The sequence below is a fragment of the Gallinula chloropus genome (genome assembly GCF_964237585.1).
Source record: "Gallinula chloropus genome assembly, chromosome: 10".
In the NCBI taxonomy this organism is placed as follows: Eukaryota; Metazoa; Chordata; class Aves; order Gruiformes; family Rallidae; genus Gallinula; species Gallinula chloropus.
Genome location: NC_140095.1, coordinates 13596055 through 13869639, shown reverse-complemented (window position 1 = coordinate 13869639; position 273585 = coordinate 13596055). Strand labels below are relative to the sequence as shown.

The 273585-nt window shown below is 56.9% G+C and overlaps 14 protein-coding genes across 20 annotated transcripts; 7 read left to right on the top strand and 7 right to left on the bottom strand.

Annotated features, from left to right (window-relative positions):
- Positions 1–3712: 3712 nt before the first annotated feature.
- Positions 3713–6835, bottom strand: SMIM3 (small integral membrane protein 3). 2 transcript variants are annotated; one of them, XM_084268739.1, is made up of 2 exons: positions 6758–6835; positions 3713–4714 (listed from the first exon to the last, which is right to left on the bottom strand). In XM_084268739.1, exon 2 carries the CDS (start codon positions 4711–4713, stop codon positions 4534–4536), a length of 180 nt encoding a protein of 59 aa, XP_084124865.1. In that variant the 5' UTR covers position 4714; positions 6758–6835; the 3' UTR covers positions 3713–4533. The 2 variants fall into 2 exon arrangements, with proteins under 2 accessions (XP_084124865.1, XP_084124864.1); XM_084268738.1 differs by lacking the exon at positions 6758–6835 and adding an exon at positions 5351–5370.
- On the top strand, positions 6696–18728 carry DCTN4 (dynactin subunit 4). Of its 2 annotated transcripts, none has more exons than XM_084268735.1 (13): positions 6696–6856; positions 8513–8583; positions 8984–9162; positions 10052–10095; positions 10839–10946; positions 12458–12531; positions 12837–12949; positions 14258–14367; positions 15384–15457; positions 15893–15947; positions 16393–16500; positions 16906–17003; positions 17654–18728. In XM_084268735.1, the coding sequence occupies exons 1-13, from the start codon at positions 6722–6724 to the stop codon at positions 17865–17867; spliced, it is 1383 nt and encodes a 460-aa protein (XP_084124861.1). In that variant the 5' UTR covers positions 6696–6721; the 3' UTR covers positions 17868–18728. The 2 variants fall into 2 exon arrangements, with proteins under 2 accessions (XP_084124861.1, XP_084124862.1); XM_084268736.1 differs by lacking the exon at positions 6696–6856 and adding an exon at positions 7708–7794.
- Positions 18729–19885: 1157 nt separating this feature from the next.
- On the top strand, positions 19886–27686 carry RBM22 (RNA binding motif protein 22). The gene is made up of 11 exons (XM_084268769.1): positions 19886–19969; positions 20515–20568; positions 21524–21553; positions 22733–22865; positions 23126–23226; positions 23369–23541; positions 24077–24277; positions 24770–24934; positions 25971–26059; positions 26574–26705; positions 27377–27686. Exons 1-11 carry the CDS (start codon positions 19916–19918, stop codon positions 27505–27507), a joined length of 1263 nt encoding a protein of 420 aa, XP_084124895.1. The 5' UTR covers positions 19886–19915; the 3' UTR covers positions 27508–27686.
- Positions 27687–27925: 239 nt separating this feature from the next.
- MYOZ3 (myozenin 3) lies at positions 27926–36384 on the bottom strand. 3 transcript variants are annotated; one of them, XM_084268429.1, is made up of 7 exons: positions 36268–36384; positions 35131–35208; positions 34619–34782; positions 34321–34389; positions 34073–34220; positions 33659–33830; positions 27926–30806 (listed from the first exon to the last, which is right to left on the bottom strand). In XM_084268429.1, exons 2-7 carry the CDS (start codon positions 35159–35161, stop codon positions 30644–30646), a joined length of 747 nt encoding a protein of 248 aa, XP_084124555.1. In that variant the 5' UTR covers positions 35162–35208; positions 36268–36384; the 3' UTR covers positions 27926–30643. The 3 variants fall into 3 exon arrangements, with proteins under 3 accessions (XP_084124555.1, XP_084124556.1, XP_084124557.1); XM_084268430.1 differs by having other exon boundaries at positions 35131–35227; positions 36268–36376; XM_084268431.1 differs by having other exon boundaries at positions 36224–36343.
- A 1808-nt stretch (positions 36385–38192) lies between these two features.
- On the bottom strand, positions 38193–52024 carry SYNPO (synaptopodin; the record flags this gene model as incomplete). Its single annotated transcript, XM_084268861.1, has 4 exons — positions 38193–38991; positions 40259–41638; positions 41855–42375; positions 51550–52024. 4 exons carry the CDS (start codon positions 52022–52024, stop codon positions 38236–38238), a joined length of 3132 nt encoding a protein of 1043 aa, XP_084124987.1. The 3' UTR covers positions 38193–38235.
- A 21693-nt stretch (positions 52025–73717) lies between these two features.
- On the bottom strand, positions 73718–83101 carry NDST1 (N-deacetylase and N-sulfotransferase 1; the record flags this gene model as incomplete). The annotated part of the gene is made up of 14 exons (XM_084268593.1): positions 73718–74701; positions 74822–74924; positions 76100–76209; positions 77061–77231; positions 77454–77628; positions 78217–78340; positions 78473–78569; positions 78802–78984; positions 79155–79283; positions 79614–79799; positions 80915–81069; positions 81268–81355; positions 81569–82051; positions 82592–83101. 14 exons carry the CDS (start codon positions 83099–83101, stop codon positions 74582–74584), a joined length of 2634 nt encoding a protein of 877 aa, XP_084124719.1. The 3' UTR covers positions 73718–74581.
- A 16939-nt stretch (positions 83102–100040) lies between these two features.
- Positions 100041–104146, top strand: RPS14 (ribosomal protein S14). The gene is made up of 5 exons (XM_084268805.1): positions 100041–100174; positions 102124–102274; positions 102603–102764; positions 103247–103323; positions 104036–104146. Exons 2-5 carry the CDS (start codon positions 102126–102128, stop codon positions 104101–104103), a joined length of 456 nt encoding a protein of 151 aa, XP_084124931.1. The 5' UTR covers positions 100041–100174; positions 102124–102125; the 3' UTR covers positions 104104–104146.
- A 5830-nt stretch (positions 104147–109976) lies between these two features.
- CD74 (CD74 molecule) lies at positions 109977–114482 on the top strand. 2 transcript variants are annotated; one of them, XM_084268794.1, is made up of 9 exons: positions 109977–110084; positions 111418–111593; positions 111704–111795; positions 111899–111952; positions 112169–112264; positions 112505–112595; positions 112956–113144; positions 113481–113552; positions 113662–114482. In XM_084268794.1, exons 1-9 carry the CDS (start codon positions 110014–110016, stop codon positions 113667–113669), a joined length of 849 nt encoding a protein of 282 aa, XP_084124920.1. In that variant the 5' UTR covers positions 109977–110013; the 3' UTR covers positions 113670–114482. The 2 variants fall into 2 exon arrangements, with proteins under 2 accessions (XP_084124920.1, XP_084124921.1); XM_084268795.1 differs by lacking the exon at positions 113481–113552.
- A 1668-nt stretch (positions 114483–116150) lies between these two features.
- TCOF1 (treacle ribosome biogenesis factor 1) lies at positions 116151–136181 on the bottom strand (the record flags this gene model as incomplete). The annotated part of the gene is made up of 18 exons (XM_084268443.1): positions 116151–116738; positions 117193–117231; positions 117753–117853; positions 119468–120034; positions 121026–121242; positions 121973–122055; positions 122303–122552; positions 122828–123001; positions 124804–124928; positions 125082–125256; positions 129056–129325; positions 129954–130238; positions 130670–130764; positions 131501–131846; positions 132088–132194; positions 132869–133011; positions 135422–135477; positions 136071–136181. 17 exons carry the CDS (start codon positions 136179–136181, stop codon positions 117199–117201), a joined length of 3138 nt encoding a protein of 1045 aa, XP_084124569.1. The 3' UTR covers positions 116151–116738; positions 117193–117198.
- Positions 136182–156334: 20153 nt separating this feature from the next.
- ARSI (arylsulfatase family member I) lies at positions 156335–159333 on the top strand (the record flags this gene model as incomplete). Its single annotated transcript, XM_084268857.1, has 2 exons — positions 156335–156654; positions 157932–159333. The coding sequence occupies 2 exons, from the start codon at positions 156335–156337 to the stop codon at positions 159331–159333; spliced, it is 1722 nt and encodes a 573-aa protein (XP_084124983.1).
- Positions 159334–166137: 6804 nt separating this feature from the next.
- CAMK2A (calcium/calmodulin dependent protein kinase II alpha) lies at positions 166138–195882 on the top strand (the record flags this gene model as incomplete). 2 transcript variants are annotated; one of them, XM_084268395.1, is made up of 18 exons in its annotated part: positions 166138–166199; positions 171741–171835; positions 175518–175577; positions 179424–179478; positions 179826–179891; positions 181358–181430; positions 181800–181902; positions 182398–182481; positions 183094–183188; positions 183604–183726; positions 184488–184571; positions 185920–185962; positions 187737–187777; positions 191850–191882; positions 192983–193031; positions 194310–194385; positions 195176–195270; positions 195650–195882. In XM_084268395.1, the coding sequence occupies 18 exons, from the start codon at positions 166138–166140 to the stop codon at positions 195880–195882; spliced, it is 1470 nt and encodes a 489-aa protein (XP_084124521.1). The 2 variants fall into 2 exon arrangements, with proteins under 2 accessions (XP_084124521.1, XP_084124522.1); XM_084268396.1 differs by lacking the exon at positions 191850–191882.
- Positions 195883–204661: 8779 nt separating this feature from the next.
- Positions 204662–211760, bottom strand: SLC6A7 (solute carrier family 6 member 7; the record flags this gene model as incomplete). The annotated part of the gene is made up of 13 exons (XM_084268773.1): positions 211586–211760; positions 210748–210879; positions 209938–210172; positions 209298–209436; positions 208897–209031; positions 208137–208240; positions 207598–207722; positions 207118–207230; positions 206905–207036; positions 206641–206740; positions 206176–206276; positions 205809–205976; positions 204662–204877 (listed from the first exon to the last, which is right to left on the bottom strand). Exons 2-13 carry the CDS (start codon positions 210851–210853, stop codon positions 204662–204664), a joined length of 1674 nt encoding a protein of 557 aa, XP_084124899.1. The 5' UTR covers positions 210854–210879; positions 211586–211760.
- An 11770-nt stretch (positions 211761–223530) lies between these two features.
- CDX1 (caudal type homeobox 1) lies at positions 223531–236141 on the bottom strand (the record flags this gene model as incomplete). Its single annotated transcript, XM_084268590.1, has 3 exons — positions 223531–223737; positions 223964–224109; positions 235715–236141. 3 exons carry the CDS (start codon positions 236139–236141, stop codon positions 223531–223533), a joined length of 780 nt encoding a protein of 259 aa, XP_084124716.1.
- An 8627-nt stretch (positions 236142–244768) lies between these two features.
- Positions 244769–272497, top strand: PDGFRB (platelet derived growth factor receptor beta; the record flags this gene model as incomplete). Its single annotated transcript, XM_084268822.1, has 23 exons — positions 244769–245075; positions 257714–257791; positions 258968–259264; positions 259700–259969; positions 260255–260382; positions 260930–261104; positions 261674–261866; positions 262081–262196; positions 262706–262832; positions 263264–263475; positions 264230–264324; positions 264610–264742; positions 265073–265177; positions 265285–265395; positions 266076–266229; positions 267504–267670; positions 267933–268051; positions 268964–269086; positions 270466–270577; positions 270864–270963; positions 271083–271188; positions 271624–271862; positions 272347–272497. The coding sequence occupies exons 2-23, from the start codon at positions 257743–257745 to the stop codon at positions 272495–272497; spliced, it is 3282 nt and encodes a 1093-aa protein (XP_084124948.1). The 5' UTR covers positions 244769–245075; positions 257714–257742.
- Between the last annotated feature and the right edge of the window lie 1088 nt (positions 272498–273585).

The window sequence follows — 273585 nt, the reverse complement described above, 5'->3', positions numbered from 1 at the left end:
CCCTGGGCTGGCTCCAAGAGAAGGATCTGTGGTGAGGTGTAAATTCCCTGAAGTCCTGCAAAAAAACCCACCCTGATTTGATGAGAGGATTAACTGGTTTAGGGGGAGCTGCGGTCAGGGTGGGTGCTGGCCTGGGACAGAGGGCAGGATGGGGTGGCAGCGGGTGAGCCCTTGGGGATGGCAAGTGCCAGCTCAGGGTTTGGCTTTGCTAGAAAGCAGGGCTGGACCTGCCAGGACACTGTCACTGAGGCAGCTGCCAGAGCTGCTGGCAGGGAAGGGGAGCGGGACCACAGGCTCTGGGGGGCTGGGAGCAATCTCCCATACCATGTCCTTCACTGACAGAAATGTGATGTTCTGGGAAAGGCTGTTGTTGTTGGCCTCTGAGTGCAGACTCAGCTGGCCCAGGGGGACTGGGGGTTGAGTATATCCCTTGAGTGCAAGGGGCAGGGGTGTTGTGGGTCGCTCTGTCATGCGCAGTGTTTCTCAAAGCCTTAAACCTTCACTGCTATTAGAGAAGTGGCTTAGCTCTGCCTGGCATGGGTCCCTGAGCAGTGGGGGGCTTCCCTCAGCTACAGGCAACCCCCCGAGATGCTCAGCCACTGTCTGGGGGCTGCCCAGAGCCCAACAACCAGACTGGCCGCATGGATGCTCTGGTCACCCCTCATGGCCATGGCCGTGGGCAGTACATGGCAGCACCCTGCCAAAACTAAAGAGCCTGTGAGAGCCAAAAGCAGGGCCTTGACCCTCCCCACCCACTTCCTGGTCTCAAGGGGTGTTTAGGGCCATGGGGCCATGGGGCTGCAGCTTTGGCTGACACACTGCTCACTCCTCACCACATCCTGCAGCCACAGGGACCAGTGCGTGCCTGGCCCGGAGCCACGCTTCCCGGCCGGCTGATGCTGCTGACCCCTGCTAGGACTTAAGCCTTCTCTTGGGACAGAGCTGGAGAGTTGTTTGGGCCTGCAGACCACATCTAATTATATCCCCTAATTGCCCATGTCAGGCTTTGGTGGCTTTCCCGTGGTTAACAAGGACCTTGGGGCTGGGAGTAACGGTGCAGCATGTGTGACAGTGACACAGCAAGGCTGTGCCCCTTCCACGTATCCCTGATCCTCGCCACACGCAGGGAAAGGCTGAACCACCCCTGAACTGCTTTTCCCTAAAACCAAAACAACAATAAAGGGCCCATTTTCCCAAGGCCTCTCCCCTTGAGTCCTGGGGCCAAACTGGTCACGGCAGGATTTAACAAGCCCAACTCTGCCACTGAGCTACCATGGGACCCCAGGCACATCACCCAGTGTCCCCACTATGCCAGGGGCAGCAGAGGAGAGCTGAGGGTGCCGGGGGCTCCAGCAAGCCTGCCCAAGAGCAGTGTGCTGCTCCACCCTGCCAGATTGGGGTCCCCCACCCCAAATGGCAGGCGTGCTGGGCGGGCTGACCCTTGCTCGAACCTCCCGTCTTGGTTGTTTTTTCCACCAGAGCCGGGCTGGAGCCGGCCCCCGCCTGCTGCAGATGTTTGGCAGGAGTCCGGGTGCGGGAGGCCAGGCAATTACACCCCCACCCCCCCTCCTCGCCTCCCCAGCCGCCATGTTGCCGCTGCCAGTGGCCTCCGCAGCTGCCCCTGAGCCATGGGCCGGGGGCTGCAGGGACCTCACGCCAGGCTGCAGGGCCGTGGTAAGCACAGGGTGAGTGAAACCACGTCCTGCTGCTGGCTGGCATTGTCCCAGAACTAAACAAGGAGCTTCTTCCATGCAGAGTGACAGGGACCATGCCGGGGCAGTGGCGAGGGGCTCAGGCAGCGTCACCCAGCTAGCAGCGGTGCCGCCTTCCCCCCAGCAGCCTAGCGTGGCACCGATCCCAGGGCAACCTCTGAACTTTTGTTCTAGGTGTACAATGGGAGGTGAAAGCAAAACAAGCTCTGCCTGGCAAGAAGCCCCAGCTCCCCCCCCCCCCCGCTCCACACCGGGCTTCTCCCACGCTGCCGCCTCTGCAGCACACCGACTTGCCCCAGCCCGTGTGCTCCCACAGGCACTGGCCTGGTTTGATGGTACCTTCCCCACTGGGCATGGTGCCCAGCACCCTTTGGAGCAAGGATCCCCCTGTCCCCAAGCACCCCACATCCCCCAGGCTCTGGCTGCCCCCTCCAGCATCCCCATCCCTTCCTCCTCTCCCACACAGATTTGGCCCCAGCCTGTTCAGGCACCACAGCCAGGGCCGCAGGGGGATTTGCTTATCTTGCTCTGTCCTGGAAGAAGAATTTCCAACTCAGACAGAGGACAGCAGTTTAAATCCATCCCCCTTGTTGTTATGCTTTAAACCATCCCAGCTTCTCCCTGCTCTCCTCCCTACTGCCATTTTGCTCTACGCAGTTTGCTGCTGTTGGGAGCAAACCTGCCTTTCCAGGGCTTTGTGCTGCCTTTTCTGGAAACATTTGCCACATTGAACATTGCCATTTGAAACTTCCCAGAAAACTACCACCAAGGAAAAGCCCTCACAGCCCTCTCCTGCCTGGGACAAGGGCATGGGGAGGTGGGAACAGCCGGGCATGGTGGCAGGGACCTGGGGCACGCTTTTCTTTGTGTGTTTTGCTCCAAACCAGCTTCCTTCTCAAAACACTCCAATATTTGTGGCTTCTTCCCCATTTCACTCCCACCAAAGCCGCTCAGCTCAAGTTCCCAGTGCCAGACACCATGTCCCAACTCCACACCCGAAGGCATCCCCAGGGAAGGGAAGCTGGAGCAGAGTGTGGGGGAAAGCAGAGCCAGAACTGCTCCCACCCAGCACAGCCCTGATCTCCTCCAGCTGCCGCCGCCACAACGTGACAGCGAAGAGGGAGAGAGAGGGAACAGAAGGAAAATAACTGGCTATTTGTCTCAAATTCTGCAACTTGAGAAGGGAAAGAGAGAGAGAGAGAGAACAGCTCGCAGGAAAATATGTTTCTGAGTTAGACAAGAAACACACATCTGCTCTGTCCCAGGCACAACCACAGCCCACAGCCCGCAGGCCCAGCACAGGCGCTTCCGCTCGCCGGGGGCTGCACCCCCGTGCTGGGCTCCCTCTCTGGCGAGGGAGACTTTTGTCCAAGGTCCTGCTTCCCTGGGGAGCGCCTGCCCTTCAGCCCCAGCCCAAAAAGCAAACCTGGTGCTGGCTGTGGCAGGTTAAGCTACCCAAGGATGGGGTGCAGGGTTCCCAACACTGCGGGGTTTGTTGATCTTTCCAGCAGAGAAAAAAGGGAATGAAACAATTCCCACCAGCATCACCGTGGTGGTTCCTTACCACCCAGCCTGATTCAGCTCATTATTCACGACCTTTCTTGTTGTGAGTCACCAGGACGCTGTTTTGGCCCCAGGACTGCTGCCACATGTCAGAGCCTGGCACAGGGCTCCGTGTGAGGCTGGAAGTGGGGGGCAATGCCAGTTCTCCGAGTGGAAATAGAAAGCAAACACCACCAGAAAGTCCCCGGGCATCCTTCCTGCTCGCTGTCTGACAGTCACTCCTGCTATACCAGCCAGATTTGGGGCTGTACCCCCAGAGCGTGGGGCTGGACTGGCAGCATGCCTCCTGCATGGCCGTGGCCACTGGGTTCAAAAGCCGGGCAAGAAGCCCAGAGACCTCGAGCCAAGGCAGTGCAGGAGGTCAGCATGGGAAGGGTTTCTGGAGAGGCTGCAAAGCGTCTTACATTCTGTGGACAGAGCCGCGTGACACGCCCGACTGTAAAATAAAGTTCATTTATTTCGTAGCAAAGGGCAATCTAAGAGCTTACACGGTCCCTGCCACTGCCTGGGCATGAACCCCTCTGCTCCCCCCATTCTGCCTGGCCAGGTGAGGCACACGCAGCCTCACCCACCGAGGCTGGTGGTGAGGGTCCCCAACGCATCGACAGGAGCCCCAAGCACAGCTGGCATGCAGGCAGGCAGGAGCTGCCCACATTCCTCTGCCCCGAGACCCAGAGGAACTGAGCACCCCACAAGGTTTTTCTACACTTTCAGCAATTATCTGATAGAGGAGAAGCCAGCACCAGCTGCCCATCTGCTGTGCAGCCAGGACAGGCTCTGTCACCGATGCTTTTAGCCAAGTCTCCGACTGCACAGCTCGAAGCCACATCCATCTGGCTTTTCTCCTTCCTTCCCCATCACCCCAACAGGTAGGACTCCAAAGAAGAAACCGGGTATTTCCACTCCTTGCTGCTTGCCTGGGAGGAGACAGGGCTGCCGGTGAAAGGGAGACCAGCCTGCCTGCATGGTGGGAGTGAGGAGCTTCTGGCTGGACACGTCTGCAAAGCCAAACATCTTCCCGTGGTGTGCAGGCTGCCATCACCCTGACAGTCCCTGCGAGCTCGGTGGGTAAATGGGAGGCAGGGGGTTCACCCTGCGGCACGCGGGTACGGGCACAGGCAACCGGGTGCTGGCTCAGCCCAGCTCCTGCCTGTCTCTCTCCAGCTCTCAGGGTGCTCCATTGGGTTCTGCAGGGTCACTGGCACAGGGTTGCACAGCTGTGGCCCCCTGCCCAGCAAGCCGGCCGTCCCTCACTGCCTCACACAATGCCATTGCGCGTGGGGTGAGTCCGTACCCGGTAGATGATGACGGCAGTGGCAGGGCACAGCACCAGGGCTGTCATGACAAGGATGGTGGCCAAGATGATCAGGACAATAACCCAGATATCCAGAATGTGTTTAGGGAGAGCAGCGGGACTTGCAGGCTCAGGGAGGTCCATCCTGCAAAGGAACAGACAAAGGGGTGATGGGGCAGCCCCCTCCATCCCTCCCACAGCCAGAGCCCCCCCTGCCCCATTCTGAGCACCCCACTGCTCTCCGCAGGGAAACCCCCGCAACCGCCGTCCAGCCTGAGCCTCAGGCTCCTTTGTCTCCTTCCAGAAGCCCCAGGATTTATAGCCTGCTCTGATGCAGCTGGATAAAAGCCCAGGGGAAAACTTCCCCGCTAATTACTACCGTTGTTAAAGCAAAGCGCAGATAAAGCAAAGCCAGAACCAGACGTCCCACCGGTCACTCACGAGTGGGTCATCGGCCGGGGAAACGCCGGGACCGGGGGCAGCCAGAGCCCCCCCGCCCCGGGAGCCTTGCACCTCCCGGTCCCCGCTCCCGCGGTGCCGCCTGCTGAGTCACGGGATTAATGACTTAATTAGCAGCCAGGCTCAGAGTTGAGGGGTCGCAGCACCCCTCCTCGGGTCCCGCAGCTGCCCTCCGCCCGGCCGAGAGCACCGGGCTGGGTCCCCGTCCTGCCCGCAGCCTCCCCAGCAGCCCGGCAGCGGACGGGACGGACGAGCCCCCGCCGCGGGGAAGAGGAGCAGCAACCCCCCCTGGGCCCTCCCTGCCCGCCCTGTGCCCACCTACCTGCGGCGCTGCCCGGCTCCGGCGAGAAGCGGCGGCAGTGACAGGATCCCCGTCGGGGGAGGAAGCCCGAGTTCAGCCCGGCCCCGCCCGGCCCGCGGGGGGCGGCTGGGGAGAGGGGCGGGCGGGGGAGGAGGGGAAGTGAGGGAGGGAGGACAGGCCGGGCTTTTTGTTTTTGTTTTGCTTTGGGATGAAGCCAGACCACGCTCCGGCTCATCCCTGCCCACCCACGATGGGGGTCCCACGAGAAGAGACCACCTGGAGTCAAACCCGAAGGTCTCCGGTGCCGGGGAGGCACCGCGGGGTTATTTCAGACTTAACACCCTAACGAGGGGCTTTGCCCCTGCCCCGTGCCCCCCAGCCTCGCCAACAGCAGGGCTCGTATGCGTCCATCTGCCTTCGAGGCCGGGGGCAAGAGGGGAGAAGCAAAAGCCCTGCGGTGAGGCGCCGGGCAGGGCAGATACCTGGGGGCTCCAGGCAGGGCTGATCCCCATCCCCGGGGGCTCCGGGCAGGGCTGATCCCCATCCCCGGGGGCTCCGGGCAGGGCTGATCCCCATCCCCGGGGGCTCCGGGCAGGGCTGATGCCCAGACGCGGAGCATCCCCGTGGAGGCAGCAGCCCTCAGCCCACCAGCTGGGCACAGTTTGCGCTACCCGGTGGCACACTTCACTTCCTCAGCGATGCCAAAGGGCCAAGCCAGCAGCAGCCGCTGCCAGCCGGCCCCGAGAGGCGAGGTGGGGTGTCCCGGGTCCCCCACAACGGGACCCGCACGCACGGCGCCCATCGCCTCTGCCTTCGACAAACCTGCCGGGGCCCCCGGCGGCGGGAACCACTGACCGGCGCACCCAGGGACACCGCCGGCCTCGGGGCACGGCCGGGGCTCGTCCCGGAGCCGCAGGGGCGGGCGGCGGGCAGAGGGGACCGGGGCAGCGGGGCCGGGCAGCGCAAGGCCGGGAGCAGCCCAGAGGCGGTTTGCCGGTTTGCTGACGCAAAGTGCCGCGCTCCGGCCAACGCCGTGACCTCACCGGCCGCCCCCGCCGGTCCCGTCACGATACACCCGGCGGCCGCGGGGCTGAGGAGGAGCAGCCCCGGGCCGGGGGCACGGCGGGCGGCGAGGCGAGGGAGAGTGTGTATGTGTAGGGGGCGGGGGGGGCAGGGCCGGGCGGGTCTCGTCCCCTCGTGTGTCCCCTGCCCCCAGCCCGGGCGAGGGGGGTGGGGGGGGGGGGCGCGGCCCCGGCACGTCGCGCCCGCGGGGGCGGGAACGCCCCGCCACGGCCACCGCCCGTCCCGCCGGCGTCACGTGGGCCAGCGCGCTGACGTTGCGCGGTGACGTCGGGGCGGCGGCGGCGCGGCGGCTGTCGCCCCCCTGCCAAGATGGCGTCGCTGCTGCAGTCGGAGCGGGTGCTGTACCTGGTGCGCGGCGAGAAGGAGATGCGGGCGCCGCTGTCGCAGCTGTACTTCTGCCGGTACTGCAGCGAGCTCCGCTCCCTGGAGTGTGTCTCGCACGAGGTAACGGCGGCCCGGCCGCACCCGCAGCCCGGCTGAGATGGGGAGGGGGCGGGACTTTACCCTCTCGGTGCGCACTGGTTGGGCGGCTTCCCTGCCGCTCACTCGCCGTCTGCTGCGCCGTTGGTTAGCGGCGCGGCTGAGGGGTGGGCACAGCGGCGCTCCATGGAGAAGCGGCATTGGCAGCACATGAGGGAAAGGGCAGAGCCTTGCGCTGGATTGGCTTAGCGCTGCTGTCTGTCAACGCAATTCGGACTGTGATTGGCTGAGGCGCGTGTACAAGGGGTGGGGCCCCTCGCATAGGGCCTGGTTGGGTGGGAGCGGCTCCTCTGTGGGGCCTGGCCGGGCCTGTAGGGATCCCTTCACCCCTCAAGGGAGCCCGGCCAGGCCTCTCAGGGACCCCTTTACCGCTGCGGGGAGCCCGGCCGGGCCCGCAGGGTTCCTCTCGCCCCTCCGGGAGGTCCGGAACCTGTCCCTCCCCTCCCCAAAAGGCCCAGCCGGGGACACTCACCGAGACAGAGCCCTCCGCGGGACCCGGCCGGGGGCTCCCGGGGCTGCCTCAGGGCAGAGCTGCTCTCGGAAGGCCGCAGGGCTTGCCCAGATGTGCTGGATGTGGCTCAGCACCTGCTGTCAAAGTCCCAAGAGCCGTGCCTTGTGCCAAAGGGGGGTGCCGAGGCCGGGAACACCCGGCGTGTGAAGTTAAATGGGTTTGAGGGCACTCGGTGTGAGTTTGTTTCCACCTGATGGGTTTTCCCCACATTATGCTGTGGGATTCCTGCGGTGGAGGGTTTGTTCTTTGTCCGGGGGTGGCTGGAGCCTTTCTAGGTTGTCACCCAGCTGGGGGGATAGTCTGCAGTGTGCGGGGGCCTGGCAGGAGCACTGCTTTTGCGTGGGCAAGCTGCGGTCCTGAGGCTGCCCCTGTGTCCTCTGGAGTCGTCACGGTAAAATCGATGACATTGATTTTGTGGGAGTCTGAGGAAATTAAGAAATCCCACTAGGTTATAAATGCTTTAAGAGAATGACTGTGCAACACAGCTCCCAGGCGGGGTATCTGCTGAGAAACGTCAAAGCCTCTGAAGAGTAGAAAATAGATTTGCCACCAGGCTGGGTCCCTCATGGAGTCTACAGGATGACGTGTGCACTCACTGTGCGTTTCCATGTTGAACAACGAGCTTGGGGTTTTTTTTCATTCAATAATGGGTCCCCCTTCTTGCTGCTGTTGTTTTAATTGGCAAAATTGGCTTATGGCAGCAGACAGATACAAAACATTTTCTGAAACACGTGAATTTCTGAGCAGTGTAAGTACAAGACCAGAATAAATTTAGATATAAATGGAAACAGCATTTAAAAACCTGCTGCTAAAGCTGAAAATTGAAACTCTGGTAACCACAAAAGGTCAGTACCTAGTTGTCCTTTTCCCATTTACCAGGTGGAGTAGTTTAATGTATCCTGACTTAGGAAACCTTCTGGCTTGCGTTGTTAAAGCTCAAAATATGGCTGAGATGGGCTAAGGTTTCAGATATCAAACAGTGTCTGGAATCCTCACTGCCTTCACTGTCCCTCTCCAGACACAAAGCCTTGTTAATTCCTGTGGCAGAGGTGCAGGCTGTCTAGACAAATGCGCGCCTGTAAGTGTGATGTGACTGTCTTGTTCATCAGGTGGACTCTCACTACTGCCCCAGCTGCCTGGAAAACATGCCTTCAGCTGAGGCCAAGCTGAAAAAGAATAGGTAAGGTCACTTTGGCTTTTATCATCAAGACTCCGTATTTTAAACAGCTCCTTCCTTAGACTGACATCTGACTGGGTACATCTGAAACTCTCTTCAAAAACTACATTGCTTCTTGTAACCTTTCAGTATTCTTTGGGGAGTAAGTGTCTTTCCTTGATGTATCATGGTTTTTTGGATGACCTGCTCTCATAACACTAAGGGTTTTCTAGTATTGCCCAGTATTTCTCACTGTTGCCATTCTGAAGTTGACTCTGAACCCCTCATTTCTGTTGCCTTTCTCCCTAACCCCGTTGCATAGGATGAAAAGGTCTGTCGCTTTCATCTTGACGTGTTAGTTGGGATTGTTTTCCTCAGCCTGGGGTCCTTGGCAGAGCACTGTCTTACACTGTCCTCTTCCCAGGTGTGCTAACTGCTTTGACTGCCCCTGCTGCATGCACACCCTTTCCACCCGTGCCACGAGCATTCCTGCTCCGCTCCCTGATGACCCAGCCAAGACTACCATGAAGAAAGCATATTACTTGGCCTGTGGATTTTGCCGCTGGACTTCCCGGGATGTGGGCATGGCAGACAAGTCTGTTGGTAAGTGACAGTCAGAGACAGAAAAATGAGTAGCAACAGGAGCCTGGTATGTGTATCAGACAAACAAATTAGTTTCTAGCCATACAATGTAGGTAATATCTGTCCAGATTTTGAGTCACAGTTGGAAACTCACAGGAAAATGGTTTGTTGCTGAAGTCTCCCCTGAAGAGCTGAGTTAGTGAAACACGACCCAGTTCCACACTCCTGTTACCTGACTAGTGAGACAGCTGTTGAATGAGGGGCCTTTTTAGTGTCTGTGCTCCCCACTCAGCAGAGATCTCTGTGTGCCTTTGAAGCCGCTCAGTCTGACAGCATAAAGGTCTGCTTTATTTGCTGTCACTTATGTTCACTTCCAGAGTTGCTAGTCAGTATTTGTACTTGGTTTTTCTCTTCTCAACAGCACCAGATCAAAGCTTTTATCTGTTTCTTGGTGCATAAGACATGCAGAAAAAATATCTTGTCATGCTTCAGAAATGGGGCTGATTAGATGAAGCAGATCCTCTGATTTCCAGTCTTGATGTGACTGAATACTGTGAGCTGAAGATGCAAATTCACAGATAGCTACCAATAGGCTGTTCTAGTAAACTCATGTACTGGCTGTTAAAGTAACTCCTAGGGGCTGTCCTGAGTATGTCCCAAACAACACTTATTTAAAAACATGTTGTAAGAGCTGGTGAAGCACCTTCAGCCCAAACCTGCCTGTGAAAAGCTTGAAGAGGTTTGTGTTTGTGCAGGCTGGAACTTAAAGAATTGCAATGCTGAGTGTAGCAGAAATAGGGAATGTTGTATTTCAGGAGTAAAACCGAGATAGTTGGGTGTTAGATGTGATTTCTGTGTGGGGTCTGGAAATCTTCTGTTGAGGACATTGTCTTCTCTCTTTCCCCTGCAGCTAGTGGTGGCTGGCAGGAGCCGGAGAATCCTCACACGCAGAGGGTGAGTGCAGGGAGGGGCTGCCCTTAGGCTGACACATCAGCTGGAAAGAGCTGTTGGAGGCCCCAGGCCCCCTCAATCACTTTCTCTGCATCTATAATTCTTTAGATACCAGTTCCAGTTCCTAATCTCCACCTTGACTGAATTCAATGGAAGGAAGGCCTCTTAGAGGCTCTCCCATGGATGTTGCAATATAAAACCTCCTTTTCTGAAGAAGCTCATTTGCAAACATCATATCTAATAGTGCTGTTAACACAACACCAATGACTGTGCTCCCTGTGTATGTGAACAAAAGCTGTTTTCCAACCAAGAGTATGTCTAGGATCTGGAAAACAGAACCACACCTTTACTACCCTTCCCTGTCACCAGTTAGGGCTCTGCACTAAATGTCACCAGCCTCAGGCCGGGGTTGGAAAGATGCTGTTTGTTCCACTAATCCAAACTGCCTGGTTTTGGCCACACAACATTGTGTGTCCAACGCATGAACAAAGTCTCAGGGCCCTCATTGCAGAGTGAAAGTTTGCTGCTGCTCTCTGATAACCATCATCCCCAAAGGAGGGTCAGTTTGTCACCCCTGGTGTGGGTTAAGACACACAGGCTTCTTTAATGTCTGTCTCCCAGAATACAGCTGGTGCTAGGAACAGAGTGAAACAAGTAACAGGAACCCCAGCTTGTTCACAAACAAATACTGCAGCTGGTCTGGCACTTCTTCCCTGTTCACTGGCTGTCCGTTTTCATCCCCTCAGATTAACAAACTGGTTGAGTACTACCAGCAGCTGGCTCAGAAGGAGAAGATCGAGCGGGACCGGAAGAAGCTGGTGCGGCGCCGAAACTACATGCCTCTGGCGTTTTCGGTGAGCATTGTGCACCTGGAGCAGGAGAAGTGTGTCACAGCAGCCTCAGCTGGAAAGATTAGATAGATGGTAGCACAGCAGGGCTGCTCAGCTTCTTTTATTGAGAACTAATGTGCTAGGGCACATGAGTTTCTTTAGGCAGAAGTAGTTTTATACCTGATGTTGTATTACGCTGCCTCTCTCCCTAACAGTCCTCTCTGATGATGCCAGAAGGGTTTATTCTTGCCATGCAAAGGAATATGTTACTCAGCAGTGAAATGCTGGGCACCTGCAGTTGCAATGCCAGTGGTAGCTCTTTCTCAGGGGAGCTGCATACCACAGCTCAGTAACCCATCAGGATTTCATCTGGCACTTTTCTGCTTGACATCTCAACTGAAATTAACCTTAAGACTTGGCTGTAGCTGACTGACTTGTTATTGTACTGGCAGGTTAATGCTTATTTTGTTTAGCTGAGTGACTGCATTATGCTTGCTACTTCTCAATTAACTGTGCTTGCTCTGTGCTCTTGCTTGTGTCTTATGGCTGCATTTTTTGTCTCCGTTGCTACCTGCTGCTATTTTGGGGGCTCTCCACAGCAACACACTATACACGTAGTGGTAAGTCTTTTCACAGTTTCTGCTGGTGTTAAAGCTCTTGTAGAACCACCTGAAGGGCAGTAACAGATCCTTCTCCTCACCTTGCCTCAGGGCCTCTGACTTGGATGTGCCCAGAACAGATGCACATGAAGGCTAGCTAGTTATGGCAACATTTGCTACCACAAAAAATAAAGAGTTTGTTAGTTTACAGACAGGGTGGACTTTGGGTAAGTAGCTTGGAAAGCAGTCCTTCACAAAGCTTAGCTGAGACACAGCCATCTGTCTGCCTGCAGCACTAACCTTAGCCCTTGAAAAATCACCAGGGTAGGTTGATGCTCACATTTCTCCTTTGGTGAGAGCTCAGGTTTTCAGTCCTGCCCAGAAGAAAGCTGTCTTGTCCCTGAACACCCTGTGCTCAGCTGTAGAAAGCTGAGGAGTAGTTCAGCTATTCATGCTGATTGGAGCTGTCTGGTGAGAGAGACCTGTGGGTAGTGAGGCTTGCAAGAGGCTGAACCTTCTGGCTCCTTCTAGTAGTGCAGCAGAGCATTCCAGGTGGATGCAGACCCACGTCGACCCAGTTCTTTCAGCAGCTGAGCTCTCGTTCTGCACTACTTGACATGCAGTTGCTCTGAAAAGAAGATCAAAGGATAATGTGTCAGTAGTGAAGGCTGGTGATCTAAGGAAAGAACAAAAGCTGTCTGAGCAGTAGCCACATCTGTCTGTCCCTGGCTGCAGCGTGGTAGTAATTGTTTTCTCCTTGCTAACAGTTTGAGCAGGAAAATAAAATCTTGGGAAGCATCAAATACCTTTCCCTTTTTGCTTTCCTTTGCTTGTCTCCCTATGCTTGTCATGCAGCTCATAGGATGAGTTTGCACTAGGTCTTTTTGTCCTGGCAGGAAGCAGACCTGAAGCTGACAGCTCCTTTTTGTCTTGTAGGACAAATACGGCCTTGGAACCAGGCTTCAGCGCCAGAGGCCCGGAGCACCCATCAGCGCCCTCGCCGGACTCTCGTGAGTTTCAGGGTTGGGGTTACTGATGTGGGAAGGATAGGAGGGATAGGCTGGAGAGCAGTAAAGCACCTGCAGTACAGTGATGAACTGTGTTAGCAGGTAGCAGGGGAAGGAGGTTTTTTTTAGAAGCATTAGATGTGAAATCCTCAGGCATCTCTGTGCAGCAGCTCCAGATGTTTAGCTTTCTACTCCTAGAAACAAGTGCCTGCTTGCTTCCTTGTGAAGTTACTGTTGTTTTGCAATCTCTGCTGTCCCTGCCCTCTGTGTTACATTTTATGACTGAGTTGTCCCCCACTTTGTTTCAGGCTGAAAGAAGGAGAGGACCAGAAGGAGATTAAGATTGAGCCAGCTGATGCTGTGGAAGAAGTGGAACCTCTTCCTGAGGATTACTACACAAGACCAATCAATCTGACAGAAGGTAACACCTGAATGTTCTGTTATGTTTTGCCTTTAAGTTTTATAACATGGACAGTGCCTGTAAACATGTCAGTGGGGTTCCTGATGGCCTGAGGTTTTGGTAATATTTATCCTGGAATTGAAATGGTGGGAAAACTCTGACTTTTTAAATGGTAACTTTGCAGCTCAACTTCAAGTTGTTCATGGAAAGCTCTGAGCCAAATACGTTAGGCCTCTGAATGGTTGTTTCAGGTTTGTTTTTTTCTTGCTGACCTTAATTTCTCTGCATGGGAAGCATCAACTTCTGGATGGAGAGAAGACCTGATGTTCTCTTTCAGGTGTTAGTAGGAAATAGGGAAGTAGCTGAGCTGCTGGGGAGCTGGAACTTTCGCTTGTTAAATAGCCAATTGTGAACTACTTTGACATCAGCTTGGAATAGCTTGCCTACTCATGACAGTTATTTAGCTGGCTCACAATTTAATCAGCAAATACTGTAAATCAGTTGGTGAAACTTGGGAGTGATTGGGATAAACCAGCAGGTACAGGAAGCAGAGTGGACTTCCTGATAAGGTGACTGTAAGTAGGACAGATGTTCTTGGTAGTCCTGCAGGCCTGCAAAGTCTGCCAGTATTAATTAATTCATGAAAGGCTTGTGGAAAGGGCTAGATCTTCATTGTCTCATTTTCCCATGAGACGGTCAGCGTTGTGAGAGTATGATGCTGGTAAACAGCACGGCCTTCGTCATTCTGCGCAGTGAGGGAAGGGCTGCCAGGTGGCTCCCTGCCTGTCAGACACTGGGAATGGTGAGGAGCCTGGTGTTCTGAGAGAAACCCATGGGAAGTTGGCTGCTGGAGCTGCTTTGCCTCGGAAACGACGTAGCTGCTAATTCTGTGCAGGAGTCTGAGTTACGCAAACTCCTCGCTGAGAAGCTGTATATTGTACTCATGCTGCACCCAGCTGGGAGGGAACAAAGCTGGAGGAAAGAACTCATTTTCTAGATGATTACAGAATTCTTGTTTCCACTCCAGCTGAGCTCTGAATAGAAATCAGGGTCCCGTGTTTCTCCTGGGCTGGCACTGACGTTGTCCCAGTGTTACTGTGCGCAGTCCAGGCAGCCGCTTCGACAGCTCTTACCTTCCATTCGTTCTCTGCAGTGAACAGTGGTGCTTGCCAGCAGCTTCTGAACGATTTGGTGGTGAAATTAAGTTTCTTAGAGATGTGGAGTTTCTGCACACGACGTGTGACATACTTGCCAGTGCACACGCACGATCTAGCTCGGGTTTCCATGCCCCAGACGTTAACTTGGTGGTGTTTTCTGTTGTGTGCCCAGTGACGACTCTGCGTCAGCGCCTGCTGCAGCCTGACTTCCAGCCCATCTGTGCTTCCCAGCTCTACCCACGTCACAAGCACCTCCTGATCAAACGCTCCCTGCGCTGCCGGGTAGGTAATCAAATACAAAACACACATGTTTTTTCTAGGCTCACAGAACTTGGCTTGTGGGAAATGGGCTTTGTATTCCTTTTTAAAAGAAACTACTCAAATGCTTCTGGGTTCTTGAAAGTTCTCAACCAAATTCCTGGTAACAGCATTAGGAGATGATCCTAATCATCTGCTGCATCTCTGACTGATGAAGGTTGTGAAAGGGGGACAGTAGTGTCAAAGATACCTAAAGATAACAAAGGTGGGTTTCTGTAAGGGTCTGTGTGTTCTGCCTAGCTAGGGAATCAAAGAAGGCTGACAGGAGAGCAAGAATTGAAAAAAATCTGCTGTTATTAAAGGAAAAAAATAAACTCAGCAAACAAAGTACCAGAGAGAGGCGGTGCAGAATACTGAAGATGCCCTTAGAGTGAAGGCAGGAGGAGGATATTTCAGAGAAGAAAAGCAAAGAGCTGGGAAGCAAAGATAGGCAAGAAATAAATCCAAGTTCTGCTGTTGGCTTATTATAAGCTCTTCAAAAAGCTTCTTGCTTTCTCAGTGAAGCAGGGATATTTATCTAGTTCCCAGAGCATAGAGATATATCCTTTTACGTATTTAGGATGCAAAATGCTTTGCAAAGACAGGATAGTTTTTCAGCAATAAGCAATGTCAGGCTGAGCCTGTATTTGAAGAGTGGCCTATGAGATCACTCTCCAGATCCAGACATTTGTTTTTTTAATGGATTCTGGAGCATAAACCAAAAGGCTTGCTGCTATTTGTGCCTTCTTCATGGTGCAGACAGTGAATGTCCAAGTGCTTTTAAGCCTGGTTCTGAATCTTCTGTTTCTGAGACTGCACCAATAGTGCTGGATATGGCATTTTCAGAGCATCATGAGCTTGACACAGCTATGGCTACATGGACCCCAGGGTGCTAGAGGCTGGTAATGACATGGCTAGTGGCACAGCACTTGCAGCTCTGATTCTTTGGTATGTGACTGGACACTGTCTTCTGGTGCTGACTAAAATATCTTTGTGTCTAGAAATGTGAACATAACCTGAGCAAACCAGAATTCAATCCAACATCTATCAAGTTCAAGATCCAGCTGGTTGCCGTGTAAGTAAGATACGGGGACTGGGGAAAACAACCACCTATCCCTGCTTAGTTCATCCCTTCTGTTTTATTTTCTGTTGTACTCTTGATTTGACCTCTTGTATGGTTCTGTCATCTCTTAGGATGTATAATCACTGTTTAAAATCTATTTAGCTTATCTATAATAGCTTTGCTCCCTGATCTACTAAAATGTTTGCTGAATATTTTAGCAGTTTGAAAAAGGCACTGTGTGCTGTGCCAGCCCCACGCAGTAGCAGAACTTTGTAGGATCAAGCTTATATAATAAAGAGGGATTTAATTTTCCTTTTTAGTGTAAGATAAGCTCTAATAGCATTGAATAAATTAGATGGCTGTTGTGAATACATCACTCTACTTCAAGAGGTTGGTTATAGCCAGCAACTGAGTCCGTCATGGTCATGTGCTCTGTTCTCCTTGTAGTAACTATATCCCTGAAGTGAGGATCATGTCTATTCCCAACCTGCGCTACATGAAGGTCAGTGCTGTTTTCCCAGAAATGTCTTAGGGTGAGACACAGCTGGGAGGTGTGGAGCTGGGATCTTCTGGGAAGATGACATGGTGTGATGCTTGCTGCACCTGGGCTTCGATCAGCCCGTTTAGAGAGGGTGCAGGGTTTAAGGGAGCGATTGGAATGGCACTGCCTGTACGTGTCGCTCTGCACAAGTAGCTCTGCACTATCTGAAGAATAACAGGTGTGGAGTTGAGATCTTGCCCAGATTCCAAAGATGTGTGTTTCTTATGTCAGGAAAGAGTTCTGCATGGCATTGCACCTTTTTCGTGGTCTGGGGGTGTTTGCTCCCTTGAGTGTATATGATGCAATTTTTGAAGGTGTTAATTAGTCACAGAATATGGAGGTGCTAACAGTAACAAAGAACTTGAGTGTAATTGCTTCTTGAACTATCATTCCTGAATCTCCCCAGGAGAGCCAAGTCCTTCTGACTCTGACCAATCCAGTGGAGAACATCACACATGTCACACTGCTGGAGTGTGAAGAGGGAGACCCTGACAACATCAACAGCACTGCCAAGGTACTGTACCCTCCTGCTGCACGAGCCCAAGCCACTTCCAAAGTTTTCCACTCCCATTTATCCTCCCACAGGTCACACTCTCATCTGTCTTTTGGTCCCTGCTGTGACTGTGGTACACTTTCTTCCTTGGAGCTTAAATGTCTGTCACCAGTGAAACATCAGGTTGTAAAATGTTTTGAAATTGTGTCTCTTCATTGAGACCCCCCAGGAGCCAAGGGAGAAATACAGAGTTTCTCTGGTAGAGCAGTAAGCTGCTTGTACCAGAGCAAAAGGAAGCCAAGGATGAATCACTTTCCTATTAAACCCTGTAGTAAAGCAGCCCTCAGGAGGGGGGGGCTCTCTCCTGCTCACAGGGTGTGTGGTGAGCAGTGCTGAAAGGCTGCTTCTCTTTGTGCTCCATTTCAGGTGGCAGTTCCTCCCAAGGAGCTTATTCTGGCTGGCAAAGATGCTGCGGCAGAGTATGATGAGCTGGCAGAGCCTCAAGACTTCCAGGATGACCCTGAGTGAGTGTTGTCTGTTCTGTGGGGATCCTGCTCCGCAAATACTTGGCACTTCGACCAAGTAACTCACTCTCCTCTCTGTCTTCAGTGTAGTTTGGAATGTTTGGGGTTTTTTAAGTGTTCTTGGGGGTGTGTGTGCAGTCTTTGTTTTTGGGAGCTCAGAGATGAGGAATGCAAGTCTTTGTGCTTGTGGTTTGGACTGTTCAGGAGACATTTCTTCCCTTTGAAGCAAGGTGTGTCATTGCAGCAGTTGAATGGTGGTACTACCTCTCTGCAGGAATACTCTGTGTAATCTTTTCCTTTGCAAGCAGGGGGTTCAGGGTAGTGGTGAGAACCCTAAAGACTTGCCTCCAGCCTTCAAAATGGCCCTTCCTTGTTGCATAGCCAGGGCAGGCATGTTCTGTCTGACAGCTGTGCCAGCAGCTGTCAGCATAAGGCAGGGTACCCATGTTCTGATCAGGAGGCAGGAGGCACTGTGGGCCCCCCTGCAAAAAGAGCAGCAGGGAGTCAGTTAGAAACCAGGGCAGCTGTTTGAGCAGGGCATGTTCAGCCATAAACTGAGCGTCTTTATCACGTGGTGTCAGGATAAATCTCTTGGAAGGGTTGTGTGAGAACCTGGCTGACCCAGCGTTCTTTTGTTCCCTGCCCTGTAGCGTTATCGCCTTCAGGAAAGCCAATAAGGTGGGAGTTTTCATCAAGGTCACCCCACAGAGAGAAGAGGGCGAAGTGACCGTGAGTTTCAAGATGAAGCACGAGTTTAAAAACCTGGCTGCTCCCATCCGGCCCAGCGAGGAAGGGGACCACAGCTCTGAGGTCATCTGGCTCACCCATCACGTGGAGCTCAGCCTCGGCCCGCTGCTCCCGTGAAGGCTGCCCAGGCTTGCGCCCCGAGGGCTGGCTGCAGGACGGACTGTCAGGGTGGAGAGAGCGCCTGCTGCAACGTTCTGAGAGCTGCTGTGTGATGTGTGCCTGTGTGCCACGGGCCCCGGCCGAGAGGTGGCTGAGGGTGCCGTGGTTTGGGATGGTTTGTTCTCTCTCCTCTTGTTGTAGTGCCCACTAACTGCCGCTCTGCTCCCCTCCCCCCCCCACCCCCCCACTCCGCCACAGGCCTAGTTTAACTCGCAGCACGTGTTCCAGCGCTGAGAAAGAGTTGGCTTTCTCCAGATTTACACTACACCTGGCTGAATTCCGTTTCATCCACAGAAAAGTTCCCACGTTGGTTTTTCTTCCTGTCAGCCCCCAAACCTGACGTTACAAACTCGATAGTGAACAGATTCTTTACCATGTCCTTCCCAACAACCTCTGCCCTTCCCAACAACCTCTGCCCTTCCCAACAGCCATGCTGGGAGGTGGCCTTTCCTGCTGCATTACCAGCAGCAGCACACCACTTTCTTTTCTTGGGGGTTTTGGCTTCCATGTAGGATACCTCAGCTCTGGGAGATGGGAACCCCTGACCCCACTGTATGTAGCTTGCTTAGCCAAGGTGATGGATCTGTTTTGTCACAAAGGAAGCGATTGCTTTTGCCTTGAAACTCCAAACCTAGTGTACTGTAGTGTCCATGGATTTGACTGGCAGCTGAGCCTGCTTTCATCCCTCTGCAGCTTGCTGGGAATCTGGGAACTCTTGACTGAGGCAGGGATGCTCTGGAGAAGCCGCCCAGCAGTCTGCAGATCAATAACCACATGTGAATAGGGGTGGCAGTCAGCATGTGAAAGTGCTGTAGGTAAAACCACTGTGCCTGTTGGAGCTCATACTCTGTCCAATTGAGGGGGGGTGGGAGGGAGGTTAAAGGTGGAAAGACAGTTACACATTAACTAGCACGCACTGTACCCCGAGGTCATTAACCTGGGGTGTTGTTTGGCTGTAACCCCAGCTAAAAGCAGTAATTAAGAGCAGCATATCCAGGATACTGAGTTATCAGTAACTGCATTTGCTGAGTGCAGAGGAGATTCCAGCTGCGTTCCTAGCTCAGACCCTGACCTTTGATCAACCTTTGATGGGCTGTGGTGGGAAGAGCTCCGATTCCAACCGGGCAGGGCTGTGCTGCTCCAGATGCTGTGGTTCTGCCAGCCCCCAAAAACATCTTCCATAGTACGAGTGAGCTGCCTCAGTGTGCCCAGGGGGACACACACCTCACAGCCTGCACCCTGCAGCAGCTCCCAGAGGGGTGAGGCATGGAGTTTACAACTTGGCATAGGTTACACTCAGGTGTAGGGCACGAGTAAGACCTGTAGTTGGTAGTTCCTGTGCAGCACTAGCGCCTGCCGCGGCTTTACCTCTCCAGATAAGGAACCGCTTAACCTTTGGCTGTGACGTCACCCCCCTGACGTCACCGCGGGTGACGCTAAGGCGGAAAGACCCTTCCCGGGGCGGCGGGGCGGGGGGGGTGTGGGTGGAATGTCCCGCTGGGGCCACCCCGAGCGCTCGGGGTCTGGCTGCGAACCCGACGGGGCGTTGGGCTGTGACGTGCTGAGCGGTCTGACGGGCCCGGTGGGTCCCTCCCCTCCCCGTGCTCGTAGCGATAGAAAGGGGCGGGCGCGCCCCGTCCCCCTCCCGTTCCCCTTCCGCCTCCCCCTTCCCCACAGGCGGCTGCTGCCTCACTGCTTGACGTCGTGTAGTGACCTTCAATAAAGCAAACGTGGCTCTCAGCCCCTGCGCGCTGGTTCTTACTGCGGCTCCTTACGAAACGGTTCCTTAACCCTTCCCCATGGTCTCTCCCGCACACCCCCCGGGGCGGCCCTCGGTGGTTCCGCCCGCTGTGGCTGCCGCTGGCCTCAGCGTCTGGCTAATCCCCGCCCCGGCGCTTTGCTGGCGGAAGTCGGGTCTGTTCCGGCGCCCGCCGCCTGCCGGGAGCGGGGCGGGGCTGCGCGGGGCCTTCCGGCGGCTGAGGGCAGCGGAGCGGGGTCCCGCCGCCATGTCGACATCGCTGGGCTCCAACACCTACAACCGGCAGAACTGGGAGGACGCGGTGAGCGCGGGGGGCGGCGGGGCCGAGGCGGGGCCGGCCCGGACCTGCCCTGCCCGGCGGGGCAAGGCCAGGCCAGGCCGCGGTGAGGCGGCCCGGGGAGCCGCGCTCCGCCCGCCCGCCTGGCCGTTACCCCGCGGAGGGAGCCGGGGTCAGGCCTGTCGGGTCTCCGGGGCGGTCTCCCGGCAGCGGGGAGGGCTGAGCCGGGCTCAGAGTCGCGGCCTTTCGAGCCGAGGCCTTTCCCGGGTGGGCCCGGTGCAGACAATGGGTGCTGAGGGCCGGGGCGCGGTGTCAGCCCCGCGGCCTCAGGAGCGGCCTTTTTGCCTGTCCTGAGCGTGGCTTCGATGGGAAATCCCTGCCGGGTCACGGTTCTTTCACAGCACAGGCCTCGCACTGTGCCTCACTGCTCCGAGTGAGCCCTCCCCCGCCTCCCTGTCAGCCCCGTCGGTTTCCACCCGGTTACTTCGGTACAGCAAGTAACATGAACGCCAGCACAGTGATGGAGCTCGGTGCAAACCCCTGATCTTCTTTCTTCTTACTCGATCCAGGACTTCCCTATCCTGTGCCAGACATGCCTCGGAGAAAACCCCTATATCCGAATGGTACGTGCCTGTTTGACCCAACAGCCCTTTCCTCCCTGTAGGCCCTAGAACCCCTGGGTTTGGGGGGCTGCAGTAAGCCTGGTTAACAGGAGGAGATGCTGAGCTGTGTTTACACCTTAATTAGTTGGTTCTGTAGGGCAGGATTTGGTTCCAGCCATTGTTGGTAGGTGATGTCATGGCATTAGGTATGCAATTTAAGAATAAAGTGGTGAAAAAGGAAGACAACAAGATGATCCAGTCCAGTGTCTAGAGTGCAGGAAGTGTGAGAAAACAAAGCTTTGGTACTGGGCAGTGGTGCAGCATGGAGATCAGTGAGGTGCTGAAACATTAGGAGCTCAGCACAGTCTCTAAAGCATGAAGGATGTGCACCTGTAAAATAAGCTGCAACTCTTACAAGGGCTGCCTGGCAGTAATTTAAATCCTGGTTCATTTACCTTGTTTTCCTCTGGGCAGGAGGAGTCTGTCCGTTTCATGTTGCTTTTCTCTGTGCTCAGCCTGGTGCCCTCTGACCTTTCCCACGTTCTCTTTCCTTTGCATCTCCAGCTTTGCTGAGGTAGATGATGGTATTTTTGTGACATGTAACCCTACTGCTGGCAGAGATGATATATCAAAACCTGCTTATTTTCTTGGGCCTGTCTAATGTGACATCAGCTGTGCTGACAAACAGATCTTCGTATTCCGTTTCATTCTCACCTCTCCCTGGTACATGAGGTGGGACTTATAATCCTGTGTTTTAATGAGCATTACTAAAACAAATCTGGGGGTTTTCTAGGAATTTTTTGGTCCCATTGGCCTGCCAGGGTGCATGCCCAAAACATAGGGGTGGGTGAGTCTAAAGGCAGCATAACTAGGGATAAACCCCCACATACCCACTGCACTGTAACACTGGTGATGTGTTTTATGTTGAATCAGTGGTATTTCATATTTTCTTTTATTGTTTCTGATTCTATTTCAGACCAAAGAAAAATATGGAAAAGAATGCAAGGTATGGCTGTTGTCTTGGAAGAAAAACCCTCCAAATTGGGACACATCTAGGAACTGTACATTTTAGCCTTAAGCACTTTTCTGAAGCCAACAGGTGTTTTTTATCTGATCCAATAACTTAAAATGTTTACATCTTGTTTTTAGGTCAGTTTATCTTGTGCTTTGTTAGACAAAGTCAGTCTCAAAACAGTAAAATCACTGAAGACTGTTCTCAACTTAGGATTTCCTTGTGTTTATGAGAATTGGGTTTTGCAGATACTGTTGTACAGTACTGGATGGTGTTTCAGCATTTTAAATTATCTCATTTATCACCTTTCTCTGGCACCTTGTTTGTGTTTTATTTTTTTTACGCCTAAGAGTTGCACAAATACCTGGAGTTTCAAGTTTAGCTGGGAATGTTATTTGTAGCTGGGTGGTGATTTGTGTTCATTGCCTTAAGAAATGTTTAAGCCACCTTTATTTCTGAGAGCACAAGAAATATTTAACCTTGTCTTGACAGAGGGAAATTAAAGAGGATTTTTCCCCTTTTTATCTATTGTCATCTGAGGTAGTGAAGCAAATAGCTTCTATTCTTAAAACATGCAAATTTGTCTTATATTAAAGCTGTATTAATTCATTGTTTCTTAAGCTACATCTATATTAATCTACTCAGTATTATTACATATCATTGAATCAGTAGGAAGAAGATACATGTTGAAATCTTGCTTCCCTTCCTCAAACCACACATGCAGCAGAAGCAGATGTATTATTTCACCAGATAAGATAGAGAGCAGTAGTCATCTTCTGGACCAAAAGAGTCTCATACCTCTCACTGGGCTTGCTGGTGACTGGTTTACAAGTAATTGGTCATTTATCTCCAGTAGCTCAATGCTGACATCACCTGGAATGGAGGAGAATGTCTTTTTACTTTGGAGTAGGTTGGCTTTCAGTGCTCAGGTTATTGTAATAAATTAATAAATAAACAGCAGCAAGAAGAAACCCTTCCTAAAACCCTCTTCTGTCAAAGGAAGGCACCAAATAGAAACAAGTATTTATTGAGATCAGGGTTTTGGCACTGAGATGAAGAAGTTTTATTTATGCTTTGCAGGCATTAGATGTGTTTGGACTTTTGAGTTTCCATGTAAGACCCAGGTGTTCACTGATCCCTGGCAGTGACAGGGGCATGGGCTTTGTGTTTCAGATCTGTGCCAGGCCTTTCACAGTGTTCCGCTGGTGCCCCGGCGTGCGGATGCGGTTCAAGAAAACAGAAGTGTGTCAGACATGCAGCAAGCTGAAGAACGTCTGCCAGACCTGCCTGCTTGACCTGGAGTATGGTGAGTACCAGAAAAAAAAAAAGCAAACTAAGGGAAGAAGCTGGTCTCTGCTTCTGAAATGAAAGTTCTGTCTCTGGACAGTCTTTGAGAAGAGCAGGTCTTGATGGTCACGCCTCTTCTGAGGCTCAGGGGCAGCGTGCTGTGCCTGGGCAGTAGATGAGTCAGTTATCTCTGGCTAATGCACCTTGCAATAACAATTTCTGCTCTTTCATCTTGGCTTTGTCTACATTTGTTGGAGGTTTTTGTTTGTTTCCTTCTAGGTTTGCCTATTCAGGTCCGGGATGCAGGACTCTCCCTTAAGGATGAAATGCCCAAGTCTGATGTCAATAAGGAGTACTACACCCAGAACATGGAACGAGAGGTGGGAAAGCAACATTCTGATCCTGTGTGTGGATATGTGCAGGGGAGGGGGGACCTAGCTTAGCTTAAGAATATCTCCTTGCTGTGTGTTAGCTTCCAGTGGTGATCCACAGGTAATTATTTGTGGTTTAATTACTGTTTAGATCTCCAATTCTGATGGCACTAGACCAGTCGGTGCGCTAGGAAAAGCTACATCTACCAGTGACATGCTGCTGAAGCTGGCCAGGACCACTCCTTACTACAAACGTAACCGTCCTCACATCTGCTCCTTCTGGGTGAAAGGAGAATGCAAGAGAGGAGAGGAGTGTCCCTACAGGTACAGACACAGCTCAGACAGCAAACGTGTCCACCACGGTCAGGTACCACTCCCCAGGAGATGCTGCAGTGGACAGGAGGCTCAACACTGGTTGGGGGCAGCATGAAGCTTGCAGCCAGTTAGCACGCAGAGACAGTGAATGAATCTTTGTTGTGGTGAGCTCGTTGTGAGGTATTAGCTCTGTGGTCTCTCAGTGTTTTGCCAGAGTGATGACTGCAGCTCTTCTCTCATGTAGTTCATTCTTTTTCCCTCCCCTCCATGGCAGAGCTTTGTGTTTGAACAAGAGGCTGTTTAGAACCCAGCTCTTGTGTTTTGTAGTGCTAAATGGTGAGCTGTCAGAAGTGCCATTCATTCAGAACCCAGGGCAGTCCTGGCTGCAATTTAACCTCCTGGGGCTGCTTGTTTCATTTTTGGCATGTTTCTTAGAAGAAGGTTTAAGTGTATGAGTGACTGGAGGCCTTTCAGGGGCCAGGTAGCAGTTCTGGTGTTTAACTGTGATACACCCATGACTGGTGCTTTCTTTCCTGAACCTTAGACATGAGAAACCTACAGATCCAGACGATCCTCTGGCTGATCAGAACATCAAAGATCGTTACTATGGAATTAACGATCCTGTGGCTGATAAACTTCTGAAACGAGCATCGACCATGCCTCGTCTGGACCCCCCTGATGACAAGACCATTACCACGCTCTATGTTGGAGGGCTTGGAGATACCATCACCGAGTCGGATCTCAGGTGTGGTGGTGAATTTGTGTTGCCCTTGCCTTTTGATCCGATGCTTTGGTTACTGCTCATCTTGAAGTGAGGAGACTTCTCTTGCAAGGGAAAAAAAATAATCTGTTTTGCAGTTTTCCTTAATGGGGAACTGGTTGGTGGGCAAGTGCAGAGGAGTGCCAGCTTGCTGGAGAACATAAACAGGCACATTTCAAATGCTTTGATTAAAATTTCTCTCTTTAAAGATGAGTCATCCTTCTGAGCTGTGATACTCTGTTACTCTTTTTACAAGGAAGTCCTGTAGCCTCTCCAGGGGGCTGCTGAGAAAAGCTGCCACAGAGTTTTTATCGCTCTGTAATTGCACAGAGGGGCAGGAGACCTGATTTCTGATGATTACTCTGGTCTGGTGATGGAGAAGTGATCTGAGCATATCTTATTTGGGCACGTGCCCTGCTATGTAGCCTGTGGCTAGGAGGAGTGGAGCTTCATGATTTCTGTTTTTTCCCCCCACAGAAATCACTTCTACCAGTTTGGGGAGATCAGGACAATCACTGTGGTGCAGAGGCAGCAGTGTGCTTTTATCCAGTTCGCCACCCGGCAGGCGGCAGAGGTGGCTGCTGAGAAATCCTTCAACAAGCTCATTGTCAACGGTCGCAGGCTCAACGTCAAGTGGGGAAGGTGAGTGCTGGGGGAAGAAGGCTGGTGTCCCTGGCTCCTTCATTGGTATCCTGGGCTCCATCAGAAGAGGGGTGGCAGCAGGGACAGGGGTGGGGATTGTCCCTCTCTGCTCTGCCCTTGTGAGGCCTCAGCTGGAGTCCTGTGTCCAGATCCGCGGCCCCCAATACAAGAAAGATGGGGAACTGTTGGAGAGGGTTCAGAGGAGCCATGAAGATGATCAGAGGGCTGGAGCACCTCCCCTGTGAAGAGAGGCTGAGGGAGCTGGGCTGGTTCAGCCTGGAGAAGAGAAGGCTGTGGGGGGACCTCATTGCAGCTTCCAGTCCCTGAAGGGAGCAGAGAAACAGGAGGGGAATCAGCTTGTTAAAAGGGCAGGCACTGGCAGGACAAGAGGGAATGGATTGCAGCTGAAGGAAGGTTTAGATTAGATATTAGGGGGAAGTTCTTTGCAGAGGGAATGGTGAGGGGCTGGAATGGGCTGCCCAGGGAGGTGGTGAATGCCCCATCCCTGGGAGTGTTCCAGGCCAGGTTGGATGGGGCCCTGGGCAACCTTGTGTAGCTCCAGGCCTGGACATTGGTGGCGCTGCCTGTGGCAGGGGGGTTGGAGCTCTGTGACCCTTGGGGTCCTTTCCAACCCAGACCAGTCTGTGATTCTATGATTCAGTTTATGGAGTCTCAATGAGGAGGACTGGATATTAAGTTGGAGTAGATACTGAGTTGGTAAATATTTGGGGTGCTGTTACAGTCTGTCTGTCTTTCAGCAGTGGGATCTGGGTTGGAGATCACATGAATTATACAAGTTGTGTAAGGGGTTTCCTGACTGAGGGTTCTGGATGAGTTTTGGGAGTTTTGCTTCAAGTCCAGCCATCATAAACACTGTTTGTGCACTTCATGCCAGCTTCCTCTGATAGTCTGTGAATGTTACACCTTTAGCCTGAAGTGATAGATCAGACTAATCAAAGTAAAACTGTTGTGATGTGAATATCTGCTTATCCTGCCTTTCCTCATCCTTGCCCTCAAACATTTGTCTGTTTTTTAGGTCCCAAGCAGCAAGAGGAAAAGAAAAGGACAAGGAAGGTACTACGGAATCTGGGATAAAACTAGAGCCTGTTCCAGGGCTTCCTGGAGGTGAGGGACTTGTCTTTCTCTTTGCAACACTTAATGCTGACCCTGTCCCTGGCTGAGGCTGATGTTACACCTTGGAGAGCAGTCACAGAGGCCAGGACGGTAGAGGCACTGGTGAGCCCAGAGGTTTGCAGCAGTTCCAGCTGGGATGGGAGGTGAACTTTGTCTAGGAGCAAATTCTCAAGGAAGAGACCTCTTTATATGATGAGTGAAAAGTTAAAACTGATTTGGAGCTAATTACTGAGATACTGGCAACTCAGGCTTTTCCAGGCTTGGTTGTTTTCCTGATCCACTGAGTGTGGTATGGTGGAGAGCACAGAGCTGCTTTCAGGTGAAGAAGCGTGGCAGCTGCGTGGAGTTTCGGTGCAGTCCCACTTCTCACTCTGGTTCAATACTGCCAGCAGTGGCAGCAGTTTGCCCTTGCAGAAGAATGGATTGTGCCTCCTCTCTGAAGGCAGGTACCTTTGCCTAGCTCCATGAAGAGATTTTCCATAACCACACTGTGCTTTATCTGCAGCTCTCCCCCCTCCTCCGGCTGCAGAAGAAGAGGCTTCTGCAAATTACTTCAACCTACCTCCAAGTGGCCCTCCAGCCGTGGTTAACATTGCCTTGCCACCCCCTCCTGGCATTGCTCCACCACCACCTCCAGGTACTGGTGTTTCTGCTTGAAGCAGGGATGTCTCACTTGGTGTTTGACCATCTAGTCGTCCTTGCTGGGCTGGGCTGTAGCACTGATGTGTGCCATGAGTTGATTTTCCTCACCCCCGCTCATACAGCATAAACTAATGATCTGAAGTGAGCTGTCAGCAGAGTTTAATTAAGCTGATCTGCCTGACATGGTATGTATGAACTTGCAAATTCTCAGCCGTGTCAGAGATCCCTGTTACTGGCACTGAGACCTTACTCAGTGCTTTTGCTGGCTGTGTAAATGCTACGTTAACCTGAACTTCAAAGAGTAACTCTACAGCTGGTTGAATGCCAGCCTGCGTTAGCTCTATGTATGTATCCATCCTGAGCCCTTTTTGATGGGATGTCAGACTCTTGGGGCTGTGTTTGCTTTGCTCCACTGTTGAGTAAAAAGCATTTAGATGGTGTTACAGGCACCTGTCCCGTCCCAACCCTGGGTTTTACGCGAGTGAGGATGTGTGTTGGGTACAGATTGCCCCCAGTTGTGCTGGAAAGGGGGGGGGGAAGGAGTGTGGGGCTCTGAGGAATCGTGGGAGGAGTGCACCTCTGTAAGGTGCAGCTGTTGTTTCACACAGCAGTGTGTCTGTGTTGGTAGTTCTGTTCCTTGGAACCTGACAGCTCCTGTTCCTGCAGGTTTCGGACCACACATGTTCCACGCCATGGGGCCGCCTCCTCCCTTCATGAGAGCCCCCGGCCCCATTCACTACCCATCTCAAGACCCCCAGAGGATGGGCGCCCACGCGGGGAAGCACAGCAGCCCCTAACGTCCTGCTGCCCTCATCCAGGAAGGAAATGCCATCTTTCTAGTTACCATGGTAGCGCCGGCTGTTGAGCTGTGGGGGAGCTAGAGCAGCCTTATTTCCCTGCTTGTGGGCACTGGGCAAGCCCAGCTCGGTGTCTCTGCTAGCTGGTGGGGTTTGTCGATACATCCCACATCTTTCATGTAGTGTTGGGGGTGGGTGTGGGTGGGGGGTGGACAGGGCTGGTTTGGGAGGGAGGGGGGTGTCTGTGGATCAGGTGTACCAGAGTTCCAGTGCTATCCATGTATCCTGTTTGCACACTTTTGAAATAAACGTCTGGAAAAACAAAACCAAACCCTTCCCAAGCCCACTCGATATCCTCACTCTGAGAGCTGCTGACTACTGAAATGTAACCAGAGACTCTTCTCTCTGTCAGGTAATTATTGATGATTTATTCTAATGAGATACTGAACCAGGACTGAATAAGAACTGACAACCAAGCTTGTCAGACGTACCAAGCCCCCCATGGCTTTGCCTTACTACTGCTACAGAACTCTCCTCCTCCTTTTTCCCCAATGTCTCTTAAAAAACCAGCCAACTGAAACCCCCCCAAAACCTTTTGAGGCACCCCTGTGAATCCCTGCATGTCCTGAGGCCGGTGTTAGGTTATGTGAGCGCCCCCCGGGTAGCGCAGGCGTGAGGGGGAGTGACAAGCTCACAGTTACTCGTTTTAGCCCAGCAAAGGCCCCTTCCCTGGCCCCCTGGGCTCGTGTTGCTGACAGCTGCTGGGGAGGACGCGGTACAGCTGCAGCCTGGTCCCGGGTGCATTCGGAGCGTGACTGGGGCTTTTGAGGCCTGTGGATACAGTCTCCTTAAACTGTGAAATGCTTTGATAAGACCCGAGACTCTTCTTCCTGCGCCCCAACTAGTGTTTGTGCAGGTGCAGCCGTGTCCTGCGTGGAGCCTGCTGTAGGATGAGATGTACAGACGTGTGGGTAGAGGATTTTAAGTTTGTGTGTATGTCAGCTGCTCTCCTGTAATGGATTTGTGGACATCTTTCTGTAAAGCAAAACATGGTGGGAACAGTTCTGAAGCCCCATTTGCTTGTTTAAAAAAAAAACAATTAAAATATTGGAATTTTTCAACACTTTGCTTAGACCCTGCTTCCTGGAGCACAGTGCCTGAGGACTTGGATTTTTATTTGGCTGCTGCTGAGGCCAAGATGCAGAGAGGGCAGTGACAGTGTGTCCACTTGTAGTTCCACATGCTGGCCCTGGGCTGTGCCCTGGGTCCTGCTGATGCTGCCACCGAAGATGAGTGATAGTTAGAGGTGGCACAGCAGGCACAGGGTGGCTTTCTGGAGGAAGAGCTGGGCTTTGGGTAGGGGGCATTAGTTTTAGCTTTTGTTAGGCACGAGCAGTCCCAGGGTAAGAGAAACCATACCCACATTCTGCAGAGCATGTTGAACAGCTACACACTGTATTTCAGAAGGAGCTCACAGACTAAAAGAGCCTCAACAGCGGTTAAAACAAAGTTGGACATGAAACAGGCGTGTCCCCTCCCCTGCTGCTGTTACAGAAACTGGTCAGGAAACAAATCTGAAGACAGGCTGAGCTCTGCTGGGTCCTGCATGGCTGCTGCTCTGGCTCCAAGGCTGCAGTTGGGGCCCGTGAGCCCTGTGCAGACAGAGCTGTGGTGCAAGCTGGCTCTACATCAGCACAATTTATTAGTTACAGCCAGGTACACGGGTTCTCCAACTGATGGACAAAGGAGAGAGCTGGGCTTGGAACAAGGGCAGCCATTGAGCATTGTAAATTCCAAATGTTTAAGGAACATTCCTTTTTCCTTTCTGTTTCCTTGTCCCCTCCTGCATGTGGGGGAAGAACAGAGCAATGAAAGTTTCCTGCCTGAGTGTTGTGGCATCAGAATCCCCGTGTGGGATTTGCTCTGTGCACCTGGCTGCACAGCATCACAACTACACCAGCACGGCAGCTACAGCTACACCAGAGTAGCAGCTACAGCTACACGAGCATGGCAGTGGTTAGCAATAGTTTTTACCACAAAATGCTCTTGCCCAATTTAACTACAGTGGTGGAAAAAGCAACTTCAGTCTTGGAGCTCCTGCTCTTGCACGATTAAATTGGGGTGACATTAAGAACCTGACAGAAGCAGCTGTAGAAAGCTGGTGTGAAGTTAGGAGTCTTTTGCTAGCTGAGTTTCTGGGTGTTCCGATGTCTGTTGTTAGCTGCCTGTCCCAGCCCGTGTCACTGCTGGAAATGTGTGTGTAGTTAAGTCCTCACTGTTGATTTTCACGGCCGTGGATCAGCCTGTGCTTGCTGTAGTTGAAGCCACCAGCACACCCAGGCTGGTGTGGTTTTGGGGTGCGGCTGGTCCAGGCAGGGCCTGATCCTTTGAGACCAGCTCTATGACATAAATCTGGTGTGAGTCAATCGGAGGGCTTAGATGTTTGAGCGAGGCATGCGAAGGGCAGGAGGCAGGGGAAAGACCGGCTGCTTGTGGGAAATGGGCCCCACATTTCCAACTCCCAGCGTTCCCATCCCGTCTGTCCTGGCTGTGCCTGTGTTCATAAGCAGATGGACATCTGGCTCCTCATTTGGTTTTGCTGTCCAGCCAAGCCCAAGGTAACTGCTGTCAACCTGCCAATGCCAGCACTTTGCTTGTTTTCACTGGTGTTCAACTACCTCCTCCTCTCGCTGTCCTGAGCGGAATGACACATGTAGAGCTGTCCTGAAGGTGGAATTCCTCTGCAAAGGCACCAGCAGTTGGCACGGGGCCTGTGTGTGGGTGAGGAAGCAGTGGGACAGCTCGGTGTGGTGCAGCTGGTGTCCCTGCCGTTTTCCACAGGGCAGGGAAGGGGACAGGCCGTCTTGTACAGGAGCTTCCAGGGATCTGCTTGCGTTAACGATGGGAACTTGGCCATTAGCTTAGCACTAAATGCCCTTGTGATAATGGCTGGTACGAGGGGAATCCAGAAGGGTCCCAGACTTGAGCTGGTCAAATCCCCTTGGAAGAGGATGACAACCTGAGACCACTAGCTCAGCTCTCACGAAGCATCCTGACTCCCCTCTCCCCTACCATGCAGAGTACGTCTGAGACTAGCGAGAAAAGCAGCCGTGGCGATGGGGAGGGGGCGGGTGTCCTACAGCTCGTCGCTCTCCGGCAGGATCCGCACCCAGCCTTGTGCTGCTCTGTTGAAGTCACGTCTGTGGGAAATCACCTCCAGAGCGCTCAGGTTATCCAGCTCCAGGGTGGGCACGGAGAACAGGTCGCTGACCAGGGCTCTGTCGAATGGGGTGGGGGTCCTGCGGCATGAGGACAAGAGAAGAAGAGCAGATTTAGCACGTTGCGTAGTGTGTGTTGTAAAGGGGGTGGAAAAAGCAGGGCTGGAGGCACTCACTGAACCCAGCAGCAGCATAGCGATACCTGTAGCAAATGGTGACCCTCCTCTTCCTCTGTTAGAGTCTCTGCCAGCCCAGAGAGGTGCTGGTACAGAGCCCACCTCAGCTCAAGCTCTGCAGCCCAGGAGCGCAGTCTGGCACCTGAGCATCACTGGGATGGAGGGAAGGAGCACGTCGCTACCTTTACCACAGTCTCTTGATGGTCTCTGCCAACAGCAGCAGAGATGTTTTCCGTGTGAAAGGGGTTAGATTAGGAGAGTAGGTAACCATGCCAAACCCCTTGGTCTTTAGGAAGGGGCCGAGCCTGAGGGCGCTGCCTCCTGATGGCTCCTGCACGTGTGCAGGCAGATGTCTTCCTCCTGGCCCTGGCTCCTGTCTGCCTTGTGGGACAGCTTCTCGTGAACTATGACTAACAGGAGGAGCAGTGAGGGGGCAGGAGCTGTCATCCCTTCCTGGAGAAATGTGGAAAGGGAAAGGGGAAGAGAGTGCCAGCCCCCGAAAAGCCAAGAATGTTGGTTTTGGGAGCAGCACAGGGAGGCTGAGCTATCAATGAGGCATAGCTGGCAATGTTTGCTTTGGGAAGCGCTGCTCGAACATGAGTAACGTGGCACTGTTTTGCAACAGTGTCCTAGGGAGGAATAAGGGGTGGGGGGAAGGATAAATGAGAGGTTTGTTCTGGAAACCTTCTCCCTTTTGCGAAATGATGCTCCTTTTTGAAGCCTGGTTTTCCCTCTCTGAGGCTGCACACCTTCACACAGTGGCCAAAGGTCTTTGTGTTGCAGCCTGAAGGTTTGAAGTTGGGAAGAAATCAATCTGCTTTAGCACAGTTGCTGTGGAGATGGCGAGCTCGCCCTTGCCCTGTGAACCATGTGAGCTGTACTGGCACTCACTTCGCTTCAGGCAAGACCACTGGCCTCCCACTACCTGACTTGTTCCAAAAAGCTTGGGGTGTTTTTTTTTCCTGCAGTTTGGTATTTGATGAATTGAGAAGCAATTTAAAAGCCAAACAGCTTGGAAGATCATGAAAAGCCCAGTTAAAAGCAGATTGGCTCTCTGAATCTTCATGCCTCAGCGAAGAATTAGAGGAGGTGGCGAGAGGCTTGGTGTTAAATTAGCATCCATCTGTATTAAATAACAGTTCAGGACTTTAAATAGAAAGGCAGCGTGTGAGAGGGGAGGGATGGTACAGGGGTAAAGCATTATTCAGAAACATGCCCTTGCTTCAGTCCCTGTTCATAAATAAACACTGAGGCAGGAACATGGCTAAATGTTGAAAGAAAAGAGCCAAGCGTCTGCAGCAGCTCCTCCTTCTCCCCCTGTGGCACCTCTGAGTGCTTCACAGCTCCAGGAAAGCTCGAGATGGCTGAGCAATGGGGAAGGGGATCCTGAGGGAACAGCCAGCGCAGCCCCTCTGCTCCCCCACTCGTGCCCGTGGCTGCCCATGGGTTCTTGTCCCTCCCTCAACAGCGTCTCCCTCAGCTCTGCTGCAGCACAAACTGCCACACTCTCACCAGCATGGAAGGGGAAAGGCAGGAGGGACGAGTGTGCAGCAGCCTGGTGCTGGGAGCCTGGCCAGGCAGAGCCCTGGGGCTGAGGGATAGATGGGAACAGCAACGGGACGGTGGTGGCACCATCCCAGCTCTGTGCCAGTGGTTGGGCTGATCTCTGCCCTTTGGGATGTGGTTCCCGTGCTGGAGGGGTTGTTGTTCCCCTCAGCCCCTTCTGCAGAGCGTTCAGAGCGCAGCAGTTGTGTCCCAGTTGTGTCCCCACGACTCAAATCCAGCCCTGATGTGGGCTCAGGAGAGCTGCTGTCTGCTGCTGCCACCACCATGGGGTGGTCTGGTGGGGAGCAGCGCTGTGTCCCGGTAGGGAGCTCCCCTGGGAGCTTGCCTGCTGGAAGGTGACTTTGCCCAGGCCACTGAAGCTGATGTACATTGATCCTCATGAAAGAGGATTTGGGGGGGGGGGGGGGGGAAGCCAGGACCTGAGTTTGCAGATTCCCTGGGAAGAACTGGCTGAAAAGCTCAGTTCCCATTGGTCTACCTTGGGCTGCTGGTACCTTGCTACCATCAGACCTCCATCTCCTGCATCCTCACCAAGCACCTTTACAGAAAGGAAGGGTCCAGGGTCCCAACCTCAACCCTGGTGTAATTTGGAGGTACAGCAGCAGTGCTCTGTTGGAAGCAGCCACAGGGCATGGAGCTTGCTAGGCTGAGCCACTAGAGATTCCCCAGCCCGGAGACTTCAATCTCAGCCCAAGTGTTTGGAAGGTATCTGGTGACCTCTTAGCACCTTGTGGGAAGATTAACCTTATACCCCCACCGCTCCCAGCAGCTGCTTGGATACCTTAAGGAAATTAGGAGAGAGACTTGGCACTGCCTGTGCCATTCCTCCACCCAGCCCAGAGCTGAGCTCAGCTGGGAACAGCAGCAATTCCCACTCTGGGATCACGTGCATGAGAATTAGTCCTCCCAACCTTCATCTCTGAGGTTACTGTGTGAGATCAAGCAGTTTGTAACCCAGTGGGGAAGCTAAGAGATCTGGGGAGCTGCTGGAGGCAAGGACCTCTGCAGAGGAGCCACGGAGGAGCTCCTGAGCAAGGAAAGAGCAGCCTGAGCCCTCACTGCTCCCCTGTGATGTATGAAGAGGGCACAGACCATCGTGTTTCCCTGGCAGGATGGTAGGTGCTTCTCAAAGGTGAAGGTTCTGGCAAGGGATGGGCAGGCTGGTGGTACCTGCTCCTCGGCCAGCATTACCTGTTGAAGCTTTTGAAATCCCAGGGGGAGGGTCTCACAGGCAGCTGGTTCACACCAAGCACAGTGTTGTCCTTGTCACCGAGGAGCTCTTGCCATGGGGAGCGGTAGCCCTTGGGGATGGCGGTGACGTTGAACTTCTCCGGGGGGATTTCTTTGAGGGGGCCTGAGTATCCTGTGTGGGGGAGACACGGAGTGGGCTGCTGGGGAGGGGAGGATGGGCACAGCCCTGCCTTCGCCTGGCCACAGAGGACCTGCTGCCAGGGCCAGGATTACGTATGTATATACATCATCAATATATGCTGTACATTTCTACATGCAGAATCTCTGGGGGAGGGTTTTGGGGAGGAGCCGTTGGCAGGCCCCGCGTTACTGAGGTTACACCCATGTAGGCTTTGGGGTGCAGGTGGCATTTACCAGGGGCCAGAGCCTCAGGGTTGAGGACTTTGCTCATCTGCAAGACTTTCTCTGTCTTCTTGGGCACTTCGGGGGGGCCGCCCTGGGGCGATGCTGCCACGTGGAGCTCGGAGTGATAGCTCTGCTGGCCCTCAGCATCCTGCCCTGCCTGTGGAGCAGAGAGTCAGTGGGTGTGGGGAGCGATCCCTGCCCCGGGCAGGACTTGGGGTGCTGTCAAAAGCACCTCAGAGCTTCCTCCACCTACTCACCGGCCACTCGTTAGCCGTTCCCTCTGCGTTGCGTCTCTCAGTGAAGTGTGAGCCACCTGGCCCTGCAAGCTGTGGGAGGTGAGGAGAACGGTTGGTGGGTGCTGAGGGACCAGCACCCTTGATCTTCAGCAGATGCTGAACCTGATGTTTGCCCCCCTCCATTCCCAGCCCTCCCAAGCTGAGCCTGGCTGCCCTTCTAAGATCCCCAGCCCCACAAGGAACCTTTTTCCCCACAAAGGCTGCAAGATCCAGGGCAGGGCTGTCCTGCTTGGAGCTGGGGGATGAGCTGCAGACCCACCTCCCTGTAGCTGCTGGGATGCTCGAAGATGAAGCGCTGCATCCGCTTCTGGCGCTGCTGGAAGAGCTGGGAGCCGCGGTTGTTCCTCAGGGAGAGCTCCTCGATCATCAGGTCCTGCGGCGTGCTCATCTTCTTGCCCAGGTCCAGCTGAGGAGCTGGGGAGGCTTGGGGAGGGCACAGCCACAGCTGAGGCTGCTGCAGCACTGGGTACTGTCATGCCCTGTGGCACAGCTCAGCCACAGCGCTGTGCCAGTGACTGGTGTTTCCCCAGTGGGGGAATTGCCAGGGGGTTCTCTTGGCTCCAGAGGCTCAAGGAGCCTCTCCCACCCCCTGTGCACAGACCCCTCCATCCTTTGACAGGCAATTGCTGCCCCTTGGGGGGACCAAGAAAGCAGGCACAGAGGTGCCAGGGAGTGGGGCCAGTGGCCTCAAACAGAGCTGGATCTGGCCCCTGGGCAGGGCAGGCAGCACTGCCTGGGGACTGGCACCCCCGCCCCCCCAGTCCCCCTTACCATCTTCAGGACCCGGTCTCATGATGGTCATCACCTGCTGCCACGCTCCTGAGGCAGCTGTGGGGGGCTGGATCCTGGCTGGAAGAGAGAGGCAGCCCTGGGGTGACACCAAGCAGGGGCACGCATCAGCCCAGGGGTGCCATGGAGAGAGGCCAGGCTTTGGCTGAGCATCTCCCCCAGCCAGCATCATTCCTGAGGATCTGCCCTGGCCAGCATCATCCCCAAACATCTCCCCTGGCCAGCATCATCCGTGAGCATCTCCTCTGGTGAGCATCATCCCTGAGCATCCTCCCCATACTACCCCATTCCCTTCAACAGATACAGGGCAATGTCCAAAGCGTCCACCCCTCAACCCCTACTTGTCAACTTTCCTCTCAGCCATCCTTTAAGGTAGAAAACACCCCCAGCTCTGTCCTTGCCCATAGCGAGCCAGTGTCCCCATGTCCTGAGCCCCCTTGCAGCAGCACCCGCTGCCCACAGCCTGCCAGGCGAGCAGGGGCCCTGGCTGCACCCCCCTCCTCCCCCAACACCCCCGCCTTAGCAGAGCTATTTTCAGCCACTGGCTGTGAGGGTGACAGAGCCACAGCCCTGACCCTGCCAGGGAGGTGGTGAGCGCTGCAAGCACAGAGACCCTGCATGGGGCACTGGGCTGTGCTGCTCCTTCCCATGGAGGCAGCTGGAGACCGCTCTGAGTGCCCCCACCACCACCCCCGGGGCTGTCCACCCACAGCAGCACCCTCCTGTGCTGCAGACATTCAGATCAGCAGTGTGAGGAGCAGGGTGGTGGCTCAGCCCTGCCTGGTGCATCTGGTATCCTTCAGGTTGGGCTGACACTGTGCAGCTTCTCCTGAGAGCTCCGGAGAGCTGGGGGTCCCCACGAGGCATTGGGTGCCCGGCATGCGGCTCCCTGCCAGCTCTGAGGTCAACACTAACCACCCCCACACAGCCCCCCGTCCTCCCCTCAACCTTCCTTTGGGGACACCCTCTTTGACCCTCATGGTTGTGAAGTCCCCATCGCCAAGGGTGGGAGGTCACCAAGCCCCGTGCACCCACCCACCTGCTGACCCCAGCGTGGGACCTCACCCCCCCATACCTGGCCAGGGGATGCTCCAGATGCTGTGGACAGAAGATGCTCACCTGCTTGAGGTGGGGACAAGGCTGAAGCCAAGCTGTGGCCACTAGTCCTTGGTGGCCCTGGCTGGCCCTCCACGGCACCCACGGGCTCCCTCTGCTCGCCCCGACCGGCCCGTGCTGGGCTCCAGCCCAGATGCCAAGGTCCGGCCGCGGGACAGCAGTTATTTCTGGCTGAGAAAGGGGGCGGAGCAGGGCTGATGCTTGGGGACAGGGATGCTGTCACCCCGGCACGGAGCAGGGCTGACCTCTGGGGATGGGGATGCTGTAACCCTGGCATGGAGCAGGGATCACCCCTGGGGACAGGGATGCTGTCACCCTGGCACGGAGCAGGGCTCACCCTTGAGAATGGGATGGTGGCTGTGCAGCAGAAGGTGGCCTTGTGCCATGGGTGTCCAGGTCACCTCGGGATGGATGGGATCCAAGCAGGCCAGGCCAGGTGGGATAACGGCAGTTTATTTCTGAGCTGGGTATACAACTGTGTGGCGGGTTGTGGTAGCTGGTGAGCAAGGAGTGGGAATGTGCCCTGGGAGGGGCAAGCTGCAGGGCAAGGGGACCCCAGGGAATGGGGATGGGCTGGCTGTGATGATGTGTCCTGGGGAAAGGGAGGGGGTGACAATGGGTCCCCAAATGGGGACCATGCCAGAGCCACAACAGCACATGTGCATCCTCCTTTCTCAGTGCTAGTCTTACCAGCACCAAGGCCCCTGGACAGGTGGCTGCACCACTGCCCTAGCATCTCCTGGACCCCCCAGGTGGGGACAAGTGCTTTAGGGACCCACTGTTCCCCCCAGGCTCTGCCACGTAGCTGTGTCCACCCTGATGCCCTCTTCTCCCCATCACCCCCTCCGAGCTTCTCTCTGACCTTGCTGCCCTCGGAGGGCATCTCCCCACCTCCACCCCACCTCTCCACAGCCCCTCATGGGGTGCTGGCCCTAAGCAGCTCCCCATGGGGCCCCCAGCCTGTCCCCAAGACACTCTCAGCACTGCCTCCCACACCAACACCTCCCTCAAACCCTTGGCAACCTGTACCGCTTCCTTCACCCCCCAGGTCTCCCACATCCACCCCCTGTCCCCAGCTGCCACAGCGCAAGCTGGTCCCTCTGTGTCCCTCCATCCTGCTCACTCATGTCCGTCCCCCCCCCATGTCCTGGGGTGCAGGATGGGGGTCTCCCTCTCTTTGCCTGGGCAGGATGGGACAGCACCTCTAAACGGTTCCTTCGAGGTGGCAATAAATACCTTTGGCTCTTTTTGGGGCCCTGGGGAAGGGGTTGGGGGAATCTCTTTGAGGAAGGTTCAAAAGTAAAAATAAGAAAGCAATGAAGGACTGGGGAGGGGGGGCCTGGAATTTAAAAAAAGAGCTTTTTCCTCCCCAAAATCTGGTTTCAATTGAAACCAGCCAGATCTGGAGGCTGGGAGAGGCTGGGGGAGGCTGGGAGAAGGCACGGAGAATGCATCTTGGCCATGGCACCCCCTTGGCACTGTCCTCTCCAGCGGGGTGTGTGAACGTGCTGCCAGGAAAGCAGAGCTGTGGGGTGCTGGGGGGGCTGTGACACCCCAGTGATGGGGACAGGGAGCTTGCAGGAGACCCACTGAGCCCATCATCCCCATCCCTGCTCCGTGGTGTGTGGCTGCAGAGGGAGAGGGATGTGCTGGGGGCTGGATCTCCCCTCACTTCCCCCCCTCCCCTTCACACCCCAACCCCCCCCGCTCTGCCTGCTGAGCACGCAGTCCTGCCCCGAAAGGTTAGGGTGGTAAAAATAGAGCAGGGGGATGGCAGGAGGCCCCTGCCCCCCCCTCCCTGCACGCCGAGGGGCCGCGGCAGCTCCTCCGGGGAGCACGGACACCGGGGTTTGGGGACCGCAGCCTCCGGGGTTGGGGAGTTCCCGGTGGGGATGAGGGGGTAACAGGGAGTGGCATCGCCCAGGCTGGGGGGGCCGGGGGAGAGGGTGACCCCCGCGGGGGCTGGTTCGTCTAAGAGGTGCAGGGGGCCCCTGAGGGCAGCCCCCCCGGCTTCAGGCGCAGGCTGCCGGTCCAGCCCCGGGGGCAGAGGTTGAAGCTGTGGATGCCCGGGCTCTTCGCCCCCGAGTCTTCGGAGTCGAGGGAGACGTCCGAGTCCGTCGGGGAGCGGGATGTGCAGCGCTTGGCCGGGGTCCGCCTGCCCGCCGCGGGGGATGGCAGGGGGCTCTTGGGGCGGGGGGACACGCTGTGGGGCAGCAGGAGCCGGTGCCCCTCTGCCCAGGCGGCTCGGAGCATCCCGGGGGAAGCACAAAATTGGGAGCCGTCCGCCCTGGGCGATCGCAGGGGGCTTTTGTGGGTGGGCGAGGGGCTGCCCAGGCTCCCCAGCACGCCGCTGGCAGCCTGCGGTGTTGGGGCTCTGCAGCTCTCCAGCCGCACTGGCCGGGGGGACTGGGGCAGGCTGGGGGTGCCGATGGGGATGGGGGTGAAGGGCCGGGAGCCCTCCAGCCCCACGGCTTTGGGGGAGGAGCTTTTCCTCCGGGCGGCGTTGATGATGTTCCTGGCGAGCCGGGCTTGCATCTGCCGGCTGGCCCGGGGGTCCGCGTCCTGCCGCAGCGGGGACAGGGACCTCTCGCTCCACGGAGGGGACATGGGGGGTCCCTCATCCAGCTCAGGCACCGAGGCCGGGCTGGCCCAGCCGTCCAGGCTGCCGGGACGCCGTGCCAGCCGGGGTGTCCAGGTGGGTGAGGCGGGGAGGGATGGCCGCCTTTCCTGGAGGGGGACAGAGAGTGGGTTAGTGCTGGCACTGCTCGGGGGGTGCTGACGGGGACAGAGGAGAGGGGCAGGATTAGTGCTGGAGCCAGCTTCGTGCTGGCTCAGCCCTGTGGGAACTAGGGGTGCATCCTTGTGCATTGCACCCCCTGCAAGGGCTCCCCCAAAATGCATTTACCTCTGCACCCCCCTCACCAGCCAAGGAGGCTGGAGCAGGCTGAGCCAGGAATTAATCATCCTTGCCCAAAATACGCCCCAGGACCTCTCACTACCTGCAGCTTCCTAAGGTCTCTCGCTGGGTGATGCACGGAGACCCCCTCCCCTGCACTGCCCCAGGGGTCCATCCCCCAGAAGCTGCTCCCACGCTGGCAGGAAAGAGAAGAGCCAGGTCTGACAGCGCAGAGTGTATTCAGAGAGGGGGGAGAGGAAAAGAAAATGCAGGAGAAATGAAAGCACAGTCCAAAGGCAACTCGTTTCCACAGGGAGAGTGGCAGGAGCCAGGGACAGGCCACAGCATGGCTGGACCACAAGCATCAGGCTGAGCATCGCCCAGCCATGCCCTCACCTGCCCTCCCTCACCACATGTTCCTGGCCGGGCCAAGCAGCGTTACCCATCCCTGGCTCTGGCAGAGCGTGGTGAGGGACAGGGGGGTCTGCCATTCCCCTGGGGATGTGGCTCTCCTCCGTGGCATGGAAGCAAACGAGGACAGATCCTGAAGGACCAGCAGAAGAGACAGGAGCAGGCACAGTGTGGTGGAAAGGCAGTGGGGTGTGTGTATGTGTGTGTGTGTGTCCCCTCCAGGTTTGCTTTGGTAGGAAGCCGAGAGGAGCCGGCAGGACAGAGGAGCTGCAGGTGAGCAGGCAGAGCTGGCAGCTGCTGGCTGGAAAGGCAGGAGGCGAGGGAAGGATGGAGCCAGCGGTGTGATGCTCCGTACAGTTTCCAGGTGAGAGAAGAGAGAAAGTGCCGGCGGCCCCTGACAGCCCTTTGGGATCCGGGGGGCTCCATGCCCCCACCTCCCGCTCCCTCCCTGGGACCCCTCGGCTTCCATGACACAGGGGGCTCAGCAATGCCTGTGTCTCCCATGGTCCTGGCACTGCAGCCTCTCCTTTTCCATTTCCTTTTGCTTCTTTCCCCCCCTTTTTTTTTTGTGGTGGGGGTCAGCTTTTGGCACACCCCTGAGCAGTCAGGGAAGGGGAGGGAAGCCCAATCCCTCCCGTGTTTTTCTCTCCACCACAGCTACTTGTAGTAAAAGGAAGGTTTCCACACCTGTGGCTCGATGCCGGCGTTCCTGGTGGAGTAGGAGGGCCGGGGGGCCTGGAAGCCCCCCTTTGCTCGGGGTGGCAGCAGGCGGCACGGGGAGGCCAGCAGTGTTTCGGCTCCAGGACTGGCACGGCTGCCGTGAGTCAGGGGCAGAGCCCCAGCAGCGCCAGGGAAGGGGCTGGAGATGGTCTGGCCGGTGCTGGGCATGGTGGGGGGATGCCAAACAGGGGAAGGAGGCAACGGAGAGGTTGGGCAGGAGGTTTGCTGGGGGTAGGGGTGGTAGGCATCAGGGAGAGAGGGTCTGGGTGGAGGCATCTCCTGGGGCATGGACCTTGCTGGCCCCTTGGATGGGGAGAGGATGAAGAGCGATGACTGGAGCTGGTAGGGCTGGTGCTTGGAGATCTCCAGCTCCTTCTGGGAGACCTCGTTCTCCATCAGGTTGCCACCATACAGGGATGCTGGGGGGGTTTTGGAGGGCCTGGAAGGACTCTTGGAGGGGTGTCTGGAGACCATGGGTGACAGGCAAGCACTGGCATCGTACTTCCAGGAGGGAGGCAGGGACATGGTTGGCGACGGGGACCGCAGCAGCTCAGGCTGGGAGGGAGCCTCAATGATGAACTTCTCCATCCTGGACTGCCGCCGGGCGAAGAGCTCGGCCCCCTTCCCTCTCGCTTCGCTGAGGTTGTGGCTGGGCTGCGGCTTGGGCTTGGGCTGGATGGTGGGGGACTTGAGGCAGGAGGACCACGCCGGGGCATCGTCAGCAGGTGGGAGGTGCTGCCCACCCCTGGCCACACTGTTGGGGACGAAGTTGGCAGCTTCAGCCCCGAGGGCGAAGGGCTCATCCTCTGGACCAGGCTCCCCCTGCTCCTTCTGCTTCTTCCTGCTGTCCACACTCTGGACCAGGTCCAGCAGATCAGGGTTGGGGCCCAGCTTCGGCTTCTCAACGAAGGTGAACATGGACTTCTTGCCAGCTCTCCGGGCAGCCGACTCCTCCAGGATCCCTGTTTTGGGCAGGGGGTTCGGTCCGCTCACCCCACAGACCAGGGGGGCAGCTGGCAGCACCTTCTGCTCCTGGGGTGGGTACAGGGCCGAGTAGGAGGGGGGTGAGCGGACACGGGTGAGCGGCGGGGGGCTGCTCAGGGTCTCCGCGTAGGTAGGTGGTGGGGGCAGCTCGGCAGCGGGGGGTCCCTCCATGGGCTGGCCACTGGTGGGGGATGTCTGGGTGCCAAAGGGTCTGGCTGTCCGGTTCTTCACGGGCTTGGGCTTGGCCAGGGTGAGATGGACCTCGTAGTACTGCCGGCCCCGCGCCCCGTTCTGCTCCTGGCTGCCCGGTGGTGCCGTCCCCACGGCCGTCCCCACCGGTGTGCTGGGCACCTCGCTGGGCACCTTGATGGGCACCTCACTGGGCACCTCTCTGGGCACCTTGCTGGGCACCTCGCTGGACACCTCCCTGGGCACCTCCCTGGGCAGCTCACTGGGCACCTCGCTGGGCACCTCCCTGGGCACCTCCCTGGGCAGCTCACTGGGCACCTCGCTGGGCACCTCCCTGGGCACCTTGCTGGGCAGCTCACTGGGCACCTCGCTGGGCACCTTTCTGGGCACCTCGCTGGGCACCTCACCATTCTTCCCCTCCTTGGAGCCCTGTGGCAGAGTGAGAGCCACCGTGCTCGGACCTTCAGAGGCTCCCACACCCCCGAGCCCCCCTGCCCCACTCCCCATCCTGCTGGCCACCTGCTCCTGCACACCATTGGTGGTGGCTGATGCCATGTTCTCCTTCAGGTAGACGCTGAGCGGGACCTGCTGGGCTTCAGCAGGCAGCTCCTGGCACAGGGAGCCGTTCGCCCGCATCATCTCTCCTGGGCTGTTGAGCTGGTTGGGCTCCAGCTTTGTCCTCTGCCCCTCGCCCTCCTCCATGGCTGCTTGCTGGGGCGGGGGGCTCAGGGGGAGCCCTCTGCCATACCCAGCCCCAGCAAGGCCGTCAACACGCTGCTTGCGGCGGTTGAAGAGCAGGACGCCCTTGGAGCTGGGGCCGGGTGCCGTGGTGAGCTGCGCCGCGATCCTCCGGCTCTGCGCCTTCGCCTCCTTCAGCTCCTTCTCGGAGAGGCTAGCGCTGCGGGAGAGACCTGGGCAGAGGGGAGAAGGGGGTTAAAGGGGCTCAGCAGGGAAGTGGAATCTCGGTTCTCCCCACCCAGGAGCGGCAGCCATCCCTAAAGGGATCCCCCAGCATCCCAACCCTCCTTTCCCAGCAGCAGCTGTGGGGCTGGGGTACATGGAGTGGGGGGAATATCACAGTCCAGGGGTGATGAGTACCCAGCACAGCTCCCATGGAGATGCTGAGTTTTGCATGTTGGGGGGGGACAGGCAGCAAAGTCCAGGAGATGCCCAGGGGCACTCAGGACCTTTCCTCCCATCCCGCCCCATATTTTGGCTGGGCTCAGCGCTCCCACCGCAGTGACCATATGGGAAAGGAATTTCTCCAAGGGCTTCGGCAGGTCTCAGGTTGCAGCTCACATGGTTTCAGCCCCCGGCTTGCACAGGCAGCGGGCAGGGAAGGGGCCAGCACATGTCTCCCAGCCCCTTGCCCCAAATCCCGGCATGCTCAGCCCTGAGCGAGCCAGAAAACAAACCCAGCACCAACTGGGAGTTGCCAGCCCACCATAACCTCATGGCACGGCCAGTGACCAGCCCCATCTGGGGACTAACTGATGGAGCAACACGAGATGGCAGCAGCTGACAGACGCTGTGCAGCTGCGGACCAGCCGGACACAGCCAGAGCCTGCAGCAAGGCACCAACCTCATGCCATGGGACCCCACGCCAGTGCCAAAAGCCAAGTGCTAAATGCCCAGAGAAAGCCCCCAGCGAGCGGCCCCAGTGCTGCTGGGCTTCTCCTGTGCTCACTGAAAGGTCGGGGGACAAGCCCAGAGGATGTGGAGCTGCTGGGAAGGCGTTTTCTCAGGATGAGCAATTTCCTATGAACAAACTTGCCCTGAAGTGCTCATGCTAAGGGCAGTATCCCCACCCCCACCAAACGAGGCCACTGCCTGGGGATAGACAGTGTCAGCATCACCCCAGCACCCACCCCAAAGACACTGCCACCCAGAGCTCCATTCCCCGGGCACCGCCAGTGCCTGCTCCCCTTCCTTCCCTTCTCATCCCTTCCCATCCCATCCCTTCCCTTCTTCCCTTCCTTCATGTGTTTCTCATTTTCTTGCCTTCTGTGCCGCTTGGGAGCCGTCCAGGATATTTTCAGCAGTGGCTCAGCCTACCAGTGAGGGAAGGGATGAATGACTAAGCCAAATCCTTCCAGCGAGCCCACGGGGAAGCAAGGAGGGCTGCTGCAAGCTGGGCATCTCCTCTCCCTCATCCTTCACCCTTTCCACCTCCCTTGGCACCCAGTGAGTTCCTGCCCTGGCCCCAGCACCATCAAAGCAATGCAGGGTGGTCGTCCTTTTCGGGAGGAGAAGGAGGAGGAGGAGGAGGAGGGTGGATGAAGCCTTCGGGCTGCCCGATGGGAGGGTTTTGGCGGGGCACAGGGGGAGAGGAGGCAGAGATGCCAGTGGAAACTCTCTCCTGGAGACGCCGAGCCTGGCCACAGCAGCGATGCCGGCGGCCAGCATCTGCCCTGGCTAGTGCCTGGCACTGTTGGGCAGCCCATTTCTGTTTGCTTTGGCAGTGGCACCGGCTGGGGCCACGGCTTCCTCCGGCCAGGCTGGCTGGAGGGCGGCCAGCACCACGGCCCCCGCTCCACGGGGTCACCCTCCCTGCCTTTATCTCCAAATCAGAGGAGGAAAACGGGCCAAGGAGCCATTGAGAAACAAGCCACAGGCTCCATCTGCCTGCGAAATCCAGGCTCTGGGCTGAGCATCCCCCGCTTCCTCGGAGGCCGAGGCCGCCTGAGCAGCCGGGCTCTCGGCGGAGCCATTTCACAGCCTCTCGCTCTGGCTACTGCCTTTTAACAGCAACCCAGGGGCCTTGGGGGATCTCCTCCACGCTGGAGGGATGACTCAGCTCTTGGCCAGCCTGTTCCTGCTCGGACTAGCCGCCAGATACGCTCCCATGAAGCTGGGGACAGTGCTGGGATTTGTGTCCCCCCCGCCCCTGGATTCTGCCCCAGGTATCCCCATCCCTTGCTGTACAGGCATCCCCCTGGGCTGCGGGGTGCTGCAAGGTGGGAGCCCCTGCCTGAAACACCCCCATCCCCAAGGCATCCATTCTCAGCATTGCCCTGCTGACCCCCATCCCTTGTGGGACTCCAGCACCCCCCCCCCTCATCCTTGCCCACCTCATACGCACCCCGTTCCCCAGCTGTTCCACTGGAGCCCACTGGAACTTAATCCCTCAGGATGGGGGGGAGGGGAGGTAATAATTGCCCTTCACATCCAATTTTTATCGCACTGATGGAGAGCACCAGCCCACGGCAGAGCAGAGGAGATTGCAGGGAACACCACCCCACCACCCTGATCGCACAGCCCCACGCAGCCCAGCCGATGGACAGATGGACAGACACACCCTTCAGCCCTCCAGGCACAGCTGCAGATGTGGCTCATCACCTCTCAACCTGGGCTGACATCCCACCTGGGGGTTATTTGACCTGGTGCAAGAGCCTGTGGCCATCTGCCGTGGTGGCCAGAGGGACCCCCATGTCCTGGGGCAGGTCCTGCACCCCTTGCTCTCTGCAAGGAACATCCCTTCATCCTTCCCCCCATCCCCTGCCAGCCAGGGAGCCTCAGGTGGGTGCTGGTGCTTCCCCCCTTCCCCACTCCAGCCCTGGGCAGGCAGGAGGGAGCTCAAGGACCTCAAAGTGTCCAGGTGCTGGGGAGGAGGAGGAGAGGCTCAGGGCCGAAGGCAGCCTGAGCAGTGCAGGGAGGAGACGAAAGCAAAACTGAGGGCAGTGCTGGGAACCAGCTTCCGCCCATTAACGGGACTCCAGTCCAAAATCCGACGGGCGCCCGGCACTTCTCACACTTCCACTCTTCCTTCCTTCCCACGCCTTCACCGGCTCGCCATCACCACTGCCCCTCAGGAAGGAAACGTCTCCCCTCTCCAAATGTCCTGGCTTCTTCCAAGAACAATGAATCCAGCCCCGCCAGCCCAATGAAACCGCTGGCGCGTCCCTGCGGCGTGGGGTCCCCGGGCACCCCCCAGCCCTGTGCTCCAGGGGCGATGGGGAAGGAGACGGGGAAGGAGATGGGGAAGATGATCCCTGCGTCCCACAGGATCGCTGGACTCCTGGCCAACCCCGGAGTGCAAAGCACTTCAGCTCCAGCCAGGAGGGCCTGTAGATCTCTATCTATGTATTTATATAAGCACTTGCTCCATAGGTTTCCCGTTGCTCCAGGGGTGACTTCCAGCAACATCCCCCAAGCACAGGGCTTAACAGCTCCGTCCTGAGCTGTCAGTCATCCTTCCCCAGCACACACTGTGCTCTCCTCTCCAGAGCAAGGATGACAAGGGTGGTGAAAGGCATTTTTGTTGCTCTTCCATCCTGGCCAGATGTGTGTGTGTGGGGAATAAAATCAAAAATTCCTCCCAGCTCAGCTTTCTGTGCAAAGGATGGGTCCCAGGCACACTGCTGCAGAGGGTCTGAAGTCCAGCCAGCAAAGGCTGGAGTCACCATCCCACTCCAAATGATGGTGAGGGATGTATCAGGCTCTGCTTGTGGCCCACCCTGCTCCACCATGGAACCCAAGAGCTGAAGAGAGATGAAGATTTGGCTCCAAATTACAGACCCCAGGGTGTTCTGACTGATACTTTCAGTGGAAGCTGCTGGTCTTGGCATGGCTGAGGTGTCACAGGAAGAAGAGGTGGCTTGGAAGCTGTCACCTTGCAGGTGTGGTTGGCTGCAGGCACTGTCTGTGGTGGTGAGATGCCCTTGTGCAGAGAAGCCAGAAAGCAGCAGTGTTCCAGTGGGATGCAAGAGGCCGTGTGAAATCTTGGGCTGGCAGCTGGCAGGTGATTCCAAAATCTATCCCTGACCTGCTCCTGCTTTGGATACTTGGCCATCCCAGTGCTGCAGCCCAGCTCGCAGGAGGGTGGATGCCCAGGACATCCCACCAGGGCCAGTCCTGGACCAGAACCCCCAAACCCACCTCCGCACAGCGCAGCAGCCGCTCTCCACAACATCCAGGTGCTCTTCCCCTTTCTGACCACCCCAAGGTGCCTCTTGCCAGCAAAATCCCACCAGTAACCCCAGAGAGAGACCCCATCACTCCAGAGGGACACGCTCCCGTGCCACCTCTCTGCCAGGAGCCGAACACACACCTACAGCCGGGTGGTGCTGGGGAGGGGGACCCAGTGTTTCCACCCCAACATCAAAGTCTTTGGACACAGAGGAAACCTAAGCAGGTTCTTTGGCAGAGAAGCCAACTGGCCTTTCGCCCCAGCTACAGCTGCACAGGGCTTTTTGCACTAACTCACACCCGTTTAAGTCTGTGCTTCCCTCCAGCTCCCAGAATTATCCCAAATAATCCGCTGCTAGGAAAACAAGGAGGGGAGCACAGGCAGGCAGCCGAGCTGGAAACAGATATGATTCAACCCCCCCTGACTATTTTCTGTCTTGTTCCCAGCTTCCAACCCTCAGATACCCCAGGTACAAAACCTCTGGGAAGTGGTCTGCTGGCCCTGCAGACCCACAAAGCCCCTGCTCAAAGCAGGTGGGTGCTGTGGTGGGAGCAGCCTGGCTGCCTGGCAGGGTGCTGTGTGCTTGGGCCTCCCCTTGCTGGTGCCTTTGCCAGTGACAAAATCTGGCAGGGCGAGAAAATTCGATGCGCTTGCAAGTTTCCCTGCGCTCTGTTTGCAAGGGCTTTGCTGGATTTGGAGTTGTTTGTTCCCCCACGCTCCTTCCGGATCGCAGCCGTGCCCCTGCTTTGCCTGGTGCTCAGCACCCGAACCCTGCTGAAAATGGCCTGGCAGTCTCCAAACTGCAAACCCTGAGGCACCCATCTCCCACCCGAGGCAGCGAGGAGGACATGGGGATGAAGGGGTGTTAAATTTTAATGTTGCCCCTTGCCCCTCTTACCAGGGCCAGGACATGGGGATGAAGGAGTGTTGCCCCTGCCCCAGCCCCTCTTCCCAGGGCTACTCCAAGCTGAGGGGATGCAGTGAGCAGCCCCAACCCTGCAAGCATCTGCCCTGGGGAAGAAGAGGCTGCTGCTACTGCAAAGGAGGTGGCAGCACCTTCCCCCAGCCGGCCAAAATTAAGCTTTGGAGCTTTGCAAAAGGAGGCTGGAGCCAGGCAGACCTATTCCAGGCTGCCCCACCACCCGTCTGCCCGGAGCGCAGCAGAGCCTGCCCATCCCAGGGTGGGTACCACAGGGACCCCATCCCGCATGGCAAGTGGGTCCCAGCCCACCTGCACACCAGCACTCCCGACTTGCTGTGACGCATCCTGGGCTGACAGGACCCCAGTGACAGCCCTGCCAGGCCGGTGCCACGAGCCGGAGGGGCCAGCCTGGTGAGAGAAGGTCATCTGGCTTGGCTTGTCCCCATCGGATGGGCGACGTGGGGAGGGGAGCGGAACGACACGGGGCCTTCGCCTGCCCCTTGCACAACCCGTAAGGGATCCATCCCGCTGCCTGCCAAGCTGGGCGGACAGACCTTGTGTCTCCAGGGCGGGATGGCACAGCCAGGGGGGGATCATGTCCCTGCTGGGGGGGGGGGGGGCGGGACAGGGGACATTGCCCCGGGGAGAAGGTCGGCCGACCAGGGAGCTGCGACCCTGCCGAACCCCGGGGAGGGACCCCCGCGTCCCCCCAATCCGTTCCCCATCTCTCTGTGCCTCCCACACCCCGCGCCGGACCCCGTGGGTGCGAGCAGAGGGAACCTGACACCCACCCGGCTAATTGGGACCGAGAGACCCTGCTGAGCCCCCGCCTGCCCCGGGCTGTGCGCGGGGCCCTTCACCCACCATCGGCACCCACGGGGCGTTATGGGCGTGTACTCCCGGACCCCCACGTACCCCCGGACCCCCTGTGCACCCCCCCCGTGCGCTGCCAGCCCCCGGCACCTCCGGACATCCCCAGACCCCTGCACCCCACTTTGTCACCCCACCTCTACGCTCCACACACACACACCCTCCCCCGATTCTGCGCTCGTTACCCCCCTCCCCCCAACTCCCTAGTCCCTGCCTCGGCCCCCCCGGCCGGCTGCCGCCCCCTCCTCACCCCCAAGCCCCGCGGCCCCGCCCGGGAGCAGCCGCCCCCCGCCCCAGCCCCGGCCCTACCCGCGGTGCCGGTGCCGGTGCCGCCGTCGCCCCTCGCAGCCCGACTGCACCGGGGAGGAGGCGGCGGGCAGGAAAGTTGCAGCAGCTCCGCCCTCGGAGCGGGCCCGGGGGGGGGGGAGGTTTGGAGGGGGGGCGGGCGGGGGCTGGGGCTTGGGGGGGGTGGCGGGTCCCGCCTGCCCTGCCCCTGCCCGCCCCGCCCGCCCGACCGGACGGGACGGGTCCCCCCTCCCCGGCGGCACCGGCAGCCGCTCCGCCGCCCCGGTTGCCCCCGGCGGCACCGCCCCGCCCCGCCGCTTCCCGTCCCGGCCAGGTCTGCCCTGAGCCCGCTGCCCGGGTGAGAACAGCCGGGGCATCCCCTCACCCAGCCCTGCACATCCCCTCACCCAGCCCTGCACATCCCCTTACCCAGCCCTGTGCATCCCCTCACCCAGCCTTGCACATCCCCCTTATCCAACCCTGTGCACCCCCTTACCCAACCCTGTGTATCCCCTTACCCAGCCTTGCACATCCCCCTTACCCTAGCACTCAGCACCCCCTCACCCAGCCTTGTGCATCCCCCTTATCCAGCTCTCTGCATCCCCTTATCCAGGTCTATGCATCCCCCTTATCCCAGCCTTATGGATCACCTCACACAGTGCTACGCATCCCCTTAGTCCTGCCATGCACACCCCCTTACCAAGCCCTCACCCCCTTTCCCTCTTCCCAGCACTGCTGGGGACCTGCAGCCCGTTACGTTTCAGATGCTGGTGGGGAAGCAGGGCCTCCCCTTGCTGCCAGCTCCCCCAGTCCCTAAAGACTCAGGGGCATTTGGAGCAGGGCAGGAATCCAGCACCAGTGTGACCATCTTAGAGACCCCCTGGGCAGAGCACCACAAACCCTCTGCCAGGGGTGCTCTGCTCCTGGTGATGGGGAGATCACAGCCCTAGGCCAGATGATTCCCAGAGAGCCAGCATCACCTCCCATCTCCAGACCCCACTCCTGTCAGGGTTGCAGAGCTCTTGGGCACCGCTGCGGATGGGACCAGCCTCACCCCCTTCCTGCACCTGGTCCACACCACAGGATGAGCTCTTGGCTTTATTTTTTGCCTTTCTAATTTCCTTTCTTCCTGCCTCTCTCTGCTTTTTTGTGCTTTTCTGGTTTTTGGGGGAGACTGGCGCTGGCTCTGCATCCCCCAGGGAGCAAACCCTTCCGTTTATTTGCACACCAGACAGAGAAACCAGTCCTGCCTCCTGCATCTCCCAGCTGCTGCCTCTACCTGGGGCTCCTGGTAGAGCCCCAAGAGATGCCAACCAGCCCAGGCCGCTGTGCCGGATATTTGGGAGCATCCAGCCTGGCCTTGGGCTGCTGGATGGGGACCAAAGCGGCGCTCGGGACCTGTGTGGGTGGGGTCTGCACCGTTCAAGGGGGGCACCTGCTTAGCTCCCAGCTCATGGGGCCACCCCTGCACAGTTTTGGGGTACTCCTCTTTCTCTTACGGTGGGGTGGGGGGTTCTTGTACTCCCCCATCCGGCTAAGAGGAAGAGGAGCAAACCCCTGCCAGCTCCCAAGGATGCTCTTGCAAACACCCTGCTGCAGAGGCAGCCCCGATGCCACCTGCGCTGGGATGTGCCCCTCCTTCCTCTGCCCCGCTCCCTGCTCTGACCCTTCACAACCCTTCAGGGCTTTTGCAAGGTCCCAGCGCTGCTGCTGGTGCTCAGGACCCTCCGGGACATCCTGCCAGAGGCTCTGGAAAGTCTGACGGGTCCTGCAGGCAGCGGCTGGTGGTGATCTCACTTGGAGGGGGAGGAAACGGGACAGACAAACTCTTTCCAGCAAACCTGTTGAGTTACTTTAAAATTCCAGGCTGGCAGCAAAAAGTGCTGGATGGCGGCTCAGGTTAGGAAAATGCTGAGCCTGGACAGACTGGGGGCCTGACCTTTCCCCACTGCAGATCTGCCATCCCAGAGCAGAGTGAGAAATGGGAAGACTATTTGGGTCCGTCTGGTTTGCGTGCTGAGCCCTGAAACACGACGCCTGTACGGGCTGGGGAGCTGCTGGGGCAGCGCTGAGCCAAAGGGCTTGGCTGAGCTTCCCAGCCCTTCTCCCATCCAGGGAGCTGCTGGTTTGGAAGGCGCCTGACACCCCAGGAAGGCATGGGAATGGGTTCTGGACACTGGGTTCATGTTAAGCATCCCCAGCCGGTCTCGTCCCTCCCCATCCTGGGGGCTGCTTTGGGAAAACCAGGCTCTGGGCAGAGCAGCAGCATCCGATAACACCATCCCATGGGGACAGGGACACACCTGCCCCGGCGCCGCCTGGCAGCTGAGATAACAGCTGGGCAGGAGCAAAATAGAAAGAAGGGTGGAAGCAGGGTTTAAAAATGGGTCTGATGCCTGTAAGAGGATGGGTCTAATCCCACAGGAGCATCTCCCCTGGGTGGGGAGGTCTGTGGTAACCCTAGATATGTGCCTGCATCTGTGCTGTGTCACCACGGCCGAAGGGACAGTCAGGGAGGGGAGGGGACGTGGAGCAGGGCTGTGATGGCAGAGCGAGCTGTAAGAACCAACCAGCCTGAAATAAAGTGCTTAATTTTTAAACCAGAGGCTGAAAAGAGAGGCAGCACCAAACCATGTAAGGGATGGGTGGCTATCCTCATCCCGACCGACTGGTCAGTGCCTCTGTTCCAGGCCCCTGCCCCAGGCAACACCCCAGGAGCTGGGCCTGATCACCCCCCTTTTGGCAGGGTCCCTCTGAGCCCCAAGGCTAGGGTAAGGGCTGTGAAGACCACCCTGCTTGTGCCCTGCTCAGGGTTCAGTCAAGTTCTTGGAGCCTGCAAGAACCTTCCTGCTTCCTTCCCACCCCCCTCCTGAAGAAAGCCAAGGATTCCTCCTTATTTTTAAGGCCAGAGAGATCATCTCAAGCTAAAAAAGTCCCAGCAGCTCAGCTGGGAGCCTGGGACCTCTAACCCAGCGGAGGTCCTGCCCTGAGAAGAGCCAGGCATTCCCAGCACTGTGCTGGGCAGCAGCAGCCTCAGCACTGCGATTGCAGCAGTGCTTTTTGGGGAGCAGGGTGGTGGTCAAAGGGAGTTCCTCTTACCTGTTTTCCTTGGCTCACAAGCAGGGTTGATGAGGACCCGTTGGATCTTCACCACTTTCCACTCCTGGCTGGGGTCACTCGTGGGGCTGACTGCTGTGGGGGGCAGCTCTGGGGCAGAGCCAGGGCATTTTGGGGGTGCTGCAGGCTCAGCCATCGAGGCCAGGCTGTTACCATCCAACACGGGAGCCAGCACATCCTGGTCAAGCACCCCGGGCTCCTGCCGATAGTCACCGCTCGCCTTCCCTCCCAGAGGCCCCATCCATCCCTCCTGCCCCACCGCCTCAGAGGCAGGAGCATCCCGGAGGTGATGGTACCTCTGCCCTCCTCTTCTCCCCCTCTCCTGCCAGCAGCCGGTGTCCCCCTCGGGGTGCCCCTCGGCCGTCCCGCCGGCGCACAGGCTTTGTGCAGCCTCGCCGGGCGCAGGGCAGCCGGGCTGGGGCTGCAGGCAGGGCTGCCTGAGCGTTGCCTTCAGCATCTTCTCTCCTTCGCTGGCACTCCACCACCTTTCAGACCCGCTCCACACGGCCAGGGGCCCGGCTCCCTCCTGACAGCATCGCTCAGAGCACGGGCAGCCTCGGAGAGGGAAGATGACCACGTGCAGGGCACAAGCCCGCCAGCTTTACTCCTCTTGCAGGCAGGAGGACCAGGTGCAACGCCGTGGGAGTGGGCAGCTCTCAGGCACCCAGCCACAGGGATTCACTTAAGGGACACTGTCGCCAAGGCGGATTTTCCGGGAGTTTCTCTTGTCCAGGTGGGCAGAGGAGCAGTGCCTAGAGACCTGTGCAAAGGGAAGGGCAGTGTTGAGGATGCTTGTCCGTGTATTGAGCAGCTCCAGGTATCCCCTGCCTGGATTCCAGCCCCAGCAACGCTGCCCATGAGGAAGGACACCCCGCCCCCCCCAACTCCCAGAGACACCAACACCCCCTAACAGCTCATCTAGAAACACCCCTGCCACTGTACCCGCTGCTGTCATGGTGAGCACCCATTCCCAGCTGTGGGGTGTGAGGGGGTGGGGTGTCCCCTCCGTAGCGGTGGCTGTGCTGCTGGGTGCTGGCAATGAAGGACAGGGGTACCCCACTCGTATCACCCCATCACATCACACATCCATCCTCACCCCACGCCCAGTTCCCTTTGCTTTAGCAGCCCAGACATGGCCACCAAGCCTCCCCCCACTCCCCCTTCCAACTCCCTAGTTAGTGGCCAACTCTGGGGGACAGTTGCTACTCGGGAGGTAGGAGCCCGTTCCCTGCAGACTGGGGTTTGTTCAGGGTTAGCAGGAGCCCTGCCTCCCACCTCCATCCCGCTGGAAAGCGACATTCCCAGCACCCAGCCAGCCAAGTAAGGCTGAGTTTAACCACTGAGTGACTCACAGGGAGCTGGGACAGGCGCGGACAGACCTGCTTCCCCTCCGCCGAGCATGAATCCTGCTGACTGACAGCTGCACGCAGTGACACAGCCGAGCTATCAGCTGGGAGAGGGGGATGTCATCGCTCCCAGGGCAGGATACAACTTCCAGCACAGGAGGAGGGAAATTCCTGCGCCGTGAATCCTCTGCAGCCACTCAGCTCCACATCACCCAGCCCAGCTCGCTGCAAGGCTGGGTCCCAGGGCACCGCTACTGCCTGGACACCCACAGAGCCCACTGCACTTGGCCCATGATGGATTTCCCAGTCTAACACCCAGCCAAGGAAGAAAAGAAGCTTCACCTTAACCCAAACCCTTCCCTGAGTTATTTTGCAGGTAAATGGCAAGATTTTTCAGTGAAACAACCAAACAGCCCAAAGGGTTCAGCTGGGGCAGGAATACACCCCTCAGCTTCATCCAGGCTCGCACAGCTTCCCTGCTTAAACTTTCCTCATCCATGTGGAAGCGAATTCCAAAAAGACTCAGTGAGTGAAGGAAGGATTGAAAACACCCAGTGAAAACTTTGCTGCTGAGCCATGGCTCGGGCATTTCCCAAATGCAAGACAGCTTTTTTTTTTTTGAGAATGCCCTCAGGAAATCTTCTGCCCTTTCCAAAATCCTTCCCCCTGCCCTGCTCTGCTTCAGTTATTCAGCAGTGATTTGCAAAGAGATCCTGGGAGGGAAAATGTCAACGTTTCTCTCTGAAAAGAAAGGATTCTCACCCTGCTCGTTACGTAATTCGGGGCCCCGATAGTTGCAGGAAGCCACCCACATCTTTCCTTAGAAACATGGCAAGTTGTGGGAGCTGGAGGGGTCTGGCTTATCTCAGATGAGAGAGAGAGAGAGAGCTTTCAAAGAGAAAGTTGCCGAAAATATCCCCAGCCCAGGTCAGCAGAGATCCTCCCTGCTCCCACCTCCTTGCTCCATCCGTGGGGAGAAGGTTTCCCGGGCTGTGTGACTACACCGGAGCTGCCTTGACAGTTTCCTGGATGAGCCCATGAGCTTTAGAAGCTGGAGAACCACCTTCTAAAGCCACCCCCTTTCATTTCGGGAGCGCTTGCTGCTGATGGGCACATCCCAGGGACGAGCGCCCACGATCCCGGCGTTCCCCGGGCAAACCCCTCCTCAGTAAGATCCTTAGCAGCCGTGTTCCCCGAGGACACGCTGCGGGGATGGGGACGCCCACGCTGCCAAAATCCCGAGTCACACGTCTGCTGCCTCGCTGGGGGCCAGTCTGAGCCCAGCACAGCGACGGCGGGGGAACGGAGGAGCTGCCTTCCCCCCGCCCCGGGACACGGCGCTTGGGCTCTGCAAGCAGCACAGGGAGGGAAGGAGGAGGATTGCTGGTAATGTGCATCTCTAGCCAGTGCTGCAGGGCTGGTCCTGGCTGCTAGAAGACCGGCTGGGTAGGATGAGTATATATATATATATACATAAGTCCCCAGTGCCTCCTGGCACCAGCGAAGAGGAGCAGCATCACCAGCTGCATCCACAGATCCAGGCTGAGAGAGCAGCCACTCATCCATGCAGACCCCCAGCCACAAAATGGGATGTAAAAGGGTGTAAGCATCACTTCAGGGACCATTCCATGGGGTGCAGAACCAAACTGGGGAGCAAGGGATGCTCGATCAGACACTGGCACCCAGCTCAGCCCCAACAAGCTGCCCACCACCATCCCTGGGGGAAGCACCTTGTGCTCCCCAGCAGCACCAGCAGCGAGTCCCTACAAGAAGCTGCAAAATGGTGCCAGGGGAGGGAAGAATTAAAAAAAACCAACCCCCAAAACAAATCCTTCAATTCACAAAGTGCTGAAATCTGGCAGCAAAGGGAGACCTTTTGCTCGGCTATCTTTCCCTGCCCACTCGCTGGCGGGTGATGCACAGCCCCTCCGCCTGCCTTTCTCACACCCTGCTTCCCCCCCTGCCATTGAAAAAAGGAAAACTAAAGTTAACTTTCCACCTCCCACACAAATATTTTTGGCAGGCGTTGCTGGCATTCAGGCTGCTGAGCCAGGGGAGAGACAGGGCCTGCTGAAAGTTTTCGTCTCTGCCTGCCCATAGCTCCCCTGCCGGGGGTCCTGGGGGACCGTGGTGGTCTGGGCTCATCCCATCCCAGCTACAGTGCAGGGGCAGGAGGTGACACAGCTGGAAAAATACTGGGGTGTGCCTCCAGGACAACTTTGGGGAGCACAAGTGGCCCAGTCGTAGGGATGCTACAGGGTGGGGGTCAGGTTTGCAGCAAGCTTGAGCTCTGTCCCCGTCTCCCTGTGTCATGTCCAGCCACATCCCTGCTCAGCGCTTGGTTTTCATCATTAGACGAGCTGGGTTGGGGGTGGGAAGGGGTGTGAAAGCTGTCCCCAGCACAGTGGGGGCTCTCGGGTTTCCCTGAGGTCAGGCAGCGGGTTGCTGTCACTCAGGCAGGACCCCGCTGCCCAGACTTGCAGTCCCCAGCTCCGGTCACAAGATCAGCTCCATCCCTTTCCAAAATAGCCCAGCCGCAATGTATACATCTGGGGATCTTCACACCTTGCCTGTGCCAGCGACTGGATGTCCCCTTGGGGGAGCTGGGCACCTCCCTCCATCGTCACCTTCCCCCTTGTGGCACCCCACAGGGCAAGGAGCGGGGGTTGGCTGCATCCTCGAAGGGCTCCCCACATCCCTGGGGAGCCCCATGTTCCTTTAAGAGAGCGCTGCCTTCGCTGCTGATACAGGAGACAGCTTTGCGGTGTATCTGTCACCCATTTGGAGCTACGCCTGGGCCACCCTGTGCCCAGACATTCTCCCATCTGCTGCAATCCAATACCCACCCCCCCAGCTCCCCACTACCCAGCTGAGACTCACTGCAGGGGGGGAAACCACAACCGAGCTGCTTGCGGGGCGACTCCCCCTGCATGAGGACCCCACCTCTAAACCCCAAAGTCTGCAGGGCTGGTGCCAGTTTGGTGTCACCCCATGCCACCCCCACATCCTTCCACGGGAGAGTGGTACCATTTCCAGCAGGGAGGGGATGGCAATGGGAGGGACACAGCCAGGCTGTGTGGGATGGATGGGGGGAAGCCTCCTCTATGGTGAAGCTGTGGGGTCTCTGCGGCATTCCAGCGCCCAGGGAAAGGGGTGCAAGGAAACTGGGATGTGATGTGATTGCTTGTCTTGGAATGACAGGTCCCCAGAGCGAGCCCTGGGAGTGTGGGCAGCGATGGCCGCATCCTGCCTGGCAGGGGCTGAGGCACAGCACCGCGCTGGGGAGAACAAAAGCTTTTTGCAGAGCTGATTTACTACCTTGACGGAAACAGGGATGAGGAAAACAACATTCCTGAGCGCCTGTCCTCGGGCGACCCCTGTGGTCCCCTCTCCGTGCCCCGGGCTGCCCGCAGGGACACCGGCCCACGCCAAGCTGTGCCCTCATGCCCTGCCCACGGCTGGTGGGGAGAAGCTTCACTGGAAAAGCCTGAGGAGAGCACAGGGACTGCAGGGCACCAGAGGAGTTATCCTGATTAAGTGGTGAGTGGAGCCAGGGAAGAGGAGGAGGGAGGACAGCAGCATCCTGGACAGCTGGACCATGTGTCCTCCCTCTTCCACCCCACGCTGGGAGCAAGGGCTGGGGATGGCTGCAGGGGCTGCTCTGCATCCCTGGCTTGTCCTCCCTTGGGATGAGGACTTGAGTGGCCCTCAGCAACTCACCTCTCTGCTCAAGGAGGCTGACAGCCACCTGGGGTAGAGGGTCTGGGGGGATGCCGGTCCCTTGGAGGGCAGCATGGAGCAGGTGGCACTGGAGTTGGGGTGAAATGCATTGTGTACCCCAGCACAAACATCTCATGCTGAGTCACAGGGGGACTTGGTAAACCCCTCCCTGCCTCCACTGTGCAAACCACCACCTGACCCCAGGCTGGTGGGGGCCTTTGGCAAACCCCGGTGCTGCCTGGGCATTGAACATCAGCCTGTGTGCTCCAGCTGAGCGACTGTTCAGACCTCCTGGCTGGGTCCAGAAGTCAATTTACATCCCCTATCACCCCTAATGGGCTCAACTCACCTGGGGGTCCCATCCAGACCATCCCAGGAGCTACCCCTGACCTAACTGTTTGATACAGCCCTGCATGGGACAGGCCCCAATGTATCCTCCTGCCCTGTGCTTGTCTTGGACCCTGCAAGGCCAGATCTAAATGTCAACTTCAGCTGCTGCATTCCTGGAGGTGAGGACAGCCCCAGTCCAGCTGTTGCAGCTGCCCTGAGCCCTTCTTGGAGGAGTTGTGGGGAGCAAAGCACCAGGTTTGCCAAGCACCAGCTGCAGCCCAAGGTGCCCCCAAGGTGGATGGCTGTCCCCAGGGTCACTGGAACCATGTCAGATCATTGTGGGATGCCAGGGATGAAACTGCAGCTCAGCTTTTTCAAATACAGAACCATGGAGGTCCATGAGAGAAGACTACCTTAAGGGCCAAGCTCTGGGCTGGTGGCAGACTTGGGTGGGGAAGCCCAGCCCTGTTGTCGTAACCCCCAAATTGGGACTGAATGGTGAACTGGGGGCTCCTTCCAGCCTTAGGGACACACAGAGCCAAGGCAGCAGGAAATGGGGGTGGGAGGTGGGGCATGGGGGCCCCAAACCACACTGGAGTGAGCCAGGCAGCTCCCAGCCCCCCACTCCACACATCCCTGCCTGTCCTGGGCAGCTCATCATCATTACCCATCCCATGGGAACGGCCCTGGCTGTGCAGCCACCGGCTCAGCAGAGCAGGTCCCACACCCAAATACCCCCACAGAGCCCCGGCAGCAGATGCCAGAGGGATGGCTGGCATGGCTGGGCCTCCACGCGGGCCCCAAGCGATGCCACCGAACACTTGCTTGGGGCCGATGACGAACGCTCGCTAATTAAACAACACCCCACTCCTGGAGGTGAGCACAGGGGGGTTGGGTCCCTCCCAGCCGTTGGGGTGGCTGTTGGGGCACCTGTTGTTGGCTGTGCCCAAATCCTGCCTGGGGGAGGAGGGCTGGGCAGCCTCCTGCAGCGGGGCTGAGGCTCACGCTGCGGCCTGGCCGGGGCTCATCCTGCAGCCGCGCCGGCCCCGGGAGCTCAGCGGCAGCAGACGTGACCATTAACAGAGCTGAAAAGCCCTCAGAGGCCAGTTTAAGCAATCTCTGTGCATTTGGGGCTGCCCAAGCCGGGACAACGGGCAACAGCCAGAACATTTCATCTCCCTGGGGTCCAGGAGCAGCCCAGCTTCCCCCGCCATCCCAGGGGCCGGCACGGTGTAAGCCGCTGCCTGATTTCACGGCCAAATTTGCTGCTGTTGCAGCTCCCCCAGCTCCCCCCAAGCAGACAAAGGAAGGGCCGTGACCCTGGGCTGCCGGGATCACAGCACATGACCTGCCCACACGTAGTGGCAAGGTCAAAGGCAGAGCTGCAGCTTGGCTGAGGCTTGCAGAGCGCTGGCAACCCCATCTTCCTCGCTGTGACCCCCCTCTTGGCAGGCATCCCTGAAGCTCAGAAGCCTGGAGAAGGTTGCTGGGCTGGGGAACAGCTGCTGAGGGAGAGGGAGCATCTCCCTGCCCGCCCCAGCACCCGCAGCCCCATCCTGTCCCTTGGTCCCTGGCTCTGACTGCAGAGAAGCAGGATGGGACCAGAGAGGAGAGGTGGATGCCCACAGCCTGGGGACAGCCAGGACCAGGGCAAAGGAGGTTTTAAGCATGGTGAGAAGACAGGGACTGAGCTCACCCGAACACAGGGTTTGGCCCCTCTGAGCCCCCCGGGCAGCTCTTGGGGATGGTCCATGGGAAACAAAGAGCATCCCGGGGAGGGGTGTGTTTTCATTCCAGCCCAGGAAAGCAGCCAAGCCCCAGCACATGCCCGTTCCCAGGCCTTGGCCCCAGCAGCACAGCAGGCTGGTGGCCTCGGGACACGAGCTCTGCTCTCATCCAGCTCACCCAAGGCAGTGAGCCTGGCTGGGACAGCCAGGGTGGGGGGCAGGAGGGGCAGGAGAGCAGCCCTGCCATCCCACTGGGCTCTGGGGGTCCCCAAGCCTGGGCCACAGCCACAAATGATTGCTCCTCAGAAGAGTGCCCTGAGCAATTCGTAATGCAGGGGGATACGGGCAGGAGGGGGAAGGGGAAGGGTGATGCTGGGAAGCATTTTGGGATGGGGCTGTGTGTGTGTGAGTGACAGCAGCAGTGTGTGTGTGTGTGTGTGTGTGTGTGTGTGTGTGTGTGTGTGTGTGTGTGTGTGTGCGCGCAGAAGTCTGGCTCTCGCTCTGGCAAAAGCTCTCCAGCAGTAGGAATAAACACGCCGAGGACATATCCAAGCCAGTGCAAACAGCTCCTGACCGAGCTGCTCTCTCCCAGCCCTCTGTTTTCTTTCTCCACTTTTCCTCTCCTCTCTTAACCCCTTCGGGAGCCCCGGGGCACCAGTGCTGGCAGCCCAGGGAGCTGCTGGAGCCAAACCCCACAGACCCCTCAGGTCCAGCCACATTGAAGGGCTGTCCCTGTGAGGGGACATTGATGGGGTGTTTGGATTCCCCCCAGACCCCTGAGGGTCCAGCCAAGTGAAAGGGCTGTCCCTGCGAGGGCATCCCCCCGCCCCCGGGGCACAGGGCTGCCTCCCTGGGCTGGCTCTGCTGTCACCCAGCCCCCTTCCCGCCGCCGTGCTCCCCCTTCGATTCTCCCCTCCAGCACAGCCCCATGGCAGCTCATCCTCTCTCTTCCCAGCACCTCCTGGATTCTGGGGAAGGTGGATGTTCCCCCCTCCAATCCCAGCCAAATCCCAACCCTCCCCTGGGCAAGAACAGGCTGGGTGCTGGCAGGGAGGACCCCATCCTGGGCAGGATGGAGGAGAGAAGGGTCCCCGCCGTGAGGAAGACACACCGGGAGTCTCAGGGATGCCCACCTCCACCCTCTGCTCTGGGGTTTGCCCATGCCCGTGCTGGAGGATCACATCCTGCCACACCACCCAGGGACACCGAGAGCTGTCCCCTGGCTAGCATCCCGCCCGGATGGCCAGGGAGCCCAAGGCAACTCCGGTAAGCCCAGGGATGCTCGTACTCGCCATGCTCACCTCTTTCCCTTTCCCTTTTCTCCCGTGGGGAAGCAAAGCTCTCTGCTCTCCATGTGCTCCAGCTGAGCTCGGGGTTGGGGGGGTGGGTAGGTCAAGCCCACACTGCCCCCCCCCGTGCCTGGACCCCAGGGTCCCGGCTGGGAGCTGGCGACAGGCAGCGCTCGGGTCTCCTCGCCTGCTCTCCTCCAGCCGTGCCGTGCCGCGCAGGGCAGGGTGAGCAGGGGGGAGAGGGGCGGGAGGAGGGGAGTGGGGAAATGAAACTTTAATAGCACAGAGCCCCTTTTGTTTCCCAGCATATGGGATATTTCATACATGCTGAAGGCATTAACCACCTATATTCTTCAAGCACTCAAACACAACAGCTGGGAGGACGGCCCCGCGCTCGGCTCCGGGGCACGGTGTCTGTCCCAGGGGGGGCTGGAGGTAGCAGCAAATGGCCCCTCTGATCCAGCATGTTTGGGGGAACCCTTAATCCCAGCCTGGAAAACTGCTTGACTTCACCTGAATCACCCCCCTGCATCATTTTGTCCCTCCAAAAGAGCAGCCAACCCTGCTGAACTCAAGGCTTGGAAAGAGGTGTCCCGAGGTGTCCCCAGTTTTGGGACATGCTGTGTGTGTGTCCCTGCTGTGATGGGAGGGGAACCAGCCTTGCAACTGAGACCCCAAACTGCCCTCCCCGTGCCAAGGACATGGTAGATCACCATGGTCCCACCATGGAGCTACGACTAAAGGTGGCAGAGAGGGGCTGGGGAGGGCTGGCAGTGTGCTCCCTCCCTGCCCACACACCGAGGACACAAGAGCATCCCTGGGAGCAGCCAGCTGACAGGGGAGGGCTGGAAAATATCCACTTCGGATATCCTCATGCTGTTTACTTGTTTCCCCCTTCTGTCGACCTCTCTGGCACCGGGGGACAGCAAAAACAGGGTGACCCCACCACAAGCAGGGAAGGAACCCCTCCAGGTCCCTAGCACAGAAGGTGGCTGCCACAGCTCCCCGCACATTCCACCGGGCACCTCAAAGTGGGGTGGGGACATCCAGGGCATTGCACCCCTCCCTAAGTCCCATGGAAGGGATGTTGGTTTTGACCTTCTGGGTGGGAAAGGACATCAGCTGGTGGTGACCCTCCAAGCAGGGTTTGAGATGGAGAGGACCATGGATGTACCCTGTTTTCTCCAAACCAGGTGGACTTCTCAGCACTGGGAGCCCTCAGCAAAGCCCACCTCCTGTCTCTGCACCCACAGGGGCTCCCAAAGCAGGTTCCTCTTCCTGGTGAAGAGGTGCTTTTGGCCAGCCCAAGGGGGGAGAAAAGCATCATCCCAGCTCAACCAAGGTAAAGGGCCACATTGTCCATCCCACGGCAGCCACAGCTGAGCCCCCAGCCCCGCACTACACGGGGTGCACACGGTAAATTGGTACTTTGTCCAGTGTTTATCCAGTCACACTCTAATTTGAAATAAAAAACGCAGCCAGTAAAAGGCCTTTATAGCTCTTTGGAGCTTGTAAACCTGCAGCGCTGGCGGACGGGGCCCAGCTGATCAGGGGCTGCAAGGAAAATTTATTGCAGATTTTGGTAAGTTAAACATTACAGCTCGGGGAGCCCTGGGGCTGGTTTGCTGAGCAGCTCCCAGCAGCAGAGGGGATGGAACAAGGGATGCTTTATTGGGGGAGGGAAAGGGGAGGGCTTGCAGGTCTCACCCAGACCCACAGTTGACATCAACCCCAGTTTTAGACCGGCTCATTTTTTAAGGCGAGGCAGGTTTTGCACAGCCTGGATCCAGAAGCCCTGGCATGAGGATGGATCCAGGCTCTGGGTCATCTAGACACAGAGCTGCAGTCACCCCGGGATGCAGACAGTCCTCACCAGCATCCCCAGGGCCGTGGTGCCAGCACCTCCTCATGCCACAGCTCCTCACTCCACAGACAACCCCGCATCGAGCTCTGCCCCGGGGCAGGAAGAGCTGGGACGGGGCAGCCGAGCTTGTCGTGGGAGTCAGGAGAATTTGGAGAGAATGAGAGGAAGCAGCCAGGGTGGGGAGCATGTGAGGGAAGGCGGGTAGGGAGAGGGAAGGCATTTTTTTCCTTGCCAGTGTCTTGGCTGCTTTGGTGTGAACTGCTATAAATTTGCTCCTTATCTCTCGGGCCATTTAATGTTTTCATGAAAAGAAAATAGTCTGCAGGAAAAAAAAAAAAAACCCCACCAACCCTGCTGATAAAATATCCCTCTGGCGTTGGGAGGAATGTCAAACGTCTCTAATCAGCAGGGTCTGGGGCTCGGGGCGCTCCCAGGGCTGGCGGGGAAGGTGGGAAGTTGCAGAGACGGGGCAATGCCTGGAGCAGGCTGGCCCCACAGCCTGGCTTGGGGTGGGGGGGTCGGTATCTGCACCCCTGTGTGCCTCGTGTGCTGTGAGAGGGGATGGGGGGGATGCACGGGGGATGTGGTGGCCGATAGCAGTGGCTAAAGCTGGGATGGCTCCAGCCCCACTGACACATCACCAGCGACAAAGGGAAGCACGTGCTGCCAGAAAGAACAGAAAGTGGGGATCCTGGGCTGGGGGGGGGGGGTAAATCAGGCTCCCTGTGGGAACAAGGATGTGGATCCAAACCCTTCCTGGCTGCTGCCCGGGGATGGGCAGGGCTGTGCCAGGGACCCACTCATGGCTTAGCACCCACAGCCCTTGCCTGTGCCCATACCTGTGGAGGGGCTGGGATGGAGCCCCGAAAGCCCCATGCAGCTGGAAGCATCCTTCCCTGGGAAGCGACCTTCCCCAGGAGAGCTGGCCCACAGACAAGCTGCTCTTGTGATTTACAGCTGCAAAAGCAAATCCTGCAAGAGCTTCTCACCACGCCACTGTGTCATTGTGCCAGGCCGAGCACAATGGCACAAATCACCCCCCAAAACATCCCCCCCTGCCCCCCCTGTGCTAACCCCCTCCTCTTATTCAGGACTGGGATGCAGAGTTGGGAGCACCAGCTCGCAGTCCCTGGGCACGAGCATCCCTTGCTGCAGGATCAGGCATGTTTGGGTACTGAGCTACATCCACGAGGTTTCATCCTCCCTCTGAACACCGGCCGCTGCGGCAGCCATCGCCCTGCATCCCCAGCCAGGAGCATCCCCACATTGTGGCTCCCCAAAAGCCATCCCTGGTGGCAGCCTGGGCCCTGCAGAGCTGCATCCTGGGGACAGGTGAGCCTCTGAGGCACAGCTTCGTGCCCAGGCTGAAAAACAAACTGGGAAGGAAAGAAATGTGACTGCAGAGAGGATTTTTCAGGGTGGAAAGGAATGATTAGTGCTGATTTCTTCCCCCTTCCCCCCGCCCCCTTTGGTAATGTTTCATTTTATATTCCAAGGGATCAGAAAAGCCATTTCAAATGAAACAAACCCAAACCCTTCTGTTTCACCACACTCCCCAGCCCAACATCCTCACGCACCAACACACCCACATACCAGCTTTCCTCCCAAACGCAGCCCCCCAGTCCAGCTGAGCCCGTTTCCAGGCAGCATTTCTCCTTGGCCAGCCCCGTATCCGTGCATCCCACCCCCTGTACCACCAGCCCTGCTCCCGTCCCCATCCCACCATCCTCATCCCTCCCCTCTCCCTCTCCCTTCTCTCCAGGCGAGCGCATTTCTGGCCCATCCATCACGGGGAAGGAGGATGTGCGTTTCGGTGCCAGAACACGCAGGGCCAGCGGCGCCCGCACGGCTGCACAGAGCTGCTTGTGTTCTGGTGGGTTTGCTTTTGTGGGCAGGGTTTTTTTTTGGGGGGGGGCGGGGGGGCGGCTGTCCCTGGTGTGGCAGGGAGGAGGTGGGAGCTGGCACTTGCTGTCGGCACTGACCTGCCAGAATTGGTGGTGCTCCAGGTCTCTGGCTCTTTGCATCACTCTCTGTGCTCACCCTCGTCTTTCCAAGGGGTATTTTTGTGCCCTTCAACAACCCCCCCCCAAATTAGATATTTTTGCAGAATTAGGGGTTGTTTGCCTCACAGGGTGGACTAGCAGCACTGCTGGTGTCATGAGATGAGTTCAGTGCATCAGCTCCTGCTGCCCAGCATCCTCCTGCCACGGGTGTGGGCAACCCATGGCTGGGGGCACGATGGTCCCAAGGTCTCACCTCTGCAAAGCTCCCAGCAGCAGCTCCTGCAGCCGCCACCACTTTTCCTGCCCTCTGGAAGAACCCCCCGTCCTGCCGCCGTCTGCTTCTGACGCAGGCAGCTCATTTCCAGACGGGCTGTGCTCACCCCGAGCCTGAGCCAAAAGAAAGCCCCTTTGTTCAGCTCAGCAATTGGGGCCCACACCACCCGCTGACCCCACCGCCCTGCACTGACCCCCACCACCCAAATACACAGTCCCCGCTGTCCCCTGGGACAGGGATGGTGGGGGGAGACCCTGGCACTGCCTCCCGGGTCGGGATCGGTGCCCGGGGATGCTGGTGTGGGTCATGGAGGGTGCACTGGTATGGAGAAGCTCTGTCCTGCCAGGACGGACAGACAGACAGGATGGAGGGATGCTTTACAACTGAATCCCTGTCCTCATGGTTGGTTGAGAGGGGCAAACCATCACTGGGAAATATCAGAGCCAAAGAGCTGTCCTGGGGTGGGATGGGGGAGAGGGGATGGCGCTGAACGAGCTGCTGCTAATGAGAAGCAGGCAGAGAGCCCGGCCTCGCCCCCCTGATCCCCCCTCACCTCCTGGGGTCAGCTTGTATTTTCGTAAGTCCTGATTGCTGAGGAATTGGAGGCTTGTGTGCTGGTGAGGGCTGGCCAGCTCATGGCTGGCCCAGGGCACAGAGCCCTGATGCCATAGAGCTGCGTTACCCACTCCAAAGGTCCCAACAGGAGCTGGGCTTGAGGTTTGGGAAGGTTTTGGGGAGGAGGGATGACCCCAGCACCTCACACCCAGGCTGAGCAGGGCACAGGACCTGTAAGATGCTGCTTGTCCCAATCCTGCTCCAGCAGGAGCATCCCAAGCGCACAGGGTTGGGAATGGCAAGAGCCCATCGGATGGTGCTGGGCTCAGCCCTGGATTCACACGTGGGAGACGAGGAACCCGGAGCTGCCGAGCTGGGGAGGAAACAGAGCAGAAAAATGTGATAAACAGCTGTAAAGCCCGGCCCTGGCTCTGCGCTGCTCCCGCCGTCGCGGGTCGGCCCCTCAGACTGTTTATGGAAAGCCCAGTTTGCCGAGAAATCCATCTCCCGTTTCCTGTTGATCGCTGGAAGCCAAGGCCTGCGCTCAGCCAAGGGCTGCCGCCGCCTGCGCACGTCTCCGGAGCTCAGAGGAAGGGCCAAGCCCAGGGCAGCTCGCCTGGGCATCCCTGGGGATTAGGGGGAATGGTGCCACGGGGCTGGGAGCTGTATGCCCCCTGGGAGCAGATCCAAGCTCTCTGGTGAGAGGGGATATCCCCTGGGACCCCCACGCAGGGGTCCTCTCCCTGAGGATGCTGACCGCTGAGTGTTGCTGTGAGGGGGTGCAGCAGGATGCTCGCAGAGATCTGGGGCTGGAGCCATCCAGCAACGACCTCCTCAGCCCTTTGGTGCCTGCAGGTGCTCACCAAGCATTTCCAAGCCCCCCTCCCCACCCTGAGTGGGGACAAGCGCTCACTCTGCTCCCTCCCTGCTTCTCCCTTCCTGTTCCGACCCTGCTCGCTGCCCAAACCAAGCCCTGTCAGGGGTGTGGAGGTAGCCTGCTGCCCTGAGCCAGCTCACTCAAGGCCAACACCATTGTTGCTGGAGCTGTGAGGGGTGGGAGCAGAGCCAAGCGTGGCCGGAGCCACGGATGCTGCTGCTGTCGACTGAGTCATCAACACGGAGGAGCCAAGCGAGGGAGAGCAGGAGCTGCCCTGAATCCAGCCTGTATTTGCTTTGAATGGGGGCAAGGAGGAAGAGAAAAGCTGGGGGGAGAGGGAAGCACTAAGTGGGGTGAGGCTGCTCCATGTCCCCCTCTTTCCAGCTGCTCTGGGTAAGGGTAAGGCAGCGGTCAGGGTGATGGCAAGGGACTGCAGAGAGACGTGGTGGGGAACGGTCACACCAGGGCGTGCAAGGAGAGGGAAGGGGCTGAGAGATGCCTGTGGTCTCACTGCACTTGTCCCAGCTAGTGCTTAGAGCAGGAGGAAGGAGGAAAAAGAAACAGTGAGAGCTTCCCAGAGCTTCTGCCAGGTCCCCTGCCTGGTGGGGACAGGGATGGGGATGCTCACCCAACATGCGCCCTGGACAGCCCCAGGCCAGGTCTGAGACATTCCCCTGGGGGATGGTCCCAGCAGCCCTGGGGATGGGCAGAGCAAAGGAGGGTGAGGGCAGAACTGGTTCCTACTGGCCAAGGAGGGGTGCCTGCATCCCACCGAACTGTCAATCAGGTAAAATGATCCTAGCCCATAATGAGCCGGGGCTGACCCTCCACATCCTCTCTCCCTCCCCCTCCCCCAGCCTCTCCCTCCATTGCAACACCATCTTCCCCGAGTCCCTCAGCAATAAGATAAACCCCAGTGCTCCCAGACCAGGGCTGCGCCGGCAGGAAGCCAAGACCCCCCCTGTACCATTCCTCCACCCAAAACCCCAGCATCAGCAGCTGTTGTGGGAAATCCTGCCTGTATCCCTTCCACAGGGCTTCACAGACCCCCCAGCAACTCCAGCACCGGAGCAACCCACCCCCAGATCCCCCCCCTCCATCCCTGCCCCCCGGCTGCTCCCCACCAGCAGGGAGGGGTCCGTCAGCCCAGCTGGGGAGGGGGGACACACACCATCACCCATGTGGTCACCAGCTGCTTGGAAATCTTTCCCTGGCTCTGGGTCATAACTACAGATTTTTATAATTATTAGCCCTGGTAATTTACCATAAAATATTTATTCTGGCTCATTCTGAGGCGTTTGATTCGTGTTGGGTCCGTACGGCTTTTGGGGGGGTGCACGGGGGGGACACACACAGCCGTGCAGGGCTGGATGCTCCACTCCCATCCTGTGTCAATATCCATGTGGATGTGTGTGGCCCAGGGAAGAGACCCTGGTGGCAGCCTGGAGGGGGGGGGTCAGCTTGCCACACCATCCCGCCCCCTCCCCACTGCAACACCCCTCCCCAAAGGCCTCCATGCACTCATGGGTTGTGCTCACCCTCGTGCTGTGGGGTGCCCTCCCAGCCTGCCACGGCCACTGGGTCCCTAAGGATGCCATCACCTGCATGGGGGTGCACAGTTGGGGACCCCCTGGGTTGGTTGGGGGGGCTCTGCACCCAGCAGAGCCAGTGGCTGTGGGTTCCTGCCCAGGAGGAGCCCTGCAACTGCTTGCCTGGCGCTGCCAAAATAAGGGGGCAGGTGCCGTCCCCCCTGCCCTGGACAGGAGCTGCAGCGGGTGCAAGAGGTGCTGGGGCTGCACCAGCCAGTGAGCATGCCACAGGCAGGGGCAGCCCTGCTCTCACCAGGCTTTTTGTTGGGGCTGAGAGGGTGGAAGGACATTTTTGGGAGCTGCAAACAGCTGCGAGCCGGGTGCCCCGGCCTCGCCCCGGCACAACATCTGGAGGTGGGCAGGGAGCCAGCCCGGCTTCGGGGCTGCCGGCAGCATCGTCCTTTGGCTCAGCTCTGCGGTCCCCACACTGAGCCCTGACGGGCAGGATGGGCAGTCCAAAGGGCAGGATGGGCAAGGTGGACAATCTGATGGGCAGGATGGGCAATCTGATGGGCAGGATGGGCAGTCTGATGGGCAAGATGGGCAGGATGGGCAGTCGGATGAGCAGGATGGGCAGGATGGGCAGTCTGATGGGCAGAATGGGCAATCTGATGGGCAAGATGGGCAATCTGATGAGCAGGATGGGCAATCTGATGGGCAGGATGGGCAGTCAGATGGGCAGGATGGGCAATCTGATGGGCAGGATGGGCAGTCGGATGGGCAGGATGGGCAATCTGATGAGCAGGATGGGCAGTTGGATGGGCAGGATGGGCAGCCCAAGCACCTTCCCTGGTTTGGGGGTGTGGGGATGTGTGGGAGAGGGGACATTGCACACGGACAGGCCCATCCTGTCCCCTCTCTGCTGTGGGGTCTGGCTGTGGCACTGCTGCAGACCTGTGTGCCCACAGGGTGGGGGAGGACAGAGGCCATGCCCTGTGTGGAAGGGTGGTGGGAAAGCGTTCAGGCAAACCAGGGTGGGGGCAGGTGGATGGAGATGGCAAGGAAGGGTGGAGAGCCAGAGGGTCCCTGGGGGTGGCTGGGGGAGCCCACCCATCATGCCTGGGTGGTTGCTGGGGCTGGGCAGCTCATGCCTGGCTGGGTAGACGGGCTGAGCTCTTCACCATGCTGAGCCCCCCATGCAAAGCAGGGAAGACAACCCCAAGGACCCCCCAGCTGCCTGCCCCAGCACTGGGACCCACACTGCAGCTCTCCAAGCCCCAGCAGCTCCAGCGGCCCCATGGTGCACGGGGAGGAATCAGTGGTGAAACTCAACCCAGATGTGCGACAGCAGGAAACAATTTAACATTTCCCCCTCTGTACCTTGAGCTGGAAACCCCCTCTGATAGCCCTGGCTCCTGAGTTTCTCCTCTCTTGCTCCCCAGACACCTTGCAAAGGAGCCCCAGATGTTGTCCCCAAGAAGGACAAGGTCAGGGACTTGCCAGGAATGTTTTGGGCGGCGCCAAGGTCTTTGGGGAAGGCAGCATCCCTGCCTGGGGCCAGAGGGCAGGGGACAGGCAAGCAGCCGGCAGCAAAGAGTGTCCTGAGAGCACACTATGCACCAGCAAAGAGAGAGCATCGAGTCCCCACAGGGCTTAAAAAGAGGGAGAAACCTGACTATCATGTGAGCTGAGCTGTACCCCCGTGGCAGTGCCAGCCCCTCAGTGATGGGCACGTGCTGATTCTGGCATGATTCTGGTCATTCCCTGAGCCCAGAGAAGTTCTATCTGCATTTACATGGCTGGAAGCTGGGTCTGCTGAAGGAGCAGCTGCCAGGACAGCTCGATTCACACACACCTCATCGCCCTCAGCACCTCCTCAGCGCCTGGAGCCCCGTGCAACCCCCACTTTTCCTTCTCTCCAGGGCTCAGCATCACCCTGCAGCCCTTCCCCACCACAGAGCTGCTCTGAGCCTCCCGACCCGCCCTGGCTGTGCCTGCTGCCCAGCTGTCCTCTGCATTATTAAACCAGAACCCCCCTTATCAGCCCCCATCTTTTTCCAGTGTCGCGTTGCCAGCCGGCCTCGCAGCGGGAGCCAGGAGACAAGGGGACACCCCTTCGGCACCGACCCGAGCACCACATCCCCAGGGAGCCCCATTCCTCGGGGAGCTGGAGCTGCCCCCCAGTTCATCCCCAGCGGGGATGGGGTGGGTAACGACTGGCCACTGCCCTGCCTGGAGACCCCCGGGAAGCAGCCCCGGCTCCCCCCGGGCTCGGAGCTGCTCTGACACCTGGTTCTAATAACCAACGGCACGGGAAGGGACAAAGGCGCCTTGGGGAGGGGGATGCAGGGAGGTAAAAGTGGCAGGTGGGAAGGGGGGGGGGGAGTGTGGGGCCAGGACAAGGGGGATACTCTGGGGGGGACACACACATCAGCCCAGCAGCTCCATGGGGCAGGGTCTGGCAGGGTTACAGCCCCCTCCCCACACGTCTCCTCCTCTTTAAAACAAACACCACTCACAGAAACGAACTGTGCTGCTTCAAAATCACACCAGGCATCAGAGGAAATGCTTTGTGTGGCTCTTGTTCAAGGGCTTGGTGACTTGCTCTGTGCCCCCCTGCCCACTGAGGATGCAGTAAGTGCCATTGTTGGAGAGCCAAGGCCACGTCCCCGCAGCTGCAGGGGTCATGCAGAGGGACACGGATCTCCATCGGGGCTGGCACAGCTGCTGTCCCCTCCCAGCACACCACACTGCTGGGTGACACTGCGTGGGGTCTCAGGAGGCTTTTGGCTGCCCCAAATCTGATCCTCCATGAGGGTCCCATCATCACAGCAGCAGCCTGACCGCAGCCAGAGCCCCACCAGCAGCACCTCTGCCACCTCCCCATCCACGTCCATCCTGGCATGTCATGCCCACACCCCACCTCCATGACAATAGCCCCTGGGAGGAGGTTCCCAGCCAGGAGGAAAGTGCTGTGGAAGACAGAGAAGCCTTCGTTGCTTTCACAGTCCTGCCACAGTGTGAAATATTTGTGTCATCTGGTTTTAACCTCCAGCCATCTGCTCCAAGGATGCCTTTCTGAGGGGGAGCAAAGGGCTCCTCTGTTATTTATAGGGTGTAAACCCACTGTCCTTGTTTCTCCCTGTGAGAGAGCAGTTTCCATGGGCCCTCCCAGCCCCCTCACTAGATTTCCAAAGCCAAGGTCTTGGACAGGTTTGTGCTTGCTAGGCTCAGCCCCTTTCATGTTCCTCTTTGGAGGGGCAGGAATAGGAAGGAGGTTGTTAGCCTGGGGGGAGGGTCCCAGGGAGATTTCTCCAACTTAAAACCAGGGTATAGACATTTCTTAATTTAAATAGTTCTGATTTCTCTGTGTCACTGTAAAGCCTGATTTGAAGATGGAGCTTCAGCAGGCTGTAAAGGCTGGTCACAGCATGGCACACTGGGAGGAGGAACCCATCCCACCCCACCTCTGCCTGCTTTTGGGGACCTGACTCAGGAGATGGCTTTCAGGTCATCCATGAGGTTGATTTACTCCAGGTGATGGAAGGCACGATGTCCTCCCATGGATTAGCACCCCCACAAGCCCCCCCAGCACCCACATGGCAGCAGGACAGGAGGAGCCAGATGGGGTGTACGTGTACCCCAAGTGCTGGCACTGCTACCTCATCCCGTGGCTGGATGTGCTGTGACCCCTCCATCCACCCACTCCTTCCCAGGGCTGGGAGCTTTAAACTGAGCAAGGCTGCAAAGCTGGGCATTTCCTTCCAGTCCCCCCCTTTAGGGAGGGGGCTGCTCATGCCCACCCTGCCCAGGTCAGTGCTGCATGCCTGAGCTGCGCTCTGCAGGAGCAGATGGAGCTGCTGGGGGAGCTGGAGGCTGTAAATCATCTGCCCTTCCAGGATATAATCCCCAAGCCATCCCAGCAGGAACTGGGAGATCTGGCTTCTCCCTCTTCCTGCAGTTTATCCCCAAACCCCCTACCCATCTGATGGAGCTCTGTGGGCTCCCCACATTACCTCCAGCCCTCCTGCCAGCACCTCTGTCCTGCTGAGACCACAGCAGCTCACACTGACCCTCACGGCCCCCAGGGAGTTGAGAATTTGGGGTCAACACCAGTGGGGGTGGATCTGCGAAGCTGTGGGGTGACAGAGCATTGCACACAGACCAGGCAGCTGGGCCCAGGGAAGGGACCACAGGCTGCCAACATTCCCCAGTACATCCCAGTTACAAGTTACCCCCTTGTTTGTGGCCAGCACCCTCAACAGTGTGCCCAGCTGTGCTGCCACTGTGCCCCCCACCAGCATCACACCCCGACAGCCTCCCCCCCCCCCCCCCCCCCATCCCTCCCTGCGATCATCCCAGGCTGGGCTCCACATCCCTGCTGCTGCCTTCTGCAGCAGGGAGTCACCCCCACATCCCTGAGCAGCCGGGGAGGATGCGGGACGTGCTGGGGCACAGGCAGGGGATGTGTCAGGACGTGGATACTGGGCGAGTCAGGGCAGGGCTGCAGGATGAATGGAGGTGTGCAGGGAGCAGCCCCGGGGCCGGACTGAACCCTGCCGTGGCTGGTGGCCAGGAAAGCCCCACAGCCACCACCACAGCCCGGCTCTTCCCACCCGAGTGTGGGTTGGGGCTGTGGAGAGCTGGGAGCAGCCCCAAGCTCAGCTCTGGGACCCCCGGGACCCCCAGGAGGCTGCTGCTCCAACCCAATCCAGCCCCCCCTGCAGTGGCCAGGGGCTCAGAGCCAGGTAGGGGCTGCCTGGGGGTCCCCAGCGAGAGGTTGCAGGATGAGGCCACACTGGGGACAGCCCCGGCAGCCCCTGGCTGGGGACAGGGACCAGCCCAGGGGCACAGGGGGGTTTAAGCCCTAAGCATGGATGCTGGCAGGGGCTCTCACTGCCCCCACAGCTGCCCAGCCCCTGGTCCTTCCCCAGCCCAGCACGGATTTTGCCGTGTTTGCACATTTTCAGCAGAAGCTCAAAAACATCTCTGGTGCCAAGGTGGGTCATGCACGAGGGGATCGGAACCTTCCTCCCCCACAGCTCTTCTCTGGCCATGGGAGGACAGAGCCTTCCTCATCCTCATCCTCCCAGGCACCCCGGGGCCATGGCATAGGGCTGAGCTGTGCTCCTGACCTCATTAATTAACAACAAATTACCTCGGGGCTAAGCTGGGCAGCAGCTGGTCCCACCTGGGGCAGCCCAGGGCCGAGTCTGGGAGTTGGGGGGGGGGGGGGGGGGGCAGGCAGCCTGCACATCACCCAGGGCTGGGCAGGGACACTGGGGGCTTGTCCTCCTGAGTTCGGGAACACTGAGAAGTGAACGGTGGGCAATGGGCACTGGGGGGATGGCCTGGCTCTGCTCCAGCATGGCCAAAAATGAAGCCTGCTTGCCGGGGCTGGCAGCCCCGGGGCTGTGGGCAGGCAGCCCCCGGCTCTCCGCCCCTTGCAGCCCCTGGCTCTCCCCTCGCAGCCCCTCTCCTCCGTCCATCCGGCGGCTCCTGCAGCACCACACATCGTTTGTCACTCCGACAGGTTCAAAGGCAGGCGGCTGGGATTAATTAGTCTCCATCTTCGTTTCCTCCCTGTGCTGGGGCCGAGCTGCAGGAGGCAGCGGGGAGGCAGCAGACGGGCAGGCAGGCTCCTGTGGCAGGACACGGGTAATCGGGCTGGGGGTAGATGGCAAGAGGGGGGGATCCCTCCAGCCCCTCCCCAAACCCCTGCCCCAGGGCTAAGGGGGCTGGCGGTGCTGCCCCAGCCAGCTGCGGGTCCCATCCCAGGAACAGGAGGCCGCGGGCGGCTGTGCAGTGCAGCCGGATCCAGGACTAGATGGATGCTGCCACCTCGTGCATGGAGGGCTGCTCCCAGGAACACCCCACCCTCCCCGAATCCCCACAAAAGAGGGGCCCAAAAATCCCTGGAGGTCAATGGGAACCCCCACAACAGGGTGAGGGCTGAATCCTGCCAGGGAAGGGAAACAGGCAACCACCAGCAAGTAAAACCAGAGCCCCCAGTTTATTAGCAGTTGGTTGGTTCAACAAGACCTCACACCAGCACCCAGGAGCTTCTCTCTCTCCCAGCGCAACCCCACGGAGGGCTGGGGAGCTCCTGCAAGAATAATGGGGTGGGAACCCCCACTGCCAATGTCACCAGGGGGAAACACTGCGTTGCCCCCCCACCACTGCCCTGGACCAGCTCCAGAGGGGAGGGCAGCATTCTAGGTACTGCATCCAGTGCCAGTGGCAGCCACTGCCACCCTGCACCCTGCAGCACAGCTCCATCCGAGGGGCAATTTGTGCCCCCACCCCCTAAATCCACGATGGCTCAGTCTAGTTTGCCCACCCAGGCAGCAAACCCTGGGGGACACGATGGGGTGCAGGAGAGGCAGAGCTCTGTAGGGCACCACGGGTGTAAGGACACATCTCTGGCTGGGCAATTGTCCCGTTTCCCCACTGACCTTCATCCACGTCACGTGTAACAGCCAAAGAGACCACGTAAAACCCTCGGGGTTTAGGTACAAATTGTGGCACCAAAGAAAAACCACCCCCTGCAAAACGGGAACCAAACGAACCCTCCCCCCACCCTCCCCACCCCCCCCCCCATTATTAAAATACTTTTGTTTTTAATATTCAAGAGGTTTGAAGTTCTCAGATCCTTCCAACCGCCGTTATGGCAACGTCCACCCTCTCCCCTGGACCAGGGGATGCTGGGTGCTGCTCGGGCTTACCACAGGAAACACCACACGTGTACAAGATTGCAAGGGGGGGCTTGGGAGGGTGCACACGGGACTGTGCCAGGGCCAGCACACCAGGGCCAGCACACCAGTCCCTTCTCCTGCCCCCCCCAGTCCCACTGTGCTGCCCACGGAGGGGGCAGAGGTTGAGGAGGTTGGAAACAGAGATGACAGGAGAAATCGTGCCCGAGTCTCTGCAAGAAGAATCCGCCTTGTTCGTAGCTCTTCCAAGAAGGCAACTCCAGCAAACTCCTGCTTCCTGCTGCGGGGCTGATGGCAGGAGTGGGTCTGGGTCCCTGTGTGCGTTGTGTCTCCCAACAGCTCCATCCCTCTGCTCCAGCTCAGCAATGTCACCTCCAGCGAAGCTCAGAGCGGCTCCTCCACCCTCAGACCAGGCAGTGAGTGACAGCACTGCCACGACCCTCAGTCCCAGGGGACTTGGGGCCCATTTTGGGCAGGGAAAGGGGGGAATTTGTGCCACTTCCCCCTTCCAGGGTGGAGCAGGGTGGGAAGGGACCTCACTGACAGGCCCAGGATGTAAAAAGGAAAGAAAAAAATAAACCAAAAGGAAGGGGTGTAGGGTAGGAGGAGAGGTGGCAGTGTGGGGATGGCAAAATCAGGTCACTGCTCTGGAAACCTCGGGCACAGCCGTCCACTCCTGGGGGTCCCCTCTGAGGCGGCAGCGGGGTATTGCTGAGGAAGGTCCCACCAGGTGCAGGGGTCGGGTCAGCCCCCCCTTGGGTATTGCTGGGTGGGTGGTGGGCAGCAGCTACCTGGTGCTCTGCAGCTCCTCCCGCAGCCAGGTGGGCAGCGACTGCCCCATTTTGTACAGGAGCTTGGAGAGCTCGATGTTGTGGTCCCTGTAGTAGTCCCGCAGGAAGGCGCGTGACTGCAGCGGGGGAAGGAGAGACAGGGGGGTCAGGGGGACCAGCCCTGAGCCCACCACCCCAGCACGAGTCCCCCTAGCCCTGCTCAGGACCGCCCTGGGAGGGCTTTTTTGCATACTCACATCCGAGTCCATCTCAGGGTACTTCCTCCCTTTGCTCTTGCCCAAGCATTTCGTCTTCCCTCCATCCAGAAGCTGACACCAGAATCCTTTCTTGGGATCAAACCTGTGAAGGGAGAGCTCTGCCTCAGCCCTCTTGCTCCTCCATGCCTGCCACAGCTCAGCACGCTGCCCAACAAGCCCAGCCCTGCATGGGGGCACTTCCCCACCTCTTTTTACCTCACAGCCCAGCTAACACCTCACTATCAACCCCCTTGTACAACAGGTTCCCTGTCCAGCCACGTAGTAAGCATCCTGACAAGGTTGGATCATCACCACATCACCCTGAGGGAGAACAGGGCTCTACCTGTGTTTCACTATTACCTTCTGCTGTGCTCTCAGGCCTGGATGCCTTCAAGAGCCCCCAACACCTGGGAGCAGACTCAGAGCACCCAAGTTAGAGCAGCACAGAGGTGAATAAGAATTTGTCTTGGAGTTCTGGAGTCTCCTGCTTCCTATGGTGGGTCTGAATGTCTGGCAGGCTCACAGCAAGGTGTCACCTGGGAAGCAGGAAAAGCTGCTTTCTGCAGCAAGTGCCCAAGGAATCACAGAACTGTAGGGGTTGGAAGGGACCTCCAGAGATCATTGAGTCCAACCCCTCTGCCAGAGCAGGTTCCCTAGGACAGGTTGCATAGGTCTTGAATATCTCCAGAGAAGGAGACTCCACACCCCCCTGGGCAGCCTGTCCCAGGGCTCTGGGACCCTCACTGGGAAGAAGTTCTTACACATGTTGGTGTGGAACTCCTTGTGCTCCAACTTGAGGCCATCGCCCCTTCTCCTGTCCCCACAGACACTGAGAAGAGGCTGGGCATTTCCCCGTGTCCCACACATCAGATATTGATAAGCACTGATCAGATCCCCTCTCAGGCTTCTTCTCTCAAGGCTGAACAGCCCCAGAGGAGCCAGGGTTCTGGAGGGAACACAGCTCTGAACTCCACAGCCCAGAGCTGCTCCTGGGCTGCACAGGATGACACCACGGTGCCTGGATAAGCCCAGCAAAGCAGGGTGGGGTGGCTGGTGAAGGTGATTTCTGATTGCAGCGATCCCAGGGCAGGTCGCAGCAACAAGGAGCAGCTACTCTGGCCTCTGATGAGATCAGGTCTCCCCAAAGCCAGCAGCAGCTCTGCGCTGAGCTCCCTGGCTGGAGGCTGCCCTGGGACAGTGAGGGGTGTCCCCAGGGACACCCTGCTGCACCGGAGCAGCGGCAGGGTGGGGGAAGGAGCAGCTCAGGGAAGGACTCACGCCAGGGTCTTGTGATAATCGATGAAGTTGGTCACACCAAGGAATTTCTGGACTGTCTCCATCACTTTGGCGGGTTCTGTTCGGAGCAGCTTGCCATCCAGGACCAGGATCTGCAAGGAGTAATGGCAGTGAGGAGCTGCTGGCTCCCAGTCCTGCTCTCCAGGGCACCCCGCTGCCTCTGGCACACCTTTTGCCACCTTGGAGCCAAACCTGCCAGCAGCCCAGGCAGTGTCCCCTTGTGAACGCTCATGTGCCCCCGTGGGCACTGACACTGGGGGCTGGAAAATTAAATGCAAATAAAAACCATGGCCAGGATCCATCCAGCACAACATCAGAGCTTCTGCTCAGGGCTGCCCAAGCCACAGCTAGCCAGGATTGCATCACAGCAATTATGCCAGAAGCAGACAATTAATAGACTTCATAAGGTTAAATGAGAGTGGAAAAATCATTCAGGGGCGAAGCCCATACACTGCCTGCAGCACCCCACTGTGCACATCACGGCAGGGCTGGCACCCACCCCCCACGGTCCATGTGGGCAGCCCGAACTGCAGGCAGCTCTGCCTGTTATTTCTGTCCCATCATGGTGACACCAGGCAGGGCAGCACTGCAGCGTCTGTGGCTGGGAGCAGCAGGGGAGCGGTGTGTGCCCTGCTGACCCACCCACTGTGCTCCACCCCACAGCCCTCTTTCAGCACAGCTTTGGCAGGGCAGAAGGTCCTACCTGCTCACAGTGGGCACGAGGAGATCTCTGTGCATCACCCACAGCACTAATGAGGGTTTCCTTCCTGCACCCTGCACCTTCCCCAAGTACTTTTGTCCCCACAGCTCTTCAAGTATAAGAAAAGCAGCTCCCACAGGAGCAGCCTCGCAGATGGTTTGGGACCCCAGCTTTCTTCCCTGTTCATCCTCTCTCAGGCAAGGGGTGCTGCCACTGTAGGAGGGGGGGTGCTCCCATCCCTACCTGGTTGGCGTGGTAGCTGTTGAGCCAGCGCTCGATGTGGGTGGCATACCAGCCTGGCACCAGGCAGCGGTTCTGCAGGGTCCGGAGCTTGGGCGCAGCCTCGAGTCCTGCTGTGATCACCTCGTGGAAGGTGTACTTCAGGGCCACCGGGTCATCGTGAGCTCGCTGGTGCTGTCAGGCATGAGCAAGGCAGGTTTGTTCCTGGGGCAAACCAAATCCTGGGCTGCCCACGAGGCACCGCAGCTCCTGGGACACCACCTGCTGCCCTCGCGCATCTTGTTCAGCCAAAAAGCGGCAGCGCCCGCAGCCACCCCACCTCCCAAACCAAGGTGAGGGAGAAAAGCCCCTGGCCCACTGCCCAAGCCAAGGGGAGGGGCAGAGAAGGCAGCTCACCTGATACCAGGAGTAGGCTCTGTCTGCAGGGTTGATGAGGATGGTGATGACTTTGGCCTTGGAGAGTAGGGCTGCAGCTCGCCGAGGAGCCACTTCTGAGTCAAAGTAGTTGGCACTTTTCTCAAAGTAGAAGTCAGAGGTGGTGTTGGAGGGGATGGGGAAGAACTCCATGTACCTGGGGGAGGCACAGCGTGAGGCACGCAAATGGGCACCACAAGATGTCCCCAGCACCGCCCCCCCTTGCAGGTGACATCTCAGACAATCTGTGCTAACGCTGCAGGGTCCCCCCAGGTCTGACATCCTGCCTGGGGCTCCACAACTACCTCCAACCTGCTTGGAGAGTCAGGCTTCACCCAGGCAGACCCTGAAAACAGCGGGTAGCAGATGCACACACATGCACATGGCTTCTGCCAAGGGCACTTCTGAGGTCCAGCAAGTGGCCTTTGCCTTCAGGACACCTCAGGGACAAGCCACAGTGGTGTGATGGTCTGAAGGCAGCACAGCAGTGACGACTGCCAATGCTGGCTGCACCACAGACCTCAGCAGTGAGGCAAACTGACAACCAGCCAGAGCTGGTGGTGGCACAAGCACCCCCTTGCAAAGGGCAGAGCCCACGCAGGATTTGTCCCACCCTGCAGCACCCAGGTGCCCTCTGCTAAGAAACCAGAGGCTGTGAGGCCGAGGGGAAACCCCACAGCACTGCTGTCCTGGTTCTTGAAGGAACTAGCACTCCCAGCTCAGGCCCAGTGATGGGGAGACCCACCAGTCGATGCCCTTGTGATAGTTGTGTCCGTTGAAGAACTGTATCTCCTCAAAGGTCTCTGAGCTGGGGTAGTTGCTGCTCAGGTCTGGGTGCATCCCCAAGAAGAGATAAAGAGCGGTCGTTCCTTCAGACAGACAGAAAGTGAGAGCTGACTTGGGCTGAACCTCCCCCCGAGCTCTGCCTCAGGGCAAGAGGACTGAGGGGGGCCTGGGAAGCCTCCCCACATGCTCACAGCACTGAGGGTCAAGGGAAGTACCTGTTTTTTGAGGCCCAATGATGAGAAGCTTTGGGAATCGGTCACAGGTCTTTTCTTTGGACCAAATGTCTTTGTGACGCTTGTCTTCACAGGGATCCTGAGATGCCAGAGGGGACAATCAGAGACAGGGCAGCCTGGGTGGCACTGTGTGCCTCTGCTCAGCCCCCTCCAGCCTGAGCAGATGTGCAGGGAGATCACGCTGCTCCCTGGGCAGGGCAAAGGCTGGGGTTATTTCCAGCTCTATGGAGCAAACTGCTTCCTGGCACCGTCCCCAGAACCAGAGAGGCAAAATCCCTCCTATTCCCCCCCACTCTGGGCATGAGGGGTACCTGCCACAGTGGGTCCTTCTCCTCAGAGAAGATCTGGAAGTATTTCTGTGCCAGCTGCACGGGTGGCAGTGTCTGCAGCTTCAGATTGGTCCAGGAGTTGAGGAAGCGGACCAGGTGCTTGAAGGTGTACAAGCCCAGGCGGTCGTTGCCATAATTGGACAGATGGGTCATGAAGATGCTGATCTGAGATGGAGATGAGAGAACAGGGGTCAGCAGAGCCTCACCCAGCAGCCACTCCACACAAACAGCTCCTGCCCTGGCCAAGGAGGCTGAGGACATTGCCCATAGTGGCACCAGGGGATGGTTCTGCAAGAGACACTTTGTCTGTGTCTGTCCCAGACAGCAGTACTCACGGGGTTGAGGAGCACGGTCAGGAACAGTTCCCCCCCGTTGATGATTTTGTCCAGCTCGCTGGAGCCACCAGGGTACTCGTTGTAGAAGATGGTGTGTGTGAAGAGGCCGCAGGTTTGCCGGGGCAGTACCTGGGGAAGGAGAAAAAACATGGAAGGAGCACCCAGGGCTGGGTCCCCTTCCTCCTCCCAAACAACAAGAGGGTCCTCAACACCTCAGAGGTCAGTACTGGCTCTCGGGCCCTTCAACCACCTTTGACTTGAATCCTGATGCCCACAAGGCATGGAGGTGGACAGATGGAGAAGACAAAATCTGTCTTCACATGACCTTCCCCTGTGCAGGATGAGCAGAGGGCACAGACCCCCCCAAATCAAACCATCCAAACCGCCCAGGAACCACCTGCTGGGTGTTGGTGAGGGAGGCAGAGGAGAGAAGCACCACAGATAAAGCCTGGCCCCTACCATGATGCCGTTGTGGACGAAGCCGCGGCGATAGCGAGCGGGTTTCAGGTGTGGGTACTCCTCTGTGCTTGTCACTCTGATGGACCAAACCTGCTTCCAAGCTTCATACAGCTGCACGTGGACAGGGTACACGCCCGAGTGGTGCGGGGCCACAGCATACCCCATGTCAGTGGGGATGCCATGCTCCTGCAGAGAAGAGAAGAGAGCAGGGAGTAGGTGACCGACCCCAAAGCCACTACATCCCAAGCTAAGGGACTGCCCATTCCCAGGTCAGTTCGTGCCTTTGGAGAGCAACCAGGGCAGGACTGTGCCTGCACGTCCTATCCTAACCAGGGCTATCCCAAGGGAACCTGTGCTGGGTGGACATTTGCTCCTCTGCTTCACGTGGACCATCCTCATCCCTGACATTTCTGCTGTCACCAACAAAACAACAGCAGCAAAGCTTCTCTGTGGAGAACGAGGTGACACATCCACACTGGACTGTAAACTGGTAGATATAAAACATCCTGGAAAGTCTGAGCTGGACAACTGCCCATCCCATGCTGGGATTTTCTGCTCTCTCTCTAATTAGGCATTTCTAAGTATCAGACAATTAATTGAAGTTACCCTGAAGATCCCTCTCTTAAGCCACAGGACCAAACTATTATTTCTGGGTCTGGCTTTACAGCCATGAGCACACCAGTGGATCACAGCATGAAGAAGTCTCAATGCTGGCTTTATGCAGGGCAGACAAAGGGCAGGCTGAGAGAACAGACAAGCTGTTACCAAGCTGAAGGTCAGCCTGCCTCTATGAACCCAGCACATCCCCCAAAGCTCTGCCTGCAGAGGGAGTTTCCATCAGCCTCCTGGCACAGAGCCACAGCCCCAGGATCCCACATCACTGCCCAGCACATACCCTGCCAGGCTGAGCACCAGCCCTGGGCTCAGTGAAAACCCAGCACCCAGCAACTCAAGCAGCTGCTTCCTCCTGCAGAGCCACAAATTGGAACCCCACACACCCCAGGGTGGAACTGCACATCTCCCCATGCTGGGTTTGACCTCAGCAACCCCTGGCCAGGCAGTGCACAAACTGTGTGTCCCCTTCACGAGGCAGGGGGGCAGCTGGCAGCCACAGCAGCACCTTGGCTGGTGCAGGTAACTTCTTTCACTCCAAGCACTAGCAGAACAACAGATTTACCCACCCAGCTGCAACATGGGGAATGTGACTCCACATCACCTAGGTCCCCAGGGAATTCTTTTCTTCCCCCCTTCTCCCATCCTCCCACCAGCACGAGCATCCCTGTAGGCAGCATCTTACTCACAACAGCAAATTTCTTGTTTAAGGTCATCTGCTCTGCCAGAACTGACTGGTTGTGGAAGAGGTGAGGCTGCATGTGGCTCCACATGTGGGGGAACCACCAGAACTCCCTCACATAGGACAGCAGTAGATCGTCACCTTCATCTTCGGCATCAGTACCTGTGGGCACAACACTTGCCATCATCACAGGGCATGAGCAGCTGGGGCAGAGGGAGCCTGTCTGGGTGATTTGGGATGCAGGGTGGGATGCCCAAGGACCCTCCTGCAGTGCCAGCTTCAGCTCTTTGAGCATCAGTTTCGTCCCCAACACCAGCCATATGGCACCAACACACAACCCGATGCCCTCGCCCTCCTCACCCGTGTGGAAGAATTTCCCTGAGTATCCCAGGTTGAAGGTGAAGTTTGGGATGTGGGTGCGCAGCTCATTCTGCGTGTCAAACAGTGCCTGGGAGAGGGGAGAGAAAGCAAGATACCCTCAGCACGCTGCCACAGGGATGGCTGCCATGCCAGGGTGAGGTCCCTGCTTCACAGGGGGGCTCCCAGGGGGCAGGGGATGCTCTGGGGGCAGGAAAACTCATCCCTGGTGCATCCCAGAGCAGGTACAAGCATCTGGCCCCACGCATCCCCTGCCCACCCAGCCAGGACACCACAGTCTCACCTTGACATCTTCCACCTTCATGCGTGTGCCCTCCTTGCCCACAAAGATGTCGTCGATGTCCACCAGGATGTAGCGGTCGAGGGGCAGGGAGAGCCTCTTGCCCGTCAGGAAGGAGACAGAGTCCACGAAGACCAGTTTGTGCAGCCAGAAGTTGAGGTTGTTGCCAAAAAGCACCCTCTGGATGCCATCATGGAGGCCCAGGTCCTGCATCACGGTGGTGTGCAGCGCCGCGTCCACGCTCATGTGTGGGATGGACTCAGCCGACCTGGTCTTGGCCAGGAGAACGGGCTCATAGGTGGAGTGGTTGGACTGGAAGACGGTCCAGTCCTCCCCAGGCAGCACACCCTTCTCCACCTCGCTGGGGCGCGTGATGTACAGCAGGGGCGACTTGGGGTTGATGCTGCAGTCCTTCAGCGCCAGGTTGGAGTGGAGGAAGAGGGGGAAGCCCTTCAGCTGGGCGCTCAGCAGGCTGTTCTCATTGGCCTGCATGGGGGGAAATGGGGGCTAGAGGAGATGGGATGCTGATGGACACAGCGAGCGTGTAGGTGGTACACCATCCCTAGAGATCTGGGGGACAGCTGTCCCTCCCTTCCTCTCCCAAGCACAGGATGCCCTCATCCCCTTCACAGAGCAATGCTGCTCACATCCAAAAAGCCTCCTGGGGTTGTGAGCTCTGGGCAGGAGAAAGGCAGGGACCACTGAGCAATACCTGCTCATGCTTTTGGCAAACCCTAGCAAGGGCCACTGCTGGGCGACAGGATGCTAAAGGTGACCAGACATATCCCAGAGGCGTGTTTGTACCCCCAAAACACCTGGGGGGTGCACAGCCCTTCCACAGGGAGAGGGCTAAGATGGTGCCCTCTGCCAGAAGCCTGGTGCCCCATGCCAGGCTGTGGGCCACCAACCAGGGCTGCTTGCAGAAAGCAAGTGGAGGGCAAAGGGCACCAGGACAGTGGGATCCGAGCCTCCTGCTCAAGCCTGGCCTGGACATGGGGTCCCAGCTCACCCTGTGCACCCCCGTACCTTGAAGAAGCCGATGATGCCCACGCCATACTCCACGCAGTACTTGTCCAGCAGTTCCCGGTTCCAGGCATCCAGGTTGACATACTTGAGGATGTTCTCATAGATGATGAGTGCAAAGCGTCCCCGGTCCTTGTCGGTCAGCGTGGGCATGTCCCCCTTCCCCGGGGCGATCTCTGTCCTGTATTTGAAGCGACTCGACTCCAAAATGGCCACAATCTCCTGTCCCAGCTGGGAGTAGAGGCTCTCCACGAAGACCAGCACCAAGGGGTCCGTACGGGAAGAGTCGGCCACCTTGAGGGTCTTCAGCGGCAGCAAACGGGAAGGGGCGACCTTGGGCTCATCACAGTCTGGCCCAGCCACGTCCCCAGAGGGCTCCAAGCCCCTTTTCCACCCATATAAACAATAGGCGTAGATGAAAACACTGAGCACACAGAACACGAAGAGCAGGAGCAGCACCACCTGCAGAGAGAGCTGCCGGATACACCGCTGGGCCCTGGCCAGCACAGTCATCCTTGCATCCGCGGGGCAAGGTGGGGCCCCTCTCCCCTGCCCGCCCCCTCCCCTCGTGAGCCCCGGGGAGGGGTAGAAGCAACCAACCAACCCAAATTTAAAGTCAAAACAAAACCAACCCAAAAGTTAAAATAAAACTGAACGCTACTTATAAATTAAAATACTAGCAGGCTGCCTGTGCAGGCTCTCTCCCCTCCAGCAGTCCGGCGTCCCTCGCTGTCTGCTTCATGTCACCATGGCAGAAACAGTGAGAGTCCCCTCGCTGAGCCGAAATCCCCGCGGTGGCGGCAGCGGCGGCAGCAGCAGCACCAGCCCCATGGCCTCAGCGGGGCGAGGGGGTGGCGGGCGGCCTCGGCACGGCCCGCGGTGGGTGTGCGGGCATGGCGGCTGCCCCGGGCGCCCCGGTGTCCCGACTCCGCACGGCACCCTGCGAGAGAGAGGTGGGATGAGCGGGCAGGGCCAGCGTCGGTACCAACACTGCTGCTCTTATTTACGTCGGCGTAGCAGCCCTGGCAGATCCCTCGGCGCTCTCACCGGCGTGCCAGGGCTTGCCATGAGAGCGCCGCGAGCTCCCAATGGTGCCGGGGCGGGAACGCAGCACGTACCCCAGCTGCGGACATGGCAGCACTGCTGGGGTGCTACGGTGGGGGCACTTGGCCCCCCGCCCAATAAGTCCTCATCGCATCCCTGCTCCTCCTGTTTGCCCAGGCTGTGCTGAGGCCAGGGGTACTGGTGTGAGCCCCCTGGGCTCAGCCAGGCTGGCAGGGAGGATGCAGGCAGCTGGCCAGCTGGCCAGTGTGAGATTGAGCTGGGAGACGCCAGCCAAGGTCACTGGGACAGGCAGGCAGGAGCGCCCGCATGGAGCCAGAGGGACCTTGGGAATGTTTTTCCTTTCCCTAAGAAAGGCCCATTTGAAAAAAAAAGCAAAGCAAGAAAGGAAAAGGATGGGCTTTGCTTGCTGGGAGGTGAAGCCGCTGGGACACACACCAATGTAGCCAGTGTTTGAGGGGAAAAAAGCATGGCACAGTGGCATGAAGTACTGTACCCATCCCGGAGCTGGGCAGGGGCAGAGCTCCCTGCTTCTCCCTGGGGACATGTCCCTGTGCCCTGCTGGCACCGTGGCCGAGCGCCCGCCCTACAGACATCAGCCAGGCACGTAACGGGATTAAACGTGGCCAGCTGAACGGTACCGTGGATTACAGGCTGGGGCTTGGCAGGGTAATCCTGTCATCTCTGCCCTTCCCTGCAGCGAGCTCTGCTCCAGGACCCGCTTCCCAACCACGCTGGCATGGCCGTGCTTCACCCAGGGCCCTACGCAGACTGCCAGCAGCCAGCCTCCACCACTGGCTCCATCACCCACCAGCAACCTCTGCTGCTGGCTGCGCCGGGCACGGCAGAGCACCGGGTTCTATAGATCAGGGCACAGGGATGCTCTCCAGGCACGATCAGGACAGGTTATTCCTTGGCCCTGTCCCAACTCACTCCTTCCTCCCCTCCGGTGGGGCTGTACCTTCAACATCCCCAGGAGAATACCCCAAGCAGGGTTTTGGCACAGGGCACTTCTCCAGGTCCCAAAGGAGAAGCTCCCAGGAATGCTGCTGTCCCACCCCTCTGGACACAGAGAGCTGCGACCGCACTATCAAGTATCCCAGTCGTGCCATCTCATTCCCACTCCGTTCCTCTCTTCTCTTAGGAGCAGTGAGTGCTGGCAATGGCATTCCCATGGCGATGAGGAGGGAAGAGACAAAGAGCAGGTCTGATGCCAAGTGCCAGACCCAGTGGCTGACAGACAGGACCACACGTCTATCCTCACACTACCCACCACACGACAGCATCCCCTGCCCTTTCCAAGAGGGCTTTGACAGTCTGTCCTCTTCTAAGAGCTCTTAATTATGGTACTTAATGACCAAATTTTGCAGATGAAGTCTCCAGGGGCACACACCAGCTGACTCTCTCCAGGGAGGGAGGCTGCTGTGTCAAAGCAATGCCTGCACGGGCAGGGGCCCAGCGCCGGACCCCCGGAGCAGCCAGGTGTGAGCTGGGACCTGGACAGGCAGCGTCCCGCCCCACGAACTTGCTGCTGAGGCAGAAAACAGGCAGGAATCCTGCTCTGCCGGTTTGCTGCCAGAGCAAACCCTTCATAGGGAGCATGCTGAGAGCTTCAGGGTGATGCTGTGGGGTGGGGGTGGTCCCACTCAGGCTTTTCCCCACTTGAGTGGGCACCGGCTGCACACTCCCCAGAAAACCCCTGCCCATCCCTGGCAGTGGTGGGAGAGCTGACAGCCCCACACCAGAGAAAGAAGCAGGTTGAGGTCTAAGAGCACTGAAGATGTTCTTGAGACAAACAGCTTTTCTAAAACAAAAAAGGAAACACGATGGTGAAACTGAAGAAACCCCACCAGAGAGCTGGGAAGGCAACAGCCAGGGTCAATCTTCCCTTTAGCCTGATTTTTAGAACCTGCTTAGGTGCCTTTTAAAACCATGGTGGTCATTTAAAAGGCAGCAGCTGGAAACATCAGGCAAAGCCCCACAGGCAGACCTCAAGCCCCTGAAACATGGCAGGGCCCTGGTGAGCTCCTATGGTACAGATGGGCGCTCAGACACAGCCGCACACCAAGGAGCACAGGAGAAAGAGCCCTGGAAAATGCCATTTTCTGGTGGGTTTCTGAGCACAGTCCTGGCCCAGGCTCTGCTGGAGAGGAGTTTTGCTGAGGAGGCTTAGCCACAGCGCTCTTAATCCATCCGCCCTGACAAACACAATCAGCATCTGAGCAGCTTTCCTGGCGCGGCTGAGAGCCCGGAGCACCCACGGGGCCGGATCCGACCCTGGGGCAGGGAAGCCCTTTACTATCAGCACTTCAAAATTATGGCAGCTGCAGGAGGAAGGAGGGAAAGGGTTGAAAAGCTTCTCTAAATTCCCCCTCCTGATGCGATTGGGGGCTGCAGTTTCCCCTTGGCCAGAGTTATAAGCTACAAACACTCCCCAGGGAACCACTGCACCCTGGAAAGAGAGAGGGGCACCAGAGGGGATGAGAGGGGATGAGCAGCTCGTACTGCTCTCCTTTTAACCTCTGGTGGGATTTTGCAGGGATGCAATAGGAGGATTAAATATAAGCTAGGAAGTGCAGGAGGATCCAGAGGAGAGGGTAGGGTTGGTGTTCCCAGCAGACAACCGCAGCAGGGTTTGATATTTTTGGGGATACAATAGGTCCAGCAATAGGTACCAGCAGTGAAGATAAGGGAGTGGACAAGTCCTGGCTATTGAGTAAATCAACTGTCCCAAACCCATGGCCCCAAGGATGGGAAATGAGCTCAAAACCATGGGCATGACATGGCAAGAAATGGCTGCCATGTCTCCCTTGCACCACTTTTGGAAAGGGCTAGAGAGGTGGGAGCAAACATCCACCTTCCTGGCAGACAGACCCCAAGACCTATTCCCCACCACACAGACAAGGACCCCGACCCTGACTCTATTATCTCACAGACCCCCAACATTCAACCCACAGAGATGGGGCCACATCCTAAACACCGCAGGCAGACGTGCCCACTCCCCTCCCGCTGGCACCCTTCAGGTGGTCACCCCTGCTCCCCACACCCCATTGCTGCAGGGAGAGCCCACAGCACCAGGACCACCATGCAATCACCCTGCCACAGCCACAACAGCTCCACTTCCCCACATAAAGCAGCCCTGGGGGGTTTAGCCTGGATGGAGGTGAATTTAGAGGCAACATCCTCCAGCTCAGCAATCTGCAACCACTTCTGCTCACTCCAACACTTCCCTTCTTGCATCCAGCCACTGCTCAGCCCCACCAACGCATCCACTTCATGTCCCAATCAGTCACTTGATGGCAAAACGGCTACTGGAAGGTCTAAATTCAGCCAGGCTGGGACCCAGGTGGCCCACAGGGTGAGAGTGCTCAGCCCACCATGCCTGCTGTCTCTCCCATGCCTTATGCATCCTCAGCGGTCACTACCCAGCACCCTGCAGCCCTGGGGACTGGGACTATCTGGAAAAGAGTCAGACAAATTATTATTAATAGGTTTAAGTTCCCTCTAGAGGGAATCCCCTTCACTCTCCTGGTAATATTTAGAGGGCTGCAGATCTAAAACCAGTGAGCTAAGCATGTCCGTAGAGAGGAGATTAATGTCACCATATTATTCAAGACACAACCAGAGCGTAGGACAGGGGAGCCTGCTTAGAAAATAAAAAAGTAACTGGCATGATAAGCCTGCCTCTTAAACACCTGCTTCTTCCAACTCTGCCTGGCAACAACCCAAACCACAACTGGGAATACCTGGAAAGAGTTGGGAGTACCAGCATGGGGGGAACGTCACTCCAAGGCACAAAGGACCACTGCCTGTCCCCATCACAGAACCATAGGATGGTCTGGGTTGGAGGGACCCCAAGGATCAGAGTTCCTACTCTCCTGCCACAGGCAGGGCTACCAACCTCCAGGCCTGGAGCTACACAAGGTTGCCCAGGGCCCCAGCCAACCTGGCCTTGAACACTTCCAGGGATGGGGCATCCAGTTCCAGCACCTCACCACTCTCTCTGCAAAGAACTTCCCCCTAATATCTCATCTAAACCTTCCCTCCTTCAGCTTCAATCCATTCCCACTTGTCCTGCCAGTGCCTGCCCTTTTAAAAAGCTGATTCCCCTCCTGTTTCTCTGCTCCCTTCAGGTACTGGAAGGCTGCAATGAGGTCCCCCCACAGCCTTCTCTTCTCCAGGCTGAACAAGCCCAGCATCCTCAGCCTCTCTTCATAGGGGAGCTGCTCCAGCCCTCTGATCATCTTTGTGGCCTCCTCTGAACCCTGTCCCAACAGTTCCCCATCTTTCTTGTATTGGGGGCCCCAGATCTGGACACTTCCTCTCCAGCCAGGGCTGGATCCACCAGCCAAGCCACAAACAGAAGGAGATCAACTCCATTGCTTCGTTGCACAGGGGTGCGACAATGCACACCAGTATCACAGCATGGGAGGCACCAGGTCACAGCCCCTGCTCATCCCACCTCCGAGGTTTTCATGGAACAGGGACCATAAAGCAGCCTGGCAAAAACACTTGGAAAACTGGGGATTTTCCTGGTGATCCCCATTGACTGAAAGCTCCAGGGAGCCTTTAGGATGAACCCAAAGAGACACGGCTGGGGGGACGAGCTTTATGGACATCCAGCTGCCTCCTGACAGCCTGCAAACTAATAGGGCAGGGGAGAGGGATGCAGAACAGCCAGAGAGGGGAAAACAAGCAGGAAGGGCAGACAGGAGCAGAAAGGAGCTCATCCCAGCCGCCCGCTCTCGCCCAGGCCGCCCGCGCACCGCCGGCGCGGTCCTGTAATGCCAGATAAGGAGTATTAGTGGTAGATTACACGGGTTGCTTAAGCGCTTTGCAAACAGTAGTTACAACATGCCAGGGAGAAAAACACCCCGCTGCTGGCAGGGGGACAGTCCCTGCACTGTTTTCCTAAGGACACACACATTTCCCCTGCGAAGTTACAGGAGGACAGCAACAGCCCTGGCAGCTGCCCCCCCCAGCCCAACCCGGGCAGGCAGGGACAGGCAGCCACCCCAAAGCAGGTTTGGCTTCTCCCTACCATGTCCAAGCTGGACAGGAGCAAACATAAAGGGAATACTGGGAAAATCCATCCCTGATTTGGGTAAATCTAAGGTGGATGGTTTGCACCCTTCAGCAGGAAGATTCTCTCCTTTCCTCAGTGCTTTGTTTAAGCCCTGACTTAGAAGGGAGTTGTTGGAGCATCCACCTGACTTACTGCTGCCAAACCAGTGTTTTCCCCTCTGGAAATAAAACTCTTGCTACCCATCACCTACCCACTCCTGCAGGAAAGAAACCAAGAGGAGTGATGAGCCCAGAGAAAGCGGTGAAAGAGTTTCACATTAAAAAAGTCCTTTTTGGCTAAAGCACCTAGCGCTGGGAGAGCCATGTTTCACCCTGAAAGCCCTGTTAGCACTTGGGTTTTACTGGAAAAGAGAAAAGGAACGCTTTCCTTGGGTTTTCTTCAAAAAAAAAAAAAAACCACTAGTGAAAGTGGTGTTTTCCCTGCTGAGGGATGGAAAGGCAAGGGTTGGTGTGTGATGAATTGTAGGAAGTATTTCCTGAATTTTTAGGGAGGGAAAAAAAACCCCAAACAAGTGAAAAGCCCACCTCAAACCCCAAAGACTGGGTGAGGTTTCTGGAAGTCCATGATTAAAACTTTTTCTGTGGCAGAGCAGTCAGCAAGCCTGACTAGTGGGGCTTTTAAGACCAGTTCTAGCAAACCCCAAGTCTTAACCACACTCCCCACGTCCTGTCCCCACTAATCCCCACGTCCTGTCCCCACTAACCCTTACCTCCCAACCGCAGAACCCCATCAGTGAGGCTGTAAAGAAGCACATCCCCGGGGAGGTCACCCCACTTCTGAGCCTTGGGCACTGGTATCTGCCACCCACCTTATTCCCAGCACCCTGATCTAGAAGAGAACCTCTCCACACACAACCCCCCTCCCTCCCCATCGCCTAACACCCACACGAAATCAACCTCCTCTATTAACTAGGCCAGCAATTAGCAGCAGTCATTAGCTTTCCTACGCCACAGGGATGCTGTGCTGGGCTGCCCACCATGCCTGCCACCCAGTGAGGATGCTCCCCATCCCAATCAAACACCCGACACCCCGCAGCCAGGTTAGGGTTCAGGCTGGGCCACCACCTCCCCAAGTAAAAAAGCCAAAGCCCTTAGCAGGTGACTCTTCCTCAGGGGTATTTTTTGCCCTTGAATCCTCAGAACAGCCTCACTCCTCCTGAGAGGAGCTGGGGGAATTCTACCAAACCTTAATTGAAAGAGGCGCTTAACGAGGAGAGTTGCTTTTGTCTGTTAATTGAAACAGGTTCTTACTGACAAAACTCTCCATGAATTTTAAGTGGGTTCACAGGGAGGGGGAAGAAAAATCCACTCAATGAATTGGGTTTTCCTGCTTTGAAATGTACCATGTGGGTTCCTGTGGCTCTCCAGGCACCCAAGAGCCTTTCTGCATAAGCAGGGCCTGAATCCCAAGGATTTTTTAAAAGAAAAAAGGACTATGAGAAAATAATTTCAGGTGAATCATTTTTTTTGCTGGACTGGCAGCTTGTGCTGGCACTGCCAAGGCTGTATGAGGGCTCCTACCCAAAAAACCACCAACTGAAAACCCCTCAACCCCACCTTTTGCTGCCTCTGACACTTTGCTTGGCCACAACTTCCCTGCAGAGATGGTGGTTCTGCAGTGAACACGAGGGTGATGCTGGGTTGTGGAGAGCTGCTGGGCAGCAGCGATCCCCCACCCCTGTGCTGTGACCCCCATGGGATGGGCCAGCTGCTTTGGTTTCTTGCCAGCTTCCCACTGCAGAGGATTTGAAGTTGGTAGGAGAGCAGCTCCATCCCACCACAGAAGAACTGCCAGCTGTTCTGAGGAGCACAGGCTGCCCTGCTGAGCACTTACCCAGCCCCAAAACAGCACTTTTTGCAAAGCAGCATCTGTTAAGCAGTTCACAGGGAACACAGTACCTGCATTCAGGAGAAATCCCTGCAAGGATGGAGCATTGCATGAGCATTGCACCAGCTGCCAAGGGGCTCCCGAGGATGCTCCCGCTGGACCACATCCATCCCTCCTGATGCCCCGATGCTTTGCTGAGCCACAGCCGAGCTCTGCTTCCCACATGGTCATCCAGGACAGACCCCACTGGGAGCCCAAAACACCCATGGGCTGGGTGCTCACAGCCAGCACTGAGTTAGGAAGCAGGTAAGCGCTGGCGTGACCACAGGCGTGTTCTGAGCTGCTTTGGGAAGGGCCAGGCAGTGAGTGATGCATGGGTGGGATGCTCCCAGCGCTGACACGCTCCAAGGTCGCGGCCAGGCCAGGCAGAGGTCAGATCTTTTATTAGACCAACAGACTTAGATGGAAAAACTGACACATTTTGGACATGCAGGCATTCCTCAGGCCCAAAAGCACATCTGGTTTTTTCCTAAAGGTATTTGTTAAGCTAATAAAAGACATTACCTCTGCACACAAACCTTGCCACCCCTTAAAAAGGACCAGAGGTGGCAATGCCCACCAGCCCAGGGAGATGCAGAGAGTGGGAATGGGTGCAGAGCACATCACAGGAGACACTTGCAGGATCTCTTTTGCTTTGACCCTCTAAGACACTGCCAGGAAAGCCCACCCTTGCCCCCCACAAGCACAGTATCAGGGCCACTGGCACCCCAGCTGCCCCTTGCCTCCCCTGCTTCCAGATCAGTGTTTGAGGCTGCACCAAGTAAGCAGCGTTTCCATGATCAGCCTGCTGCTTCAGTTCGCCTGCTCCAGTTTACCACATCAGCCCCTGTCCTCTCCTTCTCCTCTGTGGGGGCTCAAGGCAAAGTAAATGCTCAAGAAACCAAGCTCTGATGTCCCACCTGCCCCCAGTCCCAGTGCTGCACCCCTTGCCCCACGCACACCAACTCCTGCCTTCAGGCAGTGGGAGGTAACACACCACCGGCCAGCCAGGGCCAGGGGACCCCACCACTCCTGGCCTCTCTCCCTGGAGATGTTCCCCACTCAGGTGAGCTCCTATGTCCCCACCCAGCCTTCAGACAAAGCATCCCCATCCTGGGTACCACGCTCAGCCTCCTTCTTCCCTCCCTCCCTCGATCCCACTCTGTGACATAAATCCACGAGCCCAGCACTGCGCCAGCGCAGCCAAAGGATGAACCGAGGCTGCTGGAGGAGACACAAAATGGCCTGAGCTGCATGTTCAGGCTTCAGGCATCAACTGTGTTCAGCAGCCACAGTTCAGGGCTGTGCCATTAACAGGTTTTAATGCATCCCTTTTTCTTTAGAGCCAGAAATGCTGCTTCAGGCTCCAAGCTCTAGGGACACAGGGCTGTACAAGGCTGTGAAGAAGCAGACAGTGGTCGGGAAGGAAGAGAGATGCTTGGTAAGTTGCTGACAAGTAGCTGGAAGGCATTTGGGTTCTGCCAAGGCAGAAGCACAGGAGGTAGTGCTGAGGGAGTAGCAGGCTGCCCCAAGGGGCAGGGACACCCCGGGGCTGCTATCCTTCTGGACAAGAGCTGTTGGGTGGTGGAGTCCCAAGAGAGAGGGACACCTCTCACTGTACATCCAACCCTCAACGTGCCCAAGCTCAGGGAGACAGAAAACACTTTTTCTTGCCACTTTACATCAGTGATGAGATTCCCAAGATATTTTGGGTTCCCTGAAAGAAGATGGACAACAGGGCACAGCCCCTGGGCAAGAGACTTGGTCTCTGCAAAACAATCTGCATCTCCATGGCTTTGGACCAGACCAGTGGCAGGGCTGAGCTCTGGTCGTGCCCCTCGCACAAATACCTGGGCAGCTCCTCTCAGGGTACCCCATATTTAGAGACCTCTTGACCTTCCTAAACCCTTCCAGGAAGGCTCATGCCACCTGAAGGCAGCACTGGCAATCTTGACCCCTTCCCTGGGAAGAGAGCTGCAGCAAGGTCCTTGCTGCTTTTGGGGAGGACATGGTGACCGAGGCAGTGGCAACCCCAGCCCCCTCACCACCCAGCAGTCACGTGCGGGGTTTACGGCTCGATATTGATTTCTCTTATGCAAGCTCTGCCATTACAGTCGGTGGCTTGTGCAGGAAAACAACATGAATCATAAGCTACAGGCTGCCCTCTCCCCACGTCCACGCTGTGTGATTCACCGAGCCCTTCCAGAGGTCCCAGCAGGAGGGCTGCCCTGCTCCCCCACACCTGGGCACGGAAGCGGAGCAGGGGGATGCAGGAGGCATCATCTCCTGTAGGCACTTGGGCATGGAGTTGTCACAGTCCCTGAGGTTTTTGAGCTGGTTTTGCAGAAAGCAGCACCATGCTTTCCTTTCTCCCATCTCAGACTCCAAAGCCACCAACCAGCCAACATGTGACCATGGCACATGGTAAAAACGCACAAAACGGTGTCACCACCTCAGCTGGAAACACTTAAGGAAGCCAAGGCGGTTCCTGAGATCCTACAATGCCTTCAGGAGCTGGGCTGGAACCATCGACAAGACAGATTGGAAACCCAGGCCCTCTGTGGCCATGAAGCCATCGCAAGGCATAGAAGCTTAGTATCCTGCTTCTCTCTCTGCCTGGAGCCCTAACCTCATGCTAGCAGGCTCTACCTCAACAGCCAAAAATAAAACCCCAACTCAGTAAAGTACATCTAGGAGGGAGGTACAATCCCACAAAACCCCTTGAAAGCCACAGAGCACAAACAGCCAAAGGAGCAGCGTAATCTCCAGCACCAAGCCACATGCCTCCGAGATGGGATGCTTGGTGGGACCACAGCCCTCTGTCCCAGCCCAGGCACCCAGTGATGCCCCAAAAGCCAAACCTGGTTATAAAAGCCAGAGCCTGCAGCAGAGAGCGGCAGGCGGTGCCGGTGACACTCTGCAGCAGGGACACACTCGGCCTTGCAATACTTCACCATGACACGCCACTGAAAAAAAATATTAATCATTCTGTCTTCACTCCAGACAAGTTTTTGACTTGTGAGGCATCTTTTTTCTTGTTTAAATTACCACCAACAGTGCATTAAGTACGTCCTGTTAGCGAATCCTGACAGCGCCGCACGGAAAGGGAAAGGAGAAAGAAAACCCCAAACCCATCTGTAATAAAAAGTCTGTTTGGCTGGGATGGGTCTTCCACTCCCACCCAAACACAACCAGACCAGACCCATCAGCTCTCCAAAGGTGCAGAAAGCAGGAAAGGCTTCACATGCATGAGCTTTCCCATCAGCATCTGTACTGGCAGCTCCAGGTGGGAAGGGGGGAATTTGGGGGCTGCACGGCACACACCAGGGCTGGTTGAGGTGACCCTGTGGGATGGCTTGGGGACTGGCAGGATGGCAACGCAGGAGGCCCCAGCTTCCCTACACCGATGCCCCAGACACAGAGGGATGGTGGGAAACATGAGTACTTCCACAATCCTTGCCAAAAAGGAGCACGGACACAGGCCAAGGGAAGATGCTCGGCCATCCCACCAGAGGCCAGCAAGGTTGGTTGCTTTGCTTCCTTGACATATGAAGACCCGCACGTTTTTTCTATTGTTTAATTTCCTTCTTCTCCACCCACGGCAAGTTCACTCAGAAGCAAGGAACTTACTTCCTATTGAATTCGTCCTGCTTGTTTTATTTGGAAAAAGATGACTTCCTCGGCCACGGTCCCCATGCACAACAGAGAGGAGCAGACACTGGGGTCTCTCGCCTCCCTGTCTCCATCAGCCCCCAGCCCTGGTAAAAACCACACTCAAGATTAAAGTAACAAAGATGCTGCTTTGCTGCAGGAAGAGCTGCTGTTTCAAGGCTGTCGGTGACAAAGCAGCATTGCAAGGCATTGGCTTCCCAACCCTGCGAGCACTGGCAGCGGGAGGACCAGCCCCACAGTGTGCTGTGGTGGCAGCTAGCTGGGACTGCGGGAAGGGAGAGCTCTGGGATTGGGATGCGATCAGCTTTGGGATCAGACTGCAGTGCTGGGAGCAAGCACCAGCCCCCAAGGGAAGCAGAGCCTTGCAGGTGATGCCAAAAGGTGGCCAAGGCAGCACTGCTTCTGGGGCATCACGGGCTGCACCCATCAGCTGGGGAAAGCTTGCCTGTGCAGTGAAGAGGCAAAAAACCACAAGACTTTGGGGAAAAATAAATACAGCTGTGCATGAAAGGCCCAGGAGTTCCCCGGTGGCCGAGCAAATGATAGGGCAGTGATAAGGTGCTTTACAGAGACTCCAACGGACCAGACGAGCTGTGCCACAGGGAAGGCATGCACCATCAGTGTGGCTCTCAGCCACTCTCATCTCCCTCAATCCTTTATTATTTTTAACTGTGGCCACTCCCGCTGCTCCGGAGTGGGGACACTTCGGGCCTTGGTCCCCACGCCCTCGCTGCCCCTGCTGCAGCTCGGCCCCGGCGGCAGCCAGCATCCCTGCCACGGCACGGCGGGGACCAACCCCGAGCTGGGATGCCCGGGCGGCGCGGCCACCCCGCACAGCTTTGCCTTCTCCTCTGGAGCCCCCCCCCCCCCCAAGCACAGCGCACGGGTGGGAGGAAAGGAGGGGAGACACGGGGGGCCGTGAGGCCTGATGGAGCCCAGGACTCGCGGGGCTGCTCGGGGCGGCGGGGCGAGGCGGACTCGGTGCCGGACCCCCCGTCCCGCTCCGCGCAGGCCCCGCCGGACCCCCGACCCCGACCTGCTGCTCCCGAGAGGCGCCGGACACCGCAGCGACCTGCCGAGGGGAAGGGGAGGGGAGGGTCGGCGCGGGCGGAGCCGCCGCGCCCGGGGCGGGGGGCGGAGGGGGCGAGAAGGGCGGCGGGGCCCGGCCCTCCCACACCGGCCCGGCTCCCCCGCTCCGGCCCCGGCCCAACCGCGCAAGGCCCGGCGAGCCCCAGCCCGCGCTGCCGCTCGGCGGGGCCGCTCTTTGTCTGCGGCGGCGCCGCCGCCTCCCGCCCCGGTCGGCCCGTACCTGCCTGCCCGGCCGGGCCCGCGCCGCTCCGCCAGGCCGCCACCGCCGCCCGCTCCGCTCCGCTGGACCCGGCCCCGCTCGGCGCGTCCCGCCCGCCGCCCCGGCCAGGCACCGCCCCGCCGCCCGGCGCGGCCCGGCCCCCCCGCCGCCCCCCGCCGGGGCCCGGCCCGGCGGCACCGCCCCCGGGGCCGCGCTGGGCTCCCTGCCCGGGCGGCGACACGGCCCCAACGCCGGGACTGGGGAGGGCGGGGTGGCGGCATCCCCGCACCCGGCGGGGTCGGCTCCCCCCCCCCCCCGGGACTGCCCTTCCACCCACCGCTCCGTTCATCCCCTGCCCAGCACAGCTCCCGGCTCCTCATCCCCCTTCGGGTCAGGGCATGGGGGATCACCGTGAGCTCCCAGGGGACAGCCCCTCCGATCCCGGGGTACAGCGATGGCCCAGCCCTGCTCCCGCTGCTGCACCCTGGGATGAGCGTGACGGGGTATCCCAAAGGGCATCCCAGGCAGCACACGTGGTGCAACTGGAGTGTCAGCCCGACGGATCCTACAAGGAATTTTTTAGCTCTCTCCCAGTGCCTGTGCACCCTTTGTGCCCGATTTTTTAAAGCCAGTCAAATCTGAGGTTGCTCCCACTCACCCACAGAACCCAGGCGTGATTTTGGGCCACCAGTTAGTTCATCACGTCATTTCAGGCTCACGGTACACATCTGAGTCACGGGCTGGCTGCCCTTAGACCTGCAAGCACACATAGAGAAAGAATTCCCTTCATTCTTCAAAAGGAGCCTGACACGGCTGAGCCGCAGCGCTCCTGCCCCTGCCCTCCCTTCCAGAGGTGGCCCGGGGCTTTGCTGGCATGTGGAAACATGCTCCAGTCTACCATTAGTGCCATAAAGAGCCATCTGGGTCCATCTCACCACCTCACTGCATGAGAAGGGATGCAGTGCATGAGGAAGACCCTGCCAGGTTTCATCTCCAGCCCATGAGGATGAGTTTGGTGTCCATCCTGCAGCAGAAGGTCTGATGGGTTTGGCACCCTGCTCTGGGAGAGCTTCCGACTTAACAGGAGGCAAGGAAGCAATTTCAATCAAATGGAGCAGGCAGATAAACAAACAAAAAGAAAAGAAGAAAGGAAATCATAGGGAAGGAGACACAAAGAATCGCAGACAAATTTTCAAAAGCACTCCAAAGCCTTCAGTGAAGTCAAAGGCTTCTTATCCTTAAACATTTCGCTTCCCTCAGAAGCCTTTTCTCTGAAGATCTCCCAGTATCTCGCCTAGACCAAAGTTACTTGAGAGCTCAGAAAACAAAAAGGGACAAACAGGAAGTTTTTCAACTGCAAACTCCCGGTAAAGGGTATTAAAGGGATTGTTTTTTTCAGCCTTAAGTGATTTGCAAACTCAGCCTGAAAACGTATCTGCACTGGGAAGAGCTTCCTGAGGCCATGCTAACCTCTGTCAGAGTTTGAGCAGAGGAGATTCATGCACAAGTCATCCAGCAAAAAGCCAGCAATGAGTAATCAAAGGCACGCACCAAACTCTGAGGACAATCTGCAGAATCCACAATCTCCAGCGGTAAAGTTTTCCACTGAATAATTACTGCTGAGGAAAAAAAAAAGAGGGGGATTTGTGGAATGCTTGCTCTGGCATTTGCTAATACAATTTTTAACAAAAAAAGAATGACCCACTCACTGGAAACAGAAGGCTGCTCAGAAAAGCCCTGGGATGTTTTAATACCAGCTCTACCATTTCAAACAAGGTATTTCCCTCCCCACCCCCCCATCTTCTTCTGCAAACACAAAGGAAACCGGTTCCTTTCCTGGACGCTGTGACTTACAGGCTCTTCTTCAGCACATCTGCCAGAGAGCAGCTGAGTGGCTTTCCTCCACGTTGTCTCCAATTTATTAATCAACACCGTCAGCTTCCTACTGAGTTACAGCCAAATTATGGTCCCCTTGAAGTCCATGGCAGCACTTCCCCCGGCTTCATTAGGACCAGAAACCAGCTCTTGAAGTCCCTGCCAATTCCTTAAGTGCTTTAACTTCAGCGCTGGAGATTTCTTTTTTTAATCTTCTTACACTTGTTTCTGACACATCGTTTTACATGTGTGCATGCACAAAGTGCCTTTCTGAAGCTAAAGACGGCCTTAAAAATGAACTGAAAGGCTTTTTCTTCCTTTTTTTTAACCTGTGAAAGGCTGCGTTCGGGGTGCTGTGTTTCTGTTTGCTGGGGTTTTTAGAGGACAGATGCCATTTGGAGCGGCTTGGACCTGTTCCCACCAGCCCTGCGACAGCCCCAACCACAGACCCTGCCTCTGTACCAGGCAGATGGTGAGGGTTGAGCTCTCCAGGGAAGAGTTTTGGCCTTTTCCAACTCCTGTCCCTGTTTCAAGGCCACCAGCAAGGCTCTGGTGGCTCGTGGGAATGAGCTGAAGCCACGGAAACAGCGACATCTGAGTACCAAAGATTCCTTCTTGCGGGAAGCCTGGAGCTGAGGGCTTCACATGTCAGGCCAGTCACTTCCCATTGACCCTGCTCAGTCAGTGCCAGTTTCCACCAGGGCCAAAGCCCAGGCAGGAGAGAAGGTCAAGAGCAGCGTTTCCATTTTCCTTGGCTCTCAGGCTCCCTTTTTGTTTAGTCACCGGCTGAGTTATGAAATCCGCCTGCAGCGTCACTCTGTCTGTGGGGTTTCCCATGGGCTGGAGAGGCTATTATCAAGGAGCAGCTGGAATGTTAATTACCCATTAAGGAACTAAATCTGGGGGATTTCTCAAACCAAATACACATCGCCTCTGACACTGACCCCACTGTGGCCTGAGAATCCTTCATGGCCGGGCTGGAGGATGCAGACCTTCCAGACTCTGTCCGGTTCATCTCTTCTTGCTCATCCCAGCCTGGGAAGGTCCTCAGCACTGTCCTTGGCATCTAGGACAGCCTGGTCAGGGCCCAGGAACATTTTGTAGGGCTGGCAGTTCCCTTGCAGGCACATCACGACTGGGGCAATGCAAAGAGCCAATGAAGTATTTGTCCCAGGGAGTGGAGAAAGCCCCATTGCTCACAGAGCCTGGAGGGACTGGGAACAGCCTGCCTCCTAACTAGTAAGGGCAGCATTGGATTTTGAACCACTGGGTCATTTGTTTGCTTTTGGGTGTTGGTTTGGGTTTTTGTTAAGAAGCTCATCTGGTAATTTCAGCCTGTTCTGCTGTGTTTTCTTGCTCTGGCTTGCAATTAATCCAGGGGAATACCTGTAGACCTGTAGCTTCATGGAAGAACATCACAGCCTGCCCTGTACGCATAGCTCCTTCAGGAGAAACCTACCCTGCCTGGCTCAGGCTGCCTGCACACCCTTCACTGTCCCTGCAGCTCCTTCTTGGGTCACCCACGGTCACCACGGCACACAGGGGCTGATGCGGGCTGACCTCTGTAGCACTCACACACCTTTCCTTCCCAGTAGCCTCACTGGAGCCTCGGCTGGAATTACAGCAGTCCTGCTGATGTGTGTTTTGAAAGCCTCTCCTTCAATATTTAAACAGGAAGATCCCTGATGCAGCTGAGAACTGCTGATGCAGGGAGAAGCGGGCAAGGGTGACCCACAGGGTCAAGATGGGCATTACAGTGACACCCAGGAGCACAGAGAGCTTTCCTGGGGGAGAAACCCAGCAGAGGGGAGCAGGAGCCTTACAGACCAAACCTCCTTAATGTCAGCCGAGAGGTCTGGAGCCTGGAGGGCCCTGGGATGCTTGCCCAGGGAAAGGAAAAGATACCCTGAAAGGTGTGAGCCTCACTGGACACCTGGATGCTCCCCTAAAACACACATCTTGGAGCCAGAAAATGTCCACTCACTGGACTTTCTTCAGTAGAACTTTGCAAATGTAGATTCTGCTTGCCGTGGCAGTGGCACAGATGTCCCCAGCTAAGGGCTGCAGGAGGCAGTCAGTCCCTCCGCCACCGCTCACAGCTGCCGAGCCCACGCTGCTCACATCAGGAGCCTGACCTCCCAGCAGAGAACAACGTGTCCTAAAAGATCCCTCCGGCCAGCTCTTTAAACCTCTCCAGGCTTCAACACACTCCAGCCCCTGCACCCTCCCTGTACAGATACACCTCCTCACAGCCCGGGCTCCCGCCTGAGCTGCCCGGGCTCCCGCCCAGGGAGCAGCCTGTGCCCCAGCTTGGCTCTAGCGCGGCCCGGGCCGCGGCCGCACGCCGGGGGAAGCAGGCCGCACGCTGCCATCGCGCCGGTTCTCCTCCAGCTGCTTTGTAAACCGCTTCGCTCCCGCAGCCCCGGCCGGCAGCGCCCGCCGCCATCTTGGGGAGGGACACCGGGACGCGCGGCGCCGCCGCCATCTTTGGGGGGACCCGGCGGAGAGGCAGCCGCGCCAGCCTAGGAACTGGGCCCGGCTTGGCCTCGGGGGCGCCGTTACGGCTTCGCGGCGGGGCCGGGGTGAGAGCAGAGCCCCGCGCCCGCGATCGGGGCAACGCCACTTCCCCGGCCGCGCTCAGCCGCCTCCCGCTATCCCTTCCGGGTGAGCGGCGGTGACCTCCGCCCCCTGACCCCGCCGCTTCCTTTCCACGGCGGCCCTCGGAGAAGACGCGGAGGTGAGCGCGGGGCTGGGGTGCATCCGGCGCCATCCGCTCGCCCGCGGCTCGCTGTGGGCTCCCCGCCTGTCTCCTGGGGCTCCCTGGGTCACCGTGCCCGGCGCGGCCGGAGGAGCGGGGCGCTAAGGCCGCGGGCGAGCCGGGGGCTGGAGTAGCTGCGCGCTCGGGGGAGGGCCGGCGCTCCCGGCTGGGGTGGAGGGCGGCCGGGCCTGGCCGGATGGAGGGCTGGGGATGTCGGGCCGCGGGGCAGGGCCGCGGCTCGGTCCTCGGTCGGGACTGCGGGCCGGGCCGGTGCCGGCCGTGTGAGCCCGAGGAGCCCGCGGGGGCCTGAGCAGCCGGGGCGGCTTCAGGTGGGCGCCGAGGGGCAGCGGGCGCGTTGTTTTGGGTTTTGTATCGGCGCTCGTTCTCTGCCTTGGGCGGGTATCGCTGGGCTTCGCGGGCCCCAGCTGGGCCGGTAGCGTCCGTGGAGCCGCCAGTCGGGAAGGGGACGGATGGGCCGCGGGCATGGCGGGCGTGAGGAGCGGCTGGGGCTGGGTGTTCCTCTGTGGAGAGGGGGCCGCCGGGCTGTGGCAGTGGGTGGAAGTAGGTCATGCCTGGGTTAATTCCCATAACTAAGTTGTTTTTCTTGTGCAAAGTGCCGCTGGTGTTTGGCAGGAGAGTGCTGTAGGGAGCTGCCTTGCTGTGCTCCATCAGCAGACACACAGGATCCCCAGCTGTCTGACCAAGTGCTGCTGAGTGCCTGCCACTTTCCACAGCTGGGTGTAAGCTTCAGAGGACAAAAGCTTACTGGGCCAGTCCCAGTTAGGACACCAGTAATATCTAAAAACCCAGGCTAGTACTTGGGAACTGAATTAAACTTCTCAGAGTTCTGTGACAGTACCCGGGTCTTCCATAACTGGCTGGGTATTGTGTTTCCATAAAAGGCACTTAAATGATCAGGAGGAAGTTCTCAGGGTTTCTGGCAAAGAATCAAGCAAAGGGGCTCCTGTCCTCTGCTGCAGTGGTGCCTGGGGATGCTGGCTGCCATGAAGCACAGCTTGGGTAGCTCCTGCTGTGGAGTGCAGCTGGAGAATGAATGCTGCATAATAATACTGGATAGACTGATAGCTCAAAAACCAATGTAGCCTTACAATAAGGAGAATAGAAAGTATTTGTGTGTTTTGGATGTTAGAGGAGTATGGCTATAGCTGTTTGAGCTGTTTTGCTAGAGTAGCTACAAAATTTACCATTAACAGTGGAGCAGCCTTGAAGATAAAGTGAAGGTGTGGAAGTAATAATTAATGAGACCAACAACCAATTAAGAGTATATCTTTTCAGCTAAAAGGGGTTCCTAACTAGTTTGTGCAGGAATGTGTTTTTGAGACCATGGAGAAAACCATGAAGAGCAGGCACAGAAGGAAAAGGTAAAGGTTCACTGAGAGGAAGGCATTCAGCCTTCATCCCTGAAGACCACCAGGAGACCCCCTGAGTGTCACTGAGCATGCTCTGTCTGGGAGGAGTTAGTGTAAATGACTTCCTGGAAAAAATTGGCACAACCCTGCCTTTTCTTAGAAATTACAATGAATACCTACAGTGAATCTGTCTAAACAGGAGAGATTTTACTTTAAATGGTGTGCACAATAGGAGTGATGCCCTGTGTGCCCAGTGCTGCAACAAAGAGTACTTACTTAATAGTCACCAAGGCTAGTGAGTTTTGATTCTGGCTTTTCAAGTCTTCAGGACCCTGATAAACAGTTGTGAGTGGCAGAGCATCTGTCAGCATGCAGCAAGCTGGTACTGTTGGGGGCTTCAAGAAGCTGAGTTCTACCCCAAAATCACTACCTGTATTTTACTGTTGGTAACCCAGTTATGTGGCTTGGTAAAAGGTTGCAGCAGTAGAGAACTTCATTAAATCAAAGAGAATGTTGAGAAAACCACCTTTGCTCATACTTCCCTCTCTTTTTGTTCAGAAATGGCACCTCGTAAGGGCAAGGAGAAGAAGGAAGAACAGGTCATCAGCTTGGGACCTCAGGTTGCTGAAGGGGAAAATGTGTTTGGTGTCTGCCACATCTTTGCTTCCTTCAATGACACTTTTGTCCACGTGACTGATCTCTCTGGCAAGTAAGTACTGAACACTGGTCACTTGGCTGCAGTACCTGGCTTATTGGGTTTTGAAACCACAAATCAGGTTTGGCCAGAGGCTTCAGCAAAGATTTTGAGCATCAACTGAACTGTATCAGGTGATGTGCGTATGTGAATGTAAATGGGGTGGTTTGGTGTGCTCCTCTGTGGTGAGTATTGTGTTCAGGGTACTGGGTTGGCATCTTACTGATACAGTGAAAAATAACATTAAAGAAAGGAAAGGTTCTGTCTGTACCCAGGGGCTGGTTCGTGGGGAGGGGAGAGGAGAGTAAGGGCACTGTTGAAATGCCATCGTTCCCCTTCGCAGGGAAACCATCTGCCGTGTGACGGGTGGCATGAAGGTGAAGGCTGACCGAGACGAGTCCTCGCCCTACGCGGCGATGCTGGCGGCGCAGGATGTCGCCCAGAGGTGCAAGGAGCTGGGCATCACTGCCCTGCACATCAAGCTCCGTGCCACCGGCGGCAATAGGTACGTTGGAGAGGCCGGGCCCAGCATTCCCAGAGGATGGGTCTGGTCTGTGAACTGTGCCATACGGCCCCACATCCCTTCTTTGTGCTGCCTCCTTGGTGCATCTGCTGATGAACTTGCCTTTAAGCTCGGCCCAAAGGGTGCCTGTCACTAGTGAGTGACTAGTGTCATGTCTCGCTGAGCTGCTGGAGCTCCCCCAGAATGGGTGTCTTGGCTGGAGCTGGGTGTGCTCCTACTTACCCAGTAGTGGAGGGGGAGATGCTGTCAGCATGGAGATGTCTTACCTTGGAATGACAGGGCAGCACATCTCTGGTGGCTGATGCGTGTGAATGGCTCAGCTCTGGGGACAGGAGGTGGGCAGGCTCTGGTACCCAGATGTTTTGGGGTGGGGAAAACGTCACTTTAACATTGCCGCTTGTTTGTGAACTGTGTTCAACTTGTGAGCTCTCTAAGGGGTGATGGGCTCTGGTTCTCTCCTCCAGGACCAAGACTCCAGGACCTGGTGCCCAGTCAGCCCTGAGAGCTCTGGCCCGCTCTGGAATGAAGATCGGCCGCATCGGTGAGTGATGGGGAAAGCGACAGCTGGGCACCGTGTCACAGTGCACCAGCGCACAGCCTGGCTGCGTTAAACACAACTCACACCAGCGCAGCAGCTCGGGGTGGGGTTACATAGGGGAGGGAGCAGGGGAGGGAGCTTTGCTGGCCTGTGAGGTTTGCCTCAGGGTGTCCTGTGTCCTGCATCCTGCCTGTCCTGTCACACGGCGACTCAGCTGCTTCAGCTGCCGGCTGACCAGGAGGTGGCGTGAACAGGCTTCAGAAACCGGCTGGCTGTTTGAGAGAGAAACCCAACTGCACCGCAGGATGCTGACACTCCTCTGATGTAACAGTGTTTGCTGGAGCCGTTCTGTCCCCTAAAAACATTGTGCTGGTCTCGCTTTAAGGCCGTGACTTAAGTTCCTCCAGCTGTATGAGGGGGAGCCCACAGCATTGTAGGGGAGTCACAAGAAGTGGTGATGGTGGCTGTGCTGAAAGTTCAATCAAGCACCCTCTGTTTCTTTGGAAAGGCACTGGCTGTCCTGTCTCAGGGGGGTTTCTGCTGCTTAAGCAGAAACTCTGCGAGTTCACAACACCTCACTCCCATAGAACATTTGCTTTGCCAGTGTGGGGATCCTGTGGTGCAGCTGTGGGACATCGGGGTGCCAGCTGGGGTCGGGTGGCTGTGTTTCTTGGGGTACCTCGGGGAAGTCACGGTGTGTTTTCTCTCCCCACAGAGGACGTCACCCCCATCCCATCTGACAGCACTCGCAGGAAGGGCGGTCGCCGCGGACGTCGTCTGTGAACAATGCTGCACCTTTGGTTATTAAAGCTCATTTTAAACCTCTGCTCTGTGTTTCCTTAGCCAGGTGTGCTCACAGTTGAGTGGCTTCAGTTTGATTCCATCCACGAGTGGCCCATACTCTGAAGCTGGGCTTTGCTTTGGGTGGGCAGTAGCACTGCTGTGGCCAAGGTGCTTTGCAGTACACACTAGGAAAGCTAAAAGCTATCACAGCTCCCTCAGCTGCTGCTTCAGATGCTTCCAGAGGTATTTAAGGAAAGGGACTCCTCATTTTAGTCACAGAGTGTGCTGCTACAACCTGGAATGAATGCCTGTTTCCACCATTGCCAATGCTCTCTGTCACTAGATCTTTCTGCTTTGGAGTAGCTCCTGTTTTTGTCGCTTCCTCACCTGGAGCAGGATTTTAGACCCACAGGGATATTTGTGGGTGTACAATATTTGGGCAGCACAGTTTGATTGACGGGTTGTGTACGCTCCTGGTGTCGAGGTTCTTCATCCTTTAGTTAAAATAGCCTGAGAGGTGAAGTTGTCAGAGTTCCTCCTGTGAAACACTGCTCAGAGCCCTCGCACAGTGCGGTGCCTGTTGTGACGCAGGCCGGTGGTGTGCTGTGCTGTGTGCTTCTCCTCTGTGGCAGTCATGTCCTGTTAGTGGGACTCTTGGTGACGAGCTCATAGAGCTGCTTAAATGTTTCTCCAGGAATACTTGTGATCAGTTTTAAGTGATGGTTATTAGAGTTGGTTGATAAACCTTCGGTTGTATGGCAAATAGGAGTAGTCTTACACCCGGTGGTAAGTGACAGGCAGTGGGGCCAGCAGCATTGTGGTGTCCTGGGACCAGGGCCTCCCGCCTTGAGAGCTGTTCTGCTTTCCTGTGGACTGTTCCCCAACCATTGGTGGGGGATTCCTGCCCGCTGCTGAGCCTCCCTCCCCTTGCAGCAGAGATCCCTTAGGGAACAAGACTGCTTTGAGGGTGTAGAGCACCTCGGTGGTGGAGGTGATGGTGCTCCACCCTCAAGGCAGTCTCTGTTCTGGTGGAGTTCCCTCAGCTGGGTTGGATCCACGCTGTCGTGCTCTTGTCTAGCTCGATCTTCAATCCTCCAGCGCTCTTGCGTAGCGAAAGGGCCCGAGTCTCGCAGCCCAGGAAGCCAGGCTGGCTGAACTGAAGCCCCCATGCTTCCTAGCAAAAACTACGTGGATGGTTGTGGTTTCAAAATGAGTCACGATCTCTTGGAGGAGTCCCTGCTGTGGAGAAGAAAGCTGGGCTTGTGAGCAAGCTTAACTGCTGCTGGTTTTTTCTGCAAACTGTTGTTTAATGCGTGACTTCCCCTTTCTGTGGAAAGAAAATCTCTGCCTGGACAGATGTTCCTAAGCCAGCATTTCCCTTGGCACAGCCACGGTGTTTTATTTGCAATTTTATATGTGGCCATGGAAAACTTTCCCTGTCGAAGTGTGGTATTTGCTGTTCAAATCGCTGCTTTCCTGTACTCAGAGTGTCCTTTGAAGTCTGTGTGGAGAGGGTGCTGAAAGCATGAACCAGGCCCTGGCTCAGCCAAGGTGCAGCTGGGGGAGGCAGAGCTGTGGTGTGTCATCAGCAGCTCTAGCCCAGGATTTCTTTAATCACTGATGCAGTGAAGCCAGGTGCTCTTCTGGGTGTTACTTTGTCCCAAGCGATGCCCGTGTGGCTTCTCCGTGGGGTCGGTGTGGGGAAAGCTGTGCTGGAAGAGGCCCTGTGCCCTTTTCTTGCTTAAAGGGGCTTGGAAGACAGATGGGGACAGACTCTTCACCAGGGCCTGTAGCCACAGGACAAGGGGAAATGGCTTTAAATTAAAAGGAGATCAGACTTGATAGAAGGACAAAAGGTTCTGTGCTGAGGGTGGTGAGGCGCTGGAGTGGGTTGCTTGGAGAGGCAGTAGATGCCCCATACATGGAAACATTCAAGGCCAGGTTGGATGGGGCTCTGAGCAGTCTGGTCTAGATAAATATGCCCCTGCTTGTGGCAGCATGGTCAGACTAGGTGACCTTTAAAGGTCCCTTCCACCCCAAACCATTCTGTCACAAAATACCTTTGCAGCAGTGCAAAGCCAGCCCCACGGTGTCTCTGGGTGCAGTTCACCGTGTTTCCTGCTTGGTTCTAGCTGCTTTCTGATGCCCACAGCAACAGAGCGTGGCTGCTGGCACAGCTTGGCCCTGTTTTCAGGCCCGGCCCGGGAGAGGGAGGGTGTCTGCTGGGTGCTGCTCCCAGGGCACAGGGGTGGAAGTGGCTTTGCCTTGGGTTCCCCCGTGCAGCTGGGCTGCGGGTGAGCCTCATGGGGCATCGCTTGGCTCTGGGCAGGAGGTGGCTGAAGCACCAGCTGGGACCTTCATGTCTGGCCAGGAGCTGAGACCACACCTGGAACACTGTGTCCAGTTCTGGGCCCCTCAGCTCAAGAAGGACACAGAACTCCTTGAAAGAGCCCAGTGTAGGGACACCAAAGTGAGTGAAGGCAGTGGAACACCTTCCTCATGAGTAGAGGCTGAGGGAGCTGGGCCTCTTCAGCTTAGAGAAGAGGAAACTGAGGGGTGATGTTATTAATGTTTGTAAATATCTAAAGAGTCAGGAGAAGGGAGCCAGGCTCTTCTCAGGGATGCCAGCGATAGGACAAGGGGCAGCGGGTGCAGCTGGAGCAGAGGAAGTTCCATGTGAATGTAAGGAGGAACTTTTTCCCTGTGAGGGTGACAGAGCCCTGGGACAGGCTGCCCAGAGATGCTGTGGAGTCTCCTTCTCTGGAGACATTCAAACCCACCTGGATGTGTTCCTGTGTGATTTAGTCTGGGTGATCCTGCTCTGGCAGGGGGTTGGACTAGATGGATCTTTTGAGGTTCCTTCCAACCCCTAATGTTCTGTGATCCCAGACCTACTGCCCTCCTCCAGGGAGTATTTCTGGGGTTGCACAGGCACCAGGAGCTCTGCCAGGTGCAGGAAGGGGTATTTTCTGTATTAGCCCATAATTCTTGGAAGCAGGAGCTCTGCAGGGTGCATGGGGCTGCTTGGGAAGAGACTTCCCTGGGCTTGCTGCACGTTAGTATCACAGAACTGTAGGGGTTGGAAGGGACCTCCAGAGATCAAGTCCAACCCCCCTGCCAGAGCAGGTTCCTTAGGACAAGAAGAGCAAGAACTCCTTTTATTTCTTAACTGACCTGGCAGCTTTAAGAGCTTCCTGTGTCGGTGTGAATCCCCCAGCCAGAAACAGCGAATGAGGAAGAGAAACTCAGAGGGAACTGGCTGGCTGACATCTATCCTGGGGCTGTCTGCAGGGAAAAGCTCCCCTGGCTGAGCTGTGGGTGGGTTTCGTGGCTCCTGTCCTTGGCTTTTCCTGGGACCCGCCCTGTGCTGCCAAGGGTGTCTGATGGGCGCTGGGGAGTGTGGGTTTGTTCACCCAGGCCAGTCTCTGCAGGATCTGAGGGCTGTGAGGCAGCTGGGCTGGTAACAAATGGGTTCATGTGAATGCCCCGGGGTTATTTCCACCTCCCTGCTTCCAATAATCACTCTGTACCCTTAGGTCAATTCCCCCCGGGGATCAGGCAGGTCCTGATCATGCTCCTTGCCCTGGATGGCTTCTTTTTCCCCCAAAACACAACTCCTTTCCCACCCTTGTGTAATGGTGTGAGCCATGTTGTTCCTGAAACCTGGTGGGTGACAGCGTGGGGCTGATCCTGCACTGGGTCCTGAGGCTGGGGAAGGAAGGGAGGTGAGGTGGGAGGAATGCTGCTCTGTAGCAGGTTCTGCATCTTCCCAGGAAATCCAGTTTACAGGCTCCAAAACGCTTTGGATGCCACAGCCCTGTGCAGAAAGGGGTGTGTGTGTGGGGGGGAAGTACCCATGAAGTTAGATGTAAGGGAAAAAATCTTCCCTGTGAGGGGGGGAGGCCCTGGCACAGGGTGCCCAGAGAAGCTGGGACTGCCCCTGATCCCTGACAGGATGCAAGGCCAGGCTGGATGAAGCTTTGGGCACCCTGGGCTGGTGAGGGGGGGTGGCTCTGCCCATGGCAGGAGGGTTGGACTGGGCGACTCTGAGGTCCCTTCCCACCCAAACCAGTCTAAATGGAAATGTCTGTGTGCGGAGTGAGGGCTGACTGGGTGCTGACAGCCCCTCGCTGGGCTGGGGGGGCTGGGGGCTCAGCCAGCCCGTGGGGGGGAAGCTGGGCTTTCCCCCACCCCAACCCCTCTGTTCAGTGACTGTGTTTGTGGTTTGCAGCCAGCCCCAGCTCCATGGATTTGCAGGGGGGGGTTTGCTCTTGAGTTCCTGTTCGGATTTTCCTTAGTTCCCCTTAGGGCTGAGGCTGGTGAGGGGGCAGGTCTGCACCGTGTCCTTGGGGCTGGGGGCCAAGCATGAGAAAAACCCATGTCCCCCAAACCTCCCCAGTGCCTGCCAAGGACAGAGCCCAAAAATTAGGGAAGGGGATTATGTACTTTTTTATTTCTTTCCTATTTTCTCTTAGGTTTTAACCCCCTCTCAGACGGTTTCTAAATGCAGCAACACCTAAAGAGCAGCAGATAAGTTATTTGTCTTCAAAAATAGGAGGAACACAGGTCAGGACAGGAGCTGGGGACCTGAGTGGCCTGGGATGAGGCTGATGGACACCCTGGGCAGGGGTCTGTGTGCCCCTGGGTGCCCCATGGCTTTTCCTTAGCTCCCCTTAGGGAACTGGCATAAACCTGGGAACAGGACAGGGCTCCACACCCCTTCCCCTGCCTGGGGGCTGCCCTTTCCCACCTGGGAAGCCAGGGCATCATCCCACCAGCTCCTGCTCTTCCAGGAACAGTATCTGCTGAGAGACCTTGCCCTGCTCCTTGGAACTGGTTTGGATTGTTTCTCATCCCTGCTCTCCCCAGGGGGTGGCCATGCCAGCAGGATGACTCTGGGACTGGTCCTGGGAAGGAATGGAATCGCTGGAGAAACCAGCCCTGAGCTTTGCTGCTTTCTGGCCCTGGCTCTGTGTGTGGGGAGCTCTGCCTGGTGACTGGTGACGCTCGGGCACATGGCTTTTGATTTCACTTTTGGCTGAACCTCGTTGCGCTGGGTCCTGATGCTGGAGCTGGCTTGGGGCCAGGCAAGGCCAAGCCCCACGGCCCAGCACTGCCCTGGGGAACGTGGTACACCCTAAAAATCAGCGTCATGGGAGCTCTTGGGTGGCTGCTCTCAGCTGTGTAGCACTGGGCATGTTGGGGACCCACCTTGGGGGCTGCTTCTCCTCCCCTAGGTTTGGGGGTTCAGCCTCCTGAAGCTGACCCAGGCAGGGTGAGGGGTTGCTGTAAGAGGGAGGGGGCCTTGAAACACTTGGTGGCTCTTTAGTTGTTACCCCCTTGGCTCAGGAGGTGGTGTCCAAGCACCCACACCCAGGGTGGGAGCAAGGGGGGGTCAAGGGTGACCCTCAGAGTGAGGTTTGGGCAAAGCATGGCTTTTCCCTGGCAATGAAGGTGAGTGAGGAAGGGTGTACCCCATAGACCAGCCCCCGTGGAAGGTCTTTCTCAGCCTTGGGTGTGGGGAACCCTCCCTGTGGCATCCCAGCTCTGCATCCCATCCCCTACCCCATGTCCCATTTCTTGCCCCCTACCCACCCAGGATACCAGACCCCCGAGGCTCATGGCACCGTGTGTGATGCAGTTGTGACCCACCCATGGCAGTGTGGGGGGAGTGACACCCCACGAAGCAGCTGTGGTGCCCACGGCCAGACCCAACATCATTTCTGGACCAGAGACCTGCCGAGCAGAGCTCTGCCTGGCAACAAGTGATGAAGGAGCCGGCAGCCAATGGGGTATTTTTTTAGGCCCCCCCCCCCCGAGGGTGGTGGGGCAGGGTGGGGACCCAGGGGGGGTATTTCCATCCGCGGCACTCGGGGTGCTCACTGCTATCGGGGTGCTGACAGCGAAGCCATGGCCGACGAGCAGCGGGACCTCATCTCCGACCGCGGCAGCCGCGTGCTCAACGTCAGGGACACCCAGAGGTGCTGCTGGGGACATGGGGGACATGGGGGACATGGGGGTGTGGGGTCAAGGGGGCACGGGACGGCAAAGCGGGCACGATGGGCATGGGGGGTGGAGGGGGCATGGCGTGGCTGTGGGGTGGAAGGGGATCCAGTTGGGTAAGGGGACACGAAGGGGTGATGGGGCAGAAGTTGGGGCTTGTGCTGTAGCTCTGGGGCACTCTGGAGCCAAGGGGGCCATGGCGTGGCCATGGGGTGGAAGGGGTCAGAGCAAGGCTGTGGGGCAGGTGGGGGCGTGGGGTGGTTATGGGGCTGTGGGGGGTGGTCTCTGCATCTCTGGGGCAGCCGGGGCCATGGCGGGGCGGTGTGGCCGTGGGGGGACAGGAGCACAGCGTGGCTGTGGGGCAGGTGGGCTGGTGACGTGGCTGTGGGGTGTGCAGGGGGTGGCTGTGGGGCGGGAGAGGGCACAGTGCGGTCTCAGAGCCCAGCCAGCTTTGTGGGGACACCCTCCATGTCCCAACAAACCCCCATACCCCAAAGCCCTTGGGCCCCCCCCAACACTTCCAACCAATCAGGAGCCAGGGAGCTCTGACGTCATCAGTCGCCGGGCAGACATCCCCGGAGCGAGCCCGGCTCCGGACTCAGCCGGCAGCGCCCAGGGCTGCCCGTCCCGGGGAGCAGCGGAGCCCCCCACCAGTGCCCCCTTCACCCCGGGGGGGCAGGATCCGGCCCGGGGAGGCCTCGGCAGCAGGGCTGGTGCCCAGGGGGTGCTCGGCTTTGCCTTCCCTTGGCACTCAGGGGCTGTGCCCCCCCCCCACCCCCCCCGGCCCAGCCTCTGCGGGGCTGCCCCGCACCTCTGCTTTTTGGCACAACACTGTGAAAACACAGTGCAGTCCGGCACCCTGTGAGCTGTGTCCTCTGCACCCCGCTCCTCCCCACCACCCCCCGCAGCCGATGAGGCTTCAGGCGACTTCATCGTCCCCCAAAAGGCGATGCCCAGAGCAACGCTGTGCCCCAAAACGCCCTGGCAGCCCCCCCTGTGCCCACATGGTCCCCAGATAACCACCCACACACCCCCCTCGCCGCCCGCTTCCCCCCCCTCCTCGCCCCCGCAGTGGGTTTCGGTTCCCCCAGTGACGGAGGAGGGACCTTCACACCGAGATTTCACTTCTGCACCCTGTGACGGGGCCATTTGCATTTGTTTGGCTGCAACCCCCCCGTCCCCCCCTCCCCGGGATGGGGTGTTTGGGGCGATGCAGGCTGCAGGAGGGCAATTCGGGGAGCAGCCGTGACAGGGTAGGGGCCCATCTCCTGCTGCCAGGCTGGGGCTGAGCTCCTTCTCCATGTCCCGCAGGTCTGGGCTGGGCCGCAAGGCCGCCCTCTCCACCCTGTCCATCCTGGTGGCCCTGCTGATCGCCGGCCAGGCTGTCACCATCTACTTCGTCTACCAGCAGAATGGGCAGATCAGCAAGCTGACCAAGACCTCCCAGACCCTGCAGCTGGAGGCACTGCAGAGGAAGCTGCCCGCCAGTCAGTACCCCCACGGGCACCAGTGTGGTGCTGGCGTGGCTGGGAGGAGGGGACGGGTCACCTCCGGACCACCCAACATGGTGTCATTCACGATGCTCCTTCCTCTGCAGGTGCCAAGTCGGTGAGCAAGACGAAGATGACGATGATGAGCATGCCCCTGGCCATGAAGGTCCTGCCTCTCGACACCTCTGCAAGCAGCGTGGTAAGAGACACCCACCCCAGCTTGGCCCTGCCTGCTGCCCTCGGGGTCTGCTGCCAGCTGCCAGCCCTGGCACTCATCCTGCCCCTCTGCCCTTTCTCTCCAGGACACGGCCCCTGTTAGCAACAGGACTGAGGACCAAGTGAAGCACCTGCTGCTGGTAAGGGTCCCTGCTCCACCACTGACCCCATAGCTGTGACCCTCTGCCTCCAGCTTTAAGCTGGATCTTGGCTGGGTCTGGGGTCCCTTGGGGTGCTCAGAGCTGCTGGGATCTCCTGGCTTCCTGCAATGTCCCTCTTGCTGATATAAGCATAGCTTCAACAACCCCTCCCCCCATTTTTCCTTGCCCTACCTCACCATGGTGGTCACTCTGCAGCAAGGAGACCCCAAGAAGACGTTCCCGGAGCTGAAGGACAACCTGATGGACAACCTGAAGAACCTGAAGAACACCATGAGTGATGGAGACTGGAAGGTCAGTGCTTGCTGACCACCTCCTCTTCCCCTTTGGGAGCACCCTGCTTTGTGGAGGGACCAGGTTGTCCCCACCTGGAAAAGCAAAGCCCTGCTTGGGCCAGGCTTGGGTTACTCCAGTCCCAAGGAGGGTGGTGAAGCTCACGCCCTTCCCTGGCCCAAGCTGGAGCTTGCAGCTTGGCTCCCCCATGGTGCACCCTCCCCCCAATGCTGGTTAACATGCTGCTGCTCCTCGTTACAGTCCTTTGAATCCTGGATGCAGAAGTGGCTGCTGTTCGAAATGGCCAAGAACCCCAAGCAGGGGACACACAAGGCGATCCCGGTGGTGAAAGGTATCAGGGATGGGGGCTGCTGAGCTGGGGAAGGGAGAGACCAGCCACCCCCCGGGGAGGTGCCACCACGGGGCTTCCCAAAGGCGTGAAGGGACCACCCCTCCATCCCCTGACCCCTCCTCACTTCACGGGGAGCCCAGGACCAGTAGCCTTTCAGACTTGCATTTGCTGGGCATCTGGGAGGACCCAATGCCTGAGGAGCTGGAACAGCCCCCCCAGGCTCAGCCCTGGGCTCAGCCCCGTCACCTTTTCCATTTAATTTAACTGCTGCTGGGTAAGAAGCTCCAGCTGAGGCAGCAGAAGAGCCATGGAGGGGGGGGCTCACAGTGTCTCCCCCCTTTCTTTGTGTTATTGCCCCAGTGCAGACTAAGTGCCAGGCAGAGGCCAAGTCTGAGGGTGTCCGGCCGGGCCGCTTCCGCCCGCAGTGCGATGAGAACGGCGACTACCTGCCCAAGCAGTGCAATGCCTCCACGGGCTACTGCTGGTGCTCCTACAAAAATGGCACCAAGATTGAGGGCACGGCCACCCGGGAAAAGCTGGACTGCCCTGGTAGGTCACGAGGGAGGGAATGAGCAGCGTGTATGGATGCTGCCCCCCCACCCCCACCCCAACCTCCTCCTTCCCTCCAGTTTTGCTTGTGATTAGGGAAGAGGAGAGCAGGGTCCCTCGCCCCTCTTTAGTGCCAGCATGTCAGGGGACCCCAAAAAGCTCATGGCCACAGCATTCCCTGGGAGCCACAGCGATGGGGGGACACAGGCAGGGTTCCTGGGAGCCCTTCTTGCCTCCAGGCTCAGTGGGTGGGTGCAGGCTCTCCCCTTTGGGAGGGGGGGCAGCAATGGGGCAGCCCCCGGGGGCCAGCACCCACCTCCTGCCCTCCCTCTGCAGCTGCCACCGCCACGGAGCCGGAGGACATGGTCTTCTCCGGGGTGGATGTGCTCAAGCTGGGTGCAGAGAAAGGTGAGAGGCTGAAGGGGGGGTAAAGGCCCCCGGGGGCAGCAGGGGGGTGGTGATGGAGACACGGGCCTGGAGCCATCTCACCGCCTCCCTTCTCTCTTCCCCGCAACAGCCCATTAGAAGAGGACGCCAGGGGACGCCCATCGCCTCTTCAGCATCCCAGCTCCGTGCTTTATCCCCCCTCCCCGCTCTATTCCCTTCCTGCACGTACCCCGCTTTCCCGAGATGATTAACACCAGCCAGCCCTGCACATCCTGCCCCCTGAGGCATCACTGTCCCGTCCCGTCCCCGCCCCCCCCCCAATCCCATCCCCTACCACAGGGCAGCCCTGCATATCTTGCCCCCTGAGGCATCACTGTGCCACACCCCCCCCCCCCCCAACCTCATCCCCTGCCACAGGCCAGCCCCCTGCACATCCTGCCCCCTGAGGCATCAGTGCCCCCCCCAACCCCATCCCCTGCCACCAGGGCTCCGGATGGGACACCCATGCCACCGGGAGGGGGACAAAGTGTCCCCTCCATGGGGGGGGGGGGGCAAGCAAGCAGGGAATTTACTCCCACACTGCCCCAGCCATTGTGTTCCCCTCTGCTCCTCACCACCTTGCAGCCTCAGGGCAGGCGTGGGGCTCCCCCCTGCCCAAGAGCAGCCACTAATACCTTCTTACACTGCACAAACATTAAAAGCAGCAAAACCACCTCCACCAGCTTCTTCACTGACCCCCTGGGTTGAAGCCCAGTGCGATGGCAGAGCAGAGCAGACCTTCCCTGGTGTGGCTTTTTGGTTTTGTAGAGGTAGATGCTCAACTTCAGGCTGGAGAAGAGGCACGGCCGTGGGTCACAGCGGGCAGAGGAGCTGACCCAGGCCTTGGGGGCTTCTAGTCCTGAATAATGAATTCACAAGCTAATTTTTTCCAATAAACTTTTGATTAAGAAAGCTTGGTAAGCAAAGTCCGGCAGGGCAGTGCTTCCTGCTGCCCAAGGTTAGAAATAAATCAATCTTAAGGAGGGGACGGGGGGGAAGGGAAGTATAAATCTCTGCAGCCCCTCGGGCAGCTGTGCCCTCACCCAGCCTGGCACACGATTCCATGCTGCATTCCTGGCCTGGCTCTTGTTCAATCTGCCCTGCACCCTGGGAGCCTGAAATCACCTTTGGGTGGGGGGAGAGAACAGCCCCCTGGCCCACAGGCATCTCCCTCCTGTGCCTGGGCTGTACAGGTGGGGGGCAGATGGTGGGTGGGGGGGCAGGGGAAGGCCAGGGTTGCACAGCAGCCACACAGCCCTGGATGGAGCAGCACAGCGGGATCGGTCCCTTTCCCAATGACCTCCCCAAACCCCAAGGCTGGGAGAGCAGCCAGGGGGGCTGGGAGCAACCTGGTACAAGGCAGGAGGCAGCAGGTGATGCCCCAACCTGGCCCAAGGCAACGTTTCAGTAATTAAGTTAATACAAACACTAGAAAAAGCAGTGGCAGCACAAGGCTGGGGGCAGCAGCAGGATGAGGCTGGGGGGGGCAACAGCATCTGCTCTTCCCTGGGTGCAGGCACCAAGCAAGTCATTTCCCCCCACAAACGCATCAGAATCACAGGGGTTGGAAGGGACCTCCAGAGCTCGTGGGGTCCAACCCCCCTGCCAGAGCAGCTCCCCAGCTCATATTGCACAGGTCAGCGTGCAGACAGGGCTGGAATCTCTCCAGAGAAGGAGACTCCACACCCCCTGGGCAGCCTGTCCCAGGGCTCCCTCACCCTCACTGGGGAAAAGTTCTTCCCCATGTTGGTGTGGAACTCCCTGTGCTCCCACTTGCAGCCATTGCCCCTTGTCCTGTCCCCACAGCCACTGAAAAAGGGCTGGCCATCTCCCCCTGCATCCCATAGTTAAGATATTTATAAACATTCATTAGATCCCCCCTTAGTCTTCTTTTCTCCAGGCTGAACAGCCCCAGGTCACTCAGCCTTTACCCACAGGGGAGATACTCCAGGCCCTTCATCATCTCTGTAGCCCCTCTGGACTCTCCCCAGGAGATCCCTGGCTTGTTTATCCCAGGGAGCCCAGAACTGGACACAATATTCCAGGTGGGGCCTGACCAGGGCAGAGCAGAGGGGGAGGATCACCTCCTTTGACATGCTGGCCACTCTCCTCCTGATGCCCCCCAGGATCCCCTTGTCTCTCTCAGCCCCCAGGGCACACTGCTGGCTCATGTCCACCCTGTCATCGACCAGGACCCCCAGGTCCTTCTCCAGAGCTCTTCTGCAGCAGGTCACCCCCAGCCTGTATGGATAAAAGTGGTTATTCCTCCCCAGGTGCAAGACTTTACACTTGCTTTTGTTGAACCTCATCTGGTTTCTCCCTGCCCAGCTCTCCAGCCTGTCCAGGTCTGGCTGGATGGCAACATAGTGTTCCTGCATGTCAGCCACTCCTCCCAGCTTTGTATCACAGGCACTTGCTGAGGGTGGATGCTGTTCCCTCATCAAGGTCATTGCTAAAGATATTAAACAGGACTGGAAGCTGGGCTCTGCCCTCCAAAACCCTCCCCATCCAGGGTTTGGTCACCTCCCTTCCCTCAAAAGCAGCTGAAGCAAAAAAAAATCCCACTAGGGTTGGGTTTTTTTTTCTTCTTTAATTATTTTTTTTGTATTCCATAAAAAAAACCCAACCCACAAAAAATTGACACTGCCTTGGCTGAGAACAGCTGCTGGCCACAGTTGTTCAGTGCAACTGCAGGGACACAACCATCACTGCTGTCAGTGTTAGAGAGTACAAACCCACCCCAGAGCTCTCTTCCAGAGTAGCAAAAGGACTGACATCACAACTCCCAGAAGGGGAAAGGAGGGGAAATAACCCAAAAGATAAAAGTTTCTCTTAAAAATATAGCTCTGTGGTGAGAAAGGGGTGGCTGGGTGGCAACTAGGAGGAAAGCAGTTTATGCAAGCTGGCTCTTCTCTTGGTCAAACTGTCTCCTTCAGTTCCTGTGCAATAGGTGAGCCGTCCAGAGGGGCAATGAACATGTCTCTGGGCCCCAGCAGGGCAGGAGGAGGCAGAAAAGTTACACTGCTCTGCTCTAAAAGTCACGGTTAAAAGAAGATATAAATTATTATTATTTAAAAAAAAAAAGAGTTGGAATTCTCCTGACGAGCTGTTTTTCCTCTCTTCTGTCTGATCTTCACCCATAAATCCTTAATCACAGGGATGCGGTACCTTTGGGGAGAGGAGTTAAGAGAGTTAGGGACAGGGAGGAATGTAACAGCCTTAGAGCTGAGGAGAGCAAGGGCAGAGTCATCTGGTCCACTTCCAGGTGGCTGCATCATCACCACCACCTACTCCACATGACTTTTCCAAGCTCCCCGTGGTCAGCAGGGACAGACAGACACTGCCAGAGGCCGCTTATCTCTGCTGACGACAGAGGACAGCAACGTCCGGGCTGGACATCCAGTTCTGAGCAGCTAAAGAGTTGAGGTCAAGCACATCCAGAGAAGGCAGCACGCTGCTGCGTGCCTCTCCTGACACCGCTCCACTCCCTGGCCCTCTAAGCTAAGGCTCAGCAGGCAGCCAGAGGGCACATGGTCTTCCCAGGACTGGCCCAGGAGTACTGAATTCGGCCAAGGTTACCGCCGCTCAGAGGTACCGACTGAGTCTCCCCAGGGCCATGTACCTTCGCTCACAATCCTTCAGGCTCAGCTGTTTTCTTCTTCTAAAGAGCAAAAACAAAAAGGGCAAAAAAATCAAATCAGTATTGGCCACAGATAAAGGACCCAGCAAAGCCACCAAGGCTGCTTGGCTACCAGCTCCCCAGAGACACATCCATCATGAGGAACATCCTGCAGCCTCTCCGCTCCCTTCCCAGCCCTTGGGATGGGGAGCAGGAGCCTGCAGAGCCCTCAGGAGCTCCTGTGTCTGTTGGAAACAGCTCTGTGAACAGATGGATGAAGAAGAGTGTTTACTCTTCTGCCACAGGAAGGGCCCCTGGGTTTGACCCTTCCAGGGAAAGGGATCTCTCCTGGGGAAGGGATACAGGAACAAACCCTTCTTTGAGCCACCCCAATCCCAACCAAGGGTCAGGGTGTCTCAAGACCAGTCACAGTTAACTGCAGCCTCCTCTGTTCTGCCAGTCAAGGCCAGGACATGACTGTTTGCACTGCACCTACAAGCATCCCAAGAGTGGTTCGGAACTGCTCTCCCACCCCACAGCCCACCCCAGGGTCTTGCACACACCTTCTTCTTCTTCTTCTGACTGTCAGCAGAGCCATCAGCTACTGGCTCCCCTTCTGCAGAAACCTTTTTGCTCTTCTTCTTGTCTTTTCCAGTCTTTTTTTCTGGGAGAAGGAAAGCAAAGTCAACTAAGAGAGGGACTCTGGTATTGCCAGCCTGAGATGGAGCAGAGAGCAGGAGGTGCAGCTCCAGTAAGTCTCTGATCACATCTGAACCAGTGCAGACCTTCCACAGCAGTACCTGGGTGAGGGCAGAGCCCTGCTGCAAGGTGGCAGCACCCAGGGCTGTTTCTCTGAGCCAGAGCCATTGGACCCCATCATGCCAGCACAGGCGTGGGAGGAATTACATAGGATCCACCTCCTGTTCCCACCCACTCCAAGGAACTGCTTCAGTGCTGAAGTAGCTGGGCACATGCCAGGAATCAGAGCAAAGGGAGCTGCTAACACAGGGCGGACAGGAGGCTGGGCTCAGCACAGCAGCTCCAGCTCAGCAGCCCACAGGAGGGCTGAGGGGCCAGCCTGTCTCCTCTGAAATGAAGGGCTGCATCTCTGCAGAACAGAAACCCTGGCAGATCTGGCCTGCTCATTCCAGACAAAAAAAACCCCACCAAAAAATCCCCAGAACTACCAGACCCAGCACGAAGCCAGCTCAGATTGGCAAACGGCATCTGCGCTGCGAAGGAAACCCATCGCCTTGGCAGCAGGGAAGCAAACAGGGTGTTCCAGAGGCGTGCAGACAAGAGGGCAGGAGCACTCCTCATGGGAAGCAACGAGCAGGAGGCTGGGACCACCAGCCCTCCTCTTTCTCCAGTGGTTGGGAGCAGCAGTACCAGCCCTGGGTCACATCTCCCTGAGGAACACTCACTGTGCTGCAGTAGGACGCTGACCAAGGAAGCAGCTCCCTCACCCTGCGGGGAGCAGCAGCAGCTGACATGGCAGCTGACAGCCCAGGTTTCAAGGCTGATCTCTCTTAAAAGAGGCTGGCAGCAAGAAGCTGTGCTTGAGAAGCTCTGCCTAACGAAACCCTGCACAAAGTGAACGCTGGGTTCCTCTGCTGTGCCTGGAGCACCTCAGGGACCTTCCGCACACCTTCCCCAGCCACCTTTCAGCTTCACTCTCTGCCAGCATGAGCCATGTTTGCCACAGAGGAGCCAGGGCAGCTGGCTGGGTTAGCAGAGCTGTTCCACAGTGCAGGGCAACAGGCAGAGCACAGGCCTTGGAGCTGACACCTCACACCAGCTCTCCCAAGCCCAGCGTGGACAGGCACAGAGAGGCCTGAGGAGGTTCAACGCAGACTCACCTCAACCCTTTGCCAGCCCTCAGCTGGACAGCTGCTTCCAGCCAGGGTAAAGGCCAGGAAAGGAGAAAGCCCTGGAGGGACAGGTCATGCCATAGAACACACAGGGGGACATCAGCTTGCTCTGCAAGCAGCAGGGATCAGTGTGAGTATTAACGTGGTTCCCACCGTGCCCGAGGCAGGACAGAAGGGTGGGAGAGCCCAGCTCGCTGGCTGCAGCACAAACTGGTGCTGGGACTGCAGGAACACGCTGAAGTAGGGTATACAAATCTGACATGGGCTTTGGGTGGGCCAAGAGGGAAGAGCCAAGCAGGAAGCTAACAGGAAAGTGGGTGCTGCTTACAAGGCCCTGCACCAGAGGCTGAACACGCATCAGCTGTGAGAACCTATGGCAAGTGCAGCCTGCAGGGAGGGATGCTTACTTTTAGCTGATTTTTTCTTTTCCTTGCTGCCTGGCAACTTCTCCAGGTCACCAGCTGCTTTCTTCTTTTTCTTTTTGGGTACTTCTTCACCAGCTTGTCCTTTCTGCTTCTTCTCCTTGGGCTGCCCAACAGCTTCATCCTCATTTGGCAGTTTCCGCTTCTGAGATGTTTTCTGCTTCTTTTTCTCCTTGTCTTTGCTCTTAGATGTTTTCACAGCCTTGTCTGCCGTGGAGGGAGTTTTCTTCTTTACCTTCTTTTCTTTTTTCTCCTTCTTCTGCTTCTTCTTCTCTTCTGACCCTTCCAGTGTTTGCACTGCAGGAGCTTTGGCAGCAGGGGTGACCTCAGTTTTGCTCCCCAAGCTTGAGTCCTCTGACTGTGGGATGGAGACTGGTGTATGTGATACTGGGGTCACTTGCACCCCCTTTGCCCCAACGTTGTTCTCTTTGACAAACAAGGCTTCCTTAACTGGGGAAGGTTTGAGGCTGGCATGATCTGGCTCTGTTTTTCCTGCCACCTTCTCACTGCTGGAGGCTGCTGTGGCTTCCTGCCCTGGAGCGGGGTTGTTTCCTGCAGAGAAAACAGCAAGAGAGAGAATCAAACTCAGGGAGCATTTGTTACAGACCCCAGAGTCACTGGAGGGTGGAAATGCACGTCTGGAGAGCAGCCAGTTCTGCCTCTAAAGCAAAACCTGATGGTCACTGCAGCTGCAGTGGCACCATAGAAGGGTGCTGCAGCCTGAGACTGGGAATCTGGTGGGGGAAGTGGGAACAACAGCCATGGAGAACAGGGACTGGCCAAAAAACTGTAGCACAAGATGGGTGAGCACAGACAGCACAGTCCTGTCCCAGGACACCACCCCCAGCAAGCCAGGGACTTCCTAGGGTAGAAGGGACATCCACACCACCATGTTTAACCTATCCTCCAGCAGCTGGGAGTGCTCAAACCTTGATATACCTCCACACAACCTAATGATGTGCCTCAGAGGCCAATGGACCCATGTGAGTGGGGGCCTCCAGAGCTCACAGCCAGATCATCTCTGAGTTTTACAGCTTCCCAAAAGCCAGGGTGACAGGGGACCAGCATGACCTTTCCTTTCTCCATACATTTTCCACTTGCTTCCCCTCCTCTGCCCTCCAGACACGCTACAGAGCCCAAAGAGACCAAGGGCACACTTGAGCACCAGCACCGTAGGGCAGATGTTCTTCAGCCAGTGTTTAAACCTCCCAGAGATGCCGTGACTCCCCCAGCACACCAACGCAGCGTGCGTGGGTTTCAGGGACAGCCCTACCCACTCCTGCTAACTGCATTAATTACAGCAGTTAAAGCAGAACATGGAAGAGGCCGGGGCACAGAAGCCAGCCAGCACAGGAAGGGTGTTTGAGACCAGGGTTGTGTCGTTGCTGGGGGGAGCCAGCAGACGGCAGCAGCACTCCACGCTCCTGCGCTCTGCAGCGCAGACACGCTGGGAAGCCAGCCCTACGCCAGTGTCACCCTCCCGTGCCAGCATGGCTTTGCTCCCAGGACCAGGCAATTCCCAACACTGCCATGGGAGACCCACCTGCTTTGTGGTTTGGAGCTGCCTGACAGATGTCCATGTCAGAATCGCTGCTGGAGCTGTCAGTTTGGTCTGGCTTCACCAAGGCCTTGGCAGGGGAGTTGATAGCAGCCACAGCTCTGCCTTGCCCCGCTTTGCCTACAGGCTGAGGGGGAACTGTCTTTGGAGTCTGGGGTGTTGCTGGGGCACTGGAGAGACCCGGGTAGCCTGTGAGGAGGGACTGAAACAGCACAGACATACTGAGGAGTCACAGCAGGGCAGCCTCCCACGCACCAGACATGCAGATCTGTCTCTGCTGCTATTGTGCCTGTGCTCCAAGTGAAGGGCCCACCTTTGGCCACCCACGGAATGATCCCGCACTGCTGAGGCAGCCCTGGAGAGGCTAGGGCTGCCAGGAGAGGGTGCCGGGCACTGCCTGAGCTTACAGCAGCAAGAGCTGCTGGGGAGAGGGTCTCCTCTTTGTTCTGGCCTAGTAAAGTGGGCTTGGGGGAGGCTCTTGGCCATTAGCACACGCCCACGCACAGCTAATGCTCTGCAGATGTGCTGCACGCTCTGCACGGTGCTTACAAAGGGGATTTAATGGCTTGGACAGGGGTTAAGTTACAAATAAAAAGGGGAAAAAAGTCCTGCTGCTGTTGGCACTGTGTACCAGTTCTCCTGGTTTAACCCTTGCAAGGCACCACCTCCTCCCATCCCTTCCTCACGGAGAGGCACTGTGAGCTCCAGACCCAAGGCCTGGCTCCCTGGGGAAGCATTTGGGGTTCAAGAGCCTCTCTGTGCCCCCAGGGAAAGGCCCTGCTCACAGCACTGCACCGGGGAGCCCCCACTCCTGTGCTGGCAAAGCCACTCAGCACCCTCTTTGCTACAGCTGAGAATTCAATTCTCTCTCTGTCCTATTTATGACCCAGTTGCAAGTCCCAAGAGGACCCCAGCCTGCTCAGGTACCATACCTGCGATGCTGCCTCCTCCTCACTGGACTCCGAGGAGGAGCTGGTGTCTGGCTGTGTCCCTCCTGGTTTCTGCAGCAAGCCTGCTGGAGGAGCAGAGTTCACTCATTAAACCCACCACCCCTGCCTGGGGCTGAGCTCACCCCCCCCAGCACAGCTACTGCCACCCAAGGCCTTCTATCTCCAAAGAAAGGGGAACACTCTGCCACGCTGGAGAGGGGGAACCCCTCTCCAACCACTGCGTGACGGTGACACCTCTCATGGGATAACAGTACATTGTCCCCACCCTGACCTGGCCAACACCAATGAGAGCATCTTCTTGGGACAACTGACCAGGTTTGGGGGGCTGCTTGGGTGTCCCCTCCTCATCGCTGTCTGAGGAACTGCTGCTGTCTGAGGTCTCCTCTGCCAGGGTGGGTGGCACTGGCTGGCTCAGCCGGATGGCCTGTGCTGGCTGCAGGCCTGGCTTCCTCGTCTTGTTGGTGGGACTTCCCAGGAGTGGAGCAGCCTGAGGAGCAGCAGGGGTGGCTGGGGGAGCTTTTCCCACTGGAACCGTTTGCTTTGGGCAAGGAGTAGAGGGGGCCTAGGGAGAGGAAGACAAAATGCATCTAGGAAGAGGAATAACTGCTCATACCCATGGACTGGAAGAAGCAGCCCAGGGCAGATGGGCTTGGACCACCTTGTCCCTTCTTCAGCGGTACCGCTCCAGTGCATGCCAAGGCTATCCCAAGAAAATAGAGCACCCCCTTTTCTCCCCCCTTCCCTCAGCTGGAGACACTGCAGGAGCCTCAGACTCCAGCACACCCATCTCCCACTCTCCACAGTGAAGCTCCTCACTTTAGTCTCCTCCATCCTTACCTCTCCTTTCAGTATGCTGTGCTCCAAGGAATTGCTGCTCAAGCTCTCAGACACTCTGGTAACTGGTGAGACAGCTGATGGCTTTGTCCCCTTCCCCAGAGGCAGGGTGGCATTGGCCTTGGCTGCAGCTACGCTCAAAACCTTGGTTGCTTTGACATTCTGCTGGGACAGAACCTAAAGTAGGTGAGAAAGAAAATGAGGACAGAGCACAATGTGGAGGGAAAGAGAAGCAGAAGTATAGATTAACCCACCACCAACTCCTGAGCACTTCCAGCACAGCACCAAGGCTCACGTTTACTTCCCCTCTCCCTTCATAGGCCAGTGCTGCCTCCTATAGCCTCTAAGCAAGGCCTCTGGCACAGCCAGGAGCAGAGGAACGAGGGCCAGCACCCCAGGAGCGCCTAAAGCATGAGCTCAGCACCCCCAAGGCACCATCCTGAGGGCAGGCAGGCAGTAATGTGCTGGCAGGCTGCAAGGTCCTGATCCACTGCAGCACCAGCAAGGCTGCAGTTGAAACCGTACTTCGCAAAGTGGGCAGCTGGACTCCAGGGTGTCTCCTACACCCTAAAAACGACACATCAGGAGTTAACTGGCAACAGAGGCAAAGCAAAGACACCAACCAGAGGGCAGATCTGCCTCCAGGTCCACGAGCAAGTCCCAGATTAGAGAGCAAATTAACAAGAAGCAGTTCTGTTGCCTCACATTTGAGGCCTCCCGTCAAACTAAACGTAAGAGGGGTTAAAAATAGAAGAGCCAGGGGCATGGAAATCAGGCACTGACATCAGGTCCCAGGCACAAATGCCAGCAGAGGAGGGAGCAGAGCAAGGAAGGCAGGCTCAGCCTCCTGGTTTGCGTTACAAACGAGGCTACGTGAGCAGCTCTCCCTCAGCAGAGCTCTGACAAGCTGGGCCTTTGTGGGCTGACATTTCCCTCACACAACATCTGGCCTTCAGAGGAGAAGGCAGCGCTGCACCGTGCAGAGAGCCGCCAGTGCCGTGAGCTCTCAGCACAGGGCTCGAGTTACAGAGCTGTGTTATTTTATACAATCTCAGTACTATAAACACGCTTTAACTGAAGACTGCTCAAGCTGGCTGCCTGCCCACCAGCTGCAGGGGAGACAGCCTCTCCGCTGGCCACAGCAGCAGGCCAACATGGGGAAGGGTTTCCTACAGTGTATGTAATCTCCCTCTCCATGCAAAGGCGCTGGCCAGACAGGGGACACACGTATCAGGACAAGGAGTGCATGTGGCCACTAAGCCTGGGGCTCAGAGCACTGGCCAAGCCACCACCATGAAGGGATGGCAGCCACCAGGCTTCTTCCCACCGTTGCTCTCAGGCTCCAGCTGCAGCAGAGGTGCAGAGACACCCAAGCCAGCTTCTGCCAAGGCAGCTCAGCCATGGCCCTGTGGGACTGGCATGGAGGCACAAAGAGACTCGGGTGAGTGAGCTGGGATGGGCTCTAAGGCATTTGGCAGTGTCTCTGCAGATATGGGGTCCCCTCCCTTCTCCAGGGCAAGAGTCTGTCTGGCTCCTCCAGGTGAGAGACAGCAGGACTACCATGCTACCCTTTTCAAGGGCAGACCCTCCCAAGGCTTGTGGAGGGGGAGCCCAGAGAGCTCCATCCCCACCCTACAACGGGGCGGGCTGCCTTGGAGCTCATGGAAAGACTCTGCCTGTGAGGAGTCAGCTGCTTTTCCAGCCTAACTCCCTGGAGCAGGGCAAAGGGGACAGAGTCTCAGAGGAGGTCTGGGCTCGTGCATCTACTCATGTTCCTGCCAAAATATTCACACCTTCCACTGCTCTCTAACACTGCAAGCTTGCTGTGGCCAAGACCTGAAGCCAGGGTCAGTGAGACCCAGGAATGCTGCCAAGAAAGCCTGACGTAGCCAACAAGAAGGCTACCACCACAAGCTCTGAGACCTCCTGGGCATGCAGAGCTACCAGCACCCACACCCAGGGGGTCAGCAGCTCCTTACCTGTGATGGGGGCACTATTTCTTCCTCTGTGTCTGACTCCTCACTGGAGTCATCGCTGCTGGCCACAGGTGGAGGGGCTGGTGCCACCTTCACGTTTGTTGGCTGGGGTGCAGCATTGGTTTTCCCTGCAGGAAAAAGCACAGGAGAGCATCACCATGAGGAAGAGCTGCTCTCCACGGATCACAGGAGCAGTCACAACAGGCTGGGCTGTTCCATGGGAGAAAAGGAAATGCACAGGGATGTGGGTGAGGGATCCTGGCCACTACAAGGACACTCACCAGGCTGCAGAGGCTGTGCCTGTGCAGGGGGGGACTCCTCTTCGCTCTCAGATGAATCGCTGCTCCCGCTCTCTGAGGCTTGGGTTTTCAAGGTGCTTCCTACTGCTTTTTCAGGCAACCCAGCTTTAGCAGCCTGGCTGAGGTTGGGAACGTGCCCAGGCTGTTCTGTTAACCTCTTAACAAAAGAGAGATGCGAGCCCAGAAATGTGGTATTAGTACAGGTGTTGTTTAGGAGTTTAAGTGCAGTTTGAGCTCAAGTTGGGGTTTGTTTTACCCTAACACAGCTGTTCCTAACACTCACTCTATCCTTGGCATGTCAGAACTGGAAGGGGCTTCACTCACTGCCTGGCCTGAGCTGCTGGAGACACACCTCTGCATCCAGAAACCTGCTTCTGACAGGAAGCCTGAGCGTGTTCCACCTCACAAGCATGCAGGGCTAACAGCACTCTGAGGCTGAGACACTGGCTGGACAGGAAAAGCACTGCAACCCCCAACCTCACCCCCCTTCCAAGGAAGTCTCTCATTTAAGCATGGCCTGCCCCCAGTTTGGGGAATTGGTAGGTGCTGGGAAGTCTTGTGACAAAACACATGCAAGATTCAGTGTCTGCATCAGTGCAGCTACACCCCAGAGGTCAGCATAGACACAGGGCTGACAAGAAGTGCTCAGGAGCAGAGTGGGATCCAAGGTACCATTGAACACCCCTGTCAACAGGTCAAGGAACCAAAAACCCCTGGAACTCGCTGGGGCTGTGCTGTTCTCCAGCACATCAGCTCTCTGATGTCCAAGGACAGGCCACAAGTCACCGCCCCAAGAAATTCATGTGTCAGCACTGGGACCCCACAGTTACTGCAGCACCAGATACACAACTGGCAGGTGAGACTACCCCCTCCCAGCCCCTCTCCCAGCGTGGGCTGGGGGCTGCAGACACCCCTCCTGCACGCTGCTGAAGGCTAGTGCTGGCAGAGGGAGAGGCAGCGCTCGCTGAGAGATCTGGTAACTTCACCACCCGCAGATATTCTCCAGGCTTCCAGTGCTCTGCACCCACTCAGTTTACTCCACTCATCGCTCATCTCCGGGCTGCTCTGCCAGAGAGTACAGCACGCTTGCCAGGGCAGGCAGACCCCATCCAACCTGCACGTGATGGCAGCCTGCTGCAGTGCTCTCTCTCTCTGGGTCTCCTGCAAGGTGGTGAGAGACACTCCTGCTTGGCTGCACAGCCCCTGCCACCCCCTCTGCCACTCCTGTGGTGCACAGCACAGCGATACCCACAGTGATACCCTCTCAGCCCGCAGCAGAGGACCAGGAGGACTTCGGCAGCAAGCAGCTCACCCAGGGGCTGCTCCTGGCCAGCTGCTGAGAGCACCAGCCTAACAGCCTTCCAGGAGGACAGATCTCACCGTGCTTCCTGGCACAGCCCTGCTGAGGGCTGCCACTGGGGCAGTGTTTATCATCTTCAAGCCAAACACTAAACAGACAACAGCATCTGCATGTTTATCCCATTACAGAACAGCTCCCCGAACAAGCCAAGCACATTTTGACTCTGCTTAGAGAAACAGAAACCTCCACAAGCGCTTGGGAAGGGGGGGAATTGCAAACCTCACTTGTCTGTTTTGTTTTGATACCAGTGAGTCACTATCTCCAGGACAGAGGCCAGATTTGCAATGCTGAAGAGACAGAACTACTTGAAGCAGACACAAGAATTCACAGCTCTACTCAAGTGTGCTAGCTCCTCTCCCTCCTGTCCCAAGCACTGCAGTGAGGGAAGAGTCTGCCAAGCTCAGACCCCTCTTGCTCACTTTTAAGACCTTTTGCAGCAAAGGGACTGGTTTCTCCTCCTGTGTGGATGCATGGCACAAGGGCTGCTTCGTTTCCTAACAGAGCCAGAGATTGGGAAAGAGCTGCCGGACAGAGGCATCCTGACACAGAAAGAATGTAACAGTATCCATAGAGAAACCACCAGCTTTATGCAGCCTTCGGACTCCTCAGATCTTCCTGGGAGGAGGCCAAGGTCCCTCAATCCACCTCATCCTGGTCACTGCCAGATGGCTGACAGCTGCCACATCCTGTGACGTGCCCCAAGGCAGGATCAGGCCAGCAGCACAGCTGAGATACCCCTAGGGAGCAGGGTAACACAGGCAGAGAGCTTCTGACACCTTAAGAGCCACAGGTACTGAAGTAACTCAGAGAAGAAGAAACTAATTCAAGAGGAAATAAATTTTTCCTGCTCCCTCTCCAGCCCCCAAAGCAGGAGCTGCCTGCTGCTCAGTACAGTGTGATGACTCAGCTCCCTCACAACCCATCTGCCACTCCGCTGGGTCGGTTTGCATCATGCAGTGCTGCATGACAAGAGGGGAAACAACCCCAGGCCACGTGCACTGAGCACGTTGTAACAAACCCCATCGCTGCCTGTGCGCCGCTGATGCGCCCGCCAGCATATCGGGACTGGGACCAGTATCGCAGCTGGGTTGTGACACAGCAAAGGTACAACTACCACCTGCAGCAGAGCAGGAATGGGGTTGGGGAGGGAAGGAGACCCTCTGTCTCTTGTTGGCACGTGGTCCAAGATAAAAACTTGCAGGAACAACTTCTACCAGCGCAGCCTGCACAAGTTCCCCTGGGATGCTCAGCTTCCCAACACGTGTGTGTGCATTTCACACCCACTTATGGCAAGGAGAAGGCAATGCAGGTCTGTAGATGGCTCAAGTGTCATCTTTGGTCCCAAACATCCAGGGAAAACGAAGCAGAACAGAATCAGCAGTTCCAAAAGAAAAGCAGCTCACAGCATCTTTAAAGGTCAACCCAGACTGTCCCCCACCACCACCCTTCTCCCCCCAAAATCTGCAAAAACCTTGTCAACCTCTTTGACTAAATATTCCTGAATCTTCAGAGGTAAACATACCAATTAAGCAGTTCAATTTAGGCATGATGTTCATTTTAATTGTGCTAATCCACCCCCACAGGGAAAGATGAAGCAGCTTCCAACGCTCTGTATCTGTTTGGATCTTGCACAGAAGCCAGAGGAAGTTGCAGGATACAGTAAGTCAGTGGTTAGCATATGCCCAAGTAGCAGATGGTGAGGATGAGCTAAGAAGAGTTTGACTGGGAGGACAGGACTGTGGACACAGCTAAGCCTAATGGTTTATCTTAGGCTTTACTCGTGGTCTCTGCTTGTAAGCTACTAACATAGGAAGAAACAGCCTGTTTGGCAAAAATAGAGCTCCCATGATGACAAGCTCTTCCTTGCAGATTTGGGGCTTTTGGGTAATCGCTGGTTTGCAAAAGGAAAGACACTGAAATGGTTAAAGAGCTGTCAGCAAGACTGCTACCTGCTGCTGCCACCTTCAAACTGGGGGAGACACAAGCCTACCTCAGCTAGAACGGACAAGTCTTTGAGAGTTTTACAGCAGGACCCCATGGCAGAGCTGTCAGAATAGCTGCTCCTGCCACCCAGAGCTGAATCTTCACTTATAATCATGCAGGAAGAGAGCAGCAGAGAGCCAACTGTGAGAGATGCGTCCCCCTCCACCCACCTTAGCAGACCAAGGCTATAAAGACAAACGCAGAGCCTCTCCAGCTCCTGCCTGTCAGCAGTGAAAGGACGTGTTGACAAAGAGCCTTCCTGCAAGGACACGTGAGGGTCTGCCCCCAGTTTCCCTTCCTCCCTTGCAGATAATAGCTGCCATTTCCAAAACATTGCTCTCAGGGCACTTTCTGATGGGCTCTGCAGCTCAGAGTCAGTGCAGAAGGTCCCTGTATCACAGATGTATCCAAGGACACTCTGAGGATTTGCTTCCCTATGAGTTCAGCCGCCTATGTCAGAATGCAGTCTGAGTTCACAGTCCTTCTCTCAAGAGAAGCCTAAACAAACCCTCACAGGAGAGCCAAGATGAGTATCAGTGGTAGCACTGAAGGGCAAAACTACTGCCTTGCACATCCCATCCCTCCTCACCAAGCTGAGGGTGGCATCACTTACCTTCTGGCTGATGGGCAGAGGGAGATCTTCCTCTTCACTGCTTGAGGAGTCAGAGCTCTCCGCTGGCTTTGGAATTTCAGCAGGCTTTGTGGGGGCAGCAGGCCTTCCCGGTGTTGTTTTGACCTGCTTTGGCACTGCTGGCTTTGGTGCTGGCTTCCCTTGGGACACTGGAAGTGGTTTTACTGGAGATGCTTTGACAGAGAGCGGCGCTGCTGGTGTTGCTTTCACTGGGGTCGGGACGGCCTGGGAGGATTTTGGAGGTGGCTTTGCCTGGACAAGACAAGAACTGTGTGAAACAAGGCAAATCCCACAGCAACACAGTTCAGTTGCTCAGAGTGTAATCAAGGGAAGAGATTTCCAAGCCCTCTGGGAGAGGCAAATGAAGGAAGATTAGCAACTGGCAGGACACAAGGCATCCTTTCATCTAGCTGCGTGGGGATAGTCTCCCAAGATGAGAAACACCAGACACTCTTCATCACCCTGCTGCTAGTACCAGTCCCCTCCAGTGAGGTATGCTGCAGCACTTTGCACTCCCCACAGCAGGGAAGAGAAGCTGCACTGCAGTTTGACAAATTAGACATTATTTATTGCAATTTATATCAGAGAGGCAAATTCAACCAGCACAATTTGCCTCTCCAGGTGGGAAAAGAATCACTGGGGTTGGTTTTTTTTATTTAAAAGTACTGATGGACTTCTTTTCTTTAGAAGAAAAGCACAATGGCTTGATTATAAAGCTCAGAGCAAAGACATTGAGGTACCTTTAGAGACCCCATGCCTCCTTCCTCCCACCTCCAACATGACTTTGCTATACACTACATTCCTTCACAAAGTTTTTCTTTTCACTGCAATTCCCAGCCCTGGAGAGGGATGCCAGGAGAGACAGCTCGGATAGAGGCACCTGGGTTACTGAGGGAGGTTCCTCATCTTCGCTGTCTGAGGAGTCGCCACTGCTTGAGGAGTCGCTGCTGCCTGAGGAGTCATCAGGCTCTGCAGCCCCAGGAACCGTTGTAGGTGCAGGTTTGGCCTGGTTTGGCATGGGCCTGGCCTGGTTCGGCGTGGGCCTGGCCTGGTTCGGCGCAGGTGGTGTTTGCCTCACTGCATTCTTCTTGAGGGCCACTGGAGCAGCAGGTGTAGTTCTCACAGGCGCTGTATTAACCTGCACTGTTTTCACAGCTGGCTTTGCCTGGGAACAGGGCGAACAAAAGGGAGCAGGATAATCAGGAAACATCTCAGAAGAAACAGGCCGAGAGCTGTAATGGCATGGGATCTGTTTTTAAGGCATCCACCATGGTAACTGACTGGGATAAGCTTGGGGAGTACCTCAAACAAGCCACTTTCTCCACAGACTGCCTGACTACATCTGTGGAGTTGCAAATCAATTGCCTCCTGCAGATCAAAGAGCTTCCCTCAATTTCAGGAACTGGGATATATTGGCTGATGGTGGTAGGGTTAGCAGGGCTCAGTCACATGTGCTTCTCTGGCCTGGGGTTTGTGGCTCCCACACACCCAGGGAATGGGGTGCTGTCGTAACTACAGCACAGCAGCATCTCCTCTCTCCTTCAAGGGAAGGGAAAGGATTTCCTAGAGGCAAAGACCCTGGGCTGGAGAGGTTACCTGGACTGCTGGAGTTGTAAGCTCCTCCTCAGAAGATGTTTCATCACTTGATTCTTCACTGCTGCTCTCAGCAGCCCCAGCTGGCTGCTTCGGCTCTGAAACACAAGCAAGATGTCACGGATGCTGCCTGCTCTGAGCTCCCAGAGCGTGATGCTAATATGGCTTTTGAAGTGAGGAAAACAAAGCAAGCCACAGAGAAGACTAAGGGGATTTTCAGGGAAGAGGGCCTAGCCCTGCTGGGAGCATCACTGGCTTGCTGGGAACAGCTTCTCCAAACAATGGCCCCAAAACACCACTTCCCTGGCCACCCTCAACCCTCTGGGAGCTGCCTGCTGGGGCACCCAGCCTAGCGGGACCTCCTCTGGGAAACAGCTGAGAGAAGGACTGTGTTCAGAGCTTCTATGATCTACTCCTCAACCCCCCACAACACACACACTTCAAAGCAGTTAAAATATTTCCCCAAAGACTTCAAAGCCCCAGAACAATCACTTTACAATTGGGAACAGAGAGAAGATGCTGCAGTGCCTTTCCAATACTGAAAGTATCTGCAGTATTAGCACTGCATCTCCTCAAGATACGCTACGCTGTTCTTTCCAACCCTGTAGCACTGGGTGCTGCCAGACAGACATTTTAGCACAGAATCTGCTGCTTGAAATGGGAGCAAACATGCTGGATTCATCCCACAGAGCTCTGGAATTGGCTGCTTTGCAGTATTCTCACAGCCTCCCCAAGGAACAAGCATCACTCAGAGCTTTCCAGCAAGGGAGCTGAAAGGAACACGCTGAAGGCATGGCTCAAGACCCAATCTACCACACCCCACGGGCTCCTTACCCACTTTGGGGACTGGGGTCTTCACAGTCGGTGTCTCTTCCTCCTCACTCTCTGATGAAGAGCTGCTGCTGCTGGAGCTTTCTGGTGCTTTGGTTGTTACCGGTGCTTTGATTTGACCTACTCTGGCCACGGCAGGTGCAGCAGGTCTAGGCTTCCCAGGACTAGAAAGTTTTTGCCCAGCTTTGGCAGGAGATGCAGCTGCAGCTGGTGTGTTGGGCTGCTGTTTATTTGAGGCCACAGTTCTGGTTGCAGCAGGGCGTGCTGCTGCCTTGCCTGCTGGGGTGGTGGGTTTGTTAGGAGAATGCAAGGAGTTGGCAGGTTTGCCACTCACCACAGCTGGTGTCACCTGCAGGAAACAAGAGAAATTAGCAGCCTACAGACATTGGACATAACAGATATTAAACAGCAACCTGGAGGGCAAGCCACAGAGCTCTTTAGGGAAATATTTGGGTGGCAGATATCCAGGAGAAGGTCATTTAAACATGAATTCCACCCCAGCCCACATTTCTGCACATGCCAACGAGCCCAGGACAGTCCTGGCCTCAGAGTACAATCAGACTTCAAAGCCAAGAGACCAACTGCCTTACCGTGACAGCACCCTTCCCAGCTGGTGTCTCCTCTTCTGATGAGGAGTCCTCATCCTCACTGCTGTCTGCATTCGCTCCTGAGTTGGTGGCCAGGGAAAGGCTGGCTGCTGCACAGGAGAGAGCCCCAGAGAAGTTGTGTGAGCATGTCTCTCTTGTGACAATGGCCTCTGGAAGGCCACAGCAGGCAGGGGCACATCTCCACACCTGCCCAACCTTGTGACAGGTGAGGATTTTACTCCTCCACCCCACCTTTCTCCCCAACACCCAGACAAGGAACCTGCCAAGGTCTCTGTGTTTCCAAAGGTCTACAGCAGATAAGACTGAGCCATAACATCTCAGACACATGGGGTTTTGTTAGACCAAACCAGCATCAGCTGCAGCAGGGAGCAATCTCCACCTCAGAGGACACTGGCTTTCCAAACCAAGTAACAAATGCTTTCCTCATGCATGAAACAGGCCAGTCTTTGCAGGCCCAGCAGACACCTGGGACTAACTAGAAGGTGCTCCACAGCAGACAGCATTAAGTTCCCAAGGCTTCATCCAAGGAACAACACCCATCCCTTCCCAATGAATCACACCAGGCTTTTTCTAGCTTCAGCAGACATCTGTGCTCCTCAACTCCACATGAGAAGGGGGTGCTAAATTAGTTGTCCTATTTTTCTAAAAGCACAAGGGAATAGCCATCACTTTAAAATCATTTTCTCTAGCCAGACAAGTCAGGCTGCTCCTACACAACCCTCCAGTCCTGCTCTGTCAGCACCAGGAGATGAGAGGCTCCTACCGTTTGCAGCTTTCGCCTTCTCCTTCTCATCCTCTTCTTTCTCTGAGCTCTCAGAGCTGCTCACAGGATCAGGAACTCTGATCTTTTCTGGGATAACCGTCTCTTCATCACTCACCTTTCTCCTCCTGGAGTTCGAGGGAGTTCTGAGGGAACAGAACGTGTGTCAAAACAGAGGAAAAAAAGAATTCTCTTGAATAAACCAGAATGCTCATCCACTCTCAGGTGAGGGTCCAGCCTAAGGACATTCCTCTACAGCCCCTAAGGGGTGGGAGAAGTACTCCTCTAACCTGCAAGGGACATTGCCAGTCCTCCTCAGGCCGCTCCTGAGAGCACAATATCCCTGCAGTAAACTCCAACAGACCAGACCTAGACATTTTTTCTGTGACCTGGGCAGACACTTTCTCACTTCAGCAGAGAAGTAACACCACACATGGTCAGGCTGGTGCCCACTGCAGTGCAACGGCATCTTACAGAACAAATCCTGTCTCTGGGAGGCAGCTATAGTGAGACAATCAGTAAAAGCTGTCCAAGGGACAGGGCAGTGATCCCCAAACAGGCCTTAGTACTCCATGAGAAGTGACTCTAAAGGCTGCAAATGCCATTTGAACTTGGGCTCACAGGCCAAAAGGACAGCAAAGTCAGGTTGCAGGGAGATTTAAGCAAGGAAGCAGCTGGATCTACAGAATGTGTCTTGAAAGATGGAGAGGAAGAGGCCACAGATGAGCATTAAACACTTTAAGCTGTGCAACTGGGTTAAAACAAACCTGGACAAAATGTTTCTGGGCTCTGAATCCTACTTGTACCAGCAGAACAGATGTGGCTAAAGTTATCATTGCTTCTCAAACCAGAACACAGGTAATGCATTTGCTTTATCACACAGGTAACATCAGCTGGGCACATGCCTGTGTGATTCACACACAGAGTAAAAAAGCTCTGAGACCCCCCAAGCTATCAGAGGCAACCCCCCCTCACGTTTATGCCACTTTAACTTATTTACTTGTTAATCTAATTTAAAAACAAGGTTAATTGAACAATTTGGCTAGTGAAGACTATGCTTACTGTGGGTGTTTCAATAGCATAGCTGTAACAGCAAGTTTCTTTACAAGCTGCCTAGGCTGAAGGCACGTTTGTTATTACAAAGCACTGTGAACTACTGTAATAATCTCTTTAATAAAATAATAGGGCAAGCCACACAGGCAGCCCCAACGCTCTCCTGATTCCATGGCAGCTGATAACACACCAGGGACTGCTGTGAGAATTTGTCCCAAGCAACCAGGAGCTCAGGGATACTGCACAGGGGAAAACTGTGGCTCTACAGCTGCACAGAGCATCTGAGGGCTCTGGCTGCTCCTGAGGCTGAGCAGGTCCAGCTTCCCCCTGCCCCAGCCTCTCTGAGGCTAATCAGAGCTGGAGAGGGAGGCTGCTCTGAAGTCACTGGAAATCTCAACTGTTAAGTTGACTTTGAAGGAGTTTCTGAAGGAAAGCACTGAGGATGACCTTGGGTAGATGGGTGAGAGCTGCCATGCAGTGGGAGGGAAGGCATTTTCAGGCCAAAAGCCTATGAAGCAACATGACACAAGAATCACAGCTCACCCACCTGAGACCACTGGCACTTTCTGGATAAACAAAGCTACTGGTCGCTACTTCCCTCACTGTGACTTCAGAACAGGTGTAATTCAGGGGGACCAGGGCTAAAAGGTGTACTTGTGGGGTGGGATCATAACAGAAGGGTCAGAGCAAAGTGATGCAAGTGCCCTGTCACTTCCCAAGGTTTAAAAGTAATAGATTTATTATGTAATAAAAAGCAGGTAACAGCTTTGAAGCAAACACCAGCTTCCCGAGGCTGAGGAGCATCTTCAGTCCAGCACTCAGGCACAGAAGTCCAGCTCACTGACTCCCTAACATGCTGTCTCTGTGGCTGCTGCCAGGCCCCTCAGCAGTGCTGCACCCCAGTGCCAAACTAAAGCAGGGGGTGTGAAAACATCTCTGTATCCCACAGGTGGGAAGGTCCCATGCTGGGGACCTTCACGTGGGGTACTCAGTGGAATAACTACACTGGAAGGCATGGGGCTGAACATGTAAGGGCTTGTAAAGAGAGGCTGAAACCAAGAGACTTCCTCTGAATCAGAGGTTACATGATCTATGGCCAAGGTCTGAGTCCCTGTAAGAGCCTTGGCATTTCAGCACCTGCTCCAAACCTCTGTCAGTGTTCCTCAAAGCACGTGGCTTTAGGAGGAAAGTGGCACACTGTAAAGCACGACTCTGAGCCCCACAAAACACCAGAATTAACCCCAGCAGGCAAGAAGAGCCATCAGTTTCTCAAACCTGGACTCACATCTCCAAGCTCAGGGAATTTTCAGCCAAAGCAATCTTTAACAGCTGCAATGAATCGCTCTGAAACCTGAGGTGGGAGGCAGGTCTGCTGAGCACAGTTCTCATCGGAAATACCCTGACAAGGGGAATCCCCAGCAAATAATGGTCACACGTGCCACACAGCCTGGTTGTTAACACGGTCTGGGACTTATTGGATAGTTGTTTCCTCCTTCAACTTACTTCTCCCAGTGGGTGAAGATGTCCTCGAGAGAGGCCGAAAGGGAAGGGAGCAACTTCTGTGAATGCAGAGAGAACACACGTCAGGCACCGGCCCCGTCTCAGGACGCGGCCACCGGACAAGCAGGCCCGAGACCGCAGAGGAGAGACCGCCGAGGTCCCTCCAGGCACCCCGAGGAGCAGCGGGACGCCCCGTCCCGCACACACGTTCCCCTCAGAGCCCCCCCCTCCCTCCCACGGCCCGTCCCGCTGCACCACGGCGGGTGCAACACGTGCTCGGGGGCTGAGGGAGGAGGGGGGGGGACGCGACGCGGTGCCCCGCCGGCACGGGACGGCTTTACCCGGCGGGCTGCCGCTTTGCCCCCTTCTCCCCAGCCGGCTCGGGGCGGGGTCGGGCCGGCGGACACCGGGGGGACCCGCTGGGAGCCGGGCTAACACGTGGGCGCGGAGCAAGGGGAGAGCAACGGGCTCAGGGGCAGCCTCAGCGCGGGGTCTGCGAGGGCGCCCGGACCCTGCGACAGAGCGGCGGGAGCCGGGCCCGGCGAGGGGGCAGGGAGGCCCGGGCCCTCCGACCCCGCCGAGGCCGAAGCCCGGGACTGACATCCCCCCTCCCCCCGCCACCGCCTCCCGCCCCAGCCTTACTGCCCGTTACCTGCCCGGTCTGCGCCTGGAGCTCACGGGCCGCGCGGGCGTAGCCGCCGCGGAGCAAGTGCTGGTGGATGAGGGCGAGCAGCTCCCGCCCCCCGCGGCCGTCCGCCGCCATGGCGCGGCCCGCTCGGCGCAGCCCGGAGGCACCGCGTGCTGCGCGGCCCCCGCCTCATGTCCGCTTCCGCCGCGCGGCCCTCTGGGAAGTGTAGTGCCGAGCTGGGGCGGCCCACCCGCCCGTTCCTCGGGAGTAGGCGGGGCGGAGAGGGAGGCGGCGAGGGAGGCGGCGAGGCGGGCGGGCCGCAGAGCCGCTGAGCCGGCAGGGCGGGGAGTGTTTCGGCAGCAGCCGCTTGGTCCTCACACAATCACTGGGGTGGAAAAGACCTTTGAGACCGTGGGGCGCAACCGCTCGTGTCCTGCGCTAAGCCCTGAGCGCCTCACCAGCCCGTCTGCCCAGCGCACCCAGGGCGGTGACTGACCCCCTCCCTGGGCAGCCTGTGCCAGGCCCCGGCAACTCTTTCGGTGAAGGACTTTTTCCTAATGCCTGCTCTGACCCTGCCCTGGCACAGCTTGAGCCCATTTCCCCTTGTCCCATCCCCTGTCCCCTGGCTGAAGAGACCATCGCCCACCTCTCTGCACCCTCCTGGCAGGGCAGTGTAGGCAGTGAGAAGGTCTCCCCTCAGCCTCCTCTTCTCCAGGCTGCACAACCCCAGCTCCCTCAGCCGCTCCTCCGAGGATTTGTCCTCCAGCCCCTTCCCCAGCCTGGTTGCCCATCTCTGGACTCACTCCAGGACCTCGATGTAGCGATGTGCTGGACACAGCACTCTAGGTGCAGCCTCACCAGTGTCAAGCACAGGGGCACAATCACCTCGCTGGACCCACTGGCCACGCTGTTCCTGATCTAGCATTGGGTGAGCATGGAGCTGCTCCAACGTGTTTGGGGCTAAACAGGCGAAGAGTTAGAGGGAAGAAGGAGCTCCTGATGTGGAGCAGCTGTTGGGAGAGGGGCCGTGCAGCAGAGGGGCTGCCCTCTTACCGCCCCGTGCTGAGACTTTCCAGGGAAAATCTGGCTCCCTTCACTTTGGCAGGGGTTTATTTTTGGAAGGTTTAATAATGTCCATGGTGCGCCTGCCACTCGCTCAAAATACAGGCCCTTTATTTGTATTTATGGGCAAGATTAAATATAAAACTGGCTCGACTCCAGCTGGCTCCTGCACCAAACGTCTCTGACACCAGCATCGTCCAAAGCCGTAAAGCCACTGGCCAGGTGGCAGTTTTACAGCTCCTGTAAATGAAATGCAGACCTGGCTGGTCCTTTCTGGGCCTGACTTCCCCCTGCACAAACAGTCGTTGATGCTCAGCGTAAACGTGGCCACAGCACACGCCGCAGCGGGGTGGCTGGCCCAGGGTGGTGTCCCAGCGCGACTGCTGCTCCAAAACGACCTGAGGTGTGAGGTCTGATCAGGTGGTGGCCTGGTTTGGAGACCTGGTTTGAAGACCTGGTTCTCCTAATCAGAGAGAAAGATCCAGGGAAAGCATCCCAGGAGAGGGAGCACTGAAGGGTGTCTCATGGCAAGGCTGTAGACCGGGGCTGAGCAGAGGGGGGCAGCTGACTTCACCAGCCTCTGAAAATGAGTTGGGGTGGAGATTGAACCCCCTTCCCCTGGCTCCACAAAGGGCACTGCCAGCTGCTGACCAGGGCACTGTTAGAGGTGCCCTGTGCAGTGGGGGAATTGCAGTAGCACTGGTCAGATGGACCCAAATGGAGGGTGGGTGGGACACAGCCCTGGCAGGAGGAGTGCTGGGAGGATGTCAGAGGAGCAAGCCCCCGCAGAATTGGAGGGCGAGTACCTCCAGATGCCTCTGGGGTGGGACAGTACTGGCAGGAGAGGGGCAGTGGAGTCCTGCAGGGCTGGATTGGAGGTGTCCCACTGGCTTTTCCAGAGCTCTCCGCTCTCTCCCTGCCAAGGGACGATGCTTTGCAGGGTGCCTGGGGAAAGCGGGTGCATTAGATTTCCCTGGCATAAGGGTACCAGGAGTCCAAGGACACCCTGGTCTGCTGCAGTCTACAGCCCCTCTCCCATGGCTCGGGGCTCACGTGTGCTAGAAAGCATCAAGGGGTCAGCTTTGACCAATATCAGTAAAACATGGAAGGGAAGAAAATAGATGAGCATAGGTGGGAGGAAACTCTGCTCTCAAGCGAGGCGAATAGAGAACATTAAAGCCCAGAACGGCCGTGGACAAACAGTTTGGAAAATTGAGTCCATTTTATCCCCCTGAGTGTCTCTTCACAGGTCTGCTACAGTTCAGGGTCACCTGAGTCCAAAGCCTCATACCCTCAAACCATGAATACCCTCAGCAAGCCGCAGCGCCAGGCCTGGGAGTAACACAACCCACTTGAATGAAGAAATCTGAAAAAGAATAATATGTAAGCTGCACCACAATTACAGGTAGAGACGGTATTGGGGCGGTTAGTAAACATGCCAACTAATAAATACTGCTATTCAGTCAGCAAACAGCTGCAGGATTATAAATAGGAAAACCTATCCCAGTCCAGAACCAGCAGAGGGGCCAACAACATCCACTTATTAAGCAGTGATATGTGTGTTTTTTTGATGTGTGCATTTCTTTGGAGGGAGGTTGAAAATATTTTGCCCGCTCTTTATTTTAGGAAGGTGAAATGTCCCTGGTGGATTTCAAAAGCTAACCTCTCGGGTATGCAATCCTCCATGCCAAGACACTGAGTCACGAAGAGATCGGAGGAAGCTGTTTCAAATCCAGACAGGGGATAAAACAGCTGTAATTGAGTAGCCAGCTCAGCTCAGCCTGCTAATAACCGCACGGCCCCGTCCCTGCCCTCAGCTGTACAAGCTGAGAGCGTTGCTTGCTGCCACTTTCACATGCTCTTTGGTTATTGCTTGGGGTCAAACTTGTCCACACCTATTCGATTCTGAATGACTGCTTGTGTCTGGGCCAAACCCGGGTTCAGGGAGCGTGCTTGCAGGGCTGGAGAGCGCTGTCCTTCCTCCCTTGTGCCTGATGGGAGCTGACAAGGCTCTAGGCACGTCCTGCTGGACCCTTGGGCTTGCAAGGACGCTTCGCTGTTCTGCGAGCTTCAAGTTGATGTATTTGTCCACCCAGAAGCCTGGCAGATAGCATGTCATAGCAGCAGGGGGTACATCTCCCATCGTGGCCTGACCTTTTTGTTTGGTGGTGGTGGTGGTGGGGTTGCTTTTGCCACGTGTGGGGTTGTGGAATGAAGGGACTACATGATCCTTAGGGATGGCAGGGTACGCAGCACCCGTGGGGGCTCGGTACGGGAGGATCCCAGGCTGTTTACACAAGCAAGTTTCTGCCTCAGGCTGCTGGTGTTTGCACCATGGTGGAGAATCAGGGATAACAAAAAAGGCAAAGCATGTTTAAGAGGATAATTTTTATGGCCAGGTTCATAAGCTGAGATGAATTTCTCCGCTCTGAGTGCCCTGCCAAGAGAGCTTAAAGTTCTCTCCCTCCTGGAAAGCACCCTGAGGTGCCACGTGGGCTGAGTGTGGGAGAGAATATTGGAGGAGGTGGGGATGGGTCAGGGCAAGGGGAGTGTCAGAGATAGGTGGAGAAGAGAAAGGAGGAGGGATGGTGGAGTTAAGGGACAGTGAGGAGGAGAGGGGAAATCAGTGAAGTGAGAGGGAGGCATGGAGGAAGGAGTTCTCATCTCCAGGGGAAGATGAGGCAGGGAAGGGGAGGGGTGATGGAAAATTGAGGGAGAGATGGAGAAGAAGAGGAAATGGCCAAGGAAAAATGAAGCCACGGCAGTGGTTAGCCTAGGGGGACTTGTTCCCCACTCCCCTGGTTGGGCAGTCCTTAGTGCTGGGTGTGCAGATGGAGGGTTGCCAGGTGCTGCTCTTCAGGGCTTCGAGTCACCATGGGTATCAGCATCTCACCGCACGCTTGGGGAGCGTGTCCTGGACTGCAGCCTGGCCCTGGGCAGCCAGGGAGTCAAAATTACCCCCAGCCAGGTCCCCTGCCCTCTGCCCAGCCGAGTGGGCTCGGGCTTTGCAAGGAGAAGGAGCTGCTTTGGGAACAGTCTGACTCAGGAATCCCGGCTTTCTCTCCCCGCTTTGTTGTGCTGTTCTCTCTCTCCCCCCCTCCTTCTTTTTCTTTGTCTGCTAATGCACAGCAGATGGGAGGAAATGCCATTTTAAATGCCACAGCATCCTGATGAAACGTGATGGGTTATGGCAATCTCAGATGAATCATGGCATTGTTTAGTGTACACGGCCCCGCTGCGGCTCGGCCTCGCTTGGCCAGTTTTCTGCCTCCGATTTTGCAACTACACTTAAGGTCACTTAGGTGCCCACACCAGCCCGGTGGCAGGTGCCCCCCAGGCACCTGGGTGTTCAAGTCACATTAATTAATTAACCAGCCACATTTCTGGAGGCAAAACAGAGCCTGGTGCTTTACCAGCAGTGAAACCAGCAGCTAGCTCTGAAACATCTGGTCCGCACCGCCTTTGGGGACAGGGGGGTTATAAATTACACTCAATTCCCATGTTACTTTTACAGGATTTCCTCACAAGGTGCAAGAACAGAATGGAGAGAAGGTGACCCAGCGAAGCACAGCTTTCCCTGCCAACTCCAGCTTAGCCCTTGGCCCTTCTGGAAAGCTGGGCTTGCTTCTTCCTCAGCCCCACGGCCTCAGGGCCACGATGGATCCCCGAAGCCAAAGGAGGTTTCTGCTGGGGCATTGCTTGGGGTGATCGGATCATTTCATGTAAGCTATCAGTCAGGCATCAGATAATACTGACTCAGTCGCTGGCAGCCTGCTGCCAGATGAGAAGGAGCAGCTTAGAAGTGAAAAAAATATTAAATAATAAAAATATATACCCACGAATATATCCCAACAGCTCCATCACTGAACCTCGCAGCCACTCAGCACTGAACTAATTAATTGGGGGGGGGGTGGAAGAACAGTCACCTCTAAGCCCACAGCAGATAAAGCAGTCTTTTCATTTCAGTAGCTGAGAGAACAGATTTGAGAACTCCAACGAGCAGAAGATGTGACATTAAAAGTTGGTGGCAATATGCTTAATTTTAATGATTTCAGTTGGAAACGTATCCCGGGCTCGGTCTAACTGCCTGTGTGTCTCCTGGCGTGGCAGTCAGTCAGCGCTGGCACTGCAGAGCTGGTAGCATGAAGCCATTTAATTTCTCTCCCTTTTTTTTTTTGGTAGTAGATCTAATACACATCGATGCAGCGAGCAGAAGGGCTGGTATTATCAATCAGCCCCCAGCCCAGCCCTGCTTTCCCCCCAGGCTCTCGCTCTCATTTGTACACGTATCCCCGTTACGAGGCCTGGCAGCCTCGCCGTGCAGCACGGCCAACACCAACAGCCACAACAGCTCCGCTGTGTTTATCCAGATTTCAGCAGCTCTACCTGGGAGGAGAGGGGAAGGGGGCTGTGCCTGCATTCCCAAAGCCAGAGGGCCAGGCTATTGTTTTTCTCCTGTTGTTGGGGTGTTCTTTGCTGCTTTAACTCAAGGCAAATGCAGTGAGGCAGGAAAAAGAGGGGAAGGAGGGAGTGAGAAGAGACAGGGGCTGCTCACGCCGGGGTCATGCTGTGGCTGTGCACTGTAGCTCGTGTGTTTCCAGCATCCTGAGCTTCCTCAGCTCAGTTCTGACCGGAGCAAAACTCCTGCTCCCGGTGAAGTGGCCCAGAATGATCCTGAGAGAGGAGGAACAACCCCTTGGTTCTCAGCCGTGCGCTGCCTCACTGGCATGGTGGTATCCTCTGACTTTGCCCTAGGACAGTCAGCTTCTGTTCATGCTCCCCTGCAAACCAGGAGCATTTGCCCTCCAGCCTGGGTGTCTCTGCCCCACAGTCCCTGAACATAACCACAGGCTGCAGCCAGCTGCTTTGCTCTGAAATCCCTCCCGTGCGCTGTGTCAGGGAGGCTGGGAAAGAGAGGAAAGGCTGGGGTAGGCTGGCTGGGCAGCATGGGTCACTCAGGGGATGGTATGCTGTGAGGAGCTTTGTGTCCCACTGCCCTCCCCGGCCAGCGCTGTCCTGCCGTGGGCACAGCCGTGTGTGGCACCGGAGATGCAGCAATCTGAAAACAGGGAAAAATAGGGAACAAATAGGTAAGAATTCACCCCACCCCTTCTGAGGGTTTCTGCTTTGTGCATTAATGTCCATTCCTGGTGCCCCTTGTGCCTGGCCATGGCTGCTGGGCACTGGGAGAGTACCATTAATGGGCTTTTGATGTGTGTTTACCCTGTTTTGCACATCCTGAGTGCTGTGGTGAGAGCTCAGAGACGTTCCTTACGGTGATTGCTTTCCCTGCTTATGAAGATGGAAAAAGCCACAGCGGTGAAGGGAGGGGAGTGGACAGATGCCAGATGCATTAGTGCTCTGGGCAGTGATGGAGGGCCCCTTCGCATGGTGCTGTGCCTCAGAAGGAGGAAGGTTGTGAAGAGCGTGGCTTCCCCATGACCCGCACCCTTTGTCCAAGCAGCTGTGAGGGGTTGAGGGAGACCCCACAGAAGACATAAGACCTCCTGAAGGGTCTACCTTTGTGTGTCAGGCCTCAGCGTGAAGGCAGGGGAAACTTGGGCAAGCACATCCAGCACGAGCCTTGCCTGGTGCTGCAGTGGCGCCAGCCCTTCCCAACGTCGCGAGCAGCTGAGGCTGGAGCGATTGTCCTGCTCACAGCATCCTCACCCTCTGAAGGTGTCAGAGTGCTGAGCCAGGCAGGATGGGTGCAGACTGAATGCTGCAGCAGAGGAGGCAGTTCACCCAGTGCAGGATGGGCAAGCTTGTGCTTCTGGTCCCCAAACAAGTCACCTCCTGGGCTTCCCAGGTGGGCTGAGGACTCTTCCTCTGCTTGGGTGAGAAGCCTGTGCTGGCTTCAACCACATTCTCCAGATCAATGTGACTTTGAAGCTCAAATTTCACACAGGACCAACACTTTCACACATGTGTGTGTAGAACTAACATGGGAGAAGACCAGCTTTGGACCTGCACAGCAGAGATGAGATCCTGGGGCCCTGCCCTCCATGCCTTTCCAAGGGGACAGCTTGGCCAGAGATGCCCAGTTATCTGCGTGTGACAACAACACATGGGAACTGCAAACAGATTCTTGCCTTATCTTGCTCAAGGGTTTTTGCTGTAAAGGGATTTATTTTGGCTTTTCTGCCAAAAAAATGTACGCAGAGATTCCACCAAAACACATCTATATGTTACTCTTGGAAACAGAAGAAAAGGCAGCATCCAAAAAAGCTCTGCACTGCTATTAATCTCTGGGGGTTTATCCAAGTTGCATTAGGAATCTGGACATGCTTGAAATGGCTTTTCAGATAAAGCTGAATGAATCTCCCTCTGTCTTAGAGGGTAGTGTGGCCTATTTCCCAGCTACAGTCTGGGTGGGTTGGGAATGGGGTAGGAGATTTCCAGCCAAGGAAGAATGGAATGAAAGGGAAAAGGGAAGGAAAGGAAAGGAAAGGGAAAAGGGAAGGAAAGGAAAGGAAAGGAAAGGAAAGGAAAGGAAAGGAAAGGAAAGGAAAGGAAAGGAAAGGAAAGGAAAGGAAAGGAAAGGAAAGGAAAGGAAAGGAAAGGAAAGGAAAGGAAAGGAAAGGAAAGGAAAGGAAAGGAAAGGAAAGGAAAGGAAAGGAAAGGAAAGGAAAGGAAAGGAAAGGAAAGGAAGGAAAGGAAAAAGGAGTGGAAGGGAAAGGGAAAGGAGGAAAGGAAAGGCCTTAAAGCAACCCTTAAAACAACTCAATCTGAATGACTCACATACGTTTTCTGTGCAGGGAGCGTGGGGTGAGCAGGGGTGTCCCAGTCGAGAGAAGCTCTTCCTTGGCCAGTATGGAATCAGATGGGCAAGAGGTCACTCTCAAGATGCCTGACTCAGGGGGCTGGAGAGCTGCAACAGTCGGCCCTCGGGGGTGAACAGTCTCCCTGAAACTCCTGGGAGCAAAAGACCAAAGCATGGATGCTGAAGCAAGGAGCAGGCTGAAGATGCTTCCCCTGGAGCAGGGGTCCTGGACGTGGCCACCTCCAAGCCACAGCCAGCCTGCCAGCCCTTGTAAGCCACAAGAGGGTGACAAAATCCCATCCTGTTGTGTGGTGGCCCCGGACAAACCCAGACATGTCCCCCGCTAGCAGAGGACAGCAGTCCCCATCGGATACTAGGTCAGGCTGGGAAGCCTGAGAGTCTTGGAAAGTCCTTACTGAAGTCCTAGATGGGAGAGAGCGCTGGGTGGAAATGGGATCCTGGTACTGAGGAGCTGGGGAGTTTTATTTTTTCTGCCTGTCTTTAGTTAGCATCAGTGCTGGCATCAGCAGACTGTTCCTGTTGCCAAAAGAAGGGGGAACTCCCCAAAATTGCTGTAGCAGGCAGGGAAAAAAGCCTCGCCCTTGCTCCCTGTTGGTGGTCTAATGTGAAACCCACGTTTTAGAGTAATTTGGGAAAAATGGAGAGCTGCTGCCTAGCTGTCCTTTGTATTTCCAAGGGAGCTGCACGACCAGCATCTCCTGGTGCTCCAAAGATGCTGGGGCTGGTGGAGGAGCCTCCCAAATTCAGACAAGGCTGGGATGGAGATAGCTTGGTGCTGCTGCCAAAGATGCTCCAGGAGCATCTGCCCACTTGGGATGCAGGGAAGATGCCACACCACACAGGCTGCAGCCAGTTGCCTTTTGGCCCTGTGGGAATCTATTGGAGATCCCAACCCCTGTGGTTTTCCCTGGGGAAAAGTAGTGGTCCCCACTGCCTCTTCCCTCTCCTGCCTGCCCAGGCTGCAGCATCCTCCTGCAGCGCTGTGTGGGCAGGGAGCACAGGACTTCTCACAAGGCCACCTTTACAACTCTGCTTCTAGGGGGACAACCCGTGTTTCTGAACAGCCGTGGAACTGTCCAAGACAGAAGATTAAAGTGCTCTGGGAGGTTTCCAAGCTGGAGTTTCATCCTCCCCATCCCAGGAGGCCGGGGCGGCGGGTGTGGGCTTGACGGCATCTCCAGCCGGCCGTGAGCTCCAGCCAGCTCCCTTGTAACTTCATCTGTGGCTGGGATGGGAAGAGCCTGCAGTGCACCAGACAGGAGGGTGGCTCTGCCAACCTCTGATCTTATCTGCTGATGAGAGCGGGCTGTGGGGCGGGGAGCTGGCCCTGCCTGCCCGGGAAGGACCGGCTGCTTTCCCACGGAGCAGGGCTTCACTGTCTCCCTTCATTCTGTTGCAGGAGCACATGCCTGCACGGGTGCAGGAAGGAATACGGTATATTGGGATGTATATTTGCAAATCCCCTCACTCCCATCTGTTTCTTATGCTGTTACTGACAGGCGAGGGGAAAAGGGAGAGATTGCACCCCTGGGTGCTTTGGGGGTGCCTGAGGGCCAGAGATGTGGGGTGATAGGGTGTCTAGGCAACACAGACTCTCTTCTTGCAGCTGCAGCTTCTTCACTGAGTTTATACTCCGAGGAGTTTCTTCTATTTTCTCTTGAAATACTAGAAGTAATCAGATGCTGCTCGTGAGTAATTGCTCGGACTCCACAGTCTGGTTTCATTTAAGTGGTCAGTGTGAAATGCCTCGTGCTTTGCTAAGGAAAGAGTAAGAAAGACTCCTTCTCTCTCAGGCTCGGTCTAACCCACCATGGGGTTAAACCCCACCTTTCCTGGGTGATGACCTCCCTAAGAGAGGAGGAGAAACTATCACCTCCCTTGGGAAGGGCGGTGAAGACGGAAGAGGGGCTGGTTATGCTGAAAGCAAAGGGGTTCAGTGGGGACCAGCATACTCCACATTTACCTGCTGTCCCACAGCAACACACAGAACCATTTGCTGCTGCTTCCTAAGCCAGAACTGCGAAAGCTTAAAGCTGATGTTAATGACCAGCTTGCAGCACATGGAATTTTACGGTCCTCGGTGAAAATTGTGACAGTAAATCTGCCCTGGGCCTCAGTCATTAAGTTGCTGTCAATACCACAAAAATCTCTGCAAATTCCATGTTGACTTTGGCTGTGTGAGAGCCGTGCTGTGCTGCAGTGTTAATGGCACAAGAGATTTTCGAGGCCTTGGAGGCGGCAGCGCTGGTTTGGATGAGCAGGGAGCCCATGGAGGGAACAGGCTCCGTTTGATGCGTTCAGCACATTTTATCAGCTTATCCGATCCGTAGGCAGATGAAACAGTGCAAGTCAGGCAGGGTGAGAAGTGATTTCCCAACAGGGTAAGCAGGCATTTGGAGGCAGGGGGAGTGTGGGAACTGCAAGGGAGAGGAAGATTTGGGACCCGGGGAAGCTCTGAGCCCTCCCTGCCCGCAGAGATCCCGGGCCACAGGGCTGGACCCTGCCATGCCCAGCATCCCCCAGATGAGCTCTGTATTTCTCCCTCTCCTCATGACACTCCCTGGATGCAGAGCCACAACATGACACATCCCAGAGATGCGATGCCTCCCAGAGATGTGACGCTGAGGAGCTGGACCAGGGCTGACCTGTGCGGCTGTTTCCATGTTATCCTTGCAGCCCCAGGCTCTGGTCACCTAGCAACTGTGCATCGGATCGCATGGCAGCGTGAAATAAATGGTGTTCGACAGGACCCTGGACCCCGCTGGGCCCCGCATCCGCATCCGCATCCCCGCAGCTGAAGCCTCAGCTCTGGCAGCTCTGCAGTCGCCAGCCTGACACGTGTTGGAGGGGCAGATTCATAAGCTGTGTTCATGCTTCTCCCTTCCCAAATCTCCCCTGACATCCCAAATTTACACCAGTCCTGTGGCACCCGCTGCACTGGGAGCCGCTTGCAGCCTGGTTGAGAAACAACTTCTCCTAGGGCGGGTTCCCGACCCTGCTTTGACTTGGATCCAGGGGCTGATGTACATCCCCTGCTTTCCTTGAGCTGCTCGGTGTTTAGGGGAGCTGAATATGGGTTATACCTTTCCATTTATAGTTTTAGCAAAGCATGATTGGATTTTGTTCCAGTCATTTTTTATCTTGACTAAAACGTCGGTTTTGAAGCCCTATTATTAGCAATTTTGTATAGCTTCTGGATTACTGCAGATAATCATGAATCACCCTCTGCAGTATTGATATAGGTACTTTAAGCCTCCCAACAACCACCCTGTAAGTTATGCCTGCGACTGAGAGCAGAAAACCCTTGATGCTAATGGGTGGGCTTGAAATACAGGGACGGCATTCCAAATCCAGCGTCTGCGGAGCACATTTATCTCCTGTCCTTGTGTGTGGCAGGAGCCCTGGTGCACATTCCTGCTCCAGCTCCCAGCACCAGCCTGGGTCTTGCCTTCCAGCCCCTTTCTGCCCCTTCCCCACATTTTTCCTGCTCAGTTCCCCAGTGCCAGGTTTAGTGCTTTCTATTTGGGCATCTGTATTTTTGGAGCTCGATCTGATGGTTTTACTGGTGGCTGGCTGGCAGCTGACTGCACCCGAAGAAATACAGCTCGCCCTGACCTATGGGTCTGGGAGGAGGCTGCTCTGGGCCCCTCTGCTTTGAAGGGAAGTGATTTGCATGTATCAAGCTCACCCTGCAGAGTTCAGCTGCAAAGGCAATGTGCTGCCCCTGAAAAATCACTCTGGGAGTTTGCCATTGGAGTGGGACGCTCCCGTGTGCTCCCAGGAAATTCAGCTGACGGAAACTGTTCTTATTATTTTGCTCTGGTTCCCATTCAGGAGGGATGAGTCCACGCTCTGAAGTTTAATCCTGGATTCCTCTGCTGACTGAGCTCATTGCACAGCTAGGAAAGGGGGCTCTGGCAGGCTTTGGACATGACTGAGGCAGCAGCATCAGCATCAGCATGGTTTAGGTCCAGAAGTCAAATGGGTCTCTGAGTTTAAACAAAAACCTTCTTGGGAAGCACTAACAGCAACGACTGAAGGAGGGGAGATTTGGATTAAATATCAGGAAGAAATCCTTCACTGTGAGGGTGGGGAGGCCCTGACACAGGCTGTCTCGAGAAGCTGGGGCTTCCCCTGGATCCCTGTCAGGGTTCAAGGCCAGGCTGGATGAGGTTTTGGCCACCCTGGGCTGGTGGGGGGGTGTCCCTGCCCATGGCAAGGAGGACTGGGTGGGCTCCGAGGTCCCTTCCCACGCAAACCAGTCCAGGGTTCTGTGAACAAGGCTGGTGCGTTAGAAACCTGGGTCAGAGGGGAACATGAGTGCTGAGTGTTTGGAGCTCCATCCCTTCGTATCTCACCTCCCACCCTGATAAAATGCCTGTGGGCACCCCGGGCCTTCGAAGAAACTTCAAAGGAGGCAGCACACCCTCTCCTGTTCGCAGCAAAGGCTGATGAATAATAGAGTGGACCCACCCACTCGTGCTTTAATCTGTCATGTTCTATGGAAATTAAGCCTTTCTCTTACAAGAAGGCAATTTGTGCTCTTGGCATCCTCAGCGAGAAAGAGCTCTCTCATCTCTCCTGCTGGATTATTGATACCTTTTGTATTAAGTAATGCAACGCCTAATTGGGCTCTTTGCCTGCTCTGAGCCGCTCCCCAGCCGGCACTCGATGGAACAGAGATCTTTTGAGACAGCAGGAGTGGGTGCTGCCAGAGCCCCTGCCCAGGGCTCTCTGCCACCTGTGGAGATGAGGTGGGCAGGGGGGAACCACGGGCGCCCGGGGTCTGGCCAGCCATGCTCCCTGCCCTCTTCCTGCCTCAGCGGCTCGGCTGCGGCCAGCCTTGATGCAAAACCCTTTGAAATGCCCCTCCTGAGCTTTCTGCCTTCCTCTCCTGCCAGGATGGAAAACAACCCTTGATGCTGGGGGAGAGGCAGCCCCTCTGTGCCAGCCCCCCGGGTGCTAAGGAGACACGTCCTGGGTACCAGGTGGCCATCTGCCCTAAGGCATCGCAGGTGCGGGCAGGTGGGTTTCCTTCTGCTGAAATGGGGTTATAAACAAGCAGGGCACTCAGGCCATCCTGTCCTGCCTTGCCCCGAGCTCCCCTACTGAGAAAGGGCTCCTTGTCTGGGGCAGGCACCTGAGCCAAGCTGGGGAGTGCTGGGCTTCATCCTTCTCCATGCCTTGGCTTGAGGCAGTGGGCAGAGCTCTGGGCAGGCATCCTGTCTGCTGGCTGTTGCATCTCCTGCCAGCCAAAACCCACTGGCTGCCTTTGAAGAGGTTGCACCTGAAAGGGGAGATGGAAGCTAAGGGCAGGCAGGAGCCTGGAGGCTGCCCAGGGGTGCTGGGGGCTGGTCCCCTCCTATGCTGCGGCTTGGGAAGGGACCCAGCATTCTGTTGGGGTGTCTGGGAGAAGTGGAGTGCCTGGGGTCCCTGGGTACCTGCCTGCTGCAGCTGCTTCCAGGAGAGCATCCTGCTCAGGGGCAGTGAGGATGCTTATCTTGTGGCGAGGGGAAATGGTCCTCACCTATCTGGGGGCTCTACAAATGGTGCTGGGGTGCATCCTATGGGATGGAGGGATGTTTGCTGGGTGGGTGCTGAGAAGAATTGCTCTTTCTTCCCCAGCGCGGGTGATGCTGGCGGTGATGCCAGCATCTTGCATGCTTTGAGGATTGAGGAGTTTCTGTGTATCCCATGATAAATGGTGTCAGGAATGAAGGTCGGGGAGTCCAAAATCAATAGGCTGGGGAAGCCAATGTCAGGGTCACACAGCAGTGCTGCCAGAAACCAGCTATGCTAAATGCTTAAATCCTTCCTTCCGCCGCCATGGGACCTTCTCTGCTTCAAAGAGAGCCCTTGGAGGGCAGGGAACCACTGACTTTTTATATATATATATATTTTGTTTAGCAGAGGCCAGTCCCTCTGGAAGGTGTGCATGCTAGAAATGGAGCAGCATCCCACCCCAGGATCTTGAGCTGCGAGATCCCAGTGGGACCAGGCATGACCCCCCCTGCCCAGCGTGCTCACTAGCTTTCCACCAAAAGCTGCTGCACGTGGGCAGGTTCCTCGCCTCCAGCCCGTCCTGCCTGTGAAGCCAGACTCAAGCTACTTCCCCTGACGTCCTCCCCAAATCCCATGGGGATCTGTGTCCTGACACATCCCTGGTTCACATCAGGCAGGAACTCTCCAGCCAGCCATCACGCGAGCCCCAGGGCTCTGCCGGGAAGCCGCAGCGGGAATTGCCTTGCTTCCAGGGGAGGGGAATGCATTTTGGGCTTGGAAAGGAGGGGGGCAGGATGAGGATGGAGAGTACCCAGGCGATGTGGAAAGCTTGCCATAAGGCATGGGAAGAAAGGAGCGGTGCCAAACCCACGGGCTCCTCTCCAGCTCTTCAAAGCAGGCACGCCAGTCGTTGGAGAGAGGAGAGGAGAAGGCGGTGAGCTGCAGCTTCCCGGGAGGTGGGGAGAGGCGAGAGGAGGAAGATTATATCAAGGAATAGGAGCCGATGGACTTGAAGTCTCCTGAATGAAGGGGAAGGAAGAAAACAAACACGAGCAGGAAGGCGTAAAAGTCATTTCACGGGAGAATCTGCAGAATCATTGAGATGTCTCATCAGTGACCAAAAATGGAAGGAAAATTCCTTACAAACCGATTCATATTTAGGGTTTTTTTTTTTATTTCATATTTTCTACTGCTGGGCAACCGGGAGAGGAGGAAGGGGAGCAGCAGTGTTTTAATCAGGAACAAGCCCCAGCCAACCCAACATGTGTTGTTAGAGGCTATGGTTTACATTAGGAAAGGCTCAAATATTGTGCTACGGCTTCTAAGTGCCTTTTGATGATGATGATGATTATTTTCAACTGCGCAAACGGTATGAAATGCAGGCAGGGATTGGGAGGGGGGGGTGGAAATAAAGAGGCCGTTTGGCTCCAAGGACAACATCCAGTGGTGCTGCTGAGCCCTTGTCAGAGGGATGGCTGATGCTCTCCTCTCTGCCCCCATAACGTACTGCCCCCCCCTGGCTTTGGCATCCTACGTCATGGCTGTAATGCTCCTTGTTCCTCTAATGAGGATGAGGGTTGCATAAGCAGGAACTGAAGCAGATCTGCTGTTTTCTCTTCCTCTAGATCCAGCTTCCTGAGCGAACTGGGGGGTGATCAGAAACATCCGAGTTCCCCCAAACCAGGCCCCATCCCCGTAATCTGGTTGAGGTCTTGCCACAGTGGTAGAAAATTGGCTTATTGCCCTCAGAGCTGCTGGAGGTTGGGAGATGCTGGGCTCTGGGTGTGGAAAATGAGGTCCTGGAATGGGGAAATAGGATTTGGGGGGGCTGGTGGGGAGGAGGCAGGTCCTGGTGCTGCCTGGCAGAAGTGCTGCCCACCCGCTGTGCACCGGGTAGGGGAGGTGGTCCAGGGTTATCCCTGGAGGGTAAGACAGTGGGGAGAAAGCGCGCTCATGGCAGGGACAAGACTGGGAGAGGGCTGTGACCCATCCCCACACCAAGGGTGAGACAGTTGGAACCTCAGGGAAGCTCACAAAGTCAATGGGGAGAGAGGTGTTCACCTCCAGCCCCATCCTCTGCCAGCAATGCCTCCAGCATCCTTCCTTCCCCACGCATCGCCTGGCCGCCCCCTCCTCTCAGCCTTTCCCCCTCCTCTTCTAGACAAAATAACAAGCTCTCTCCATTCCTGGGGCCGTTCCCTTCTTTTCCAGACTTGCCTAGGCTCTTTCATCGTGCTAATAAAACAGCAAATGCATCACACGTTGGCCGGGGAGAGCGGAAACCCTTAAACATCTGAGAAGTGAGAGCGACGCGCTGTGTTTTCTCGAGGCCGGGCTGGGCTCCCCGATGCCCTGTTAGGTTAAATATCTTGCTCTGAAGAAGGAGAGGGGGGACTTATTAAAACCCTTTCATATTTCTTTATTTTGAAGGTCCCGGAGGCTGAGGCGTGAGCAGGGAGCGGGGCTGCCAAGGGGGAAGGGCACCGAGCCGGCGGCGTGCAAACAGATTGTGCAATATTTGCCTTGCACAGAGCTCCCATTGTAAAGCCTGGGAGTTCTGCTTTCAATAATTCCCCTGCCATAATGCCCCATTGATGGGGGAGAGAAAGGCAGTATTGAGGGCTGGAGGGGCTGCGGCCCCGGGAAGGGTTAAAAAGTAAAGAAAAAGGGGGGGGGGGAAAGAAAAAAAAGAAAAAAAAGAAAAAAAAGAAAGGTTTGAGGCTTAGTTTTAAACTTTGCTGTGTGGCCCTCGTGGCAGATCGCAGCCGCTGAGAAATATGTGGAGCCTGTTTGCATAACCTTGCTTGCAGCGAGCGCTCTCGGAGCCAAAACACAAGTGCGGCCGGAGCCGGGGGGTGGTGGGGAGCAGCAAGCAGGAAGGGCTGTGATTATTTTCATTCTTGCCCCAGGCCACGTAAAATTAATATATATATATATATATAAAAAGAAGTAAAAAGGAGGTAATATTCAGATGTTTAGTTAGAGAAACAGCTGTGTAAATGGGAGGTGCTGTGCCGGCTGCGGGGACATGGAGGGACCTGATCTGGGCACTGGTCAGGGTTTGGTGCCTCACAGGTTGTGCTGCTGGGCTGAAAAGCACCAAAAAGGAGCCTATCAGGCTTTTGCTGATGGCTTTTCCCCAACTGCTATGTGACTTCTCAGCGTCGGTGGCTCGGTCCCAGCTGGAAAGGATCTGCAGTGCTCGGTTAGGGCGCAGGAGGGTGATGCTCTGGGTTGGGAGAGCTCAGTCAGGGTGTGGGTGGGTGATGCTCTACCCGTGGAGCCGCTGCCAGCCCCGCAGCCAGAACCCAGCTCACCTGATGGGACTCCCCATCCCTTGGATTCGGTCCCATGTCGGGCTGGGAAGGAGATTCAGCATCTTGTGTCGCAGCAGCTGATGCGAGGGAAGGAGAGGGGCTGTTCTTGCCTGGGCAGATGCGGGACCGGAGCAGGCAGGGTCCGCCGGCTGCTTCAGCATCCGCGGCCAGGCTGGCTGCCAGGGGAAACCTCCCCGTTGTGCAACGCCCAGGAGCTCTCCAAGGAAGCTCCTGGCTCTTGAGACATCTTTGAGCAAGGCTGGAGGAGTGACTGCCTTGAATTAAGAGCGGTCACTGGGGGTGGCTGCAGGCCCTGAGTACTTTTTCCATCCCTAGACCTTGTGATGTGTTAATCACCCCCAGAGCAGCCTCCCAGACGGCTGAAATCCTCCTGACCCTGGAGCTCCAGGTTTGTCATTTCTTCCTCTCCCTCCTCTTCCCTCCCATCTGCTCTCGCTTCCTGCCTCCCCGTTGGAGGATTTCAGGGGGACTGGTCTGAGGGTCCCATCGTTCTCCATTTGAAGTCTGGACCAGTTTCCCCATTCCCTTTGCTGCTTTCCACCTTTTTATCATTTCTTGGAGGGATAACCCAGGTTGCACATCCCCCTTCCCCAGGATGTGTCCATCTTGGAACCCAGGACCCAGCCATCTGTCTCCAAGCTGTCAGAGCAGGAATTCCCAGCTCCTGGAAAAGCTCCCTGAGCTGGGTTAAGCCTGCTGTTTCCTCCCAAGTTTGGACACACCACTGATTTCTCTGAACCAGTTGCCTTGGCCGGGCACAGAAGGTCCCCTCCTTGTGCCAGTGTGTTCCCACGTCCCTGCTGCCAGCTCCTTCCCTGCTTTCAACCCTCTGAGCTCCAGCCATCCACAGCAGCTTAAACTCTGGGCGCCTCTCCCAGCCTGCACTTCCTTGTCTTGGGGCACGAGCAGATGTGACCCACGACATGGCTGCAGAAGCCACTGTAGCAGCAAATCTGCACACCCAGGAAGTGCCTGGTCCTGTTTGTGCTCCTTGGAGGTGGGCTGCTGCCTGCTCCTGTCCCTTCTGATGTCCTCCTCCCACGCCTCTGCCTCCACACCATCCTCCAGCCCCAAACGTGGCAGAGTTGATCAGCGCTCAGTGCTGCCTTAGACACACTTTCTCTGCTGCGTCTCAGTCCCAACATCTCCAATTTCCTCTCCAATCTGTGATATTCACCCAAACTGACTATTTATTACTTGGACAGAGCTGTGATTGTCATCCCTGGCAGTGACTCTTGGGTCTGAGTTGTGCACAGAGCCACGGCTACACATTGGGATGCCTGGGGAGTCCCACAGCCCCAGGCAGCTGAAGGGGGTCATGGAGAGCCCTCCCTGGGATGCAAGGATCCATTAGGAACATGGAGGAGCACACAGGACTCAGGAGTTGGGGGTCCTGAACCATCCTCACCTCTATTCTCCTTCAGCCTGGTCCAGGTTTTTCCAAGAAGAAGGAATTCTTCAAAACTGAAGGTGTCAGGGGAGAAGAGGGAGACGTAAAGGAAAGGGGTGAGCAGGGGGGCAGGAGCGAGGGGAAGGGAGGAGAGGAGCAGACGGAAGAAAGGAGTGATGAACCCCTGGGGATTAATCAAACCTCACTGAAGGGCTCAGCCCAGCCCTGCTGCACTCCTTTCAGTGAGCAGAGCTTCCTGCACGCAGGGAAAGGTGCAGCAAGCAGCTATCCATCCCTGCCTCCTGCTGATCCCCTGAGCTCCAACTGAAATGGGCTCTCACCCATCCTTGTCCCCATCCCTGTTCTTGTCCCTGTGGCTAAAGCCAGGAGAGAGAAGCCCACCCTCCCCTTGCCTTTCCTGGGAGTGACCCCGGTCCCTGGGAGTGAGAGGACATTGTGCTCCCTCCTGCCCACAGCGCCACAGTGTCTGAGGTCCCCTGGGCAGCGAGGAGATGTGGGGCATCAGGGGACAAGCAGTGCCTGGGGCAGAGAGTGTGGGGAGGCCAGAGAGGGGACCCAGGGCAGGGGACATGGAGGGGACCTGGCAGAGGGGAGCCTGGGCTTGGGGACCAGGGGGAAGCCCAGAGCAGGGGGCCGGGAGCTGCGTGGCTGATCCTCTGAGCCAGCCCTTGCCCAAGCGTGGGCAGAGCCCTGCTGAAGCCCACAGTGACCCCCCACCCTGGGGTCCTAAAGGCAGGCAGGGTGTGTAGGCTGGGGGGGCTGGGTCAGGGTGCACCTCCATCCCCATGGGTACAGTGCAAACAGCCACAGGACTCAGGTCCCGGCTCTGCCAGGGGTGGGTGAACTTGGGTGGGTTTGTGCTACCCAAATCCCCCCTCTTGGCCAAGTCCTGCCCTGGGGAAAGTCGAGGAAGGAGATGTGTGCCAGGGGTGATGGCTGATGCCTGATCAGTGCTTCCCCTGCTAAAGGGATTGCACAGGAGCATCACTCCTCTCTTCCAAAAGCTCCCCTGAAGCATTGGGGTGCTGACCCACCCTCTTGTCCCAGTACTGCAGGCTCAGACCAGTATCCCTGCATTGGCAGAGGTATCTAGTTCACACCTAACCTTGCCCCTGGCTAGCTGTGGCCACAGCCAGTATGACTGTCCCCTCTCTGCCTCAGTTTCCCCACCTGGAAAATGGGCACAGCAGCACTTGCCCCACTCTCTAGTGCCCTGCATGCCCTTGGGTGGTTTTATTCAACGCAGAGGGTGTCCCAACACGTTTTTTGCAGCTTCCCCTTGCCCAGAATTTATTTGGATGGTGATTCTGGCAGTGCAGGCAGCTGCCCCCAGCAATCCCTCCTTCCTTCCTGGCTGCCCTCCTTGGCTGGACGCTGCGGGGGCTTCAGCTGAGCATCCCACCAGGACCCTGGACCACGGTCCACACATCTTGGGGCAAACAGAGCGGGAAGCTTCAGCAGCTCAGGGAATGCCACGCTTAGGACCCTGCACGCTCTGGGGCTTCCCAGCTTTTTCCTGGAGCTGCTGAGCTGGGAGGGGCCGAGCCTGCAGCTCCCCATAAACCTGGCGGCTTAGCCCACGTCCCGGCAGATGTTGGGACTCTCTGCAATCGGAGCAGAGGGTGGGAAAAGCAGCGGATGGCTCTTCCCGGGAGGGTGAGGAGGAGAGCTCGGCACCTCTGGGCTTGAACTTTAGCACCCTCTTCCGCAGGAGTTTCGAGAGAAGGTTCATCATATCCCAAGCGAGGAGCAGGGCAGGCACAGGGGCTGGAGCGGAGGAGAAGCCCGGCTACTTCCTCCGGTGAGGTTTTTCTGGGGTTCTTTCTAAAGGACTAACCCCAAGCCGAGGGAGTGTTTGGGACGCTTGGAGAGCGGCTCCGGGGCTGCCGTCAGGCGCTGCGAGGAGCCCGTCCTGCAGCAGATGTGTTTGATTGGAGCAGCACGAGCCTTATTTTCCTTTGACTGAAGGCAACCCAGCGCCGGCAGCTCCAGCCCTTTGTGTGCCTTCATGGGAGCTGCTCCTGCAAAACCGGCTGCGGGGACTTCGGGGAGCATCTCCTAGGTCAGGGCAGGGGGGTGGAGAAGGGGAGGGGGGCTCTCTCCCAAAGGAGGGGGAGACCTCCTGTTTCCGTGGCTCTGAGACGATGCCGGGACAGTAGCTGCCTTGGCAGGCAGCGCGGCGTGCTGCGGGATGGCCGTCTATGCCCTCACAGGCTTTTCACTCGTCAGCCTGCTCAGCTTTGGCTATTTGTCCTGGGACTGGATGAAGCCCAGTTTGGTGGCCGATGTGGCCACAGACCCCGTGGAAAAATCACCACCTCCTGCCTTCTCCAGGCCACCCCACATCATCTTTATTCTGACCGACGACCAGGGGTACCACGACGTCGGGTACCACGGCTCAGATATCCAGACTCCAACACTGGACAGGCTGGCAGCTGAGGGTGTTAAGCTGGAGAACTACTACATCCAGCCCATCTGCACCCCGTCCCGGAGCCAGCTGATAACTGGCAGGTAAGCCAGCCCCTGCTCACACCCCACTTGTGTCCCCTCTCTTCTGTCTCTTCATTAGCACTGCGGGGCTCAGCCCCAGCGCGGCTCAACAGATGCCCCTGGGTATTGGGATGGGGATTCTCCAGGGAAAGGGTCTTGTTGGGTTTCTCTAGAAGGCTCTCTGGGTGAACTGAAGATTTTTCACATGGGACAAATAATGGCATGTGGATATTAGACATTTGGGTGACATTTTGCACTGTGAGGGTGGTGAAACGCTGGAATGGGTTGCTCAGAGAGGTGGTAGAGGCCTCATCCCTGGAGGAATTAAAAATCAGGCTTGATGAAGCTCTGGAAGTGGGGTGGGGGTGGGCTTTTAAAGGTCCCTTCCAACCTAACACATTCTGTGATTCTATGGCAAGTCAAAAACACCGATGCCATTGGGTGACGGACATTGCTTTGGGAGCATGTGGTCTCTGGCAATGTGGTCCTTTGGTGCCAGTCAGGGAGCTGTGTCCCAGGCAGTCCCCTGCTGCTGTCACACTGGCCCTTGGGGCTGTGGGGCTGAAGGATCATTCTCCTCTGCAGCCACAAACTCTCCCCTGGACTGTGATTTTCCTGCTTGTGCATCCTGTGCTGCGCTGGCCAGGGCAGGCTGGATGCTGGCCCATCACTCTGTTCTGCAGTGCCTGTCAGGTATCCCCTGATCCTGGGACAGATGGGGCTTTCCCTGGCAGTCTGCACTCACCGTGGGAGGCAGATTTCACCAGACTATCTCCCACTGGGGAGTGGGCCCCAGGGAGGTGCCTATGAATGTGGTCACCTACTGCTTGGGGGTGGTGGCGACCACCAGGATCCAAGCAAAGGCCTCTCTCCTCTCCTGATGGCTCCAGAGGGGTTCATCTCTGGCGTCTGCAAAGCAAGGGAGCACAAGGATGCACGGGCACTCAGGTGAGACACTGCAAACACACAGTGTACCCAACTCCTGTGAGTGCTGCCCAGCCCTGGCAGAACCCATCCAACTCCCCTGGGCTGGCAGCCACAGGGACCGCTGCTGGTGGCATCCTGGGGGAGCAGCCCAGTGCCCAGCCTGCTTTGGAGATGTCTGCTGAGCCCCCCTCTCTCTTTTTATTTTCTTTCATCTGTTTTTGGTACTTTCAGATGGATAAGGACCTCGCTGTCACTAGCATGGACCTTGCTCCACAGGGTTGGGCTGCATGCATTTGGGGTCTCTGATACATAAAGCATCACCATGTCGCCCTGCCCATCACCACTGATTCCTCTTGGCTCTTCCCTGGCAGGTACCAAATCCACACAGGGCTGCAGCACTCCATCATCCGCCCTCGGCAGCCCAACTGCCTACCCCTCGACCAGGTCACCCTGCCCCAGAAGCTGCAGGAAGCTGGCTATTCCACACACATGGTGGGCAAGTGGCACCTTGGCTTCTACAAGAAGGAGTGCCTGCCCACCCGCCGGGGCTTTGACACCTTCCTGGGCTCCCTGACAGGCAACGTGGACTACTACACCTATGACAACTGCGACGGGCCTGGCGTCTGCGGCTACGACCTGCACGAAGGGGAGGATGTGGCTTGGGACCAGAGCGGGAAGTACTCCACCTTCCTCTACACCCAGCGTGTCAGCAAGATCCTGGCATCCCACAGCCCCAAGGAGCCCATCTTCATCTACGTGGCCTTCCAGGCGGTCCACACCCCTCTGCAGTCACCCAAGGAGTACATCTACCGCTACCGCTCCATGGGCAACGTCGCTCGCCGCAAGTACGCCGCCATGGTGACGTGCATGGACGAGGCAGTGAAGAACATCACCTGGGCCCTCAAGAAGTATGGTTATTATGACAACAGTGTGATCGTGTTCTCCACTGACAACGGCGGGCAGACCTTCTCTGGGGGAAGCAACTGGCCGCTACGAGGCCGCAAAGGGACATACTGGGAAGGGGGAGTCCGTGGCATCGGTTTTGTCCACAGTCCCCTGATCAAGCGCAAGCGCCGCACCAGTTGGGCTCTTGTTCACATCACAGACTGGTACCCAACTCTGGTCAGCCTGGCCAGGGGCAACCTGAGCAATGTTCCAGGCCTGGATGGCTACAATGTCTGGCCTGCCATCAGCGAGGGCAAGGAGTCACCACGAACTGAAATCCTGCACAACATCGACCCCCTGTACAACCACGCCAAGTATGGCTCTTTGGAGGACGGCTTTGGCATCTGGAACACGGCTGTGCAAGCCTCCATCCGGGTTGGGGAGTGGAAACTCCTCACTGGTGACCCGGGGTACAGCGACTGGATCCCCCCGCAGACCCTGACCAACTTCCCAGGGAGCTGGTGGAACCTGGAGCGTCTCACCGACGGCCTAAGGAAGTCTGTGTGGCTCTTCAACATCACTGCCGACCCCTACGAGCGCTACGACCTCTCAGACCAGCGCCCAGATGTGGTCAGGACCCTCTTGATGAGGTTGGTGCACTACAACCGGACGGCCATCCCAGTGCGGTACCCTGCGGAGAACCCCCGGGCTCACCCAGACTTCAATGGGGGTGCCTGGGGACCTTGGGCCAGTGAGGATGATGGGGATGAGTGGGAAGGTGGCAGGGAGCCCCTGAAGAGTAGGAACAAGAAGAAGAAGTGCAAGATCTGCAAGCTGCGTTCCTTCTTCCGCAAGCTGAACACTAGGCTCATGTCCAACCGCATCTGACGGGAGACTCCCCCAGCATCCACCCAGCCTGGCCAGGGTGGAGCTCCGGATGGGAGGGGAGAGAGGGAGAGGGACAGATGGGGAGGCAGCCACCACCCTCTTGCTTTCCCTCGCTCCATCCAGGATTCACCCTAAAATGTGTCTCCTCTCTGGCTGGACTGGTGCCCATTGGGAGGTCCCAGTGGGCAAGAAAGGGTGTGGGGGGGCTCAGCTGTGCTGCCTGGCAGTAGTGTTTGAGTCTTCTGGGCTGGGCTGGGCTGTGCACAGCCCCTTCCAGGAGGGACCCTGCTCTCAAAGACTCATGCAGGCAGTCATGAGCTTTATGTTTTGGCCCTTGTGATGACAGGAGGAAGTGTGGGACCCTGGGTGGTGATGCAGAGGGGCTGGCCAGCCTCAGTGGCTCTGCCTCCAGGTTGTCCCTTGTCACTTCCCTGTATGTACGTGCTCCTGATGTTCTGTGTGCTGCTCAACAATTAATTGCCTTGTTTGCTCTTGCTCTGGGAACTCAAACCTCCCCCAAACCCAAGACTGCAGCCTTTCCCTGTTAGACTTCTTTGTGGAAGGATGGATTCCTGGCCGTGGATGTCAGACCTGAGACTGCCATGACTGGACTCAGCCTTACTGCTCCAGAGACCTCGTGTGGGGCTGTGGCTTCTCCTCTCTGCCAGCCTGGGGGGCCAAGTGCAGCCCCAGTGAGAGACTATGGCCCATGGAGATGTGTTTGGAGGTACTGATGGTTCTCCATGGCCCAGCATTTGGGAGGCAGGTTTGTGCCAAGCGGTGGTGGACTTCACGTGGGTCAACCACCCAGCAGACCCTTTCATCCACATTCCTGCCTGGCCAAAAATCCAGGTGCATGGCTGTCATTACCAATACGTTCCCCCTATACATCCAACCAGCCAATCACCCCAGCTGCCCCTTCCCAGTGCTGGGGCTGCCCCCAACCCCCATCCTGGCTGCCATATCTGTGGCAGAAGGAAGTTCTCAAGAAGGTCTCTGCAGAGGCTGATGTGCTGCTCTGTAGCTGCAGAACCTTGAAGCTGTGGGGGATGCACACACACACACACACACACACAGACACACACAGACAACCCCCACCTGCCAGCACCCTACCACATCCCCTCACCGTAGATGGGCACCGCTCCCCTAGCAGCGCATGCGTGCTGGGGGGGAACACCTCCCCATCATCTGCCCGCCGTGGGGAGCCAGCCCGTGCCACTGCTGGGGGGCCCAGCATCTCAGGAGCCGGGGCAGGCAGCAAAGCTCCGAGTCCCCCCACGCGTTCGGCGGGGCGCGAGCGTGCGGCCGTGCGCTCAGAGGAGAGCTGGCGAGGATGAAAGGGGGTAAATAGCTTGGAAAGCGCTTTGGATGCACAGTGCCTTTCCATTTACACAATGTGTTTTACATTTCTCCCCACAGGTTTCTCTTGGTGCAGCGCGTGTAGGCGAAGGCCCTGCTGTGAATTTTGAAAATAGTTATTTTTGTCTCTGGAAAATGAGGCCCGTTAGGACTTGTCAGCTCTTGGATGAGCAGTGTGGGCTTTTTTTTTTTTTTTTCCCTTCTTTTTTTTTTTTTCTTCCCTTTTTTCCTCCCCCCCCCCCCCTTCTCTCTTGCAAAATAACATTCATTTAAAATCTGTCATTGAAAGATGTGACAATTGGCAGCGTGAATACCTTTGCTGTGCGCTTCAAGCCCCGTGTGTGAGAGAGGGACAGGGATGGGAAGAGAATGCAGTGACACGTTTGTATTTCTTTTTTTCTTCTTCCCCCCCCCCTTACTCTTTGCTGGATTATTTGGGGGAATTGGGATTTTCTATAGAAACAAAGGAAAAAAAAAATAAAAGCTGACAGCAAGGCAGAATAGAGGAGGCTGCTTGGTGTAGAGATGGGAAGGAGTTTGCAGAGCCAGAGCGTGGCAGCGTGTGTGCCGGTCCCAGCTGCTCCATGCACACCTGTCACCGTGCCATCCCATTGGACCACATCCTGTGGTGGCATCCTGGACAGGATTCAGAGGGGCACTCAGCTCCTCTCAGTCCACCCCATCTCCATCCCTGGCTCCCTCTGCACATCACTGTGCCCCACAGCATCACCGTGCCCCATGGCATCACCAAGGTGAGCCCTGGGGGAATGCTGCACATCCTTGAACTACCTCAACCGTCCAGTCTGTCCCCTGGGACCCACAGGACACACACTGTCCCTGTGCCTGTCAGCTGCCATTTAGCAAAGCTAACCAGTTGCTATCAAGCAACGCTTTGCTGAAGAAGAGGAGGCTGGCACAGGCTGAGCCAGAGCCGGAGGAGGGCAGGGGGTGATGATGGCTGTGGGGGGCTTGGGCACATGTTAATGGGGGAGCAGTGCTGGGGGGAGCAGGAGAGCGATGCTGGCTGTGGGGTGGTGACAGGGCTCAGGAGATGGCTTTCATTTCCATATTTATATAAACACATCCAAGTTTAGTCCTTTTTCTTTTTTTTTTCTTTTTCTTTTTTTTTCTCTTCAAAAATGGAAATTTCCATGAAAACACGTTGGGTTTTTCCTCCCTTTAGTTTTCCTAATATCCCCATGAAAACGTGTGCCTGGTCTTGCTTCATTTCCAGCCCCTGATGTGCTGGGCTGATGCCGGGTTCGTGCTGTCAGCCTGGCTGTAGCCATGGCTCTGCTGCCTTTTCTTTTCTTAATTAAAAAAAAAAAAAAAGTCCCATTCTGAATTTTTGCAAAGCAAGAAACAGTTGAAGGGAAGTCTTAGCCCCCCCAAAAAGCACCCCACACCTCTGGGTGTCAGACCAAGTACCGTGTCAGTCCTTTCTGACAGTCCTGCTGTATTTGAGCGCTGGGCTGGGAAGGGTCAGGCAGTGGCTGCTGCACAGTCCCCATCCCACCACTGCTCATTACTGGTCTTTGTGGGGAAAAATACTGCAATGTGCCAAACGTCCTGTGTTTTCACCCAGTTCAAGCCCCTTGGGAGTTCCCGTGCACTCTGGGTGCTGGAGGATGCTGCTGAGCTAGTGGTGGAGCTCCCTGCCTGGCCCTGATGCTGCACCCAGGGTGTGTGTCTGCAGAAATAAGCTGAGTGCTCCCCTCCTTCCCAACCACCCTTCCAAGAGCTGTGCAAGCTCAGGGCTGATCCAAACCCTGGGTGGGAGCTGGGTGCAGGATGGGGCCCCAGGGGGGGATGGGGAGGGGGATATGCCTGGGGCCATCTGGGCTTTGGAATGGGAGGAGGCAGGAGCAGGGTGGGATGAGGGTGGTGTCTGCCTCTCCTCCATAGGCATGGACTGGCTGCCTCCACCCTGCCTGCTGGAGGGAGTCGGGATGAGGATGGGGATGACGGAGTTGGGGTGGGATGGAGATGAGAGAAGGATGGGATGAAGATGGGATGAGGATGGGGAATAGGTCTACCTGGGAGCATCTCCATCCCCACAGAGAGAAGGGAGGAAAGAAGACCAGCATCAGGAAAGGCCACAGACCCCAGTGTTGGGGAGAGGGTGGCCCAGGGGACACCCTGTCCCAGACTAAAGCGGTTTCGGTGTGGCCGCAGGAGCGAGTGCTGGGGCTCACAGGGCCAGGGCACATTTGCAAACACAACCCTAAATGTAAATCAGCTCTCCTCACTATGGTATTTATAATCCTCATCTAAAAATAACCCCAAATTCAGCTTCTCAGAGGACAGCAACTGAGCATCCCCCAGACCCCAGCTTGCGTGTGAAACTGTCCCAGTAATTTTGGGATCTCTGCAATATGTAATTTGCAGCCCCACTGGTTTTGCATGCAAGGCCCTGCTGCAAGCTCCCCGAGGCCCATGCCAGCCCCAGCCCCTGGGAGGAGGAGGAGGGACCAGCTGCAGCCCCCTGGGAACACACTGGTCCTCCCTGAGCTCCGTGGGGCAGCTGCCTGTCCAGTGTGTTTGGGATGTGGTGTCAGACCTCCGGTGCCCATCCTGGGGCAGGCCCACACTGCGATGCAGACGCTCAATATCTGCAGGTAGAGCTGGAGCAGGCGTGGGGAGAGCAAGAGGCGTTTCTGGAGAGGCAGCCGGGTGATGGAGAGGAGCCGCTGGGGATGAAGGTCTCCATCAGGCGGCCAGACCCGAGCACAGCAGCGGGGGAGCAGCTTGGCTCTCCAAAGCCCTGCCAAGCAACCCTTGGGATGCCTGGGAATGGAGACATCGACCGAGGAGAAGCATCTGAAGAGGATCCTGAGGCCGTTGGGAGAGGACCGGGACTGCTTCCCTCCCCCAGGAGCTGGTGGGAGACCTGCTTCCCCCTTCAAGCCCAGAGGGGAAAGGTCCCACCCAGAGCTCCTGCTCCCCTTGGGTTCTCCCCAGGCTGAGCCACGCAGCAGTTCCTGCTTGGGAAAACATCGCTGGCAAAGCAGAGCCTGTTCAGCACCCAGAACTGACACCCCCTCACCCTCAGAGAGGGAAAAACGCTGAGGGAAAGAGAAAAAAATCCTGCATAGAGAGGGGGACAGGAAGGGAGAAACCCTTCCTGGAGAGCCATGGCTCTGCCAGGCAGGAGGAACCTGGGGAGGGAGGCAGGGACCTCATGGGGGGCTGTGCCATCGCCCCCTGCCCCGGGTGAGGGGCTCGGGGTGCAGGGGTCAGGGGTGCAGCGGGGGCCCTGGGGGATGGAAGGAAGGAAGGGACAGATCCCTCATCCCAGCTACGGGAGCACACAGAGTCACGCGTGTGGGGCTGAACACGTGTGCCGGCGTGGGGGTGGGCGCGGGAGGGAGGAGCAGGTCACACTGCAGCGCCCACGGGGACACGTACGTTGCTGCAGGTGGGAGCAAAAGGAGGGGGGGGACACGCAGCTGCCCACGGGTATCCACGGGTCTCTGGCTTGGGGGAACTATTCTTGCCCTTTGGCTCTGAGGAGCTGCTCAGGGCTGGCAGCACAAAGCTGGAGGAGGAGAGAGCTCCCTGGAACATCCAGCTGCCACAGCCCCCTGCCTCCGGGCACAGCCCTGGGGGTGATGGATGAAGCCCCCTTTTGCGTGGGAGAGGGATGGGGAGGAGATGTGTGTGGGCAGGGAGGTGTTTGGGGACCGTTGTATCCCCAGGGCATGGATGGAGTATGTGCGGTGCCCTCACCCTGAGTGAGGGATGCCCTCTGTGCTCTGCCTGGGCAGTGGCATGGCCAGGGTGGGTCCAGAGACCACCAGCCCTTGGGGACTATTGCCCATGGGTGGGAATTTGGTCCTTGCCCCGCTACCAGAGCCACAGGGTCCCCTCCAGCTGGCCATGCAGGAGCGGGAGGCTGTGTGCAGGGATGCAAGGTGGGGATGAAGGTGGGTAATGGTGCAATTAATGGAAAAGCCATTAGACCTTTCTCCTCCTCCCCCTCTTCTTCCTCACTCCGCCACTTGCTGTCCTCCTCCACTTCCACCTCCTTTCTTCTCTCCCTCTCTCCGCTCCTCCTTCTCTCTCTCCTCTCAAAGATTTCTCCCTATTTTTGTCTGGTTAGAGCCTTTTCTTCTCCTTTTAACTCTTCCATGGCAGCCTGAAAGGGAACTCAATCCATCTCAGCTGCCAAAGGCGATGCCCTCCCTCCCAGCTGGCAGCTGGAGCCCCATCCCCTGGGGCAGCAGTGGCTCCGTCTGCCACAAAACTATCCAGAAATGGGACGAAAGCTCAGAAGAATTCTCTGCTCAGGGGGTGGGGAGGTGGGGAGGTGCGATGTAGATGGAGGAAGGGGTGCTGGGTCCCCACTGGGTGCTGACAGCAAGGTGGACTCAGAGGGAAACCTCTCCCCTGAAGTCCTGGACCTCATCACTCCACTTTTACTGCCCTTTGTATCCTTTCTTGTGTGAAATGCTGCAAAGAGGCGACTCAGCAGAAAAACACCCAAGGAAGGGGTGTGGGGGGGCAGACCTTCCTCCTACTCCTACTCTGAAATCCACCCCCCTTTACACCCCAGCTGAGGCACTGGAGGAAAATAAGAGCCCAGGACATGGGGTTTTTGCTTCCTGGCCAAGCCACTCACCCCACGATGGGGGGAACCTTTGGGACCTGCTCCCCTGGCAGCCCCGGGGCTCACAGGGAGAGCTGGCAGGCAAAGAGGGGAGCCAAGAGTGGCTCTGTGCCACAGCCAGCCCTTCCCTGCCGAGTGATTTGGGCCAGCCCCCCCGGGGAGCCTGGCTGATGTCGGGCCAGTTTGGGGACCTGGGGACCTGCCATGGTTTCTCCTGACACACTTCTGCTCCATCTGCTCCCACCCCGCCCTGCCACGCCCCAGCGTGTCCCCCATCCCGCAGCCCCCCCAGCCCCAGAGGGATGCCGCTGTGGGTACCAGCAGGGCCTGTATATATTTTGGGGGGGTGGGAAGCAGTTGCCGGGGCGACAGCATCCTCCTGCAACATGGAAACCACGGTTTCCATGGAAACCCTTTTTGCCCCAATTATTCTACCACTGCCACGTCCTTTAATTTGCCTTTAATATTTGTATTTTAGACTTTCCCCCCCCGTAGCAGCAGCCAGGTGACCCCCGGGCAGCCCCCAGGGCCGGGTGCCCAGCAGGGCCCTGGTCCCCAGGGCGGGCGGCGGGTTTGGGAAGCAGTTGCCCCGGCAACAGAAACAGGGCGTTTCTGGCAGCGGTGGTCGCCATGGGGACGGGGATGCTGACGAAGGCTTGTGAGGCTGAGAAGACAAATTGCCCTCATCATTATCTCCGGGCTTGTCAATCAAACATATTCCCTTATTTACCTCGGCGAGGAGAGAGCCCCGGGAGCACACAGAGAGGGAGGGAGCGAGAGGAGAGCTGCTTGCCCCGAACTCCTCACTGGGGAGGGAGCCTTTCTAGCCCCTCGGGATGGCCACCATCACCTGCAATCGCTTCACTGAGGAGTACCAGCTCTTCGAGGAACTGGGCAAGTAAGTTGGAGATGGGGCTGGGGTGCTCAGAGCCGTGTCTGGGGAAGAACCTCGGCGGTGCTGAGAATGGCTGGAGACGGGGGGAAGGAGCTGAGCGAGGAGGAAACGCGCTGGGGAGTGGTGTGGAGAGCTTGGGCTAGGATGGGGACTGCCAGCCCCAGCCCTGCCTGCTCTGTCCCTTCCCAAGTTCGGGTAGGTGCTCGGATGGGGGCTCGGGTGATCCCAGGGGGCTGGAGCTGCCTGGGGAGGGGGTGGCTGCCCGTCTTGCAGAAAAGCTGCTCCCAAAAGAGGATGCTGCTGGCTTCCCCGGGAACTTCTCCAGCCGGGAAGAGGGATGGGACAGCTGAGGGGGGAAGCCGGAGCAGCGGGCGCCCCTCACAATTCTGTAGGGGATTTCCGTGTGCGGAATCAGTGGGGTTTGGGTAACCCTGCGGGACACCCTGCCTGCCTGACAGCCCCTGGACTATCCCAGCGGCTCTTAGACAGATCCGGGGTGTCTCCCTCCCCTGCCCCTTTCCCAACATGAGCATCCCCCCGGGGTGAGCCCCAGCCCTGCCTGTCCCACCTCTCCCGCCTGGGGAGGGCTCAGGGTGTCATCGCGTGTGCCTGGACCAGGGTGCATGTGTGTTTGTGTGTGCACACATGTGTGCAAACAGACGTGCTCATGCACGGCCAGGTGGTCCTGGTGGGTACCGAGCCCCCTGGGGTGGAGCAGGGGAGTTGAGGGCAGAGGGATGATCTGTGTCTCACTGAGCATGTGGCTGTGAAACGAGTGTGGAAGTGAGCAAGCATGTGCCTCTGTTTTGGTTTCCGTGCCCTTTTGTGGAGCCGGCGTGTAAACCTGCGGCGTTCCCCGCGGAGAAGCTCGGCATGGTGCTGGGCTCAGGGTGCCCGTACCGGGTGGGGGGGGGGGGGGTGCCTGTATCCCAGATGGGTGGCTGCCTGCACCCCTAGGCACAGGCACTGGCTCCAGCCCTGCAGCATCGCCCAGGCGCAGGGCAGCCTGCACCGAGATGCGCGCCCACGCGCGTGGGTGTGCAAAGCGGGGGCGAGGGGGAAGGGAGAGAGAGGACAAAGATGGAGAAACAGAGAGGCTGACACGGGGGAGGACTTTGTGCCAGGCTGAACGCTGCGGATGCTCCCCAGCCAAACTGGGGGGGGAGCAGGTGGCTGCTCCGAAGTGCTGCTCCTCCGCAGAGCCTTGGTCCCAGGACATGCACATCCATCCCCTCGGGATGCTGGGGTGGCTGCGAGGGGCTGGTGGGGAGCAGTGGGTCAGGGAGCAGGTTCCTGTGGAGGGGACAATCCCAGCTGGTGTGGCGGGTGGCAGGGAGATGGGCACCCTTTGGGGTGCTGGTGGGGTTTGGGACTTGCTTTTTCCAGAGGTTTCTTGGCTTTTCTTGGCTCTGAGGCTCTGTGGTGGGAGCAGGGGGTGGGCAGGGGGTGGGCAGGAGAGGCAGTGGCTGCAGGGTGCCTGCAGGGAGGCTGCCGGGCCCTGGCTGGGCAGAGATGGCTGCAGGAAAGTGGAGGGGAGCTTGCAGGCCAGGAGCGATGGGGAGGAGCGGGAGGGCTCCCAGAGGTGTTCGGGGTGTGATGCTGTGCCGGGTGGGTGCCAACATGGAGGGCTGAGCACCCAGCCCCAGGGGCTGCCCTTGCTGCTCAGCACCACGGTGTAAAACCACCTCCACAGATGCATTTTAACACAGTCACAAATTAAGGAACAAAGCTGGAGCAGGGGCTCACCAGCCCTGCCCCAGCATCATACCCGGCCAGCCCGGCCCACCCAACCAGCTGGGGTGATGCTGGGGGGGGCACAGCTTGGCCGGTAGCTCAGGGCAGCATCCCCAGCTCTGAGCATCCCTCAGCTGTCTCCTCCACTCCAGGGGGGCAGGTACCACCCGAGAACTGAGGCGCGTTCCTGAGTTGGGGGCTTCACCAGGCTGGTCACAGCACCGTGGAGCTGGTCTGGGATTTTCCACCGGGATGGTTTCCAGCACATCCTGGCACATTCAAAAATCAGTGGTTTCCCATGGGGAGATTTCCACTTCATGGGCTTAGAGAGGGAAACCAGGACGAAGAGCCAGGCTTCTGCTGTGCTGCAGCAGCTGCTCGTGGTGGGAAGCGGCGTTCCTTCTCTAGAGGGATGCTCCCAGTGCCGTTGGGGTGGGGGTGTCCCAGCAGGGGCAAGGCATGGTGGGCAGCATGGCCATACCCCAGCCAGACCCTGAAGGGGAGCAATGTCCTTGCAGAAGGAGCAGAAGGGCTCCATCCTGAGTTTGCTGTCTCCAAGGCACTGGGACAGTCTGCTGGGCAGGACATAGGGTGTCCCCAGACCTGGCTAGCAGGAGGGGAGGTGCTGGGTGCCAGGCTGCTGTGCCTACCATGCTTCTTTGCCATATTTTTGGCTGTCACCCATCCTGACAGCCAGACAAGCCGGGGGTTTAAGATGCCACACACCTAATGGTAGCACCACAGTGGGGCTTCGGGGTGGGGGGTGGGGGCAGAACTGGGGTGGGGGTCTGCAAAGCCTGCCCTGGAGGGGTGCTGAGCCCTGGGATCATCCCTGCACCTCCCTGGTCCATCTGTCCCGAGCAGTGCAGACAGAGCTGGGGAAAACCCACTCCTGCTCTGACACCCCCCCACCCCCCCCACGCTTGCAGGAAGGGGATGGGGTGAGGGTGGGGGGCAGCGTGGGGGCTGGGGACAGGGAGAGGATCCTGCCCACGGCCCCTGGAGTAGGACAAACATGAAGTGCAGCTCCAGCGGCGCCTCCAAATCCGCCCCCGCGGCAGGTTCAGGGAGAGGCTGGAGACAATTACCGTGCCGAGCGGTACCACCAGCCCCCCCGTTCCCGGAGTGCAGGAGAAGGGGGGGGGCATTGAAAAGGGGGGAAAGAAATAATGAAATAATAATATGGAGGAACAAAAACTCCCCAGCCCACACTCTTCTCTCTAGAAAGGAGATAAAATGCCTCGGAGGAGGAGGAGGTGTTGAAGAGAGGGAGGGCGGCAGCAGCGCAGCCGGGCGCTGGCAGGGAAGGTGTGAAAGAGGGAGAAGCGGAGCATCCCGATGGCAGAGCCGCTGCTGGGGCTGGGCGGGGAAAGATGCAGGGACAAGGCATGGGGTGATGCCTGGCCTGGGGGACCCAGGGGCTGCAGGGCTGGGACCTGGCAGTGATGGGTCTGGGGGCTGCAGGGATAGGGCTGGCTGCTGGGCAGAGGGTTTGGTGTCACCCTGAGAAGGCAGCCGGGAGAACATGGGTGATAGACCTACCCAGTGCAAAACTGGGACGCGCTGTCTCATCTGGGATGAGCAGCTCATCTCCAAGGCAGACAGAGACGGGCCCCCCAGCTGCCCCTGGGGATGGGGTTGTCCCCATCCAAAGAGCCAGCGCTCTGGGGGAAGGACCCATGGCACTGCCTGTGGCTAAGGAACGGGTCACGTCTCCTTCCAAAAGGGGTTTCTTGCTCCCTGAGCTCCCTGCCTGGCACCCCCTGTTCTGCCTGCACTGCCCTGCGAGCCCCCGCTGCAGGGGGAGATGTGTTCAGGGGGGAGATACTGGATACGCACAGAACCAAGGGGGGGAAACCCCACATGGGGCTGGGATGCATAGGAGCATCCTGGCATGGGGAGCAGAGCCCAGCTGCTGTGAAACACTCGACCGGATCAAACACACAATATGAGGGGGTCTCAGCCAGTGCAGTCCCTCAGAAGGACCCAGCTGGGACTGGGAAGGGGCTATGGAGAGCGTGCTGTACCCCTGGGTGCCCTGCACTCGCATCCAGCGCTTCATGTCCCTGCCATGCAGTGGGGTCTTTCTGTTAAAAAGGTCCAGAGGAGCCAAAATCCAGGAATGCAGCCAGGGAATCCTGTCCCCAGGTGCTGCACCCTGCTTCCCATGGCTCCCCCTTCCCTGCTTCGGTTTAGCTGGAATAAATGGATGAGCGAGTGGCTGTGGGCAGTAGGACCAGTGGTGGCTGTGGTTCCCAGATCCGGGGGCTTTGGGATACCTTCATCCTTCCAAAGCCTCATTGGATCCTGCAGTGAAACACTGTGGCTGGGGTGGAAACCCCCAGTCAGGGTGGTGGGCATGGGGGGGGGATTCTCTGCTTGCCACACTCGTTCCTGCAGCCTTTCCTGGTGCTGCAAAAGCAGCACATGGCTTTAGGAAATAAAGAGGAAATCGGGGTGGCAGAGACCCACAGGAGCCCCCAGACCCTGGGCAGTGTTGGGGGGAGCAGCATCATGGGGTTGGTGACAGCTCTGGTGTCCCCCCACCCATGGCAAGCTGGATAGTTGTTATTTCCCTCCCCCCCCGGCCCCATTTGAAATTAATCCCCCCCCCCAGACTAGAGTCTTGTTAATAGCCAGGCTCTTCCAGCAGCCAGCATTAAATGGCAGGACTGGGAGGCTGGGGAAGCGCAGGGATGCTGCTCCCCCAGCTCCTGCCCGGCACGTGCCGCGAGCGATGCTCTGCGCGGCGGTGCTGGGCGCGTGGGCTGCGGGCTCCGCCGGGGCTCCAGCCCCATCCCTCCGCACCCCGCCGCTTGCATGTTCTCCTAAAGATCACATGCAAACCCAAATTGCCTGTCTCCACCCGCCCCCACCGGTAAAATCAATTACCCGCTGCCGCTCGCCAGCCTGCGGCCTTTTATTCCTCGGCAGGGAGCGGGAGTGGGGCGATGGGGAGCGGGGGGAAGGTGGGGCGGGGGGTGGGGTTGCTTTTGATAGTTGTTATTTTAGCCATTGGAAGGGTTTGGCAGGAAAGGGGACCTGGTACAAAGGTTGTGCGCAGCGGGGTTGGAACGTGTGTGTGTGTGTGTGTGTGTGTGTGTGCAGTGCCGCAGCTCCCAGCACCGTGCCAGCACGCTTTCAGAGCAAGGAGCTGGCAGGGCTCAGGGTACAGCATACAGGGGGATTTTGGAGGGTCCTGAGCACCCGTGCTCCTCTGCCTGCCCCAGGAGACCCCATCATGCTGGCTCATGCATGTGCGAGCTGTGGCATCATCAGCCCCGTCCTGCTCGGTGGTCCCTGCTCGCAGGATGCTCTGCGCTGTCCCTGCCTGGGTGACAGTTCTGTGGTTGGGGGAGGGAGGGGGGAGACCTTGCACCTCTCACCTGGTGCCCACAAACCACTTCTGCAAAGCGCTGATGTGACTGCAAGGTGTAGCAGACTAAAGCGGAGCAGCCAAGTGCTGCAGCCATCCTGGCATCCCTCCAGAGCCACAGCCTGGGTACCCCTCTGCCCCTCTCTCCCAGGGCACAGGTAGGGCAGAGCCTGGGGGGGAGTGAGGGGGAGCGGCACACGATGCCAGGGGAGCACCGAGGGGTGAATCCCGCATTCGTCTTCTGGTCTACCTGTGCCTGCCCCCATCATCCTCTGTGCATGGGTGTGGGGAAGCTCATAGAGAGCCCTCTAAGTCCCTTCCCCAGCCAGCACTCATCCCCATCCCCACCCCTGTCCCTGTTCCCGTGTGTGCTGAGCTGTGCCCTTGCCTGCACAAAGCTCCTCACCTCTCCCTCTGGCTTCTTGTCTTCCCAGGGGCGCCTTCTCCATTGTCCGAAGATGCGTGAAGGTGTTGGCAGGACAAGAGTACGCGGCCAAGATCATCAATACCAAGAAGCTGTCTGCTCGAGGTAGATGCTGGGGGCATTTCCAGGGAGGCGAGCGGTGTGCTGGGTTTGCAGGACAGGGAATTTGGCCCCGGGATGATGCCTTAGGTGCACGATGGGAGACCCCCTTTTCCCATCCTGTCTTTACACATTGAGCTTCTTGGATGAGGTGACTGTCCCGAGGAGACACCTTGGTGGCTGTTCACTGCATCCCATCCGATCACATGGGTGCACCTGCAGCTCAACTGTGTAGGACTCCATTTCTCCCCCCTGAGACCCCACTGACACCCAGCAAAACATGTCACAGAGAAATCATGGTGATGGTCAAACCGCTGCCTGCCTCGGGCACTGGGTAGCACGGTTATTTTGGGAGCATCCCCTCCGCAAGAGGGGCCCTGCTGACCCACTTATCCCCACTCTCAGGGGTTGTGGGGTTCCTTGCTTGCGTTATCCACACCAGTGAAGGTCTTTCAGATAGAGGATTGATTACATTTCAGCCTGGAGATGGGCCCTCACCCCTCGCTGCCATCTCATTACTCGCTCCGGCGGAGCACGCTGGCTGCTTTGGGCTGGAAGAGGCACTGGCAGGTCTGTCCTGGCTGCTCCCTGGGACAAGGCTGAGCTGCTCTGGCACCAGAAAGCTTCAGCCAGCTCTCACCCCATGGCAGAGACCCCTCTGCCCCATGGGATCTGCTAGAGGACCAGTGGTGAGGAGGATGGAGAGGATGGGATGTCCCCATCTCTGTCTCCTGGGTGCATTGGGAGCGTGGGATGGGTGCCAGGAGCGAGCACCCGACTGTGATGGTTTAACTAACTCCCTGTTTCCATCCCTGATGCCACTGCTCACCTCTGAAGGGAAAAACAAAACACAGAAAACAGTGATAACCCCCTGTCTGACCTCAAATTAAACCCATGTCCCTCCCACAGCACTGCCAGAAGCGGCACAGTACTGATGCTGAGCTCTCCCAGCTCTTTGGGGATGCAGACCGTCCCCTTCCTCTGAGGCCGAAGGCTTCCGGATATCAAGGCTGCTTGGAGGAGCAGACTGAGCTGCCTTTCCTCTGCTCCCTTCTGCCTCTGCTCACCTGCTCCATCAGTTTGCCCCTCTCCATCCATTTCTTATGAACCCACCCCCCATTTCTGCAGGGGTAGCATAGGGGGGTGGCCCTCCCCAGGCTGGGAGCAATCCCCAAAGGGACACATGCCCCCCGGGATGTGCCACATGCAAAGGGCCATGGCCCCTTCAGACATCCTGCCAGCTGCTGACATGGGGAGCCAGGAGGAGTTTTGGGAGAAACGGGTTTGGGTCCCGGCAGCAGCTGGATGTGTGGAGCAGGAGAGGGGATACGGCCATGGCTTGATGCTCCAAGCCGCACTTCACCGCTCTGCCATGCTGCATGGGTGGGAGGATGCACTGACCCATGGCAGCTGCCCCCCAAGCTGGGCAGGGTCCTACTGCCCAAGGAACATCCCTCAGTCCCCTTGTCCTTCTACCCCCACCCCTCTGCGCCGCTGCCCTGGCAGAGCCCCCCTGCCCATGTGCAAAGCCCCTGCGGGCAGCGTGCCAGAGTTCTGCACCATGGGGGGAAATCTGCCCGTATCCACACGATGCTTGGGGGGAAACACAGACCCAGAGACCCAGCGCTGGGCTGTGGCCCCACGCACACCCAGCCTGTCCCTGCTGTGCCTTCACGGTGGGGAAGCTCTGCCCAAGCTGAACCCATGCAGCCTCGGGAAGAGCAGACCCCCCCATGGGCAGAGGGTGGTTTTCAGGAGCTCTTGTCCTTGCATTTTGCAGCTGAGCCTGTGGCACCACTGGAGCCAGGGACCCCTCATCCCACCGATGTCCCCTTCCCCTTCGGAAGGATCCCGTGTTTTTCCCCCTTCAGACTCCTGGATCCATTTTCCCCTGGCTTTCCCTGGCCTCCCACCCCCTCCCTGTGCTGTCTGTGGTGGTGACAGATTGCGAGGGTACAAAGAGGGGGGGCAGCGGCTGGGGGTGCCGCATGGCATTGCTGCTGCCATGGCTCAGCCTGGGAGCCGGAGCCGAGCTAGGAGGCTCGTGATGGGGAAGGGATGGGGCAGCCTCCCACCCCCCACCAGTGGCCGTGCCAGAGGCTCGGCTGGCAGCAGCGTGCAGGCATGTGGTACTGGGACCTGCTCCATACTTGGGGTTCAAGTCCTTGTCCAGTGATCTCTGGCCTCTTCTAAGCATGCACAGGAGCTTTACTGCACAGCAGTAATGATGGGCTGCCCTTTGGGTTGTTTGGCCCCAGACTCCAGATGGGGAAACTGAGGCAGAGTGACCATTGGTGACTCACCTAAGACCACTGTTAGGCAGGAGCAGAAGAGGGGCCAGAAAACAGCTTTCTCCACTCCCCAGAGAAGCGTTTGCCCCACTGGTCACACTGTCCCTCCAGTCCATCCTTGTCCTCCACCCCACAATAGACTTGGATTGTGAAAAGCAACAGCTTAAACCCTGACCTCTCCCTGTCACTATGTTCCACAGCAGGGAGATTGTCCCTCATGGGGGGCAACGCCACAGGGAGCAGAACAAGCCCACCAAGGCTGTCCCTGCCTTCTGCTCACAGATACCAGCTCAGGATGCAAAACTCCCCCCATCCCCAAGGCAACTCACCGGTGATGAGCCCTGCGGTCGCTGGATGGGGGATACTGAGCCCTGGGGAAGGCTCCAGCCCCCGCAGGGAAGGAAGGGGCTGTGTCACCTTCATGTCTCAGTGGTCACAGGCACCCAGGTTTGTTGCCACACAGAGCGAGACGCTGGGGTGTGAACCTGCAAGGTAACAGTGACAGTGCTGAGAGACGAGCAGCCCTAATTATATCCTCACGGCTCCTGGGTTCCTGCTAACTTGAGATGCCTCCAGACAAGGCACCTCCACACAGGGCGGCTGGGTCAGGTGTGAGGAGGCAGAAAAGTGCAGAGACAAGGAAAAGGCAACGGAATTATTTGCAAATTAATCCTGGGCTCCCCCAACATGGAGGGGTTTTTGGTGCAGCTCACTTTTCTTTGCCCCTTGTGCACTGTCTCACATCCCTGGGCCTGGTGATGGACTTGGAAGGGACCCATCCTGCCTGTTTGGAAACAGGCACCAAGGCAAAGCCAGTTTACAGAGCCAGGGTTGAAGCAGAGCAAAGGCTCCATGTGAAAGAGCTGGGGATGGAAAGGGGGAGCAGGTATCCCTGTATCAGCTTGACATCTCTTGCTGGTTGGCTCCATCGTCAGCTGTTCAGACTGTGCCATGCAGGGCCAGAAATGTCCTTGCCAGTCGCTGTGCTTGGCTGAGTAGGAGAAAGCTGAGCGGGTGCTGCTGGCAGTGATTAGCCAGCTGGCTTTGGGGGTTTTGGGAGGTGATCAGGGCTTATTCAGCAAAAAGAAGGGAGAGGGATGGGTGAGGGACTATCCAAAGCCCAGGACAGCCCATGGCATTGGTGCCTGGGTTCTTGGCTGGGGGCTGCACCCATGATGGGCTACAGTCTGTCAGGTCCCGATGCTGAAAGTGCCCCCAAACCCACCACTGTTTAGTGGAAAAAAAAACCCAAGAAGAAAAGGATGAGTTTACTCCCTGTCAGCTGCTCTGTCCCCACCCAGGTTCTCTCTGGCAGTTCCTCTGGGAGAGCACAGCAGGAGCTGGGAACAGTTTATTCCCTGTACCAGACCCTCATTTAGGGCTGTTGCATCTTTCAGATCACCAGAAGCTGGAGCGAGAAGCCCGGATCTGCCGCCTCCTGAAGCACCCCAACATCGGTGAGTGTGCCCTGCTGCCCCCCACCAAGCGAGGAGCTGGGTAAACCTGCCCAGGCCCCGTGCCCAGCCCCACTGCCCGTGTGCCTTCCTGCACCCCAGGCAAAGCTGGGGGGTCCCCATCAGTAACTCAGCCCTGTCTGCAGCAGCACAGGCTGTTTGTGCTTCCCACACTCTCCAACCACCATCCCAGAGATGGAGAAGGTGCTTGGCACCAGCTTGCCCTGTTGATCCACAGACCCATCCTCCTCTTCCTCATGGGAGGCAGCATCTTCAACTGGGGCAAGAAAGACCTCCTCTGAGAGCGAGGTGGGGGGGGGTTGGACAGGTCCTACCTAACCCACTTGTCCATGGCTCCCTCAGGGAGAAGTGGGGCCCCAGTAGGCTCCAAGGGACTATTTTTACTCCTCTCCCCCACCCTTCCCTGGGTGCTGTGTTCCTCTGCATGCTCCAAAAAGCGGTTGCAGCTCGGAGCAGCAGCAGCAGCGCGGGGCGTGTAGGAGGAGCGATGGCGGGGGGGAAGCGGAGCCTTTCCCACCGACCGTCCATCTGAGAGTAGCCTCCTTCGGAAAAGCTGTTTCAGGAAAACTCCTGAGCCCCTGCAAAAGACAAAAATAGGCCAGAAGGAGAGAGGGAGGGAAGGGAGGGGAGAAAACTGCAGTAAAAAAAAAAAATAAATCCCAAACCTCAAGAGTGATGTTGATGCAGCCTGTCGGTCCCTGGGGATGGTCCGGCAGCGGGAGTGCAGTGCCTGGTGCCGTGGCTTTGGGATGAACCCCTTTTCACCTCCTGGCAGCCCAGGATGTGCCCACCTGGTGAGACCTGACTGCTTTTGGAAAAGCATTTAGGAGAAGGACAGGAGCTCTGCAGCCCTCACCGAGATCCCCCAGCCAGGAGCTGGGAGGTTTCTGCTTCGGCTGAGCCCTCTCGCTGCTCCCCGTGACCTGGATCTGTCCATCCCTCCATCCCTCCCCTGGAACCACTGCGGCAGATCCAGGGAGCTGGACCTGGGGCCACCAGCACCAGCCACGTGGTTCCTGCTCCATAAATATTTCCATTTGGAAAAGGCCTGTCAGCTTCCATCTGCCTCAGGCACACAGCTGCATGGGAGGTCTCCCCCGTTTTTCTGGGGTGCTGGACCCCACAGGATGCAGCCGTTGTCCTGCCCCCTGACCCTGCTCTGGTAGCAGCTCGGGGTCTGGGCTGGCAGCCTGGCATCCCCTGCTCATAGGAACAACCAGGGCCTTTCCTCAGTACCAAAATGTTCGTGGGGATTGCTGACACCTGAAGGGAATGTGCTGTAAAGTGTGTGAGCAGGAAGAAATACTAAAAATGAAGGAACCCCCCCCAGGACTTGCAGGATAGCAGCTGTGGCTATGCATCCACAGCATCCTGGGCCATGCAGCCACAGCTCCCCGGGCTCACAGCTTCATCCCACGTTTTCCCTGCTGCTGTCTTCCTCCCTCCCCATCACCTTGCCCATGGGGCTGATGAGGTCTCCAAGGGCAGAAACACCTCAGCCCCCACCTTGTACCTTCTCCCCCATCCCAGCACCACCCCTCATTGTTCAGCTGGTTTAGAGCAGCCTTTACCCCACAAGGCTGGAGGGGGTTAATGAGCTAACGAGCCCAATCTCAATGGTATTTATACCCAGGAGGCTCCTCTCCACCCCCTACACACTCTCTTCCTTCATCCCCCCATGGCTCCTGCTGCCTGGAGACTTGGGCTTGAAGCTTTCCCTGTGTGCAGCACAAGCTGGCTAATGGCCCACCCAGGAGCTGGAAGGAGCTGTGCCACTGCAGGCCAGCCCTAACGAGAGGAAGAGGAGTCACTGCTGCAGGGGTGTGGGGAAGGCTAGGCAGAAAAGCCCTCTCCATCCCTCCCTGGGAGAAGCCCCTGACTGCTGAGGGGCTTTGCTCACTGCTTCCTCGTTCCCTGAAGCAAAGTGGGGTCCTTCCATCTCCCTTGGGAATGTCATGCTGCAGCTGTGATCCCAGAGGAACCCCCCTGTGCTTTGCACCGTGCCTGGAGGAGAGGCTTCATGGAAAGCTGTGCATGGGTGGTGGAGAGCAGGTCCAGGACCCCGCAGCACATCCGTTGTACCAGGTGATGTGTTAGGGAGAGCTGTGGTTTCCCTTGCAGTGGTGTCTGGTTTTATTGGGACAACTTTGGCTACACCCAGTGCTCAAGTTTTGCCTCAGGGTGCCCATCATCTTCTGACTCTGTCCCAAAGCTGTGTCCTGCTCTGGCCTCAGCTCTCAGAACTGAGCTGGGGTGGTTTGGCCAGCACGGCTCCTTCTGACTATGGTCAGTAACAGATGCTTGTAGGATCAGGCTATATTTAGAGTGGCTGCTCCTTATTATATCTCTTTGGCTCCTGGCAGCCAGAAGTGTTGGGACTTCCCCAAGCAGGGGATGTATCCGGACCATCTGCTTATGGTTACGCTGGCCCTATCCATCCCGAACTCATTTAATCCCCCTTTGAACGCTTTGGCTTCTGCAGGATCCCAGACACAATGCCCCCAAGTCCCTCTCAGGAGAGATGAAATGGGAAGAAAATGTGTTTCTTCCAGAAGAGGAAGGCAGAAAAGCTGGGATTATGTGTCAGAGAGAAGCAGAGCTGATACGGGTGTCAGAACACAGAAGGTGTCTGTGGAGACCATCAGTGGGGAGGGAGAACTGGGAAAGAAGAGGAGGAAATTGTGTCAGTTGATGAGACCAAGAGGAAAGATGCTGTCTGGCTCAGCAGAGCTCCTCTGTTCCTTGTTCTTAGCAGAATCTGCCCACTGTATTTCGAGGGGATGGACCAGCAGAGCAGTGTTTGCTGGCCTGGGAGATAAGAGCCATGCAGCATCTGCGCTTGGTGCTGGGGCTTGTTATCTCCCCCAGCTCAGACTTGAGTCTGGAGGAAGTTTCTGTTCAGGGCTCAGCTGATTTAGCTCTGGTAAAACGGGTGAGGAGCAAAAAAATTCCCACAAAGTGATTCACCTGACTGTCTCCTTTTCCTCCCTGGTTTCCAAAGATCTCAAGGATGTTGAAAGTCATATGGGGTTGAAACCAAGTGAGCAGAGAGAGGAAGGGTTAAATATTTACAGCCTCAAGAAAATCAGGGCAAAATGTGATGTGGGGGTCAGAGGATGCTGGACCAGTCTTCATTTGTCTGTCCTACCTGTTTTGGAGCCAGTCCCCTCGCTTGCATCAGCCTGCTGAGCTGTGGGAAGGGGTCTGAGCCAGAATCACCAGAACCCAGCTGCAGGGTGGCTGGTTTGCTGTCCTTGGCAAGATGTGCCCGACTGATGAGGGTAGCTCTTGGTGTGAGGAGCCGGGGTGGTGATTCCTCATCCCGTGGTGATTCCTGGACATCCCCAACAGAGTTTGGGGCATACCTGACAGAGATCTCCTTCCCAAGGAGAAAAGGAAGGTCACGAGCAGAAAATAAGACAAGCCTCATTGGTGCTGGCAGCCCAGCGTCCTGGCTGAGCTCTCCCTGCACCCGGGCACCTCTCTTGATGGGGCTGGGGGCACCCATGCCTGCAGCCTGCCCAGCACCCAAGATAGCCCAGCAGCTGCACTGGACCTCGGCCAGGCACCAGCCTCGGGCAGTCCCTGATTTGGATCTGACCTTTGAGCCTTGCACCACTGCCCGAGGCTGGGGTCCTCTGTTGAGTGGAGACAGCACCCCCCCCCCCCCCCCCCCCCCACCCCGTCAGCCAGCAGCAAGAGGAGGAGGGAAGAAGAATAGCTGCACTTGGCCCTTCCCCTCCTGCTTATGCCCAAAGGGAAGCAAGGGCATTCTGGGGAGTGGGCTGGGTTCCAGACGTGCCCCATAACTCTCTGTCTCTGCCGCAGTGAGGCTCCATGACAGCATCTCTGAAGAGGGCCACCACTACCTGATATTTGACCTGTGAGTAATGCTTAAACGTGTCTCTTAATCCCCTGGCAGCTGCATGCTTCCACCCCAGGGGCGGGGGGAGGGCATGCCCTGCACCCCACAGCCCCCCCATCCTGAGTTTTCTCCCAACCTCCCCCTCACCAAAACCTTTCTTGGGCAGGGTTTAAACTACGCTTGGGTCCCCCGAGCTGGGCAGGGGGCAGATCCCTGCCCTGCACCCCCAGTTCCCCCCCACACCCCGTGCAGGATGCAGTGGCATTTCAGTGGGTTTGCCAGGGCTGAGTGTGCTGTAAATCAACCCGGGTCCCTTGTGTGCCACACTGACACGGCCGAGCGTGACATCCCCTGTTTTCTCACAGGGTCACCGGTGGGGAGCTGTTTGAGGACATTGTGGCCAGGGAGTACTACAGTGAGGCGGATGCCAGGTGAGCACAGACACACAGGCACTGGCAGAGGCAGCATTTGTCCCCTTTGCCCATGAACTGCTCCATCCCAGGGTCCAACGTGCCTGGCTTTCTGCAGCATAAGCTCCTTCCATGCTGGGAGGTGTTTCAGAGCTGCTCTGCAGCGCGTACTCATGAGCCAGATGTGTAGTGAGAAAAAGAAATAAGAAAAAAAGGGAAAAAGCTCTTTTTAACTCAGCTTCTGTGCCAAGAAATGTGTGTGTGTTACCGCAGGGCTGGTTTCCCACCTCAAACCAGGCAGCTGGCAGCCATGGCTCACAGCATCCTCCTGTCCCCCGCCTGTGGCACAGCCCACGCTGACCTGTAAAGGAGCAAGGCATCAGGGCTCTCTCGATGGGGGACAGTGGGGGTCCCCAGGCTGGCAATGGGGGACAGTGGGGGTCCCCAGGCTGGTGGGGAGGAAGCCTGGCATCAGGGTGGTGGCCCAGCCAGGAGCGTGATAGCCCAGACACCCATCAGTCCTGTCCCCTTGCAGCTGCATTACAGCTATTCACAGCTATTTCTCTGGCGTTTACCACTTGAGAGCACTGAGGAGTAGCAGTCAAGACAGGCTGGGTGGGAGGACATGCTGGAGCTCTGCTCCCTCCCACCCTCCCGCTGACAGGTACCTTGCTGCAGAGGGATGGGCTGGGTACCATTACAGCCACTCCTTTGGTCCTTGCAGCTCAGCCAGGGGATTAGCACCACTTCATTGAAGGGAGATGACCTGGCTCTCTCCAGATAGCCCTGTGCCTCTTGTCTTTGCCCTTGTGTGTGAGGCACAGCCCATCCAAATATCCAAGGGGATGGTAAGCTCTATGCTACCTCTGTCTGCAGGGAAATATCCCTTATTTCTGAGCAGAAAGCAATCTCCTTTAACAGGCAGCTCCCACTGAATCCACTTAACAGCCCGTCTACTTATTAGTGACATCCAAATACAATGAAATACATGTAAATAAAGACCTTCTGCCTTGTAGACAGCTCGCTTGGACAGAAGTGATCATCGCCTCAGTCTCTCTCCCTTCCCCTCTCAGGCGTGCAGCAGAGCTGGGGTTTGATGGGCTAGATACAAAGCAGACACAGGAAGAGGCAGCCAGGGAAATGGGCTGAGGCTCTATGTCTGCTCTGCCTGGGTTTGGACACCAAATCTGGGCTGGGACTGGGACCCCACCGCTGGTCTCCAGCTCCCCACCCAGTGTTGCTTCTCTACGGGTGCCACATGGGCTCTGCAGTAGCTCCCGTGCTCCCGCTCGCTGGTGCTGGGTGAAGAGCAGCTCTGGTGTGGTCTTGCTGCTGTGTGTGGCTCTGGGTGGAGGGGGATGCTGAGGTGTGCTGCAGAGCTGCTGGTGGGAAGCTGGATGGGGAGAGGGACAGGAGGGATGGGATGGGATGCAGCCAAGTAGAAGTGTCTAAGTAAACACTTCCATGTTTTCTCCTCTCCCCCACAGCCACTGCATCCAGCAGATCCTGGAGGCTGTCCTGCACTGCCACCAGATGGGGGTGGTCCACCGGGATCTCAAGGTAGGAACTGCAGGGGAAGGGCTCATAGGAGGATGTGGGGCAATGCCAAACCCTGTGTGTGGAGCAATGTCCAAGGTCCTCCTGGGCATCTGAAACACAGTAGGGAGGAACACCATGTAGGGCTTGTGGGAAGCCACAGAGCAAAGACCAGTTGTAGGCAGAAAGCAGCACAAGGGGGAGTGGGTAGAAACGTCCTTGTAGTCCATGGTCCTTTAAAAATCTGTGGATGCTGTAACACGCAGCAGAACAAACTGGCTGGGCAGCATGTCTGGACCCCTGACCCCCCACCCCTCTGCACCAAGACAGCAGAGCCCTTGTGGGGCCAGGGGGCAGGATTTGCTCCTCTTCAATCCCTGTCTCCTCCTGCAGCCCGAGAACCTGCTGCTGGCATCCAAGCTGAAGGGTGCTGCTGTCAAGCTGGCTGACTTTGGCCTTGCTATCGAGGTGGAGGGGGACCAGCAAGCGTGGTTTGGTGAGTAGGACTGGCTGGAGGTGGGGTGTCCTCCAGCCCTCATTGGTGTGTCTGGCTGGGGGAGGCCCAGGAGGGACACACATCCCCCGGACCTGGACCCTAGGCTGTGATAGGACCCTGGCAGCATCAGCCTGGGAGGCATGGGGGATGAGCAGGAGTTCAATGGCTCCAGCTGTGCTGCTGGAAACACCCAGTATTGATCCAGGACATGGGCAAACAGCTCTGCAGGGACTCAGTGAGTCACCAAGATGTCCTGGTGAGACAGATTAGCCTAGGGAAGGAAAGTCTTGTCCAAGTGCTAGAGGTGTATGCCAGAGCACCCCAGCCTGCTGCTCTGTCCTGGAGTTTGGCTGCAGTCGCTGGATGTTGCTGATTGCTCTGCTCTCAGGAGCTGCAGTGGTTTCTGGAGGGAGGGTACCTGTCCCCCTGGCTCAGCATGTGCCAGGGCCTTGGTGATCTGTGTGGGGATGGGAGCTGATGGTCTGTCTGTCCCAGGTTTCGCTGGCACCCCAGGATACCTCTCCCCTGAGGTGCTTCGCAAGGACCCCTACGGCAAAGCTGTGGACCTGTGGGCTTGCGGTAGGTCAGAGGGGGCTGAGATGCTGGGGGCAGGGGCTGGGATGGGCTGTGGGGGGTGAGGCAGGCTGTTGCTAGACACACCTTGGGGAGGTGAGGCAGGAGGATTTACCCCAGAGGTGGCACCTTTCCCTGGGCTGTCCCTGGAGCAGCCCCCTGTCCCAGTGCAGTGGCACCTGTCCCTGCCAGATCAACCTCCTTGCTACACACCCAGCCCCCCAGGCAGGGGAGGTGGGTCTCTCTGGCCTTGTGGTGTCCTTGGAGTCAGGCAGTGCCTCTGTGCAGCTGCAGCCATGAAGGAGCCTTCTTCACCCATGATGGGGAGGAGGCATTGTCCAGCCTGTCCAGGCCACCCAGTTTGAGGTTGTGCACTGTGGCTGCCAGAGCCACGTGTCTGGATCAGCCACATACATCCCCAGCTGCTGAGCACATCAACATGGAGCTGGACCCACCAGCGAGGCGTTTGCTTTTTAACCAGGGAGCAAATCCTCCCATTTCCCTCATGCCTCAGTTTCTCTGCCTGAGGTGGGCCAGTCCCCAGGCTGAGTCTGCTCATACCTCCAGCAGTGAGCTCTCTCCCACTGATCCCACATCCCTTTTACCTCTCCTGTGCAGGTGTCATCCTCTACATCCTCCTGGTTGGGTACCCACCCTTTTGGGATGAAGACCAGCACCGACTGTACCAGCAGATTAAGGCTGGGGCTTATGATGTGAGTGGGTTTGTCTTGTTCCTCCCTCTCATGGTCTCCCCTCTGTCTTGCTGTCCTCTTGCTGCAGCCTGATGCTCCAGAAGAGCAACCAGGATAAATTCAGATAGATGGGAGAGAGTTTCTTTGCTCTGGTCACAGACGGTTGGCCAAGCTGCCATGCCTTGGTGCACATGCTGTCACATTTCACGTCCACTTTGCAGGACAGATAAGTCTTGTCCTAAGCCTTTCACCTTTCTTCCTGCACCCCTGCTCACCAGTTTCCTAGCTGGCAGCTCTTTCTAGCTGCTGTTGTGTCTCCAACCTGTCCCACGGCCAGGAACAAAGGGTCGCAAGAGAACCAACCCAAGTGCAAAGGGGCTTCTGCTCCTTCCATTGCTCCCTGCCAGTTCTCACCCTGGCTCCTTTGCTTTGGCAGTTCCCCTCCCCTGAGTGGGACACGGTCACTCCTGAGGCGAAAGATCTCATCAACAAGATGTTGACCATAAACCCGTCGAAGCGCATCACGGCAGCAGAGGCTCTGAAGCACCCCTGGATATCGGTGAGCTGGGTGGCACTCACTGGTTGGGGTTGAAGGTCTGGGGGTGGAGGGGTGTGGGGGAAGCCCTCACTGGGCAGCAGGTGTTACCGAACACGCTGCCCAGCTCTTTTCTCCATCCTGGGGAGATGCTTTCCTGGCATGGTTCCTCCCAGTGCTCTCAGAGCAGCCTTTTTCCTGAGGCTCCACAGAGAAAAGCACAGAGTGTGAATGCAAACAGCATGTCCTGGGGAGCTGGTGATGGGAGGGACACGTGTGCCCAGCCTTGGTGGTGACAGACTGGTTTCTTGGTGTCATGCCGCACCACAGCAGCTATAGCTCAGGGGTGGTGTGACCAGGCTTGTGTTTATCCAGCCAGCCAGCCATCAGGAATCCTGCCACCCCCACCTTGTTGCATCCTTCTGCTCTGGCTGCTGGGTCTCATTGTGAGTCAGCTCTTAAAGGCAGGAAGAGTCCAGGGGCTTAGTCCCAGAGCCCCACACCACGTGCAAACCCTGAGCACATTGCTAGATGTGCCTGGTTGCTGAGGGAGTTAACTCAGGGTGCAGGCAGCTCTCCCTACACCCCCCTGCCACTGCTGGAGCGGATCCTGCTGACTCCAGACCAGCCATCTCCCACAGCCTATTAAAGCTTCATCTGCTGCAGGCAGCTCTGGCCCACGCCTTGGCTGCAGGAGACCTCACACTTGTGTGTGCATGAGAGTGGGGCTGGGGGAGTCTCTTCCCCCTCAGCACCCTCTCTGAGGCAGATCTCTCTCCTCCCAGCACCGTGCCACCGTGGCCTCATGCATGCACAGGCAGGAGACAGTGGACTGTCTGAAGAAGTTCAATGCCCGGAGGAAGCTGAAGGTAACTCTCATTGTCTCCAAGGTGGCTGCAAAATGCATGATGAGGTCGTTTGGGAGTTTGTTCCCTGAGTGGGAAAGGACGGGGTGGTGTCTCTGCATCAGTGGTTTGGGACATTTGGGGATCCCTGTTATGAAGAAGGGAAAAGAGAGGGAGGGTGGCTGCAGCTGGCTGGGGTTCCCAAGTGCTTAGGGGAAAGCTGTGGTGAAGGAAAGCCCTGTGTCACCCAGCTGCCCTGGACAGAGAGGACTTTCCCATTGGGATCAGAGTAAAGAAAGCTCCTCTTTGGGTCAGGACGTGGATCTGAGAGGTGCAGTGAACCCCTTTGCCTGATGACCAAGCCACTCTGCAGCTAAGCAGCAAAGTCATCCATAGACAGACAAAACCCTCTGTGCACCCACACCAGCACCCCCACAGGCTCAGATGCTGCCGTGTGCCACAGCCTGTACCCCCTGAAATCACCATCTCCCCAACTTCTCCGTTGGGACCTGAAGCACCAACCCAAAACACCCACCTCCTGGCTGCTGCTCAGCCCTGGCCAGCAGCACCATGTGGAAAACAGGCTCTGGAAATCACAGCGTCTCCTCTGGAGCCGGAGATGCAGAAGGGGATCATGGAGCTGATCTGTGCCCCAGTCAGACCCATCAGCACTCCTGGCCTGGATGCGATGTGGCACAGAGCAGTACAGCTGCAGGCTGCTAACAAGATTAGCAAGAAAAGAAAGTGGCTATAAACTATTATTACTTTTCAGCTAGACAAGTAATCAAATTAGTTCAGGCACACACTTCAAAATAGTGATCCATTACCGTAAGCAATTAGTCCAGAGTAATCTCATTACACGCTGAGCAACTAGTTAGTAGAGTCAGCTGGAAAAGGGGAAGCATTTCTGGGGATGATGTTTTGTGGTGGTGAGCTTTGTGTGGCTCCCATGAACAATCCCTGCCCCGCTGCTCCCAGGGGGAATGGCTTTAATTGCAATTAAATCTGGTTCTGCTCCCCGTGGCTCCCCGTGCTGCCAGCTGCTGGCTCTGGTCATGGAGTCGTGCTACATCTAGGGCAGGGCAGAGCCAGGCTGAAATGCACCCTGGGGATATTTAATACCCCTTTAATCTTGGAGGGAAAGCAGTTTGGGAGAATGCAACCCAACGCCTTGGCCACGATACGGAGTTGGGTACCAAGGGCTGCTTTTGATGACAGGAGGACATCGGCCTGTGGGCTGGTTTCCTTCCAGTAAGGTGGCTGAGGGACACATGACAAGCAGGGCTTTCCTCTCTCAGGGCTGGTGGAAGCATCAGGGGTGTGGGGGGCTGGGCCCAGCATGCCCCTTTCTTCTGCCTTCTGTGTCTTTCAGGGAGCCATCCTCACCACCATGCTGGCCACCAGGAACTTCTCCGGTAGGTGCCATCTCTGGGGCTCGTCTTCTTACAGGGCTCCCAGGACAAACCCCTCTGGTCCCTGGAGAGCCACCTTTGCCTTGGGTGTCACTGAGGCAGAGGTCGCAGCCTGGTGCCTCTGGGGATGCATGGCATGGGTTGTGTCCAGGCCAGATCAGCTGGGAGCTCTGGGCTGGCTGCTGGCTTAGGATGCAGGAGAAAAGGTGTCTGGGTGAGATCCCCAGAGGTTTAGGCTTAGGGTCTATATATGTCCCCCCATCTGGTTTGTGCTGGGGTAGGGATATGGGTGCTGGGGACTCAAGGCAGCTGTTCTTGTATCCTCCTGGTTATGTTTGTAGCAGGAAGAGAATCCTCTGTACTGGGAAAGTGTCAAAAAGGTCCCTGGGTACCACTGCAGCCAGATGGCATCAGGTTCCCTTGGGTCCCTCTCTGGGCAGGAGACTGCTGGTCCTGCAGAGCCACTCACTCTCCTTCTGCCTCCCTGTGTCCTGAGGGATGCACGGGAACGGGGATGGAGCCTGGCAACCCAACCTGTGCACCGTGCACCAGGAGAGCTCTCTGTGCAGCCACAAGCCCCCCTGTCCCCTCTGGGGACACCCTGCTGCCTCAGAGCAAGCTGTGCAACTGGGATTTCGCAGGCAGGGATCAGAGGCACCTTCCCAGGCACCGCACCGGAAAGGAGCCAGGCAACTGCAGAGCCCATCCTCTCACTGTCATCTCCATCCCTCCCCAGAGGGTTGTAGCACCACCTGGCAGAGGTGTTGCAGTGTGGGACAAGCCAGCAAAGCCTGGCCCAACGGCTGAGCAGGCTGGTGGCAGCTGTTTGGTGTTAGAGAGGTGTTTTGGGGTGCTTTCCCAAGGCACCCCGGGAGTCAGATGTAGCAGTGGGGAGATGGGGGGCTGCTAGCCCAGCCAGGTGCGGGGGAGAGGGCTGTGGTGGGGGTTGGTATCTGCATGTGTTGGGGGGCGGGGGGGGGGGATTGTGCTGACACTTATAGCATTTGTGGGCAGCGTGTGGCGGCTGGAGGAGTCCAACAGCTGGGAGGATCCGGTGTCAGGCCCCGCGCCGGGAGACGCGGTGGACACGGAGCATCAAAGGGCAGGAAACTCAAAAGCATCTCTTGTAGTGCTGCCCATCCCACGCACAGCCCAGGGGCTCGCCCACCCCCCCCAACCCCTGTCCCAGAGCACAGCGGGACGGGTGGGCAATGGGGCTGAGCCCTACCGATCCCACCCCGCTCCGGGAGTGCAGTGGGAGGGGGGGGTGGCTTGTGGAGCCCCGGGGGGCTGGGGCAGTGCCGGCAGCTGTAGGTGGGCACTGGGGAAGGCGCCTGCTTTTCATCATTGTCAGAATGTGGGCTGCAGCTGTCGGGCCGGCGGGCCGGCAGCACATGATCCCGGCAGCATGGGGCTAAATTTAGAGGGCGGCAGGCGGGCCGCCCATTCCAGCGCGCTGTGCTCTGCTCCTGCACCCCCTGGCCGGAGCCCGCCTGCCGCCGGACAGCCCCGCCAGCCCCCTCCCAGCCGCCCTGAGGACTTGGTGTGACGTTAGGAGACGGGTCATGCTCCTGGCTGAGGGCTCTTGGCACAGGACGGGTCGGTGCCGGCGAGGTCCCCCCTGAGCTCCCGGGGGGTTGTTGGAGAGAGGACGAACTCCACCGGCCAGTCCCGCAGGGTCTCGCTGCTCTGCTGCTCGGCACCATGCTGCTGATCCTGGGTCTCCTGGTCTTGGTGCCCTGCCTGGCCCTCCTAACCTCCTTCCTCCTCTCTCCAGGAGGCAAAAGTGGTGGCAACAAGAAGAATGACGGCGTGAAGGTAAGCCTGCTCTCCACCACCCTCTCCTGCCTGCTCCTCTGCTGCTGGGATGGCGGTGGGGGTCTCTGTGCCGTGCCAGTGGTCCCTGTGACGCCCTATGCTTTAAAGGGCAGCTGTTGGCCTGGCTGTCCTGGTGTCCCCCCATGCCACCGGCTCAGCTCCTGCCAGTTCAGGCAGCACAGAGGAGGTTTTGGAGCATGGCAAGCGAGGGGAGCAGGCTGCTGCTGGAGTGGGGGGTGTGGGGAATTTGCTTGCCTGCCAAATGTGCTCACCCCTTGCTGCCCCCAGGGATGGGGAGAGGCTGGACTGGGAATGGGGATGGGGAGGCAGCTTTGCAGCCTCAAGCCATGGCTTCAGCCTGGCAGTGGCCACCCAGCGGGATGGGCAGACACATCCCCTGCTCACCCTGGCATGTGTACTGCTGCAATGGGGTCTGTGGTTGGTGGGGCTGGGCTGTACCCCCCAACTCCTGTCACATCCTGTCCCCAAGGGCTGGCGAGCTGCAGGGTGGCACGTGCACACTTGAACCCTCTCAGCAGCACTGCCATCCCCCCATGCCCAGCGCAGATGGAGCAAATGAACTGGGTGACACTTCACAGAGCAAATTGTTTGGTGATGCTCTAAAAACAAGCTGGTGCTTAGTGGACACCATGTTTCTTGGGCTGAAGAGCCCTCAGGTTCATCTGCCCTTCCACAGAGGGCCCACAGCTCTTCTCTGGGACAGTGTGGCTCCTAGAAGCAGCAGAATTCTGCTGCTGAGCTGCTGCTTCTGCTGGTATGAAGATGTGGTGGTTAGTGAGCTCTGTTATCCTGCTGCTGGAAGGAATGGCCCATGTGAGGGCTTTTTCCCTCCTTACCCGTTCTCTTCATGAATGTAAGTGGCAGGGGAGAGCTGGCGTGATGACATCCCTACCACAGGGCAGGGGTGCAAGGTGGCAGGCAGAGCTTTGGGGGCCTGGCTGCAGCAGCACGGCCGCTGCTCTTCCTCCGTCCTGCTTGTGGACAGCCAGCTGTTGGGCTGTGAGGAGCACAGGGTTTTGGGAGAGCTGAACCCTCAGCTGGCTGCTTCTCTTCTCAGTCTGAATGGTCAGTGGAGCCAGTGGTCTGGGAATGGCTCATCTTCTCCCGTTCCTTCCGGACCCAGCAGCTGGGACAGGCCAAGCCTGCAAGGTTTGGGACTGTGCACATCCCCCTCCAAACCTGGGCTCAGCTCCACAACAGACCATTATGGCCATGCAGCATTGTTTGCAACATGAAGCTGATGGCCTGCATTGCTATGAGAGGACGTTGCTTTGGGCCATGGCATCAGGATATCACGTGGCTTCCAGGACAGGATTGCTAGTTTTGGACAACAGTGCTGGCACAGAGGGGACAGGTCCCATGGGAGGCACAGCAACCCATCCACCAACCACTGCTGGCCTGTCCTCTGCTGCTCTCAGGTCCTGGCTACTTCTGGGAGTCACGTGAGAAGTGACACCACAGGTAGAGCTGATCTCATGTGGGTTGCTGGAGCACAGGTGAGATGAGGTTTTTAAGCTGTAAAAGGAGAGATTGGAGGATGGAGAGGCTTCACCTGGCAGGGTCCTGAGTCTAGTTTTCCAGTAGAAAAGGACAGCCTTGAATTTCATCTCTAGCATCAGAGATGGTGTGGTGATAGAACATCTGCCAGCCCAACTTGGTCTTTAAATTAGCTTGATGCTAGGCAGATGTTACCCTGGGAAGAGGGACGCTGGCTGTCATGGTGAAATAGCCACTTTGAGTGAACAACCTTCCAGCCCGTCACTGAAACTCAGCAAGGAGGGTCTGGTTTCAGAGACGTGTCAGAGAGACTGGTTTGTATCCCCAATCTTCAGTGTCTTGATGGTGAGCAGGGACCACAGCGAGTGAGGCTTCATCCTGAGTGCAGCCTACCAGCCAGCACCTGGCTCAAGAGGCTGTACAAGCTCTGGAAAATTAGTTTGGCTTTTACTGCCCCCTTTCCAACAAGCAGAGGTGAGACAGCCTGGCTAGATGGCCAGGAAGGTAGAGGAGGAGAAGACAAAGTAGAAGAAGGCTCATTCCCAACAAGTTGCTGGCATTGGCCACCTTCAGCATTACCATTCCCACCTCTCATTTCCAGGTTCAGCCTGGGGGCATGTGCAGTGTAGCCCCCCCCAGGGGCACAGGAAGGTTGGATGCTCCGGGTGGAGCTTTAATGGCCCCCCATGGGCTGCTGGCAGATATCAGGGCATTGCTGGGCAGTGTTCATTTCTTTCCATCTTGCTGGAAAAGCAAGGCAGGGACCTGGAAAACTGCCCTGGGCGGGTGGGAAGGTGGGATGGAAACAGTCCTGCCTGCTCAGAGCAGGGCTCTAGGTCAGGCCACGTGGTGTGGTTCCTTTTTGGATGAGTTGGGTCCCCAGTCTGGGGAAACCTGCTGGAGTGACCGTCCCCATGAGAGCAGGCAGGTCGCACATGGCCACCCCTGCCCTTCCTACCCAAAGCTACGCAGGAGGGCGGCAGGAGGCTGGTGCTGTCCTTCAGCCTGCCCCCACAGCCCTCCAGCACCAGGATGGTGCCAGCCCAGGCTCAGAGGGCTTGAAACTCACCGTCCTGAGGAAGATCCTCCCCTACTAAAAACATTCACTGGACCAAAAATCCCCTTGCGACCCCTGCTCTGGGGTCTGTGGGAGGTCTTGTGGGCCCAGCAGCTATGATACCTTCACTGCCCTGTGTAGTGTCACATCTCGTCACATTGTAAACTAATTAAATCACTGCCCCATGTTGCATCCTGTCCCGTCCTAAATTAATGAGCTCACTGCCCCGTGTTGCATCCTGTTACTGTATGTCCAGACTCGACGCGGTCACTGCTTTGTGTTGCATTCTGTTGCGTCTGAAACTTCTGCAGTTTACTGCCCCGTGTCGTGTCCTTGGGTAGCAGAAGCCCTTCCTGCAGACAGCCCAGCTCTGGCAGCTCCATTTCCCATGAGGTTCCTTCCGAAATACCACCGCTCCTCTGCCCTTTAGGCCATCTGTTGTTTCGGGGAAGGAGAGGCAAGCGTTACAGTAGGACCTAGTGAGGGAGTGGGAGCTGCACGGGGTGAGGGGGGAACTCAGTGATGATGCTGGTGGGAGCCACCTAGGATGTGAAAGGAGCAATAGGGAGGAATGGATGTTGGCAGTCTTCACGCTGCGGCCTACCCACGCACCCTAACGGGTCGCTCCGTGGATTTCTCCCAAGGGATTTGCACCCTCTGTGCTGCTTTTCCCTCTTCAGGGAAGGGCATGAGGCCAGTGTAAGCATCCCTCTGTCTCCTGGCTAGGTTAAAGATGGAGATGAGGAGCAAAGCACAGCCAGGAAGAGAGTCCAGAAGCAGTTTGGGATTGCAAGCAGATGCGTGGCTATGGGGTCATCCAACCCAAAAGCCTCCAAGCCTAGTGGGTAGTGCTCAGGGCTGGAGAGGAGTATGTGCATGTGTAAGGTCTTCTCTTTGGAGGAGGATTGTCCCAGTTCAAAGCACTGGAGCCATGCTCAGGACAGCTTCCCACACGGTGTGGCTGCCTTGTGGGGTGAGTAGCAGTAGCCAGCTTAGCACTGGTCTAGGTCCAAGGCTAACTGGGTGTCTCCACACCAGTCAGCAGCATGAACAGATGCACTCAGGACAGCTCTGGAGTCACCATGGTGTTAGCACCGGGCGTAGGGCTGTGCAGGTGGTGGAGCTGCCTTAGCTTTTCAGCATCCCACTCCTGTTCCTGTGTGCTGGCTGGCCTGGTCACAGAGCCCATCGGAGTGGCCATCGGCTCCTAGGGGACTCCCTTTGGGACTAGCCAGGTCCTTGGGATGAGCGACACCAAAGATTGTGGCAGGTCAGGAGAGAAAGGTGCCGGCAGGAAGACGGGGAGGGAGCTGGCATGGCACCACCTGAGCCAGCAGCACGTCTCTACAGGAGCCCAAGGTTGCCCCACCGTGCCTTTCGTTTGTCCCTCCGTGAGGACCACGAAGGGCAGCTCAGGAGCTGCTGCCTTTCACGTGCCACTCTGCCTTTCTCACTCTGTGTCTCTTCCTGTTCCATCTCTTCTCCTTGTTTTTCCAGAAAAGAAAGTCCAGTTCCAGCGTTCAGTTAATGGTGAGTGTCCTTCGTCTTCCTCAATGCCGATATCGCTGGGCCTCTCCACATGTTCCAGCTTCCCCCATTTTTTGGAAAAGTTACCTCGGGGTAGGGAAGAAGGGACACCGGGGTTGGAGGGAACATCCTCAAAGCCGTATCACCCACAAACCCCATTAACAGGGTTGGTGCAGGCACTTTGCTGGCCACCAGCTGGTGGGAAGCCAGCCCTGGTTCTTGCTGATGGGTTCTCATGCCGTTTCTCCCAGTTCTCCTGACTCAGGTCTGCAGGCTGCATCGGTCCAAGGAGCCTTGGAGAAACACCTTCCATGCCTCTGCGGGGACTGTATGGTCATGGGACACCTTGCCAACCTACATCGGGGTATTATGGGTAATACATAAGCAAGGCTCTGCTGGGAAGAGCTAGCAGAGCCATTGCTCTAGCTCCGCTAGCAGAGTTGCCTTGATGGGGCTCCTGGAGAGAGACGGGGGGGTCAGTACCCCCCCTCCCCTCAAAAAAAAAATCTATGTAGTGCTCAGCTGTTTCTTGAAAGAGCTGTGTCTCAGCCTTCGGTGGTCCATGTGGGTCTTGGAAGCACTCTGTTTTATTGTACATTTCTCTCCCTACTCTGCGGTCAGTGTGGTCTCTCTCACTCCTGCACAGTCCCCTCTTTCTCATCCCAGCTCCTCCTCGCTGTTTAATTTGTACATCTCTCTCTTTATCGTACAGTCAACATGGTGTCTTCCACCCTTGCACAGCCCCGCTCCCTGCCCCCTCCTGCAACGCTCCTAGGAACCCACCAAACCCCCCTGGACCTGCCCCGTCTCTGTCCCCACAGGCGTCGGTAGGAAAGGCAGCGCCGTTCCTACGAGACCCTCCACAGCCCAGCTCTTGTGCCCTTGGCTACAAGGAGTGGAGGTCAGGGAGGGCTCTGCCAGCGCTGCCCTAGAGCTGTGGTTGAGGACGGGTTGGACCTGCCGGTGTTTTCCTTGGTTGCTGTCCGTTGGCACAGTCGAGCGCTGTGGGGTCGGACTCGGGGGGCTGTGGAACACACGAGCTCCGCCTGGCGCGGGGAGAAGACCCCTCTCACCACCCTGTCTCCTCTCTGTTCTTTGCTCAGGAATCATCAGAGAGCACCAACACGACCATCGAGGACGAAGACACCAAAGGTACCAGCTGGGGCACGTGGGAGGGCTGGCAAGCTGTTTTGGAGGGGTGTCGTTAAGTCTGGCCACCCTTAATGAGATACTGGCTGAGGTGAAACCCACCACCCTTGAGCTGCCTCAGGCCCTTCAGAAGTTGCTTTAACTCTGTAGGTGGTTTCACTGCTGGGTTGCTGCCATGAGCAGCTAGGGCACTGCTGACAAGGATGGGGGGGGGGGATCCCAAAAGCAGGGATGTTCCCTGGAAGCAGGCAGAGGAGTGGCAGAAGTCTTCAGGGATAGCAGCCTGGCCACCAGCTCCTCCAAATAAAACAGCCCTTAGGGAAAAGCCTCCAGGGGAAATCCCTGCCTGCCTCCCACCTGCCAGAGCCAGCTTTCTAAGAATAACTCAGGGAATAATTCATGGGTGTTAATTTGTAAAGTCTCTGGATGAAGTGACTTCAGCAGAAAGCAAGATGGACTTTGGCTGATGTGAGAGTTGGGGGGACGCTTGTCCTCCCAGGGCAGGGCTCCCTGAGAGCGGGTGTGGAGGCAGGCAGTGCCTGGGAGGTGATGGGGGTCCCTCTCCTCCTTTCTGAACACCTCTCAGGAATGTGTTCCCTCTCCTTTCATTAGCCACAGTACAAGAAATAATTAATTTGGGCATGATGCTGATTTGCATCTGAAGCAAAGCCTTGTTGACAGCTGGGGGTTACCTCCCATGGCTCTTCCCACACCTCTGGGAGCAAAACCCGGTCTTGAAGCCCTGTCTCTTCCCAGCTGAACCCTGGGGTTCTCCAGCAGCAGCAGCACAGTGCTGTCCCATTCATGGGGTCCCTCCTTGTGTCTCCTGAGGTGGATGGCCAGACCACCCACCTATCCTCCCCCTCGCCAGCTGAGCCCATCTCCTCCTGTCTCAGAGGGAGGTAAGAGCATCCTTGGCCCAGACTGCCCTGGCTCCGGGTTCAAGTCTGAAGAATAACTTTGCAGCCAATGCCAGTCTGTGCCCCTCTTTCTGGCCAAGAACAGCTCACCACTCAGCGATTAATCCTTCTGCTCTCTAGGAAAATACAGGGGGTTTCAGTTTGGCACTGACTTTGGAGGTCTTTCCTCTCTGGGGACGAAGAGTCCTTCCCCACATCTCTCTCCCAAGCAGCTCTCCTGATTTTCCCCTGGACAGTTTCCAGTGGTCCCCAACATCCCACCAGCCATTTCTAATGAGGAAAAGGTGCCTCACTGATACTGAAACACCAGCACTTTGGGTTGGTTTCTCCTTTTATTTTCGTTTTCTTTTTAAACCAACAGTACGGAAGCAAGAGATCATTAAAGTCACAGAGCAGCTGATTGAAGCAATAAGCAACGGCGACTTTGAGTCCTACACGTGAGTGTGCCCAGTGTGGGTTTGGCCTGGGGCAGGGGCTCAGCCTCCCAGAGCTGGTCCCAGCACAGCCTGGGAGGTTTTTCTGCTGCTGAGGGCAGGGTGACCTGGCTGATGTGATAGTGGGGCATGGAGACCACCCAAGAGAAGCAAGAGACGTCATTTTCCAAACCTGGTGCTTCTCTCATGCTAAGCTGACCACACATCTCTGGCCTCATTACCACGGATGAGCCTATTTTCTGGTTTAGGAGAAAGATGAATAAGTGTAAATGTGATTTATGGTGGAAAAGGGAACATTGCATCCCTGGTATCCATTATATCCAGATCGCTGCAGGCTGCTTGGAAGCGTAACTGCTTTCTACTCGCTGAGCTGATGCTCTTCAGAGTACAGTTCTTCTGTGTCCAAGGCCTATTTAATTAGTGATTTCTGAGCGAGTGCAGGTCTTCATCCCTGCCTCAGAGGATCGCAGCGGGGATATTTTGACACAGAGCAGAGAATATGAGTTTTTCCCTGCTGCTTCTCTTACAAAGAGGTTTAATTGGAGATGGTGAATGACAAAGAATTCACCCTGCCTCACTGGGGTCCTAGCTGCAGCCGGTGGGCTGGAGGTAACGTGGGATGGGGTTCATGCAGGGTGCAGGGATGGGGTCAGAGTTCTGCTTGAATTGCTCCCTGGTGCAGAGACTTCTTGGTCTGGGGCTAAGGGGTGTCCCCCCAAGCATGAGCTGTTTGGGGTTTTGCAGAAGTGGTGAGATAACCTCTGCCTTTTCTCTCCCCTGCCTGCCTCCCCAGGAAGATGTGCGACCCTGGGATGACAGCCTTTGAGCCTGAGGCTCTGGGCAACCTCGTGGAAGGCCTGGATTTCCACCGATTCTACTTTGAAAACCGTAAGCAGCCCCCTTGCCTCCTGAGGGACCCTTCCCACCTCCCGTGGCCCCGCCTGTGTCTTAATCTCCACCAGCTTGCTGGAGAGAGGAGGGTAAAGATGGCTTTGGGAGCATCTCTGGCTGATCTGGAAGATGGCAGCAGGAGGTGAACCAAGCCTGTTAGGTCTGCTGGGGCCAGGCTGTACGCAGGGGAGATGTTTGTTTAGCTGCTTTCTAGGTGGACCCATCCTGAACCCACCCATGCAGCATTTACTCAGCCCCTCCAAGCAGAGAGCTTAACCCAAGAACCCCCCTTTCCCACGTTGCTGCCACCCTGGGCAAGAGCCACCCAAACTCCTTCCCTTGCCTAAAGCTGCCTGTACTTGTCCCCCCTCTCCAGTGTGGTCCCGGAACAGCAAGCCTGTGCACACAACCATCCTGAACCCCCACATCCACCTGATGGGGGATGAGTCTGCCTGTATCGCCTACATCCGCATCACGCAGTACGTGGACGCGGGAGGGATCCCCCGCACCGCCCAGTCTGAGGAGACCCGCATCTGGCACCGCCGGGATGGCAAATGGCAAATCGTCCACTTCCACAGATCCGGCGCGCCCTCCGTCCTACCGCAGTAAGCCCTGTGAGGCTCCAGGGATGGGGCTTTGGACGGGTGGGGGGTGGCAGGGGTGGGATTGGGGTATGGAGGGGTGAGGAGGGTGCAGGCAGAGAGGGGATGGTCACATTGAAATTGCAAAGCTGGTGGGATGCTGCCCTGAGGATCCCCAGTGGGGAGGAGATGTGAGTGGCGATGGGAGGAGAGATGCTCTGCCCAAGGGATGGTGGAACCAAACTCCTCCCTTTCCCGGTCTGTGTTTTGCAGCTGAAGCGCGGTCCTGCCCGTGTCGGGTTTGTCACTGACTGACTACCAAGGGGACACCCCCTCCGACATCTTCACCTACGGGACTTTGGCTGTTGGCTCTGCTGCTTGGTTCCCGCTGGAACAACCCCTCGCTTCTCACCGCACACACGCAACGGCCCTGCCGGTGCCGCGCAAGCATCCTATTGAAACCCCCCTCAACCTTGCCAGGGCTGTGGCACTGGGCCCCCTTCCTCTGCATGAACCAAGAAAAGAGACACCATGAACCTAAATCCGAGCATCTGGCCAGTGGGATGACACGTGCTGGGGTCAAGGCCTCTTCCTTTGGCTGCACGGGATCCCCCCACCACTACCCAGCACGTCTCCTGAATTGGGCTCGGACTCATCATCCACCTCCATCCCCACCTCTGCTGGGAACCCCCTCCTGAGGAAGAGGACGGGGGTGGGGGACGCAGTTTAGAGCCATTCTGTGCTGCACCCTCCCCATGCACCGGTGGATTTTGCTTTGCTGCTATCAAGGTCCCATCTGCTGCCGTGGCTCCTGCCTGCTCCTGACCTGAGCTCCCGCTTCCCAGCAGCCTTGGTGGGGGAACCACCATTTAAACCCTTCGCAAAGTCCGTTTCCACGTGTCCCTGGGCGAGGAGGGCAGTGTTTGGATGGGTGAGTAGAGGCTATCTGTTTATTTTCCCTTCCCAGGAGCAGAGGCCAGCTCCTTCCCAGCAGAGCAAGCAGGTTTGTGCCCTGGCTCTGGGCAGCTGCCGTGCCGAGAGGGATGCTCTCCCTCTTTCCTCCCTTCTCCTCTCGGAGCAGCGACTGGTGAAGCTGGGAGAGGAGAAGGGCGCCCGCTTCCCGGCCCCGTGTCGGCACAGCCGGGAGCGGGGACTCTCCGAGCCATGCCACGGCAGTAGCATCACTCCCACACCCCCTCCTCCCCACCCACACCCCGCAGCTTGGATCCTTTACTCCAGCCCACACCGAGCACCCACCACTACCCCTCACATGCAGCACCCAGCGCTCCCCCCAGAAACCTGGCTTGCAAGCTGGGATGGGGGTGGCCGATCTGGCCACCGATTTGGGGTGCAAACCTCTGTCACCCCCACGACTCCTTCCAGCGACGACAAGGAATGCAAGCTTTATAAAGTAACACAAACTGCAAAGTCTGGTCGTGCTTTGAAGAAAACAACCGAGCCTTTCGCTGTCTTCTCCTCTGAGCGCATGCCTTTTTATAGGGAAGAGGAAACAACCTCCTGTGTATTTCGTAACTTGATTTTGAGTATTTGCTGAAATGGATCTTTATGTAATAACTAGAAACATTCAACTGGTTAGGGCGGGGAGGGTGAGGGGGGTGTTATTTTTTGGGGGGCGGGAGGGGGTTCGCTGTTTTTCGTTGCGTTTACATTTGGAGAGGGGTTGCGCTGCCACGATGCTCCCACCAGGGGATGCGGCGGCTGCCAGCCCCAGCTCTGCGCCGCGGCAGCTCGTCCCATCCCATCTCGCAGCACCGGGTGGGCAAAGGCACCCACCTCCCTAGGGGCACCCCCTTCTTTTCCCCTCCCTGGGACACCTTCCTGCACCCCACGGCTCTTCCTGCAGGACAAACCCAGGTGGTGGCTCTTGGGGAGCCACCAGGACGTGGCTTTTAGGATAGAAGAGGTGGCCAGGAAGGGGAATTTTGGTCTCAACTCTCTTCCAGCAGGTTGAGGTCTGAGGGTGGGTATTTTTTTCTGGCAATTCTTCCGTTTCTTGTTCTCTTTTTCTCTGAGTGGAACCTCTTTGCTCGTGGATGTGAGACTCCTGCAGCCCTGCTGCCCCAGGGGACTTTCTAGCTGCACTCTCTTCATCTGCATGGCGTTTAACATTCTAGACGGTGTGTGTGTTGAAAAAAACAACCCAACCAACAAACTATCAAAGAAATGAGCAAAAAACCACGTGTTTTGGACATAAAAAAAAGAAAAAAAGGAAAAAAAAAAGAAAAAGGAAAAAAAAAAAAGGAACTGTTTTCTCTGTGTAAATTCTGAGTGTGTATTTTGCCTTTTCTGTGGTTTTGGATGCTTTGCTCTCTGTCCAGGCAGGGATGGCTGCTGCGTGAAACACAGCCACATCCTTGCAGACTGCAAAAATAGCTTTCCTACTGGGTTTTGGGTCAGAAATCCAAATTGCTGGGGCATGCACAGGCCCCCGAGAGATGTTTCGGCGTGCCCCGCCGTGCTGGCGGTGTGATAGCTGCTTACTGGCAGTGTGGGTAGGAGATGCCTTTTTTGGGGGGCAAATCGCACAGGTTCTCCCCAGGGTGCAAACCTGCGTCCCTGTGTCCTTGGTGGCCCTGCTTGGAGCTGCCCTGGCTTGTGAGAGATGGCCCCAAGGCAGGGAAATCCATGCAGGAAGAGGATTTGCTTTTCAAGTGGAGTTTGGGTGTTTTTACGGATCTGATTTTCTTCCTGTAGTCACGTAGTGCTGAAGGGGGGGTTGGTTTTGGGTCATTTTTAAAGGAAGGACTCAACTCTTTCACAGCTCTTTCTCTCTCTCCTTCTCCAGCCATGGTGAGGGTCTCATCCACCTCCTGATGCCCAGGCTCTCTGGTGTCAGGAGTATCTCTGGCGATGGGTATGGGATGCGTAAGGAAGGAGGAGGTGGCAGCAGGGAGGCTGTGGTGCAGATGTGATCTCAGCCTGGCTTTGGAGCTGCTGATAGCCGCAGGCCTCGGGTGGGCTGTGAGGGTGAAGCTGCTCCAGCAGCTGCTGCTGCTGGACAAAAGGTCAGACAGGGGGTCTGGTGGGGTTTTCTGGGATTGCTGGATGAGATGCTGGGGTAGATCCAATCTCTTTTCACTGGGAGCCCACTTTGGGCAGTTGCTGCTAGGGAGGAACATCTTGGTTTCCAGGGAGGCTTTGAGCGGTCTTCTTGGAGGTGGTTTCTCCTCTTTGAGGTCTATGTACTGTCATCTCTCCAGGGACAGGCTCCTCTGGAGGCAGCTGGATGTCCTTGCAACACCTAAAATGCTCCCGTTCCTTTCCAAGGGAAGCAGAGTCTGGGGTTTCAACTCCTTTCTAGTCTTCCAGTCAAGCTGAAGCCTGACCAAGGAAGACCCAACTTCCCAATCTGCCCACGTTGGCAGCATGAAGCACCTGCACTTTAGGGGTCTGTTCTGCCTGGTTTCTCTTCCCCACCTCACCCTGCTTCTCCAGAGCAGGTTCCTGTATCCCCAGAGCATCTCTGAGCAAGCACTGATAAACCACCACCCTTTCTTTTAGTAACCATGGTGAACAGCTTCTGTTTCTGTCTTCCTTCATATTTCCTGACTTCTCCTAAACTTCCAGGAAAACTAAAAAACCACAAACCCAAGCAAAAAACACCACTTAAAAAGTCACTAACTGCCACCATCCTTCTCTGGCACACAGAGCCAGGGATGCTGCCCTTACACCTGTACTCTTAAGCTGTTGGCACCATCTCTCACTATCATCATCCCAACAATCCCACCATAGTTCTGGGGATGACAAGGTCCAGAGCACGTTCCTACTAAGCAATAGGGATGAGGCCACCTTGTTGGGATGGAGTTCATCCCCCCGTGGACCACAGGGAATATCTGAGTGGAGTGCTTGCTGTGGTGGTCTCAGGCTCCCAGTTCCACAGGTGGACTTGGGAATCTCTTGTTTTCCTTTCCTGGCTGCCAGAGTCCAAGTCCAGCTGTGACATCATCATTTCTCAGGTCTTGCTAGTGTGGCCACTCTGGAAGAAGAAGAGGCCATCCCTGCGTCTCTGCTCTTTGCCAGAGGAGTGGACACTCTTCTCCTTACCCTGGCTAGGAACGGCCAGGAGAGCTGTCTTTTCCCTCCCCAAGTAAACACCCCATCCCCCAGGCACTGAACCCCCATCTGACCCAAAACCTGCCTTCCCCCACTTTGCCCCCCACAAGCTGATGCCTCCAGGGAGCCCCAGAGGTTGGAGCAGGCAGCAGCAGCCATCTGCCCACACTTTGAGCTCACGGTCTGCTCTGCAGCATCGCTGGTGAGGACCAGCAAAGAGCAGCACAGCCATGTAGCCTCGTGGACCAAGAGGTGTCTGTCAGCAGAAGATCCCATAGCCATCTCCTCTGATCCTCCCAGGAGCCGAGCTAGCCCTTCATCCCAACCCTCAGGACATCCCATGATGCAACCACCATCCTCCTGATAGCAGGGTAGAAACCTCACCATTACCCATTTCCAAAGGTGTAGGTCCCAGCTCACCCATTCCAAGGAAACCTAGATGAGAACAGGCTGTGGGAACATCAGAGGAGAGGCTGGTGGCCCTGCTGCCATCTGTCCCCCAAAAGCCACCCACCAGCTCCCTGCCCCCCCCTCCGGATCAATGTCTTTCTCACTTGCAGGTTGACAGGGAGTGGGAGAGGAGGAGGTTGGAGGGGGCTGTACTGAGCAGCTCCGTCCTTCTTTGGGTTGTTGTCCCTTTTTTCTAACTGTTGCACAATTTTAGGGCTTTTGTAACATTTTTTTGGACAAGCAGGGAAAACACAACAGTGGTTTGAGAAAAATGGAGATCGTTCTCTCTCTCTCTCTCTTATATATTATATATATAAAAAAATCCTATATACATACAGGAAATCTCTATGGAAATATTTATTTAAGATGATTGCAAAAAAAAAAAAAAGAGAATTATATTATAACTAAGAGTATACCAAGCTTTGTCACTTAAAAAATAATCAGGCCCCGGGGAGGGGTAGCTGCCTGTCCCCTTGTGTCTGTCAGTCTGTATGGTTGCAGCTGAAGCCTTTCTCTTTATCTTTTTGTAAGTGCACTCGGACTGTCGAGCGGTGTGACCGTGTTGGATTCAGTGGGAGCTTGATGGGGGGAGGGAGGGAGGGAAAAGGGGGGGAAAGGGATTGGTTTTGTTTCTTTTTCCTTTGTTTTTGGGGTTGTTTTTTTGTTTTTTTGGGGGGGAACCTGTGGCTGTGAACAGAATGATCACTGCTCAAATCAGATGCTCTATTTGGGGAGGGGTGGGGTGGTGGGGGGGGACACACACCGGGGTGGGTGTGGGAGGGAGGGCGAGTGTCAGTTTTATTCTTGGTGTTCAAGTGCAATAAATAGCTACCGACTTCTGAGCATGGAAACGGGTGATTCTCCCTCACTGCAGTGACTCAGGCTGTCTGCCACTGCCTCGTCCCTCCCTCACCACGCTCCTGTCCTCGAAAGCATCCAGGCTGGTTGGGCAGTGGGTGCTTTCCTCCTGCCTAAAGGATGCTGGGACCCTGGGTGATGCCTGCCCCTGGCCACCAGCACCCCTGGGGGTTCAGGAGAGCTTGGTGTCACCCCCAGACCTTGCTTTCCCCCACCCCAACCCATCCCTTTTCCCAGGGACAGAGCTCCAGGAGCTGCAGGTGGCTGGAGACCCCGTGAGCTGCCCGTGCCTGGCTGGGTGGTGGGGGCCGAGCTGTCCCCCTTGCCCGCTGGGCAGCAAGAAGAGTTTTGGGGGAGCTGGTGCTGCGGGGCACAGAATCCCTTGCCAAGCCAGGATGGGTTTGTGGGGGCTCCCAGGGGCAGCTGCCGGGCTCTGCCCATGCCGGTACCTTGGGGGATTGGGAGGCGGGGGGAGGCTGGGGACGGGCTGCGACCATCCCTGCCCTGCACACCCCTGTCCCAGTGCTGCTCGCCGGAGGGTGCCCCGGGGAGCGGCCCCCCCCCGCCCGCCCTGCCATGTGCCGCGGCACCGGCAGGTGTCAGCACCAACCCGCTCCTGCCGCCGCTCCCTTCCCTTCCCTTCCCTTCCCTTCCCTTCCCTTCCCTTCCCTTCCCTTCCCTTCCCTTCCCTTCCCTTCCCTTCCCTTCCCTTCCCTTCCCTTCCCTTCCCTTCCCTTCCCTTCCCTTCCCTTCCCTTCCCTTCCCTTCCCTTCCCTTCCCTTCCCGCGCACCCCCGGGACTGCCCCTGTGAGCCAGCCGCCCCCTCCCCACCCCTCATCCCACCCCAGCATCACAGGCTCTGCTGGAGGGTCTTCCCAGGAGAAGCCCGGGGGTCTCTCGGAGAGCAGAGGGGCTCGCTGGGAGGACAGAGCATCGGGAAGAGGTGGGGAGACCATCTCGGGGGCCACGGGGAGGGTGGCATCAGGCCCCTGCCCTGGCACCTCTGGCTCTTGGTTTCCCCTCCTCACCATCAGCTTTGTTCATCACCACATCCCCAGCACAGACACTGCTCCGTCTGTCCCGTTGCTCTGCAGCAGAACACCACCCATGGCAGCTGCCAAGGGAGAGCCCAGAGGATCCCGGGATTACAGCATGGATTTGGGGGCTGTGGCAGGACCCTGTGTGGGTAAGAAAAGGTCAGAGGCATACAGAGATGGGACCAGCTTGGTCAGCCCAAGGCTCCCCCACTTCCATGCTGCGGGAAGGCATCAGGTCCTCTGCTTGCTCTGGCACGTCGTGGCTGACAGCAGCATCACGAAACCCCTGAGTCCATCACCCGCTCCATCACACCATGCAGAGCCCTGTGTGTGCCCCTCCCAGGGCCAGCCCAGCCCGGGTACCCGGGCCAGCACCCACAGAGATGGCTGGGCAACACCATGACCTCCCGAGGCCTCCTGCTCAGTAAATAGTGTCAAGGTTAGAGCGAGGGATTCATTGGGGCTATAAATGTTTATGGCAGGGCCCTCCCCGCTCCCCAGCCGTCACAGCCTGAACTTTCCATCAGCGACACTTTTACAGCCAGCCTGTAATGATTAACCTGGGGGCAGCGGCTGGAGGTGCTTTGCAGCGTGGTCATGCTGCCAGAGCCCCACACGCCAAGAGAAGCTGGGGCTGGGGGGGACCCCCCCCCCGTCATCCCCACAGGCTGCAGCCACGGTGGGATACAGCAAGGAGAAGATGGAAAAGGAATTGCAAAGCTATTGGTGCTCCTGCAGGGAAAAGGAAGGGCAGAGATGGATTGGGTGGGAGCACAGCATCTCTGGGCATGGGGAGAAAAGTGCTGGAGCTGGCCCTATGGTCTCGGAGGGGCAAAGGCAATAATTAAATCCCTTCCACTGCAGGGAGGGGTTGTTACAGAGACCTGCAGCCTTATGCCAGGATTTACCCTGGAGTGTCAGCCCACAGGGCTGGACCCAGCTTTGTTAACCTGTGGGGTTAACAGCCCCATGCACCTGGGCCACCTGCATCATCTAAACATAAAGCCGAATTTATTTCCATTTATCCCGGGTTTTTGGCTTTTACCTGATCAGGGCAGAGGTTTGCAGGATAAAACCCAGGACGCCTGTGCCCCTGACCCTTGGGAGCTCCCCCTAGATGTGCCCTTCTTTCATGCTGAGAACCCCTCAAATAACCCACCCGGAGGCTGTGTCACACACTGCTTTTTAATGGTGAGCTGATGGTACATGGGAGAAGGCGCACACGACACCGGGGTGATGGGGACTGGCACCATCAGGTCCAAACAGCCCCATCCAGGAGCTCACTGGCATCCTCCAGGCCAGCAGTGTCGGCAGGAGGTGGGGGTCTGTGGGATGTGGGCCCTGGGCTGAGCTGCCCAAAAATCACACACAGGCACTGAGACCCATCCCTTTGCCTTTCACAGAATCGCAGAGTAACAGAACTGTAGGGGTTGGAAGGGACCTCCAGAGATCATTGAGTCCACCCCTGCCCACCCACCCCTCCCCCGCCTCACCAAAGCAGGATTCCTTAGGACAGCTTTTCCCTGCGACAAGCAGCTCCCAGGGCTAGGGACAGTCCTCAGACCCCTGAGGGGGGATAGACACAGGTCCTCCTTTGGCACTGGGTACAGCTGAAACCTGTCCTTGGTCTCCTGCACACATGGGGAACGCACACCAAGCCTCTTCCTTTGGCTGGCTCCAGTCCTGTCAGGCACCATGGGGCAGTGCTGCTTGGCCCACTGAGGTCCTTTGGGGATCTACAAGCTTGGAAAGGCCCAAGCTGCTTTGTTTATAAAGCTTTTTGTGTGTGTGTTTTTCCCCTTTTCCCCTTTAAATTGCTTTTAACTGATTAGCAGGACACTCAGTTGTTCTGGTTTTGATGGGGTACCTGGGTGTGAGAGGAGCAAAACGGCACACACCATCCTCAGGGCATGGAGGATATTCCAGTCCTTTCTCACACCTTTGTGGGTTATTGGAGTTAAATGCACATGAGCAGAGAACAGACCAACACAGAGGACCTCCTCCTCCCCACCTCCTGTAGCCCGAGCATCCCTGCAGCCCGAGCATCCCAGTGAGGGGAGGGCGAGGCTGGATCTGGGGTTGGGAGTGGGGCAGCCTGGACACTAGCACCAGACACCGTCACACGAACGCACGGACTCGTCACACAGCTTGCCACACTGAACACAAACACCTCGGGGGCACTGGGACAGCCAGCAGCTCTGTCCTGGCAGGGCCGGGGCAGCGGTGAGGAGGCCAGCAGGGCTGACCTCTCCTGCCTGCTCCCCAAAAGACATTCCCCCCACCCCCCGGCCCCTTGAGCCATCCTGAAGTGCTGCAGTGCAACCTGTGCAAATTGGGGGCGGGGGGGGGGGTGAGCCCCCTCCCAGCCCGCCAGGCCGCTGGGTCCCCTCACATCATGGACTCCTCCTCCTCCTCCTCTTCTATCTCCCGGTCCACCTCGATGGCCGTGTTCTCGTAGCTGGTGATGCCCCCGTACTTGCGCATGTGGACCATCAGCGGCTTGGGGGACTGGCTGCCCGCCAGGCTCGCCACGTACATGCCCGTCCGGTTCTCCTCCAGCGACGGGCCCCAGTCCATGGCGGGCCGGCTGGCCTGCTGCACTCGCTGAGGGGAGACAGGCGGGGGGAGCACAGAGGGCACCCTGCCCCACCACCCCCTCTGCTCCCCCGGCTGGCACCCCCCCCCCGCTCAGCAGCTCCCCCAGCTCTCCCTGAGGGGCTGGAAGAACCCCTGATGAGGATGGGGTAAAGGCCAGAAGCTTGTCCCGGAGCTTTTTTGGGAAGGCAGCTCTGTGTAAGTGCTGTGCTGTGGGCTGGGGGGGTATTATGGTCTGTAGGTGCTGGTGATGAGGGCTTGCAGGGGCTAGGGGCTCTCGTAGGGCTGCAGCCCTGTGCTGGGGGGTTAGACCCAGGCAAGGGGTCAGCCTCAGCCAAGGTGGTTCCTGGCCATGCCACCATGCCATGGGTGTGTCAAGCTGGGCTGCAGCCCGTAAGTGCTCTAGCTGGCGAGTTGCTGCCTGGGGAGGGCAGCAGGCTCTGCTGCCTCTGCTTTTAACAGCCTGGGGAGAGCAGCAAAGCCCAGCCAGGGCTGAGAAGGCTGGGAGCAGCTGGCAGCTCCATCACCTGCTCCTGGATGAAGCCTTCCAGCTGAGGGTTCCCACCTGTGCTGCCTGCACAGACTGGCAGCCTCCCTTCTTGCTCTGTCCCTGCAAAGCCCCACGTGCCCATGCCCACCCCACACTAGGGATGATGTATCTCCTGGAAGGTCCTGCTGTGGCAGGCTTGTTTGGGAAGGGAGATGCACATGGAGCTTTTCCTTGGGGAGCAGTGTCATCAGCCCCCAGGAGGGGACACTACTGGAAATGTCACGTGCCATCTCTCATACCCCATGGGCAGCAAGGAGGGGCAGGGACACAGACCTCCAGGAGAAGAGGATGCAGAAATTGTGGGAGGATACAGGCTCGTCAGGGGCTCGTGGTCACCCCTGTCAATTTCTGGGCTGTTCCCCAGCAATGTCAGGCCACAGCACATCCTACCTCCCACAGTGTCCCTTCTTCTTGGAGCACAGCCACCACCATGCCTATGGGAATCATCAGGCAGGAGAGGACTCCCATGAGGATGCCCAAGACCTCAGCCCAGACCGGGAAGCGGTAGCTGCCGTACTCAGAGGGCTGGTACTTGACGATGTTGTACACCAGCAGAGCCTGTGGGATGGGAGGAGAGAGAGGTCAGCACAGAGCCCTCTGAAGGTCTCGTGCTCAAAAAAAGACCTGGAGACCTCCCAGCAGACCCAGAATGGTCCCTGGGGCACAAAATGCCAGCAGAGTGACTTCTCACAAGGGGAGGTCATCCAGGGATGCTTGTACCACCGCAGCTCTCCTGCACCTCAAGCTGAGCAATTACCAGCATTGTTGCCGGGGACAGGACCATCCAGCAGGCTCTGAAGTAGGGCCCTGGTTTGAAGCCCAGCATCATGTGGATATCTCTGCAGAACCTCTTCAGGCCTGGAAGAGGAAGAGGGTCTCAGAAACAGTTTCCCCCTGAGCAGAGTCAGGTCCCTGTACCAGGTTGCCCTGCACTGACCAAAAGTGGTGTTTTTCATCCTCTACAGCAAAGAAGTGTCCCCTGTCCCAGCTGGGAGATGCAGGAAGGGAGTCCCAGCTGGTGCTGTCTGAGGGACCAGGCTCAGCACCCCAAGTATCTCTGGAGAGGTGAATCCAGTGATGGCCAAGAAGAAACAAAAGGTTGGAGCAGAGGTTTTTCATGCTCTATTGTGAGGCTGCTGGCTCCTGCTCCCTCTAAATCCCTCCCTGCATACAGACAGGACACACTCTTCCCCCACACCCCTGTGGGGACAGACCCCCTTACCATAGACACGTGTCACCACGAGGCAGGTAGTGATCACCACCACCATGAGGCCAAAGCCAGCACTGTAGTCATCCAGTAGGACCAGCCAGTACATCCCACCCTGTGGAGCCAAAGCACAGTGTCCATCATGCCCGGTCCAGTAAAAGTCCACTCTTGGGGACCTGAGCCCTTTGCAGGCACTAGGAAACTTGGCCCCTTCCCTAATCACTCCCTAAAATGAGGCCTTAGTCAGTCCCCACCACACATCCAGCCCCACACCATTACCTCTGTTGTGAGGATAAGCCCCATCAGGAAGAGGGTGATGCAGATGACAGCTGAGAAGGAAGCTTTCTTTGGCCGCAGGTAGTAGGGAAATTCATCTGTCACTGCTGTAACGATGGTCTCCATAAAGGCAAACTGTGGGCAGAGGAGAAGAGGTTCCCCTGAGCCCCTGGGCTGCCTGGGCACCATGGCTGGCTCACTGGGCTCTGTCCTTACCTGGCTGTCCAGGCCCAAAGTTAACAGCATGAAGAAGAACAGGAAAGACCAGAACGGAGAAAGGGGGAGCATAGTCATGGCCTGGGGGTACACCACAAAAGCCAGGCCAGGACCTAGGGGAGGAAAAGGACAGCTGGGTGAAAAGGGGGTTGATGGAAGATAGGAGAGCCCAAAAGACCCAGACCATGGTGGGGACCTGCCAGGGCTGTTGCAAGATGTGCTGGAGGGATCCTGCAGCAGAGGGTGGAGAGGTGCAGGAGAACCAGCCTGCTCCTGGCTCAGATCCTTATTAGACATCAGTTGGTGTTGCTCAACGTTTGCACAGCAGGAATTGGTCTTCCCTCATCCTGCCCCCGGTCCAGCTGAGCTAACACCTTCACCCCTCACACTGACACCCTCAGATGCCTCCTGTCTGGAAGGGCTGCTCCTCAGAGCACCCAAGCAGAGGGGGAAGGAGAAAGACTCTTCGTTTGGCCTCACCTGCTTTTGCCACCTGGTTAACAGGGACCCCAAGCTCCTGGGACATGTATCCCAAAACAGAGAAGATGGCAAACCCTGCCAGGATGCTGGTGATGGCATTGCCCAAGGTCACTATGAAGGTGTCCCTATAGAGGAGAAAGAAGATGCTCCGAACATGTCCACTCCTCAGCACCCACAGCAGCGTGTAGTGGCTTTGCCAGCCCTGGGTGACACAGGAAGGTGACCCAGTGCAATTCTCCTCCGGGGCCCCTTTTGGTATGTACTTTCTGGGGATCAGCCCAACACCCAGGCTCCACTCTCTGCTGGGGACCTGCAGCAGATGCTGGGGACAGGACAGACACACGTAACTCTGGCCTCAAACATCCTCAGACTCCAGCATCTACAGCCCAAACCTCTTGAGTCAGTTGCTGCACCTTAAGGAGAGGAGCAGTGCTGGGTGACTGTGTGCTGGTGCTTCTGCTAGTTTTGAGCCCACCAGCTGAGGGTTTCATGGCTCACCTTGACCCATGATTTTCTGTGAGACAGCAACTGGCTCTCACCTGTAGATATTCTGATGGAAGGTGTTGTATGAGGCGAAGGTGAGGAGACCCCCAAAGCCTACTCCAAGGGAGTAGAAAATTTGCAGGGCTGCCTCAATCCACACCTGGGGGAAGGAAACAGGTCTGAGAAGAGCAGGGGTTTGGAAACCTCCTCCCAAGGAAGAGGAAGATGGCAATATGCTTCCCCAGAGCTCCCAGGACATCTTTCCCAGCCCTCTTGGCCCATGAGGCCATTGCCTCTCCTTGCTGATGTGCTCTCTGCTCGCAGTGGGTCAGCTGACAAAATTGGTTTAGAGCCAGCCCAGTGTGCCACTAAACACCACTGTAAAACGGGGTGGTCTCTGCTACCTACGCTGCTGCCCCAAGGAAAGTCCCTGCTCTGCATGCTGAGAGTGCTCCAGAAAAGCAGAACAGCCAAATCCACCATGGGCACCCATCACCACCCCCCAGGCCATCACAGGGGCTGGGCTACTCCTGCCCACAACCCTGATGCCCAGGGAAGGTGGTGAGAACATCCCCTGCACAGAGAGGCAGAAATGCAAGTGCAGAGCTGGGCCTGATGGGAAGGGCAGTGTAGATGAGGTGTGGAGCAAAGAGGGATTGCTGAAAGGCAAAACAGTTTTGGTCTAAGAGCAACCAAGAGAGAGGACTTTGGGTCAAGGGGTGGCCAGAAAAGGCACCCAGGGAAGGGAACCATCTCTGGTGCGTGCTGGAGGTGACAGGAGAAGGTTTAATTTTAGTTGCACTAAACCCTGCTCACCTTGGAAGACAGCAAGTGATCAAACTGGGGTGTGAGGTAAAACCGGATCCCCTTCCAGGCCCCCTCCAGGGTCACGCCACGAATAAGCAGCATCACCAGGATGAGGTAAGGGAAGGTGGCAGTGAAGTACACGACCTGTGGGAGAGCAGAGCCAGCTGGGAGAGCTGGCAGCAAGAGCACACATGCCTGTTCTGCCCCCAGCCCTGTCCCTGGGAAGGGACACTGCAGATCTGGGATCACTGGGATGCAGCAGGGCCGGTGGGGTCAGCCCCGATGGTGTCTGGGTGTGCAAGCCATCCCCAAAGTGGTCTGTGTCCAGCTGATGTTCATGGATCCTACTTCCCAGATGTGCAGGGAATTGCAGGCACTGGTGGGAATCGCTGCAGACCCCCCCACTTTACCTTGCCAGAGGACTTGACTCCCTTTAGGATGCACAGATAGACGATGGTCCAAGCAAGGAGCAGGCACAGACACAGGTTCCAGCGGATCGTCCCAGGGTCCCCGATCCCAGAGCTCCCTTGGATGTGCAGGACGTACCGGCTAGGGTGAAAGGAGAAGTGCTAGCGAGCAGCCATGGGCACCCCCAGCCTTCTTCCAGAGGCCCCCTCTGAACCCAGCAGTGCCTCTGTCAAAAATCACAGCAACCAGAGACCAATAAGGTGCTGGAGCTATTTGCCAGAGGAAAGGGGAGCAGTTGGTGTGACTTCTCCACCATGCATTACACAGTCCAGAGAGGATGCCTGATGGCTTGGAGAGCAAATGACCAGCTGGTCCAGGCACAGGATGCCTTTTGGTCCAACATATCTCCAGTGCTAGACCATGACACCTCCCACACCCAGGGACATGATCCCAACAGCTGAACTGAGATATCGCCCACAGCTGACCAGGAGACACCATCTCTGCACCCACAAGGCCAGCCATGAGTGTCCACCATGCCATGAGACGTGCAGCACAGACCCTTCACCCTTCATTCCATCCCCATGCTCTCCCCAGCTGGATGCCAACCATGTCCCCATGGCCAGGTTGGGCTGACCCCTTTACCTCCAGTACTCCTCGCTGGGGCTGACGGTGTTGGAGATGTTGACAGGGAAGGTGGTGTTCCCCGTTTTGATGACGTGGTGGTCCAGGCACAGGTCGGTGTTCCACCAGTTGCCACAATGCTGCCAGGGCAAGTCGCTTGTGAGGGATGCAAAGAGGTAGAAGAGAACGTAAGCAATGATCATATTGTAGTAAATGGCCACCAGCGAGACGATGAGGATTGTGCCCATGCCAACGCCTGGAGAAAGGAGAGGGTAAAGAAGGAGTAAGCCATCTCTCCGGAGGACAGCACATCCAAAACCAGGGTCAGACACTGGATCTCAGCAGCCAAAGGTTTAACCAGTCAGGGTTTCACCTGATGGGAGACCCCCTTACTGCCATTACACCCTCCAGACATGCCTACTCTGAGCTGATGAGACATTGCATCACACAGAGGATTTCACTCCAACTTTGTGTTGAGAGTAAAAGGGTCTGATTTGACCATTTCCTGGACACTTTATTCTTACCATTGTCTCTAACAGTCAGTGCTTAGCTTTGATCCTCTCTTCTGTACCCTAGCTGGCTTAATAATTCCCATACAATTTCTGGAGCTGGTCACGACATCTAGAGCCTCAAAGACTGGTAGATCTCATACATATATTGCAGGCATGAAAACAGCTAACCCAGAAACCCAGCCTGCTCCACCTTTCCCTGGGATTTAACCTTTGATTTTGACAAGAGCTTTGAGGATTATGGGATGCTGCTGCTGGTCCATGTCCTCATCAAGCAGCTGATCCAAAGGCCTCACAGAGGCTCTGGATTTCGCTCACGCACCTTTAAAGAGAGGGCTTATCTTCCAGACAGCGAGCGGTCCCAGGCTGGAGAACTGGCCGAGTGACAGCTCCATGAAGAAGATGGGGATCCCACAGATGGCCAGCATGATGAAGTAAGGAACCAGGAAAGCTCCTGCAAGAAGCAAGAACAAAAAAAAAGCACCCTAAAAAGAAAACAGGGCAAACACCTGAAGCCCACCCATGACAAGGAGTAAAGCTCCTTCAAGATCTGTGGCCCTGAGGATCTACATGAGAATTTGGAAGACAACAAGGGGCAGCAGCTCACTGGTAGCACATGAGGAAGGGGCTTTGATTCACCCAGTGCCAGGCTTCCCCCTCCACCCCTGACTCTCTTTTCTCCTTGAATCTTTCACAAACACCATGAAACTCCCCAGTTATTGTTGCATGTGACAAGCCATTATTCTGGGAGTAGACAAACAAACTGGGTATTTAGCATCATCACAGCAGTCTCTTGCACTGCAAAAGTCTCTCTCCCCTCCTTCAATACCTGGGAAGCATTTCCTGAGTCCTGGAGTACACCAGGCCAAGAAGCTATTGGAAACCAAGGTGGATTCTCAGGGAGTATCCAGGCCAGCATGAAGCTGGGCGGGACACCAAGGCCATGAGTACAGAGATGGGATGGTGAGTCCCTTCCACACATGGATACAGGTGGTTAATGCCCTACAGCAAGCACGGGGAGCAGAAGGAGGCTTCACCCCACAACCACGAATGCTTCTTCCCAGCCCCAAGAAGGGGAAGGAATGTCTCTTCAGAGACACATCCCACCAGCCCAGCCCGGGGAGATGCAGGTGTGGCCACTCCAAAGGATGCCCCAGTACCTCCTCCATTGGTGTAAGCCCTGTAGGGGAACCTCCAGACATTTCCAAGGCCCACGCAGTATCCGATGCAGGAGAGGAGGAAATCCAGCCGCCCCGTCCAGTTCCCTCTGTCTTCTGGGCACTCGGAGCCCAGGTCCCCATCCTGGCTGCTGGGGCTCACCAGGAGCTCTGGTGTCACCGGCTGAGTGAGAGATCAGGGGATGGGAGAGGGCAGCCAGGGGTTGAGGAAGGAAAAGACAAACAGGGGATGAAGAGCAAGGAGAGTGAAGAAGCACCAAGGGCTTGGGTGTGAATCTGTGACCCTGAGTCGCAGCGTTGACACTTGTCCCTTGGGGACACCCTATCCCAGCAGCTCTCTGTGCATCACCCCAGTTGATGTCCCGCTCTGCTGCTGAGCAAGGAAAGAGGATGAGTGTAATCCCACATGGCCAAAGCTTCCCCAGAAAGCCAGGAAGGTCCCAGTTCACCTTGGGAGGACCAGGGTTGCCAGGACCCATCTCACAACCCCAGTTTCCCAAGAAATCCTTTCAAGGGGTCACAATAAACCTTCCTGATCTCCTGCAGAACGTGGGTGTGAGGACAGCAGGGGAAGAACCAGTGCTGACATGCCAGGGAGTGTGACACACCAGCCCAGCATGTCCCTGCCCTTCCAGCACTCTGCTGCTGCCATTAAATGCTCCACGTGCTTTTCACACTTCCCCAGCTGCCAAAAGCCTGCACTGTGGGGATTTAGTGACTCCTCGAGCTCCTCCTTGCCCCAGCTGACCCAGCTTCTTCCAGCTTTCCTAATCTAATGAGAGACACAGGAAGCTCTTCAGCAGCAGGGGATTAACCCATTCCCTTCCTCCCCAGCGGCCTCAGCTCTATAAGAGGGAGGTGTGAGTCCTGTAATACCTTTCAGTTGGGGTGATGGACCCTTGGCATTTGTGTGTGTGTGTGTGTGTGTGTGTGTGTGTATCAGGTCTGCAATGAGATTTTTGGTCTGTCTGAACTTCCCCAGCCTCTTGATCCTGTGAGAGTTGGGTGTGTGTTCCTGACAGCTCCCATCCCACCAGCAGCCACCAAAGATGAACAGCTCAGAAAGCAGCTGCCAGGTGAGATCCCATTGCATGTATCCCCTCAGTAAGGTGGGGGAGCAAAAAGGGGTGGGATGAGGATCCTGCCCCTGTGCCACTGCATGGGGGTACATCGGGTTTGGCTGGTGTTGAGGCACAGAGACAGAAGGATGCCTGGGGTCCCTGCTGACAGGGCACCAGGGCAGAAGTAGCCCATTTGAGACACTCCCCTTTCTTCCTGGACTCTCAAAAGATAAAAGCACCCATCTCCATGTCCCTGAGTTTGTGCAATCATAGGGCATGGGCCCATGGGCTGTGGCTGAGAGGGTCCTGGATTTGGAGGGACCAGCCAGAAGGATGTGTGGGCTCCCCAGCACCACTGCAAATGTGTGCTCATAGCCCACAGCAGACCTTCATCCCCTGGGACATCAGCACCCAGAACTGCCCTGCTGCAGCCTCGAGGAGGGTGGCAAACACCTCCTCTCTTCCTCCTTCTCTTCCTCCTCCTCGTCATCCTCTCTGGCCAGACGGCAGGATGCTCCTGCAGCCGGTTCCCATGGAGACAAGGAGCCGTGTTGCTGATAGTGATGGCCACATGCTCCCACCCTACACAGGGCACACCCCACTCCCCAGCCGCCCCACGCCTGCCGCCCGCAGCCCCGAGGCACCAAACGCCTGGGCACACTCATCCCCATCCAGCGTGCACCACTCAAGGGACAGGACTCTTCCCAAAACTCTCCCCAAAGCCAACCAGAACTGCACAGCCTGAGAGGATGGCACGAGAAGCCACCATGAAAAGCCTGTTCCCACTGGATGCCACCATCACAGGGTAAGGGCTGGGAGGAAAAGCTTCAGAAACACAGGCTGGAAATCAAATTGTGACCCAAATATATCACTTCTGCTATGAAGCCATTGCTCCCTGGCAGCCCTCCTGCAGCTGCTTAACACAGCTCTCCAGCTTAGCAGCATCTCCAAACCATGGCCACGCCGGCTAATTAACCCAGCGGGCACAGCAGGCGTGACCCTCGGCAACCTGTGTTCACAGGTGATGGTCAGACTGCTCTGCAACACCCTCCCCGAGGATTCAGCTGCTAAAAACCTGTATTCACAAAGGTCCTTGCAAGGTGGAGACAGGTGTTCTCCAAAAACAGGCTTCACAGTCCATCAGGCTGCCTGGGGAGCTCTTGCTTTCCAGGTTTATAACATGGAATAACAGAAAGCAGGGATGCTGGGTGGCTATTAAATGCTCCTGCTGAATTCCTGCTCCTCTGCTTGAATCCTAAACAGCTGCAAGAGGCACCAGCAGAGCTACATGACCTGATGAAATGCAGGTGCCCCCTCATCAGATGGAGCATGGAAATCAATCCAGAAGCAGCAAAAAACGAAGGGTATGGCAGGAGCTTTTCCAAACTCTACGTGACCTGATCCCCACCTCTGTCACCTTTTTCAGAGGCCATGGGATGTAGCTTGTTACCCCTGTCTTGGTGATGACTGCTCCTCTTATTAACTTCTTTAGCTAGAGCTCTGTGGTTTGAATTTGAGACCCTAGGACAGAAAGCAGGGACTGCTCAGGGGTCAGATAGACCCCAAGGATGGTGACAATGTGGTCCCCATCAGGCAGGTTAGCAGGCAGGGGCCAGGGATGCTGCTACAAAACCGACACAGAGGCTGTTCTATGACTGTGACACCCCACAAAGCCCCAAATCATAGCCTTTCCCTGGACATCACAGAAAACCCAGCCTTAAAATGAACTATAAAATACAGAATTTAATGATTCCAGCCCTCTTTGTCCCAAATAGCAGAGAGATGAACACCTCTCTGCTGCAGGCTCCTGGAAACCTCACACGCCGGCTCGATCCCAGCCCTTTTTTTAGGATTAATGCTCCCTTTTCAGCCTTTGTCATAACAGGAATTTTCTCTTTCAGCAAGAGCTGAAGTGCCTGAGTCCTACAATACTGCTCTAGTGCTTTCCACCAGCAACTGCCTCCTTTCAAACCGGGCTCCCGTCTCGCGGTTATAAACAGCCGGGGACTAACAGCTCCCTTGGCAACAACGTCCTCCTTGAGCACGGCATCACTTTCCATTATTCACCAGAAGATGCTCCCCAAAGAAGTCAGCGAAGCAAAGGTCACCAGGAAGAAAAAGCACTTTAGTCTCTGCCAAGATAAGAGCTGGCTTCCATAAGGAAATTGCCCGACGCTAATGATTGTCTCTAACCCAATTTACTTAAACCAGCTCAAAACTCAGCTCTATCTGTGAGAAAGCAGCCAGATTAAAGTTACTTTTTCATCATATTCTGTCTCCCTTCAAAGTGGCACTGTGGGATTGTTTTGTCAGTGGTTGGTGTGCAGACCACAGCCTTTGGTTGGGAGAAATGCCACCCGACGCCAGGTTTTTCCGCGCCGAGTGCGAGCACAGAGCGTCTGTAAAGTGTGAGTCACTTCGGATTAGTTTGAGTTGCTTGTTAATCTCTGCAAGGAAAAAAACCCAAACCAGCATAAGAATTAATTCCAGTGTGATGTCTCTTAGAAAGGGGAGTGAATGAAGCATCTCTATGGTGTGGAGTCCCTTGCAGGGCTGCGTTCACATGCCAGGAGAGGGAGCAAACGATGCTGGAGCCAGCACAGGGAGTTTGGGGGGCTGGAGGTTGCTGAGTCTGAAGCAAACTCATTACAGTGATGTCCAGAGCATAAGGAGTATGCAAAAGCTTACGGCCTTCCATGCAAAATCCCTGAGGAGGGAGCAGGGAGGGTGTGAGGCAGTTTGTGGAGGGCAGCTATGGGGAAGGGCAGCCCAAATCCTGGCTCCCACCATGGTGCTCTGTGGGCTTTAGCCTGTTCCTACCAAATGGCACCCCCCCAATCAAACAAGCAAACACATAAAAACCATCCCCTCAGCTTTTCTGGGAATGCTATTATGCAAACCCTGACCTGAAATCCTTAGAGCTTGGAAAAGCTCTGCTCTCTGAGGGAGGAATTTCCATGTGTCTGACACCCATCTGATGAGAGGGCTGAAAGCTCCTGGCTCACCCAGAGGAAGCAGATCTTAACGAGAGGAAGAGGATGCTGTCAGGGTCCTGGGGCAGCACTGCAGCCTGGGCTTCACAAACTCCTCTGCTGGCCAGCACCAGCTCTGGGTGAGCCCGATGCCAGCAATGGACATGGTGTCCCCAGAGTTCCGGGTGGCTGCGAGCACCAGGTTCTCAGCAAGAGCATTTTTGGGTAACAAAGGACAGCAGGGCCCCAAGCAGCACCAGGAATGGGGGAAATAACTCCAGAGACATCTGCTTTTCATTCCAGCTGATCACTGTGGGACTAAGTGGATTCTTGCAGAAATGTTAAACAGGATCACCAGCAGCAGAGGAATTCTTTCAAGTATCTCAGAAAGCCTTTGGAAGGGGTAAAGACAACTTTTAATGGATTGTGCAGTCACAAAGTCATCCGAAAAAGCAATTTGTAGGGAAGAGGAGGGGAGGGAAGAGCCAGAGGATGCCTCCAAACAACAGAGGAGAAAGGTAGGCAGCCCGGAGGCTGCCTGGGCCATCTGATGTTACCCCAATATCCTAGGCATTTCCTGGCAGGGATGAAACTCTCCTGGGTTTTCATTCATCAGAAGGCTGGTGCAGGCTGGAGCTGCCCTGCCCTGTGGTTATCAGGCACAGTTTGGCAGAGGGAAGAGCCCAAGGGGGTCACAGCATCGGGTCACTGCCCAGCATGCTCCGGGCTGACCCAGCACTAGCAGAGTGTCCCCATGAGGGACCTGATGCCACCAGCCTCTGCCACTCTGCACCACCATGTCGTCATGTGGGACAGAATGAGAAGGGGCTCAGTCACCAACACATGGGGGGACGGTGACCCAGAGAGCCCCTTCAAAGCAAAGTGGCGCTGAGGACAGAAGACCCTGAAAGCTGAGTTTGAAAAGGGTTCCCAGCAGGATCTATAAGGGAATTCTGACTCTGCCAGCTGCCAAAGGACACCAGGGGAGGTCAGAACTACCCAGACTCCTTTAAATCCTCTGGAGGAGGAGGAGGAGGCAACCCCAGCTGCAGGTGGAAAGCCACTGCCCAGCTCCCTGTGCTCATCCTGGCCCCGGTGGGGGGGGGGGGGGACACACCCCTCACCACCACCTGCCCCCCAAGACCAGGCAGCCCCTGGGGCTGGCAAGAGCGGCATCCCCGGGGAGCCACTCTGGGGAGGAGAGCCAGCTCTGCCCCCGAGTGCCCACCCACGGCCACCCAGCCAGACACAACATGAATCACTGCCGGCAGCACCTGCTCGCAGGGAAGGGACACGGGAGAGAGCATCCAGCCAGCCGGAGCAGGCAGCGGGCAGCTCTGGCCTGCTAATTGCAGGGAGGAGGGAGCAGTCATTATGAAATGCCCCCCCCATCCCTCTCCCCACCACCCCGCTCCGGCCCCGCACACGCACACTACCCCCCTTGCGTTCCCTGCCAGGGAGAGTCACCGGCTGCAGACGGAGGCTCTGCGGGCAGGGGATCGCGGGGCGATGGGCACCTTGTCCTTACTCCCCAGCTCCCAGCCCTGGGCGGGGGGGAGGAGGGAGGAATGGGGGCAGCCCCCCCCCCCCCCCCCCCCCCCACTTCCCGGCTCTCACCTCCCGGAGATTCTGCTGCCGAATCTTCTTCATCCCAGAATCCTGTTGCTATGCGCTCCCCGCTCTGACACTTTTTCCTCTGGCTTTCTCCGGAGATGGGAGGGAAGGAGGGAGGGAGAGGGGGGGAGCGGGAGAAGCGATAGCAGGCGAGGAGGGGTGCTGTTTCCCTGCCCACTGGGCTGGCAGGGCGGGGGGAGGCGGGGGGGGGACGGGGGGAGCAGGGCTGGAGGAAAGGTTTGCCTGGAGTTGAGGATGGTTGTGTGCTGAGCAGGGAGGGAGGAGGGGACGGTGCTGGGCAGGCTGGAGAAGGGCTGTCTGCCAAACGCACCCCTATTGAGGAGGGGGATCCAGGACCTCAGCCCCCCACCCGGGGCAGCAGGGAGGAAGGGCTGCTGCCTTACTCATGCCATGAATGCGTCAGGTCTCCTAGGGATGGAACTGGCTTTGCAGGCACCCTGCCACTGGGCACCCCAGGGGTCCTGTCTGCCCCAAGCAGTGGTGGCAGCAGTGCAAGAGTAGATGTCAGAGTCTTCCCACATCTTTCTGTCCAGCTCTGAGCTTGTGTTGGCAGGACATGGTTGGAGCCTGAGCAGGTCAGAAGTGACTTCTGCCAGTGCTGCCCACCCCAGTCCCCATCCCAGGGGTGGGGGATGCTCAGCAGACATCAGACCCTTTGGATATGACCAGTGCATCCCTCAGTCATCTGGGGTGAGCAGAGAGTCCAAGATATCACGAGTCCAGTGCTGCAGCACAGGGCACATCTCCAGGGTTCAGACTCAGCAGGATCCTACAGCCCCAAAACCCAGGGAGACACGGGCTTTTCCTCATCATGCTCAGTCAAATCCCCAGTGAGGTGGCAGAGAGCTGATCTGTGACTTCTCCTGCTTTCATAGGCCAGTGTGGTAGCAGGGAAGATGCTGTCTGCCTGAGGACCTGCAACGATGCCTCTTTCCCTTGATAATATCCTCTTGTCCACTACTTTCTCCCTGGACTCACCCAATCCATCAGGGTGTGTGTGCTCCTTTTCCCCACGGTGCGCCAGCCCACTCCACACCTGTCCCCAGCTGCTTTACTCAGCTCTAAGGCTGAGCAGGCAGCACTGGGGATGTGGAGGACAATGACAGGGCTGGGACAAAGAGGACTCATCCTGCTCAATACAAGAGCAAATCTCCCATACATCTAAGGGCAGTCCTACAGCCTCCAAGAACTTCAGAAAGTTTTCCCCAGAAGGAAGCAGATCCTGAGTATAAAGACACGTTCCTGCAAACCCATCACCATGAAGCAGCTCAGTGTTTGCACAGTGGGTCTTTCAGAGCTAACATTTACCCGGATTTCCCAGCAGGAAAGGAGGAAGGAGCAGACTATATAACCCAACAAACATCTTTTTTCACACACTCACAGCTTCCTCAAATAAAAGTCATTGGGAAGTCACCCATCCAGGTTTTACCCATCACTTCTCCCTCTGCAGGGATGGCAGGGAATGCCAGGGGCCACACTGTCCCAGCCTCACCCTTCCTGCTGTGGGCAGGGAAGCTTTGTTTGCCTTTTGTGTCTGCATGATCTGAATCACCCCTTTGGCTTTTTCCTTGGGATCCACCCAAAGAGAAGTGTTCCACAGCCGCTGTCATGGCTTAGGAGAGGAGAGGCTGGTGCCAGATTGTTAGAGCTGCCCCAGCCCCATGTTGCCATCACAGACTGGGCCCTGCAGAAACCACCCAGCCTTTGCAGAGAGGGCTCCAAGCCCCCATTGTCTTGTCTCCAGGGTTGTATTTACCAGCAGAGACACCAAGGGGCTGATGTTACCTTGGAGTGTCTGTGTTGATACCACTGCCAGTGGGATGCTCTGCGTCTGGAGCTCCCCTTTCTGGTTTGGCTGGTGCTGCTCTGGCAGCACCATCAGCTCTCCATGCTGGTTCTCCAGAACCTCACTGCAGAGCTGGCTCAAGCCTGGGATCACTTTGGCACCGGCAAGAGACCCGCTTCATGAAACAGCACCTACCAGAGGCAGGCAGAGCCAAGGAGTGTTCCTGTGAGGAACAGTGCAGCCCAGGGACCCCAGAAACCGCAGGGACCCCAGAAACCCCAGGAGAGCTCAGGAGGAGGAGGAGGGAGGCATTGCACAGCTATCCCTGTGCCCTGGTCCCTGAGGGTCTGGCCATATGGAGCACACACAGGGCTTGCAAGCCTTTTCTAGCAAGCTTTGCCTTCTCCCACCCCTGCACCACTGCTGGGACAGCAAGGAAACCTTTCTCTTCCCATGGGCTGAAGCACGGTACACAGCAGAGTGGGAGAGCTGCAGGAAAGCAAGCCCCCATCCCCATCCCAGTGCAGTGCCCAACAGGCGCCGGCACTGCCAGTGGGAAAAGAGAGGGCAGCAGGCAGGCTGGGGAAACACCCTTGCCCACCCTGCTCCCACAGCCCACTCGTGTCCCGGCGGCAGCCACGCAGGAAGCGGAGAGAAGGCGTCCGGCAGCGAGATGGGCCCGTGCCCAGATCCACTCCGCAAGACACGAGGAAGCAACAACGGCAGCGGCGCTGCGGTTAGTCACAGTCGGGAAGCGTGCCATCCCGGGGGCTGCGGGGCTGGCACCACCTGCTGCGCTCCGAGGAGGGGTGCAGCCAGGCAGAGGGAGCCGGTGGGGTGCGCGGAGGCAGGAACGGGAAGATGCTGTGCGGGGACTTGTTGGGGACAGTGCCCAGGGTGCCCTGGCTATGAGGCCAGGCTGTCCTCGTGATAACCATGCTCCGTATTGGGCTGTGCAAGGGGCAGCTGCTGTGGGTGCTAAAAAAAGGGTGCTTGTCACCTGCCAGGGGTGAGAACCTCAAGAGATCACGTGGTTGAGGTTTGAACCAGAGGCCCCAAAGCCAGCAAGGATGAGGTGCTGGCCAGTCCCGCTCCTGGCACATGGAGACCCAACATGGCTTGCCCATCCCTGCCCAAACAACGGCTGGCGGGAGGCAGGGGAGGACAGAAGAGCTGGGACACAGCAGATGCATTTCGTCACCCGGCCAAGGGGCGTGTGTGTGTGTTGGGGGAAGGGGTGGATGGGTGTGTGGGTGCATTTATTGCCTCTTCCCGACAGCGCCGGCTCTCTGTGCACACACGGGCGGCAGGGACCCAAGGGCACGGCTCATGGCTCGCTGGACTTTTACCTGTGCAAACAGGCAGGCGCCAGATTAAGGTATCAGTTGGAATTTCATCCTGTCAACGGCACCCTCAGCTTCTCTGGGAGGGTGGCAGAGCATCTTCTCTCCAGCCTGGCCCCCCACCCAACCACAGGCACACCAGTGCAGCGGGTGAATTTGGGAGATGTAGGTTTCATCCACCCCCAGGCTCTGTTCCCCATCAAACTTCCCTCTTGAGGATGACCATGCAGGTGATGGCAGTGCCAAGGGCTGGGCTGCCACCACCCTGTTCCCTTCCAGGGCAGGACCCCACCAGCCAGTCCCCACATGGCAATGACAAAATTCGTCATGAAAGACAAGCAAAGCCTGGCCAGGGAGGAGGATGCATGTGGAGAAGCCAGCCCCTGTCACAGAGACCATGCTGCATTCACGCAGAAGTGGACCCCGGTTTCCCCAGCTTGGCCCAGCTCTTTGGGCTTGTGGTCCATCCAGTCCCAGCCCTTTACCCATACAGCACGAGCTCCATTGTCTTTGCATTCCCTGGCCTGTTTTAGCTCTTAATGCCCCATGTCCCCTTGCAGGGGCGCGGGAAGGCAGTGGTCCCATGCCATGGGCAGCACAGGTCACCAGGGTGCAGCTGAGGTGCAACCACTTTGCTCTGTCCCTCTATCTGCAATGCCACCTATTCCTGCTCCTGCTCCCCCATCTCCTCCCACCCACAAAGACTTCGTCCTACAACAGGTATCCTTCCACAGCCACCTACCCTGTCCAGCCACCCCAACACACTCATCCCTACTTCTTTCCAGGCCATGCTTGGTCTATTTTGGAGCTTGAAGGGCCATTTAGGGCAGGGATTTAAGGGCACCTCCTTGTTTGGTGCCCTGCAGTACCAGGGGGACGTGACTGGGATGGAGGCAGGAGAGTGCCGGGCACCGATGCCAGCTGTCCCAGGCACTATCTCACATCCTCATTCTGTGTTTGCTCTTCTTGGACAAGGAGGATATTCAGCCCATGAACAGCCATAAAACAAGATTAGAGGCCAGGAGGCGCCAATGGGAGGTAGCCACATCCCTGGGCAGCTGGCCTTGTTCTTTGGCCTCCTCCAGCCCAAGCCCTGCCTCACCCTCTTTCCGGCTGCCCCTGGGGCTGTGAGTTTGCAGCCATCAGGTTGCCAGCCCTCTCTGTGTGACAAAGGCCACCCCCCCACAATGCCCCCATGGGAGGGGACACTGCACACTACTGCATCAAGACATCCATCCTCACTCTTTTCAGTGGGGCTGAGCAGGACCCCTCGCTCCCGACCCCAGCCATGCTCCAGGGCATCAGTGTGACCCCCGAGCTGGCATCCCTCCTCTGTCACAGCACAAAGGGTTGGGAAGAGACAGCAACAGACTCGTGGCATGCTGGATTCCTGCTCGCTTTTATTTCCACCAATGGCTGAAAGATAAAAAGGACACCCAGTTCTGCTGGACACACAGAAACTGAGCCTCAAACACTCACCCTCACCACCGAGCACAGCTGGCCAAGGGACATGTCAGCAGCCTCCAAAGCAGGGAGACCTGAATCCCATGAGAGCTGGCATGGGGCGGCCCAGTGGGATGGTTGGGACCCTCCTGTAAAAGCTACAGTGTTTTCTGGGCCACGAGGCACTGGGAGCAGTGTGAGGCTGGCAGCAGACGGGGTGGCTGAGGGATGTGATGCACAAACCGTGCTGGGTGTGATGTGCGGGCTCAGCGGGGCCATGTCTGCTGTTCCACCTCTCAGGAGCCCAGTGGAATGGTGCTGGGAAAGGCCATGTGAGCTGCCACATAAGGCCCATGCACCCTCATCCCCATCCCAGCTTTGGGAAGCCACAGCCTGGGAGCAGGAGAGGTCAGGGCTCAGCAGCATCGAGGGGCATTTCAGCTGCCCCTCACCAGCAGGAAAAGGGGGGTCTCGGTTAGACAGTGAGGGAGAGGTGGTCAGCACATGGAGGAGGGGAGAGATGGAGAGCAAAACCTGGAGTCCTTTGAGTTTGGAATAAAATAGGAAAAGCCCACTCATGTGTCTGTCTGGAAAGCATGTCTCCACCGCCTCACTGCAGGGCACGTGCCCACCCCTCTGCCTGGGACAGCCCCTGCTCACCCGGGCAGCAGGTCCAGCACCCACGGCCCCTGCACTCCCCTGGGACAGCACCACAATGCTCTCCTGGTCCAAGCCCTTCTGGGCAACATGGGGCTGGTTCTTGCACCCTGTTCCAGTGGCAGACCTTCTTGTTCTCCTCCCCTTGCCCATGGGAAAGTGGTCTCTGGGCTCAGCAGGGTGGTCTGCCTCTAGCATGGCATGCCTGTGCCCAGCTCTCTCCTCTCTCTCCCTGTGCTCTGGGAGGAGGATGGCTGTGGTGCTGCCTTGCAGTGACACAGCTTGGGGCATCGGGGCTGCTGGGCACGTCTCTGTGTGGCTCTGTGAGGCTGCAGGGGCAGAGATGGGGGTGGGCAGGAGTGGGTGATGCTGGGGTGGTGGGGGGACATGAGTGGGGGATGCATGGGGAACTCTCACCAAGGACGTGCTCCAGCTTGCTACCATCACTGTGGTTTGAAGGAGCCCCCCACCTTGGGTCCCATGGCTGAGGGTCCTGCCTGGTTCCCACAGTCCAACTCGCTTTGCCTTTGGCATCCCCGTTCCCAGCGCAGCAGATCCAGGAGACCAGCTCAGTGGAAATTTGCTTTACCCTGAGTCCAGCCGGGTCTTTTTTCTAGTTCAGTCTTGTTCGAGCCTCAAAAGCACCAGGCAGTTGGATCACCAGGAGGACCAAAGGAAGCATCCTACCAACTCCACCTGAAGCACCATTGAAAACCATCCTTCACCACCCCTCCCTCCCTTCTGCTGACTTTAGGACCTTGCCTTGGGCTACAGATACCAGAGACCAGACCGGTGCGTGTTTCCTACAGGACAGCAATACTACCTAACCTATTTTTTCTCGTAGGAGAGATCCCACCAGCTCCTTGTGAAGGTCCCAGTGCCACCTCACCCAGCTTCACTGGCCACCCAGTTGGTTCCACCAGGGACCATCGTGTCTTTGGGAAGGGGCTGTCACTCTTCAGAGCACGAGGACCAGCTGGGCTCTGTTGCATAGTGCTTATCTCTTGGTGTCTATAGCTGGTGAAGGGGGTTAAGGCATGAATTCCTCCTTGATTGTCAGTGGAGATGAGGAGACGAGGCTCGGGGCGCTGCTGCTGCACAGGCCTCCCATGGGTCCCGGCGTGCCAACGGCCGGAGGGGTCGGTGTGGTGGTGCTGGTGGGCTGGCTTTGCTGCTGCATCTTCTTTTTGTTCACCTTCCTCTCCTTCGCCCTCCGATTTTGAAACCAGATTTTCACCTGCAGAAGGACAAAGATGGCAATTCAGAGATGGGGACAGATGCAGCCAAGGGTGACAATCCTCCATGTCCCTCTGGGGCACAGGGAGCATCCTGGAGTTTGGAAGAGAAGGCAGAGATGTCGAGCAAGGTGGGACCTCCACTGCCTGCTTGGGCTTCAGCCCTTCCCCTTTCCAGCCCCATCCCCACCCAGGACACGGGTTTTCCTGGGACACCACAGCACTGACCTGTCGTTCAGTGAGCCCCAGGGCAGTGGCCAGCTCAGCCTTGCGGCGGATGGTGATGTAGCGGCTGTAGTGAAACTCCTTCTCCAGCTCCAGGCGCTGGTGGTCTGTGTAAACCACCCGGTACTTGTCTTTTGTCCTGGTCTTACCTGGCAGAGAGAGTAGAGTGGGGTAAGATGAGGAGGTATAGGGGTGGGTAGGACCATCACCAAGAACGTGGAAGAGCTACAATAGCCACATGTGGGGAGCTCGAGAGGAACATGGCAATACCCTGGGAGTCAGTGGAAAAGTGTTGGGAAGGTCCCACTGGATTTAATGCCCATCCTGGATAGCACCAGAGTGTCTCTCCATGTTGGAAAGCACGTGGGCATTGAGGAAAGGACTTGGTGGAAAGAGCAGGAGAGATTCAGAGGCATCTTGACAAGATGGACTACAAACCCATCACACACCATCCATGAGAGCAGCAGAACCACAAGCCCTGGGGTGGGCTGAGGACAAGCTGCCTACAAAAATACATCCTGGGGGGGCTGAGGGAATTCCAACTCTTTGTCAGGAAGCCCAAACCCCAGGTGCCATCACTTGAAGGCATCCAGGCATTATTCTGTGATTCTAAACCGGGGTGAGGGAAAGATGGAAAGCCCAGGGATGGCAGCATTCCTCTGCCACCAAGGGGGTTACCTTCCCCTCCCTGTGCCAACCTAAGATGGACAGAGGTTTATTCATTTGGTGCAGCCTTCAAAGATGCTCTGCACAAGCAGCGACGTCCAGCCAAGCCCAGCCCGAATCTCCCCTTGGCCACCCCAGCTACAAACAGAGCTCAGGGCTGTGGAGCCCCATATCTTCACACACACACACACACACACAGACACACATCCAGTGTGGCTGCAGACAGCACGTGCTGCTTTCTCCCAGAAAAAAGGAGTTGCATACAGCCCATCTGCCTTCGTTAGCTCCTTCGTTAATCCTCACACAGACAGGGTGGGCTCTGGAGCAGGAGCCAACAGCTTGGACCAGGGACCATGGGGGGGGGGGTGTGGCACTTGAAGGAAGGGTGCCCATGCCTGGTAGTTTGCTGACAGGTTCCTGGTGCTTCCCTCTGCTCAAGAGCCCACAGGTGGGGAATAAACACAGCTGGGAGTATTTGCTTCTCCACCCAAAATAACAAAATCCTGTTCCAGGGTGTTGGGACGGATGGGGTTGTGCTTCCACTGTCCTTCCAACTGGGAACTTGGCCATTTGTTCACCTGGCAGACACCTTTCACAGAATCACGGAATCACCTTTGCCCATCTTCTCCTGATTTCTGCTGCTGAGAGCTGTGCTGCAATGGGAAGGGGCAGGAGCAAGCCCAGAACGGCTCCATGGATTTCCTCACTGCTGCTCTGGGTGTTCCAACGTGGGCAGGATACTGCCCATCCCTGCTGCAGATGTGCGGGGAGGGATTTCTAGTGACCCAGCTTGCTGGCTTCCCCCAGAAAAGGGGGGGTCTTTGTGTGACTACCATCTTCTTCATTTGCCCTTTGCACACCAGTCAGTTTGGGTCAAATCTAATGGGCACCAAGACATCTCAAGTTCTGACTGTCCTACCAGAAACAGGAGTTTGGGTAGCACAGAGCAAAACTCTGCTTCCAAGGCTCCAGGGTTGACAGACATCTGAGAACCTCCAAGCAGCAAAACCCCAACCCTCAGGCTGCAAATCTGTTTCTCAACCAACCCAATTTCATTTTTAAGGGTGTCTCTCCCCTGCTTCCCTGTTGCAAGGAGTTGGGCACTTTCCTATGCCACCTCTGATGCTGGATTTAAATGTAAAAGAGCATCGGAGATGGGACAACCCAGGGCCATTGTTGGCTGTGAGTGGGAGATGCGCTCCCTCAGGATTGTTCCCCTCACAGCATCCCATGGGATGCCAAAAGGCAGCTGGCTTTCTGCAAACAGGCAAAAGCCAGCAAAGGTCCAGGTCCTGCCACTGAGTGAACTATGTGTGGAAATGTGTGTGTGTGTGTGTGTGTGTGTGTGTGCAGGAGTGTGTGTGCGCCCCAGGGTGCATGTGGAAGCTGGGGTGGGTGTGAGAGGCACCTCTCCCTGCTGAGGCTTGACCCCAGCACTTCCAATCACAGAAGCAGCAGCCCTGCAGTTGGAGTTATCACCCAGCAGCCTGCTCCTGCCACCGCTCCTGGAGGTGGGTGCTGGCACGGGCTCGGCACAGCATGAGCAGGGGCTGGCTGAGGGTCCCAGCATGGTCCCCAGGCAGCACCAAAGGAAGAAGGGCAGGAGCACAGCAAGGCTGCAATCTCCAGGCACCAGGGCTGGGCTTTAGCTGCCCACTCCTGTTTGAGGGGTGTGATGGATTCGGTCACCACCACAGAGAGCAGGGAGCCCAGCTCACCCCTGCACTGTTAGGAAGCGAACACCTAATCCCCCTTCACTGCCACCAAGAGCAGACCTGCCTCTGGCCACCCAGGGTACAACCAGGTAAAACTGGGGTGAAAACAGCGATTTGGTTGAGCAAGATGAACTACCATGTGAGGGGGTCTACGGCAGCAACGCTGGGGGTTCTGTCTCCTCTTTGGCACACATTGGCCGTGGCAGCTCGAAACAAACCCCACCGTGGCACAGTGAGGGGCTGGGGTGATGCTGTGGGCACCCACATGGGGACCCCACACTTTCCCCTGAATCCCTGCCCTTCCTGTGGGGTCACTGCCTCCTCTCGCTGCCCTGTAAGGAGCAGGGTCCAGCAGGATGAGAAGGGATCCTGCAGCACAGCATCTGCAGACACAGCGATTCCTGGGGAGCTACAGAATAAACCAGGGGCACCAGCAGAGACCTATGCAGGGTTTAGCATCTCTGTGAGAAACCAGAGGCTCCCTTCATCTGCTCCAGGCTCAGGGATTCCTACAAGATTTTTTCCTTTCTCCTAGAAATGTATCCTCTTTTTTTTTTTTTTTAACTGTTTGGGGTTTTTTTCTTCTTCTTCCTTTGAAAGCAAAAACCTTTTCTGAAGAGATAATGACTTAAAAATAATCTGATTTGCAATATTGCCATGTGAATACCACTGCTTGGGGTAAAACCAGCAGCAAAGCAAAGGAATTGACAGATAAAGTAAAAAAAAAAAAAGAAAATAATTAAAGAAAAAAAAGCAACAAGGCAGTTTGTGAATAGCACATGTGCCACGAATTTCAGCAGGAATTATTATTTCCTGCCACAGCTGTAAATAGATCCATCACAGCTTGTCCTTTGTAATTCCCTCTTCATCCTTGACAAAGCCTGTGCTTTACCTCAGGTCTGGCAGGTACCCGGCCGTGCCAGTGATGAGCTGGGCACTGGTTTGGGGACTTGCTGCCCAATATCAGGGTGTAAAGACTCAAAGTGGAGAGCTCCTGACCAAGCCTGAGATGGAGAGTTATTCATTTTGACTAATTGCTGGTTTTGGTGATGTTTGCTGAATTGGGGGAAGGCGCTGGGGGTGATTCACAGGGAAAAGGAAAGGGTTTGCTACAAATACCTTTGACAATGAATAATTCAGCTACCTTGAATATGAATGCTAGGTTACACTTACACCCTCTCCTGGAGGCTTTTTATGGCTCTGTGAAAGGAAAGAGGAAATTCGGGATGAGCCAGCCTGCCCCCCCTTGTACCTATGGGGAGACCCCAGCGCTGAGCAGAGGGATGGAGCTGCTCCCACATTCCCAGCAAAGCCTGTTATTGGGGTTGGGTCAGGCTGTCCCATGGCTGGGATAGCCCAGGGCTGCTGCTGCTGTGCCAGGAAGGAGCACGGGTGGGGTGCACAGGGTGCACCGGGGATGCCGGTGATGTCTCCTGGTGCAGCTAGCTCTTTCCAGCCCTGCTGTGCATTTTAAGTCTCTCCTCCTTGTCCCCAAAAGACCAGTCACAGAAACTGCTTGGGCAGCCAAATGGAGCCATCCACGGGGCCAGTGGGAAGGGTTTCGGCTTTGGGATCAAGGCAGGGCCAATGGCTGCATGGGGAGAGGGTATCGTTACCACTGTTAATGTATAACCCTAATAGCACTCACCTGAGCCATGATTAGATAAGGGAATAGCTTTAACATGCTGTGCAAACCCCAAAGGACACACTCCTGAGCGTGCATGCACACACACTTGCACACACGTGGGGGGACAGGGTCCTGACCCCCAGTCCGCATCTGCTCCTCAGGGCAGCACTGACCCAGGGATGGGGATGCTGGAGCTCCTGCTCTGGACAGGAGCCTGGCAGGGAAAGGGAAAAACCAAACTAGATCCCTGCACCTACCATCATGGGCTCTGCACCCTCAGGGATGTGGCAGAGGATGACAGGTAATTCACCCTCTCTAGGGTGAGCCAGCCAAAGGATGGCTCCCAATAAGAAACTGTGCCCCAAACACCCCAGAAGACAGGCTGCAGCATGATGGGGTGTTTCGAGGTTGGTGTTGAGGAACTTTGGGAAGTGCTGGGAAGTGTCTGGTTCAAACCAGGGAGAGAGTGGGGCGGCAGCAGCACCCTGGGCAGAGGTGGGAAGTAGTGAAGGAGCAAGAGCTGGCATGGTGTTTGCAGCCTGTCTTTGCCCTGATCCACAGAGCACCCGTCCCAGTGTGTCCAGCATGGCTAGGAGGGGGTCAGGCCAGCTCTGAAAGGAGTGTCCCCATCTGCCAGACACGTCCCTGACCTGCACTGGTTCCTAAAGGTCTCTGTCGAAGCAGCTGCAGGCCCTGGCTCTGTGGGAAGCTGCCAGCAGCCATCTGGACTGTGACCCAGGCAGCCAGGGCCTGGCAGCCCCCACACGCTCACTGGAGCCACCAAGACGAGACCAGCTGCAGAGGTCCCCAAGGCCTGGTGACATGGGAAATGCTGGCACAGGGGATGGAGGTGACACTTCCAGGCCGGCCAGCCCAGCCCCTGGCATGACTGGCATGAAAAGTCTGGGCAGCGTGCTCCAGAGCCACCACCCTGTGTGTTCTCACCTTCCCAGCTCTATCCGCACAGCCTTGTCTGCCTGTCTGTCTGTACTGCGTGCCAGGACCCACATTATCTGATGGCTCTACAGCCCTTTAATGCCAAAACACATCAGGTGTGAAGGTTCCATCACCAGTCAGCACCAGGGAAAGAGCTTGTCCGCACTGAAGGCAAAGTGCAGCAAGACAGGGTACAAGACTGTCCCCCTGGTTGGATGCTTTCTCTCCATGATAAAGCTGATTCATTCTGAATGAGCAGAAACTATGTGCAGAGGATAAAATCCTCCCATCACAGAAGGACCAGTGTTCAATCTGTCAGGATTTGCCAACCCCTGCCCAAGGAAAGCACCAAGAGAAGTTTCACCCCACCCCAGAACAGCTTAGGCAATGCTATGGGTGGAGAAACTGAGGCACGGAAGCAGCTCCAGAACAGAGTGGAGTCCCAGGGTCAGTGCTGCGGGACTCCCCAGGAAATGTAACTGCTGGGTGCCCTGCAGCTCCATGGGGGGAAGGAAGTCCCCCACCACCACCCCAGCCCACAAAGAGAGAAGGGCACCTGGCAGGGTGATGCCCCATGACAGAGACCCCAGGCCCAGGAGAGGGATGGGGTCGGCTCCTAATGCTTGGGAGCCCCCAGACTGGCTGGAGTCACCCCATCTGGCAGCCAGATGTGCTCCAGCTGCCTCTGTGTGGAGGGGTCAATGCTCCCTCTGCCGAGCAGAGGCCATGGCAGCCATGCTGACGCTCGGATCAGGCAGCCCAGCTCACTTGACCATCCTTAAACATACTGGAAATGGGAACTCCAAAATCTGCACAGACAGCATCAGGGGCTGATCTCCCCCCCAGCACCCACCCTCTGCCCTCACACCCCACACCCACTTGCTCCCCACCTTTCCTCTTCAGCTCCAGCAGCAGCTCCAGAGCACACAGGCTCCTCTGTGGCTAGGGAGGGGGGGGATAAGCCCAAGCCCCCCGTCCTCCCTGAGTGCTGGGAACTAGCAGGTCAGGGTTTTCACAAGCCTTCCCCTTCCTGTGCGTGCTTTTCAATGCTGTCAGCTATTTTCCCTCTGCTGCAGGAAGCAGAGAGGTGATGGATGGGACGACCGACATGGGGTAAAGGACTTGGAGCCATGTGGTTTGCTTCATAACCACCAGCGAGAAACAAACCCCTTCTTGAGATCCCTGCCTGAGACCATTCCCCTGCCAAAGGGTGTTGGATTTAGACAACTGCCAAGTGTCAAAAAGTGGGTGAGAGGAACTGCACACCTTCCCCTGTACATATTTAATGTGTCTGTACTGCAGAGGGAGGGGATGCTGGATGAATGGACCCTGCCAAGGCTTCCCCAGTTCTGCTCCAGGTTGGAGAAATGGACATTTCAGAGCTGCTGGGATGAAGGCAGGACTCATCAGAGCAACTCCCCTGTCCCTAGGGTAGCTCCTTGCACGGCTGTTGGCCTGACACTGACCCAAACCTGGGGCTTTCTTCCTGGTGCCAAAGACTTCAGAGCACATGGCAATGGTCCTGCCATCACCCCACTGGCAATAAACCCCGGGTTGGATCAATACGTTGTGCACTGGGAATGTTTCACCTACAAACCCGTGCTGCTTCATAGTCTCCTGCACACAGAGGAACGAGCCTCGTGCTTCCAAAAAACCCACCCCCCCACTCTGGCTTTTCCCTATGTGAGTGTGTCTGGGTGGGGATTGCTTCCCTGGGGTTGTGGGACTGGCAGAGCTGGGTGGCACAGACCGCATGGCACAGTCACATGTGGCAGCCTGGCTGCTGCTGGGACGGGGCAGGAACACACAGGTAGGAGCCGGATCAGGAGAGCGTGGACCAGTGTGCAGGAGAACAGGCTGGCTCCATCTGGGCTCCACGCTGCCAGCACAGCAGGATGGGCACAGCTCTGCACCCACACCCATACCTGTGGGATGAAGGCACCCCCTCCTGCAAGCCTCATCTTCCTCCCAGGAGGCACAAATCCCAAGGGGATGAGGAACAGGTTGCTAGCAGTTGCAGCAGCTCCCCACCACAACCCCGTGTTCTCTGACATGGAGCGACATGAGATGCTTCTACACCCAGGGCAGCAGCCCGAGGCTGGGCGTTGGGGCAAGCCCTTCCCAGCCCTCTGGTGATTCAACCCTCTATTTTGGCAACTGGCAGAGTCCTTCCGTTGCTCCCATGGTTTTATGAGCACCCAGCCCAGGGCCGCCAGCCAGGCTCTTGTGTCAGGTCAAAGACCGCCTCGGCAAGGAGGGCCAGGGCGGCACTGGGGCTGGTGAGCACACAAGGGCTGGAGACAGCCTGTTTGGGAGCATCACCTTCATTCCAGCACCACTGAGCCCGGATCTAGCTCGCCAGATCAGCAACCTGGCTGGATTTGGCCCGGCAGTGGCATGGGGACAGCAAGGCGGTGGTGCCGGTCGGGTACTGGGACTCCTCTTCCCCTCGCAGCCCCATAGGGCTCGGCCCATCCTCACTGTGGGGCAGCGCTGGGGGGAGGATCCGGCCCCTTATCCGGGTGATCGCAAAGCTAACATCGCTGCCGTGGGTGTCCTTGAAGGGTCCCCTGTAGGAAACATCTGCCATTGGCCAGAGGTTTAAAGTGTCCCTCTGCTAATCCCGGGGTATTAGCCAGCCAAGCCCATCACGTAGGTATGGCCAGAGCTCCAGGGAAGCCCTTTTTTGTTCAAGGAAAGTCAGTTCTAGGAAAGTTTGAGAGGCCTGTACCTTGGCCAGCAGGCTAAGCTGCCAACAAATCCCACTTGGGGCCAGGAACAGGTTGTGGGTTAATAATTCAAAGGGAGAAGACCGATGGGGTCCGCTGCACGCATGCACCCAGTGACCCAGGGGAGCAAAGGGTCTCATGGGGAGCAACCGTGTCCTAAAGAAGGGTCTCCCACACAAGTACAGATGGGGAAACACATTGTCCTCCAGCCATCACCACCACCCCAAAATGCACCATGCACGGTATGAACCCTGCCTGTCCATGGAGAACGTTTCTCTGCCTCATTAACAGAGCTTTTCATTTCCTCCAGCTGTCATGGATTTCACCAGGGCTTAACCAGTAGAGCTGGGAAACTGAGGCACAGAGAGTAAAAACTGAGATGGGAAACGGTGCACACAGAAAATCCCCACTCCCCACGCTGGGAGCATCACTATTTGCTCCTTACCACCCCAAAACCTGTCTGGGGACCATGGGCACTGCTACCACACAAAGCCCTCAGCACATTCACCTCCCTGGGGGATGCCCCAACGCCACTTTCACTTGCAATATTTAGCACTGTGGGGGGCCCCTCAGCTCGATTAGTGACCTAAAAGCCAGACCCGAGGCAGTTTCTGGCGGATTTGCATAACTAACGAGCAGAGGGTGAATTTCAAAGTTCAGCCAGCCACCCTTTCCAGCCGCCTTCCTGAGCTTTTTATAGAGCCGGGGGCTTGCAATTCACCGGGAAGTTTGCAAATAATTGTGAAGGAGGAGGAAGCGTGAGGCTCTGACACGCTGATTTTATGAGCAGAGAGAAAGGTGGGAGAGAGAGGAATGAGGCCTGGGGACATCTTCCAGCTCGCTTCCCTCTAACTCCTGATTCCCAGCCACCCATCCCTCTGGCATTGCAATCCCCTCTGCCGCAGGGTTAGTTTGGCTCAGCCATGTATTTAGCAACAGGTATATAAAACCTTCTCCCTGTGAAGCCTGACTCTGCACTGAGTCACTGGGAGATTTCTCATTGATTTTTCTCCAGCTCTGGATCGTGTTTGCAAAAGCCCCCGACACACTTACACCCCCTGAGTACCGTTCTCTCTTAGGAGCACCACAGCTCTTTCCCCAAAGCTTTCCAACTGCAGCCACGAGCTGTTTATACAAGGCAAGACGGAGAGGGAACCTGAATTTACAGCCCTCTGAAGCGTTATGATTTACAGCATTTGCAATGAAACTGTTGATATTTATAGCATAAAAAAAAAAGCCTGGGTGTTCATTTCCTATTCCCACTGTGGTGAGATGGGTAGTTAATCAATCCAGACTGATTAAAGTCCAGCTTATTGATTCCAATGAAATATTTCAGCTAAGAATTTCACCCTTATCTGTATGGAGCCCATCTCTGCCCTGCTCTCTTTTGAGCTTAATGCAGAAAGGTTTCTCTTTTTTTATTATTTTTATTTATTTAAAGGGCAGCCCTGGGAAACATGGGCTGCATCCCACTGTCTTTAACCTGTTTTGGCAGGGGTTTGGACTCGATGATCTCTCGAGGTCCCTTCCAACCCCTACAATTCTGTGATTCTGTCTCCCAGCACATGGTCCCACTGCAGCCAAATCCTGCAGCTTCTCGGCACCAGCAGTGCTAATCTTGGACCAGACAGAGACACAAGGACAGGTCTTGAATTTGCAAGTACCTTAAAAGCCAGCCTTGCTGGTCATCCAACCTGGGGAAGCACCAGAAGAAAGGGGCTTTCATCCCAACACCCATCCCCACGTTGCTGGGGCTGGGCTGGGGCAGCTCCTCCTCTGAGTGCAAGGGGAACAAGGCTGATTTATTCATCCTTTTGTATGTGTTTAATCTAAGAGATACAAACTAAGCAACTAATGATATTTTTTTCCAGAATTCAATCAACTCAATTGTCATCTAACTCAATCAGAGGCGCTTTAAAGCCCCTGCTTTATCTCGGCCCCGCTGCTGGTGTAAAACCGTGCCCTTGATCCAGAGGAGAGGCGTGCTGATGCTTTTCTTTGCTCATTAATTTTCCCTCCTACCTCTCTCCTCAGAAGAAACCGAGATGTCTGGACCTACAAAACCTGCAGACATGGTGGGGTCCCAGCTGCTTGGGAGGGGGGATGCAGGATCACACCCCCTTTCAACCCCAGGGCGGAGGAAAGCCCTCGGCCCCACCATGACTGTGGGTCTCCATCCCTGGGTATGGTGAGAGGCCTTTTTCCTAAATACTTAGATCAGTGTTTAAAATGCACCAGGAGATACCAGCTGGCCTCTCTCCCCTGCCCTTCCCATACCAGGTGGAGGGTGGGGGGGTTCCCCCTTTATCTAGATGTTCTGCCTGCTCCACTGCAGCCACTGGTCTCACTGGGACAGCCTCATCCTCATCCCTGCCACAGGGATCTGGCGGACACGAGGGGCTACATTCTGTGCTGAAAGACCACAAGGCGCCTCTGCACCGGCCCCTTGCTTGGGGGTCTCCACTCAGGGCTTAACCAGCCCCATGCAGGGACAGTGTGAGGACAGAGAAGTCTAAACTTGGAGACATCACACACAGGGAGCCCGGGTCCCCATGCTGGGGACATGGAGCAGCAGTAACCAAAAGCAAACTCCCCCCCGAGAGATGCCAGGAGCCACTCCTGTAGTGAGTTTGGCCTCAGCAGTGCTCTGCAGAGCCCATGGCCGGCCCGGAGAGGGAGAGGGGTGGCGGGTCCGGGCAGGCCCGGCGGGCAGAGGGTCCCGCTGCGGACAGGACGGGTGGAAGGGGAAGATGAAAGGGCAGGGCAGGGCAGGACAAAGGGCCCCACACCTCACCTCGCTGCCAAAGGAGCCGGCCACCATCTCCATGACAAAGAGAAGCCCTTGTCAATTTGGGCTGCCCCCAAGGGGGGATCTGCCCACCGCCTTTGAAGTGGGCAGCAGGAACCCCCCACCCAGAGCGGGCAGGGGGCTGGGGTCGGCCAGACGCTTCTCCATCCATCCCACCCCCAGGTCAGGAGTTCAGCAGGGACAAGACCCCGGGGACAGGGGGACAGGACCCCAAGGACCGCACGGCTGCTCCAAGCCCGGGGCCAACAGCCAGCACAGGGGGACCCTGCCATGCGGCACACAGCACCCACATGCAGTGCACACGCACACGTGGCGTGCTGTGCCCGGAGCACCCACATCCACCCTCCACGTGGCACCGTCCCCAAAGGCACTGTGCTTGCACACACACCACACACGCATGCTCACACCAGGCCTGGCACAAGCACCACACACACACGCTCACACCAGGCCTGGCACACACACCACATCTTCACACGCAGCCTGCACCGTGCACACACAGCACACACACATGCACGGTGCTGTCCTCAGTGCTCAACACCTTGCACTCACAGCGTCCCTTGCACACTCACTGTCTATACAGCAAGCCCCATGCACGTACTGGTGCACGAGGGTGCGCACACAGCCTACAGCACCTCACACGCACCGAAGCCATCTTACATACAAACACACGGGACATGCGGCACCTTCCCTCCACATATACGGGTCTGGTACCTTCCCTGCACACGTATACACACACACTACACATGCACACAGCATAAGGCACCGTGACACACATACGTGCACCCCCCCACACAGGCACTCCCATGCAGCTGCACACCGGCTCACACCCGCAGCCCTGCACACTCACCCTTGCACACACGAGACACCCCGGCCAGCACCCCTTAGGGCTGGCAGGGCCCAAGGATCTGGGGGTCTCTGGCTCTGCCCATCCTACTCAGTGGTGGTGGGTGAGGGCAGGGGTGCAGGGGCAGAGAGTAGCCAGGGAAAAGGACTTTCCAGCAATATAAACCCCACTGCCAGCAGCACTGGCACCCTCCCTGCCCATCCTCGAACCCTGCCACCACAGCGGTTGGGTCCCCCTGTTCTTTGGGGAGCAGGGGCCATGCCAAGGGCAGGCTAGGCATGCTATTCCCTCCCAGCAGTCCCCTTGCCAGGAGTACCATTCGGCGGGATCCATCCCCGCAGACTTGAAGCCCAGGGATCCATCCCCACAGATTTGAAGCTACACAGAGGAAGGCGCAGGGATGCAGGGCTGGGGGAGCTGTTCCTTACCGCTGCTGCTGGTGCTGGGGATGCTGCGCCTCATCCACTCGTATGGGGTGCGTCTCTGGGCATTAGGGGAGAGCTGGGGGACCGAGCTGCTGATGGGCGGAGGCAGGAGTCCAGAGCCCGGGGGCTGGATGGGATTAAAATCTGGGGGGCTGAATCCAAACTGCCCCGGGCTGGCGGTGGAAGGTGCAGCAGTGGTCCCGTAGGAATGCCAGTCCTCCTTGGCAGGGGTGTAGGGAGAGCCCCAGGCGGCTGCCGGCTGCCCGTGGTGGGGGTCGTTGTTAATCCCCGGCACATGGTGGTAACCGGTAAAGTCCGAGTACTGGGGCGGCCCCGGCACGTAATTCTGGGGGTTGAGGTTGAGGCTGGGATGCCGGACGGGGCTGGGATACATGTTGGTGTCCTTATCCAAAAGATAACCTACATACATCTTCCCAGGCCGGCTCCAGGCACATGCTGCGCTGCCCTGCCGCCGGCTGCAGGCCGGGTTTCCTTCGGTGGGGAGGTGGCCGCCCCTCCTTCCCCGCTCACCTGGGCCCTTGGGGAGCCGTGTCCCGGGGCCAGGCACCTCCCTGCCCACAGGCTTTTATTGGGCCCAGCCTCTCGCAGCATTTGCATTGAAAGGCAGGTTTGCATTTCAAAGTGCAGGAACCCCAGCGGGCCAGGGGGGCCAATTCAAACCTCCCACCCTGGCTTCAGAGGAGTCAAGGTGCTGGGTGACCCCGGGGAGCACTGAGGACCCACCGTCCCCTCTGCTGTCACCATCCCACCACCCTCCCTGCACCATCAGCCGTGGTCCCTTTGTAGCAGCTGGCTTTGGGGACACTGAGGCACTGTGGGTGTCACCCATGAGGATGCCCCGAGGGAGCCCACCCATCCCTGAAGCCATCTATACCCCAGGAGCAGGGTGTCTTGGGCTGAGCCCTCATACTAAAGCCAGGCTGTGCCAGCCACCAGCCCTGTCCCCACACTGGGGGACACCAAGCCCTCGCTCTGGGGTGGTGCTTTCCCACCCAGGGTCAGCATCCGCCTGGCTCAGGGACAAATCCACCCCCCTGAACCCAATAGCAAAGCTCAGCCTGGCCCCAGAGAGCAAGATAGACAGACACATAGCTGTGTGCAGGGGGCATATCCACACTGTGGACCCAACAGAGAGTCCCTGGGCTCCCACACGGCTCCAAGGAGCTCCTGACCCCACTGCAAGAGGAGTTTCTTATCTCTTTCCTTTCCTACAGAAGGAAGGAAACCCAGGCAGAAAGGGGACCCCCACAAAGCCATGTCTGCCTGCAAGGTGGGAATCGCCTGCCTGTCACAAGTCAGGCCAGGCACACCTCTCTCAGGCGGGGACAAGGGACTAAGGACCAGGAAGGTGTTTGGTCACCTCCCCCAAGGCCACCTCTGCCCTTTCCTCTGCACCAGCCCCTTCCCTTGCTGGACGAAGGACACAGCCTGGAATTTGACAGTAAGGGAAAAAAAAAGAAAGAAGCAGGGGGGGAAAGAGACATACAATGAGATTGAGAGGAGAGGATAAAACAAGAGACTCTCAGACCATTTTCCTGATATGAACCTGGGAAGGGTTTCCAGTCTGGAATTGCCTCACTGATTTGTGGCAGTCAAAAGGAAAACGGTAACAAAAGCAGCAAAACCTCCCTGACTCGAGCTCAGGGCATGTGATGCATCACCATTTCTTGCCTGACCCGTCCAGCAGCTGGTGGCAGATGTCCCCAGCGTTAGCTGGTGGGTCAGGGACAGCACCTGGCAAGCTGTGCTCGCTGGGACCTCGCTCACTCCTGCTCCATCCCTTCCTCCCCACGGCATCCTGAGCATTTCTTCCTGTGTTCAGAGAGGGATCAGTGCATCCCTGCGGCCCTGCAGTGCTGCTGTCACCTGTTTGCTCGAGGTGGACTTTGTGAGAGCTGCAGGCAGGCCAGGCTGCTGCTGTTCCCACCCTGCAATCAAGCACGGCACGCTGGAGTCATAGCAGGACAGCACCCCCAGCCCCAGAGCTGTGGACCTGCAGAAGCCCTGCACCAGCCCTGGGTGCTCATACCATTGCTCCAGCCCTGATTCCTGTGGAAACCAAGTGAAAGTATTACAGGGATCCACTCCCTGCAAGGATGTGGGAGACAGGATGAGATCAAAGGGAGACAGGGAGATGCAAGGGATTTGGTTTGCAAGAAGAGAGCAGAGTAAATCCCCAGCAATGGGAAATCACCCCCAGAGCTGGCATTGCCCAGGCTCTGCCTTCTAGGCTTGGCACGGCAGGAGGTACAAGAGGTGAGCATCCTCCTTGTGCAGCATCCTCCTTGTGCCTTGCAGCATCCCTGGCCCCTCGCCCAGCCTGGTCCCAGCTCCCTCCCTCATGACAAAGGTGACTATCGTGACCATCCCACCCGACACTGCAGATTCCAGCTCACACCACAGCACAGATTGATTGATGTGCTGCATAACTCCATCTATTCTGGGTTTTCCTCCAAGGTCTCAGCACAGCCATGGCTTTGTTTAAACAACTGAGCCAAGTCCTTCCTCCTCCTCTCATCAGCAAAGAGATGCTAGCTCAGGGCAGGGGTGGGAGGGGGAAAGAAGAACCCCCCATCCCAAGTGCATGGTGGGGGGTACGGAGGAACACAGGTGCCTGCTGTGTCCCATGCCAGGGATGTCTGTGTTTCGGGGGTGGGATGCTGGGGTTATTCCTGCTGCTGGCTGTTTCCAGCGGGCAGTGATGGGCAGCCCCCCTCTGCCCTTTTCCTCTTCCCAGCCAGTGGAGCCATGGCCAAGGGCCCAGGCAGCTGTCGGGGACCGGGGATCCCGGGGCAGCACCCCACACCTGCATCCTCCCTGCAGCAGGTGAAGGGCTCGGCAGGGCGCAGCATCGCCAGGTGCCTGTTAACAGCCCTGAGCTCCCCCAGCACGGGGAGGAGGGGGCAGGGAAAGACAATTGGGCCATAAACAGCCACTGACAGTAACTTCCCTCTTTTCCTTTTCTTTGGGCTGGTTATTGCTGGTGGGAATTATAGTTGGCAGAGTTTATACTTGGGAAGAAGCAGGTGAAGAGCTCTCCATGGGCTCCCTTCCATGGGCTCTCTGAGGAGCATCCCAGCTGCTAGACTGGGGCTGAAGGGTGCTGCTGGGGGCTCCTGGTGCTCCAGGATGCCACCTGCACCGGAGTCCCGTGGGTGTGCAAGACAGGGGCTGCCAGAGCCCATGGGTGTCCCCAGCTGGAGGAGGGGAGGTGGCTGTACCTTCTCCATCCACCCCAGAGAACCCCAGCACCAAACCCAGCCTGCGGAGTGCCTGCTAGTCCTCCAGACTTGAGATTCTTGGTGGAATCCGGGCAGATGCAGAGGAGAGGGAAAGTGGCTGGGTTCCCCCAAGGCTCTTGGGGCTTGGCGCCGCTATCCGTGATCGAGTGATGCCATCTCCTGGAGGCAGAAGGGCCGTGAGGTCCCCAGGGCCAGGCTGCAATCAGCTATCACAGATGGAGCAGGTTTGCAGGGACACCACCCCACCACCTCCTCCTCCCATGGAGGATGCACTCACCCGGGAATACCAAGCCCTGCCCTGTCCTCGGGCTTCTTCTGAGCCCCCACCATGGTTTCGGCAGGACAGGGAGATGCCCAGAGAGTCCGGTAGGTGCCTCCCCTCGCTCCCCCTTCTCCACAGACCCACCACCTCCCCGGCAGCCCTAGGAGCTCATAGCCTCCCCACTCCACCCAGCCCCTGCTACTTCCAAAGGCAAACCTATGGCCTCAGTCAAGCACATCCCAGAGCTGCCTGACCCCATGCACAGCCCAGCCCAACCCAGTCCTGCCCAAACCAACCCAGCCCTGCCCAGCCCAACCCAGCCCTGCCCAACCCAGCCCAGTCCTGCCCAACCCAGCCCAGTCCACCTTCCTCTCATTCCCCAGCTCCTGCAGCAGGAGGGAGGGGAGAGCAGACCATGCCTCCTGTGCATCATTCCTTCCATACACCTTTGGGGCAGCATCCTAGAGAGTGAGGGAGGGATAGGGCAAGCACAGACACCCCACCAAATGCCTTGAGAGCATCCCCTCCTCTCTGGCAATGGAGACATCAGTGCAACCCTCTCACAGAGGACAAGCCCCTGCCCCAGCTCCATTAGCCCCACTTCAGACCCCTGTGTGCCCTTTGGGTTTTCCTGGATGCCTGCAGCCCATTTCTGGTGTCTGAGCTGAGGAGGGCTCAGCAGATCTGGTCCCCAGGGAGAGATGGGTGCTGGACCAGGGAAGCCCAAATCAAGGTGCTGCCAGCACTGCTGTACAGTTCCCCCCTCCCAAGTTTTCCTGATGATGCTTTGAGACCATCCTTAAGAGGGCACTGGGGATGGGGACACACGCTGGCATCTCTCATTGCTTTCCTGCACGCGTGGGGCCCCAGCAATCCCTGGGCTGGTGATGTGATTTGGGACACACGGGGTTCCAAACGTGGCTGGGGTCCTGTGAGGAGCATCCTGGCTGTGCTTCGCTCCTTCCCAGCATCCCAGGCGCTGTGCACTCAGAGGGTTAACGATTCCCACATTAAGTGGCTGCAGATGTGTGGGAAAGTCTGGGGCGACCGGACGGCATCGCTATTAGTATTCACCCAGGAGCCTGCCGCTGCCTCCCGGGGCTCTGCGCAGCACATTGAATCCTGAGGCTTGCTGTGGGGGTGAGGAAGAGTGCATGGGACGGGGGTGGAAAGGCCCTGAGGAGGGGAAAGGCAGTGGGCTAGCATCCTCTGCTGCTGGCTAGTGCCTCCTCCAAGTGCCTGAACTCAGGGGATGTAGGGGACAGGTCCGCGTCTGTAGGGACACAGCACCATATGGCATGGGGCTCAGTGCTACCTCCTGACACCACCATTGCCCTGCAATGCCAGTGACTGGTGGCGGTGGTGGTACAGGATGCTCCCCAGCCCGGGATGCTCCCCAGCACATTGTACTCGGCAGTATGGTCACTCTGGAAGGATGTCAGCACTTTTCTGCCTCCCCTTCCTCCCCTGGGCACTGCTGTCACCCACTGCCACCCTGGCAAAGCAGGACCATGCACAGGGGAGTGGTTCCTCTGGGGGCTGGGGCAGAGCTCTGGAAAGGGCTGGATGAAACCTCCGTGCAGCTCTCCCCGGGCCCAAGAGCTGGATCCAGCCAGGAGCAAGTGCTGGCAGCTGCTGCTCCAGATGTGCTGCCCAGATGTGGTGCCGTGCTCCCCGGCACCCGCCAGTCCTCTCCTGTGGTCTGTGGCTCAACGCATCAGAGCGATGCTGAAAGTTCTGGGCTGACTTGGGGTTGATAGAGGCTTGGCAGGACCCAAGCCAGGAGTGAACCTGGCCCTTGTTAAACCTTCACAGACGTGGAGAAGGTCAGCTGCTTCTTTCCTACTGGCCTCTCACCTGCGCATGGGACTTGTCACTGACTCCAGCACGGCCACTCCCACTGTCGTGTTGGGTCACCTGGCTCTGGGGTCTCTTCTCCACACCAGGTGCAGGATATGGGCTCTTTCCTATGGCCCCAGCTCCACCTGGGATAGGGCAGGAGGTCAGACAGCTGCTGTGATCCAGGTGATGCCAGAGCAGTCCGAATGCCTCAGCATGTCCCATCTCAGTGGCTGCTGTCCCCTCCAGCAATGCTGCACTGCATGACCCCAAGGCCCCACTAGCACCTAAGGATGCTTCCAGACCCTGGCAGTCACAGCTGAGAGTGGCTCTGCAGCCCACACTGCAGCTGTCCCAGCCCTGGGGGAATCACTAAGTCCTGCAAGCACCACAAACAGGGGGTGTAGGCACCAAAAATAGAGGTGACCAACGAAGGAGGGGATGAGGCAGAGGTAGCTGAGCTGCTCCCCTCCACCCACATGCTTGCACAAACTAGTCCCTCTGGCTTCAGTGCTTCCTCTGCGCTGGCCTTTCCCAGGAGCTGCTGTAACCCCGACGTGCTGTTCCTAAACAAAATGTGCAGCCCTGGGTGCTCCCTGGGGATGTGTAACATGGGCCGCCATGTGCTTGCCAGGATGCTGTGGGGTCTCCGGGATTCTCCCAGCATCCCAAAGCAATGAACCCTGGCCTTTGCAGACCAGCTATTCTGGGAGGGGGGTTTTGTTTGTCCCTGCTCCCAGGAGTGGGTGTCAGGGTCATCTGTTTGCAGAGGGGAGGGGTGGGGTATACGTCCCACCTCGGGATTGGGATGCTCTGCCCTCCAGCACGGTCTGCACTCGCTTCTCCACCCCCTGCTCACCCCAGGTCCCCCATCCCCAGAGCGAGGGACCCAGCAGGATTGTGCCAGCGGGTTTCTCTCTCTCTCTCTGGTTGTGCTGGGAGCAGTGATGCTGTCCTTGGAGGGGGGACGCTGCCGGGAAATAGCTCTGCTGAGCTATTCCCAGCAGCCCATGTGTCCTCACGCAGGGACCCATCAGACGTGTCTGTATCCCCTGGGAAAAGTGTGGGGAAGAGCCATGTGCACAGCACGTTCCCTCTGCTGCCTGCCCCCCATGCAAGCCGCTCTCACGCTCGCCGGCTCCTCTTCTGCATGACAGACAGACCGTCTCAGGTCTGGGGAGGGGGGCTGCCAGGACCCCCCAGTGAAGGCCACCACCACATCTGGAGTCAGGGAATCCAGCCAGAGGAGCAGCAGGGTCTCACCCAGCCATCACTCTGTCACTTCCACGAGCAGCCTGGTGTAAGAGCCCCTCCAGCTCCAGGGAGGCTGCCTCTCCAGCACCCCTCCTTACCCCAGCCCCCCTCCCCTGCCCAGGCTCAGACAGACCACATCTCCCCTCCCCTATCCACGGCTGTGCCAGCCCGGCTGCCAGCCCCTGCCAGGCACGGAGCCAGCACATGATCATCTCATGTGGATAAGCAGGGGTGCCACAGCCTGGCTCTCCTTGCCCTCTGTGGCTGCACAGGATAAAGACCTTCCCCTTCCCCTTTGGATTTTCGTTGGTGCAGAGAAAAGAGGGAGATAACGGGTGATAAGCAGCAATCTCTTGGGCTCATCCAGCTGGGGAATCATTAGCTGTGCCCATTGTGCAGGAGTTCATGAGCAAGGCAGAAGGCAATGAGTCTGCCTTGCAGACAAGCTGGGAGCACAGATTTCAGCAGTGCTGTCTTTATGGGATGGGCTTTTTCATTCTTAGAAAGGGGAAGAAAAAAATAAAAGGGAAGCTAGATAGGTATCTTCCCAGGAGAGTCTCATTTTTCAGGATAACTGGTGCATTTTTGCAGTTTTTTCCTTGTTTGGATTAGACAAAAGCACATCCTCAAGATGGAAATGGTGGCAAGAACTGATGGGTCAAAAGACAACCTTGATCCAAAAAGCTTCTGCACCTTGTTATGGTGCCAAAACAAATGGCAGAAGAATCCCTTGTTGGACAAACAATCGTGTTTTCCCTCTGGAGGGATACTCAGAGACTTTATTCGAGCTCATCAAGGTGTGGGGAGGATTTAAAGCTGCTTCATCAGCTGGCTTCCATCACACACACACACACACACACACACACACCCCAGCACAGGAGGGGTGCAGACCACCTGAGATGATGGCGTGGCTGAGGCAGAAACACCTAACGCCTCTCCCAGCCCCATGCCCCTCAGCAGCCCAAACACTGTGTCCAGTTCTGGGCTCCCTGGTATAAAAAAGACAGAGGTGTCCTGGAGAGAGTCCAGAGGAGGCTACAGAGGATGATGAAGGGCCTGGAGCATCTCCCCTGTGAGGAAAGGCTGAGTGAGCTGGGGCTGTTCAGCCTGGAGAAAAGAAGACTAAGGGGGGACCTTATTAATGTTTATAAATATCTGAAGTATGGGATGCAGGGGGAGATGGCCAGCCCCTTTTCAGTGTCTGTGGAGACAGGACAAGGGGCAATGGCTGCAAGTTGGAGCACAGGAAGTTCCACACCAACATGGGGAAGAACTTTTCCCCAGTGAGGGTGAGAGAGCCCTAGGCCAGGCTGCCCAGGGGGTGTGGAGTCTCCTTCTCTGGAGACATTCAAGACCCATCTGGACACCGACCTGTGCAATATGAGCTGGGGAGCTGAGGTTGGACCCCATGAGCTCTCGAGGTCCCTTCCAACCCCTGTGATTCTGTGAAATACCCCCAAGACCCCAACCAAACCCACCCCTCTGCCGCAGCATCCCTGTTCCACAAGTCCTTTTATTCCCCATTTCCCCCAAAAAACAAACAAAAGGATTCTGGGGTGTGTGTGTGGGGGGTGTGTGTGTGTGTGAGTGTGTGTGAGTGTGAGTGTGCATTGGCGGTCCCCGAGCAGCCGCAGCCAGCCGGGGGTCAGCGGGGCGGGAGGCGCAGGGCCGGCATGGCACGGCCCCGGGAGGCGTCCGGGGGGAATACGCAGAGCCGGTTCAGTACAGGCCTTCTTTAATAAAAACATGAGTCAGCTGCTGGCGTGGGCAGCGGATTTTCTACACATCCCCTCATATCCTGAGAAAGGGAGGAAAAAAAAAAAGGGAAAAAAGAAAAAAGAGAAAACTAGAGGGGAAAGGGGGGGGGGGGGGGGAAGGGGCTTGAGGAGGGGGGAAAAAAAGAAAAGAAAAAGAAAACAGGGAAAAAAGCCAGAATTGAAAGCAGACACAGGGAGAGAGCAGCTCCTTCCCTCCGGTTTAAGGAGGCGAGAGCCGGGCTGGTCCGGGCTCCTTTTGTTTCCCGTTAGCCGGGCCCTCGCCGCTCCCCCTGCGGCAACCCCCCCTCTCCTGGCAGCCGCTTTGGCTTCTCCTCCTTCTTTAAAATCCACCGCCCCCCCCTCACCCCCCACTTCCTCCACCTCCCCATCGCGCTCCTCTGCCGGGCTTTAACCGAAAAGTTTTGCCCTGCAAAGGGTCCCCGCCGAGGGTGGGGGGGAGGAAGTCGGAGGGACTCCGCTCCTCATTGGCGAGGCAGCACCCCCCCTTCTCCTCCTCCCGAGGTCTCGTTTATTTATCCACGCACACGCGTGTACATCCCTCCGCCCGGGGCTGTGCTCCACGCCGGGGCCGAGGCGGCCGGACCCCCTCCCAGGTGGGCTGGGGGCTGCCCAGGGCACGGCTGGGATGCGGTAGAGGAGCAGGAGCCTGGCTGCATCCCAGCGCTGGCACAGCCTCGCCTCTCCTTTTGATTTGGTTTTATTAGTTTTGATTTTTTTTTTTCCTTTCCCCTCCTCCCCTCCGCTCCGTTTCGTCCCTTCCCTCTCTTTCTCCTTTAAGTGAAAAAGCCTTGCCAGCTGGGGAAGGCTGGGAGGGCAGGGAGAACTTCTGCAGGCAGCAGATAAAGAGCACGGAGGAGGAGGAGGAGGAGAAGAAGAAGAAGAAGAAGAAGAAGAAGAAGGAATTTTGGGGCACTCAGCAGCTGCAGGACGTGTGGCACCCGTGTTTGCCTGGTGGGACCCTGCCCAAGGTAAGCACTCGTGTCACCCACCTGGGTGCCAGCTCACCCTCTGGATTTCTGGCTGGGAAACCTCTCTGCTCTGGCTCTCCGGTTAGGAAACCTCATGCTGGAGGTGGGATGGTCCCCAAGGACCATCTCCCCAAGCTAGCCTCATTGCTCTGGAGGGGGTTTTCCTCTCCTCCAAGGGGCTGGCACCCCAAAGCACCCTGCTGAGCCCTGCCAAGGTGGGGGTTGGTGGAGAGCGGCTGAGCTTGGTGGCATCTCATGGGAAAAGCCATCCTATCATCTCCTGCCAGGTCCTGGGCTGTGGGGAGTCATGGGGATGGTGTGGCTGTAGGGCAGGTGGGGGGACCCCACTGTAGTGAGAGAGTGTCCTTCCCCAGATCAAGGGGTTACCCCAGCATTCCCAACCTAGCAGCTGCGGGAGGGCTGGGGTGTGTGTGGGGAAGGGGCTGCTCACTGCCCCCAGAGAGGCATCATGTAGAGGTGTGAGTGTGCCTTGCTGCAGGGCAGTGTTGCACCATCTGAGCACATCCATGGGCATCCCTAAATGCATGGTGCTCCTTTGGTCTCCACCCTTGGAGGGACTCAGGTCCCTGGGTACCAGACCAAGGCACAGAGGGACACCCACAAGACCCACTCAGGGCCTGTGCTCTGGCATGCCGGGTACTGGAGGGGAGAGCTTACTTCTAGGCACAGATGTGGGCAACTGCTTTGCTGTCCCAAGAGCCCAGGAGCTGAGGGCTGGAGCTGGTCTGGAGTGAAGCTGTGCTGACTTAGGCAGCCTTGACAGCCCGGGGACAGGGGGTTGTGTATCCCACGGGGCTTTGGGACTTGTACTAGGACCACTGTGGGCTTGGAGCATCCGGCTCTGCACTCATCTGCCAAGAGGGAGACCTTCAAAGCAAGGCTCGGCATGGAAAGGGATGTGCTGCCCCATCCCTGCCCAGAGCACCCGGGGGTCCTGCTAAAGCAGTAGGCAAATAGCTAACAGCAGTCAGTTTGGCATGCAAATCCTGTTTGCAGGGGTTTGGCAGTCCCAAACCTTTTCAGAGGGTCTCCTATGATGACAGTGACCAGAAATGTTGTGCCCCAGAGCTCCCCAGGACCATCAAGGGGTTGGCTGGAGGGTCATTTCCCCATCTACACCCTGCAGGGAGAAGGTGCCTGTGCACCCCATGCTCTCGGGAAGGGGCATGTTTCATTCAGGCAACTGGAGCCAGTGGCCATGACACAGCTCTGCCTGGCAGAGGGAACGTGCTGGCTCAGCAGGGAAGCCACCAGGTAGCCACCCTGGTTGGCAGCTGGCCCCGGGCACAGTCTGACATGAGGCTTGAAGTCACCCCTTGACACTGATGTCACACAGGCTTGGGTGTGCTGTGGCCCCAGTGTCAGTCACCAGCCCCGGGCAGTGTTCCTGGGTCTTTTTTCTCTCCCTAAAGCCAGCTGTCCCTTCCTCCAGCTCAGCAGAATGAAGAGTCCCTGCTGAAGCAGTAGGCAGTGGGACCACAGCCACCTGAAGACCCTCCCTCAGCTCATGCCTTCATCCCTGCACAGGGCTGGGGGTGCAGGGTGCCCACAGCACAAACAGGGAGCACGGGCTGAACACAAGAACCTCCAGCTGTAACTCTGCAGACAGGGACAAGTTAGCCTTGGCTTGTTGTCCAAAGTTCTGGGCATCTCTAGTGGGTTCCCACAGGGCTCTGGCCTGAGCTTGGTCCTCTGCAGTTGATGGATGAGCTCACATATGAAACTCTGGGCTGGCACCAAGCTGGGTGGGCAGCTGGTGTGGGGGCAGATCGGAGCGCGGGAGGATCCCAAGGGTTCCAGGAGTCTGGTATCAGCCAGGCACCAGGGAGCTGTGACAGTGTGCTGCCTGTAGCAAGGGAATGCTAAATGGCCGTGCCTGATCTTGGGAGTGAACAGGGTGGGCACGGAGGGAAAGGGTCTGGACAACCCAGATTGTAGCATCGTGTGGGGGAAACCCACAGCTCTTCCTGCAGGACGTGCTTGGAGGCACCGAGTGCATGGGGTGGAGGGAGCAGGTCCTCCCCAGCGAGTGATACCGAGCATGGCAGCAGGGATGCACAGAGTGGCAAGACTTGGGGTGGGCACAGGGTGTGATGAGAAGCCCAGAACAGGCTTCTCCAGCGGAGGATGGGAAGGGGAGTTCATGGGGCAGGTTGGTTGCTGGATACTGGAGGAGGCAGCACATAATCTTGATGCACAGGAAAGGTCACTGCAGGGGAAAGAGTTAGCTTTTTGGGAAACTATTTGTAGGTTTAAGGCTGGGTGCCTCCAGCCCTGCAGGTTCCACAGGACACATCAGGAAAACCTGACTGGGAGATGTGGGCGCTGCAGCAGGGCAATGACCCATCATCACTTCCAGCCTTGCTTTTGATGGGTCTGGCAGGGTTTCCAACATGTTCAGAGTAATGCTGTGAGGAAGAGGAGAGCAGAGCGCTTCTCCAGGCCCAGGGTAGGGGCAAATCACCTCAGTGAGCACCAGAGGGAAAGCTGAGGTTAATAAATGCTCTCTAGCTGTGAGGGTGATGCTGTGCAGGAAGGAACCACAGTGGCTGGCCACAGCATCACCTGAATGATGGGCAGGTGTGACTGCCAGAGGGGCTGGGCAGGGACTCCTGCACCCACCTTCATGCTGTGCAGGGTGGTCCCTGAGGTCCCTCTGGCCCCAGTGTTTGATGCCATGCTGAAGCAGGATGGGATTGTATGGAGTTTATAGGGCTGGGTTCTGGCAAAGTGTCTTCCTGGGATGCAGTGGCAAAGGGCAGGAAGCGGAGAGGCGGCGGGGCTGCAAATCCCATGGGATTGCAGCCGCTGGTGCTGGCAGCACAGGCTGCCTTTGGCCCAGAGCTGGAGGGAGCTGGGGACCGCGCAGGCTCGGGGCTGGCTGGATGCACCCTATCGCTGCGAGGGAGGATCAGGGCCAAACGCTTCGCAGAGTTTGTTTGTTTGTACTTTAACCGAGGGAAAGAAATCCCCTGGAGAGGAGCTGCGAGGGGAGGGTATAGGCTGGGTATTGTTTCCTGAGAGGCTGGAGCAGCTCCAGGAGGCTCCTTCCGCTCCACCAGGCAAATTGGACATAACAAGGCTTGTTTTAGGGGTGGCTGTTTCCCCTCCTCCTCTGCCCAGTTGCCTAATTAGGCTCCCCGAGCCAAGCACACCTCTGCCGTGCTCTGCTCCTGCCTGGATGCCTCCTCCTGCAAGTGTAGTGCTCTCCCAGCATCACAGGGGACATGGGGCAGGCCGGGACAGGGAATGTGCCAGGGACATAAAGAGGGGTGCTGGGACATGGGTCATGCACCCAGCAAGGTGGTTGCACAGGTCTATCACCCTCCCAGCCTGGCAGCAGGCAGCATACAGTGATGTGCTGCCTTCTCTCAATGCTACCTTTCCATCATTGCTGGGGACACAGGCTGGGGCATGCCCTGATCTGTGTTTGTGCCCTTCTGCAACTATAGACCTACAGGGCCAGAGGATCATGGTGCAGAGAGCCTGAGCAGGGAGCAGGCGGCTCACAAAGCTCCCACGGAAAGGTTGCTGCCAGGTTGGTGCAGTGTGAGCGTGTGTGTCCTGCACCCACGGGAGGACTCATCCTCTCCAGGACGTGCCTGCAGGGACACCTGCTCACCAGCCCAGGTCTCCACTAACACCCATCCTACGTTCTTTGTGTGACTGGGCTGGCGGGAGGCTTTGAGGGGCAGGAGCAGGGAAGGGTCAGAGGCTGCAGGGATGTAACCAGGGCACTGTGCTGCAAACCAGGAGCTGCAAACCGGGAGACAGGAGGTGTAGGTGATACCTTCTCCTTGTTACTGAAGGGGACTTAGCACCACTCAGGAGGACGAGGGTCCTGGGACAGGCAGGCGAGCCTGTCCCTGGGTGCGAGGCCCAATCCCCACGTCCCTCCTGGCCCGACTGCCGTGCACAAGAGTCTGTGACTGAAATCTTAATGCTACCAAGACACAGTAATTGGCACCAATTAAATTGCTACATTCATGTTTGAATTGCTTTAACTGGCGAGACACACTGTCTTATTTATACAAAAAAATATGTTTGCTTGTGGGTTTGTCTGAACCAGGGCCAGAAGAATAACACACCATTTCGAGCCCCGGCCTCTGAAAGCACATTCCCTGCTTGCACACTGGAAGTCACCTCGGTTTCAGCCCAGCAGAAACCCCCCTTTCCTCAGGGCTGAGTGCTGCTGGCATCGGGAGAGGGATCCCCTCCTGCCTCCCCACGGGCAGCTGCCCAGCTTCACCCTGCAGCCCTGGAGCTGCTGGGGAGAATGTGGTTTTGGGGGAAGGAGGTGAGCTCCTGGTGCAGGGAGTAGGACTCTGTGTGTGATTTAAAAGCAAGAGCAGGGGTGCTGGGAGCTGCCAGCCCTGGCACTGTATCCAGCCTTGGCTTCTGCTCCAGAGGAGCCGGGGGGTTTTGGTGGCAGGGGCTGCCTGCAGAAAATGGGTGCAGAGCAGAGCAGATTTTTGGTCTGTGACTGAGGGGAGGGGAACTGCTGGAGGTTAACAAGGACCCTGTGTGCAGGGTGGTGAGTGTGGCTCGTGCTGCCTGGCCAGAGCAAGAGGCCTCCCCTCTCCAGAAAGCTCCATCACTGCCCCCAGGTCCCGTTGTTGCAAGGAGGTGGAAGCCAGGCTCTTATCAATTGCCTGCTGGGGGTCTGACACCTGCCTGGCAGTGGGCAGGATGGGGGGGGACATGGGGCAAGGATGTCTGCCCCCAGCATTGCTGTTTGGTTGTGTCTGTCACCTTGGTGCTGAGTGCCACCACCACCCCAAACTTCTTACCCAGTGTGTGGGCTTATGGAGGAGAGGAGTCAGGATCAGCCCCTAGCACCAAGAGCTGCTCCAGCAGCTGCATTTGCTCCCTCTCAGGAACTCAGAGGTAGCAAGGCCAAATCAAACACAACCCTTCACATCCCAGCACTTCTTGGCCCCATCCCCTCCCTCCATCCACAGTACCATGCTCCTCTCTGGGACCCACAGATGGGCAGAGGGTGCCCTGACCGCAGAGCTGGTGAGTGCCTAATCCTGGCCACGAGAGCCTAAACTCCAGAACCAAGCAATTAAGCTCGGGTCCCTTGCAGGCGGCTGAGAAAAGCCGAGGCATCCACACAGATTATCTCCTCCTCCCCAGCAGATCCGTCTCTCATGGGAATTTTCAGGAGGATCAGGTTGCTCATTTTGGTGGGGTATGAGGCTAGTAAGACCACAACACACTGCTCCTGGGGCTTCACAAAGCCTCTATATCCTATCAGGGCTCAACACAGCTCTTTTTCTCCTGCCTCCATGACCCTCCCCTTGCAGCTGATGATTAGTGGTTAATTAGAGCCAGCCAGGACCTTTGGCTCCAACCCTGGCCCCACCACAACAGCCAGCCTTGAACAGCAATGGTGAGCAGGTGGTGGGGATGCTGACATGGTGGGAACTGTTTTCCTCCTTGCACATACCTTATCAGAGCACTTCCCTTGAATCACTGCAGGAGGGAGGACACAGCTTCTGGGCAGCCATGGCATGGGAGTGAGGAAAGCTCTGGGAGTGATGGGGCATGGGATGAGCAGCTGACCCTTTCTCCCACATCCTCTGCTTCCCCTCTCCATGCTGCTGGCAGTGGGGAAAAGTGGTGTGCAAGTGGGTAGACTCTGCCCAGAGAGCCCAGATCCATCCTATCCCATGCATTTGGGAGCAGGGACCCCCAAATATTCCCATTTGGGGACCAGAGGGCTCTCTGAGCTATTGCTACCAGTCAGCCCTGAGGCTTTTCAATGGGAGCTGCCTTTTCCCAGGGCCAGTGGCCAAGTGACACAGGGAGCTGCGTGGGTCCTGGCGCGTGGTTTGGGTGCCCTGCAGCCATGGTCATAGCTTGCATTGCTCACGTGGCCCTGACACCCACCAGCTGCCCCAGCGAGAGCAAGGGGGGCAGGATTCGGATGGGGTGAGAAGCAGGGTGAGGTGCAGCCAGGCCCTGCATCCACCTTGCTGGGCACGCAGCAGCCATTCCTTCCACCATGCCCATCCCTCCTTCTCCAGTGCCAGGTGAGCCCTGGTCCTCGCTCAGGGTTTTCCCACAGCCTGGGCCAAGCTCACCGGCCTGGAGCAGCTCTGCCAGCCCCAGGACCCAGCCTTTCCTCCGCAAGCGGAAGCGGGGGAGCATGCGCAGCCGAAAGGGCCTCGAATACCAACACTCGGGGCTGGGGGATTATTTATAATGCTGGCACGTCTCCAAACAGATGTTTTGTTTTATTTTGAACTCGCACTAAATAGGTCACTCGTTTCCTCCGTCTCCCATGGGCTTAAAATGGAGGCGGGAAAGCGGGGGGGATTAGGGGTGAGAGAGTGGGGCTCGCTGTGGTCTCACGTCCCCCCCATGCCGGCTCCTTGCAGCGATGCGTTGCTGTGAGCCCACGGCTGGAGGTTTGCTGGATGGTGTGCATGAGTTTCACACTCCCCCCCCACCCCGTGCTCGGAGAGGGAGGGTGGCTGCAGCAGAATCGGGGCTGCGTGGGGCTCGCCACCCACCCCATTCCTCACATGGCTGACCCCAGGGCTGCTGAATCATGCCGCTGGGGCTCAGCGTGGACTCGTAATCCTCCCTGGCAGCCTCTCCCTCTGCTTTAGAGTCACAGTCCTCATTTTCGGCTTTCTGGCAAATGCTGTCAAAGCCCACGATGGGCCATGGCTGGCCGTGCTAACTCATGTCCTGCCGCCTGCTCTGGGGGCAATGTCACCATGGCCACCCTCTCCAGGTGCCACCATAGCTGGAGACTGGGACTGGGGGTCATGCCAGCAGAGGTGGGCAGAAGAGCCATCCTTGTGTGTGTGGATAGTGGCTCTGAGATTGTACTGCTCTTGAGGTGGCATCTTTAATCTCTTAGAGAACTTGGTCCACACCAGGGATCAGTGATTGTGGCTTTGATCACCTATTCACAGACCAAGGAGCTCTGGCATCAGCAGTGCTGCCTGCAAGTGCTTGCAAAACCTCACCTCTGTGTGAGTAAAAGAAATGCCCAAACCAAGGCACACTGCAAACCAGCTCCCAGAGCTCCCATGGGCCCTGGTAAAGGTCCCTGAGGTTTTACCCTGGCACTGGCAGGCAGTGGGGTGAGGAGGGGTTTTTTTCCCCCCCCCAGGGCATTCATCTCTTGGGCAGGGATGGCCTGTGGGACCCCAGGGACTCCCCAGCCCCTCTGCTCCTCAGCTGGGTTTCAGATTTCCTACCTCTGTGTTTTATCAGCGGCTGTTTATGGGCCTGGGGACGACAGGCTCCCCGTGTGTGTGCCCTGCCTAATTCTAGCCATGTGCTGGGAAAAAGAAAAAGGGCTCTGTGATGATAATCTGGCCTGTGAGTAAACGCGGTGTCATGGGAGCCGAGGGACCCCAGAGGAGAGATGTTGCAACTCGGGATGGTTCCAGCCAAGGGGGAAAAAAAAAAACAAACACAAAACTCGCTCAGTTTTATTTGGATTAAAGGGTGGGAAAGAAGCAGTCGTGGAGGCTGGGGGGAGGGTGGCAGAGGAAAGCAGGACAAGCCAAGGAGTTTCACTGCTGGACAAGCAAGTCTTGGATTTCAGGGGTCACCAGCCCTTTACCTTCAAAAGCAGGAACGGTGCCCCCCGGCCAGGAGAAGGCCTCGCTCCCTAGCTGCCAGTGGCATTGATCATGGGATCCATGCAGGGCTTTTTTCTGTTTCATACGGGCACCCATGATCTCACTTAATGACTCAGATGCTCTTAGACAAAGAAGAAACAAAGTATATTTTACTTCTCTCTAATTTGCACCAGATGTCTCTGGCCTGCTTGGCAGGATGGTGGGACCAGCGAGCGCTGTGGGAGCGCCTGGAAGCGCAGCCCCAGCAAGACAAGGGGCTAGAAATAGAAAGTCAGGGGAAAAGAAAAGACTGGCAGCTGTGTGAGAGGCCTGGCTTCATCCCTCTGCTCCTTCCTTCACCACGGCCATGCTGCTGCCAGCCGAGACGCCCTCTCGGGTTGGGATGGCAGCCAGCACCTCTGCCCAGCATCGCTGCAGCGGGGAGGCTCCGGCAAGGGGAGCGTGGCTGGGGAGAAGAGCAATGTGGGGCAATGGAGGTGGGAATTACCCCTGGAAATGCAAATGGGATTTGGGGAGAGGGGGCTGTGCACCCTGATTTCCAACAGACAGCGCATCCCCTTGCCAGTCATCAATGGTCTGTAGGGGCCAGAGCTCCTTCTGAGGTGGCTATCAGGGCAAGCATGCCTGCTTCCCCCCCTCTTGAGCCACCCCTTTCCCTGCAAACCAGCTTTGCAGGCTGGTTCCCAGCTCCCACAGCTCTGGGGAGCCTGCAGGACCCCCCATACTGGTTCTCATCAGGGCATTGGTGGTTGTGGAAGAGAGGCAAGCAATGTGGTCTAGGTATGCTCAGGAGGAGAGCAGTGGATCGTGAGGGTGTCGTTGCTGTGGATGCCTCTCTATGTAGCGCTCCCATGGTTTAAGGCATTTTCCTGGCCCCATCCCACATGATCCATGCTTGGGGATGGGCAGTGCCATGTGGTGCTTGTGTCAGCAGTAGCTGCCATGCCCACAGAGATGCTCTGCCAGGAGCACTGCACCATCTGCGTGCTGGGAGCAAGCGCAGAGGGAAGAGGTGTGGCAGGGCACGCCGGGCAAAGTCAAAGGAAATTCTTGCCTTTTTACCCAAAAATAGTCAAGACTTAGCCCACACAACATGCTTTGGGCATTAGCAAAGGCATCTTTGGCTTACTAATATCCTTAAGCAAAGAGATAGGTCTGGGGTGGGGGAACAGTAGTAAATCAATAAGGTTTGGTGATGCTTGAGCTCCTCAGCAAGGCGCTGTGAGGTGGGAGGAGCAGCAGATATGGCCGAAGGAATGGTCTTCCTTAAACAAAGGTGGGTCCATCCCCAGCAGAAGCTGGGTATGGCTCTTCCTCCTATCCAAAATCTTGGGTGTAGCCCGGGTCACCAGCAGAAATTGCTGCCCGAGTTCATCAGCCACAGAGGCATCAGCCCCCAGGCTGCCACTTGCAGCAGCGAGCAGGGGAGTGGAGGAGGAGGTGGAGGAGAAAGCTCAGCTGTTGTCAGACTTGGGATGCAGGAGAAATGGGAGCGGGCTGCTCTGGAGAAGCTGTGAAGTCATGGGATGGGGAATCATGAGACTTGAATCCCCATCACAGCCCGGTGCGTGGCCTTGGCTGTGCTGTTTGACCTCCCTGCTCTGGCCTGTGTCCTGTCTGTGAGAGCATGGCTCTGCTGCTGCTGCTCAGAGGTGTTGGGGGGAACCCATTTATCCCCTTGCAACGTGCTGCAGAAGCACAAGGCCAGAGATGTGCAAACAGTCTTTCAGTGGTGCCTGGCCTGAGCTGGCTAGGGGACACTGTCCCTACCCCAGCACAGCAGTGAGCTGGGGAACTTGCAGCCCTGGGGCTGGCTCCTCAGCTCTCCTCTCACCTGAAGAAGCTCCACGGTGCTCTGCCTGCTCTCCGAGTCAGGAGGAGTAGCGGCCACGTGTGCAGCGTGCTGGCCAGGCTGATGAGATTACAGCAGGGAGATAAGGCCCCACAATGTGGCTGTGTGTGGGGCAAGGACAGTCGCCTCTCTCTGTGTCTCCTTTGGACTGAAACCCCTCACAGACATCCCTGGGCAGCAGCGTGGAGGTGAGCAGAGACGCGGTGTGCGAGCCAGTGGGGAGCCATCCTCCCCTGCGGTGCTGGGCAGAGACCCCAGCGTGTGAACAGCCACCCCACAGGTTTGTGGGGCTGAGTGTGGGTGTGGGGCTGCACCGTCCAGCCAGCCTGGCCTCCCTGCGAGCCAGCTGACCTCCCGTCTCCTCTCCCAGCTGAATTCCTCTTTTAGAATAATAAACAATGTGCTGGGCCAGGGACGACTTGCCCTCCCATCATGGTGCCAGAGAGGGGCAGAGGGAAGGTCTGTGCCCATGCTGGTGGGGAAGAGAGGATGGTGAAGGGTATAATGTGGGGATGGAAAGCTGGGACCTCAGCACAGCAGCTGCATGGTTGGAGGCTGCTGCAGAGCTGCAGGGTTGAGTGAAGAGAGAGGAGCTGGCACTGCTGCAGGACATCCCTGACCTCACAGCATGTGCCAGGATGGGTGAAGGCAAATGGTCCCGTGGCGTGGAGATGCTCAGGACCTGGCTCATGGGAAGGGTGTAGAAGCCTGAGGGGTCTGTGGGACCCTGCTCACCTACAGGGCTGGGAGGAGACAACCCGAGACAATCCTGCAGGTGTCTGTGTGTGGGTCCCTGGGTGGAATAATGTCTGGGTGCTTATTTTTGGATCACTGACTGGGGCTACACCCACCTCAGCTCCTCCTCATCTGGCACTTGTAGGGCGCATCTTATGGCTCTTGCTGAGAACAAAAGCTGAGATTGAGGAGGGAAACAACAAGTGCTCTCAAGGCTGGCACTGAGCTGGGTGCATTTGCATCCCTCCTCAAATGCCTCCGTGCACCCACATGTGCAAGCACACATGTCCCAGTGACAGGGAGAGAAAGCTTTGTCCAGCTGCTAGCCAGGCTCTGCATGCATCCTCCAGCACAGGCAGAGCTCAGTGTCTCTGAGCATGCCTCTCACCCTGGCCAGAACAGACAAACAAGGGAGAGGTCACCATGCTTTGCGAGACGTCGCCACCCTCCCACTTTGCTTGGGAAGCATCTCCAGGAAAAATGCCTTTCTGCAAACCCAGCAGCTTTATTAAAACCAGCTATGAACACAGGGGAGGTGGCCAGAGGCGGCAGGCGGAGGCTGCAGGGCTCTTGCTGCTCGCTGAAGCAGCACCCATGCTAACCCAGCACCAGCACACACCCACATCCAAGTCCCTGGCTCCAAGAGAGCGGTGATTTGCCCCCCCCCCCCCAGGAATGAGGGACCTGTCCATGTAGGTAGAGGAAGCCAAGTTCTCACCTGTCACTGAGTAACAGTGACAGCCATGGAGCTGGACAGGCAGCCAAAAGCTGGGCATGAGCTTGGGAAGAGCTTAGCAGCTGGCAGGTGGATATTTGGGGAGGGGGATGCAAATACAACCTGGCTCGTGCATGTTGGCAGGGAGGGGTGAAAAGGAGAGGATTTCACTTGTCCTTACAGCCTTGAACATTGAGTAATGGGTGAATCACACACCTTTGCAAAGGAGAATTGGGGAACAAATCTCATGACAGTGTCTCAGGGGGCAGCAAGATCAGGTTGTCCATCCTTATCCTCCCTCCTGCAGGCTGATGCTCTTTGAGGGTGGGTGCAGGGAGGTCCCATTCATTTACAGCCTGAATTGCACCTTGGTGCTTTCAACCTACCCACCCCCGGCTCTTCCCCAAGTGCAGAAGAGAGAAGGAGGCATGGAGGGGTTTTCTGAAGGGAGGAGAGGAGGAAAGCTGCTGAATAAGCTGGAGACCTGGAAGGGTTTGCTGGTAGATCAGACTCTTGTTGAGCCAAAGCAAGAGAATAATAAAAACATCTGACAAGCGCACGTCATTAAAGAAACATTTCCTCCTGAACATCAGGCAGAGCAGGAGCCTCTCCAGGGCCAGGAGGCAGCAGAGCCACTCAGGAAGAGACAGTGCCAGTGGCCAGGTCAGCAGGCCCACATTGCCACTACACATCCCTGTGCCTGGCGAGCAGCTGCCCAGGGCACCACACCAGCATCATGGGGGTTTCTCCTCAGCATCTGCCTCAGGAGCAGGTTCAAAATGCCTCCTGTGCTGGGAGATGGCCCAGCAGCAGGGCAGGAGCTCAGCCCTGGATTGCAGCATGGCTGAGCTGTGAAGTTCAGCTCCATGTGGAAGTGTCCCCAAGTTCAGGGCCACTGAACTAACTCCCCGCAGCTTTGTCCAGATGCAGAGGAAGCCTTTCCCCTTGCTCTTCCTCTTGTTAGCTTCTTTCTCTTGCCTTTCAGAAAGGCTCATCCCTCACAGTTGTGATGGGGGACAGACCCCACTGCTCTTGAGGGGCCCTGGCCTTGACTCTTGGTCTGCACCAGGGAGGGTTGAAAGTGCTTTGTGGAAAAGATTTCTTGAGAAATGTTGACAGGAGATGTCTATGTCCTACCAACAAAAGAGAGAACTCTTTTTTTTTTAGTTAAAAATCCCTCTTTAAAATGTCCCTTAATACATATAAAAGTGAAATACAAGAAACTCATTTTTGGTGGGCTTTCATTTGGCTTGTTTTATTTCATTGGAAGGAGCAGAAAATGTGGGAGGGTTGCAGTGGGATTTGTTTTCCAGTAAGTTTTATCTCACTGGGACTGAGGGAAGCACAAACTGAGGGAGGAAAAGGCAAGCAGTAGAGCAGAGGGAGGGAGAAAGGCAGGGCTCTGCAGCGGGGGGAGTGGCATTTTGGGCAGGATAAGCAAGGGTTGACACACTGCCGGAGCCTCCAGCAAAATCCCTGTTCACCAGCGGGAGATGCTTTGGAGAGAGCTCCTTCTGCAGATCCAGTGTGAGGGGGAACCAGCCACCCTGCTGGGAGGGAAAGGTGGAAAGCTGAAAAGAGATGGGATGTTTCGGGGAGGGGAGACTGGGGTTTGGGTGGGGACTTGGGGACCTCCCTGCCTGGGGCAGGCGAGGAAGCCCTCCTCTGCCTCAGTGCTGCACTCATCCTGCTTTGCTCTTGGCAGGATTCGACTGCTGAGCCAAGGAGCCCACCATGCTGTGCCCTGCTCTGAAGGCATCTTTCCAGCTCCTTGTCCTCACTGGTGAGTGCAGTGGCTGGGGAGGTGTGGGCAGATTTGAGCCCTGTGCGGGGATGCTGCCCTGAGGTGCTCATTCCAGGACAGGGGGGAGGAAAGGGGTGATGTCATGGGGGTGCACAGCGTGCTCCAGGCACCTCTGTCCCTCCTAATGGCAGGTCCGTCAGCCAGCCCAAACCTGCAGCAGGGTGGATGTAAAGTCCCCACCTGCTTCATGGTGATGGACAGCTGGGTTGAAGAAGACCTTTGCTGAGGGAGCACTGCCAGGTGCACCCAGCCTGTAGCAGACACCTGAGAACACAGGTTACTGGCACATGAGGGACACCCCCACAGCCAGAAGGGTTTGGTCAGACCCCATATGTACAATAAATCCCCCCAGTAAGGCAACAGGGAGTTGGCAGCTTGGCTGGAGCTGGGCTATTTAAAGCGTTGCTGCACGTCCCTGGGGGGCTGTCCCCAGCTGCCCTGCCCACCCATGGGGACACTGGGCAGGAGCACGTGTCCCAGGCCCACAGGGACATCCAGGCACAGGGAGAAGCAAGGAAGCTGTGAGGGACGTGAGGAGCCATTCAGGAAGACCTTGCCTGCTCTATTGCTTCCAAAGGATTTCCTGTGAGGTTTTGCTTTCATTCCTTTCTCACTTTCCTGTAAACTGACATTGTTTCAGCTCAGCCCATGCCCCATCTGACACTGTCCCTCTGGGGAGGCAGCCAGCAGAGCAGAGCACTGCCTCATCTCCTCCTCTCCCCCTTGCACACTAAATGCATGGCCCTTCAGCCTTGGGAAGTGCAGGAGACCTACCTCTGCCTTCACAGAGACAGGCTCATTTTAGGGTCAGCAGCACTAACATGAAGGCATCTCTCCAGCTCCTTGTCAGGGCTCCACCCAGCATTGCCACAGACAACACTGAGCACTGGTAAAGCCCATGATGTCTTATTTCCTCTCCAGAAAGGCACAGGGAATGAATGGTGACCCACCAAGTCCTAGGTTGACAGGGTGTTTCTGAAGAGATCATGTGTTTGTCAGTGGTGGCTGTGCCAGGAGCACAGATCTGGAAAGGTTATGGTTCAGTGTAAAGGCTGACACTACAAACCAAACACAGTGGCATGAGGCTGTGCTCCAGTGTGGTTCTGCTTGGATTTCAGAGGCATCCAATTTGATCTCATCTCCTTCCTCCCCCAGGTCTGCTGGAGGTAGCAGCTGGAGGCAGTGGGCTTCACATCGAGCCTGGAGACACTGAGCTTGTCCTTGATCTCCAGAGCACCTTCTCCCTCTTGTGCTATGGGGACAGTGAGCTGGTGTGGGAACGGGAGGGTCAGCCCCTCACCGCCTCGCTGGAGTACAGGGATGGTGTCTTTGTCAGCAATCTCACCCTCAGGAACGTGACAGGCCGTCACACCGGGGAGTATGTGTGCACCTACAGCCCTGACCAGGCTCTGGAGCCAGCAGAGAGGAAAACCCTGTACATCTATGTTCCAGGTGGGGAACAGCATGTCCTTGTCTCTGCATTTTCACAGGGGTTAGCAACCAGGAGAAAGAAGGCTTTCAATTATTGCTCTGTCTCCAAGCACCTGGCCTCCCAAAATCCTTCCACCCATTGCAGGAGAGCCTGCATGGCACATCATCTGGCTGTGGCACATCTCTGGTGTGCCAGGGCATGGGAGAGGCCTATGCATGGTGTGTTGGGACAAGTGGCAATGGTGCTGGGTGGCAGTGTCTGGGTCTCTCTCACCCTCCCAGGAGAACTTTGGCAAGACCACAATATGGCAGCTCTACTTTGCCATTGGGAGTAAGGGAAGAAGCATCCCACCAGCCTGGAAACAGAGCCCTGTGTTGGAGCAGTCCTGGGGAAGCACAGAGCAGCCCCAGTTCGACAGCTTTCTGTAACCAGTATTCTCTCTCTCCCTCCCACAGATCCCTCCTTAGTCTTCCTCCCCACAATCACCTCCGAAGAGCTCTTCATCTTCATCACAGGCTACACAGAGGCCATCATCCCATGCCGTGTGACTAACCCACAGATGCAGGTCACCCTCTATGAGAAGAAGGTGGAGAACCCCATCCCAGCTGCTTACGACCCACAACAGGGATTCAAAGGCTTCTTTGAGGATAAGACCTACTTCTGCCGAACCATCGTGGATGACCAGGAGGTGGATTCAGACACCTTCTACATCTACAGGATCCAGGGTGAGCTGCCATTGTCCTAGCATACCTGTGCCACTTGCTCTGGCTGTTCCTTCAGCCCAGTGGCAGGGGACAGCAGCACTGTCCCTGTGTCCTTAGCGATGCCCCTGATCTATTTGGAGGCTGGATTGAGTCCTGTCTGCATTAAAGAATGGGTTCTGCCAAAGTGTCAGCTCCATCCCTCAGGGAAGAGACTTTCTGGTGGACCAGTCCACCCAGGATAGATAAACTGGGTGCCCCTTTATCCCTCCCTTCATTGTTCATTCTTTTCTTCCACCTCTCCCACAGTCTCCTCTGTGAATGTCTCCATCAGCGCAGTGCAGACCGTGGTGCGTCAGGGAGAGAACGTGACCCTGATGTGCACCGTGAGCGGCAACGAGCTGGTCAACTTCAACTGGGATTATCCCCGTAAGCAAGTGAGTGCTCCAGCCCCACGTGCTCTGGGCAGCAGCTCCAGCCTTCACCCAGTTGCCTCAGGGCAATCACTCAGCAGTTTCCTCAGCCAAGCTACATAGACAGCTTCACCCCATGGCAGAAGCTGTGGGATGATGCTGCTGCTGCTGCAGAGGGAGGCTTGATGGGGAGATAGAATCATAGAATCATAGAACCATAGGATGGTCTGGGTTGGAAGGGACTCCAAGGATCACAGAGCTCCAACCCCCCTTGCCACAGGCAGGGACACCAACCTCCAGGCCTGGAGCTACACAAGGTTGCCCAGGGCCCCATCCAACCTGGCCTGGAACACCTCCAGGGATGGGGCATCCACCACCTCTCTGGGCAAAAGAGATCCTTGGCTTAAGGCTGTCTGTCCCAGTGGCCTCTGCTCAGTGCATGTTCCCCATCCCTGTGGCAGCCAGGCTGGGGTCCTCTACCTCCTCCCTCGCTGTGAGCCTGGCTTTGTAGGTCCAATAGCAGAACATGCTCTTGACTCCTCAGACCGTATCTCCTGTCCCTGTTGTGCAGGCTGGGAAGGCTGTGGAGCCAGTGACTGACTTCCTGCCCGGATCCACCCACGAGATCCGCTCCATCCTCATCATCCAGAACGCGGAGCTGGAGGACAGTGGGACCTACATCTGCAATGTCTCTGAGGGCTACCATGAGAAGACAGACAGGAAGGACATCACGGTCCATGTCATTGGTATGTTGCTGCCCACGCACCCAAAGCCAGCAAGCCACATGGGTGTCCAGACAGGATGTCCCAGAGTGACACCCTCTTCTCTCTGCACAGACACTAGCTCTCTCCACCTCACCTCTGCCTTAAGGCAAAGCACCAAACCCCATGACACCCCAGCCCACTTCTTGGCTTCAAAACATCCCAAATCTCCCCCCCATGGCTTTTGTGACCCTTTAAGACACTTGAGGATACGTGTAGAGGTCTTCTGTACTGTGCAGTGCCAAGGCAATGTGGGGGCATATTGTCACCTCCTATCTGCATCTGCCCTCCTTTCATGTAATTTGGGGGAACTTGCCCCATCTCCACAAGATAACAGCCTTTTCCCTACATGCTGCCTTCCCGTTAGCTCCTCTGCTCCAGCAGGGCTCTGCATCTGCACTGCCCTTGGACACAAGCCTGAGGGATGGATCTGGAGTTGCCTCACCACTTCTGGGTGTACAGAGTGTTTTTTTTCCAGATCTATGTTTGTCCAAAGGGCTGGAGAGGGGGTTGTTTCTCTCTCTGACCCCTCTATCCCTCCTGCACCCTCTCAGAACATGGCTTTGTGCGCTTCAACACTCGCCTGCCCAGCACGGTTTACACTGAGGTCCACAAGAGCCACACCATCCAGGTGGAGGTGGAGGCCTACCCACTGCCCAGCATTGTGTGGCTGAAGAACAACAAGACGTTGACCATGGAGAGCAGCAGTGAGTTCACCATCACCAACAAGAACCTGTCAGAAACCAGGTGAGGGCCCATCATTCCCTACTAGAGCGCAGGGTGGGGTAATTCAGCTCACAAAGTTACCTCCAAACTGCTGATGGGACATAGTTGGTGGTTGAATGCCTTTCTGTGAATGGCTTTTCAGCATGCTTCAGATGGGTGGGAGCTGGTTGCCTCTGGCATTGTCAGTCCCCTGATTCGTTTCCACACCTTTACTCTGGGACTGTGCCTTCTCCAGGTACCAGACAGCTCTGGTGCTGGTGCGGGTGAAACAGGAAGAAGGAGGATTTTACACCATCCGGGCTTCCAATGAGGATGATGAGCAGGAGCTGTCCTTCCATCTGCAGATAAATGGTGAGGATGGGCATGCAGACATGGGGCTGAGAAGTGTGGGGGCAGCCCATCCTTTGCCACAGGACCCTCCAGCTGAAGCCCTTACTCCTCTGACTTCAGTTCCAGCCTGGTTTTGGTTAAGGAAAGAGCAGTTGAGAAACACGCTCACTTGAAATAGCTCATGCATGGTCTCAGAGGAAGGGGGACTGGAGGACAGGGCAGACACCAGAAGCTTGGCCTTCATGCCCTGGCCCAAGGTAGTAGATGCAGAGATGATCAGGCAGCTTTGGTGTCCACGACTTTCACCTGTGGTCTCCAAGTAAGCTAGATGTGGGCAGGTCTCCACAACCCCTTCAAACCTTTCTCTTTTTGCTGTTAGCTTTCAAAAATAAAACATGATTGATGTGATGAATCCTACCTCACTGTATCCTCACCCCCAAGCCATGTTAGGGGTACAGAGGAATCATGCTCCCTTTCCATTGTGCAGTCAGAAAGGAGGGTTAATTCCCATTGCTGTCTCTTGATTTCAGTGCCAGCCAAAGTGGTGGATCTCAAGGAGAACAGCAGTGCCAGCAGTGGGGAACAGACGGTAACATGCTCTGCTGAGGGCATGCCCCAGCCAGAGATCAGCTGGTCTACTTGCAGTGACATCAAATGGTAAGTGGAGTGACAGAGCCCATGGAAACGGCTGGAGTCTGGCATTTCATAGAATCATAGAATCCCAGACTGGTCTGGGTTGGAAGGGACCCCAAGGGTCACAGAGCTCCAACCCCCCGCCACAGGCAGGGCCACCAACCTCAAGGCTGGAGCTACACAAGGTTGCCCAGGGCCCCATCCAACCTGGCCTTGAACACTTCCAGGGATGGGGCAGCCGCCCCCTCTCTGGGCAGCCTGTTCCAGCCCCTCACCACTCTCTCTGGAAAGAACTTCCCTCTAATATCTCATCTAAACCTCCCTTCCTTTAGTTTTAATTTATCAGAACAATAGATATTCCTTCATTGTATTCTGCTGGCCCACATGCCCGGGCATCCCATGGTGGCACATGGTCCCGACTGCCTCTCAGGTGCCTTTCTCCTCCCCTGGACCAGGTGCAGCACCAAGGGTCAGATCACCCGGCTGCTGGGGAACGAGTCGGCAGAGATCGGCCTGCAGACCAACGCCACCTACCACGCCGAGCTGCAGGTGTACCGCGTGAACAGCACCCTGCAGCTGCACCGGGTGGACGAGCCCCTGCTCCTCAGATGCACCGTGCAAAACTTCCTGGGCACCAACTCCCAGGACATCACTCTGGTGCCACACGGTGAGCGCTGGGGGAAGTGTTTGAGAGAGCAGCAGGGACTTCTCCATCCATGTCTCCAGCCTGGAGGTGCTGGGAGGCAGGACCTTCCTCTGATGACTTCAGTCCTCAGAGGCAGGAAACCTGGGTATTTCTGTCCAGAATGAAGCCTCCTTTGTGATGAGCAAGAAAGGCTGCTCCAGGAGGAGTCTGGAGCCCTAATATCCACTGGCCATGGACAATCCTCTTCCCACCACTGGGAAGGTCGTACCTCCATGGAGGCAAGATGTCAGTGCCTGAGCAGGTCCCCCGTGTCTTGTTATGAGCCCACAGGTCACTAGATGGTGCCACGGACTTGAGCATCCGTGCGCTGAACATCCCAAATATGAGGAAGGATGGTCTAAGCCCAGCCCTGGTGCTGCCAGCTCTCCCTCAAGCAAGCCAGCCCCTCTAGCTCCTTACACTCTCCCATGGTCAAACCTCTCCCAGGGCAGCAAACCTTCAACAGGCTGTAACAACCCATCACCCCATTACCCCTGTGTGCTGGCCTTGCAAATGCTGGCAGGTCTGTCCAGGAGGAGAGGACGGGGACTGGCCCCACACAGAGAACTTAGAGTCAGGGTCTGGAGAGTGGAAGGCATGTAACAGGAGGACAATGACTAGAGAAGGGAAGGGGAAGGGTGCAGGGACCCCTCTGTGCTGCTGTCCCCTCCTTTCCCCCGGGTACTCAGGCCATGCAGAGGTAGGAGTCTGACTGCTGTCCCTGTTGTCATTGTAGCCTTGCCGTTCAAGGTGGTCATCATCTCTGTCATCCTGGCCTTGCTGGTCCTCACCGTCATCTCCCTGATCATCTTGATCGTCCTGTGGCAGAAGGTAAAAGTGGAGAGTGTTCCCAGGCTGCCACAGTGGTACCCCTGTGTCAGGGAGAGTGGGAAGAGCAAAGCTCCTGCTGGCATGGGCTTGATGGTCTCCCACCCATGCCAGGGACCATGGGCCTCCATCAGTCTCTGCATGCCCCTGGCATCTGTAGGGGAGATGGGGAATGAGGCAATGGCTGCAGGGATGAAAGTCTCCCTAACAGACCCCATCCACATTCTACATAACTTCTCTGACCCTCAGCCTCTCAGATCTCATTGTTCCCCTTTCTCCTGTTTCCAGAAACCTCGTTATGAGATCCGCTGGAAGGTGATCGAGTCAGTCAGCTCTGATGGGCATGAGTACATCTACGTGGATCCCATGCAGCTCCCGTACGACTCCACCTGGGAGGTGCCCAGGGACAAGCTGGTTTTAGGTAAAGGCTCTGCAGGTCCCACTGATGGACTCCTGGGGTTTTGGCTGTCTGGGGGTGACAGGTCTGGGCTTGGGATCTCCAAAGGAGACCAACACAGAAAGGCACAGAGATCCCTGGAGGTATGATGTGGACCATCTGAGACCATGGTGGCAGACCAACTGTTCCCTTCAGCATGAAGCCCAGTTATTCCTGCCTTGTAGCTGGCATCTCCTTCCCTTCCCAGCCAGATGAAAACCAGCCCCAAAAAAACAAGAGTACTTATCTTTTCTCCATTCCTCACCTTTCCTCAAGGACCATCACCAACTTTGTCTCCTTGCTGTTTTTTTCCAGGACGCACTCTTGGCTCTGGTGCCTTTGGACGTGTGGTGGAGGCAACAGCCCATGGCCTGAGCCATTCTCAGTCCACCATGAAAGTAGCGGTCAAAATGCTCAAATGTAAGTTGCTCCTACCCTCCCTTTCCCCCATCCAAAAGCCACAAGGCCAAACAGTGTCCATGCTCTCCCCTCCTTATCCTGCCATTCACACCAGCTCTCCCCAACAGCCACAGCCCGGAGCAGCGAGAAGCAAGCCCTCATGTCTGAGCTGAAGATCATGAGCCACCTGGGACCCCACCTCAACATTGTCAACTTGCTGGGGGCCTGCACCAAAGGAGGTAGCTGAGTTTCTGGTTTGGAATCACAGAATCACAGAATCGTAGGGGTTGGAAGGGACCTCGAGAGATCATCGGGCCCAACCCCCCTGCCAAAGCAGGGTCCCTATCTCATATTGCATAGATAGGCATCCAGATGAGACTTGAATATCTCCAGTGAAGGAGACTCCACCACCTCCCTGGGCAGCCTGTCCCAGGGCTCTGTCACCCTCACTGTGAAAAAGTTCTTCCGCATATTGGTGCGGAACTTCCTGTGCTCCAGCTTACAGCCATTGCCCCTTGTCCTGTCCCCACAGACCACTGAAAAGGGGCTGGCCAATTCCCCCTGCATCCCATGTCTAAGATATTTATAAACACTAATTAGGTCCCCCCTAAGTCTTCTTTTCTCGAGACTAAACAGTCTCCCTTCCCCTAGGAAAGCTCTGTGGGGCTCTGAATGTCTTTCTTTCCAGCCTGGGTGAAACTGAGAGGGCATGTTTCTGTTAACCCCCACCTGCCTGCCCAAACACAAATTTCAAATTCCAAAAATTGTGGGTACCAGAAAGATGCTTTTTTTTTTCCCCCCCTGGAAAACTGGGTAATCCCCTTGCAGTTGGGTAAAGTCCTTTGTGGGATGAAATTCGCTTCCCAGGGGAGCGAGCAGGGCCAAGGCAGGGCTGACAACGGCCACTCTGTCCCACCAGGGCCCATCTACATCATCACTGAGTACTGCCGCTACGGGGACCTGGTGGACTACCTGCACCGCAACAAGCACACCTTCCTGCAGGCCCACGGCGAGAAGGCGCGGCGGGAGGCGGAGCTCTACGGGAACACCGCCAAGGAGGACCACGTGCAGAGGTACCTGGAAAGCAGCACCCTCCTCCCTGGGGCCTACCCCAGCTGAGACCTAACCAACTGGTGTTGCTAGGATGATACCTATAGTCCCTCCAGACCAGTAAAATAGACTGGGACACAGCTGGCCGCGCTGTTACCTTGTGAGACTGGCCCATGTGCCATCCAGACACCTCCAAAACGGTTCCTGGCAGGCAGAGAGTTAGTAGAGGCAATCTGTGTGTCTTGGAGGCTGAGTTTGCTAGCACACACACACCAACTGCTCCATGCCAGTTGGGAATATTCCCTGGAATTGCTAACTTTATTGGCATAACAGCAGCTATGCATTGAGAACACAGTCGAAGGGTTTCCCAGCACATCATAACCCTTGGAGACCTCAGTTCTGCATTCCCAGGGCAGGTTGCATTGCTAGCCAGCCTAAGGGAGAAGTGCTAGAAGGAGAGCAGTTGCATAAGAGGTGCTACAAGGAAAGGGAAATGCTCCTTCATCCAGTTGCCAGCTGTAAGGGATGCAGGCACACCAGTGCAGAGAAACAGTCCCGTGGGAAGTTAGAAAGCAGCATTTCCTTCCAGCAGGCCAAAACAGTACTAAATTAAAGCAGTGTTAGGACATCAGCACAGCTGCCCCCTGCATTTTCTGCTTGAAGGCAGCTGAGATCCTCCTAGGCATTAAGTGCAGTCTCCAAGCCTGTGGGGATGTGCCCCCTTGGCCAGCACTGGCACATGGAAGGCCTCAAGATGCTGCTTCCTACATGAAATTGTTGCTCACTCAAGAGGGCGGTGCTGAAGGATGCAGATGTTTAGTAATACAAACTGGGAAGGTTTAACTGTGGGCATAGTTGTGTCCTGCCTGTTCCATTCAGCCTTCTCCAGGCCTGGCCAGCTGGGGAATGGGCACAGTTAAGGTGGAGGGTTTTGCCTGCCCACTTGGGTCTCATGCTCTCCTGCTGTGTGGATCCCTGTGGACACAAGGTCCCTTCATGCCCTCCCCAGAGTGCTGAGCCAAGCCTGTGCTCTGCCACACAAGGTGAGCCTGTGGGCAAGGGCACCTGGAGAGCCCCAGGGGAACATGGCAGGGCTGTTTGAGGCTAGTGCTGAGGACACCTAAGTGGTGGAAGATCTCCAGTGCCATTTGCACTCCTCTGCAAGCATGGGCAGAGGCTTTCCTTCTCTGCTGTGTGGGGTGTTTCAATGCTTGAGGTTGAGTGTTCAGGAGATGCAGTCCCACAGATCATTGTCCCTACCCCCTGTGTCTACTCCTCTCTTTGCTCCCCCCCACAGCCACCTCTCCTTGTCTGTTGAGAGTGATGGAGGCTACATGGATATGAGCAAGGACGACTCCCTGGATTATGTGCCCATGTCTGACATGAAGGGTGAAGTCAAGTACGCTGACATTGAGTCCTCTAACTACGGCACCCCATATGAGCTGGACAGCTATTCCCCATCAGGTAACTGCTCAGCCACAGAGGGAGGGAGAGGTGCTTGCACTTTGGGTGCTGGGTGCTTTGGCTTGCAGAGGTGGATAGTCCATATTGCAAAGGTCACCTTTGCGACAAGTCCAACCATGGTGGCAGATGCCCTCATCATGGGAGCTCCTGGCTCTGTCCCTTTGTTGCTGGAGGCAGAGAAATCCCCAGTGGTTCCTGCCACTGACAGGCAGCCCATGAGTGTGCTGAGTAATGCCAACATCCATCTCTGCTTGTCCTCCAGCTCCTGAAAGAACAGACCGGGTGACACTGATAAATGAGTCTCCACTCCTCAGCTACATGGACTTGGTGGGCTTCAGCTTCCAGGTGGCCAATGGGATGGAGTTCCTGGCTTCTAAAAATGTACGTTTGCTGGCTGGTCCGTGGTTCCCGCTGTGGTGGATGCCAACAGTGCTCTGCCATGTCCTGTGGTCAGCTTCCTCTCATTGTCCTGGCCATGCCAACCTCCTCATGTACAATTGGAGAGCTGCTGACTGCTTCTCTTTGGAAACACAGCCCCAGGGATCAGCGTGACTTCATTTGCACGTGACAGCTAACTCTGGCTTAGACTGAGCTTCAGACCTCAAACTCCCTGACTCTGAGCTCCTCCCAAGCCATGTGCAGCACACAGCTGTGGTGTTATATCATCCCTATTTACTGGGATAACTTCACTGCCCTGAAGCACAAGGCATTCCGTAGCAGAGCTACTACTCTCCACAGACACCTCTATTGCATCACGTGCTCTGAGCATGGTCAATGCTCCCCCATGGAGCATGGGAGAGGAGCTCCCAGCTTCCCACAGCCATGCTTTACAGTGGTGTAATATCACCATGCACATCTGGCAGGGTCTTGGGCAAACCTCGGGGCTGTTCATATGGAAAACATCTAACACACTGGCAAACCAGGAGGCACAAGCTAGGCTGGTGTAACTCTGATGTCTTCAGACTTCTGGGTTGGACTGTCCACACAGAGATGGAGACATGCCCTCCTTGCCAGCCCACCATCCCCCTTGCTTGGTCAGGACTTGGCAACCCCCTCGGCTGGGTTGTTCAAATCTCCCTTGTCAGATTTGTATGGCTGTTGCTGTCATGGGGATAGCAGTCCAGGTGAGCAGCAAATCTGAGCCATGGTTGTCCCTGGAGGTGGAGGAGATGTCTCAAGTTATTATATCCTTGTCCCTGCAGCCCCATAAATAGGCTAGTGCTGGAGCTAGGCTGCTTCCTCGGGCTGTCTGGGGGCCCCTCACAGTGACAGTGCCCTACCTCCCCCCTACAGTGTGTGCATCGTGACCTGGCTGCCAGGAACGTCCTCATCTGTGAGGGGAAGCTGGTGAAGATCTGTGACTTTGGCCTGGCAAGGGACATCATGAGGGATTCCAACTATATCTCCAAAGGCAGCGTAAGTACCCAGAGCCATGCAAGGCCCTTCTTCCCAGGGCTCTGAGCCTGGCAACCCCTACATGCCCCCCCTGTGAGTTGCCAGTCCATCACTGTGCCCAGGGCTGGTGGCAGGGCAGGATTACCATCAGCCAAACATCCTGCACCTGATGTGCTCTGCATGTAGTTGAGTAGCAGAATTGCATGCCAGTGTCTCCAGACTTACAGAAGAACATGGGCAACAGCAGCAAAACTAAGGACTGTCCCTGTACAGCCCTTCACTGGCAGAGTGGTGCATCCCTGTCGTGCCTGGCACTGAGCCTGGTCCTGAGCAGCAGGATGGAGGAGTGCAAGGCTAGGGAGCTTGGCAGTGCTGCAGTGAATCACTGACCACTCTGGGAAGAGGTTCACAGACTTCTGCTCTAACCACTAGACCACAGGGTAAGGGGAAGTGTTCTCCTGTGAGCAGTTACTTTCCAGAAAGACAACTCCAATCTTTCGAGGCAGGAGAGGATGGGGCTGTAGTTGAGCTTCCCCAGAAGCTCCCCTGTGACTTCAACATCAGCACGTTCGCTCCAGCCTTGGGGCATTTGGGAATGTGCAGCCCCAAGCAAAGCAGGCCAGGTAATTCCCAGAGAAACTGAGGCTGGAGGAGCTGAGAGTGGAGCCAGATCCCCCCAAAACCCAACCTTTATCTACTCTGTGAGCTTCTTCTCTTGTGCTTTCTTCCATTTGCATGGGATGGCAGACAGGTACGCAGTGCCTGGGCAGGGACACCCTGGGCTGGGGTTTTCCAGTCCAGCCTTGGCATAGCTGCTTTTCCTTCCAAAACAGGAAATGAAACTGGGCCCCTTTGCAATCCTTCCTGGAGATTATTTTGGTGTTCATTGTGCAAGCGAATCCCAGGAACAGCACAGACAGTGCTGCATACCAGCTGGTCAAGTGAGGGTCCTTCTTGTGTATCGCTCTGCATAAGAGCAGGAAAAGGCTGGTTGTGTTCTTTGACTCTGTCCTGGTCACCCCATAGCCCTCTTCAGCCTGGTCTCAGGTTTCCAAAGTCCAGGTGGGCCTGAACTCCCTCCAGGAGTGCTGTGGCCATGCTGTGCATGTCAGTGGGCTCCCCAAGAACTGGGGAACAGGGAGTGCACACCGTGACAGCTCATCATGGCAGAAAGTGATGGAAATGGATGTAACTCACCCACTCTTCCCTTCTGCCTGCTGGGTTCATCCTGCACAAGGAAAGAGGAAACTGGTCCCTCCAAGAAGTGGTTGACAGATGTGTTGGGCTGAGAGGCAGCTCTGAGGGGTCTTCTCTGCTTGTAAATTGGGTGCTGGATTCTCACCTGTTGAAACAAGTGCCACAGATGCATCTGACTCTTGTTCCATTTTTTTCTCTCTTAGACCTTCTTGCCCCTTAAGTGGATGGCTCCAGAGAGCATCTTCAACAACCTCTACACCACCCTGAGTGATGTGTGGTCCTTTGGGATTCTCCTCTGGGAGATATTCACTCTAGGTACGTGCCCTGGAGATCATGATGGTGCCTGTAGGTCTGATAGCATGTTAGCAGGATTCCTTCCCAGAGAAAACAGAAATCCATTTCTAATCCTCAAGTCCCAGCCTTACCAGGCAGAGTAGCACTTCATTCCCTGTCTCCTTCTTTCCCATGCTGACATTGCCATTTGGAAGGGAAGTGAAACAGGAAAAGGTAAAGAAAAAGAAACCCAGGTGTGAAATGCATGTTGGCAGGGGAGCATCAGGCAATCCACCAGCCTGATTTCCTGCTCTCCATTTACACCCAGGTGGAACTCCATACCCAGAGCTGCCTATGAATGAACAGTTCTACAATGCCATCAAACGTGGGTATCGGATGTCCAAACCCACCCACGCCTCTGATGAAATGTAAGTGCTGCCTATGCATGTTTGCCCTGGTCCTGCCTCACACAAACTGCAGAAGCGTTTCTGCCTCTGTTTTCCTCACCCTCTAACTCACCAGAGTGCTCTCTCCTCCCTCTTATTAGCTATGATATCATGCAGAAGTGCTGGGAGGAGAAGTTTGAGATCAGACCGTCCTTCTCACAGCTGGTGGTGCTTATGGGAAACCTCTTGGTGGATTGCTACAGAAAGGTATGCTCAAAGGCCCCTGTGCTGGAAGAACAGAGGGTTTGGAGACTAGTGTTTAGTGCCAGAGGATTTTGCTGTCACTAAGGCTGCATAAGCTTAAATGGGCAATGAAGGTGGTTTGGCATCCAGGGGACAATTCTGAGGCAACTGGCATCGCCAGACAAGCAGTTGGTGTCTCAGTAACCGCGGAAATCAGAGCTGGCAGGAGATCAAAAAGCTGCCTCCAACTGTTTGGTGTTTTGGGGCTGTGGAATTGTGCCCCTGAGCTCTCCCTTACAAAATATTCACGACATGTCTTTGGTGGAGTCAGGACCTAGCTAGAAGATGCCAGCCCCTATAGGAAAAGCCTAGCAGACAGGGAGAGCACATACAACACACGTGCCTTTTCTCCACTCACAAAACCTTCCCCATTTCTCTGGTGACCTGCCCTGTGAGCAGAGGTACCAGCAGGTGGATGAAGAGTTCATGAAGAGTGACCACCCTGCTGTTGTCCGCACAAGACCCACCATCCCCGGGCTGAACAACGCCAGAGTCCCCCCCAGCTCCCCCCCCAGCAGCATCCTGTACACAGCCGTGCACCAGAACGGGGGCGAGAATGATTATATCATCCCTCTTCCCGACCCCAAACCTGAGGCAACCTGTGACCTCCCTCAGGAGACCTCCATCAGCCGGGCCAGGTAAAAACATTGCTTCTGAGAGCTGTCTCTTCCCCTGACTGCCCAAATCTGAAAACAGGGGCCCTAAGAGGAAATGGAGATGCTGGGTAAACCATGGGTGGGTTTACTGGGAGAGAGGCAGGGCAGTGTCACCACCACCTGAGGTGCTGTGACCTTGCAGGAGCCCACAAGCATTGAGATGAACCAGGGATGATAAGGTGCCATGTCACATCCCTGGACATCAGCCAGTACAGCTGGGGACGTGCAGCCCCACCGACAAGGAGGAGGCCATACAGGGGTCCACGGTCTCCAGAACCCAGGTGGCTGTTTGTTGTGTTTGAGAGCTGAACAGACCCAACCAGTATCATCTGTTCCCCTCTGGAATGCTACTCAGACACAGTGGGGCTGCTGGGAGCTCCACACACTTCTCAGCTGCTGGGAATCCTCTCCCACCAGACTTGGGACAAGGCACTAATTTCTCTCTCTCCCTCCTGTCTCCCTTCAGCTCTGTGCTGAACGAGGCCAACACATCATCTACAATATCCTGTGACAGCCCTCTGGGCCTCCATCAGGACGAGGAGCAGGAATCCGACCCACAGCCAAGCTGCCAGGAGCTGACCACAGGGCACCAAGAGGTGGAGGAGAGTTTCCTGTAGTCAGAGCCGGGCTCAGTCTGCATCTCCCCCAGCGAGGCCAGCTGAGGGGCTGACCCAGCCATCGCAGAGAGCCATGCTTTGCACCTGTACAGGGGGACATCCCCATCTGTCCCAGCATTCTTCCTTCCCTCCTGTCTCCCAGTGTTGGGAGGGGAATTAAAGACTTTTCCCCATTGCCATCCCCTTCCTCCTTACAAAGAGGTGGCTCAGTGCCAGCAGCCTTCCAGATCACTGCCACATCCTCCTCAGTGGACAAACCACTGCAGGAGGGAGACATCTCACAGACCAACATCTTCTTTTCAAGTGGAAGACGTGGGCTGGATCTCCACAAGAGACTCTGCTTTCTGCGTTGCTGAGATGATTCTCCAGCCTCTTCCCCTCCATGCTCTTTAGATGGCAATGAGTTTCATCTCCTCTGCACCAGCACTTCTCTGATGGCACTAGCCACACCATGGTTCTGTGAAATGCCACTGGGACAGGTGGTTTGCTTGGAGCTCATTGCTGGGGTGTGGAGAAGCTGCACCACCCACCTTCAGCTGCTGGAGATCAAGAGTGTATTGGGTAGATTCTCCTCCAAGCACAGCCAAGTCCTGGAGAGACCAGCCAGAGTCTTAGAGATACTGAGTCACCATCTTCCTTTCTGGACAGCTCTTCTACCATGGATAGAGCATCACAAGCACTACAGGTACCCATGGCTCTGGGGCACAGCTCTGCACCCACCTTGAGGGACTGTCACACCCCTTGTGCCCAGGATGGCACCAGGAGCCCCAAGGACTTGCCAGGAAGTCAAAATACTCTCACAATAACTCTGTTGTGGTAGCAAAGAAGGCAGTCCAGTGTTGTTCATGTCATCTGTGTGGACACTAAGCTAATTATTCTCCACTGAAGATTTAAAGGGAACAAATACATTAATCCACTAGCCAGGGCCAGTATAAGGAAGCAGTATGGCTACTCATTAATCTTCTACTGCCACTAAGCCCAGCTCATCTGCTGGGAAATCATTTAACTCTGCCAGCTACAAAATCTTTGTGCCTTATCTTGGAGAAGCAAGGGCTCCCTTTTGATGGGCTTCACCTGAACACCCTTTC

Bases quoted from the DNA above. Each gene is read 5' to 3' on its own strand.
- RBM22 (XM_084268769.1), top strand. From the start codon at position 19,916: ATGTCGACATCGCTGGGCTCCAACACCTACAACCGGCAGAACTGGGAG. The intron at 20,569-21,523 runs GTACGTGCCTGT...ATTCTATTTCAG, and splicing joins AAAACCCCTATATCCGAATG to ACCAAAGAAAAATATGGAAA. The intron at 24,278-24,769 runs GTGTGGTGGTGA...TTCCCCCCACAG, and splicing joins ATCACCGAGTCGGATCTCAG to AAATCACTTCTACCAGTTTG.
- CD74 (XM_084268794.1), top strand. From the start codon at position 110,014: ATGGCCGACGAGCAGCGGGACCTCATCTCCGACCGCGGCAGCCGCGTG. The intron at 111,953-112,168 runs GTAAGGGTCCCT...GTCACTCTGCAG, and splicing joins AAGTGAAGCACCTGCTGCTG to CAAGGAGACCCCAAGAAGAC. The intron at 112,265-112,504 runs GTCAGTGCTTGC...TCCTCGTTACAG, and splicing joins TGAGTGATGGAGACTGGAAG to TCCTTTGAATCCTGGATGCA.
- SMIM3 (XM_084268739.1), bottom strand. From the start codon at position 4,713: ATGGACCTCCCTGAGCCTGCAAGTCCCGCTGCTCTCCCTAAACACATT.
- DCTN4 (XM_084268735.1), top strand. From the start codon at position 6,722: ATGGCGTCGCTGCTGCAGTCGGAGCGGGTGCTGTACCTGGTGCGCGGC. The intron at 6,857-8,512 runs GTAACGGCGGCC...CTTGTTCATCAG, and splicing joins TGGAGTGTGTCTCGCACGAG to GTGGACTCTCACTACTGCCC. The intron at 15,948-16,392 runs GTCAGTGCTGTT...GAATCTCCCCAG, and splicing joins CCAACCTGCGCTACATGAAG to GAGAGCCAAGTCCTTCTGAC.
- RPS14 (XM_084268805.1), top strand. From the start codon at position 102,126: ATGGCACCTCGTAAGGGCAAGGAGAAGAAGGAAGAACAGGTCATCAGC. The intron at 102,765-103,246 runs GTACGTTGGAGA...TCTCTCCTCCAG, and splicing joins CGTGCCACCGGCGGCAATAG to GACCAAGACTCCAGGACCTG. The intron at 103,324-104,035 runs GTGAGTGATGGG...CTCTCCCCACAG, and splicing joins AATGAAGATCGGCCGCATCG to AGGACGTCACCCCCATCCCA.
- MYOZ3 (XM_084268429.1), bottom strand. From the start codon at position 35,161: ATGACCATCATGAGACCGGGTCCTGAAGATG. The intron at 34,390-34,618 runs GTGGGTCTGCAG...CACCTCCCACAG, and splicing joins ATCCCAGCAGCTACAGGGAG to CTTGCAGGGCCAGGTGGCTC. The intron at 30,807-33,658 runs GTAATGCTGGCC...CTCATGCCGCAG, and splicing joins GATTTCAAAAGCTTCAACAG to GACCCCCACCCCATTCGACA.